Raw genomic sequence first — 248,831 nt, 5'->3', positions numbered from 1 at the left:
TACAGGCGTGAGCCACCGCACCTAGCCTCCAGACTATTATTCACCCTGCTCTGCCACAGCTTGTGACCCAATAGTCTGATCTCTGTGGACTATGTCACCCTGTCCCCTTGTCCTTTGACTCTGCTGATGACAGACCCTGGCAGGAAATTGGATGAAAGGAAGAAAGATTGGTGCATCTAATCCTCTGGCTTCCTGTTGGGATACATCTCTGCTCCTGGCTGTGTTCTTCCATGACAGAAGCGCCTGGCAGGCCCTCTCTTATGGATCAAGCTTTTTCTGGGCTCAAGAGCACTCTTACTTCCCTTTGTCCCTTCAAGGATGGGGTGGAATGGCTTCCCTTTGTTGTTGCCCTGGGCACTTCCTCAGCCTTTGTAGTTTCCCTTCAGCCAGTTTTTACTCTATAATAGTCTCTCCACTGTCAATCATCAGAGTGTGTTGTCCATTTCCCCCGAAACCCTAGGTCAACCCTCATCTCTTTACTTAACTTCAGCAAATGACTCTGGGCCTGACCTGGGCAGATACATTGACAATTTTATGGTGCAGAGAAGGAGGAGCATTGAGATTTGTAGGCCAAAAGGTGGGATAATGTGATTGTCCACTCTAATGGAAACACGTTAGCTTCCCAAGGAAAGGGGATTAATTTTAACAAAATAAAGGGAAGAGATCTTATATAAAAATTACAACTGTCCCCTAATCTTTCTTTGCAGTGTTTACAAACAGAACTTTCTCCTTAGAAATGCAATTCCAATGACCAATGACCTTGTAGTCCTATTTTTTATAAAATCTAAATTATATACATTCCTTTTCCAGGGAGCGTCTACCCGAAACCACTCCTTCCATTAACTTCATTGAGCTACAAGTACATGTTCCCTGTTTGATATGGTTGTGTTTTATCAGGCCTGTACAAGCTACTCATGGTTCTACAGTATATGGCTAGTAAGAAATTAACTGCTCCAAATGAAAAATAAATAAATAAATAAGATGCCAGAAGTAACTGAAATGACACTACCTCTGATTAAGCACTCTTATTTAGAGAAGTGGAGATAGGAGACAAATGAATGGCCTCTTATCTATTGCACATGCCACATCCTGCAGGCTGTAGAGTCAAGACTTCTTTGTCAATAAGTAAGTATTTGGGTCTGGAGGTGTGTTGACCTCTAGTTTTTCAGACTAAGGCTCACCTTTATCCATCATATTTCTTTGACATACTTGACAAGGTACTTTTTATTTCTTGTTGGCATGGACAGGAGGTTCTGAGAATTGTTTTATGATTTCAGAATCACAGTCCTCTGTTTAAGGGGCTAACAGTTCTCAGGGGCAAAACTTCCCTTTTTGTCCTTCCAGCTTGATTTTCTGGGGACTTAAAACATCTGGTAATCAACACTTTGATCATAATAGCTGGGAGTTTCTCTAAATTTACTTTTCTTAGTACAAGGTCTAAGGGCTTAAATCACTACCCCTCTCTCTCAAGCCCCAAAATATCTGCTGCTCTTCTGCTCTCTGCCTTGGGAAAATATAAAACAATAAATGAGATAAGACAAAGTTATTATGCTTTCCACCTACAAGAGTCAGCTCAAGAGTGTTTTTTCTTTTTTTTTTTCTTTTTTTTTTTTTTTTTTTAGAAGGAGTCTCACTCTGTTGCCTAGGCTGGAGTGCAGTGGCACAATCTTGGCTCACTGCAACCTCCACCTCCCCAGGTTCAAGCAATTCTCCTGCCTTAGCCTCTGGAGTAGCTGGGATTACAGGCACCTGCCACCACACCCGGATAATTTTTGTATTTTCAGTAGAGACAGGGTTTCGCCATGATGTCCAAGCTGGTCTTGAATTCCTGACTTCAGGTGGTAGGCCCGCCTTGGCCTCCTAGAGTGTTGGGATTACAGGCATGAACCACTGTGCCCAGCCTATGATTTCTACTGCTTTATGGCAGAAGGTTAGTTCCGGTGTGACAAGGAGTGGAGGACTGGAGATATGAGTCTAATCCAAGAGACAAGTGTCCTCCTTGGACCCAGTGCCATCTCTTGGATTTATTACTTCCATGATGTACTGCCATGAAGGTTACATGAGGCATGGAATTTGGTTTTACCACCTTGATAGATGTTCACTTTCTAATACTATTCTTACCGGATGCTAGTTTATGTTAATGGATTTGTCTGTTTTATCCTTCCTGCCTTAAGTGAGGGTAACCAAAGTTTGTCTCTTTCTATTTGAACTTTACTGAAAACCTACAATGGTTAAAAAAAATTCTGAGCTCTACAACTCCAAAATCCTGACTCTGTCATTTTAACTAGATCATTTAGAGCTTGATCATGGATAAATACTTGTTCTGTTTCCCAAAAATGTCAACAAGTGAAAGTTTTCCCAATGCTTTCCTCCCATGTGAAATTAATTGCTAGCTTCCCAGCCAGGAACAAAAAGATTTTCATAGCCCGCAATCTTGCTTCAATTTAGCTAAATCCATATTTTAGATTCTGTTCCATGAAACACCCACTTTGGAGTACCAGTTTCTGTATTACTGAGAGCAAGTAAAAGAAACCCAACTCAACTTACTTTGAACATAAAAAGGAAATCCATTGGCTCATATTAACTAGATTGTCAGAGTAAAGGTAGACTCAGATCTATTAAGAACCTGAATCCTGATATTTTTTTCTCTTTCTCTCTCCTTTTTTGTTTTCTCCACTCCTTCCCTCTCTCCTCCTTCTCTCTTACCTTCAAATGTTCAACTCTCTTGTCCTTCTCTGTGTTAAGCGTGTTCTTTCTCTCTCTCTCTCTCTCTTGCTTGCTCTCTTTTGTGTGCACAAGTGCTCTCTCTCTCTCTCTCCTCTGAGAGTATAAGGGTTTCCTCCATGTAATTGTTAGTATTGAGTGTCAACTTGATTGGATTGAAGGATGCAAAGTATTGTCCCCGGGTGTGTCTGTGAGGGTGTTGCCAAAGGAGATATTGAGTGAGTGGACTGGGAAAGGCGGACCCATCCTCAGTCCAGGTGGGCACAATCTAATCAGCTGCCAGTGTTGCTAGGATAAAAGCAGGCAGAAGAACATGGAAAGACTGGACTGGCTAAGTCATCTGGCCTCCATCTTTCTCCTGTGCTGGATGCTTCCTGCCCTTGAACATTGGACTCCAAGTTCCTCAGCTTTTGGACTCTTGGACTTACACCCATGGTTTCCCAGGGGCTGTGGGTCCTTCGGCCATAGACTGAAGGCTGCACTATTGGCTTCTCTATTTTTGAGGTTTGGGGACCCGGACTGGCTTCCTTGCTCCTCAGCTTGCAGAGGGCCTATTGTGGGACTTCACCTTGTGATCCTGTTAGTCAATTCTCCTAGTAAACTTCCCATCATATGTACATCTATCCTATTAGTTCTGTCCCTTTAGAGAACCCTGACTAATACACTCTGTGTTGGGACAGAGCTTTGGGGATGCACCATACTAGTTAGTGAAGGCAAAGAAGATAAAAAGAGTTTTTCAGCCAGGCGCGGTGGCTCACACCTTAATCCCAGCACTTCGGAAGGCCAAGGCAGGGGGTCATGAGGTCAAGAGATCGAGACCATCCTGGCCAACATGGTGAAACCCTGCCTCTGCTGAAAATACAAAAATTAGCTGGGCGTGGTGGCATGCACCTGTAATCCCGGCTACTTGGGAGGCTGAGGCATGAGAATCACTTGAACCTGGGAGGCAGAAGTTGCAGTGAGCTGAGATTGCACCACTGCACTCCAGACTGGTGACAGAGCAAGACTCTGTCTCAAAAAAAAAAAAAAAAAGAATTTTTCTACAAATATCCATATATACAATCCCAGAGGACAATTACGATGCCCTTTTTAAACTAATTGTCTGGAAATGGGTCAGGAGCCCACCCTGTTATTAGAGTACAGGAAAATGGTGACATGGGAAATTACTCTTGTTAGAAGGAAAAAGGAAATAGATGCTGGAAATATAAAACAACACACACTCACCACAGCAAAAATCAAAGACAAATCATTTACAAACAAAAGAAACAAATCAGAAACCCCAAAACTCTAATGATGTTTCCAGTGTTTAGCTCTTACAAATTGTGCTTTTGCAAACTGCACATGTTTTTGGTAAATTTTTGTACACATTTCTGTTCGGTATATATACCTAGAATTGTTGGGCCATAGGACATATATCTTTTAGTATTAGTAGATAGTGGCAAACAATTTTCTAAAATCCATCTGTAAGATGATGTTCCCATCAGTAGTGTATCAGATTTTCAGTTACTCCACATTCCCACCACCATATGGTATGATTTCTTAAGTTTAGCTCTTCTGGTGTGTGTATGGTGGCATTATATTGTGTTTTAACTTGCATTTATCTGATGATGAAAGTAGTTAAGCAAATCGTTATGTTTATGTATAATTTTGATATCATTTTCACAAAATTCCTGTTCAAGTCTTTGAGTCATTTACTTACTAGATTTTTAAAATTTACTTATTGATTCAGATAAATCTTATGGATATGAATTCTCTGTGAGATATACACAATATTTTCCAACTAGGAGGCATGCTCACTTACTCTCTTGATGGTGTCTTTTAAGGAACATGAGTTCTTCATTTTAATAAACCCAGTTGGTCAGTTTGTAAAATAAATACTATTTTTGGGTCCTACTTTAATATTTCCTGCCCAACAATCAAAGTCTTTTATATTTTCTTCTAGTGGCTTTATTGTTTGACTTTCATACTGAGAAATATAGTCCTAAATATATTGCTTAGATCTGTAATCCATGTGATATTAACTTTTCTTTATTGCCAAGATCATAAGGTAGGAAGGGATCAACATCAATTTTTTCCATATGGATATTCAATTAACTCAAAGCCATTTTTTTCATTTTGCAGCAAAATACACATAACATAAAACTTCCCATCTTAACCATTTTTAAGTGTACAGATAAGTCATTAAATACATCCACAATGTTGTCCCACCATCACTACCCTCAATCTCCATAACTTTTCTTCTTGTAAAATTAAAACTCTGTACCCATTAAATAATAACTCCCCATTCTGTCCTTCTCCCAGCCCTAGACAACTACCTCAGAATCATTTATTTTTAAAATATTTATTATATGCATATATTCATATGTACATATGTATAGATCTCTTTATATCAACGTTTATCTTCTAGAAGTGTGTATATGTATTCATCTTTATGTTTCAGGGTATGTATATGTATATATGGATAACATTCTAAATACATACATACACAAACATATGTGTGTGTGTTTTAGTCTGTTACCTATTGATTATAAACAAGAGGTTATTTTTCTTCTTATTGTCATAAAATTTACATTGTTAATGTGCCACATACATATTACTGATTAATAAATTTACTTATTAAAAGAGTGGAATAAACAGCTCTGTTGCCTTTTGTAGACTTCAAATATTTGGAATATTTTTATCTTTGTAATAACTATTTAAAGTTGAAAGGGAAGATGAATTAAACATGCCAAGGAGATGACCTTCTGCATTAGAAGTCCTGTGATAGCTAAGACCATACAGGAGAAAGACAAAAGTTTAACTTGCTTGGCAGACTCTGATTCCCTTGATCTCAAACTCAGTGCTTTTAAAATGAAATGTTAAATTACTAATTCCAGAATAATAATGACCAGACTCAGTGACTCAACTATGCTAGCAGATACTAGTGAAATGAATAGAAGCATATATAGGGTTACCATAGTTTTCAAAGGTGCTATTGAATCACAAAAACTATTGGTGTCTTTATAGTGTTAAACTTTGAAGAAGAGCAGACACAGAAAAATTAAAGCAAACAATTATTCTAGCAATAGAGCAAAAGTTAGTATTAGAATTTGTATCTTAATTATTGAAATTAATCTGCAATGTCTTTTTAAGCTATGAAAGCATAACATGTTCCACTAAAAATACGTGTCTTATGTTGGCAAATTAGGTAAACTAGTGTAATGTTATTGTAACATTACCATTACATAGAAAATGAGGGATAAAGGCAAATAAGCATACTTAACACAATTAATCAGGACTATTAAATAGAAACATATTAAACATTAATGATCATTACTCTTTGAAAATTTAGCCCTGGATTATCACTAATATTACCATATAATATTGGAAACAGCTTCTTATTTCTCTATTATTCTTACATTTCTCCAAAATTTATTTTAGGGAATGTATTTATTCACCAAGTAGCAATAAAATTGTTTATATAGTCATGATAATGTAATCAGAGGGCATATCAATGTAAAAGGATTTTTGACATTGTAATTGTTTGAACTTGAAATAATAACAATGTGTTTTTTATGTTTGTGTACAAATAATATCTTCAAAATGATACATGTATAACAGGGTCAAAAAAAAGTCAGCATTTTGCACATCAACACTTAATTGCCTTTGACAGTTTAAGCTTATTTCAATGTTAGTATTATACATTGATCAGATGGACATTTTGAATCCATCTCCAATTCTATCTTGAACTAAAATCTCTTCTGCATAAATCCTTTTTCTTAGCAATTTTTATGCACAAACTTATTTTCACTATTCAAAATTCTTTTGCTTTTAATTGTAATAAAACATATTTTTCAGAAATGTTCTTTATAGTTTTCAAATTCTATGCAAGGTCTATGACTCTAACTTCCTATTCTGATCAATGCATTTATTTAAAAGATACTTATTAAACCTGTATGTCCTAGACCGTGATCTAGGCTTGTGGAGTTCAAGAATGAAAACAAATAAACAAACCAACAAAAGCAAAGCCTGTAATCTCCTGGAGTTGATGATTCTTGTTGAGAGGTAATAATATCAATAAAATATGCAAAAGGAAAGTAGATACTTTCAGAGCAAGATAGCCACACAGGTTAATGAGATAGAATCAGGAAGAAGAAAAAGAAGACCTCTCTGAGGCCATCTGTGAACTGACATCTGAATGGCAGAAAGGTCATCCACTTGACTATTTGCAGATTCCCTAGAAATAAATGTAGGGATCCATGAGGCATGGATAAATAAATGAGGCATCCATGAGTCAAAAGCAAGGCTGGTGTGTCAGGAATGGCTGGAGCCTACTGAAGGAGAAGGAGAGTGGTGGGGATTAATTGGAGAGGTGGTGAGAAACAAACATCACGTGTTCTCACTCATAAGTGGGATTTGAACAATGAGAACACATGGACATAGAGAAGGGAGCAACACACACCAGGGCCTGTGGGGGGATGTGAGGAGAGAGGGGAGGAAACTTAGCAGATGGGTCAATAGGTGCAACAAACCACCATGGCACACATACACCTATGCAAACCTGCATGTTCTGCACATGTATCCTGCTTCTTTTCTTTAGAAGAAATAAAAACAAATAAATAAATAAACAAATCATAAGGTTGAATAAGTAAAAAAAAAATTAAAGGGTGAAAAGGCATTATCTAAAAGAATATACTGAAAATCTTAGAATTAAAATGTCATTTTTAAACTTTTTTTAAAAGTTTAGTAGTTCATGTACATAATGCAACTATTAGTTTAATTAGTATTAGTGGGACCCTGTTGATTAGAGAAATTACCATGCTGAAAGTTACAACTGGTGAAATATCTCAGAATGTAATATGAATAACCAAAAAGGTAAAAAAAATGATAGAGATATAGAAGATAGATTAGAGAACTGGAGATTGTGCCACTGCACTCCAGCCTGGGAAACAGAGTGAGACTCTCTCTCAAAAAAAAAAAAAGAAACCTGGAAAACCAGTCATACAAAACTTACAGACAGAACAATAAATGGAGAGATCATTTGAGAGTGTTAAAGAATATAGTTGATTCCCCAAACTGAAGCAAACAAATATTAGGGACTAATCAGACCCTCATAAAAATGCATAGGACTGGGGGGAGGAGCCAAGATGGCCGAATAGGAACAGCTCTGGTCTACAGCTCCCAGCCTGAGCGACCAAGAAGACGGGTGATTTCTGCATTTCCATCTGAGGTACCGGGTTCATCTCACTAGGGAGTGCCAGACAGTGGGTACAGGTCAGTGGGTGCACACACCATGCATGAGCCAAAGAAGGGAGAGGCATTGCCTCACTCGGGAAGCGCAAGGGGTCAGGGAGTTCCCTTTCCTAGTCAAAGAAAGGGGTGACAGACGGGTACCTGGAAAATCGGGCCACTCCCACCCAAATACTGCACTTTTCCAAGGGACTTAAAAAACGGCACACCAGGAGATTAATATTCCACACCTGGCTCAGAGGGTCCTACACCCACGGAGTCTCGCTGATTGCTACCACAGCAGTCTGAGATCAAACTGCAAGGCGGCAGCGAGGCTGGGGGAGGGGCGCCCACCATTGCCCAGGCTTGCTTAGGTAAACAAAGCAGCTGGGAAGCTCGAACTGGGTGGAGCCCACCACAGCTCAAGGAGGCCTGCCTGCCTCTGTAGGCTCCACCTCTGGGGGCAGGGCACAGACAAACAAAAAGATAGCAGTAACCTCTGCAGACTTAAATAGCCCTGTCTGACAGCTTTGAAGAGAGCAGTGGTTCTCCCAGCACGCAGCTGGAGATCTGAGAACGGGCAGACTGCCTCCTCAAGTGGGTCCCTGACCCCTGAACCCTGAGCAGCCTAACTGGGAGGCATCCCCCAGCAGGGGAAGACTGACACCTCACACGGCCAGGTACTCCAACAGACCTGCAGCTGAGGGTCCTGTCTGTTAGAAGGAAAACTAACAAACGGAAAGGACATCCACACCAAAAACCCATCTGTACATCACCATCATCAAAGACCAAAAGTAGATAAAACCACAAAGATGGGGAAAAAACAGAGCAGAAAAACTGGAAACTCTAAAAAGCAGAGTGCCTCTCCTCCTCCAAAGGAACGCAGTTCCTTACCAGCAACGGAACAAAGCTGGATGGAGAATGACTTTGACGAGCTGAGAGAAGAAGGCTTCAGACAATCAAATTACACCGAGCTATGGGAGGATATACAAATCAAAGGCAAAGAAGTTGAAAACTTTGAAAAAAATTTAGAAGAATGTATAACTAGAATAACCAATACAGAGAAGTGCTTAAAGGAGCCGATGGAGCTGAAAACAAAGGCTCGAGAACTACATGAAGAATGCAGAAGCCTCAGGAGCCGATGCGATCAAATGGAAGAAAGGGTATCAGCGATGGACGATGAAACGAATGAAATGAAGCGAGAAGGGAAGTTTAGAGAAAAAAGAATAAAAAGAAACGAGCAAAGCCTCCAAGAGATATGGGACTATGTGAAAAGACCAAATCTACGTCAGATTGGTGTACCTGAAAGTGACAGGGAGAATGGAACCAAGTTGGAAAAGACTCTGCAAGATATTATTCAGGAGAACTTCCCCAATCTAGCAAGGCAGGCCAACTTTCAGATTCAGGAAATACAGAGAAGGCCACAAAGATACTCCTTGAGAAGAGCAAATCAAAGACACATAATTGTCAGATTCACCAAAGTTGAAATGAAGGAAAAAATGTTAAGGGCAGCCAGACAGAAACGTCGGGTTACCCTCAAAGGGAAGCCCATCAGACTAACAGCGGATCTCTTGGCAGAAACTCTACAAGCCAGAAGAGAGTGGGGGCCAATATTCAATCCAGAATTTCATATCCAGCCAAAGTAAGCCTCATAAGTGAAGGAGAAATAAAATACTTTACAGACAAGCAAATGCTGAGAGATTTTGTCACCACCAGGCCTGCCCTAAAAGAGCTCCTGAAGGAAGCGCTAAACATGGAAAGGCACAACCGGTACCACCCACTGCAAAATCATGCCAAAATGTAAAGACCGTCAAGACTAGGAAGAGACTGCATCAACTAATGAGCAAAATAGCCAGCTAACATTATAATGACAGGATCAAATTCACCCATAACGATATTAACTTTAAATGTAAATGGACTAAATGCTCCCATTAAAAGACACAGACTGGCAAATTGGATAAAGAGTCAAGACCCGTCAGTGTGCTGTATTCAGGAAACCCATCTCACATGCAGAGACACACATAGGCTCAAAATAAAAGGATGGAGGAAGATCTACCAAGCAAATGGAAAACAAAAAAAGGCAGGGGTTGCAATCCTAGTCTCTGATAAAACAGACTTTAAACCAACAAAAATCAAAAGAGACAAAGAAGGCCATTACATAATGGTAACGGGATCAATTCAACAAGAAGAGCTAACTATCCTAAATATATATGCACCCAATACAGGAGCACCCAGATTCATAAAGCAAGTCCTGAGTGACCTACAAAGACACTTAGACTCCCACACATTAATAATGGGAGACTTAATACCCCACTGTCAATATTAGACAGATCAACGAGACAGAAAGTCAACAAGGATACCCAGGAATTGAACTCAGCTCTGCATTAAGCGGACCTAATAGACATCTACAGAACTCTCCACCCCAAATCAACAGAATATACATTTTTTTCAGCACCACACCACACCTATTCCAAAATTGACCACATACTTGGAAGTAAAGCTCTCCTCAGTAAATGTAAAAGAACAGAAATTATAACAAACTATCTCTCAGATCACAGTGCAATCAAGCTAGAACTCAGGATTAAGAATCTCACTCAAAACCGCTCAACTACATGGAAACTGAACAACCTGCTCATGAATGAATACTGGGTACATAAGGAAATGAAGTCAGAGATAAAGATGTTCTTTGAAACCAATGAGAACCAAGACACAACATACCAGAATCTCTGGGATGCATTCAAAGCAGTGTGTAGAGGGAAACTTATAGCACTAAATGCCCACAAGAGAAAGCAGGAAAGATCCAAAATTGACACCCTAACATCACAATTAAAAGAACTAGAAAAGCAAGAGCAAACACATTCAAAAGCTAGCAGAAGGCAAGAAATAACTAAAATCAGAGCAGAACTGAAGGAAATAGAGACACAAAAACCCTTCACAAAATTAATGAATCCAGGAGCTGGTTTTTTGAAAGGATCAACAAAATTGATAGACCGCTAGCAAAATTAATAAAGAAAAAAAGAGAGAAGAATCAAATAGATGCAATAAAAAATGATAAAGGGGATATCACCACTGATCCCACATAAATACAAACTGCCATCAGAGAATACTACAAACACCTCTACGCAAATAAACTAGAAAATCTAGAAGAAATGGATAAATTCCTCGACACATACACTCTCCCAAGACTAAACCAGGAAGAAGTTGAATCTCTGAATAGACCAATAACAGGAGCTGAAATTGTGGCAATAATCAATAGCTTACCAAACAAAAAGAGTCCAGGACCAGATGGATTCACAGCCGAATTCTACCAGAGGTACAAGGAGGAACTGGTACCATTCTTTCTGAAACTATTCCAATCAATAGAAAAAGAGGGAATCCTCTCTAATTCATTTTATGAGGCCAGCATCATCCTGATACCAAAGCAGGGCAGAGACACAACCAAAAAAGAGAATTTTAGACCAATATCCTTGATGAAAATTGATGCAAAAATCCTCAATAAAATACTGGCAAACCGAATCCAGCAGCACATCAAAAAGCTTATCCACCATGATGAAGTGGGCTTCATCCCTGGGATGCAAGGCTGGTTCAATATACGCAAATCAATAAATGTAATCCAGCATATAAATAGAACCAAAGACAAAAACCACATGATTATCTCAATAGATGCAGAAAACGCCTTTGACAAAATTCAACAACCTTCATGCTAAAAACTCTCAATAAATTAGGTATTGATGGGACATATCTCAAAATAAGAGCTATCTATGACAAACCCACAGCCAATATCATACTGAATGGTCAAAAACTGGAAGCATTCCCTTTGAAAACTGGCACAAGACAGGGATGCCCTCTCTCACCACTCCTATTCAACATAGTGCTGGAAGTTCTGGCCAGGGCAATTAGGCAGGAGAAGGAAATAAAGGGTATTCAATTAGGAAAAGAGGAAGTCAAATTGTCCTTGTTTGCAGATGACATGATTGTATATCTAGAAAACCCCATTGTCTCAGCCCAAAATCTCCTTAAGCTGATAAGCAACTTCAGCAAAGTCTCAGGATACAAAATCAATGTACAAAAATCACAAGCATTCTTATACACCAATAACAGACAAACAGAGAGCCAAATCATGAATGAACTCCCATTCACAATTGCTTCAAAGAGAATAAAATACCTAGGAATCCAACTTACAAGGGACGTGAAGGACCTCTTCAAGGAGAACTACAAACCACTGCTCAAGGAAATAAAAGAGGATACAAACAAATGGAAGAACATTCCATGCTCATGGGTAGGAAGAATCAATATCATGAAAATGGCCATACTGCCCAAGGTAATTTACAGATTCAATGTCATCCCCATCAAGCTACCAATGACTTTCCCCACAGAATTGGAAAAAAGTAATTTAAAGTTCATATGGAACCAAAAAAGAGCCTGCATTGCCAAGTCAATCCTAAGCCAAAAGAACAAAGCTGGAGGCATCACACTACCTGACTTCAAACTATACTACAAGGCTACAGTAACCAAAACAGCATGGTACTGGTACCAAAACAGAGATATAGATCAATGGAACAGAACAGAGCCCTCAGAAATAATGCTGCACATCTACAACCATCTGATCTTTGACAAACCTGAGAAAAACAAGAAATGGGGAAAGGATTCCCTATTTAATAAATGGTGCTGGGAAAACTGGCTAGCCATATGTAGAAAGCTGAAACTGGATCCCTTCCTTACACCTTATACAAAAATCAATTCAAGATGGATTAAAGACTTAAACGTTAGACCTAAAACCATAAAAACCCTAGAAGAAAACCTAGGTATTACCATTCAGGACATAGGCATGGGCAAGGACTTCATATCTAAAACAAAAAGCAATGGCAACAAAAGCCAAAATTAACAAATGGGATCTCATTAAACTCAGGAGCTTCTGCACAGCAAAAGAAACTACCATCAGAGTGAACAGGCAACCTACAAAATGGGAGAAAATTTTCGTAACCTACTCATCTGACAAAGGGCTAATATCCAGAATCTATAATGAACTCCAACAAATATACAAGAAAAAAACAAACAACCCCATCAAAAAGTGGGCAAAGGACATGAACAGACACTTATCAAAAGAAGACATTTATGCAGCCAAAAAACACATGAAAAAATGCTCACCATCACTGGCCATCAGAGAAATGCAAATCAAAACCACAATGAGATACCATCTCACACCAGTTAGAATGGCAATCCTTAAAGTCAGGAAACAACAGGTGCTGGAGAGGATGTGGAGAAATAGGAACACTTTTACACTGTTGGTGGTACCGTAAACTAGTTCAACCCTTGTGGAAGTCAGTGTGGCAATTCCTCAGGGATCTAGAACTAGAAATTCCATTTGACCCAGCCATCCCATTACTGGGTATATGCCCAAAGGACTATAAATCATGCTGCTATAAAGACACATGCACACGTATGTTTATTGCAGCATTGTTCTCAATAGCAAAGACTTAGAACCAACCCAAATGTCCAACAACGATAGACTGGATTAAGAAAATGTGGCACATATACACCATGGAATACTATGCAGCCATAAAAAATGAGGAGTTCATGTCCTTTGTAGGGACATGGATGAAATTGGAAATCATCATTCTTAGTAAACTATCACAAGAACAAAAAACCAAACACCTCATGTTCTCACTCATAGGTGGGAATTGAACAATGAGAACACATGGACACAGGAAGGGGAACATCACACTCTGGGGACTTTTGTGGGGTGGGGGGAGGGGGAAGGGATAGCATTGGGAGATATACATAATGCTAGATGAGGAGTTAGTGGGTGCAGTGCACCAGCATGGCACATGTATACATATGTAACTTACCTGCACATGGTGCACATGTACCCTAAAACCTAAAGTATAATAATAATAAATAAATAAATAAATAAAATAAAATAAAATAAAATAAAAAAAGATAGGCTAAAAAAACACCTAGGACTATTTGTAGACTCTTCTTATAAATAAAAGGCTAAATGAATCTGGCTGGGGGTGGTGATTCATGCTTGTAATTTCAGCACTTTGGGAGGCTAGGCGGGTAGATCTCCTGAGGTCAGGAGTGCAAGACCAGCCTGAGCAACATGGAGAAACCCCGTTGGTACTAAAAAATTCAAAAATTAGCCAGGCGTGGTAGTGCATGACTTTAATCCCAGCTACTCGGGAGGCTGAGGCTGGAGAATCCTTGAACCTGGGAGGCAGAGGTTGCAGTGAGCCAAGATCATGCCATTGCACTCTAGCCTGGGTAACAAGAGCGAAACTCCAAAAAAAAAAATTGCTTAATCTTTCTTCAGGGGTATTTTGTAAACATTACAGAGAATTTTCCTAAACATCCATTTAGCTGGACTGTAGAGAATTTAATTTAAAAATTATATATTTATTCTCTGCTTGCCGAAAGCTACATGCACAAATTACTATAACTGGAAATTGTGTGATACATCTAGCATTCTGTAACAGCCTGTGTCACATAACAAAACCTGCACCTGCCTGCAGGAAATTTTGCCTCACCAGCTCACTTTAGGGACTTTTCACTCTTTGTTGCAAGGTCCCCCCTCCTTCTGTAATGATAAAGCTGTTACTTACAGATTGATTGCTGGGTGGTTTTACTCAATTCAGGATAACTAATAGTCCTATGAATCAGAAGCTTCTGACCCAAGTGCTGGATATCCCTTTATGTGATCTACATAACAATAACTCTAAAGAGAATCTTTATTCAAAAACACATATGTTATGTGAGTCCTCCAACTGATGTGTCACCTGACAAGTTTTTGCAGTTTTTTTGGAATGACAGGTTGTTTTCTGTCTGGTGGATGTCTGGTTACTCAGATTTTCCATGGAGTCTGCAAATGGCAAAGATAGTTTTTTAAAAGAGGTTAAATAACCATGAATTTTTTTCTTCTTCAGGTGAGAGAGGACTAGCTTTCTGGACTCAGTGCGTTATAGTGATTGATACTGTCACATGAAGACAAATCAGAGAGAGGGGGACTGAATCTCCAGGAACTTTCATTCTTCCATATAGTGCAGTGTCATTGTTCCCAATTAGCAGGAATATTTAACCTAGAAAGAAACCTAAGAATAACATCCTTTTCAATGAAAAGATGTTATAGTTTTTGTGCTGTTAACTCCCCAAATTCACAATCATTGAAATATGTTTCAATTAATACATTATATTTATACATAATTAACACAAGGAACTACATTTCCCTTTTGATTCATCAGTTATTTTGTTATAACTTTCATAAACAAAAGGATTCTCACAATAGTTTTTCATTGATTAAAATGTAGAGCCCATCAAACAAATCTAATTATTTGTATAACCCTTCCTTTTTTAGGTGGAACAGCAAACTTTTTTGCTACTTTGTAGCTATACTAGGAAAGCAAAAGATGATTTAGTTATAAAAGACATCCAAAGAATTTATTATTCTGAATCTGAAATTTGAATTTCAGAATGCACAGTTAAGAATTTTTAGAGGAGATAATATAAGAACTAAAGTCTTAAATATCTAAAATAAAGAAATAGTTACAATCTACATTTTCCTAATGCGTAGCACATGAAACAATGTATACTTGAACTTTAAAAATTAGGGATTCAAGAGCAGGCCAAAAGTACATAAAGTTAACAATATATGGATAATGAAAAGAAAACTCTACAATGTAGGCCAAAAATAACTGGTAAACTTAGAAAAAAAAAATTGATTTTTTTGTGTAAAAATTTTTGTATCTGAATTTGTATCTATATTTGAAAAATTTAGCTACCTGCCTTAGAGATTGGAAAATTCTTAGCAATGGCACACACACCTAAATGTGACCCAGATTTAAGGTCCACATTTCAGTCAGTGCCTTTTACAAATGGAGGTTCTATTCCTAAGGAATATTGGTTTCATTTATTCCCAGGACAATAAATTTAAAAACTAAGTCTGGCAGTCTCAATGAAATAATCCGAGCTCAGAAAACTTACCTTGATATTATGGGAAGGGTGGCCTTCCCTCTGAGCCAGTGGAGATACAAACAACAATTAGCAGTAAAGAATTTATTGTTATACATATATATAAAACATATAAATATCTTATTAAGATTATAAAACACTCTTTAAAAACCCTCTTATAAGAGTGTTTCTATCTAAATCAAATTTGTATCTTGAATCAAATTTTTATACAAATGTGTATCTCAATTTTTCAATAAACTTTTTCCTTTCTGCCTTAGAGATTGGAAAATTCTTAGCCATGGCACAGACATCTGAATGTGATCCCGACTGTGGGTCACAGTATCAATCACTCTTATAAGAGTGTTTTTTGCACAGTCTTGCATATATAACATAGCTGTATAAATATACATAAATACATATACAAACAGATGATTAGTGTAAAACTTTCCACAGCTTTAATTTTTCATTTACTGTATTACTATTTTAATAAGGCAATGTTAGTTTATAATGTATTTACCATCTTAATACACCCTGAAAGTTTTATCAATAAAGAGACAAATTATTTTCTTGTTTACAGTTTTTATCTTTCCATAGCAAATACACCTAGTGTTTTTTAACACTTACAATAATAATTATTATTATCAAATAATAATAATAATAATTACAATTCTTAATCAAAATAATTCACCTTGTTTTCTTCAAACACCAGGAGAAAACTAGAAGAAAGGAAAACATGTTGTCAGTTTTTTTTCCCATGAGAAAACTTTCTATTTTTTGTAAATTTTAAGGTGCCAAAAATAGCCACAATTGTAATGGCATTCAAATGCATTTGTACAAAGTGTAACATGAATAAATTAAAAGTTGGTTCAGCAATCACTGTTTTGCATCATTTTGATATTTAGAAATTGCAAAGTATTCAAAGACTCTATTTTAATCACTTCGATTTATCATTTGTCTAAGGTTTTAAGTCAATAAACGACCTGTATTTACAAGTTTCATTAAGTTAATTTCTTAATAGTTATATTGTAATGAGAATTTCAGAGGCATAAACTCTTTTAAGATGTTCTGTTTTACAATTCTATAGAGGTAAACATAATTTTACATCCTTTTGGAATCTTAACTCTAAGGAAACACTCATATCTTACTTGACTCATAGAATCAATATCATTAATCCAGAAGGTATTTATAAGTAAGTTAATCTTATTCTCAACATAATAGGATGTTGTGATTACACTCATTTTTATAGTAAAACCAGTGAGAAAAAAATAGTTTTCTTTAAAATCAATATTATTAGCTGACTTGCATTTGTCTAATTGAATATCTTATTATCTCAAATAGTACCTGAACTGTTATCTTGATATAATCTATAAACCTCTGATTTAATAAACTAATTTTTAAGGTCTCCAAATCATGCCAAAAGTTGAGTACCCTGATCTTATTTTGGGAAACTTTGTAACCTGGTTCATAATTTAAAATAAAAAAAAATACAGCTAAATTTTTATCCCCTTTGAGTTAAAACTTTCAGAAGGAATAAATTTACAGAGGAATAAACATATGAATTTAATATTTTCTCCTTATTTGTAGTAAGAATGTGAAAACTATTTTTTACCGACCTTTTTATTTACAATATTATAATAACAAGTATCTTTGACAAAATGGTGGATTTTTCCCACTTGAATGTTTCTTTAACTTCTAAATTATTATCATCGTCTTGCCAACAGGCATTTTCAACAAAATTTTTCTATCCTTTGGCCTCACCAAAAGAATGGACAAAATGGTAGAGGTAAGGGAGAAATGAAATGTAAGAACCAAGGACAAGTATAAATTTTTCAACAAACTTTTTTTTTCTGGCTTAGAGATTAGAATATTCTTAACAATGGCACAGACATCTGAATGTGATCCAGATCTAAGGTCCACATTTCAGTCAGTACCTTTTATAAATGGAGATGATGATGATGATTATTATTATTGTTATTATTGAGATGGAGTCTTGCTCTGTCACCAAAGCTGGAGTGCAGTGGCATGATCTCAGTTCACTGCAACCTCCACCTCCCTGGTTCAAGCGATTCTTCTGCCTCAGCCTCCTGAGTAGCTGGGACTACAGGTGTGTGCCACCATGCCTGGCTAATTTTTTATATTTTTGGTAGAGACAGGGTTTCGCTATGTTGGCCAGGCTGGTCTTGAACTCCTGACCACAGGTGATCCACCACCTCGGCCTCCCAAAGTCCTGGGATTACAAGTGTGAGCCACCATGCCCAGCCTATAGTGGAGATTCTATTCCTAAGGAATATTGGTTTTATCTATTCCCAGGACAATAAATTTGAAAACTAATTCTGACAGCCTTGATGAAATAATCAGAGCTCAGAAAAGTTATCTTGAGATTCTGGGAAGGGTGGGCTTCCTTCTGAGCCAGTAGAGATGCAAGGTGGTGAGGATGTACCCCTATTCGTTATCAAGCGAAGGGCTCTGGTTCATTGAAGCAAGAGTTTCAGACAAATCTTGGTGGAATTTGTAGTTTTTCTGAAGTCCATCAGTTAGTGACCACCAGAAATATGCATGTAGTCAAACAAAGACAGATTTATTAACTTGCCATAGAAAACAAGAATTGATCAGAGAAACAATAAAGTATTTCAGTAAGAGGGAGTTATGAGATATTCCTCCTTTCTCCATATGTAGGAATGGTAGCATATTAGATGCCATTTTGTCCATTGTGCGTGTTTTAACTTATCTTCTGGTCATCATTCCAGAAGTATTTCACATTGATGTTTAGAACTTCAAAGAACACTACTTGGTTTTCTATAGAGTCCCATGGTTTATTTAATCAGACTTTTAATGCTGGAGAATCAGTTATTTCCTATGTTTTGCTATGACAATTAGTGCTGCAGCAAAGACTGTGCATATGTCTATATATTGTTACATGTTAATCTTCAAAATAGAGTTAACTGTATAGGCCAGGTGCAGTGGCTCATGCCTGTAATCTCAGCACTTTGGGAAGCTGAGGTGGGAGGACTGTACCAGCCCAGGAGCTTGAGACCAGCCTGGGCAATATAGTGAGACCTTGTTCCTACAAAAATTTAAAAACTTAGCTGAGGGTGGTGGTGCGTGCCTGTAATCCCAACTACTCAGCAGGCAGAGGTGGGAAGATTGCTTGAGCCCAGGGGCAGGAGGCTGCAGTAAGCTGTGGTCACACTACCACACCCCAGCCTGGGCAACAGAGCAAGGCCTTATCTGAAAAAAATAAAAATAAAGCAATGAACTTGAGAAAATAGTATACATGAAAGTTGAGGATCTGAGAAATCATTGCCTCAAAACTATTTAAATCCACATTCCTAAGGAAAGTCTTCATGAATTGCCAGATTACACTTACTAAACTCTGCACAACTTGGTTTGTCAACTGAAAAGAGATAAGTTCTTTGGAGAAATCTAAAAGGCTGAACATCCCAGATCATAATAAAGTGGCACCAGGCAAGAAACAGAGCAGTAAGAATAAAGAGAGAGCCTGTCAAGCTGCTGGAATTGGCCTCATTGATGTTCCATTATGTTTTCCAATTGTTCGAACAGGTTGCTGCCAGCTTGCTTGGGATCACTCCCTCATGGATGCTCACTGTGATCATTTTCAGTGACTCAGGCAGACTTCTTCCAGTCCTGATGAAGGATCCAAAAAAAAAAAAAAAAAATGAAATCCCCAACTCAGTGTTTAAAAAACAGAGTTCAAAGGAAAATAAGTTAAGAAGGAAAATGTAAGAGACTCTCTGTAAATTTAGAGCAAATGAAGTTCTAGTGTCTGGGATTAGCAAAGACTAAATTTTCCACAGGCTGGCTGTTTTCTTTTCACATGCCACCTCTGTAAGGTGTCAGTTATATAGACGACTTTTATCTCTTGAAGCTGGGGTCTAATATCTAATTAAAGTCTGCTGACTAATTGACAGTTTTGTTTTATGAAAGAAATAGAAATAATCTCAGACAAAATGTAATAAATAAATACCAAAAATCCTTTTTACAATTTGGTCTACTTTGCAAAACTATTAAAGATGAATTGATTTCATTTTCTTGCTACTATAAGTGTGAATGCTTTTGTATTTATTAAGAATATGGAATATTACTTATAATTTACTTTTCATATATAATGAATTGATATGTTTTGGTGGTGTCCCTACCCAAAATCTCATCTTGAAGTGTAATCTCCATAATTCCCATGTGTCAAGGGTGGGACCATGTGGAGGTAATTGAATCGTGGGAGTGGTTTCCCACATGCTGTTCTCATGATAGTGAGTGAGTCTCACAAGATCTGATGATTTTATAATCATCTGGCATTTCCACCGCTTACACTCACTCCATCCTATCGCTCTGTGAAGAAGGTTCCTGCTTCTCCTTTGCCTTCCACCATGATTGTAAGTTTCCTGAGGCCTCCTCAGCCATGCAGAACTAAGAGTCAATTAAATATCTTTCTTTATAAAGTACCCAGTCTTGGGTATTTCTTTGTAGTAGTGTGAGAACGGACTAATACATGAGTGTTAACATTCCTCTTTTTTTTTTTTTTTTGCTTGATAAAGCCTTTATGTATCTTTTAAATATCAAATAGTATTTCTTAGAAGCCTTCTGAAAATATTATGCCTGAATATTGATGCTATACAAACAGATAATAATGTCTCCTTTGAGAATTTATGTTCACAAGGCATCCCTCACAAGAATTTGAAGGCCTATATAAAATACTTTAAGTGATATTAGAGTAATATGTCCACCCCCAGGGAAAGTGACAAAAAGAAAATTCAAACAATTCAATGTCAATCAGACTTCAATACTATTATAAGAAAAAATTTCCAAGTAATACCTATTCACAGTAGAAAATAACAAATTCCACAAGAAATGAAAGTACTATGAATGAGAAGCTGTAGAAACTACACACAAAAGATGACTACTGAAGACAATAACTTCAGATGTTAAAATAAATCAGACAATAGAATATAATAATATTATAACATTCAGTTACTAATATTATTAGAACATGAAATAATTATTATTATGAATAACAAATACATGGATACTTGAAAATATGAAAAAGGTGGATGATTAGAAGTGAGCATATATAACATACAAATAATTTGAGTTTGAAATAAAATATTAGAAGAAATAGAACTAGTAATACAATTTAATCAAAGTAACGATTAAAAAAAGAGAGAAAGGAAGGAAGGAATGAAGGAAGGAAAGAAGGAAGGAAATCAAAAAAAAGAAAGAAAAGAAAGAGAGAGAGAGAATGAGGGAGGAAGGAAGGATTAAAAGAAAGAAGGAAGGAAAGAAAAGAAATTCTCCTATTAGGCATAGCAAGTAAAATTGCAGTAAACCAAAGATAGAGAAAAAGTCTTAGAAGCAGCTGAGGTGAGAGAAGATTGCCTGCAAAGGAACTTCAATTAACGTAAGGGCTGACTTTTCAAGGACAAGACCAGAAGTGAAGGAAATTGTTATATCTTTAATGTACTGAAAGAAAACACATTTCAACCTAGATTGTTGTAATCAGTGAAACGATCTCTCAAGAATAAGAACAGAACAAGGACAGAACAAGCATAGAATAAAGACATTATCTGAAAAACAAAAACAGAAATTTCCCCCACTTCAAATAGCCAACAAAAATGAACGGCGATAATGAGTTTCAAAAATTGGATGAAAAGAATTAAGAAATAATAATAAGCTCCCAAATTAGAAACACAAGAAACAGAAAATAAGGAGAAAAGAAAAACACATAATACTAGAAATAAAATACTGAATTCAAGACAAGTGCCTTAAACATAAAACCAAATACGTTAAATAAATTATATATGATATTATACCAGGTAAGTATTGATTAAATTAATACTGCTATTCAAAAATTATATATAAATTACACTAGGTAAGTGTTTATTAAATTAATGCTGCTCTTCAAAAATTGCATATAATATTACACTAGGCAAGAATTAATGCTGCTATTGAAAAATTGTGTATAATATTACACTAGGTAAGAATAAAATTAATGCTGTATTCAATTATTAATATCAAACAAATTAGAAATAAAGCATAAGTGTTAGCTTTATATGGATCACTACTATGAGGTAAAAAGATTCAAAAAGCCAGGAGCATATATGCACTTCTAATTATTGGAATCATACAGAAAACAGTCAGTAACAAACACATATCTAGATCATTTATATATGGTTGAAATGTAAAGCACACTTCTAGTTAATGATCAAAATAAAATTACAATTTAAAAAAGAGTTAAAATTAAGCAATAAGGAATCTTCTATCAATCAAAACTTACAGATGATTTCACTAGACTATCAGATTATTTTGATAAGGACAATAGCTAGTGATTATAAGGATCTAGAGCAATGTAAAAATGTGTAGTGAAATAAGCTGGACAAAAAATATATGTTACATAATTCTTTGGAAATTGATTTCCAAAACAAATAGTAGTGTCCTTTGGACAGCGTGGTATAACTCTGAGAGGACTTAAGGGGGCCAGTTGGGGTACTGGAGGTGTGTTATACCTTGATCTGTGCTGCAGTTATGTAACTGTAACATATAAAAATATTCATCAAACTGTGCACTTTGCATCATGCACTTTGCTTTATAAAATTATGCCTCAACAAGAAACAAAAACAAAAATTTCAATGGCTGCAGTATAGTGGTCTTACACAAAATTTTTAAGAAAAATCTAAAGCAGAACATAGAAGAGAAAATTCAATAAACCTACAAAAGAAATGAAGAAAAAGTTCACAGTTAATGATCTTAGCATCCCATTTTAATATAAAAGCAGACAGCAGAAAACAACAAAAGAAATTTAAACAATAATAATAATTGGCAATTAGAGAATAAAAATACAGATTTTTTTTTGGTAAAGACTAAAACAATACTAAAAATACCCAAGTGTGAGAACCCAAGAGTAAGAAAAAGCAGATAAAGAACAAGAAATATATTTTATATAATATAGGAGGCCTTTATTTCTAATTTAAAGTGATTAAAATCTTTGAGTATTTGGTGAAAAAAATTTAAAAGCTAAGATGGGAAAAATACATTACTTATCTAACCTGACTCAAAATGAAATAGTAAAGAAGAATCATCCTGTAATCATTAATGAAATTGCACCTATAGTCAAAATCTTTTCACAAAAAAGATGACAAGCTGAATAATTTTAAGGGCAAGTTCCACCACACATTCAAGTAGGAGATTTGATGTGATCTATTCCCCTAGAACTTCTAAGGGGGGAAAAAAAACAGAAGTGTAAGTAGTTTGCATTTGCATCTTGATCCTAAAGATTAGAAGATACAAATGCAAACTATTTACACTTCTGTTTATCTTTCTTTTTTTCCTTAGGCGTTCTAGGCAGTTTACTAAGAAATGAATTATATGCATGAAACAAAATTCTAGTTACTTGCAATTGGATTGTTTTGTGCATAGCAACTGCAACAAATTTATAAATAAATTATTGGGGTTAATAAAAAAGTTTATAATGGCTGATTAACCAAAAAAAACACATGGCAAGAAATATTTCTTTTTTTTCTAATTATTTCCAAGGAGGTTTCCATATCTTGTCAACATCAACATTTTTTACAAGAGCAACTCAAATTCTGAATTATGTTAGATGATGTAAAAGGCCTTTTGGTACAGAGTTATAAAATTTCATCAAACAATATGGGTGAGATATACCATCAAATATTATAAAGATTCCAATTCTTTCCAGTTGAATCGAAAGATAAGTGAATGAATATAACTTAGTACATTTATATAATAAAATATCATAGGGCAATAAAAGTGAATAAACTATAGATGTTTGCATGGAAAACTTCTAGGAGAAATAATATAGTTTTGAATAATAAAAGCAAATCACAGAATGATACATATTGCAAGTATTTTTGTAAAGTGCAAAAACAGGCAAAAATTTTAAAATAAACATTTTTGGGGGATATAGGCCTATATTGTTTGTGTATTTTTAGCTGTTTTCAATATTCAAAACTCAAAATTTTATATTTTTTTCTCATGAAACTCTCTAAAACACACATAAAACACACATAACTCCTTCCATTTAGAAACTCCATCACCTCTACAGTCACATACTTCCTCATCCATCTAGCTGAGGGGTAAAAAGAGCAAGGAAGAACACGCCCACTTCTTAACCACTCCGTTCCCAAAGTGCCACATATCACTTCCACTCATTGTCCAGTTAAGCAAGAACTTGTCATGTCACCCCACCTAAATACAAGGGAGCTCGGGGGCAACTTCTCACAGAGGCAGCTGCTTCCTAGTAACAACTTTACAACAAACCAGGGAGCTTACACTTCTTGTGTAAGTTAAGCAACTTTGTTATAAGATGCAAATGAAAAACTTAAATGAAAAACTTAGGAGGGGATATTAATGTAAACTTAGTGTTATTTTGAGACAAAGTGGGAAATGCAGTCATGGTAAGAAGACTGCACCTTTCAAAGCTACAGATAATATCATACTTTATAACTTTGAGGTAAGTATATAAATGTTTATATTATTATTATTGAAAATACGCAAAATTTATATGACCATCACATCTTTATATACAGCCACCCTTTGGTATTTGTGAGGGATTGGTTCCAGGACCTCCCATGGATGCCAAAATCTGTGGATGCTCAAGTCTGTGATATAAAATGACCTAGTTATCTGCCTGTAACCTATACAGATCCTCCTATACTTTAAATTGTCTCTACATTACTTATAATACCTAAAAAAAATAAATGCTATGTTATTAGTTGTCTATACTGTTTAGGGAATAATGACAAGAAAAAAAAAGTCTGGACAGATACAATCTTTTTTTTTTAAAAAAAAATTTTGACCCAGAGTTGGTTGAATTCTCTGATGAGAAATCCTCTGATGTGAAATCCTCTGATATGAAATCCTCTGATACAGAGTGCTGATTGTAAATATACATATATAATATACATATACATACATGTTTGTGAGCTCTGTGTGTGTGTGTGTGATTGATAACAAAAGATGAAAAATAAGATAGAAGTGAATGCACTTGACCCTTGAACAATGCAAGGATTAGGTCCCCGATCTTCACACAGTCCACACACATGCTTAACCTTTGACTTCCCCAAAACTTAACTGCTTTTAGCCTACTTTTGTCCAGACACCTTAAGGATGGCATAAACAGTTGATCAACACATAAAAAGACTAGTATCTACATATATTCATGAGATACCAAACTTTTTCTTATTTTTTAATATTCCTGGGCTATGCAGTTTTTCAAATTGTCACAATCTTTAAAAGTTGTTTCAATTGATTTAGTGAAAAAAAAAAAAAAAACACATTCGAGGACCTGAACAGTTCAAACCTATGTTGTTCTCATATCAACTGTACAATGTTAATTATGATAATCAATAGTATTTATTGGGTACTACTTATTATGGACCAGGAATTGTTTGAATACTTTAAATGGTTAGCTTTGCTAATCATCACAGCACATCTATAATACTAGCACAATTCCCATCATATAAAAGATGAAATAATGCATAACTTGCCAAGGTCACAGAGCTTGTGTGAGCCAAAAATTGTAAAGCCAGTAAGTGACAAAGATGGATTTTTTAATTTTTAAATTTGTAAAAAATTTAAAGGTTGAAATCATGGTGAATGGGAATAGGAATGTTTGTTCTGCATTTTTTTTAATTTTTGTCTCAAATAATTTTGCAAAAAAAGAAATACTATAAAAAAGACTGATTTTTTTTTCAGAGAATTTAGATCAAGACAATATATAGGGAAACTCAGGGGCTAAGCAAAATCAGGAGTGAGAGATGTTAGTGGTTTATAGAAATTTAGTGGTGGAAACAAAATGGAAAAAATATGGGATATATTTTGATTGCACAAAAAATAAATTTTTCATTGATCAAGTATGGAATGGTTTTTCAAAAAAGGAATGGTAGACAAGAATTCTCGGTCTCATGAAAAACAGGATGTAAGCTTCAGTCCTACTTACGCATGATGGAAAAAATGTAATGAAGAATTTTAATAAAGAATAGTATTTGGCTATAAAAATCAAAGTTTAGTTGGTTCTGAGGTTCTTATAAGACACTAAAATCTTACAAGTGCTCTCAGAGGTCAGTCTGGGATCATGTGCATATATAATATATTTAACTATATAAGGCTGGTATAACGTGTTGTAAATTTGGGAGACATCAATATACTGATTCTGCTTAATCCTCATGGGACAAGATGTGATTTCCTACATAGCAGTTTTAAATAAAAATTTTAGATTTTTTTTTAAAGAGCACCCTGGATAAAGCAGTAGGTCATTCTTTAAAAATAGATGCCAGGACAAGAGCGGAGTTAAAAATGAAAAACTGAAAAGAGTCAGCCTATGATGTAGTAAAGAAGCCAAGAATGTATGCTGGAAATAGAAGGAATATAAATAAATGTTTTCAAATTGTGGTAGTGCTAAAATGTAACAAGTGATACTAAGTGACTGAGTGGGATGATGGAAGAGAATATATTATTAAAATTGGCAATTGGAAAGTTCTTGGTGACCTTGATAAGACTTTTCATAGAGTCATCAGCAAAGAAACCTGACTGTAGTGGGTTAGAGAGTGGGAGGTGGCAACAGTAGAGATAGAAATAAAATGACATCTTCAAGAAATTTTACTGTAAATGACATGGATGCAGCTGTAGGCCATAATCTTAAGCAAATTAACACAGAAACAGAAAACCAAATACTGCATGCTCCCACTTATTGGTGGACGCTAAACACTGAGTAAGCACGGACACAAAGATGGAAAAAATAGACACTGAGGATTATAAAAGAGTTGGGGGAGGGAGGATAGAAAGGACTGGGAATCTACCCATCAGGTACTATGTTCACTACTTGGGTGACAGGATCATTAGAAGCCCAAACCTCGGCATTATACAATGGAACAAACTTGCAACAGGTGCCCCAAGTCTAAAGTAAAAATTTTAAGAAATATAAAAACAACAAGTTGTTTTTAATTACAAAAAGAATTTTGCTGTAAATTGATATAGAAAATTACAGCAAAATAATTTGCTAGAGATGGACAAGCAAATGAAGGGGGACATTGGTTGCAAGGAAGGAATTATAGTTGTTTGCAAGGTGACTGGAGTACTGAACTAGGAGGGTGAATTCAATGAATCATAAAAAAGAAAGGGCGTTTGTGTAAATGAGGGTATTCAGTAGGCAAGGTAGATGGGATCCCAAGCTTAAGAGCTGCAGGCCAGAGTTAGGAAGACTGAGGCATTTCCTACATCATGTGGAAAGACAACTGTGGGCAAAGAGAATGTGGCTTCCAAGATTTAGTGTTAGCTTTTGTCATCTTCCTGCTTCTATTTTCTTGGTAAAGTGAAATTTGAGGAAGGGTTATCAGATGGCAAATAGGGATATAGTGGAGGCAAATGGATGGGCAGTGAGAATAATTTACAAAATAATCATCTAAGAAAGTGTGAAATCAAATTTCACCAGGAAATATAATAGTCTGTTTGAGAAATAACTGCCAATCTAAAATCTGTGTTCATGATTTTAAAGTGAGAACAGACCACATTGTTGTGGGATTTCTTCATCTTGGGTTGCAAACACGGAGTGAATGTTAGTTTGGTTTCACTAATAATAGTTTTGCCAGTAATTATGAAGGTGAGAGAAGGGGACAAGGGAGTTGAGGGTATTTGCAATGACTGATTTTAACAAAAGATCATGAAATCTAAACTGAGTACGTGAAGAAACATCCAAAGATGGATGAGTACAAGTTAAAAAACAAAATGGATAAGATTTATAGATTGGGATGTCCAAATGTATTAAAGGGTAAGTGAAGTGGAGCTATAAAGAGCTAAAAAGATAAGAAGTGTTATTTCTAATTAGACTAAATGAAAAAGATAATCTCTTGCTTTGTCTTGAGTTATGAATGTTTTATTAGGCAATTCTGCCTTTATCGGTTTAAAAGCAAACTATTTGCTGTAATTGTTTTTTAATTTTTCTTTCTCGTTTCTAGTTGTGATTGACCCTCAAACCACTCCCTCAAAAAAATGTCAGATTCTGTCTTTCAAAGTTGGATAACAATCCTTCTTAGAATTTCTACACATACAAAAGTTTAAAACAGAAAATGAGGTAACATTTTAAAATTATATTTTAAAGTCGTTTCTTCCTAGTGTATTAGGGGTAGAGAGTCAAGCACAATACCCTTAAATGAAAACACGCTGTGATCACATTTAACTATCTGAAAGAGGAATTTTTTTTCTCTACTTTAATCATCTTCAATCTCCCCATGAATATTGTGTCTTTAAGCAATATGTCTTTATACTAACTGTGAAAATAAATTTCATATTCTATATTGACATGTAGAGCTTTTGGTAAATGGACTAAGAATAAAATTTAATACTATGATTTTAAGAATTAAAGAATGAGGAAAGAAACATGAAAGGTGGCTTGCCAGTTAAGATAGGTTTATTTTAGAGAAAACAAACCTGAGAGGGGCATCTGGCTGAGTTAAGTTAGAGGCACAATCTCTAACAGACTAAGAGTTTTTCAGGATTCAGGGTGGGAGAGTTCATTAGAAGCTTGAATTTCTTCTGAGGCTTTTTTCTGTGTTTTGTTTTGTTGTTGTTGTTGTTGCACTTATCTGGGAGGGAGAGTTGTATGTTTGTTCCCATACATCTTTCTGCAGCTGCAGGCCTACCACCTGAGTCTGCTTTTAGCTTCCCTATCTTAGTGCACTTGAAGGGAAATAAATGTGCTTATTAAGGCCCACTGTTTTACTGGGGCCCATTGTATGAGGGTGAAGTTTGACAGTTACCCAAGAGACTTTCCCCCCACCTTCTTCTGTGCCTGAGGTGTCTTACCTGTGTTTTACTGTCTGTTCTTTATGGCTGCTTGTAATTAGAAGAGAAGGGGTTTCCCTGAAATGCGTGAGGCTAGAAAGGGAGCTGGAACTTAAGGTGGTGATGTTTGTCCAAAATGATGGTGCTCCTGCTCTATCAGTAATAAGTGTGAAAAATGTTACTTTTTTTTTTTTTTTTTTGAGATGAAGTCTTGCTCTATTGCATAGGCTGGAGTGCAGTGGTGAGATCTTGGCTCACTACAACCTCCACCTCCTGAGTTGAAATGATTCTCTTGCCTCAGCTTCCTGAGTACCTGGGCTTACAGGCATGCACCATGATGCCTGGCTAATTTTTGTATTTTTAGTAGAGATGGGGTTTCACCATGTTAGCCAGGCTGGTCTCAAACTCCTCACCTCAGATGATCCACCTGCCTCGGCCTCCCAAAGTACTGGTATTACAGGCATAAGCCACTGCACCCATAGATGTCTGCTTATTAAAAGCATTTCAGATTTCTTTCAATATTTGCTAGCTTAGGTTTAGGGAGAAAAAGTGATGATTTAATTGATAAAGAGATCACAGAAATATTGTATTATTGAATTTTGAATATAAAAGTAAGTTTGTAGCTCATCAAACAAACCTCCTTTATTTACAGATGAGGAGTCAGAAAACAAAAACTTTTTCTTAAGGGGTTTGTTGAAATGCAGCAAGTGCTTACATTCCAAGTCCACTGAACTATCTTCTGCTGAATTTTTATGATGTTCTTATTTGGTACTTATTGTTATTTGTGGGGAAAATATGGTGTAAAAGAATAATAAGTAACATGACCTATTAATTTTTAAAGTTGGACTTTTCTTCACAATATAATTCATAAAATAATTTTAAGCAGATATGTATCAATATAGAAATTTGTTTTCCAAGAAAATTCAATACATAATGCATTCCTTACTTCAATTTTGTCACAAATTTTACAGTCTGTCAAGCTGTCATTTAAAGGCATACCTCATAGATATTGCAGGTTCAAGTACAGACCACTGAAATAAAGCGAATATTGCAATGAAGCAAGTCACACAAAATTTTGGTTTCTCAGTGCATATAAATGTATGCTTACTACGTACTGTAGTCCATAAGGGTGCATTAGCATTATGCCTAAAAACATGTACATAGCTTAATTTAAAACTATTTTATTGCTGAAAAATGCTAATGACCATCTGAGCCTACAGAGAGATGGAATCTCTTTACTGGTAGAGAATCTCACCTCAATATTGATGGCTGCTGACTGATTAAGGTTCTGGTTATGGAAGGCTAGGGTATCTGGGGCAATTTCTTAAAATAGGACAGTGAAGTTTGCCACATCAATTGACTCCTCCTTTCATGAAAGGCTTCTGTGTAGCGTGCATTGCTGTGTGGTAATATGTTATCCACAGTAGAATATTTTTTCAAATTGAAGTCAATGCTCTCAATCCCTGCTGCAGCTTTATAAATAAGTTTATGTAATGTTCTAAATCCTTTTTTTATTATTTCAACAATGTTCACAGCATATTTACCAGAAGTAGATTCCATCTCAAGAAACCACTTTCTTTGGTCAGCCACAAGAAGCAACGCCTCATCCATTCATGAGATTGCAGCAATTCAGTCACATTTTCAGGCTCTGCTTCTAATTCTAGTTCTCTTCCTATTTCTACCACCTCTGCAGTTGATTCCTCCACTAAGGTCTGGAAGCCCTCAAAGTCATTCATGAGGGTTGGAATCAATTTCTTCCACACTCCTGTTAATGTTGATATTTGGACATTGCCCCATGAATCAAAAGTGTTCTTAATGGCTTCTGGAATGGTGCATTTTTTCTAGACAGCTTTAATTAACTATGACCACATTAATCAGAGGAATCACTATCTATAAAACCTCTAGCATTATGAAATGTATTTCTTACATAACAAGACTTGAAAGTTGAAATTACTCCAGGATACATGTGCTGCAGAATGGATACTGTGTTAGCAGGCATGAAAACAATGTTAACTCCTTGTATATCTCCATCAGAGCTCTTCCGTGACTGGCTGTGTTGTCAATAAGCAGTAATCTTTTTTCCTAAGCAGTAGGTCTCAATAGTGGGCTTAAAATATTCAGTAAACCATGCTGTAAACAGATATGCTGTCATCCAAGCTTTGTTTTTCCATTCTTAGACCACAGATCAAGTATATTTAGCATAATTCTTAAAGGCACTAGGATTTTTGAAATATATAAGCATTGTCTTCATCTTAAAAGTAATCAGCTGTATTCGCCCCTAACAAAACAGGCTTTGATGCTTTGAAGCCAGGCATTGACTTCTCCTCTGTAGTTATGAAAGTCCTAGATGGCATAAGACCAATTAGTATATATTGAAAAGCTATTGGTTTTGTAACATTTATCAATTATCATAGCCAGGTCTCCTGAAAAACTTGCTGCAGCTACTCCATCAACACTCATGGCTTCGTCTTGCTCTTTTATTTTATGGACATGGCTTCTTTTCTTAAACCTCATGAACCAACCTCTGTAACTTAAAACTTTCCTTCTGCAACTTGCTTACCTCTTTCATCCATCATAGAATTGAAGAGAGTTGAAGCCTTGCTCTGGGTTAGGTTTTGGATTAAGGGAATGTAGCAGCTGGTTAGACCTTCTATCCAGAACACTCAAACTTCCTCCGTATCAGCAATATAGCTGTTTTGCTTTCTTATCTTTTGTGTGTTTGCTGGAGTAGTAAACTTAACTTACTTCAAGAACTTTTCCTTTGCAGTCACAGCTTAGTGAACTGTTTGGTACAAGAGGTCTAACTGTCAGCTGATCTCAACTTTCAACATGACACTATGTTTAATGATTTCCAGTTTTTGATTTTGAATTAAATTGAGAGACATCGTTTTACTTAAACACTAACTGGTCATTGTAAGGTTATTAATTAGCCTGATTTTTAAATCATTGTGTTTCAAGGAATAGGAAGACTTGAGGAGGAGAGAAATGGAAAAAGGGTCAATTATTGGAGCGTCAGAACACACATTTATCCATTAATTTTGCCATTGTATACGGGCTTGGTTTGTGGCACCCCCAAAACAATTACAACAATAACATCAAAGATCACTGATCAGAAATCACCACAAAAGATACTATAATCATGAAAAATTTTGCAATATTTGGAGAATTACCAAAATGTGACACAGAGACACAAAGAAAGCACATGCTGTTGGAAAAATGGCACCAATAGATTTACTTGATGCAGGGCTACTACAAACCTCCAATTTGTAAAGTGTAATAACTGTGAAACACAACAAAATGGAATATGACTGTACATCTTTTAATATAGGCTCAATTCAAATACATTAATTTGATATTAGATTAAAATCCTAAATATTTTACAATTTGAAATCAAATTTTGAACAGCACTTATCCCTGTCCTTCAAATTTTATAAAACATAGTCTAGATTATTAACAAGGACATTTTCAAAGGTTATTTACTAATGACAATTTAGATATGGAGCTATGCTTCAGTAACAGCTATGTTCGTATAAAGCATCTCATGAAAATGTTATTTTATCATCATTTGTGTTTCTAAATTATGACAGTGGTAATATTTTGGGATATTTTAAGATATTATGGCTGATATGGTTTGGCTGTATCTCCACCCAAATCTCACCTTGAATTGTAATAATCCCCACGTGTCAAGGGCAGGGCCAGGTGGAAATAATTAAATCATGGGGGCGGTTTCTCCCATACTGTTCTCGTGGTAGTGAATAAGTCTCACCAGATCTGATGGTTTTATAAATTGGAGTTCCCCTGCACAAGCCCTCTTGCCTGCCACCATGTAGATGTAACTTTGCTCCTCATTCATCTTCAGCCATGATTGTGAGGCCTCCCTAGCTATGTGGAGTTAAACCTCTTTCATTTTGAAATTACGTCATCTCAGGTATGTATTTATTAGCAGCGTGAGAACAAATTAACACAGTAAATTGGTACTGGGAGTGGGGTGCTGCTGTAAAGATACCCCAAAATTGGAAGCGAGTTTGGAACCATTTGGAGGGCTCAGAAGAAGATAGGAAAATGTGGAAAAATTTGGAACTTCTTAGAGACTTGTTGAATGGCTTTGATCAAAATGCTCGTAGTGATATGGATGATAAGTCCAGGCTGAGGTGGTCTCAGATGGAGATGAGGAACTTGGGAACTGCAGTAAAGGTCACTCTTGCTATGCAAAGAGACTGGTGGCATTTTACCCCTGCCTTGGAGATCTGTGGAACTTTGAACTCCAGAGAGATGATTTAGGGTATCTGGCAGAAGAAATTTCTAAGCAGCAAAACATTCAAAAGAAAGCAGAGCATACACGTTGGGAAAATTTGCAGCCTGACAATGCAAGAGAAAAGAAAAACCAATTTTCTGGGGAGAAATTCAAGCCAGCTGCAGAAATTTGCATAAGTAATGAGAAGTTGAATGTTAGTCACCAAGACAATGGGGAAAATGTCCCTTTTGGTCATCCTCTCCCAGAACAGGCCCAAAAACACAGGAGGAAAAAATGGTTTCATGGGCCGGGCCCAAGACCTCCCTGCTGTATACAGCTTAGGGACTTGATGTTCTGCCTCCAAGTTGCTCTAGCCATGGCTAAGAGGGGCCAAGGTACAGCTGGGCCTTGGCTTCAGAGTGTGTAAGCCCCAAGTCTTGGCAGCTTCCATGTGGTGTTGAGACTGCGGGTACACTGGAGTTAAGAATTGAGGTTTGGAAGCCTCTGCCTAGATTTCAGAGGATGTATGGAAATGCCTGGATATCCAGGCAGAGGTTTGCTGCAGTGTGGGGCCCTCATGGAGAACCTCTGCTAGGGCAGTGCAGAAAGGAAATGTTGGGTTGGAGGCCCTACACAGAGTGTCCACTGGGACACCGCCTGGTGGAGCTGTGAGAAGAGGGCCACTGCCCTCCAGACTCCAGAATGGTAGATCCACTGAGAGCTTGCACTGTGTGCCTGGAAAATCCACAGACACTCAATGCCAGCCTGTGAAATGAGCCAGGAGTGGGGTAGGGGGCTATATCCTGCAAAGCCACAGGGGTGGAGCTGCCCAGGCTTGGGAGTCCTCCTCTTGCATCACCATGACCTGGATGTGAGACAAGGAGTCAAAGGAGATCATTTTGGAGCTCTAAGATTTGCCTGCCCCACCAGGTTTTGGACTAGCTTGGGGCCTGTAGCCCCTTTGTTTTGGCCAATTTATCACATTTGGACTGGGTGTATTTACCCAACCCCTGTACAGCCATGATATCTAGGAAGTAACTAACTTGATTTTGATTTTACAAGCTCATAGGCAGAAGGGACTCATAGACAGGTGTCCCCACCTAAATCTCACCTGGAATTGTAATAATCCCCATATGTCAAGGGCCAGACCAGGTGGAGATAATTGAATCATGGGGGCCATTTCCCCTGTACCGTTCTCGTGAGAGTAAATAAGTCTCATGATATCTGATGGTTTTATAAATGGGAGTTTCCCTGTATATATGAGAGTGCCAAAATGCATTTTCAACGTGAACACTAATGGTTAATTGTATTATTTAATATTATGAAATTTTGTCCTATAGAATCCTTGCTCACCTCTAAAAACTCTTTCACTTAATGTGCACCTTCATCCAACCAAACAGATGCTATCCATGTGGTATGGTTATTTAAAAAGAGAAATATAGATGATAGAATGCATAAATGTAGCATGAATGAAATTTTTAAATAATACAATGTTTGAAAAGCCATCAATTCAGGCAAAGTTAATCCAAAAAAAAGATAATATCTATGTGTAAGGCAGCATATATTTTTAAAAAGTTGTATGAGTTATAGCCTTAGTCTATATTGTGCTGCTATAACAATTCCACGGACTGGGCAATTTATAAACAACAGATGTCTAAATGGCTGACGTTCCTGGAGTCTGGGAATTCCAAGAGCATGGTGTTGGCATCTGCTGGAGGTCACCCAGTGGCAGAAGGTGGAGGACAGAAGTGAGCACATGAGACAGAGAGGGAAGGGAGTTGAACTCAAGCTTCTTATGAGGAAGCCACACTCATGATAATGGTATTAATCCATTCACAAGGGTAGAGCCCTCATGTCCTAATCACTGCTTTAAAAACCCACCTCCCAATAATGTTACAATGGCAGTTAAGTTTTCAACGTATGAACTTTCATTGTATACATTTAAACTATAGCAGACAGAGTACCCACTTTTAAAAAGAGGGTAAGCTAAAATTAAATTTTGCAAAGTCTAAGTCTGCAAAACGAACATTATTTTACATGAGAGGTAATTTTTGGACATAGAATCTAACCATTCTGGAAATGCAAATCCAAATCACAGTGAAATATTACCTTACACTTTTTAAGGTGACTATTATAAAAGACAAGAGATAACAAATGTTGGCAAGAAAGTGGTGAAAAGAGAACTCTCATACACTGTTGGTAGAATTGGAAATTGATATGGCCATTATGAAAACCAGTATGGAGGTTCCTCAAAAATTTTAAAAAACAAAACCAAACTACTATGGGATCTAGCAATGCCACTTCAGAGTACATATTCAAAGAAAATAAAACCAGTATGTTAAAGAGATTATCTGCACTCCCGTTATTGCAGAATTATTCACAGTAGTCACAATAGGCAAAACAACCTAAGTGTCTGTTGAAAAATGAATGAATAAGAACAACATGGTAATAAAGACAATGGAATATTATTAAGCCATGAAAAAAGAAGGAAATTCTGCCATTTGCAACAGCACGGACGAAACTAGAGGATTTTATGCTAAGTGAAATAAGCCAGACAATGAAAGACAAATACTGTCTCACTCGTATGTGGAATCTAAAAAATTCAAACTTATGTAAGCAGAGAGTGGAAAAGTGGTTTCCAGAGGTTAAAAAGGGGGGAATGGGGACATGTTGGTCAAAGAGTACAAACTTTTAGTTATAAAATGAATACGTTCTGAGGACCTCATGTACAGCATGGTGGCTAGAATGAATAATACTGTATTGCACTGTAAACTTGAAATTTGCTAAAAGAGTAGATCTTAATAGTTTTACCACCTCCCCAAAAAAACTAACAATATAAGGTGATGAATGTGTTAATTACCTGGATTATGGTAATCATTTCACAATTTTTACGTATGTCAAATCATCACATTGTATTCTTTAGATATATACAATTTCATTTGTCAACTATAAACCTAATAGAACTGAAAAAATTAAAAAAACTCAAAGTACGTTAATGAGCAGAGGGCTCATATCCAGACTGCAAACTCTTTCCACGTGTGCTCTGAACTTCATTTCTTCTTTAACTTCACCCTTCACTTTCCTGAGAGCTTGTCCCATCCCCTCTTCTATGTATAATGCTACTCATCCCTTTACTGTAATAGAATCTCTTGTCATAAACAAACACAAATTATTTATTTTGAGTTTCTTGCTATCGACCTCCTCAAAATAGAAATATCTGCATTTAGAAATAAGAAATAGATAGAGAGATTAGTAAAATGGCATTCATAAGGTCACAAAACCATTGTATTCTTTAGCCTAGACTTAAATAAAAGTCATATTTCTGGCAAATTCAATAGTTTTATCCAGACAGTGTTGGCCAGTCAAATAATATAACCATGAAGGTGGTTGCTTAGGTTCAAACATCACATGCATGAATGCAGGTACAGGCTGGGGAAAAACTATCATGATTGCAGTCACTTTGATAGCACTGAAGGGCTGAGTGTCCAGAATGCATAAAACTGTAATCGTTCTGAACCTCAAACTGGGTGGCAGAATTTAGATCATTTTACTTAATTATTGAGAAGCCAGTGTTATTGGTGATGGCTTTGTCTTTCTAGCCCACAAACTGAAATACATAGGTTATTGGAGGAAGGACAAGCCCCAGAACCTCTCCAATGTCATGGGAATGATAAAAATTTAATCACTTTTGCTGATAGAAACTTTTGATTGCCTCCTTTGTTTCACCACTTTATTCCTATTTTCCTTCAAGCTACAATATCAAAACAGAAGCATAGCTATTAGTAATTATTTTTGTAAGCTTTTCCAAATATTTTTTCCTGTTTAATTGGAATAATATCACTGAGTATACAGCCACAGCCATCCACAAATCACAGCAGGCTTCCCAAGACTTCCACAAAATATTGAATTTATTTCTTAGTGTGCTAATACTCTTTTAAACATTATAAAACTTGTACTTATTGTTCTTAACGCCTTTCTTTCCTATTAGAAACTCTTTCCAAAATTATGCTAATGATTGTGGAAAGAAATGGAGATAAACAAGAGTCCAGACTGAATAGTCTCATTGCTGAAAATTCTTAATAATTAAAGCAGTCTGGCATCACTAAGCTTACATTAGAAACAGAAGAAGTTAATTTTTAAGTATAGAAGATATCACTTCTAACATTTCCAGTCATCCATGAATGTCATTCTGATTATTTAACAAACAAAAGTTAGAGTATACATTTTTTGCTAATGAATAATGTGCAAAATATATTTTACTGTTGATGGTAACGGCTATTAACATTTCCCTATGAGAGACAGCTCTGTGTATATGTGTGTAGAAACTTTTAAAAAAGAAATATTCCTAAAATGAGGAATATTTCTATCAGAACTTAAATAAAATTCTTTTGAATCTCAAAAAAATTAATCAAAAGTGAAGATAACCTCAATAAACAAAAACATAGAAGAAATAATGAGAAATTTTTAGTTTGTTCAATTATGTTAAAGATTTCCCTTTGATTAAAGGAGAAATATTAAGATTATCTCAACTATTTGAAATGTATACAGATTAACAGGCATAATATAAAACGTCTTCCTCTCATTTGCTGAAATGTTTTACAAATCAGATGGAAATCTGATTATTTCACAAATCAGATGGAAATCTTATTACACAATTTCTGAAAATACATTGATCAATCACTATTTGAAATATTTATTTTTTAATAGACTCATTGTATATTTTATAAATCCTAGCTTTAAGATAAAATAATTTTCATGAACTTGAAAAACATCAAATAAGAATGTCTTAATAATGTGATTACATTAAAAGAGGTACTTTTAGAAATATTTGTTGCTAAAAAATTCATTTTTTTTTTTCTTTTGAGATGGAGTTTCACTCTTGTTGCCCAGGCTGGAATGCAAGGGAACGATCTAGACTCACTGCAACCTCCGCCTCCCAGGTTCAAGAGACTCTCCTGCCTCAGCCTCGCAAGTAGCTTGGATTACAGGTGCCCGCCACCATACCCAGCTAATTTTTGTATTTTTAGTAGAGAGGGGTTTCACCATGTTGGACGGGCTGGTCTCGAACTCCTGACCTCAGGTGATCCACCTGCCTCGGCCTCCCAAAGTTCTGGGATTACAGGCATGAGCCACCATGCCTGGCCAAAAATCCACTTTTTACATGAAATATTGCATTCATAACATTTAAGAAAATATTTATAACTATTAAGAGTAAATTGTTTCATAGTATAAGTGAATTCCAACAAGTATCATAGAAAAAAGAAAGTATGACCAAGTGATGTATCTAATGATGTTGACACACATGAAAACTCAAATTTCACATTGCATTTGTAAGAGTGTAAATTATTTCCTACCAATATAATTGTTTCCATATTAAGTCAATAACATTAATTTCATTAGTTACTATAGCTCATCCAGATGTCATATACTCCCTGAATATCCCTCTAAGGACATTCAGATAATAAGCTATACCGACATTTCAAATATTCTTTCTTTTTACAATGACATATTTCAAACATAAAAGCAAATATAAGGGTAACTAACTCTATATCCATCAACTAGTTAAAAACAAATCTGATCATTTTTGATATTTCTCTAAGATGTTTTTTACAAAAATGAAACAGAGTAGTTGAAGTCAGCTTTTACTTCCCATATACGCTGCAATTTCATTCTTACCCATTTCCAGAGGAAATCTCCATTTTGTGTTTATTGTATACAGTTTTTATACAGCTATATTTATACATATACACAAACACTAATATTGTATTAATTGATTTTAATTGAAATTCTAATATAAACAGAATTACACTGAACTTATATTTTTTGAGTCTTGCATTTGAAATCTCCCAATGTTGATATTTGTTTGTTTAATTCAAATGCAATGTTTTAATTTACTGTATAAAAACATCCCATTGATTTCCTTATTCTCCCTTTAGTGGCTAATATGGCTTCTACACATTGTTAATAATATTAGAGTCAGTGACATATATATCTTTGAGTATTTATCCAGAACTGGAATTGCTGGCTTATAACCTATGCCTCTCTTCTGCTTCCCTAGATTTTACCAACTTGCCTTCTGAAGTGATTGACAAATTCATATTCCAACCAATGTGAGAATTCTTATATTTCTATGTATTGGGATAAATAACCTTTTGAATTCTTGCCTAAGGGAGGGATTTCATTTTCTTAAATGTGCTTTCTTTCTTTCTTAATGAGATTAAGCACTATGTATGTGCTATAGATATAGCACATAAATTCAGGTATATAAATTTGAGTGGCTTATTCGTAGTATTTGTCCATATGTCTATGAATGCTTGTTTTTATTATTACTCTTTTGGCATTCTTATTTTCTGTTTTCTGTTTCTTTATTAGTTACACATGTTATAAATACATTCTTCCATTCTCCACTTATTTTTTTGCCTTTTTATGGTGTCTGAATTTTAAATGTTACTCTCTAGATTTTCACCTTTCCTCCTTCTGAATACATTTATTTATCAACCTGAAATTATTTTTTAATTTGAACAATTATCAATAGCAATAATTGCAAACTCTTTATAATAAAAATTTCAAGAATTACTCTCTGACCACCACTGCTGTCTTTCCAATTCCATCCCCAATGCCAGCTACCCTTTATCCTTACTGGGGATCCTTCAAGCTCTCTTCCTTTATATACTGTCTTACAATTTATATATTCTGTAATGTCCAAGATCCCCTTTTGCAATAAATTAATTGTATATATCCCTAACAATCTTGCTCCTCTCTCTTTTCATGTTGGTTGTTTGGGTAAAACACAACCATAGTTAAAATCTAATTCTCTAGCTGAATGTGGCTAGAAAGAAATGAAAAATCATGTTAAATATCCTCACTTAAATGAAAGACAACTTCAAGTTGACTCTCCATGAGTTTTATATCGTTTCCAAATATTTACAGATTTTCTAGATATCTTTATGTTATTGATTCATAATTTAACTGCATTATACTTAACGAACATATTTTGTAATAATTATATTATCTAAAACTTATTGATTTTATGGCCCATAATATAGTCTGTCTTGGTAAATGTTCTGTATGCACTTGATAAGACTGTATATCCTACAATTGCTTAGTGGAATGTTCTATAAAATGTCAATTACAAAGTGTTGGTGGATAGAGTTTTCAAGTACTCTATATCCTCACTGATTTTCTGTCTACATATTCTATCAATTATTTTGAGATTAGTGTTGTGGGATTGTCTATTTACGGTTTCAGTTTTATCACTTTTTGCTTTATATATTTTAAATTTCTGCTACTTGTAAGCAATGGTTAGAATTTCTATGTTTTCCTAATAAATTGGCAACATTTTCATTATCGTCTTTATCTCTGTTACTATTGTTTTGAAAAATACCTTGCTATTAATACAGTCACCTTGAATGTTATTTCCTTTTTTTTTTTTTTTCTGAGGCTGAGTCTCGCTCCGTCCCCCAGGCAGGAGTGCAATGGCTTGATCTCGTCTCACTGCAAGCTCCGCCTCCCGGGTTCACGCCATTCTCCCGCCTCAGCCTGCCCAGTAGCTGGGACTACAGGCGCCCGCTACCACGCCCGGCTAATTTTTTTTTTGTATTTTTAATAGAGACGGGATTTCGGCGTGTCAGCCAGGATAGTCTCGATCTCCTGACCTCGTGATCCGCCCGTCTCAGCCTCCCAAAGTGCTGGGATTACAGGCGTGAGCCACCGCGCCCAGCCTTGAATGTTATTTTCATCCGTATTAGCATAGTGTATCTGTTGACATTCTTACACTTTTTGCATGCTTACACTTTTTCCATCCAACCTATTTACATCTTTATAAAGTAGATGCCTTACAGGCAGCCAGTTACTAATGCTTGCTTTTAATTTCAGTATGACAATCTTTGTGTTTAATTGTTTAGACCATTTACTTGTAATGTAATTATTGATAGGGTTATGTTTAAATTTACCATCTTGTTGTTTTTTTTTCTTTGTCCCATCCATTCTTTGTTCCATTTTCTCACTTTTCTGCCTATTTTGGATTAGTATTTTCTTATTATTCTGTTTTATTTCCTGTATTGACTTTCTATCTATGAGTCTTTTGTATTATTTTAGTAGTTGCTATAAAGTTTAGGGTATACATTCTAACTTCTCACAGGCTATTTTCAAATATACTATGCCACTTAACATACAGTGTATCTTTACAAGAGTATACTTCCATTTAGCCCTTCAAAGCTTTTATACTGTTTTATATTTTATTTCAATAGATGTTGTAAATTCCACAATACATTGTTTTATCCTTTTTGTAAGAAGTGAATTATATTTTAATTATTTAAATAATAAAAATAAATATTTATATTTACTAACGAAGCTATTTTTGATACTCTGTGTTTCCTTGTATAGATCCAGGTTTCCATGTGGTATCATTTTCCTTATGCTTGAAAGACTTAACATTTCTTTTTTTTTTGAGATGGAATCTCATTCTGTCGCCCAGGCTGAAGTGCAGTGGCGCAATCTCAGCTCACTGTAACCCCCACCTCCCAGTTTCAAGCCATTCTCCTGCCTCAGCCTCCCAAGTAGGTGGGATTACAGGCATGAGCCACCGCACCCAGACTTAACAATTCTTTTGATGAAAGTCAGCTTGTGATGAAGTTTTTTAGTTATCTATGTTTGTATAAATCTTTGTTTTGCCTTCATTTTCTAAAATTTATTTTCTCTTAGTAAAGGATTATAAGGTGACTTTTCCTTTTTGCCCCAGTACTTTAAAGATGTTGTACTGTGATCTTCTTTGCACTGGAATATCTTTGGCCATTATATATTTAAATGTATCTACCCAATTATTCCCTCTCTATGGAACTCTAATACCCATATATTTGGTTGCTTGCAGTTGTTCCACACTTTACCAATGCTCTGTTTATTTTTTTTTTCATTCAGTCCTTTTTCTTTCTATTTACTTTTTGATAGTTTTTTTTTTACTATGCCTTCAATTGTATTACTTCTTGCTTCTGACATATCTCTTCTAATCTTTAGCACCTTCAGTGTACTTTTCATCTTAGATATTGTAGTTTTCATGTCTAGAAGTTTAGGTCTTTGTAATTTATTTCATATCTCACATTAATATGTTTATTCTTTGATCTAGTTTGTTGATGGGATATAGGATACAGTTAGTTTTTAAAGTCCTGATCTAGTAATCCTGCCATCTGTATCATTTCTGAGTCAATGTTAATTGATGTTTTTTTCTTCTAGCTATGGGTTATAGTTTCCTGCCTTTTTAACTGATTCATAGTTTTTGATTGGGTGTCAGATGCTATACATTTTACTTGTATGTCCCAGATATATTTTGCAGTCCTATAAAAATTTTTAAGCTTTATTTGCTAAATGCAAATGGGAACATTTTATTCTTTGGGGTCTTGTGACCATTCTTGGATCAAAGCAGCCTTTAGTATATTTTTCTCTACTGCTGATACAAGATCTTAGTACTCTATTCAGTGTAACATTAATTATGGCAGTTTCCACTCTGGCTGGTGGGAACAGGCATTACTCCAAACCTGGTTTGTGTGTCAGGCACTGAGGCACTGTTCACCCTAATTTTTTCAAGTGATTTGTTTAGCAGCCTCTATTTGTTTTCTCACACACCTGTAGTGATCAGTAGATACTTGGACTTAAAGGGGACCTTTTGCAGATTTGGGGAGTTCTTTCCCTATGCAGCTCTTTTTGTTCTCTAGTAGTTGGTTTGCACACTGAGGACACCCTGACTTGCCTGCATGCTCAGTTCTGTGTCCTTAAATTAAGGACTCTGTGGATCTCTGCCTAGATTCTCCCACCCTACCCCAGAACTTGAAATACCTATTTCTGGGCAGTAAGCTGGAGAATTATAAACTAACCTTGTTTGTTTATTTTCTGCCACCAAGGGATCACAGTATTTCATTGCCTGATGTCTAATTTCTTGAGAGCCACTGGTTTACATATAAAGTCTGAATTTTCAGTTGTTTCAGGTGGGGATGGGGTGTGTGTAAAATCAGTTTCAGTTACTTCATTTGCAAGGAAATCAAAACTTGAATGTCAGTTTAATAAAGTAATTCTAGTATATTCCTTTTAGCTCCATTCTTTTAGCATTAATTGTTGTGGTAAAAACTGTTATATACTTACTGATCTTAATACTAGTTAATGTATTTTGTTTCTCTGATATTTGTACAAAATTATTTCTTTATCCGTGTTGCTCAGTTTCTCATCTTGTGACTGTCTGTGTCACCATTTATTTACCCTATTAATATACTGGGTACTATTTTAATATCATGCTTTTCTGAGAAAAGAGATTAGGTTAAAAACACTGAGTTTTAACTATTTGTATATTATTTCTTTGCGATTCCCTTGATTTTCTGACCTTGAACTACTCTTAGAAAAATATCATCTCCTGAATTTATCTTTCTTCTACTTACCTGTTTTTTTTTCATTTTAAACTTTTGAATAAAAATTCTGTGACTTTTCTAAATTTTATATTCCAACTTACTATTTTCATAGGGACTAGAGCCTATCCCTTGCACACATTTTTAAATTTCAAACATTGATTTTCATCTGGAAAAATAATTGGTTCACTTTCAAATTCTTATTTACCTGCTTTATTTGATCATGTTTTTATATCCTCCTTTAGTACTTTTTGAAGATGTAATTTCCTTATGTATTTCTTTGAAGATAAATTTTAAATATTGAATACAATTTTATTTCTAATTCATGACAAACTATCACTGCTTTGTTATAATTTTATCATTGATCTTTCATACAATTAGATTTCAAATTTTGCTTTCTGTTTGTTTTTTCTATTTATTTTAAATAAATAATTTTCACTTTTTGGTTCATTTGTATCTTATTTTTCTCTTTTTTTCATCTGTGCTCATCCTTTTTTAAATAATGAGTATGTGGTTAGCATGCCCAAGGACAACGAAATGCAGGCCATACTTTGCCAGTGTCATGGTGATGGTGATATTTTATAGACAGAATCTCTGTGACAGCTGAAAATTGTTGGTTTTCTCTGTAGTGTACTATCCTTCCTCCCTAGGCTCAGAGTTTGCTAGCCTTGGTCTACTTACTGAGAGGTGGTGCAACCACATCCCAGCTTCAAGCCTTGAGACTATCGCTGGTCCCGAATCTAGCATGGAGCACTTCCATACCTTTTTATCCCTCTAGGGTCAAACCACCACCACTCTTTCCTGCTTTCATAGCACAGAAAATCCAATGCTCATTTCTAATCATCACTTTATTTATTCCTTCTTTTTCTAATCTACAAAGATACTGTTTCTGAATCTGGCTATTTAAAAAAATTATTTTGCCTACAACTGCTGTTTGAAACAGGAGCTGTATTAAAATATACATTTGTTATGCCACAATTTTTGTAAAATCTTAAGCCAAGGATATTTTTATCCTAAAAAGTACATCAATTAATAATTCTTTGGGCAACAGAATTTACAGAAGTTTTAGAATTTATAGGGTGTTTAGAAATTATTCATTCTAAAAATACAACAGGGAAAAGCTGAGAGAAATTGACAATGTTGACTTTCTAGCTTCTCTTTGTCTTTAAGATGAATTCATCTTGTAAACTGAAAGACAGATATTAATTTTTCTTAATTGAAATAACATAATTTCTAGAAACAATTTTTAAAGAGAAAACCTTAAAGAAGGTCAGCTATTTTGTGAAATGCAAAAATTAGACTAAAATACCTCAGTCAAATAGATGTCTACTTCTGAAGAATTAGTTATAAAAGTGCTTCTTCAAACTTCTCACTTAGAAAGTGTCTATCCAATTAACCATTGCCTTGAAGGCTTTTATACTTGCATCTCTTGAAGTAGAGGTCAAACAACAGACGGTTAATTGGAGATTTCAAAGTGGAATTTTAGGAAAAATTAAAGTATTGTTCTGAGAAATTTGAATTTTTTAATAGATATCTTGTAATTTTCCTGAAGCTATATTCACCAATGACTTCACGTAAGTAGTTTTGTATTGACAGAAAACACAGGGTACTAAAAGATATATTAGTTAAATTACTTCATCAAATGCATTTTCAATTCAGTAGGAGTGTTTAATCATGGATTAAAAGTGGAAATATTTATGGCATTGAGGAAAATGGTATCCTTGTTATTTAACCTTACCTACAAGATCATGTCAACCCCAAGTACAAAGTTAACTATATTCTGATATGCAGCTCAGCTGTAGGCTACTATTTAAAAGATAACTTTTGGATGCCCTAAGGCTATTGTTATCTTGAATAATTTATTACCACTGGCTTTCTGTATTTCATCATATTTTACTCTAAAAATCACCTTTTCCAGAGAGGGCAGTGACATTAGCTTGTTTCCTATCATTTAGTTACTGCTAGAGTCTCTCCAGCATTACTACACAAACATACAAGAAAAGCAACTGAATTCTCTTGTTAAGTATGGACTCAGATCAAATTGGAATAGGATGAAAAAACAGCCTGACTTTCTGTAATGATTCTTTTGTTTGGGGGCACACATTTTCCTTCTTATTGAAAAAAAAAAAAGAGGGAGAACATCCATAAAGAAGAGTCCCATTTTTATCCTATAATTTACTGATATGATTACCTCTATAGAGTATAGCTTCCCAAATTTGTGTGGACTTACGTTAAGGCATAAGCATTATGATTAGACAAAGACAAGAAAACCCCAGATATCAAACTATCACACACGTGCACACACACACACACACACACACACACAATCAAAGGTATTTTAAAAATGATATTAACATCTCTGGCACTGGGATTCAGTAAGCAAGGATAGATCTATGCAACTTATAGATCTTCAGGCCCAGAAAAATGTTTCTCAAAATTTCTTGCCCATTGTCTTCAAACAAAAATTTACTATGTTCAAATGCCATGACTTTTGTATTTTATACTTCCACCCTTGTTGAAGATAGACTCTGATTTGTACTTCAGGGAGGGATTTAGGAGCTAAAGAGCTTAGTAAGATAATCTTTTTCTCTGAATGAATGAAATAGATCTTTCTTAACAAAGTATTTCTTTCTTAGAATTGTTGAAAGTCCATTTTCTTATTCATATTTGTGTTTCAATGTGTGATCCTGAGGGCATTCAGAAATTATTGAAGTATTCTGCTCAGTTGGGCTTGGTAGCTGAGAAAAAAGTTATAATACTTAAGAATCAAATTTCTCTTTTATTTTTTTACAGACTGTAAGTTATATTAGTAAGATCTATCGATATTTTTGGATGCCATATAATCCATTCACTTTGCCACATAATCTTTCATTATTGACCGACTATCCTAGTGTTTATGCACCTACTTTCCTACTTTAAGTTCTTCCATACTTTTATTCTGTGGAGAGTGTTGCTACGATCATTTTTGTAAATGTCTCTTCTTTTATATGTGCAAAGATTTCTCCCAAGTATTTATTTGTGGTTGGCATTGTTGAAATAATACACTGGTAGTGTGATTCCAGGTCTTGATCTTGGGAACTAGTGGGACATTGAATGCCAGAATTGTCAGTTTAAGTTTTATAAAATATTCAGTAAATTTAATTAAATGTCAATTTATTTAACTAACTTTTGCTGAATTTTATTATGTGCTCAAACATAGTGAATTTTATGGACATTGATAGTGCAGAAAAAGGAGGCTATGGTGCTGGGGCTAGGGGAGAGTTTGTATCTACAAATAGATTGATCAGAGGAGACACTAATAACATAACCCCTGATCCCATACTTGAACATGGGGAGAGAGTGGCCATAAGGAATAGCCATGAGGAGCCTGAGGGAAGAGGGAACAAGGCTCTAAGGCAGTGTTGTGTCCAGAATGCTTGAGGAACAGCAAACAGCAGGGAAGGTAAAATGATTGCAGCAAGGTGAATGAGGGAAAAATAATAAGAGATAAGTCAGAGTGGTAACAAGGGAGGGAGCTGGTCACCTCATGAATAAGTCATTGTTAGGTAGGACTTTGGTTTTTGTGACTTAGGTTTTTAAGGGATCACTCTGACACCACACTTGAGAAGAAATTATAGCACACAGAGTGGTGCAGAGGAGGTGGAGGAGATGGATAGCTCCTATCGGGGGCCTGCCGTCTCTCTGGTCCTGAGGGATGCAGATGACATATCAGAGAGGACTGCATGCAAACTAGAGACCTTGCAATGCATGTTTCTGGGACCCAAGTTATGTATCTAGGAGAAAAGTTGGGCAGATGTAGGATAAGAGACTTAGTGAGAGTTTTGAGTACTGTAGTTATCATCTTCTACAAAGGATACACAAAGGATACCTTGCCACAGAGACAATCATAAAATCTCTACAGTATCATCCGCGTCATAGCAAAAGCTGCTGGTGTTGCAGATGGACTGCTGACATTGACGTCACAGCCAAAAGCAGAAGGGAGGAAATAGTTTCACTCACCTTCTAATGTCCTGCTAGTACTTTATAGTGGAGTAACCTAACCAGAAACCAGCTGCCAAGCATTGGAAAGTGAAATTCTCAGGCTTTCAGGCCCATAAATTACACAGGCAAGCACATTTAAGAGTGGCAGTAGAGCTGTGGTCTAATCCACAAACATCTAACCCACTTAAGAGTTACCAGCTTGATAGCTACTGTGTCCGGAACCTCCAGAGGGAATCCTTTAATGACTCTTCTCATCTTTCTCAGAGTAAAAGCGAATGCAAACGGGATACATTTCACTATATTCTTACAGCATCATCATGATGGAGAGAAAAATGGTGCAACATTAAAGGAGGTTATTCTGAGAAGGCAAACTTAAAGAGTAAATACCAAAACATCAGCTAAAAATGCCTGCAAAGAAGTAACGCCATTAGGCCAAAAATGCTCTTAAACGATCCCATCATTCTGGAAGCGCCACACACTATCACCCATTCCGAGATTGTTCTCAGCCTCAGTTAATCAAATCTCCTCTTTGTCATGAGTGGTGATCTGTGCTATCCCCAGAGTTGAAGATATATATATTAATAAAAGTAACAAAATTAAAATATACACATCCTTTGTCAACTTATTTCTAAATCGTTCATTGTAAATCTGTTTCTATTTTGCCTGAGCTGCAGGTAAATCTCTATAGGCTACTTGACATTTCATTTGATAGTTTTTATTTCAAAACTGATAACTACATAGCCGGCAAATTAAGATTTGTAAGCTAAATCCATCCCACTTCCAGTTTTTGTAAATAAAATATTATTGGAGCACAGTCATGCCTGTTTATTTACTTACTGTCTCTGGCTTTCTTCGTCCTAGAACAGCTGAGCTGAGTAGTTGCGATAGCTAATTTCAGGTTCACATTTAGCAAAGCCAAAATATTTACTATCTGACTATTCAGGAAAGAACTTTGCTGAGCTCTGTTATCTATGATACTTTACTTGGTATTTCACTCTGGGTAACCATAGTTGGTGACACCTTCCATGAGGACCTGGGTTCAGTAATCTTGGGCTCACTGTTTTCTTTTATCACAAATCTCCACCAGCCAAATTTAGTGATTTTTTAATCTGATTAAGTTAAATCTTTAATGATTCTTCTTTATCTTTTTTCAAGTTGTTTCCACTCTGTCTCAATTGCTAAAATAATGTCATAGTTGAATTATTATTCTGCCTCCAGTCAAATCAAATGCCAATAACACGTGATGCTTCATGACTTTTTAATGTAACTCCTTGCTAAAAAGCATCTGTGCTTCCCCAGTTGACCAATAAAGATGAATCTGTTTCTCTGTCTCCCCTCCAATTTCTTTTATAACCTCAAACAATACCTCTCACTAGTCACCTGCAGAAATGCTATTCATCGTTCAGGAAACCCAAGAAAACCACATCACTATTTCCCAAATAATATGTACTTAAAAGAATGATGATTCCAATAACATATTATTGTTATTAAAAATTATAGAAATTATATTTAACTTTTCTATGCCTTAGCGGATGGTTGTTCCAGACACCATCCACTGAGGCATAGAAAAGTTAAAAATAAATGAGGCATCTAATTGACTGGGACCTGCACATTCGAGAAGTTCATGGAGTTTCACTTTATTCCTTTAGAGGGAACAAGCCATCTAAGTCCATATTTGTAAAAGAAATTAGAATTCTATTTTTTATAAAAAGTATTTAATATATAATGTGACTTTAGTAAAAATCTACCTTAATCATAAAGCTATTTTTCATGCCTAAAAGATGACCCATGGGTATTTAGGGTTAAAACATATTGTTATTTGATGATTGACTGAAGATGTCCTTGGTCATGAAAGGGGCGAACATTGAACTGGGGAAAATGTGGTGTAATCTTCAAGCCCTCTGAATTTATTATTGCAGTGTAAAAAATCTCTATTCTGCTTCTTACTCTAGGTGATATTTTTCTCCAAGATCTGAGGAGAAAAGCATTTCTTGGACTCTGATACTTTTCCTAAAGCATTTTTCTCTTTTCTTTTCTTTTTTCAGAGGTCATTGTCAAAGTTTTTGTCCTTGAAAGGTTAGCTAAGTCTATAGATTTTTATTTGAAGTTACAAGTGCTCTTCAGCATTTCAGTTATAGGTGTCTACTTCTGCAATGGTATGAGACATTGCTCTTGTAAAAATTTCAATCTGTATGGTGGAAAATTTTTGAAAAGTATTGTCAAGTGTATTACTTTCTGCCGAAGGTTAATCAGATACTGCTGAATGATGGTTAGTTCTTTGAATAGTTAATGCTATTACCAAGATTCTATTTGATACAAATAAAAATTACAATTAAAAGTTTAAAAAACAGTTTGAGAAACTGAAAGTATCAATCTGTTATTTTTATGATTTAATGGAAAGTAAAAAATATGCATCCACAATCTTTTATGCAGTTTCATGAGCCATTACAAAGTGGAATGGAATATTACTATTTATTGGGTATTCACAAAGCTAACTTTCTTTAAAAAACATTAGGAAAGGGTAGAAAAATTAATATCATTTTAATAAATATCAGTTTTGTGATATTAGGTACTTACGTTTCCCGACAATCATCTCTCTCTCTCTCTGTCTCTCTCTTTCTCTGTCTCTCTCTTTTCTTTCTCTTGTTTACATACAGAATATAGACATTGGGAAAAAAGTAGATAGTTAGGGACCCACAGAAGTAAAATCTATAGAAATAAGCAAGACTTTGAAACTCCAAATAAGGCCATTGGTTATTAAGATATTGCCCATGTTTAAAAAAATAAGAAACACCTATAAATGATTGGATGCCATGCTGACATAAAGAAGGCACAGATGTTAGATCATACCTGGCGCTCCTTCTATGTTCCTCAGGCAATAGTCATAGGACTGCTGAGACCCTGAACAAAATCCAGAAGTTCTTTCCAGAAAGGAATGAGATGATATTAGGCAACTGCTGTCAGCAACCAACACAAGGGATTTAAGTATCAAGCAACTCTTCATCTCTACCTTTTTCTTTTTTCCTATTTACCAAAATCCAGTAAGTTAATTACAAATTTGACAAACAAATGAAGGAAGATCACATAGGCACTCTAGGTGGCCATCTAAATTCACCAAAAATTAAGTATGCCTAAACCTACCGATTTGTGTGCTATGAAGAAAAAAAAAAGAGAGACAGAGAGAGAGAAAGATTGTTCTGGAAAGGACATTTTCTTGTACATAAGGGCTATTTCTATTTAGAAAAATCCACACTGTGAACTTTGAAGCCAGGCATCTCCTCTCAGCTAGGGCACTGACAAAGATAGAGAAGGAGCCAATAAAATGCCATCACCCATGGTGACGACTCCAGACAGTGGGAGACAAAGAGGCAACAGCATTAGGTTTCTTCCGGCATCTCTGTTAGAATTGAAAACAGGAGTGACATTGACAGATATACAGTAATGGCAATGACAGTAGAAGCATTCGAACCATACTGTGCTGAGCTGTTTAACCTCTGCTTCCTGATTCTAGTGAGATTTCAGAATCTACTTCTCTAGGCTTCTCATTGTTTTTTTTTGACCCAGTTATATATTTCTAAATTCATTTTCTATGTATGTGGCCAGAGTCATTTTCTAACACCTACAACTAGCAGGCAATAAAGATGACTGATGCAAAGGGTAAGGAAAGTTTCCTAGATAGTGACAACTCTTACATATAACTTGCCAATTTTAATAGCTTTTAGTTTTTCAGTTTAGAAAAAAAAATCTGGTGATATAGTATAACAATTACACAATATTTTCTTGAATAATTTGACCCAGACTTATGATTGTATGGCATGGGTAAAAATGAATTTTATTAAGTAATATTGTATTATTCTTCAACATAACGATTTTTGGGTGATTCATTCTAAATTGGTTTCTCACAGTTAATTGAGTGCTCTTGTGAATTGTTGAATAACGTATAATTTTACAGTTGGAAATTCTTTTTTCAATTTTGAGCATTTAATAAGTGAAAATAATCTGTACTTTACTTTGAGATAAATTTATTTTTTAAAAAAGAGGAAAAGAGTTGTTACATAAGGAAGAAATAATATTTTCATCTTCTTTCTCTTCTTTGACTTTCAAACATTTTAAGTTTGTGGACCAAGTATCCACAAACACCAGGGAGACCTGACCTTTCTGTGACAGGTATGGAATAAGTGAGTGAACCTCAGGGGGCAGATTTGAAAGAAAATATCCTTATCTTAAAGATAATTAAGTACATTTTTCAAAAGGAGAAAATGCCTGTGTGCGGCACATTTTTAGTTGAAATTCATTTTTTAACCTAAAAATGCAGGAGAAAAATTACTTTTGCAGGTTTTCAATAGAAATTACCTTGAGAATCCTTCTTTTGAAGCATTTCCCTGAGTTGCATAGAAAATTTGCAATAACAAAGTGATTATAACTGCTGTATTCATTTTTCATATTTTACATATCGTGTAAGTGAATCTATACCAAACTAAGTACAGTTACCCTTTAGCTAAAGTTGTACTTTCACCTTTGCTTAAACCAGAATGAAGAATTTAAGTTAATGAAATGGCAACATCCATATAGATAAAAGGAAAGGTTGGAAACTAGGGCATCTTGGATTTCCTAGTTCAAATCCCACCTGATCTCCTTTTGCTGTGGTACAAAAGTTGGCCTTCATATGACCAAACATAAAACTGACCCAAATCTAAGTAGGCTCTCATTTGTAAAATGAATGTTAAACTAAAGCTCTTGAGTATATGAATTACAAAGACGCCCTTATGACCACTTTTCATGGATGGAGACAGTGTGAAAAGAGATTTGGAACAGAAACAGTTACCTGTGACATACTTTGTTCATCTCATGCAAAATGTGCTGGCAACATTCAGTGTCAAGATGTTTTTCAGAGAATGTTCAAAGTATAGCTATAAATATGTGCTATATATTTTTAATCTTGATTTTTATTGCCATTATAAACAGAAGAGTTGTGAGTTCACCAGGGATTTGTGTCACGTTTAAACATGTCCTTGAAAATGTTTAGTAAAAATGGAGATATCCAAGTCCAAGATACTGAGATGTTTCATCAAAATCTACATTGAATTGAACTAGATTACAACATGGCCTGTAATTCAGAAATGCCATAAGAGAAGGTAGCAGAGAAAACATAATTGAAAAGATATTTATTTAGTATCAAATTATCAAGGTGGTATCATATAAATGGAAATAGCTGCTTTAATTAGCTGTTTGTATCAGTCAAACAGGAACTCTTATTGAATTCTAGTTGACAAAATAACCAAAGTTCTGACATTTCTTTTCAGCTTTTATTAATTGGTTTATTCAAATTATATGTGTTGAGTATCTACTATATGCAGTGTGCTGAAATGGATTGTAAAGTTGAAATGAATATGAGTACTGATTCAAAATGAAATTATCTTTTGGTAATAAGCTGATATGATACTGTATATTGAAAGTCAATTTTATGCTTAATTATTCACTCTATAGTTGAGACAGCCAATCAAAATATTGCCATTTTAGCCAATATATAATTATTTGAGTATTTAAGCATTTAAAGTTAAGCAGTTATGAGGGCAAAGCTATATACCTTGAATAGAAAAAATAAAACTGAAATATATCTCACTAATAACCCACAACAAAATTTAAAATTTCCAAATATATAAATGATAGGTTTTATTTGCTTTGTGACACACAAAATATAATAAGCTTGAATTAACATATGAATCATTTAATATAAAAACTTTTTTTAAATTAAGGTTAATGCTGTACTAAATTAAGGTCAATGCTGTATGGTCTGGTGAAAAAATGTCTATAGTTGAAAACATATACAGAAAGAGAACATAATATAAAGTAAATTATTATACATAAATTTTATTTTAATGTTCATTTATAGATTTTGATATTCTAATAATTTGAATATCTTTAAAAAGATATAATAGTTAAAATGGTTTTGATTTTATTAATTGTACATTTCTCCTTCATTTTATCAACAAGAATTTAATTTTTCTCACCACTCCTGTGAAACTATTGCCATAATTAAGATGGCAGTAGAGAAGTCCAAAGGTTTTGGCTGAGGCTATTGATATAATCCATGGCCCACAACAAGATGAGGTATTTACAAGTAACTTTGTTCAAAAGCCATAGGGCAAATCTAAGTGACTCTCTTTTTCTACTTGTGAATTTTCCAAAGTTTTAAAGGAGAATTGTACAATTATGTTTCAAAGTAGTTCTTTGAAATTAGCATTATAAGAACATACGATGTTTAAAAAATAAAAAATACAGAATATACTTCAAGAAATGCTTAAAGTATCTGATCTGTTTTGTGTCAATTAAAAATACATATTTTCCAGCACTTGAGTGTAATTTTAACTGGGATCTCACCTAAAAATGATTCAAACATAATACTTTGGAATTACTTTTTAATAGTTAGAAAAATTGTCATTAGGATTAAAAATATTCAGTGTGCATATATGCGTATGTATATAATGTTTGTGTGTGTGTTTGAAGAACATCATGGAATATGTGAGAAAATTCTAAAATTTCTGTAATAATTAAAGATATGGAGAAATTTATGGTGACTTCGTCTAATTTTTCTAAGTGGTTTAAAGAAATTGAGACATGTTGAATTTCTTTTTGACAAAGAATAAATTTAATCACATCACTTTTCTTTTTGTCAAATGATTATTTTTCAAACAATGCTAACAATACAAATTACACTATATCAGCTTACCTTACATCTGTTATCCTAAGCTCATTTTTTAATTAAAATTCTCATGAGCTATTGGCAACGTGAAAATTAGTGAGTTGGTAAATTGAGGTGAGAAATTCTTCCAGAAATGTTTAAGATGGAATAGCTAGAAAGAAAATATGAGAAAAATAATTACTCTAAAGGATAGAATTAGAAGAAAGTTTCTCTTTAACAGGAGCTTTTGAAGAATGGAAATGGAAAGGAGGCAGTATTTATAGAGATAATATTCAGCAGAGCTTCTGGATGTATAGAAAGACATAATATAAATTTCATAGTTTTATTTTCCTCAGAAACACCACCTCATGTAGGTGATTCCAGGAAGCACAAGTGAAGACTTGAATTAAGCTGTCTAGGGAGAAAATGGCTTGTTATTGAGCAATGGTGGCGCATTCCTGCTGGAGACTCTGAGGACCCAACCTAGAACAGGTATCCACTGTCTCCAAGGATAGAGTCTTGAGGGTTTTGTTATTATTATTATTATTTAAAGTTCTGGGGTACATGTGCAGAACGTGCAGTTTTGTTACATAGGTATACACGTGTCATGGTGGTTTGCTGCAGCCATCAACCCGTCACCTACATTAGGTATTTCTCCTAACGTTATCCCTTCCCAAGCCCCCCATACCCCGGCAGGCCCCGGTGTGTGATGTTCCCCTCCCTGTGTCCATGTGTTCTCATTGTTCAACTCCCACTTATGAGCGAGAACAGAGGTCACAGAACAGAGTCTTGGGTTTTAAATCCTTAAAATTCTGCCTGCTCCAGGCACCCTGAATAAGCTAATTCCTGATGGTAGAAAAGCTGTGAGATGCAATTGGTATCTGAGGTGAGATGCTGCCAGAAGACCCAGGACACTGTCCACCAAGACTGCTGAAACACAGGGGCTGCTGAAATGTAGGGGATGCTGTGCAGGGCTCAAAAATAAGTCTAATACAACTTAGACTGAAAAGACTGGCTCAGAAAACACCCAAAAGGAAAACAAGAAATGACTGGCACTAGACACATGCTAGTGAAATTTAAGAATATCAGTTACAATCTCCCAGAAAGAAAACAAAAATGTTTTCATAAAAGGAACATAAGATCAACATTAGATTTCTCAACTACAACACTGAATGGAAGAAAAAGTGGGCTGGGCGCAGTGGCTCACGCCTGTAATCCCAGCACTTTGGGAGGCTGAGGCGGGTGGATCACGAGGTCAGGAGATCAAGACCATCCTAGCTAACACGGTGAAACCCCATCTCTACTAAAAATACAAAAAAATTAGCCGGGCGTGGTGGCAGGCACCTGTAGTTCCAGCTACTCGGGAGGCTGAGGCAGGAGAATGGCATGAACCAGGGAGGCAGAGCTTGCAGTGAGCCGAAATCACGCCACTGCTCTCCAGCCTGGGCGACAGAGAGAGACTATGTCTAAAAAAAAAAAAAAAGTAATATTCCTAAATTACCATAAGTAAAGCACTTCACACTATCATATAAATGCAAAGATGCTACATAAAAGACTCCAGGCATTCAAGACCTCAGAACATTTGTTGTACATACAATACATCTGGAAGAAAAATATTTAATAAATAGACAATGACATAAAAATAAACATGAGTTATTTTAGGAATACTAGAAAAATGTACAAGTTTTGTTAAGTTTTTAAACTTACTTGGGGAGTGAACATAATTGTTAAGTTTTAACATGGGTAAGAAAAAAGTAGAAACGCAGGTCAAAAAAAGATAGGTGTAAGCATTAGGAGAAAAGCATAACATGTATAAATATACCTTTCTAAGTTTAAAAATTGCTAATATTCACCAGGTGTGGTTGCTTAGGCTTGTAATCCCAGCACTTTGGGAGGCCAAGGCAGGAGGGTCATTTGAGTTCAGGAGTTTAAGACCAACGTGGGCAACAGAACAAGACCTCGTCTCTACTAAAAATGAAAAGAAAAAAATAAAATATCCAGATGTGGTGGCACACACTTGCGGTCCCAGTTACTCAACGGTCTGGGGCGAGAGGATCATTTGAGCCCAGAAATTCAAAGCTGCAGTGAACTATGATCATGCCACAGCACTGCAGACTGTGTGACATATGGAGACTTGTCTCAAAACAAAACAAAACAAAAAAACTACTAATGTTGTGAAATTTGTCATATTTTTAAAAGAAGAGCTAGCCACAGTGGCTCACACCTGTAATCCCAGCATTTACGGAGACTGAGGTGGGAGGATCACTTGAGCCCAGGAGTTTTAGATCAGCCTGGGCAACATAATGAGACACAAAAAAAGAAAAAACAAACAGAAAAAAGACAAAAAAACCCCATATACTGCATGCACACATGAATACACATTTTAATACAATGAGCATACATGTACTCCACTCCCAGATGATGAACTAGAACATTAGCTAAACCTTAAATTCATTTGATCTGGGTTCATTCCTCTTCCTCCCATCTCAAAGTCATCATATCATGAATTCTTCTTTTCTTGGTTTCAAAGTTTTATTGCTGGTCTATTTATCATCTATAAATTGTTTTTCTGCTTTTTTGTACTTTATACAAATGGAATTCTCTATTTTATAAAATTTTAAATTCATATTGCATTTTCAGAATCAATAATGTTTATGCATTTAGTCATTTGTACTGCTAAATAGTATTTTGTGGTATGATTCTACCATAATTTAATCATTCATTCTACTATTCTCCCATTAATGAAAATTTAGGCAGCTGATTTTTTTTTCTCTATTCTGACTGATGTATCTATGGGAACATGACTCCTGGTACCCAATTGTAAGGTTTGTCCTCGAAAATTTATGATAAGGTACATATAATTTGAACTTCACAAGAGATTTCTAAATTGTTTTACAATATGGTTGCACAAGTTTACACTCTAAAACCATTAGCGTAATGACAGTACAACTATACCACAGCCCTTCTGTACATGTTGTTTTTTAGTGAAAAGAACTGTGTAAATTTTAACACTGACAGGGTAACCAATATTTTCATTGTGCTATTTACATTTGATTTAAGAAATCCTTACTACTCAGGGAGAAGAAAATACACTCTTACAACATCTTCTGAACATCTTTGGTCTGCTGCTTCTTGCCACAATGCCACATAATCTTCATACTGTTAGTAACTCCTGTTCTTTATTTTTCAGGAAAGTTTTGGCTATTTCTTGTCCTTTGTTCTCTCATATAAATTTTAGACTATGTTTAACAAATTCTAAAGTAAAATACCATGAGGTTTTGATTATGAATGCATTCACCTATGTATCAATTTGGGGAGAACTGACAACTTCACAAAATTGCAATCAAAATCATAACCTTCTCCCAATATTTATAACTCCGTCAATGTCTTTTAATAAAGTCTTATTTTCTATGAGTAAATAATCTCTTTGGGAAGCTGAGGTGGGAAAATAGCTTGATCCCAGGATTTTGAGGCCGTGGTAAGCTATGATTGCACCACTGCACTCCAGCCTGGGCAACAAAGCAAGACCACCATCTCTAAGATAAAATATAAAATAAATAAATACAATAATAAAAAGTAATCTCTATTATGACTTGGCATATCTTAATTTTTAGTATAGGTATTATGATCATCATTTTTAGTTCACATTACAAATTATTATTTGTTATGTATAAAACTTTGATTGACACATTGATCACCCCTCCAGAAAAATTCGCAAACTCGTGTTAATTTTAGAATTTTCCCATGGTTTCTTTGGAGTTTCTGAATAGACAATCTGAAAATAGTCATGCTTTTGTTACTTCATTTTTCAATCAATTTTCTTTCTTTTTTCATTTTCATGGTTAGGGCTTCAAGTACAATGTTGAAAAGAAGTGATGACAGTGTATCTGGCCTAAAAGCAGCTGCTTTAATATTTTACCATACAAATTATACTTACTTTATTATTTTATGATGCCCTTAGTTGAGGGCATCTTCCTTTAAATTTCTAGTAACTTAATCACAAATTGATAAAGATTTTTACTAACAGTCTTTCCTCTATCAAGAAAATAACATATATTATGTTTTTCTCCTTTTGTCTGTTAATAGGGATCAACCCAACTATGTAAGCTTTGCCTTTTCTTTAAATTTACTACTGGATTCATTTTGCTAATACTGTACTGTGTATTAATGACTAGCCTGGTAAGTAATTTTCATTCTCCTATCACTTTCCTTGCAGGTTTTGGTATGAAGGTTTTGTTAGCCTTATAAAATAAGGTAACAAATGCTCCTTCCTTTACCTCTGTAAGAATTTATGTTAAGGTCAGGTTTATTTACTATTTGATACAACTTGCTTGTAAGGCCACTTGGATCTGGTGTTTCATTTGTGTAAGGATTTTAAAATACTGACTGAAATGTTTAATTGGTAGAGAACTACTGAAGATTTTGAGTCAATCTTGACTCCATCTTGCTAGAGTCTTTCTAAATTTTTTTATTTTATAAATTCGCTGGCATGATAGTCATCATAGCTCTTTAAATTATATTTTAATATCTGCATCATGTATATTATTTATCTTTCTTCCTTAAAAATATATCCATATATTGTTTGTGTGTGCACACTTCTGTGTTTGTACGTGTGTGTTTATGATTAGCCAAGGCTTTGTCTGTTTTATGATTATTTTCAAAGAACCAACAGGATAGTTTGAGTTATGTGGCAGGTATATAAAATCTCACAGGGTTCAAGTGGAAAAGTAGGCCCCAAAGTATCCACACAGAAATCCTAAGTCACTTCTGCACACAATTTCTTGGTCAAAATAAGTTGCAAAGCCATGCTTGAATTCAATAGGGTGGAAAGTGCGTGTAAGCAGAATAAGAACAAAATGTGAAAAGCTTTGATGACATCCAGGCCTATGCAAACTTTTGACTTTCTTCACACTCTCTGTTGAATATATTTTTCATTGATCCCGGCTTTAATCTTTATTAATTCCTTTCATCTTTTTCAAAGTTTATATTGCCATACTGTTTATGAACTGCCTAAGGCAGATATTTAACACAGCAATTTGCAACTTTTCTTATTTTTAGATAAGTATTCAAGGACACACATTTCTAAGTTCTGTTTAAGCTTCAACTCACGAATTTTGATATCACATGCTTTCGTTATGATTCTTTTCAAACAGCCCTACAATTTCATTTTTATTTTTTTCTCTGGATATAATATTTTAAAAATCACAAAGCAATTTTTATTGTGTTTTGAAAACATTTGATTTGCATTTTGCTATTTTTGTCTCTATTCATCAGTCGCTGAGAGGCCTGTGGAAATATCTCAATATTAGTGTGGGTTTGTCATTTTCTCCTTAAAGTTCTATAAAATTTTTATTTATATGCTTCAAACCATGATATTAAGGGTGCCTCAGTTAAAATATTACATATTTCTGGTTTTAAAAGGCCTTATTAATACATAGATAATAACTGTGAGTCTACTAAGACATTTGCCTCAAATTCACATTTGTATGATATTAATATGACTACATCAACTTTCTTTTAATGAGTACTTGCCCGGTTTATTTTTTTCTTCACTTTTTTCCTGTCACATTTTCTGTATGTTTACTTACCAGTAGGTCTCTAAGCAGCAAAAAACTGTATTATTATTTGTTAACTCAGTCTCATAAACCTTCACTGTGAAAAGTATTTAGACCATATACAGTGCATATGATTAGTGGTAGGTTGACAGTATTTCTATGACCTCAATATGTACAATTTGTCTAACAGTTTTTGTTTCTACTTTCTTTATTAACTTTACAGTGATTTTTTTCACAGTCCACTTTTCGAATTTTACATGCATACTTAATATTTTACATTTTGTAAAATGTAAAAACTAGGTCCTTTAGAAGTCTTTAACTCGATCTCACAGCTCTAAATATACACATTCTAGGAATTTCTTTTTTTTTGGTCTGGGAATCTTTTCTTTACCCAATCCCTGCACCTGAGATCACTTTCTTTATATCTGCAATACATTCTTCATATTTATTTTAAGTGAAAGTTTGTTGGTAATAAATGCCATCAACTTTGTTTGCTTGATTTTTTTCAATTTTTCTTTTGAACTTGAAAAGCTTTTTTTTTTTTTTGGTGTAAAATTTTAAATTGACAGATTTTTTTTCTCAGTTCTTTCTTCACAGTATCCTAATGGCTTATGGCTTCCAAATGATGTTGTTAAAATGGGATCTAATTAAACTAAAGAGCTTCTGCACAGCAAAGGAAACTACCATCAGAGTGAAGAGGCAACCTACAAAATGGGAGAAAATTGTCGCAACCTACTCATCTGACAAAGGGCTAATATCCAGAATCTACAATGAACTCCAACAAATTTACAAGAAAAAAACAAACAACCCCATCAAAAAGTGGGCGAAGGACATGAACAGACACTTCTCAAAAGAAGACATTTATGCAGCCAAAAGACACATGAAAAAATGCTCACCATCACTGGCCATCAGAGAAATGCAAATCAAAACCACAATGAGATACCATCTCACACCAGTTAGAATGGCGATCATTAAAAAGTCAGGAAACAACAGGTGCTGGAGAGGATGTGGAGAAATAGGAACACTTTTACACTGTTGGTGGGACTGTAAACTAGTTCAACCCTTGTGGAAGTCAGTGTGGCGATTCCTCAGGGATCTAGAACTAGAAATTCCATTTGACCCAGCCATCCCATTACTGGGTATATACCCAAAGGACTATAAATCATGCTGCTATAAAGACACATGCACACGTATGTTTATTGCCGCATTATTCACAATAGCAAAGACTTGGAACCAACCCAAATGTCCAACAATGATAGATTGGATTAAGAAAATGTGGCACATCTACACCATGGAATACTATGCAGCCATAAGAAATGATGAGTTCATGTCCTTTGTAGGGACATGGATGAAATTGGAAATCATCATTCTCAGTAAACTATCGCAAGAACAAAAAACCAAACACCGCATATTCTCACTCATAGGTGGGAATTGAACAATGAGAACACATGGACACAGGAAGGGGAACATCACACTTCAGGGACTGTTGTGGGTTGGGGGGAGGGGGGAGGGATAACATTGGGAGATATACCTAATGCTAGATGACGAGTTGGTGGGTGCAGTGCACCAGCATGGCACATGTATACATATGTAACTTACCTGCACATTGGGCACATGTACCATAAAACCTAAAGTATAATAATAATAATTATTATTATTATTATTATTATTACAATAAAAGAAAAAAAAAAAAAAAGAATCAACTCTCAGGCCAGGCGCAGTGGCACTTGGGATCACAGCACTTTGGGAGGCTGAGGTGGGCAGATCACTTGAGGTCAGGAGTTCAAGACCAGCCTGGCTAACTTGGCAAAATCCTGTCTCTACTAAAAATACAAAGAAATTAGCCAGATGTAGTGGCACGTGCCTGTAATCCCGGCTGCTTGAGAAGCAGAGGCAAGAGAATCGCTTGAACCCAGGAGGTGGAGGCTGCAGTGAGCCGAGATCGTGCCATTGCATTCCAGCCTGGGTGACCAGGTGAGGCTCTCGTCTCAAAAAAAGGAAAAAATCAACTCTCAGACTAATTTTTGTTCCCAGGTAATCAAGATTTTTATTTGACTGTTTTAAAGATACTCTATTGTTTATGTTTTGCAGTTTTACAGGTGTATGTGTATGTGAGGCTTTCTTTTCATTTGTCAAGTTTGAGATCACGTAGAGTTTTCTGATTCTGAATATTGTCATCTTTCTGCCATCCTAAAATTTCTTTCATCATATTACCAAATACTTGGTCTTCTGTGTAATCATTCTGACATTCAAGTAGCTGTATATTAGATTTGTTCTCTGTATTCTACATGTTTCTTAGCCTGGGAAGTTTTATTATTTTTTTCTGTCTCTGTGATATGTGCTGGATAACTTCTTTGCCTCTATCTTCCAGTCACTTATGTTCTCTTTCTCTTTGACTACTCATTTGAAAAATCTTTGTGTTATATAGATGTGTACATATAGAAATATACTTTTTACTAGTAATAATTAGTCCTGTCTAAAATCTGGTCATGTTTTTGGACTCTTGCTTCTTGGGCATATTTTCAAAACTTTCTTGTACTTATGAAATCACATTGAATATAATTTTCTTATATTCCCATGATTTCATTATGTCAAGTCTTTGAAGGTGTAATTCTGCTGTCTGTATTATGTTACCTTTCAGGTGTAGTGCCCCATTTTTAAAATAGCATATACTGGTCACATTCTTTGGAATAATTTGCCTGTGTTAATTCCTTGAGAATGGGTTGCAGTTGCATTTATTCAGTGGCGTTTTGCATATACTCAGGAAGGCCCTGTCAATCCTTGAATATTATGAATTAAATTATTTGCTTGTACTTGTAAAATATACATGCAGTTCATATTTGGGCTTTTATCCTCTTGATGTCCAGCTTTGATTATCACATGCTGAAAGGACATTACTTTTACCCCTTAGGAACAAAAACAAATTATGGAAAGGCACGTTTTCATGGACAGGATTGTTTCTCATTCATCTACACTTTGAGCATTCTGGCTTTATTTGAGTTGCTTCAATAAGACTTTTCACCTTGGGTAGGCTAGCCTATCTTCTTCTGAATGTTGGCTATGTCTTTCATAATGGAAGCTCCAGCATGCCTAAACAAATATCCTCAAGAAGACTTTGTAATTTCCTTACACCCCGAGGTGACTGTATTCCATTTAATTTTGGCCTTTGCATACATCTTATACTCTTTACATATGTCATTTGCTTATAAAGATTTTAAGTGTTTATTTTTATCAGAAATATAATTTAGTGCTCCTAGAAAGCTAGCTTCAGAAGACATGATGCACCATATAAACCATAACAGAGAAAAAAAAATCTGTAAGCAAATAAAACATTGAAAAAGAACCCCTAAAAAACATTGAAGAAATGAAAAAAATAGAAATGTGAAAACATAAAAGAATGAAAAATTAGAGGTACATTAAAAATTGGAGTAAAACTAACACATAATGCAACATTAATCTCAATAATTTTAATGCTCATCCATTGAAATACTAAAACTGGAAGACTGCACAAAAATTACTTCTACCATCCCAATAACAACAAGCAACAAAGAGCTGTCCAAAAGACAAAAATACTTAAAATAACACCATGCAAAAAAAGCAGAAGATAAAGTTTTTAAAAAATGCTACCGTAAGTTAATATGAACCCAAATCAATCTATGATAGGAATTTTTTTGTTGGATAAAGTTAACATCAGAATAATAGAATTTAATAAAATAAGAATTTAGCCAAAAGACAGGCATGCCCAAAAGATAAAACAACATAATGAAATGATATTACAGTTGAATGAGCTGTTTTTTTGGTAATTTTCTATATCCAACAACCCCAGCCTGTCAATGGCTAACAACAACAACGTATATCTGTCTTACTGACCGACATAGGTCAAGTATGCCTCTGCTGCATTCAGCTGAAATCAGCTGAGCTTGTCATTGTGTACAGATATGCTCTTTGGGTATCCTCTTTCTGGGTTTAAAAACTACCCAGGGAGACATTCTTCTCATTAAGGAACTCAGAGGTATAAAAAGGCAATTCCAAACCAATCAAGTTAATTTAAGCCTCCATTCACCTCATGACTGCTAATACATATGGATGAAACCATGTCAAATGACTAAGCTCAAAGTCAGTAGGTAAAGGACGCATTTTCTACCTTCTCTCCGACGATGCTTCACCAGCAAGGCTATGGATGTGTAACTCTATGACAGGGGGAAGCAAGGAATTGGAAAAAGAATTCAGTTAACTTCAAGGATCTGGAGTAGCCAAGCATGGTAACCCATACCTGTAATCCCAGCACTTTGGGAAGCTGAGGTGGTAATATCGCTAAAACCCAAGAGTTTGAGACCAGTCTGAGCAACATACTAAGACCCTGTCACTACAAATAATAATAATATAAATAAGTAAATAAATAAAAATTAATTAGCTGGGTGTGGGGCTGGGCGTCTGTGATCCCAGCTAGTCAAGAGGCTGACGTTGGAGGGTTGCTGTAGCTTGGGAGGTTGAGGAGTCATGATCACCACTGTACTCCAACCTGGGTGACAGAGCAAGAACCTGATCCCCCCAAAAAAACAAAGGAAGGAAGCATAGTTGGGATTGATTTTTTTAAAATACATATATACGTAGATGTATGCACACACACACACACACATTGCTTTTTATTTTTCTTCTTTATTTGTATTGTTTTATGGAGAAGGGGACAGAGCTGTGCTAAATTTGGTACCAGTTATTCCATCTTGGTCAAAAGCAGATTCCACTGTTTCTTTAATTTGCATTTTCCTCCCACTGGTAGGAAATTTGCAGTGTACATATTTTCCTATTCTTTCATTTATTCCCCCCCCCCCCCCCCCGCCCCGGGGATAATACCAGATTCTTAGTTTGAACAATCTCTTTCTAGATGTAGAAAAAATGAAAACTAGAATTAAAAGTGTAATAAAGATAAAAATGTGATGAAATGGTTCTTACAAGGCTGGAATGCTGAAAGTATGAAACTTAGTTCTTATTTTTTTGTTTGGTTATTCATAAAAATAAGGGAATTTCTTTCTTTTTTTTTCTTTTTTTTTTTTTCGAGACAGAGTCTCACTCTGTCGCCCAGGCTGGAGTGCAGTAGCGCGATCTTGGCTCACTGCAAACTCCACCTCCCGGGTTCAGGCCATTCTCCTGCCTCATCCTCCTGAGTAGCTGGGACTACAGGCGCCTGCCACCAAGCCTGGCTAATTTTTTTGTATTTTTAGTAGAGATGGGGTTTCACTGTGTTAGCCAGGATTGTCTCGATCTCCTGACCTCGTGATCCGCCTGCCTCAGCCTCCCAAAGTGCTGGCATTGCAGGCGTGAGCCACTGAGCCCGGCCGGGAATTTCTTTCAAGCGAAATGAAAGCTAATTTGTCATCCACCCATTCCCATTTTGCTCCTATTGATACTACTCCACAGTATTCCTTGACCTCAACTCCCCTTATTCATCACCTTCCATTTCCATGCCTCCATATTTATATTCAGTGGTTAGCATATGTTCCCTAACTAATGGAAAGTTCTTATCAACATTCCAGTCAGGAGAAGGCCTGTCTGCAGTGTAAACCAGACATTACTTTACAGTGAATGCCAACTACACCACGTAGAACAGTCAAAATTTCCTAAGAGTCATGGAAGAATTCTAAGAGTAAATGAAAGAATGTAATCATGGGAGAAAGTTGGCAAAATGAGATTTAACCTTCTGTTTTGTCCTAAGTTGACTTTACTTTATATGGAACAAATTACTATCCTTCATGATATATGTGAAAAATGTTTAAGTCACCTCTTTCTGTTCATCTTGTAAGAAAGAAGAGGGAAGATATTTTATTGGTCATGGTCGCCTTGACAAAAACTAATCATTTAGATCTAACTATTCATGCTTAAATCATAGCTTTGGTTCTGAGAGGAAACAGGAGAGAGTGAGTGAGAGTTTAAGTGATTTTTGAGGTGATGAGATATGGTACCTTAAGCAAAGGTATTAGCATTCTTCGATTCTTAATATTAGATACTACTAGGGATGATATCTTTGGAGTAATTTGGCAGCATAGTTAATCCTCTGGTCACATAGAGCCACCAGCTGATTGATTGTATTAGCTGTTCATTACTGCATAACAAATTACCCCAAAATGTAGTGGGTTAAAACAACAATCATTTTTCACATTTTCTGTGGGAGTGACCTGGATTTGAAATTTGCTTGAAAGCCATTTGTTAATTTTCACCTCTTTGGAATACGGAGAGGCTGAGAAATTTCAAAACCAATCCCTAGTTACCATTAGCTAACAGTTCTTCCCTCAATTTATTTCTCTCCTTCCACATTTTAGAATAAGCATCAAAAAGAAAGCAAGTAGCATTTTGAATACTTAGCTTGGAAATCTCCTGAGCTAGATCACCCCACAATTTATATTTTCCATGTTAAGGAAGGTAATACTGTTTATAAGCCTTCTATCCCTTTAGAACAAAGGTCCCCCTTCCTTCTGTTTCCAAAAACATGTTCCTCATTCTTCGTTTCCTTTTGACCTTCATTGACTTCCTCAATGTCAAGATTTCTAATGAATCTGTTCAAAGAAACAGGCTTTTCTTAACATGCTTCCAGTATTCCCTTCAGCCTCTGCTCAATGCTAATCCCAAAAATACTTCCAAATGTTTAGGTATTTGTTATGTCAACACACTACTTTGAGGCACCAAAATATGTATTAGTTATTTAACAATGCATAAGAAATGATCCCAAAACTTAGCAACGTAAACCATTGATTATCTCACAATTTCTGTGCATCTGAAATCTGCATGTAGCTTAGCTGGATCCTCAGGCTCAGGGTGTCTCCCAATGCTGCAACTAAGTTGTTGGTTAGAGGTGCAGTCATCTCAAGTCTTGAATGGGGGGTGACTCACTTCCAAGCCCAAGCCCATATATGGTAAGGACTTAAGACCACAAATGGCCACAATCCACATGGCCATTGGCAGGCTCAGGTCCTTGCTATGTGGGCCTTTCCATAGGACAGTTCACAACATGGCAACCAACTTCCCCTAGGTTGAACCCAGAGAGAATGTTGGAACAAGTAAGATGGAATTCACAATCTTCTTCTCACACAATTCAGAAGTGACATTCCATCACTTTTTGTTGTATTCTCTTTCTTAAAAGTGAGTCACTAAGTCCATCCCACATTCAAGTAGAAGGGATTACACAAGGATGTAACTGTCATGCGCAATGGCAAACACATTTAATGAAATTCAAGGGTTTCTAATCTATTTTTATACACATAGGCTTCAAATTATGTAAAGTCAAATTCATGTTTCTTTTTTCTTATGTACCAAGAATTGCAGATAAGGAAGTATGAAAGAGTAACATCTAGCAAAAGTATCGACATGTTTATAACATATATAATGAAACATTTAGAAAATTGTGCTGAAGTAAAAACATATATGAAAGGCAATGCATATAAATCTTTATGTAAAGCAGAAATTTTGGAGAATGATCTCCATTCTGTCCTAATTATCCTATACCTCTGGCCAAACCAACCTTATAGCAAATGAAGAATGACAGCAATGGTTTAATTCACATTCATATTTAGAACCGCTGTGGTTCACGTATGGTTTTACGACACGTGTCTTCACTGCGGAGCCCAGGTTAATGGTGCTGTTCCTATCTGGGACACTGCCGTTCTTGTGACAGATAAAGCCTAAGAAAACATAGTAGAAATGTGATAGCTTTTAAGCTTCTTGGAGGCGAATTGCACTTCTGCTCATGTTTTACTAATTTAAACAAGTCACATCGTCAAGAAGGACATCAGTATGGTGGGGCAGTATAATTTACCATAGGAATGAGAACTGAAAGTCATATTAGTTTTCTATTGTTATAACACATTACCACAATCTATTATCTACACACTCAGTATTCTACCATTCTAGAGGTCAGAATTCCTAAAGTCAAGGCATCAATAGGGCTGCCTTTCCTCTAGAAAGAGGCTCAAGGGGGCAACCCCCATTTTATTCTTTATGTAGTTTCTAGTGCCCACCTGCATTTTTGACTACTGTCTTCTTCCTCTGTCTTGGAGGCAACAGAGTAGCATTTTCAAATACCATTCTCTCTCCCCTTTCTCTCCCCTCTCTATTCCTCTTCTTCCCTTCCTCTTCTCTTTTTCTCTCTGTCTCCTCGTTCCTACCTCTCCCTTTCCTCTCTTCCCTCCTTCTCCTCTCTCCCCTCTCCTCACTTTCTCTTCTCCCTCCTTGCTCCTCTCTTCCTTCTCTCTCTTCTCTTCTATCTCATTCCTATCTCTTGTCCACTTTCTCTCCTCTCTCTTCTGCTCTTTGTCTTCTCACTCCCTTCCCCTTCAGCACTCTCTTGTCTTTACCCTCTTCATCCTCTTCTCCCTCCCCTCCTCTCCCTCTCTCTTTTCTCTCTCTCCTTCCTGCTTCTCTCTTCACATATCCTTCTGACCCTCCTTTTTGCCTCCCTATTGAAGACCTTTGCGATTACAATGGGCCCAACTAGAAAATCTAAGATTCTCTCCCCATCCCATGATCCATAAATGAATTATATCTGCAATCATATTGGAAAGCGAATAATATCTGAAAAAAAGTTTATTTTTTCATGTAATGTAATACATTCACAGGTTCTGGAGATCACAACATGGACATCTTGGAGGTACCATTATTTTTCAGCCCCACAATTATAACACCAAGCTTGAGATCAGTGGGACAGAGAAAATGAAAATTTGAAAATAAAAATGATAGATAGAAAGATGATAGATAGGAAGATAAATGATTGATAGATGATAGAAGATAGATGATAGATAGATAGATAGATAGATAGATAGACTGTCCTCTTGGTCAAGAACATCATTTCCTTTCCATTTACACGCAAATATGCTCAGACCCCTCCAACAGGAAGTACGTCCATGAGTCCCAGTATAGCATCAGGATCAATGTCCAGTCACAGGACATTTTCCAGGTCAGACCTGCATGTAGCTTATCTTGATCTAGATACCAAAGAATTCAAAGGACACATGCAATAAATAGAGGATAACCTTGACAAGCTGTCTTGTTCACAAAGGGGAGGAACGACAGTTTCAGAACAGATACTTTTGCACAACAATTATGAAATCCCTCTGGGGGAGGGTAGTATCCTTGACCACTCTTTTCTATGAACCTTTCCTCTGCCTTCTGGATTCTTTATTAATATCCTCCTTGGTTCCATGAAAAAAAGGCAATAGAGAAAGTCTCTCCTTGGGACCTAAGCATATTTTCCACAGGAATTTGGTGCTCAAGGCCAATCACTGGTGAATGGTTTGAGGATTTACATCTCTCAGAAACCTTTATCCGATCAGCTCCATGTGCCATATGGTATGTTAGACTTTTCCTCTGAACCACTTTTAACCAATTGGAAGTATTTACTAGATAGCAATGTAATCAGAATTAGAACATTTAACAGAGGAATGGTGGTCATAATGTTGATTCAGTCTTTACCAGGAGACTTGTTTTATTCTATCTTGCCCCATCACGTCTTCTCGGTTTTGTTTTCACAGTTAGATGGTGATTAGCTACATCTCTCAAATGTGCAAGTCCCAAAATATAGGCTTATCGAATTTGTTCTAAAATTGTATTTGCAAGGGACTTGCTTTTCTGAACTCATCTTATAGTACCCTTTGAAATTCAGCCAATGTTGAGACATTTTATTTCCTGACTTCTTCAATGAAAACCAAGGACTTATTTAGTACATTATCTGCCTTGTCAGTTGCATAGGAGACAATTTTATGAAATGATCCACCATCACATTGCATTAATTGATGATTTTCCAATCTTCAAATAAAGTTTCTTACTCTTCAATGCCCACCACAAGAGGCTATGCTACTTTTTTTTAAAAAATAAATGTAGAACCCCACTGGTGGTAATGATATCTTTATTAGTACATTTGGGCTAGGAATAAACTATCCCCAAGTCTCCAAAAAATGTAGCTTATGTCTATTTATAGCTTATTTTATGTAACTAATTTGGATCAATTTCTCTTTTCTATATTTCTTCATTCTGCACCTAGGCTATAGAACTCATTACACTATAAATTACTAATTACAATGTCTCATTTGTGACCTAGCACAAGTTTTGGCACATAAAGGGCTTTTATACATATGTATGTACACATATTTCTATATGTACATATTCATCTTATACATAAGAAATTTTGTTAGTAGAAAAATGGCATTTGAAAACAAGAAACATACTACTATAAATGTGTGAATGTGTATGTGTGTTCACATATGTGTATATATGAGTTAACACAAAAAAGTTTGATTTGTCAAATCAGATTCTCATGAATCAGATTCCTGATGAAATACTTTCTAACAATTCTAAAGTAACAAGTGGCAATGCACAGCGGAAGCGGGGAGTTGGCTGGGATATTGGGGGACCACCACCCATCTTTTCTTTAGGACATGTGATTTCTGGTTGGAATGATGGATGAGATCTCTAAGGAGATTTGTCAGATGCTTCACAAAGAGAATTTTGCTTATAACTCATGTAGTTGTAGCTTACAAGACATTTTCCAAGACAAGTGTCTCATAAATCCAGTGATTCTAGGTTTGCTTTCCAAAAGCATCCTACACTGCAGGCAGTCTGCTTAAGCATTTCACAGATAAAGGCTCTCCTCATAGCGATATAATTAGTCTATTTGCCAAGAGGTCCAATTATCAGCATGTTTTCAGGAAGATTAGCCTGGGTCATCTGCCTTTCTTCTCTGGGAATGTCCCATAGGTAAGGGGAGAAAAATGAGCTACAGTCCAGTTGCTTTTACTCCTTAAAACATTGGTGAAATCAAAACATGGGAAATAAAAGCCTCAGGACTAATTTATATTTGTAGAAAGAGCATGTTATAAAAGAGGCTAAGTACATTTCATCTAATTTCATAAAATATTCTAGACTTTAGTAGACACGTAGACAAATGGTATAGAAAACAAATTGTAAAATTAAAACAAAACAAAAATATATCTTAATTCAAGTAATAATAGATTTTGTTTGCTACTGTCATATAAATAAAAGTAACAATAAAATATTGAGAAAATAATAAACGTTATCATTTTTCCTTTGCTTATGTCACTGTAAACTAATAAAATGGCTTAATTAACCAATTTACCAGTAGATTAAAGAACCAGAACCTATATATAGATTTTCATCATGAAATGTAATGATTGCTAATATATCTTATGGAGCAAATGCCACCATAGGTAAAAAGCTATAAATATAAAACAAGAATATAAAAGTTATAGTATTATTTATAATTAAAACTTACGATAGTTAAACTATAATATGAGGATAGGTGAATATATGAAAGGTAGCAACTCCATGGCAACATGGAACTGACTGCCTTGGCCATTGTCTTTGTAAATGAATTCCAAGTCTACATTTCTGGCTCTAGCTGTAGTTGATTATTTTTATTCTCTTTACTATAAGATGTCATAAACATTGAATGTTTTAAAATTACTATTTATGTATGTAAAAAGTAGTAATAGGTATTGTATCTAAATTTTGGACAACAGTAATAAAATTACTAGAAATTAGAAATAAAACCAAATTTTAATGCCAAGTAATACCCAGAGTAAATACTCCAGAGGACTGTAAGTACATACTCATGCCAGAAAAACAGGTGGCCCCAGAAGGATGCAATATATGAATGACAAGTGTTTGCTTTGCTTAAATTCCTTTATCATATATTTGGAGTACAAAGTGAATTACAAGTCAAAATTCACTTAATCATTAATAATAGAAGTGCATTTTATCTCAGTGTTTGTTTTAAACATCATTGATTTATAATAGTTTATATTCATTTTATTATCTCAGAAACTCCTAAGCACACAGTAGGCCTTGCTTGTTTGATCAGCATCAACTTAATGTTAAAAGAGTAATGATTTGATTAGGATGTACTTTGAGGAGCCCGAGCATTTTGTCACAATCAGCAATTTGTGTTGAACAATATTAAGGTTTTTATGTAAATAATACCAAATTTTATACTCTGATTAGAATACATTTTTTTCAGCATTAAAGGAAATAACTTGAAAAGCTTTCTCTTCTCCATGTTAATATAACTACATTCAAAGAGAGTGAGTAGGCATAAACATGGTTTTTATTACCAACTCTTTTCATATTCATCTATACAATCAAATCCCAAGGGCAGACCCTTTAAATTTCAAATGTAAATGAGTTGATGTACTGTAAATATGGAGGAATTTCAATGCAAGTAAAGGTTTTCAGAATATTTTAGTTTGTATATAATTACTATAAACTTTTGGTATAATCCATCCTGCTTTTACTTTATTACTCTTCCCACATGCTGAAAAGGTGGAAAACTATAAGTTACACTAAAATGCTAGAAATAGAGCTATACTAGCCTAAGTTGTTATAGCACAATTAAAACTGTGAAATACAGCTTTAGAATTTTTAAAAAGAAGAATAAAGCTTTCCCTATATTGAGATACCCAATTTAGGATTCATTTTAATGCTATCCACTTAAATTGTTTTCTGTTTGGTATAATTACTCAAGGGTTGTTCATGGTACTCTCCAGCCTGGGGTGAAAGGGAGAGGGATGTTGGTTGGCATGAGCAGTGGCAGAATATAATTTTGTATAACTAAAATAAGCAACTAGACTTCCAAGTTGTGATGCTTACCTACCTAACAAGCTAGAAAACCAAATTTTAATATCACAAATCTATAGTTTCTTTCTCCATATAAAATGTTTATCACCACCCTTGTGGTAGCATTTCTGCAGCTTTTGTTTCAGCATTAAGGTTATTACACTTGCCTTTTCTGTTCTCATTACTAGAATATTTTATAGGTAAATCCACTCAAGGAACTTATTGTGCTTTCTGATCAAAGTGGAAAGTGATGCCAGGCTATAATAAGCAATTTAATTTTTAATGAGCTTATCCGTGCCCAAGGTCATAACAAAGATTAAAAAAAGAGTTAAAATAAAACTACAGCAAAACACTAATGTTAATGCCCAGATATGACTAGGGCATAATAATATTTGGCAGAGCACACTCTCAAAGTATCTCAGTGGTATTTTTTTTTAAATTTTGTTTCAGAATAGAAACTTAACTCAAGTAAGGTGTAGAATATTAAATAACATAGACATAGATAAAAATGCATGAGACTTTTCTCCTAAAAGAAGTAAGCCAAGCTGTTTTCAGAATTTAAATTTCTAAGCTAAAAATGTTTAAGTAGTTTTACAAAACTCTGTGTTGTTAACCCATTGTTATTTCTGAAGGAGATGAAAATTTGGTATGCTGTTTTATTATCTTTTCCTGCAATTTTTTTTTTAAACTTACAGCAGGTAGGATGTGGGAGTGTTTTAAACACTCAATTTGCCTTACTATTTGGATAATTATTAGTAAATACTTGTGGTGTTGCAGAAAAAATTCTTTTGATTATTAAATATTTAATAATCTAGGCAATTGTAATAATGTCTATTTTAAATGATGATGATCTTGAGTTTGCACTTTGTTGTTTTTGTTTTAGTCTGAATATATTACATGATAAAGACAATAAAAATTCTTCATTAAAATTTCTTTTGGGAAAAATTAAGCTCATTTCTGCATAATAGATATGCATTGCTCCGGTTTTGTATTTGATATCTTCAGGAGCCATTTTAATTATTTCATGCTAAGAGATAGTAAGCAATGGAAAGCCTCTAAAAGTATCTTTGGTTTAACAGAGATTTTACTTACATTGACCCTAGAGTTCCACTGATAAATGATGAAAATTAACTAACAAAATATGGAGACAAATGCCTGGGCGCCGTGGCTCATGCCTGTAATCCCAGCACTTTGGGAGGCCGAGGCAGGAGGATGACCTGAGGTCAGGAGTTCAAGACCAGCCTGGCCAACATGGTGAAAGCCCCTGTCTACTAAAAATACAAAAATTAGCTGGGCATGGCAGTGGGTGCCTGTAATCCCAGCTACTTGGGAGGCTGAGGCAGGAAAATCGCTTGAACCCGGGAGGCAGATGTTGTAGTGAGTCAACGTACCACTGCACTTCAGCCCACGTGACTGACAGAGTGAGACTCTGTCTCAAAAAAACACAAAAACAAACAAATTATATATATATATATATAGAGAGAGAGAGAGAGAGAGAGACAGAGACAGAGACAGAGAGAGAGACAAATAGGACAAAAGTGGATAAAATTTTTATTAACTAATACCCTTTAATTCTGGTACCCATTATTTTAACATTCAGTACATTTATATATTAATCTTTTATCTACTTATCATATAGTAAAATCTAATGATTTTGGTTGAAACCAAGACTTGCTCCTGATATGCCCATGTAGAAAAAAAAAAGAGCATTAAAAAAAAGTGCCTTTTTGTTTTATAGGAGACTTTTGTATGTTTCCTAGAACAGAGGACAAAAGTTAAACATAAGGATTGTCCATTGACTTGACAGTTAAATCATCCCATGAAGCCAGAAGATAACTAGGGAGTGATTTTGTTAAATAAGATCAATAATTTTTTTGATTCTACATTATAATTTAAAACTGACAGTCTCTGGTATTTAAATATAGTAGGATTCATTTCAGCTAAAATTTTATATTGCTATAACATGAGCAATGCTACAAGAAGTCAAAAACCCATTGAATCTTTAAGGACTCCATTCCTACTTTTCTTTACTATTAATCAAAGACACTTTAATTTTCAAATGAAGTTGGGACAGTAGAATTTTCTTAAAATATTTAGATATAAAAATAAAAAGACAAAAATTTTAAAATATATACATAATTTTCTGAATATATCAATAGATTACAAAACCATCCTTACATTGAACAAAAATAATGCCATAAAATATATTAAATGGGAATCATAATTTTCCATCAATTCGTTTTTTTCATTTAGTCATCATTTTCAGATTAGCCAACTTGACATAATATACCATCTGACAAAGTTTTATTTTATAAGATTTTTGAAGTTTACCCTTCAAGCTTTTTTTTTCCTGTTGTATCATTTTCCTATTACTACATAACAAATCACCACAAAGATAGAAACTTAAAACAACATCCATTTATTAGTTCCAGTTCTGAATGTCAGAGGCCTAGGCACAAGTTAGCTCTTTCCTCTGCTTAAGCTCTCACAGGCTGAGGTATTCTCGCTTGAAGTATAATACTTCTTAACTGTGAATATGTAACTTCAAATAGTGATAGCAAATATTTTATTATGTTTATGTTTATTTAAAATGCAATTCTCTATGTGCTTAGGTGTAATGTTGCTGATGAATCAGCAATGTAAATTTGTTTAAGTTCTTTGTAGTTTCTGGATATTAGCTCTTTGTCAGATAGGTAGATTGCAAAATTTTTCTCCCATTCTGTAGGTTGCCTGTTCACTCTGATGGTAGTTTCTTTTGCTGTGCAGAAGCTCTTTAGTTTAATTAGATTCCATTTGTCAATTTTGGCTCTTGTTGCCATTGCTTTTGGTGTTTTAGTCATGAAGTCCTTGCCACACCTATGTCCTGAATGGTATTGCCTAGGCTTTCTTTTAGGGTTTTTATGGTTTTAGGTCTAACATTTAAATCTTTAATCCATCTTGAATTAATTTTTTTATAAGATGTAAGGAAGGAATCCAGTTTCAGCTTTCTACATATGGCTAGACAGTTTCCTCAGCACCATTTATTAAATAGGGAATCCTTTCCCCATTTCTTGTTTTTGTCAGGTTTGTCAAAGATCAGATGGTTGTAGATGTGTGGTATTATTTCTGAGGCCTCTGTTCTGTTCCATTGGTCTATATCTCTGTTTTGGTACCAGTACCATGCTGTTTGGGTTACTGTAGCCTTGTAGTAGAGTTTGAAGTCAGGTAGCATGATGCCTCCAACTTTGTTCTTTTGGCTTAGGATTGTCTTGCCAATGTGGACTCTTTTTTGGTTCCACATGAATTTTAAAGTAGTTTTTTCCAATTCTGTGAAGAAAGTCATTGGTAGCTTGAAGGGGATGGCACTGAATCTATAAATTACCTTGGGCAGTATGGCCATTTTAACAATATTGATTCTTCCTACCCATGAACGTGGAATGTTCTTCCATTTGTTTGTATCCTCTTTTATTTCATTGAGCAGTGGTTTGTAGTTCTGCTTGAAGAGGTCCTTCACATCCCTTGTAAGCTGGATTCCTAGGTATTTTATTTTCTTTGAAGCAATTGTGAATGGGAGTTCACTCATGATTTGGCTCTCTGTTTGTCTGTTATTGGTGTATAGGAACGCTTGTGATTTTTGCCCACTGATTTTGTATCCTGAGACTTTGCTGAAGTTGCTTATCAGCTTAAGGAGATTTTGGGCTGAGATGATGGGGTTTTCTAAATATACAATCATGTCATCTGCAAACAAGGGCAATTTGACTTCCTCTTTTCCTAATTGAATACCTTTTATTTCTTTCTCCTGCCTGATTGTTCTAGCCAGAACTTCCAACACTATGTTGAATAGGAGTGGTAAGGGAGGGCATCCCTGTCTTGTGCCCATTTTCAAAGGGAATGCTTCCAGTTTTTGCCCATTCAGTATGATATTGGCTTTGGGTTTGTCAAAAATAGCTCTTATTATTCTGAGACACATTTCATCAATACCTAGTTTATTGAGAGTTTTTAGCATGAAGGGCTGTTGAATTTTGTTGAAGGCCTTTTCTGCATCTATTGAGATGATCATATGGTTTTTGTCTTTGGTTCTGTTTATATGATGGATTACGTTTACTGATTTGCATATGTTGAACCAGCCTTGCATCCCAGGCATGCAGCAAACTTGATTGTGGTGGATAAGCTTTTTGATGTGCTGCTGGATTCGGTTTGCCAGTATTTTATTGAGGATTTTTGCATCGATGTTCATCAGGGATATTGGTCTAAAATTCTCTTTTTTTGTGTGTGTGTCTCTGCCAGGCTTTGATATCAGGATGATGTTGGCCTCATAAAATGAGTTAGGGAGGATTCCCTCTTTTTCTATTAATTGGAGTAGTTTCAGAAGGAATGGTACCAGCTCCTCTTTGTACCTCTGGTAGAATTCGGCTGTGAATCCATTTGGTCCTGGACTTTTTTTGGTTGGCAGGCTATTAATTATTGCCTCAATTTCAGAACCTGTTATTGGTCTATTCAGGGATTCAACTTCTTCCTGTTTTAGTCTTGGGAGGGTGTATGTGTCCAGGAATTTATCCATTTCTTCTAGATTTTCTAGTTTATTTGCGTAGAAATGTTTACAGTATTTTCTGACGGTAGTTTGTATTTCTGTGGGATCAGTGGTGATATCCCCTTTATCATTTTTTATTGTGTCTATTTGATTCTTCTCTCTTTTCTTCTTTATTAGTCTTGCTAGCAGTCTGTCAATTTTGTTGATCTTTTCAAAAAAACCAGCTCCTGGACTCACTGATTTTTTGAATGGTTTTTTGTGCCTCTATCTCCTTCAGTTCTGTTCTGATCTTAGTTATTTCTTGCCTTCTGCTAGCTTTCGAATGTATTTGCTCTTGCTTCTCTAGTTCTTTTAATTGTAATGTTAGGGTGTCAATTTTAGATCTTTCCTATTTTCTCTTGTGGGCATTTAGTGCTATAAATTTCCCTCTATACACTGCTATGTGTCCCAGAGTTTCTAGTGTGTTGTGTCTTTGTTCTCATTGGTTTCAAAGAACATCTTTATTTCTGCCTTCATTTAATTATGTACCCAGTAGTCATTCAGGAGCAGGTTGTTCAGTTTCCATGCAGTTGAGCGGTTTTGAGTGAGTTTCTTAATCCTGAGTTCTAGTTTGATTGCACTGTGGTCTGACAGACAGTTTGGTACATCACCATCATCAAAGACCAAAGGTAGATAAAACCACAAAGATGGGGAGAAACTAGAGCAGACAAGCTGAAAATTCTTTTTTTTTTTTTTTTGAGCCAGAGTCTCGCTCTGTCACCCAGGCTGGAGTGCAGTGGCACGATCTCGGCTCACTGCAAGCTCTGCCTCCTGGGTTCATGCCATTCTGCCACCTCAGCCTCCCAAGTAGCTGGGACTACAGGTGCCCACCGCCATGCTCAGCTAATTTTTTGTATTTTTAATAGAGACAGAGTTTCACTGTGTTAGCCAGGATGATCTCGATCTCCTGACCTCGTGATCTGCCCACCTTGGCCTCCCAAAGTGCTGGGATTACAGGCGTGAGCCACCACACCCGGCCAAAGCTGAAAATTCTAAAAATCAGAGTGCCTCTTCTCCTCCAAAGAACGCAGCTCCTTGCCAGCAACAGAATAAAGCTGGATGGATAATGACTTTGATGAGTTGAGAGAAGAAGGCTTCAGACAATTGGTAATAACAAACTTCTCTGAGCTAAAGGAGGATGTTTGAACCCATCGCAAAAAAGCCAAAAACCTTGAAAAAAGATTAGACGAATGGCTAACTACAATAAACAGCATAGAGAAGACCTTAAATGGCCTGATGGAGCTGAAAACCATGACACGAGAACTATGTGAAGCATGCACAAACTTCAGTAGCCAATTCAATCAAGTGGAAGAAAGGGTATCAGTGATTGAAAATCAAATAGATCAAATGAATGAAGTGAAGCGAGAAGTTTAGAGAAAAAAGAGTAAAAAAAACGAACAAAGCCTCCGAGAAATATGGGATTATGTGAAAAGACCAAATCTATGTCTGATTGGTGTACCTGAAAGTGACGGGGAGAATTGAACCAAGTTGGAAAAACTCTTCAGCATATTATCCAGGAGATCTTCCCCAACCTAGCAAGGCAGGTCAACATTCAAATTCAGGAAATACAGAGAACACCACAAATATACTCCTCAAGAAGAGCAACTCTGAGACACATAATTGTCAGATTCACCAAAGTTGAAATGAAGAAAAAAATGTTAAGGGCAGCCAGAGAGAAAGGTCGGGTTATCCACAAAGGGAAGCCCATCAGACTAACAGCAGATTTCTCAGCAGAAACTCTACAAGCCAGAAGAGAGTGGGGGCCAATATTCAACATTCTTTAAGAAAAGAATTTTCTGCTTTGTCGTTTTTATTTTAATCTTTTAAGTATAAGGCAAGTCGCAGGCAAAACAATCTAAATAAATGACATTCATTGGTGATATTTCAAGCAGTAGGATCAAACAGGGAAGAATGGGAAAAATTTGGGTTAGTTTGTGACCAATTACCTTTAAATGATTCTGTATGTCACTGTTTTTTACTCCCTTAGTGTTGGGAAGTAATATGAATATCTTTCAGTTTCTGCATGGTCAGAGGTTACTGAGGAAAAATTACTGGAAACCGTGGTTACATGACAATCCTTGGATGTTAAAGGGTGTTGGAATAGATAGAGAAATCCAGAATTATATAGAGATTTATTTCTTCAGTTATTTCTTCTACATTCCAAAGGGTTGTAACCAGATACCTTCCCTTATCTTTTTGGAGCGATCCAGAGGAGAGGGTGGTAGCCCCCAGATCCATAATTTCAGGGTGTTTCTCCTATGGTACAGACTCCACTGGCATAACCACCTGGCTCCTCCACATTGCCATGAAGGAGAAGGTGTGGCTTCAGAAACCTACAACTTGATTGCTTTAAGTAATCAGAAACCTTGTGCTTGATCTCAGAACCAAGTAAGTGAATGTAGTATTAAAAACATGTCTTGCATTTTATATGTTAATTGAATATTATTATTCTCCACTGATTAATATTATAGACTAAAATCTAAACGGAAAGACAAGTGAACAATGAAATTTTTAATACAATGTTTTGAAAAATTTCATGAAGAAAATAAGCAAGATCTGGTAGTAAAAAACTGTACCATTAGAAATATGCAATTATTTTTCTGTACACTCAAATCTAACTCTATTATAGCAACTGTAAGTTGTATTATAAATTAACTATTTTGGCTTTCCATGCCTATTTGCTTGTGAACCTTTTGAGGAAAATGACTAACCCTATTTATTTTTTTATTTCCAGGAAATGGTATTTGGGGTTTAATAAATACTTCTAGAATTAATAAATTAATAGCTAACCTAAACTTTCACTGTCCCAATTCAAAATTATTAATCTAATATCAAGGAAATTCACATTTAATTCTCTTTTTACCTCATCTAAATATATCATCTCATAGAGTTGTTGAAACTTGGAAAAACAAAATATCTCCCGATTTTACAAGAAATTTTTGATCTATGATAGTATAACGCCATTTATTTCATATTAAACTGAATGTATATTTAATTTCAAAGTTTTCAAACGAAAATACCAGAAAGTTAATCCCAATATTCAAGTTAGAACAAAGGAGTCTTCAATCAGAAATGGATCCTATCTTTTTTAGAGGCCCCCTATGACACAGGTACAGTTAAGATATTGTTCATAACTATAAGAACAAATTTTCTTATGAAATAAATATGGACAATATCAAATGAGGAACATTTCCTATGATGCTGAGAGAATCTTTCACCTTTGATCTTCCATTTTCTTCTTAGCTATTTTATAATACATTTTTTACAATAACTATTCTTATTATGCATGTAGAAAATATGGGCCAACCTTCATGTATAATAATTGAAAAAATAAGTGTTATTGGTTACCACTTAGGTAATGTGATGTGTTAAACCTGTGTCATCCTTTCTCTGTAAGCAATGTCTCCTTTTCTCCATTTTCAGCTTCATGTACATACTGGAGCCTACTTTTTGTGCAGTTATTTTCTTTCAATTTCATTTTAAGTTCCGTAATCCTGCTGCTATTTAAGGAGTGTCCTCAAGATGTTGTGGTTTACACTCTAGTGCCCTATCCTCTTTCAGAAGAACTCCGCTTGGTTTGCTCATGTGTGCACTGCCTTTTAAGTCAGGGCTTCTAGTATGAAGTACAAGAGCTATTTGACTACTCAAGTGTAACTCTTGTTTTGTAGTATATCATTTGAAGACATGTCTCTAGGCTTCTGGTTATTTATACAACTTATAGTCTACTTCTATCTGTGTGTATGCTGTGTTATTTACTCTGCATTTATTTGTATATAGTAGACTGAAGTAAGCTATTTGCATTCACCATAATGATGTATTTTTGTACATTCAAAAAGTATGGCATTACTGATAATGTAATCATTTGAATTTATTCAAGGTTTATTTGCTTTAACATTTCTTCATGTCAGATAAAGGTCTTAGTGAAATTATAGATAAACTGGCTAAAATCATGGAAAAATGGAAATTTTAACTTAAAATGTAAAGGCATTTTCATATTTCATAGTATCCTGAAGATCAAGATGAAGAATACATTGGATTATATAAATACAAAATGTTAAAAAGAGAGTGGCTAAGCACAAACATATTTTGCTCAAACAATATTTCCTTTTTCATGTTATAAGTAAATTGCTCTTGACATTTATATAGCTAAAGTTTATATTCATATATTATTCCCCCCAAACAAAACATGAATGTTTTCGTAAAAATCACACAGTAATTGCATAGGTACTGAGATTAATGGAACTAATGGATTAAAATATTTTATTAAATACCAATATTATGGCAGTTAAAACTATAAACTTCAGCATTGGACTGCCCATGCTTACCTTCCAATTTAATCATTTATCAACTGTGTTATTTTAGGTAAGTTACTTAACTTCTCTAAGGCTCCTGGATATATAATAATACCTGCTAATAAGACAGATGGAAAAATTAAGTTGCTGAATACATTTCATACTTAACATCTAAGATTTGGGGTTCAAATTTATAATATCCTATCTGTGTGGTTTTAAATTACTCTAAGTCTAGAAATTTACATAAATCAGTCACAGGTCAGTAATGTCCTGAATATCTTGTCAGAGACTGATGCTTCTCTGGTGGGACTCATCCAGAAATGCCACATGTAAAGTCCTATTAAGTATAAACTGTCACTTCAAAAGTAGAAAGTATACAAGAACAAAGGTCCTTTGTTTCAGTGTTACCAGAATCATTCCTAGAATTATCAGTACCACCTAAATTCACATAATGTAATTTTCTAATATTTATAAGTAGAAAATATTCTAAAATATTAAAATAGACGAGAAGAGATATAAAACATAAAAAAGGAAAAGATGCCATCAGCAATGACAGGAAGAAAATGATAAAGAGCAAAGTACAACTTTCCCAAAAGAAAAATGTAATCAAGGAACTTAAAAATAGAGATAAATGTAGTACAGACACACCATGGAATGCTATGCAGCCATTAAAAAGAACAACATCATGTCATTTGCAGATACATGGATGGAGCTGGAGGCTGTTATTCTTATCAAAGTTACACAGGAACAGAAAACCAAATGCTGCATGTTCTCACTTATAAGTAGGAGCTAAGTGATGAGAACACATGGACACATAGAGGGGAACAACACACAGAGGGTGGAGTTTGGGAGGAGGGAGAGGATCAGGAAAAATAACTAATGGTACTAGGCTTAATACCAGGGTGAGGAAATAATCCGTACAACAAACCCCTGTAACACGACTTTACCTAAATAAAAAACTTGCACAGGTGCCCTTGAACTTACAAGTTAAAAATGAAAAAATAAAAATAAAAATAGAGTTACAGGTAGATTCAACTAAACAGAAGTAAGAATTACTAAAAGTGAAATAGACCTGAATGCAAAACAGAGGGGTAAATGTTTGAAAATATAAACAAGATTAAGATTTACTTAGGTTACAAAAGAAAATACACAAATGGCCAACAAACACATGAAAAAATTCTCAACATCACTAATGATCAGGGAATTTCAAACTAAAACCACAATAAGATACCACCTTACTCCTGTAAGAATTGTCACAATTAAAAATTAAAAAAAATAGATGTTGGCATGGATGTGCTGAAAAAGGAACACTTTTACACTGTTGGTTGGGAAGGTGAACTGGTATAACTACTATTTAAACCCATATGGAGATTCCTTAAAAAACTAAAAGTAGATCTACCATTCCATCCAGCAAGCCCACAATTGTGTACCTGCCCAAAGGAAAAGAAGTCATTACATGAAAAAGGCACTTGCACACGCATATTTATAGCAGCAGAATTCACAATTGCAAGAAATATAAAACCAGCCTAAATGCCCATCAAGCAATGACTGGATAAAGAAAATGTGGTGTATATATACACCACGGAATAATACTCAGCTATAAAAAGAAATGAAATAATGGCCTTTGCAGCAACTTGAATAGAGCTGGAGACCATTATTCTGAGTGAAGTAACTCAGGAATGGAAAATCAAATATTGTATGTTCCCACTTGAAAGTGGGAGCTGAGCTATGAGAATGCAAAGGCATAAAAATGATATAATCGACTTTGGGGACTCAGGACAAGGACGGGAGTGGGGTAAGGGATATAAGACCACACACTGGTAAAGTGGACACTGCTCAGGTGATGGGTACCTCAAAATCTCAAAAATCATCACTGAAGAACTTTTCCATGTAACCAAAATCCATGTGTTCCCCAATAACTGTTGAAATAATTTTAAAAAATCATTGCCCAAACAAACCCCACAAAAAAGGGTTATTGAGGTTACAATGAGAATAAATAAACTTCCAACTAAAGCTGTAGAGTTAGAGAATAGATAACAGGCAAACAATAGAAAAACAAAAATTGGCTGAGAATGTGTCAACAATTGTGAAAAAAAATCTAAATTCTCAGATTTGGGAATCATAACAAATCCCAAGCCAGTTAAAGATAAAGATACCCATCAGTAGATTTATCAGGCTAAAATTACTGAAACCCAAGGAGAGAGATTGATATGGTTTGGCTGTGTTCCCAGACAAATTTCATCTTCAATTATAATTCCCATAATCCCCACAAGTCATGAGAGGGACCTGGTGGGAGGTAATTGAATCATGGGGTTGGTTACCCTCATGCTGTTCTCATGATGGCGAGTGTGTCCTCACGAGATCTGATGGTTCTATCAGGGGCTTTTCCCCCTTTGCTCAGCACTTCTCCTTCCTACCATCATGTGAAGAAGGACATGTTTTGCCTCCCCTTCTGTCATGATTGTAAGTTTCCTGAGGCCTCCCCAGCCATGTGAAACTGTGAGTCAATTAAACCTTTTTCCTTTTTAAATTACCCAGTCTTAGGCAGTTCTTTACAGTAGTGTAAGAACAGGCTAATACAGGGAGTAAATCTTAAACAGCAGAAAGAAAAGATATTCTCTACACAATGAGGATAAAAACAAACAGCATGTTTCTTAAAAAACAACAATGAAAGTTAGAAAATAGAGAATAGAATTTTGAAAAACAAACAACTTAGGGATATGCACACACACATATATACTTGTAGATATAAAATAACATATACTATATTTATGGAAAAATTTATAGAACAAATTGAGTCATTACAAAAACTTAAATAAAGAATATACATATTACAATGTTAAAATTTTCCACATTAATCTATAAGTTCAATTTGGTGCAATCCCAATTTTTGTGCTGTTGGTGGTAGTTGTATTGTTGGTGGTGGGGGGTGGTGGTGTTAGTGTGTGTGTGTATGTGCATGCAACTAAAAAACATTTCCATTGCCCTCCTGAACTAAAAGCAGAAAGTGGGAAAGTTGGCCAAGAAAAAATCAAGGTTTATTAACAAGATATAATAACATATACTTTCTAGTATTAATGAATGAATAGATAGGTTGTCTAAAAGTTACAGAATACAGAGTTCCAAAGCAGAACCATATCATATATATATATACACATATATATGTATATGTTAGTATTATATATACAAATTAGCGTTATGTTCAGAATAGTGAATTTTTAGACAGAAACTTTTTAATATAATCCCTATTTCCTATCATCTGAAAAGTATATCCTGATTGGCTAAAGTCAATATTTTTTAAATGAAAATTTCAAAATGTGAAAAAGTAGAATTTCTTCATATACCTGAGATAGAAAATTATATTTAAAACCTATATCAATAAGAAATAAACAGTGAAATAGAAAGAATTTTCAAAAGACATGAACAAGCTATCCACAGAAACATACACAAATGGTTAGTAAACCTATGGAAGTATGCTAATGCCTCAGTTTTAATCGGGGAGTAAATGTTAGTGCAGGAAGATACACTTTCATACTAATTTTAATTTCAAAATTAAAACCAATATCAAATGTTAGCAATGGCAAGGATGAAGGAAACCTCAGATACACTACTGGAAATCTGCATGACTCGCTGGAGAACAATTTGCCAAAATCTAGGAAAGTTGAAGATGTAGAATTTTCTACCAAGATATTTTACTTCTAATCACTTATCCTAAAGAAATTTTTATATAAACAAACAAACCATATTAAAATATGTTCACAACAATGAAAAAAATTAGAAAAAACCCTAAATTTTCATCAAAGATTAAAATAGATAGGAAACTATAGATTGATTATATTTTCATTATATCTTAGATATGAATAGGACCCAATGAATATTGGATGAAATCATGTTTCAGTAAAAGGAATAAAAATTGTTTCCATTTATATAAATTTGAAAATATACAATCCAAAATGATGGTGAATATGGTAAATTGTCTTACTCAAATTATCTCCTGTGTGTTGTCTTTTGCTACAGAGACTGGAAAGCTAAAAACATATATAGGGTTTCATATCTAATTCTGCTTCTGCAATTAAATGCACTCCTGTGTGACCTGAATTCACTATTAAGTGTAGAAAAATTGAACAATGGTAGAGGTATCTATACTGCCAGTGAATGATTATCAGGCATCACATAGCTCTGGAACAGAAAGTTCCGGCAGCAGATTCAATAAGTCCTTGATTCTAGCCAAAGCAGTATGCTCCTGGAGCCATCAGTTCTGGTAGAAGCTGATCTCCAGAAGTAAGTTAGGTGTAGTGCTTCAGATGCAACATTGCAGCCAGCTCCAGGAAGGGGGAACACGTTTGAAAATTCCCCAAAACTACATCTAGATATGTATTCTAGATCTGCCGTTTTAAACACTTGTCATATGATGACATGCATTCAAAATGGCATTGTGTATAAATGAATGAGGCTGCTAACCACAGGAGTAAATCAATACTGTTAAATACTAACCATAGGGTTGAGTGAATAATACTCAAGGCTGTAACCAAATCATGGCACACTGGTTAGAAAATGTTACCAAGTACACACAAGAGATGTGTACTTGGAATTCTCACTGCAGAATTGCTTGTTACTAATAAGTGTTTGCAAACAAACTCGATGCCCAACAACAAGTGAATTAATAAAATAGAGGATTTTATACAGTATAATCCTTTAGCATTTGGTGAATAAACTAGAGCCACACATGTCAATCAAATAGATGACTGCAAAGAAATATACAGTATGTTGCCTTCTTTTCAAGATATAACACCTACCAAAACAATATATGATTTATCAATTCATAAATATGTGATGAGATTATTTTTGAAAAATATATATGCAGATACAAAACTGCACATTCAAGATAGTGGTTATGGGCTGGGAGCAGTGGCTCTTGCCTGTAATCCCAGCACTTCGGGGGGCCGAGGGGGGCGTATCACTTGAGGTCAGGGCTTTGAGACCAGCCTGGCCAACATGGTAAAACCCCATCTATACTAAAAATACAAAAAATAGTCGGGTGTGGTAGCGTGCACCTGTAGTCCCAGCTACTCAGGAGGCTGAGGCAGAATAGCTTGAACACATGAGGCGGATGGAGGTTGCGCTGAGCCAAGATCACACCACTGCACTCCAGCCTGGGCGACAGAGCAAGACTGTGTCTCAAAATAAATAAATTAATTTATTAAAATAGTGGTTACATCTGGAAAGAAACAAATGGAATTATTATACACCTACTATGTACTGGCAAAAAAAATTAATAAAAAAATTTAATAAAAATTTTTTAATCAGATTAGGAAGAAGGCATCAATTTATCTTCTATATTTGTGTCTTTCAAATATTCTACAGCAAATGTTGCAAAACACTAAGATGATGTTTAGTTTAGGGGCTGGGACGCCAGTGTTTTAATATATTTTAAAATTAAAAATAACCTATGGTATCAAAGGAATTTGTTAGTTCATGAAACGATATTGCTAGCATTTGCCTGGACCCTATCTCTGGTTCTTGGTGATTCTTCCAGCGCGGATATTCCTCTGTTGGCTTTGTCTTCCCTCATTATTTCTAAATTATATCCAGGAGCAAGCACAACTATGTGTTCCCTTATTTATATACAAAGGGGAGATCGTTTCTCACCAATCAGTCACCGAATTAAATTCCTGATTTTCTTTGCGAGTGGACAAATCTAAGACAATTACTGTCATGCAGAATAGCGTTTGCTGGTTAATTGCAGGCTTCCCACTGTACTTCTCCCTTTCAGTCGCTATAGGAGGAGGAAGAGATGGCACTGATGGGCTTATGCTAACCTCTACTAAACCTCAGAATTTGGAGGAGCATTAATACCACCAAAATCTCAGGGCTCTAAATAGAGAAAATGTGAAATTCATTAAGGAAAATATGGGTGTTTTCCAGGAGATGGAACGGGGGGACAGGAGACTAGGTAAGCAAGCAGTAACTGAATCGCCACACCAAGTGCAGATCTTCAGGGTGTTTCAACATGCTAGTATGTAGGTCAGTGTTCTGAAAGTATGGTCCCTGGACCAACAGCATTAGTATTGCCTAGGACCCTGTTAGAAATGTAAGATCTCAGGTTATACCTCCAACCTACTGAATCAGAGTGGCTGGGCCCAACCAGCTTTCCAGGAGATTCTGATGCCCACTAAAGATTGAGAGTCCCTTCTCCAGGCCCTTATAACCACACACCTCTCCTATTGTGAGCACCTCACTTTGCTGCATGGAATACTACTGTTGTAAAAAATGTATTTTCAGCTACACAGCCATGTACATCATGTATATTGTATTTTCAGGAAAACAAAGAGAAGATTTTAGAAGGTAAATTTGACTATATGTCAAGTTCACCAACATGCTGGCTTCAGAACCTTCATGGTAAGATACCATCCCACTACATATACAATATTAATAATCCAAATCTGGAATGTATCTACGTTTCTTGTGTTTCTGGTTATCTTACCTTCTTCTGTGATATTATTTGCTTCAATCCTATGTTTCTTGTGACTCATTAAGATTATTTTCCATGTTCTGGAGTGGAAAAACAAAACTTGTTAATTTTGATAAAGTCAGTTTTTTCTTTTGTTGCTCATGAAACAAAATTTTTAAAGTTAATTTTGATAAAGTCAAATTTTTTTCTTGTTGTTCATGCTTTTGGTGTCACAGCTCAGATTTTATTGCCAAATAGATATTCATGAAGATTTATCCCCATGTTTTATTCTTTATCCCCATGAATAGTTTCATGGTTCCCACTCTTATATTTAGGCCTTTGATCTATTTTAAGTTATTTTTTGTACATGGTATGAACTAAAAGCATTTCAACTTATTCTTTTGCTTGCAGAAATACACTTGTCCCTGCACCATTTGTTGAAGAGACAATTTTTTCCTCTTGAATGGTCTTGGCTCTTTTTTTGAAAATCAATTAAACAAAGATGTTTGGTTTTAGTTCTGGATTCTCAGTTCTATTCCATTAGTCTCTATGTTTATCTTTATGCCCACACCACACTGTTTTAATTACTATAGATTTATAGTAGTTTTGAAATAAAAAACTGTGAGCCCTTCACCTTTGTTGTTTTCTATGTCATTTTGGCTATTTGGACTCACTTACAATATCACATGAATTTGAGAATTTGCTCTTAATATTATCCAAAAAAAAGAGTTGTTTAAACTTTGGTAGGGATTGCATTTTACTTGTACTTTAAGTTGCTTTCACACCTTAGTAATATTAAATGTTCCAATCTATGGATAAGGGATGTCTTTCCTTTTATTTGAGCCTTCTATATTACTGTATTTCTAATTAAGAAATTTATTTTAGGTAGAATTAAGGGTGTACATTTGTATGATAAAATAACTCATATATAGGTAACAAGATTATATTTCTAAAACCATTACTTTATTATTGGCTTTTAGAAATTCTATTAATAACTCAACATATATTGAAAAATAATGTGGTTTTTATTATTTTTTTTACCAGAAGACATTGGCTACTATGCTGGAACTATGACCAGTTTACATGTAGCCATCTGTACTAGCGGAGACCTGACATACTGGCAATTTTTTCCATGCTATTTAAACATTATGCATTTTTTTCATACACAAAGAACAAATTCACTGAATCACTCTTTAATTCATCTCTATTTCAAAGTAATTCAATTATTCTGTGGCTTTTATTCAAGTTGAATGCATAATTAATTGAAAACATGCCATTGATTTTACACCACCAGAAAAGAAACAATTGCTTCCTATTTCAATGTTAAGATTCACCTTTCAATGGTAAGATGACTTCCAGTGAGGTAGAAATGATGATTCTCTTAAGGAGAATAAAATCCTTCATAAATTATGGAACAGTGTAAAAGGGACAGGAAATTGCAACACAGGCTAAAAATCATTAAATAATAAAATTTTAATTCTCAAAGAAATTTGCCTGATTTGGACATGAAAAAAATAGGAGTTAGAATTATTCTATTAGGTCAAACTTTTTTTAGTTACATAGGAATCTAGTGTGCTACTTTAAGATAAGGAATTTCACTGAGGCTTGGAAATTGACATTAAAATAATAAAAATTGGCACCTTTGAGGAAAAAGCCTTGAAATCAGCAGAAAAAAAAGTAATTTAAACTAGATTTGCTTCATGAAGTGAGGTACATCTGCTTGATAATCAGCAATTATTTTTCCAAGGGAGAAAAAATAATAGTCATTACTTTTTGTGATTTCATGTTAGTTTTTCTTATTACCGTAAACATTCCTCAAACTACAGTTTTGGATCTGCTTTTTAGACTTGCATGAAAATTATTTCTATCAAATAATCAGGAAGCTTTTCATGTTAAGTAGAGTTGCTACTTCCCAATCTTTAATCCAATGGGTATATACAGAGCACAGAATATGGGCCACATGGTGCCCAAGGTTTTGGGATACTCGTACTCAAAAAGAAACATTTGCTTTCTCAGGGTTTCCTGGCGCAAAAATAATGATCCTATAACCAAACAAAATGCATATCACTTTAAATATTAACAAGGGCCATAAATTGATAAATCAATCATATATAGATTGTCTAGGGAGTTTAGGTGAAATTATACAGGATTTATAAGAAAGATTGACCTATCAAGGTGACAGCTGAGTCACTAAAAAGGTAATATAAAGGAAGGAAAAGAATTTCATGAAAAGGGAACAGTAAGTGAAGTGTGTGTAGATTTGAGTTGGCCTTGTTTGAAGAAATAAAAGAATGTTGCAGTATTTGTCATACAGAGAGAAAGGAGAGAAATGACATAAGATGGGATCAAATCTTGCACAGCTTATTAGAGGACGGTTTGTTTGTTTTGTTGTTGTTGTTGTTATTGTTTTGTCTACCCTATGTCCAAACCCTGCCTTCTCCTATGGGAAACGCTGTATCCTGGCAGCAAATAGGGGCACGTTACTTAAGCTCAGACAACACTTTTAGAAAAGGATTGAAGCACTGGGCAAATATTTAGTAAATTTACAAAGAATATGCAATTTATCTCAAAGCATCACTCTAGTGTCAGGAGCCTCAAAATCTAGGGTGAAGAATAGGGGTGTTTGGGGAAGCTGCCAAGTAGGGGGAGAGGTGTCAGACTGCCTATGCTGGGCAACCTTGGAAGTGGTTCCTGCACCAAAATCTTTTGGTTACATCAGTTCTCCAAGCTTGGTTCTGTAGATCCTGTTTTCCACCTAAGCACTTATCCAGTTGATTTTTTAAAAAAACTTAAATTAGCTAGAGTCCATTTCTATTACTTACAGCCCCAAACTCTTAGACATTGTTATAGAATATTCTCTACTAGGATCAGCTTCTTCTTAATATTCTTTTCTTTCATCTACAGTAATTGTCTCTACAATTGTTCATAGTTTCCCCAATATTCTAATTATCTTCACACCTTAATGTCTGCACCTGGTCTTCTCTATGTCAACCTGTGGACAATACTCTTCCAGAAAACCTTCCTGGCCCCTACCAAACAAAGTCAATTCCATTTTCTGTGCTCCCTCCATATTTTATTGGTAGCATAGTCCATGTTATGCTATATTTAATAAACAAATGTAACATCTCAGTGGTTTGCCTACTTTCAGAAACCCCATAGTAAATCATGGTTATGGCCCAGGGCACTGCTCCACAATATGACACCCACGCTATTTTGAGCTTGTGACCCCACAAGAGACTTCCATATTGCCACTGCAGAGGAAGAGAGAAACTGGAGGATGGCACAGCAGATTTCACAGCTTTAACCTTGGAGTGGCCCACTTCTATCTGGACAGATTAATATTTAAATGGCCTTGGACAACTGCAAGAATTTGGGGAGGATAGTTTTCAGGATGCTGTTAGAATACGATATGAGAATTTGATGAAAACATAACGTCATGTTGGACTCGTGTATCCTGTTTTCACCTAATTTCGTATATATAACATTGTACTATAATTTATTCACTTACAAGTTGGTCTGTACCTTCACTATGCATTGGTCCTTAAGGGTAGGGACTATTACTTCTTCCCCTCTGAAGCCTCAGTACTGAGTATCGTGCTTGGCACTCAGTAAACACCATTAATGTTTATGGAATGAGAAGGTGGTAAATGGATGTTATTTTTCCACAATAATTTTCTTTGTATTATAATTCCATGATACAGTATTAGCCACCATTCACTGAATATTAAGCATCAAAGTGCTGTGGAGTACTGTTTCCATCAACAGAGTAGGTTAAATTCCCTGGGGGCATTCCTGCTACCCAAAACCTGCATAAAACACAAATTATACTTCATTTCTAGACTGTAGGATATAATAGAAAACACTACAAATCAAAAGAGAGAGAGAGAGAGAGAGAGATTAAAAGCATGAGCTTGAACCTAAGTGGTGAGCACTGAAAGCAAACAGAAGTCAGTTATGTGGACAGAAATACAGTCAGTATTGCTCTGGGGCCATGGGGTTTTTTCCCACATTAGTAAGGGAGACCTTGAAACTGGCACTCACATACAAAATGAAGAGTTGGCAGGGGATAGTTGGGGTCCATATCTGAAGTTATTTAGGCTCTGGGCACATCAAGTTGAATCACTCTCCACAGGAAAGCATCCTTCTACTTATCTTCAGAGTCTGCAAATAATACCATCAACCACATACACCTCATAATCAAATCAGACCAAAGAAACAATGAACAAACACCTTCACTGAGAAGTGGCAGAGTCAACAGAAAGTAAATTTAGGCCAAAAATGACCTGATGGTAAGTATGTGAGCTATATCCAGATGGATAATGACTTACAGTTACCCTCCCTTAGTTGCTCAGTTCGTTTTTAAATTATAAATGGATTTTAATAAATACAAAAACTGACACATGAGAAATGTCATACTTTTTTCTCACATTTGTACTTCTATTAAATAATTTTGTAAAAATAGAATGCATAGAGTATTTAATGTCACTGTTTATATTAGCATTTCTCAAACTGTGCAGTCTTTTTGATATATTTAAAATACATTTAAAATAGTTTGTGACATAACATAATTATTATACTAAAATGTAAAAGCCTTTTTTTCTAATGTGACCCTATATTCATGATATTACCTTATTTGTCTCTATTGATTCCCAAATATAACTTCATTTTTATTCTGGTTTTGCCTAGTGTTTGGTAAGATTATCCTATTATTTTAAAAATGGTAAGACAGAAAATGTTGACTTATTATATTCCCAACATAATCCCCATTAAATTTAATTACTATATCATATTACACAGAAAAGAGTTAACACAGCAACCCTGAAAATATCCTTAGAAAGGCTTGCTTGCATTGCTGCCTCTTGGTTGGCATTTAAAAACATGGATTTCAAGAGTGTTTCCACATGTGTCAAAGTTCTGTGCATTTTTAAATAAGAATAAAGAGTGTCTCAATGTTCCTAAACAGCTTGTGCATACAATATAATTTATATTGAACACCTGCTTTCCTACTTGGAAGCTAGAAACTTAATATATGATAGAGAGAGGTATCCCCACAAACCCATCCCTGAAGAAACTCCCTGGGCACTGAATTTCTAGTGTGCTTCCTTGGTAGATGACATTTCACACAAGTTGTCACAACTCATTGCTGGAAAAATTAGTCACATCTATGTACTAGGAAATGACTCTTGGCACCTTGCACTTCGTTTCCTCCAAACTTCACCCCATGTTCCATTTTCTTTTGTTGATATTCTTTCATTCTTTTTGCTGTAATACATCATAGCTGTGTCTGGCTTATTTCACTTAATATAATGTCTTCAAGGTTTGACCACGTTGTGGTAAATGGTAAGATTTCTTTCTTTGCTGAGACTGAGCAAAATTCCATTGTATGTATGTATCAGATTTTCTTTATTCATTTAGGAGTCAATGGGATTTTAGGTTGTTTCTATATTTTAGCTATGGTGAATAATACTGCAAAGAAAATGGGAATGCAGATATCTCTTTGAAATCCTGATTTTAATTCTTTTGAATGTATACTTAGAAATAGGATTGCTGAGTCACATGGTAGTTCCATTTTTAATTTTTTGAGGAAACTCCATTTCCAACGACAGTGACCTGCATGAGTTCCAGAGACCTGTTGTGCAACATGGGACTTACGATTAACACACAGTATTGTGCACTGTAATACATATTCAAAAGACAGATCTTATCATAAGTGTTCTTAACAGACACACACGAACACAAAAGAACACAAGAAAATTTGGGGAAGTGATAAATATATTTGGTACCTTGATCACGGTGATGGCACAACACAATGTATGCATATGTCTATACTCATCAAATGTCTATCAATTATATGTCAATAAAGCTTACAAATCATAGCTAAGGGTACAACTGTATGCTAATTCTTGTGAGTCTTCCTAGTGAATCAACATAACTGGGAGTGGTCTTGGGAACCACTAACATGCTGATGCAAAATATTAAATATTTGAGTGTGTTGTTGTTGTTGTAATTACCTAAAGATATTTTCAAGTAAAGTATGATAGAGATTTAGTCACATCACAACAGGGAATGGGAGAATAAGAATCATAATTGCAAAGACTGACCTTATTCTTTTTCACCAAGACAGTTACAGATTATGCAGTCTTGAAGTGAACTGGGTTCACTAACTAACATGTTCATTAACCAATATCTTCAAAAGTTCCTTTTCAGGGCCATCCTTATTTGAATGGTTTCAATTAAATGAGAATTACATAGTATGCCACCATTAGAGTCACCTTCTATTTTGCATTGTGTATTGCTATGAAAAGATTTTCTATGGAAAAATACCTTATTATCATCTCTAGTTTTCTATTTATATAAATGCATGATCCTTAAATTAAATTGAACTACAACATTAGCAATATATATTGTTATGTTATAATCTGTATTTCTTTTTAGATGCATTTCAGTTTCTTTTATTTTCACTTACTTATGGTCACAATAAAGAAGTTGTAACTTGTTTTATATAAGCTATAGAATGATGATAAACTGTAATTTTAGAGAAGATTTTAAATTCTATTGCAAACTAAGCAGAAAAAGATTTATGGGATAAACATTAAACTTTATTTTCAATGACAATTTGAAGACTTATTCCAAAAATAAGTCTATTCAATGATGTAAGTTGGCTAGAGGTTCAATATAAATTTGTTTACATATTTACTATTAAATTTCTTTGAATATTTTGTTGCATTTGCCAAATGCAATAAAAAGTTCCAAATTTTAAATTCTTTTGAAAATTAAAGCCTAAAATCTGTAAAATATTCATTATTGCATTGTATCTGGATACTTGAAATAACTTTTTGTTTCTTCACATAAGTCTATTGTGTATTTGATCATACACATAATTTTCCAATTTTTTCCATTTTGCAATAAATGGAGATTATTCAGTTAAAAACCATATATGCTATGGCTTATCAATTTCAAATTTAGAAAAAAGTATTATTTATCTTAGAATCAGGCATCTTAAGATATATCACTTTATAATAGTTCTTTAATAATATCTTATTTTGATAATAATCCTGTGAGTTAACTTTTTTAAATTTCAGAAATAAGAAGATAAGTGTTTTAAGTAATTTTTGAGTAAGTTTTTTACTACTATAAATTGTTAAGTTGTAAAGATATAATATATATATTATAAAACTTCTTTTTACAGCAGAAATTCTCAAGATTGCTGAACAAATTAACTAAATTGGGGATAAATATTCAGTTTGATGATCAGTGGTTCAGCATTACTTTGGATGAAGCCTAGCTTATTGTAGTAAATCACAAAGTTGGTAGCAACAATTAGGCCCAGCTAGGTTAACTTGAAAACTAGGTAGCTTTATCTGATCACAATAACATGGGTTACTAATATCTTCAAAATTATGTATATTTATATGTTTCTCACCAAAATATATGAAAACAAAGAATTTAAATTGCAAAAACAGCTATTACTAATTTGACAATTTGTGAGAAAACCCATTTCAAAAAGCTGTGCTTTTCTTGTTCCATAATCCATTACCAATATTGTATTTTCAGAATATACCTAAATAGAGAGCGATAATATGGTTGATATTATATGAAGTAAAGATCTGAAAATATAAGAAAAGTGAGAAACTAATTATAGTGCAGGTGATATATTAAAGATATTTAAATGCTGTTATTCAAATATTTTAACATTTTAAAGTATTTTGAGTATAGTTCTTAAAAAAATTTATAGTTTTCATGTGACAAGTCAAAGATGAATACTAATAAAAAATCTCCTTAGAAACAGGGAATAATTCTAACATTCATTAAGTATAAAATAATTTAAGAAATGTTAGAATTACCCCCTGAATAAATTGTACCTATGTCTATCAATATGAAGGTATATTATTGAGACAGAGCTAAGTGATAAAAGTAGTTTTCAGAGTAATGTATATAGGATGCAATTTTATTTTATTTTGGGGATAACAAGAAAACAAACATTTTACCAAAAATAATTCCAGAATAAATATTTTTGTGACAGTAAATGCATGGAATAAGATGAAAAAGAATAACCATCAACAAATCCTAGTAATATACAAATATTTTCAATCAAATATCTATTTCCAAATGGTTTTCTCTTTATGTTTTATTTTACAATGAAAAATACATTTTTATTGAAAAGAGTCCGTTATAAAAGACTAAAATTTCAAGTTTTTCTTTCCCAGTCCCCTTGCCAGTTTTTGCCTTTCCCAGTCACAAAAAGAATAAAATACCTGTGAATACAACTAACTTGGGAGCTGACAGATATCTACAAGAACTACAAACCACTGCTCAAAGAAATCAGAAATGACACAGACAAATTAAAGAAAACATTCCATGCTCATGGATAGGAAGTTTCAATATTGTTAAAATGGCCATACCACCCAAAGCAATTTATAGATTCAATACTATTCCTATTAAGCTACTACTGATATTCTCAGAACCAGAGAAGGCTATTTTATAACACATATGAACCCAAAAGGAGCCCAAAGAGCCAAGGCAATCTTAAGCAAAAAGAAGAATGCTGGAGGCATCATGCTACCTGACTGTAAACTATACTACAGGGCTACAGTAACCAAAACAGCATGGTGCTGGAACAAAAACAGACACATAGACCAATAAAACAGAATAGAAAATACAGAAATAAGACCACACACCTACAACAATCTGATCTTCAAAAAACTCGACCAAAACAAACAATGGGAAAGGATTCTCTGTTCAATAGATGGTGCTGGAATAACTGGCTAACCATATGCAGAAGATTACAATTGAACCCCTTCCTTATACCATACACAAAAATTAACTCAAGATGGGTTAAAGACTTAAATTTAAAACCCAAAATTATAAAAACTCTGGAAGACAACCTAAACAATACCATTCAGGACATAGGCATGCACAAAGATTTCATGACAAAGATGTGAAAGCAATTGCAACAAAAGCAAAAATTGACAAATGGGTTCTAATTAAACTAAAGAGCTTCTGCATAGCTAAAGAAACTATCAACAGAGTAAACAGGTAACCCACAGAAGGGGAGAAAATTTTTGCAAACCATGTATCTCACAAAGGTCTAATATCCAGCATCTATAAAGAACTTAAACAAATTTACAAGAAAAAACCAAAGACCCCATTAGAAAAGTGGGCTAAGGACATGAGCAGACACTTTTTGAAAGAAGACATACACGTGAAAAATAAGCATATGAATAAAAGCTCAATATCATTGATCATTACAGAAATGCAAATAAAAACCACAATGGGATATTGTTTCACACCAGACAGAAGGGCTATTACTAAAATATCAAAAAATAATAGATGCTGGTGAGATTGTGGAGAAAAAGGAACAATTATACACTGTTGTTGGGAGTGTATATTAGTTCATCCATCGTGGAAGACAGTGTGGCAATTCCCCAAAGACCTAAAGGCAGTGGGAGACAGTGTGGCAATTCCTCAAAGACCTAAAGACCTAAAGACAGTGGGAGACAATGTGGCAATAAAGACAATGTGGCAATTCCTCTTTAGGTCTTTGAGGAACTGCCACATTATCTGCTCCGCAATAGCTGAACCATTCGACCAGCAATCCTATTATTGGGTATATAGCCAAAGGAATATAAATCATTCTATTATAAATACACATGCACATGTATGTTCATTGCAGTCCTATTCACAATAACAAAGATATGGAATCAATCTAAATGCCCATCTATGATAGACTGGATAAAGAAAGTATGGTACATATATACCATGGATTACTATGCAGCTGTAAAAAAGAATGAGATCATGTTTTTTGCATGTCCCCACGTGGATGGAGCTGGAGGCCATTATCCTTAGCAAGCTAACACAGGAACAGAAAAGCAAATACCACATATTCTCACTTATAAGTGGGAGTTAAATGATGAGAACCCGTGAACACACAGAGGGGAACAACACTTACTGAAACCTTTCAGAGGGCGGAGGGTGGAGGAGTGAGAGGATCAGAAAAAATAACTAATGGGTACTAGGCCTAATATGTGAGTGATGAAATAATCTGTACAACAACCTCCCATGACACAAATTTACCTATGTAGTGTACCTGCATTTGTACTCCTGAACTTAAAAGTTAAAAAAAAAGAGAAACTACCATTCCAATTTCTTGTATAGATTCACACACACACGCGTGTGTGCGTGCACGCACACCCCTCCCTTATATTTCTGACTCCTAGGATTTCTCAATCTCCAATTTATCCATTCTCATGGGATGTTGGAATTGCAGATGAGTCCATCTCTTGGGATCCTGTGCTATATTTTCTTACAGAATCTACAAAGGTCTTGGCTGGTTACAGTGACTCATGCCTGTAATCTTAGCACTGGGAGGTTGAGGGTAGAGGATCACTTGAGACCAGGAGTTTCAGACCAGCCTAGGCAACACAGTGAGACTTAGTCTCTATTTGAAAAAAAAAAATAAAGTAATTAAAATTAAAAAAATAAAAAAGAATCTATAAGGGTCTTGTAGGATATAGTCTAGTCCAGCATTTCCAAAGCCTGAGCAATGTAAATCCTTCAGTTATGACCATATCTCCAAAGCATGCATTCTTAGACAGGCAGAGCCTTTGAAATTGTATGATTGTTCTTTAATTATCCTTATATAATCATCCAAAAAGCAATCTAGCTTCTTAAGAAACTGATAAAATTCTATTTCTGAAACCTATTTTTGACAGTCATTTTCAATTTAATAAACACATACTGCTCCCTAGGTTGTGTTATCTGACAGCATGCCCACAACAGAAAAGAGAGATAATTGACAACTGTGACTTCCTTGCTATATCTTTAGATTTCTGGTATCACTCCCATATCATTATGCTTGAAGATTAAATTAAGGCCTGATCATTTTCACTATTGTTCCAATTGCCTAGCAGTATTGGTAAAACTGGGCTTTTGGCTTACCTCTACAGAGATAATTTAGTCGAGGATACATCTTTGGGTAAAAAGCATGGAACAGTCTTGCCCCCACAGATAACAATCCTATTGAAGGTGTGACTTGCCTATTTCAGTCCCAAGAGATATTGAGTTTCAACAAAGCTACACATAGCATTAAACATGACAATTGGTGGCTCACACCTGTAATCCCAGCACTTTGGGAGGCCAAGGCGGGTGGATCAGGAGGTCAGGAGATAGAGACCATCCTGGCTAACACAGTGAAACCCTGCCTCTACTAAAAATACAAAAAAAATTAGCCGGGCAGGGTGGCGGGCGCCTGTAGTCCCAGCTACTTGGGAGGCTGAGGCAGGAGAATGGTGTGAACCTGGGAGGTGGAGGTTGCGCCACTGCACTCCAGCCTGGGCGACAGAGCGAGACTCCATCCCAAAAACAAACAAACAAACAAAAAAATTACAATTAGAGTTCTTCCAGATGAAGTAAGCACAACATACCTTTCTCTTCCACTATATCTATAAACCCTGGATAGAATGCAAGCTATAACCTTATAGAATATAACTATAAACCCTGGACAGAATGCATGAAGCAACCATCAGAGGATGAATAAGGAGGATTGAGGAGATGACAGGAATTCAAAGTATGCCTCAAACCATGGTGAGTTTACCATTTTTATTTCCTCTGGTATCCCTGGGCTGAAATGAAGTACCAAACACCCTTAAGTGATCACACATCAGTGATCATACTGGTGCAAAACTGCTCCAGGAAAATCCTCCAGTTCTGGCTTGAGGAGCTAGACAAGATACTCTTAATGCTTGGAGAGAGTGTATAATCAACTCCCAAGCCCCTCCACACCCAAGCAATTCTGTGTTCAAGGAGGTAGCAGTGGCAAGGAAGTGGCAGTGGCAATGACAGCCTTTGGAGCTAAAATAGAGAGCGAGAGATGGGAACCTGCCTCTCCATTCAGAGCCCCAAGAGGATGAGGCAAACCATTTTATTTTATTTCTTTCTCTTCTTCCTTACTTGACTCCAGGCACAGGTGTAGATGTAGCATGTGTAGCAGAGTACAGTAATTAAACCCCCAGCTTCCTGGCTTATGGCAAGACCCTGAAGAATGAGAAAGGGCCATGGAGATAGTGGAAAGGAAGGAACTAGCAATAGTGAGTCATGCCTAATGATGTTTATGAATTTGTACATTTGCTCACAGCTGCACGTGTGTGACTCTGATCCTATTCATCATATCAAAGATGTTGAGAATTGAACTAAAGAATTATTACATTCATGGGATAGATTCAAACAGACCTGCAAGTCTTTGAAAATTGACATGGCATTGGAACCACAAAATGGGGATTGGAATATGTGATCTACTTAACTGAGTCAACTTCCAATTATATTCAAAATGATCAGGATATAATTAAAAATGACTGGATATGTGAAATACAAGAAATAACTAACAAGGAAAACCAAGAGATGCCAACAATAAGATGACACAGATGTTGGAATTATCTGACCAAAGGTTTTAAGGCAGATACAGGTGCCACAATAAGCAAACACAAACACTCTTGAAATCAGTAAAACAATTGGAAGCATCAGTAAGAAAACAAACTATATAAGAAGTATGGAAATTATATAACAGAAAAGCACAATAAGGAAAAATATTCAGTACAATAGAAGACTGGAAATAATAGAGCAAATTATCAGTGAATTTGAAGACAGATCAATAGACATTACCCAATTTGAATTAGAGTGAAAAACAACTGAAAACAAACAGATAACACACATCTTCAGAGACTGTGCAACAATAACAAAGTGTCTCACATCCATGACATTGGAATTTCAGAAAGGGAGGAGAAAGAGTGTGGTGTTAGGGGAATATTTTAAAGAAATAATAGCTGAAAACATCTCACTATTGGTGAAACATATAAATTCACAGATTCTGGAAGCTCAGTGAATCCCAAACAAGATAAACCCCTTCAAAAAATCCTGATGCTCTTACATCTTTTTTCACTCTGTTCCATTCCTCTTGCATCTTGTTTTTGCAACTTTTCACACACGCTGTCACCAGTTTTCCCCAAATTCCTTGCTTGGTGCATCCCACAAGCTTTTTCTTACTCTCCCTCCACTTTTCTTGACTGTTTATCATGGAAGCCCAACAGATAATCTTCAAAGGCAGAAAGCAAGCTCTGTGAGAACAGAGGAAAGGTAGACATTGAGATTTTGTGTTAATATCCTATCGTTGCTATAAAAAGTTTCCCTAAACCTAGTGGCTTAAACAACATGCATTTATTGTTTTACAGTTCTGGAGGACAGAAGTCTAACTGGGCTAAAACAAATAAATTAGCAGGGCTGCAATCCTTTGGAGGCTCTAGGAAAGTATTGGTTCCTTGTCTTCTCCAGCTTCAGGAGGCTAGTCAACTTCTTTGGCTCATGACCATCTTCCATATTAAAAGCCAGCAATCATATATCCAACCTCTGCTTCTGTTATCATATGCCCTTCTCTGCCTCTCCCTTTCCCTTGTGAGGATCCTTGTGATTATATTGGGCTCACCTGGATTATTGAGCATAGTATTCCTACCTCAAGATTCTACATTAAATGACACCTACAAAGTATCTTTTGCCTTATGAAGAAACTGATTCACAGTATTGGGGGTCAGGAGGCAGACATCTTTGGAGGGTCATTATTCTGCCTACCACAGTAGTCAAAGCCAAAATCCTTAATGATGAGGTGGAAATGAAAGGTGAAAACAAACAAACAAAAAAAAACAAGTAATAATTTTTGTCCTATCACGTCTTCCTTTCAGACTTTTCTATTTGCTCTTGGCCTTTTGAAATTTCGTTGAGATAACACCAGATATGAGCTTGTTTTTATTCATCTTTCTTCAAAAGAGGTTTTTCTTGTTTTAAGCTCTGATAATTATTTCTGCATTTTATTTGATTTTTGCTTTCTTTCATGTCTCTCTGATTTCTGCAATGCCTATTTAAAAGGCTTTTGATTTTTTTTTCTATCCTCATTGCTTCCGAATATTTTTTTTGTCATAGTTTCCATTCTCCTTTTGCTTTTAATTCTGGGGGAATCATTTGGCTTCTTTTTCTGCTTACTGATTTCCCTCTTTCTCTACTTCAGTCTAATAATCAAATTTTAAATTTCTTTTCCTTTCAAAGTATTTTTATTTTCTATTATCTTTACCCTCTTTCACTCCACCATCATGCATCCAATTTCCTCTGAGGAAATTGGTAATTCATTATATTTTAGTTTCCAATGTTTTCCTTTTTTTCCTGTAATAACTTTGTTTTTACTAATTTTGCCTTGTGTTGAGTATGGTGAATTATTTCATGGTGCCAGGTGTCCTTAATTTCCTCTTGATCCTTAATTTACTGCTCATTATTTTATTGGAGGATTGCTGTTCACCTGTCCACAGATGCTGTGGATGCTGTGGATCCTGGAAGTCAGTAGCTATTTAAAACATTGTTCTGTTTCTATTTCCAGACATTGCTTGTGCCTAGTAACAAACACTGTTTCCACCAGCTGTCCAGCATAGGGAGTGAGGCCAATCTGCCCAGCTACTCTTGAGTCTGTAATCCTGACAATTGTCCTCAGTCTCCCTCCAATTGCTGCTGCAACTACTCCCACCTCCCTAGCAGTGTTCTGTGCATTTTTAGACCTATGATTGGTTTCCTTTTTTGCTTGTTCTCTGTTGTTCTGATCACATTTATTTTCTATCTGTGAGGAATTCCTCACACATTCTGGTAAGTTCATAGCTATTTATTATTTTCCAGTGAGGGATATCATATATTTTCCTCACACATTCCAGTAACTTGACAGCACTATATTTTTTTCAATGAGGGCTATTATATAAGCATTTTTTAATGTGCATTTTCTTATTTCATGCATTTTTTGTTGTTTAATTTTCACTACATACCCTTATTCAATTTGCCAACACCTTCTCATACTTAAAGTACCCACATAAATGTGTTTCCTCTGGTAGCTTTTTTCTGATTATTTTCTTCTTAGAAATATGCCCCTGTAATAATCTCCCAAACCAATTGGCCTTTCTTCTTCTTCCTGCTCATGAACTTGATACTAGTTCAATGCTCTGCACTAGGTAAGTGGCAAGAGAATGAATTTGGTCTTTCTGGCTATCTGCTGTAATCACATTTATTAGATCACTCAGCACATAATAGTAACAGATTTTTCAATTTAAAAATTATTTTCTTCTTGAAACTATCCTATTTTACTAAAGGTGGGTGAGTAACTGAAACAACAAATGGGGTGATCACCAGCACCACTGATGAACAGGGAACTAGGTACAGTGTGTTGCAGGGAACATAAAGCTAACAGGCATCTAATCATGGCAAAAACACAGGGAAAGCTGTATGTAACCTTGTTACATATATTTAATATTTATGAGAGAATTATCTTAGTCCATTTTGAACTGCTACAGCAGAATCTCAGACTGAGTAACTTATAAACATAAATTTATTTCTCACGATTCTGGAGAATAGGAAGTCCAAGATCAAGAGGGTGGCATCTTGTGAGGGCCTTCTTGCTGTGTCATCTCATGGCAGAAAGCAAGAGAGGAAAATATCACACGTATGTGTGTGGAGGTGAGGGCACACTTGCTCCAACAAACCCACTCCTGCAGTAAGAAAAACACTCCCTGGATAACAGCATGAATCCACATGAATCCATTCAGGAGGGCAGACCGCTCATAAACCAAGTCAGCTCTCTTTAGGTCCCACCTCCCAATACTGCTGTATTGAGGATTCAGTTTCCAACACATCCTTTATGGGTGATACATTTAAAGCATAACAGGAAGTTTTTGAAATTAAAGGAAAAGAGATGAATAATTCAGTAAATAATGTTGAAATTATTAATTAGCAATTTATGAAGAAATATATTTATACCTTTACATTATGCCATATTCCAAAATAAATTTCAAATTATTAATTAACATAAAAATAGATGAAACACATTAATGTTTATCCAACATATGCAAGAACATGACATTCTAAACTTCAAAGCTGTAGAAGAAAACACAAGGGAAATTAAAATTGACCAGATAAAAAATTAAAACATTCATGTGATTTACAAAATGCAAAACAAAAGGAAAAAATGTGCAGTGAATTTCAGCTTAATGAATAAATTAAAATAATTAATGTAGTTTAATTTTAACTTCCTGTAAATATAAAAGTGTGTAAGAAAGTAACTCTAATTCTGCTAGTGAAACCAAAAACATAAGCAATTCAACAAAACAAAAACAAAGTCACATATTTATTAACTCTAAGAAATGAAATTAAAAATCCACAAATATCTCTCATCTTTCATTCTAGTTATTTTACCAGCTGGGCATATTGAGGTCAAATAAATTTAAGCACTTAAAGTAGGCAGTCACATCTCTGATAAACATGCACACACACATGAGTGCCTCAATTTCAGCACTAACATGCAATAAATTAAGCTGAATTCCTTATAAATTACAAATTTGGAAAGATATTTTTGAAAAAAGGATGAATAAATTACTGAAATTTGGGAAAAACTGGAATCAGAAAATACTTTGAGAAAAAAATAGCACATGATATTTACATTGAAGAATGGTTCAAATGAAGTTCTATTGCATGATGCAGAATGTGCTGAAATTCTCACTTCTTAGTAAATGTTATAAAGGCTATTTGAAATTCTGGCCTCCAGGGAACCAATGAGGAATGAAGTTTTCAATGGGACGGTTGAGTCATAGTAAGTGACAGGATAGTCAGTACTTGTTCTCATATAGGAACAACGCTAGTCATTCTCATAAGATAACAATTTTGATATCAAGATGCAAGTACTTTAAGAGTGAACATTTTAAAATGAGATACTGGCATTCATGGCTATGTACAGTGGTTTATTTCCTGAATAAATATGAGTTTTCTATTGGATTTAGCTACATGTAGTCACAGCCTGAGCATTAATGCTCAGAAGAGCTACTGAAGGAAGTTTATGGGATCCAATCTTTGATGATCTCTGAAGATTAGGAATTTAAAGCTACCAAATGCTGCATGTAGGGTAGTGGTGGTGGAATGAAAGATATTGTGGTTTGATTTCTGAGTAACCCTTTCAAAATGTTCAAATGATTGCATTAAGCCTTTTCAATGCATCCTCCCTGAAACACACTTCTTCCACTGAGTAAAAGGGCCCATGGCAGAAATAATCATTTTATTGGTGCTCACTGCCATCTTGTTTCTTGTGATGGATTTTGACACAAAGCAATTAAAGGTTTTGTTTTGCACAAAAAAAAATGTGTGGTTATTTTTATGTTTTAATCACCAATTCATTTAAAAACAGAAATATCTACAATATCCATGCCCGGAATTCCTGTAGACAATGTTATGACTACATCAAGGCTGACTGTGCTCCAGTAAGCAATGGAATTAATTAGTTACAAAAATTATGTTAGGTGTGGCGACATGCTAGTATTGTTTCAGACAAATTATTCTGACGAAAAAATAGTTACTGCAGAAATAAGAAAACAAATTCTTGACAGTAAGGCTGCATGCATTGAACCAGTTCTAGAAAAAAGAATAAAGACTATTTAAGGAACCAAATAAATGTTTCTTCCTTGGTCTTCCTTTCTGTTTTTCCAAACAATTCCTTTCAGTTAGCCATTGGCCTTATCCTCTTGCTGTTCTAGTCCTTAATGACACTCTGGTGGCACCCCATTAGGGCCTGCCTCTGGACTTTACCTGTCCTCACACCCACGTAACTACAGATTTTTCTCATTCCTTCAAGGCCCTTCTGGGTGACTGGCTACAGTAACCAAAACAGCATGGTACTGGTACCAAAACAGAGATATAGATCAATGGAACAGAACAGAGCCGTCAGAAATAATGCCACATATCTACAACTATCTGATCTTTGACAAACCTGACAAAAACAAGAAATGGGGAAAGGATTCCCTATTTAATAAATGGTGCTGGGAAAACTGGCTAGCCATATGTAGAAAGCTGAAACTGGATCCCTTCCTTACACCTTATACAAAAATCAATTCAAGATGGATTAAAGACTTAAATGTTAGACCTAAAACCATAAAAACCCTAGAAGAAAACCTAGGCATTACCATTCAGGACATAGGCATGGGCAAGGACTTCATGTCTAAAACACCAAAAGCAATGGCAACAAAAGCCAAAATTGACAAATGGGATCTCATTAAACTAAAGAGCTTCTGCACAGCAAAGGAAACTACCATCAGAGTGAACAGGCAACCTACAAAATGGGAGAAAATTTTCACAACCTACTCATCTGACAAAGGGCTAATATCCAGAATCTACAATGAACTCCAACAAATTTACAAGAAAAAAACAAACAACCCCATCAAAAAGTGGGCGAAGGACATGAACAGACACTTCTCAAAAGAAGACATTTATGCAGCCAAAAAACACATGAAAAAATGCTCACCATCACTGGCCATCAGAGAAATGCAAATCAAAACCACAATGAGATACCATCTCACACCAGTTAGAATGGCAATCATTAAAAAGTCAGGAAACAACAGGTGCTGGAGAGGATGTGGAGAAATAGGAACACTTTTACACTGTTGGTGGGACTGTAAACTAGTTCAACCCTTGTGGAAGTCAGTGTGGGGATTCCTCAGGGATCTAGATCTAGAAATTCCATTCGACCCAGCCATCCCATTACTGGGTATATACCCAAAGGACTATAAATCATGCTGCTATAAAGACACATGCACACGTATGTTTATTGCCGCATTATTCACAATAGCAAAGACTTGGAACCAACCCAAATGTCCAACAATGACAGACTGGATTAAGAAAATGTGGCACATATACACCATGGAATACTATGCAGCCATAAAAAATGATGAGTTCACGTCCTTTGTAGGGACATGGATGAAATTGGAAATCATCATTCTCAGTAAACTATCGCAAGAACAAAAAACCAAACACTGCATATTCTCACTCATAGGTGGGAATTGAACAATGAGAACACATGGACACAGGAAGGGGAACATCACACTCTGGGGACTGTTGTGGGGTGGGGGGAGGGGGGAAGGATAGCATTGGGAGATATACCTAATGCTAGATGACGAGTTGGTGGGTGCAGCGCACCAGCATGGCACATGTATACATATGTAACTTACCTGCACGTTGCGCACATGTACCATAGAGCCTAAAGTATAATAATAATAATAATAAAAAGAAAAAAAAAAAGAAAAAGAAAAAACCACATTAAGTTGTCAATAACACCTTCCTATCTTCCATCTTTCAGGAGAAAAGCCACAAATTAGGATCATTTCAGGTTCTCTGGTGCAAGGCTGAGTTTTTATTGTTTTTGCTTTTATTGCTGTTTTGTGGTTGATGTGTGTAGGTGGAGGAGGAGAGGCTGAATTAAGAAAACATACAAACATTTAATAATATATCTTATAGGCAGGTTTTGAAAGAGTAGACATGGAAAGCAAAATCTGAGATCACTAGAACTATTTTGTTTTCCAGCACAGTATTCAAACTTTGAAGTTCAGTGTCATTAGGCTAGGCATGACTTCTGCAGTTCTCTATAATCCCTCTCTAGCCTGCAGGGCTGATTTATAGGACTGCTTGGCCCTTGAAAGCATGCGAATGTCCAACCACTGGCACAAGCCTGTGTCTCTCACTTATAATGACTAGACTCCCTTTGCTTAATTTAAACATTTCCTGACTTTAAATTTCACAAGAAATAAATATATAAACCAAATATTTATGTCTAGAAATAAATTGTATTAGATCAGAGGCTTGGAACCTCCATTTTCCGGGTTTACCATCTATATAAATGAAGTTATCTGGAAAATGACTCTATTTCCTTCTTTGCCTTAGAAAAGTGTTGATGTGTAGTTCACTTAAAATAATGATTGCAAATATCCTTTTATTTTTATTAGTTGCTGTCTCAGCCTGGTTTACAATAAGCTCTTTGTTGAATATATATTCCATTATGACACTTAGTGTCAGGACTAGCGTGAAGCAAACCTGGCGCAAGGGTTCTAAATTTAAGGAGACATTCTCACCCAGGTGACACCCATGTACTTGCAGAATCCTGAGCATCCTGCCTCCTTAATTTTTGAGCCTTAGGCACCTCATTCTTAAGAAGGAATTTATAGTAATCTTACTTATAGTACTCATTAAAAATCCATGGCTTAGCCATATGAATATAGCATAATTAGCTTAGCTAGATTAATAATAATTTTTCAATGTTCTCAATTACCATGCCAAAAATAAGTTCAAATTTTAAGAAGAGGGGACAGTGGTGATCTAGTCCCTGTTTCTAAAATAAAATCAATGAATTTTATCTCTGGGTGCTCTTTTTACAAAGAACTTTGTAAGACTCAAGGACACAGATATTAGTACCCACTCACTTCTCTTCACCTTCTTGGCTCCATTGTGGTCCAAACGACAATGGGACTATTGCCTTAGCCTTCCAATTTGCATCCACTGTAAAAGAGTGATCATTCTTCTCAATGTCTTATGGGACATAGTATAGTTCTCTTTTGCTGTAAACTGTTAGGTCCATTTGTCATTTTGAGGCTTTACGGTAACCATGGAGTGAATACTCCCCGAGACATTACTGGCACAAAGGATATGAGGGAGAGGCCATTGTCAATTTAGGTACCCAAGTAGAAGAAATGGTAATTGACTCCATTAGGACAGGTTTTTCTTAGCAACTATCAAAAACAACTAAGGCAGGCATTGTTAGGTGACTGAAGGGTTACACTCTGCCAATGGGGCAATATCTTAGGAAAATTTGAGTATTACTATTATTATGACCTCCTAGGCACCCACCTGCTAGTAAGATTGAGTTCATGTAGGTTATTTTAAAAGAATATATGTTAAACAAACTTTATCTCATTGTTTCTCTCTTAATATTAGGTGCTAAGTACTTAGAATAATATAGCTGCTTAATATGGTTTGCACATTTATTAGAAGATACAACATTTGTAAACTATATTAGAAAATGAAGTTTTTTTAATTTACATGCTTGTTCATTTACAAGAAAAATGGAAAGAATAATCTATTTTATCTCAAGACATATTAAACATACCTTTCTTCCCTTTCCACTGAAAAATTTAATGACTAAGTAAAACTATTTTAGAATAACTGAATCTAAAATTATCCTGAAATTTTCAGGTAATCATTAGCAATTAATATTTGAGTGCCTATGGTATATTACATACTGGATACTATTAGCTATTATTTGGAATATATTCTGCTTACATTCTTCCTCCACCATGTAAGTTCATCATTTTCCCTTCGGTTTAAGTTTTTTTTTAAATCTTACTTCGAGGTAAAACATAATTAGTTTTTTAATCATAAATTATTTTTCTAAGCACTTAAGTATTTAAAAATTTTTAGTAACATATTTTATATGTTTAGGAAAATGTTGGAATTTTGACTGGAAATAAATCTATGCATCAATTTGAAAATGATCACTAGCTTAAGTTACTGTGTCTTCCTGTTGTGAACATAATATAGATCTTCATTAAATTTTGACTTATTTAATGGTTTTCAGTTGAATTTTTCTAGGTTCTCTATAAAAGTCTTCCAAATTTCGTATTTTTTTGAGACAAGATCTCGCTCTGTCACCCTGTGGGTGGAGTACATTTGCACAATCATAGTTCACTGCCGCCATGAACTCATGGGCTGAAGTGATTATCCCATCTCAGCATCCCAAGGAGCTAGGAGTAGAGGGGTGTGCAACCGTGCTCGACTAATTTATTTTTATTTTTATTTTTTTAGAGACAGAGTCTGGCTATGTTGCCTAGACTGGTCTAAAACTCCTAGTGTCAAGTGATCCCAGCTCCTTAGCCTCCCCAGAAGCTGGGATTACAGGTGTAAGCCACCGCCTTTGGCTCCAAAACTTTTTGTTAGATTTACACACATATGTTTATACATATACTTCTTCTAGGTGTTTTGATATAGCATATTTAATTTTGTTAAGTATAAAATATTTCTCAAATTCTTATGATTTCTTCATTAACCTTGATTTTTCAAAAGTTAAATTTAAATCATATGTAGTATTCTATTTATATGTTTATTGTACTAAATGCACAAAATTTATGAATTTTAAATTTTTCCACATGAATGGAAATATTTACTATTAGGGTCTGACTTGTTTTGTCCATGATAATTGTTTTTTAACTAAAAATATCCATTTTCTGTTACTAAGGCATTAATTACTTTGTCAGATACTTTCCTCATCATTTTCTAACTTTATTCTTGTGAAGTTATGTTTTAAATGCATCTATTGAAAACATAGTTTGCTTTTGTTTTCTTGACCAATTTGACCATCTCTCTATTTTAAAAAGCAGTTTAATTTTATTTATATGTTTTGTGATTACTGATCCACCTGCATATACTTGAATTACCTTCTTTTGTTTAATATTAGTGGCACTTTTTATATGCTTACATGCTTCTCCTTCCTTATAATTTAAATTGAACTTTTCCTAGTAACTGTTTGAATTAAACACTATCTTATACTTGCAAATGAATTTTCATTCATATTTCACTTAACATAGTATGTTAATCAATATATCTACCCAAATAGGTCAAAATTAAAGAAATTTAGGATATATTAACTTTGATAACTATCTACCCTAATCTTACATGTTATTATTGGTTTGGGGTTTTTTTTGTTTTGTTTTGTTTTGAGATGGAATATCACTCTGTTGCCCAGGCTGGAGTGCAGTGGTGCGATTTCAGCTCACAGCAACCTCTGACTCCTGGGTTCAAGCTATTCTCATGCCTCGGCCTTCCTAGTAGCTGGATTACAGGTGCCTAGAAACCACATCCAGCTAATTTTTTGTATTTTTAGTAGAGATGGGATTTCACCGTGTTGGCCAGGCTGGTCTCCAACTCCTGGGCTTAAGTGATCCACCTGACTCAGCGTCCCAAAGTGCTGAGATTACAGGCATGAGCCACCATGCCTAGCCACCATTATTGTTTAATATTTAACTTCCTCCATGTTTTATTGCAAAAATTACGTATGAAGGGATTTGTTCAATAAAATCAATATTTGTTGAAATTACCCTTGTTTGTTAGTGTATTTCCTACTTGTTCTTTCTTGCTATCCATTTACCTTTAAGCTCGATGTTTTTCTTTCTTGAAGTTCATCCACTGGAAGTTATTTTGGTAAGTTTCTGTTTGTCTGAGTTGTCTTTATTTCAACCTCTTGGATTTATACTTTAGCTTTATACACACTTCTAACTTAACAAATATTTTTCTTCAGCAATACTAAGGTATTTTTGCACTGTCTCCTTAATTCCAAAATTGTTTTTTGGAACTGAGCTATCAGGGTAATTGTCTTTACTCTGTAAGGTAATCTGTTTGTGTGTTTCTAAGGTTCTTAATTGTTCAGTAATTTTCTTTGATTTGTTTAGGAGTGAATTCCAGTTATTTGTGGTATGTGGCATCCACTGGACTTGCTAAATCCAAAGAGTCACAATGCCATTGGTTCCTGAAAATTCTTGTTGTTATATTTTCAAAATGACCTCTTCTCAGTTTTTCTAATTTCATGTGGATCTGCAATTAGATGCATAGCAGGCCATCTCCCTCTGAACTGTTCCTATTTTTCATCTTAATTGCCATTTTTATTTATTTTTCCATTTGTGAATCCATTTGTAGAAAGGACCACTTTACGTTTTTGTCCTTGTCTGGGGTTTCACAGAATGACCAGCATAATGATAGGTGTTCAGGGGAGAGAAAACTTGTGCTTTCAAGTATTCATGGGTTCCCAGCTCATGAATGCCAGACCATAGTATGAAAACGATAAATTTTCAGGCATTCATTCTCTTATGTCAAAAAGAGGATTATTTGATTCTAGGCCTCCCTTTACCTGAATCTGAGAGCCTTGGGTTTATGCAGGAATCTCAGATTTATACCAATGAATAATAAATTCAGTGATAAATAACAAACCCCAAATAGTGGTAGCTTACACACACGCATACACACACACAAATAACACAAATAGATTCATTTTCTACCAGAAAAAATAATCTGAAAGCAGTTAGTGCAGGACAGACATGATGATTCCATAGCTGTTATGAACGCAGTTTTCTTCTACATTTACACTCCCAGCTTTAAGATAAAGCATTAATGATGAAGGCTACTAATTGCAAATGAGGGATACAACCTCATGCTCCCTGTTCCTGACAGAAAGAAGAGAAAGCAAGGGAAAAATATTCTCCTAACAGCTGACTCCTATAAAGAGATGTAATACCTACCACTTGTGTCACACTGGCCAGAATTTATGCACCCATCATGTGGGAAAATGGCTGTTAGTCTGTAGCTGGGCACGCTGCCACCAAAATAAAATTGGGGTTCAGTAATTAAGATTAATGGGCAAAGTACATTGGGCAGGCAACAAGCATTCTCTGCCACGTTGAGTCAAACTCTTTCCTCCTGTTCACTGCATCCCTTAACCCTAAGACTACAAACCAAGGGCACTGCCAAAGCAAAAAAAATACAACACCCTTCATGGGCCCTCAGAGCTTCGACTTTACCTTAAAACTAGGGATAAAAGTTCCCATTATATTCTGAAACCTTGTCTACTTATAAGCTTAGCTCTGTAATTAAAAGTTTGTAATATTTTATCAAGTGCTTTGTTGCAAGATATTATTTTAGAAGGCAAGCATCTCCCACTTCATGTAAACAATCTGATTCTAAAATCCAAAAATGCTGAGAGGATATTTACCAGAATGATAGGGAATAATGACCTATTCTCCATAATTAGACATGGGAAAAATAAGATGTATTATACCTCAATCAAAACACACAACCGGTTTTCTAAATTTTCTCTAAATGCAATAAAACATTTACTTATAAATGATCATGTTTGAATGTAAAAATGCTTAAAACCTTTCCTAATCATCAAACAATTAATGTGGTTGTTAAATTCGTTTTGTATGCAGTAAAATGTACAGTTTACATGTCACACCATAAACATTCTGTTTACGATATGGAAAGGCCAATAACACATAGCAATAAATAAATTGGCTAGAAAAACTGCATATGAAAATTTACAATCAAATAGCAATTTCCTGTAATAAACTATAACTTACCAGTTGAGGTGCAGAGTTAAGGCTTGGGAAAAGCTGAGATGCCAAGAGCAGAAGAGGGTTGATCGCCATTATTTCATTATTTTTCACTGGTTATGGAAGTTGATAGTGAAGACAAGTGAGGTGAAGAGGCAGTAACTATCCAACGCAGAACCCAATACAGATCTTCTGTCATTCTGGTGCTGCTGTAAAAACTTTTGAACAGAAAAGCTTCAGTGATGTGGTTGTAGTTTTAGGATGAAAAATCTTAAAAGAACACTTTGCTTGCACTTCAAATTTTAACATTCACATTCTCTTTGTATAATACTGTCAGACAAAACGGGTCTTTCGCTTTAAAGGAAAGCTCCTACCTCATTGCCATAACATCTCAGAAAAATGTTTATTTTTGCATCTAAATAGCCCATCTACTACAATCTCTCTCAAAGTGCCAACAAGATCTGATTCAAATTCCCTTGTAAACCATCAGTGTGCTTTGCAAAATGTTTACATGTGATTTTGACATTCTAGTAATTGTTTCTGAAATGTAATTTGAGATTTATCTCTAGATAACTTTCTTTAAAATGTGTTACTGTGTTTTAAGATGTAAATATGTGTTTTTTAATAAATAAGCTTTAATTTAAAAAGCTGTATTGCAAGATATGCACATACTCTGATATTTGCCTAGTAAAATTCAAAAGGATCCCACTAGAACGGAGTAGCCACATTCCTCCCAGATCCTCCCTTGTACAACTAACAATCCCAGAACAAGAAAAAAGCAAAGAATAGAAAAACTCTGAAGTGTGGAAGAAAGAAGGGCTTCCTAGTACTCTTGTAACTTGAGAAAGGAAGACACAGTGCTGAGTTCCCTGAGTCTTTTTCAATACAGGTCCTTAATATAAATGCCACGGGGGAGCTGCACTTTTAACCCACCTTTCTGAAACAAAGCTCCCTATCTGTAGATGTGACGCTTAACATACATATCCAACTGGCCCTCACACTACACTTCAACAGGGGAACTACCTACTAAAAAAGAAGCTTACATTGGATCCAGAGGCCCATAACATAAAATGTACAAGATACAACTGAAAATCACTTGTCATAGCAGGTAGGAGGAAAATCACAATTGAAATGAGAAAAGAGAATCCACACAAACCATCAGAGAAAAAATAGACTGAAAGAATCATGAACACAGTCTCATGAGACAATAACTAAAGAGCTAACATTTATATCATAAAGGCTCCAGAAGGATAGGAGAGAGAGTGGAACTAAAAAAATGTTTGAATAAATAATCAGTGAAATCTCTCAAATTCTATGAAAGATATAACCCTACAGATTCAAGAGCCTGACTGTGCTACAAATGGGATAATCCCAAAGAAATCCACACCAAGACAAAGCACAATTAAACTTCTGAAGACTAAAAGCAAAAAAATAAATAAAGCACACAGAAAGCAACTAGAAAGGAAAATATTACTCATAGACAAACATCAAGTGAATTGAAAGGGACTTGTCACCTGAGACCAAGTGCTGAAAAAATTGTCAATACCATTCAGCAAAAATATATTTCAGTGATATGATGGGGAAAATAAAGGCATTCTCAAAAAAAGAAAAACTAAGAGAAGATGTAATAAGCAAGCTTACCCTTCAAGAACGGCTTAAGGAAATTTCCTAAACAGAAAAGCAGTTATAACAGAAGGCTTGGAACTTCAGAAAGCAAAGAAAACCATAATAAGTAAAATAAAAATAAAATATAATGGGCTTTCTTTTTTCTTTAGCTTTTAAATCACCTTTGAAGGTTCAGGCAAAAATTATACTTTGATATAGTACTCAGTGTAAGTAAAAGAAATACTGAAGACAACTCTGATAAGTGACATTTGTATTTCAAATTATCTAGAACAACTACTAAAACAATTATTCAAAATAATAGACTAAAATACTATAAACAAATCAAGATGCAACCCTAAACAAAGTTTAAGTAACACAGGGGAACCAAGTATAAGAGAAACAGAGGAATGAAAAAAGGAAACAAACAGAAAACAAATAATAAAATGGCAGACTTAAATTCTAACAATATCACCAATTACCTTAATTATAAATGGTCCAAATACACTAATTAAAAGAAAGATGTTGGCGATGTGTTTAAAAAACATGACCCAACTCTATGTTGTCTACAAGAGATTCATTATGAAATGTAATAACACCAGTAATTTAAAAGTAAAAGGATAAAAAGAGACATAGTGTGCAAATATTAATCAAAACAAACGAGGAATGGCTTCATTAATATGAAATAAAATAAACTTCAGAGGAAAGAAAAGTAGGAGACATTTTATATAAAGATTAAAAAGATCAATCCACCAGAAAGACAAAACCATCCATTCAGATTTTGTCTTTTTTTCAGATAATAGAGCCTCAAAATACATGAAGCAAAAACTGATAGCACTGAAAGGTTTACAAAATAACAAATCACATTTATAATTCAGGATCTCATCACCTCTTTGTTGGCAATTGATAGAACTACTAGAGACAACATCAGCAAGAATACAGAATAATTGAATCAAAAAATATTATCCAATCAACATAGATGGACACCCCACCCCAAAATTACAGAACTCATACATTTTGTTCAAATGCTTTTGGAACATTGACCAAGATAGATCATATCCTAGGCTATAACACACATAGCAACAAATTTAAAAGAATTGAAACTGTATGTAGAATATATTCTCTGACCACCATGTAATCAAACTAGAAATCAATAACAGAAACATGAGCAATAAATCTCGAAGCATTTGGTATTAAACAACACACTTCTAAATAATCCTTGGGTCAAAAGGGAATTTTTAAAAATGCATAAACCTAAATGAAAATGAAAACACATAATATCAAAGTATGTGAGACACAAAGTAGTGCTGGAAGATCTTGCCAGCAAAGTAAAGAAAGAAAAGTAAATAAAAGGCATACAGATTGGAATGCATGACACTATTTACAATTGTTCCCCCCAAAATAAGTACTTATGTATAAATGTCAGAAGACAGGTGCAGGATCCATATTTGACATTACAAAAGGCTGATGAAAAAATTCAAACAAGAATTGGATAATTGAAAGCACATACTTTGTTCACAATTGGAAGAGTCCACATAATAAAAACGTCAACTCTCTGCTAATTAATCTATAGATTGAATTCAATTGTTTCTCTAAATGCTAGCAAGGATTTTCATAGGTATAGAAAAGCTTATCTTAACATTTATATGGAAGGCACTAGATAGAAGAAAAAAACACTTTTGAAAAAAGAATAAAGTGTAAGAATCAGTCTGCATAATGGGAAGGTTTACTATTTAGTCACTGTGGTATTGCTGGAGAGGATAGACACATAGACATATGGAAAAAATACATAATCCAGATATAGACCCATACAAATATACTCAACTGAATATTAACAAAGCTGCAAAAGCAAGTCAATGGAAGAAAAGTAGCCATTTTAAAGTTGCGGAGAAACTGGAAATATACAGACTTTCAAGATGTTAAAAATGAACCTTAACCTAAATCTCACATTTTGTATAAAATTAACTAAAATAGCAGGCATAAGTGTAAAACTATACAACAACAACAACAAAAACAGAATATCTTTAAGGCCTAGGGCTAAGTGAAGAGTTCCAACTGTCATCAAAAGCACAATCCATTAAAAGGTCAAATTGACAAATTGGACCCCATCATAATTCAAAAATTTTACACTATGAAAAGTCACATGAAGAGGATGAAATGACAAGTCACAGACTGGAAGAAAACATTTGCAAGGCACATATCTGACAAAGAATTTATATCTGGAAAATACAAAGAACTCTGAAAACTTGACAGAAAAAAAGTCAGAAATGGGCAAAGTCTTTAACAAGCATTTAACTGAAGTTAGGCAGATACTCAACATCATTTACCATTAGTGAAATGAAAATCAAAACAATAATGAGATATCGCTATATACCTATGAAAGTAGGTAAAATAAAAATAGTGACACCACCAAGTGCTGACAAGGATGTGGAGATGCATTACTTCATGCATTGCTGCTGAGTTGTAAAATGATACAGCTACTCTGGGAAACATTTTGGCAAGTCTTAAAATGAAAACACACACACACACACACACACACTAAACATGCAGTTCCCATACGACCTAGCAATCACACTTGCATTTTTTTTTTTTGGAGTAATAAAACCTTACATTATACAAAAAAACAAAACATCGATGATCACAGTAGTTTCATTTTTAGTAGCCAAAAACTGGGAACAACACAAATATCCTTCAAAGGGTGGATGCTTAACAAACTGGGATGTAAACAAATCCAATACCACGTAATACTACTCAGCAATATAAAGGAATGGACTATCTACATGGGACACCTTCGATGGTTCTCAGGGAATAATGCTGTGTGGGAAAAATAAAAGCCACTCTCCAATGCTTATGCAATGTATAAGTCAATTATATTACATTCTTGAAATGACAGAATCATAGAGATGGAGATCAGTAGTTGCTAGAGGATAATTACTAGAGAAGGAAGCGCAATGATTCAGAGAGTATGGCTATTGAAGGTACCACAACTGATGCTTTTAATGGAAATGTTCTTTATCTAGACTGCAGAGGTGATCAAATAAATGTACATATGTGCTAAAATTTTATAGAACAAAATATACAGCCACACTAATGAGAAGATATAAGCCTGGTGAAATCTGAATCTGAATAAGGTTGAGATACTGTCAAATGCCTTCTCCTGGTTGTGATATTATACTACCGTTATGAAAGATGTTGGGGGAGGAGCCGAGATGGCCGAATAGGAACAGCTCCAGTCTACAGCTCCCAGCGTGAGCGAGGCAGAAGACGGGTGATTTCTGCATTTCCATCTGAGGTACCAGGTTCATCACACTAGGGAGTGCCAGACAGTGGGCACAGGTCAGTGGGTGCACGCACAATGTGCAAGCCAAAGAAGGGCGAGGCATTGCCTCACTCGGGAAGATCAAGGGGTCAGGGAGTGAGTCTTGCTGATTGCTAGCACAGCAGTCTGAGATCAAACTGCAAGGCGGCAGTGAGGCTGGGAGAGGGGCACCCACCATTGCCCAGGCTTGCTTAGATAAACAAAGCAGCTAACAAGCTCGAACTGGGTGGAGCCCACCACAGCTCAAGGAGACCTGCCTGCCTCTGTAGGCTCCACCTCTGGGGGCAGGACAGACAAACAAAAAGACAGCAGTATCTTCTGCAGACTTAAATGTCCCTGTCTGACAGCTTTGAAGAGAGCAGTGGTTCTCCCAGCACACAGCTGGAGATCTGAGAACTGGCAGACTGCCTCTTCAAGTGGGTCCCTGACCCCTGACCCCCGAGCAGCCTAATTGGGAGGCACCCCCCCAGCAGGGGCAGACTGACACTTCACACGACCTGGTACTCCAACAGACCTGCAGCTGAGGGTCCTGTCTGTTAGAAGGACATCCACACCAAAAACCCATCTGTACATCACCATCATCAAAGACCAAAAGTACATAAAACCACAAAGATGGGGAAAAAACAGAGCAGAAAAACTGGAAACTCTAAACGCCTCTCCTCCTCCAAAGGAAAGCAGTTCCTCACCAGCAACGGAACAAAGCTGGACGGAGAATGACTTTGACGAGCTGAGAGAAGAAGGCTTCAGATGATCAAATTACTCCGAGCTACGGAAGAATATTCAAACCAAAGGCAAAGAAGTTGAAAGCTTTGAAAAAAATTTAGAAGAATGTATAACTAGAATAACCAATACAGAGAAGCGCTTAAAGGAGCTGATGGAGCTGAAAATAAAGGCTCGAGAACTATGTGAAGAATGCAGAAGCCTCAGAAGCCAATGCGATCAATTGGAAGAAAGGGTAACAGTGATGGAAGATGCAATGAATGAAATGAAGCAAGAAGGGAAGTTTAGAGAAAAAAGAATAAAAAGAAATGAGCAAAGGCTGCAAGAAATAAGGGACTATGTGAAAAGACCAAATCTATGTCTGATCGGTGTACCTGAAAGTGATGGAGAGAATGGAACCAAGTTGGAAAACACTCTGCAGGATATTATCCAGGAGAACTTCCCCAATCTAGCAAGGCAGGCCAACATTCAGATTCAGGAAACACAGAGAACACCACAAAGATACACCTCGAGAAGAGCAACTCCAAGACACATAATTGTCAGATTCAGCAAAGTTGAAATGAAGGAAAAAATGTTCAGGGCAGCCAGAGAGAAAGGTCGGGTTACCCTCAAAGAGAAGCCCATCAGACTAACAGTGGATCTCTTGGCAGAAACTCTACAAGCCAGAAGAGAGTGGGGGCCAATATTCAACATTCTTAAAGAAAAGAATTTTCAACCCAGAATCTCATATCCAGCCAAATTAAGCTTCATAAGTGAAGGAGAAATAAAATACTTTACAGACAAGCAAATGCTGAGAGATTTTGTCACCATCAGGCCTGCCATAAAAGAGCTTCTGAAGGAAGCACTAAACATGGAAAGGCACAACCGGTACCAGCCACTGCAAAATCATGCCAAAATGTAAAGACCATCGAGAATAGGAAGAGACTGCATCAACTAACGAGCAAAATAGCCAGCTAACATCATAATGACAGGATCAAATTCACACATAACAATATTAACTTTAAATGTAAATGGACTAAATGCTCCCATTAAAAGACACAGACTAGCAAATTGGATAAGGAGTCAAGACCCATCAGTGTGCTGTATTCAGGAAACCCATCTCACGTGCACAGACACACATAGCCTCAAAATAAAAGGATGGAGGAAGATCTACCAAGCAAATGGAAAACAAAAAAAGGCAGGGGTTGCAATCCTAGTCTCTGATAAAACAGACTTTAAACCAACAAAGATCAAAAGAGACAAAGAAGGCCATTACATAATGGTAAAGGGATCAATTCAACAAGAAGAGCTAACTATCCTAAATATATATGCACCCAATACAGGAGCACCCACATTCATAAAGCAAGTCCTGAGTGACCAACAAAGACACTTCGACTCCCACACATTAGTAATGGGAGACTCTAACACCCCACTATCAACATTAGACAGATCAATGAGACAGAAAGTCAACAAGGATACCCAGGAATTGAACTCAGCTCTGCAGCAAGTGGACCTAACAGACATCTACAGAACTCTCCACCCCAAATCAACAGAATATACATTTTTTTCAGCACCACACCTATTCCAAAATTGACCACATACTTGGAAGTAAAGCTCTCCTCAGCAAATGTAAAAGAACAGAAATTATAACAAACTATCTCTCAGATCACAGTGCAATCAAGCTAGAACTCAGGATGAAGAATCTCACTCAAAACCACTCAACTACGTGGAAACTGAACAACCTGCTCCTGAATGACTACTGGGTACATAACAAAATGAAGGCAGAAATAAAGATGTTCTTTGAAACCAACGAGAACCAAGACACAAAATACCAAAATCTCAGGGATGCATTCAAAGCAGTGTGTAGAGGGAAATTTATACCACTAAATGCCCACAAGCGAAAGCAGGAAAGATCCAAAATTGACACCCTAACATCACAATTAAAAGAACTAGAAAAGCAAGAGCAAACACATTCAAAAGCTAGCAGAAGGCAAGAAATAACTAAAATTCAGCAGAACTGAGGAAATAGAGACACAAAAAACCCTTCAAAAAATTAATGAATCCAGGAGCTGGTTTTTTGAAAGCATCAACAAAATTGATAGACAACTAGCAAGACCAATAAAGAAAAAAAGAGAGAAGAATCAAATAGATGCAATAAAAAATGATAAAGGGGATATCACCACTGATCCCACAGAAATACAAACTACCATCAGAGAATACTACAAACACCTCTACGCAAATAAACTAGAAAATCTCAAAAAAATGGATAAATTCCTTGACACATACACTCTCCCAAGACTAAACCAGGAAGAAGTTGAATCTCTGAATAGACCAATAACAGGAGCTGAAATTGTGGCAATAATCAATAGCTTACCAACCAAAAAGAGTCCAGGACAAGATGGATTCACAGCCAAATTCTACCAGAGGTACAAAGAGGAACTGGTACCATTCCTTCTGAAACTATTCCAATCAATAGAAAAAGAGGGAATCCTCCCTAACTCAATTTATGAGGCCAGCATCATCCTGATACCACAGCCGGGCAGAGACACAACCAAAAAAGAGAATTTTAGACCAATATCCTTGATGAACATTGATGTAAAAATCCTCAATAAAATACTGGCAAACCGAATCCAGCAGCACATCAAAAAGCTTATCCACCGTGATCAAGTGGGCTTCATCCCTGGGATGCAAGGCTGGTTCAATATACACAAATCAATAAACGTAATCCAGCATATAAACAGAACCAAAGACAAAAACCACATGATTATCTCAATAGATGCAGAAAAGGTCTTTGACAAAATTCAACAACCTTCATGCTAAAAACTCTCAATAAATTAGGTATTGATGGGACATATCTCAAAATAATAAGAGCTATATATGACAAACCCACAGCCAATATCATACTGAATGGGTAAAAACTGGAAGCATTCCCTTTGAAAACTGGCACAAGACAGGGATGCCCTCTCTCACCACTCCTATTCAACATAGTGCTGGAAGTTCTGGCCAGGGCAATTAGGCAGGAGAAGGAAATAATGGGTATTCAATTAGGAAAAGAGGAAGTCAAATTGTCCCTGTTTGCAGACAACATGATTGTATATCTAGAAAACCCCACTGTCTCAGCCCAAAATCTCCTTAAGCTGATAAGCAACTTCAGCAAAGTCTCAGGATACAAAATCAATGTACAAATATCACAAGCATTCTTATATACCAACAACAGACAAACAGAGAGCCAAATCATGAGTGAACTCCCATTCACAATTGCTTCAAAGAGAATAAAATACCTAGGAATCCAACTTACAAGAGATGTGAAGGACCTCTTCAAGGAGAACTACAAACCACTGCTCAAGGAAATAAAAGAGGGTACAAACAAATGTAAGAACATTCCGTGCTCATGGGTAGGAAGAATCAATATCGTGAAAATGGCCATACTGCCAAAGGTAATTTACAGATTCAATGCCATCCCCATCAAGGTACCAATGACTTTCCCCACAGAATTGGAAAAAACTACTTTAAAGTTCATATGGAACCAAAAAAGAGCCTACATCACCAAGTCAATCCTAAGCCAAAAGAAAAAAGCTGGAGGCATCACACTACCTGACTTCAAACTATACTACAAGGTTACGGTAATGAAAACAGCATGGTACTGGTACCAAAACAGAGATATAGATTAATGGAACAGAACAGAGCCCTCTGAAATAATGCCGCATATCTACAACTATCTGATCTTTGAGAAACCTGAGAAAACAAGCAATGGGGAAAGGATTCCCTATTTAATAAATGGTGCTGGGAAAACTGGCTAGCCATATGTAGAAAGCTGAAAATGGATCCCTTCCTTACACCTTATACAAAAATCAATTCAAGATGGATTAAAGACTTAAATGTTAGACCTAAAACCATAAAAACCCTAGAAGAAAACCTAGGCATTACCATTCAGGACATAGGCATGGGCAACGACTTCATGTCTAAAACACCAAAAGCAATGGCAACAAAAGCCAAAATTGACAAATGGGATCTCATTAAACTCAAGAGCTTCTGCACAGCAAAAGAAAGTACCATCAGAGTGAACAGGCAACCTACAAGATGGGAGAAAATTTTCGCAAGCTACTCATCTGACAAAGAGCTAATATCCAGAATCTACAATGAACTCCAACAAATTTACAAGAAAAAAACAAACAACCCCATCAAAAAGTGGCAAAGGACATGAACAGACACTTCTCAAAAGAAGACATTTATGCAGCCAAAAAACACATGAAAAAATGCTCACTATCACTGGCCATCAGAGAAATGCAAATCAAAACCACAATGAGATACCATCTCACACCAGTTAGAATGGCAATCATTAAAAAGTCAGGAAACAACAGGTGCTGGAGAGGATGTGGAGAAATAGGAACACTTTTACACTGTTGGTAGGACCGTAAACTAGTTCAACCCTTGTGGAAGTCAGTGTGGCGATTCCTCAGGGATCTAGAACTAGAAATACCATTTGACCCAGCCATCCCATTACTGGGTATATACCCAAAAGACTATAAATCATGCTGCTATAAAGACACATGCTCACGTATGTTTATTGCGGCATTATTCACAATAGGAAAGACTTGGCACCAACCCAAATGTCCAACAATCCTAGACTGGATTAAGAAAATGTGGCACATATACACCATGGAATACTATGCAGCCATAAAAAATGAGGAGTTCATGTCCTTTGTAGGGACATGGATGAAATTGGAAATCATCATTCTCAGTAAACTATCGCAAGAACAAAAAACCAAACACCACATATTCTCACTCATAGGTGGGAATTGAACAATGAGAACACATGGACACAGGAAGGGGAACATCACACTCTGGGGACTGTTGTGGGGTGGGGGGAGGGGGGAGGGATAGCACTGGGAGATATACCTAATGCTAGATGACAAGTTAGTGGGTGTAGCGAACGAGCATGGCACATGTATACATATGTAACTAACTGGCACATTGCGCACATGTACCCTAAAACTTAAAGTATAATAATAATAAATACATAAATAAAATAAAAAAATAAAAAACAGAAAAAAAAATATGTTACCAATGGGAAACCAGGTGAAGGGTATACTGGACTTCTCTCTATTATTTCTTATAACTGTATGTGATGCAGTAATTACCTCAAAATAAAAGGTTAAAAATAAAAAGAATGCTTTTTCCACCGAAGCATTAATGAAATATATGCTTATGCATATTAGTTTTAATTATTGTCAGATGTAACATCATTTTCCTATCTTAATAATGCATCAATCATCACAATATTATAAAAATCTCATTTTGTGATTTCTCCCATATTATATATGAATGTATTAAATGCATACATTAAAAATGTTTTGTAATTTTTACATTTAGATATTTAATCCACCTTATTCATATTCTATACAATATTAAGTATGAATATAGTATAAATTTTCTTCAAATGGATATTATTTTCTGAAACTGCTTGCTGAATTGTTTATTCTTTGACATAATTTGAAGATCCAAATTTTCTTATATCTGTGTGACTCAGCTCCTTCACCTACAATTCTGTTCCATTAAATTGTTTATATTTATATTTTATATGAGTTAAGATAAGCTAATTATATCATTTTTCTGTTGTTGCTTAAACAAACACATATATCATCCCACAGTTTTTGTGCGTTAGGAGTCTAGGTACAGCTTAGCCATGTCCTCTGACTATAATCAAGGAGCCACGCAGAGCTCAGCTCTCATCTGGATGCTTAACAAACATAAGCTTATGACCAAAACACATGAAATATAAGGAACTAAAACACACTGAATGAGGGTTATCTGAAAAAAGAAAAAAAGCACAGTAAATTCAGACTGTACAAAACTATATAGATTGGATTTTGGGATACATAATATGTAACATTCTGATTGGCAAGCAGTTTAGGAAAACATTGTATATAGAAGCAACGCAGATTAAAATGTATAGAGACAAGCAGTTTAAAGGCTATTCTTGGGTGCGTAACAGTGCCTGGTTCCCGGCTGATACTTGGGGCAGGCTGTGTTCCCAGTGGGGAGGTAGAATGAATTTCTGTAGAGAATGAGGGAAATTAAAAAAAAAAAAAGAAAGAGTGGGACTAGTCTAAACACAAAAAGACTGTACTGTACAGGACATAGGATGCACATTTTATCAGGAAAGAGTGTCAGGACACAAGCACATGTCAGCATTTGTAAAAAGACAGGAGTTCTAAAGAACAACAGCAGAAAATAATGTGTAAGCTTTGGTCCAAACTGACAGAGCAATCTAACCTTTCTGATGAATCAGTGCTGATTCCCAAGACACGGAGCTTGAAGTATATCAGTCTAGCTTAAATCAAGATTAGTTTTATTTTTTATTGTTTGTTTGGCCATTTTCTCTTCATTGTGAATGTTTCAGTAACATGCCATTTTGTAACTTAGTCTCCTAGGTTTCCCTATAAATCTCTCAAATTCAAAAAAAGCAAATCTGGACCAATATTTCTTTATAAACTTCAGTTATATTTGAGAATTTAAAAAGTTAACAAACTTCAGTTAAATATTTATACTACTATTTAAAAATATATTAACAGTCACTATTGTTATTTTAAATGAAATATACCCACAGTGAACAAATGTAGTTTGTAATTGTCTCTGGATTTTCTAATAAATGCTTAAAATTTTAGAACTTGAGTATACCATTGTTCCCTGTTTATCAATGCATCACACTCTCATATTAACTATTTGCCAAGATTATAATTAATAATTTCATACAAGTAATTTACAACAGGCTGATTATGAGTAATTTTTATTTTATAATACAGCAGCTCTTTAGTATACTTTATAATCCATTAAAAATATGATAGAACATAATGTAAAATATATTTTTCCATATAAAGAAAATGTTAGAAATGGGCTGGTAGTCTTGAATATTCCACTAGCTGTGATGACCTCATTTGAGTGATAAATTATTAAGATTAGCTCTCTAATTCATTATAGTCAATTCTTTTGAAAATTGTAATAGATGTTTCAGTGAATTAGAGAATTAATCTAACAATCTGCCAAACAAGCTAACCTGATAGTTTGAAGCTTTCCTGAGTATAATGTAATTTTAAACTAAGAAAGATCATATCCCATGAGCAACAAATTGAGATACTCTGTGTAACTTAATTTTGAATGGCAATTATGTTAATGAAATAAGATTTTAAAAACATTTCAAATCCATACATTCTTATAAAAAAATTGTTTAAGCAACCCACTAAAACAGGGTTAGTTTAATTTTCTAAATTTTGTAAAATGCTTGTCTAATACATATTTATCAGGAACAAAGTGATAGGTTCTTCCTAATCTAGTCACTGAAACTACTTTTCCATCTGTGCCATCAGGGCAAAAGCCCACAGGTCTATATATCTTATTAGTACAGTGTACCTTATAAATAATCAAAAGAACTTGCTACAGGTTATGTAGAGAATTCAAGTGACTAATGAAATAATAAAATATGAAGGATGTATTTATGAAATTCAGGATGGCATTATGTGGTTCTGTTTGGAATAAAGGCACCATCCAGCTTCTGACTCAATGAGACCAAATAAGAAGTTACAGTGGGTCCTAAACATCACAGTTTTCAGCATACAAAATAAATCATATACGTAAATAAGTAGGGTTTCATGGGCCAGGTTAGTGTGTGTGTGTGTGTGTGTGTGTGTGTGTGTGTGTGTGTGTGTGTGTGTGTGTGTGTGTGTGTGTGTGCGTGTGTTTAGGAGCTAGTGTGTTGGGGAAGTAGAGCTGAAAGGAGAGAATGGTTAAATATTTCTCTTATATGGAGTATTCATGCTATTCTAATGCCTCTATTAAAACTTCATTATGTGACTTCAGGCTGCAGAAATAGTTTTATGTCCAGGGAAGTGAGCACCAAGCTCAAAATTCCACGTCATATTCAAGAACACATTCATTTTAGTGTCTGTTCAACTTTAGTCTCTTAAGGATCTTCCCTGACTGAGCTGGACAAAAATTAACCAATCTTTACAAGACAAGCACCCCCTGGTGGATGCTGTGTGTTTCCTGTGCTTAGAACAGTACTTACATATAATAGTATCTGAGTGCGAAAACCTCTCCTGCTTTCTCTACCTAATAATGTTGTGCCTTCCCCCTTAGTTCTCGCTAGGAATTTGCAAGATAATCCATAGATTGGAGCTGAGGGTTGGTTCTCTAGAACTGAATAAGGACCATCGTAGGAAATCCAATGTGGGAAGAGTTAGTGGGAAAGATTTGTACCACAGTCCAAAAGGAAGATCCAAAATCACTAGAGAAATCAAATATAAAGGCCAATACACTAATAATAGGCAAGATAATTATAATGAACACTTATTACATACTTTAATAAATGCTCTTTACATTAGTAATCGAGTTAACACCCTAACAATCTTATTAAGAACCATTATTCTCCTTCTCTCTATTTTTTCAGATAAGGAAGGCATCAAGTTAGGCAAAAAGATTATCTTGCCCAAGGACATACAGTTAATATGTGGCAGAACTGGTATTTGCACAATACAGAGGCAGCCTGATTCTAAATTCTGTCACGTGGCAGCAGCAAAACATATTGCTTTTTAAAGACAAACTCCTTTTTAAGCAATCTCATTAATAAAAATTAAAAGCAAAAAAAAAAAAAAGTGGAGGTTAAGGTACCTGGCAAGCTACAGGAACTTTTGAATACATTTAATTGTGTGATGGTCTTGTGTCTCTGAAACAAAGGAAATATTAATGATTATAACAAGTTTTTCAAGAGCTAAAATTGTTGAAAAAATTCAAAGTTGTAAACCTATGCAACACAGCTAAAATCACTGTGATGAAAATCTGCATGAGCTCAAAATATAGGCAATGTGGCCAGCTATTAAACCCTTGCTAGCCTGACTGAAGAATCAGTCTCAGTGATAGCACAAGGCTGAATCTCACAGATTCCCCTGTTACTCCTGAAATGTCGTATCTAGGCAGTGGTTGTACTCTTGCCCAGTACATGCAGAAGGAGTACCTGCATGTCTCTTGAACACCAAAGTACACATATATCCATTCTACCTCACAACATGCTCACTCTGGTGATGTCAACTGGCAATGCATCAATGTTGCTTTTTATTTCTTCCTCTTTGGAAGTGACTCTTTCTATAGTAATGAATAGCAGAGAATGTCATAAGCTGTGTCTCCCACAGACTAATTATATTCAGTAGTTTGGGGCATTCATCTTGAGATGCCTACTCAAAAATGTGTCACGAACTGCATCATTCCCATGTTGCCCTGGCAGTAGATCCTTCATCCTCAAGGCAGAATCACTAAGAGCTGTATTCCACAAATCATCTGTGCAAGTCTGTCAAATGTAAAGGCAAGGAGAGCCAAAAATGTTCTTGAAATATCCTCAAAGGAAGATGCAGAAGGGACTGCTCAGTTATCAACCTTCCCATACTAAGATATTATAATGATCACATATACAGATCTTCATACAGATTGACACCCTGCATGACAGCAGTGTATTGCATCTGTATCTGTATAAGGGAAATGGATCTTGAGGAAACAGTTTCCAATTCCTTAAAATCTGTGGCATGACGGTGATGTGAGAACCCTCCTGTAAGTTGAAGGGTATGGCATCGATATGCACAGACATGTAATTTTTGACATGTATTTCTTCCCTCTCTGAACAGACTGGGATGCAGTTTCCTCATTAAACATAGTGGTCATTGGAAACAATTATTAGAGAGTGATAGTTGCCATTATAAGCGGGAGGTTCCTGATACCAGAATGTCAGACAAAATAGCTGGCAAAGATGCAGATACTACAGAGAACATTAGAGTAAGTTACATCACACAGGTGGTCCTAAGCTAATGGGTCAATTACTTGGGTTTTTTGTTTTCTTTTTTTTGAGACAGATTCTTGCTCTGCCACCCATACTGGAGTGCAGTGGTGCGATCATTTCTTACTGCACCTCTACCTCCCAGGCTCAAACGATCCACCCACCTCAGCCTCCCTAGTAGCTGGGACCACAGGTACGTGCCCACCACAACTGGCTAAGATTTTTTTTTTCTTTGTAGAGATGAGGTCTCCTCTATGTTTCCCAGGCTAGTCTCAAACTCCTAGACTTAACAGATCCACCTGCCTCAGCCTCCCAAACTGTTGGGATTACAGCTGTGGGCCATCACACCTGACTGTGGGTCAATTATTGAAAGTTCTACAGCAGAAGTCAACAAGTAGAAAATAGAAGAATCAAATGCAGACTAAGAAGAAAGTAAAGGGCAAGGGTCCAGGAGAAAGATTATAAAGACAGAATTGAGAATTTGTAATTACACAAAGATGGTACCAAAGCAGAAAGAGTATGGAAACAAAGGATGTCCAAAATTATCAGGGAATCTAGTATTTTGTTAGTTCACATTAGGGGAGTGTAAGTGTATGTTAACTGAGCATGTGAAATATATATATACAATATCACATATGTGTAACATATATATTTGACAAACTTAGGTAACATACATGTTATTAATATGTGTGTTCATGTATATATGTGTATATATTTATATATGTGTATCTTATATGTGTATAAATTCCATATGTGTAATATATACATGTACACACATATTAATATTAATAATAGCTTCATATTTATACTTTAAACATATTATAAAGTGTGCATTTCAGTGGCTTTTATTATATTCCCAGGATTGTGCAATCATCAGCATGATCTAATTGTAAAATATTTTTATCACAACAAAAGGAAATTCTCTACCCATTAGTAATCATTTCACATTCCCACCTTTCCATAGCCCTCAGTAACTACTAATTGAATTTTCATCACCATGAATTTGACTACTGTGGACATTTTATATAAATGTAGTCATATAATATGGGGTCTTCCTTAACTGGCTTCTTTCTCTAAGAATAATACTTTCAAAGTTAATCCATGTTACATAGCATGTGTAAATATGGGACACCTGCACACCAAATAAGCCAAGATCTGGTCCAGAAGTAAGTTGAGGGATGAGGGAGTACAGATAAGTCAAACTTGATAACACATTTAAAGTCTGGAAATAAGTGTGTTGGTACAGAAAAAGAACAATTCATGGGTCATAAAATTGCTTTGGAATTACTCATAATAGGCTTCTTCTTTGCTTTCCCATGTCTTCTGACAATCCTCATTCATTTTCTTATTTTACTTCTCTATTGACCCTATAGCTTGTTAGATCAGTTGAATAAACATCTGCCTTTCAGATTTTAAATCCAAAATCAGGTCTTGCCTCCCTCTTCAAGCACGTCACCTCTAGGGTTCTATCATTGGTAAAAAGTCAGAGGAATTTCCCTTTCCTCTGTTTTGTAGGCAGCCCTTACCAGAAAATTCTTAGCAACAATCAGGTAATGAGATTTTCAAAGACTATTAAGGCATCAATTATTCATTAGCAACACTATTACATGTACCTGTTAGCCATATTTTACATTCCAATTTATAAGGACAATCACAAGAGTCAAGACAGAAATTTTCATGGCAAAAGAATTTTAAAATAATTTAACGTGAACATAAAAAGGGTCACAAATTATGGTTTCCACACCCCTGTCCCTGAACTTGTTTGATTCTACAAAACAATTTCTGTGCTATTCTAATAATTTATGATCATTCATTTATCAATATAGCATTTGTGAAAACTGCGGTGCTAAGCTCATCATTAAAAACTGAAAACTTACTCTGAATTAAAGTATATTTTCAGCATTACTATTCTCCATCTCAAATGGCAGACATAATAGTAATATCACATCTTATTTATTAAAGTTACACCCCAGTGATTTACCTTGGGAAGATGTTGTGTGAGTATTTAGAGGTGTTTTCCAGCCAAAGATGAAAGATGTAAGTATCCCTGGAATATAGCATACTTTCATTGCACTTTACAGATACTGCATTTTTCAAAAATTGAAGGTTTGTGGCAACTTTTCCTTGAACAAATGTATCAGCACCATTTTCCTTATAACATGTGCTCACTTTTGCTTTGGTCTCTTTGTTACATTTTGGTAATTCTCACAATATTTCAAAAGTTTTCATTATTATTATATCTGTTGTGATTACCTGTGATCAATGATATTTGATGTTACTATTGTAATTATTTTGGGGTACCAAGAACTGTGACCATATAAGACAGTGAACGCAATTGATAAATGTTTTGTGTGTTCCGACTGCTCCATCAACTGGCTGTTCCCTGGCTTTCCCTCTCCTCAGGCCTGTTTATTCCTTGAAATACAACAATATTGAAATTAGGCCAATACATAACCCTAAAATGGACTGTAAGTATTGAAGTGAAAGGAAGAGTCACACATCTCTCACTTTAAATGAAAAGCTAGAAATTATTAAGCTTAGTGAGTAACGCATGTTGAAAGCTGAGATAGGGCAAAAGCTAGGCTTCTTGTGCCAGTTATCCAAGATGTGAATGCAAAGAAAAAGTTCTTGAAGGAAATTAAAAGTGCTATTTCAATGAACACATGAGTAATAGGAAAGTGAAACAGCCTTATTGCTGATATGGAGAAAGTTTTAAAGATCTGAATAGAAGTTCTAACCAGGCACAACATTCCCTTAAGCCAAAGCCTGATCCAGAGCAAGGTCTTAACACTCTTCAATTTTATGAAGGCTGAGAGAGGTGAAGAGGCTGCAGAGGACAAAATTGGAAGCCAGCAGAGTTTGGTTCATGGGGTTTAAAGAAAGAAGCTATCTCTATAACATAAAAGTGCAAGGTTAAACAGCAAGTGCTGAGGTAGAAACTGCAGCAAATTATCCAGAAAATCATAGGTAAGATCATTGTGAATGTGACTACACTAAACAACAGATTTTCAGTGTAGATCAAACAGCCTTCTATTGGAAGAAGATACCATCTAGAACTTTCATAGCTACAGAGAGCAAGGCCTGGCTGAAAACTTTCAAAAGACAGGCTGACTCTCTTGTTAGAGGCTAAGATAGCTGGTGACTTTAAGTTGAAGCCAATGCTCACTTACAATTCTAAAAATCCTAGGGCTCTAAAGAATTATGGTAAATCTACCCCGTCTGTGCTCAATAAACGGAAGAACAAAGCCTGGATTACAGCACATCTGTTAATAGCATGGTTTACTGGATATTTTAAGACCACTTTCAAGACCTACTGCTTAAAATAATAAGTTCTTTTCAAAATATTACTGCTCATTGACAATGTACCTAGTCACCCAAGAGCTCTGATGGAGAGGTAAAAAGAGATAAGCATTGTTTTCATGCCTGCTAACGCAACAACCGTTCTGTAGCCCATGGATAAAAGAGCAATTTCAAGTTTCGATTCTTATTATTTAAGAAATACATTTCAGAAGGCTATAGCTGCCACAGATAGTGATTCCTCTGATGGATCTGGGAGAAGTCAGTTGAAAACCAGGAAAGGATTCACCAGTCTAGATGCCCTTAAGAACATAAGTGATTCATGAGACGAGGTCAAAATATTACCATTAACTGGAGATTGGAAAAAGTTTATTCTAATGCTCATAGATGACTTTCAGGGGTTCATGACATCAGTGCAGGCATTAATTTCAGATTTGGCCAAAATAGCAAGATAACTAGAATTAGAAGTGAAGCCTGAAGGTGTGAATGAATTGCTGCAATTTCATGATAAAACTTGAAGAGAATGAGGTGATTTTCCTTATGGAAGAGCAAAGAAAGTGGCTTCTTTGAGATAGAATCCACCAGTGGTGAAGATGCTATGAACACTTTGAAATGACAACAAATGATTTAGAATATTACATACACTTAGTTGATAAAGCAGTGTCAAGGTTTGAGACAGGTTTTGAAAGTTTGGGTAAAATGCTATCAAATGGCATCAGATGCTACAGAGAAATCTTTCATGAAAGGAAGAGTCAATCAATGTGGCAAATCTCATTGTTGTCTTGTTTTAAGAAATTGCCAGACACCCCAACCTTGAGGAACCATCGCCACCCTAACCAGTCAGCAGCCATCCACATTGAGGCAAGACCCTCCACTAGCATAAGGATTATAACTTGCTGAAGGCTCAGAAGATACTTAGCATTTTTCAGCAATAAAATATATTTTAATTAAGGTATGTAAATTTTTTAGACATAGTGCTATTGAATTAATAGACTCCAGCATAGTGTAAAAATAACTTTTATGTGCACTGAGAAAGAAAAAAGATATATCTGTGTAACTCACTTTATTGCCTTATTGGCTTTATTTCAGTGGCCTGGAACCAAATCTGCAATATATCCCAGGGTTGCCTGTATGTGTAACTTGCCCATAGAAGGAAAATTCCTTGTTAATATGGCTTCCTTCTTGAAGGTTAAAAGGGCAGCCAACTTTGGCAAGTGGAGAGCAAATGATGAGACACTGCACGTAGTAGTGCCAGTAGTATTGCCAGGCATTGTTATAAATGCTTTATGCAGTTGGCCTTTCATACACATTTGTTCCACACCTGTAGATTCAACCAACCTCAGATTTTAAATATTAGAAAAAAAAAAAGTAACTATACTATAATAATTAATAGAAATAAAATATACATATGACAACAATTTACATAGCATTTATGTTGAATTAGGTATTATAAGTAATCAAGAGATTATTTAAAGTACACGGGAGAATGTATGTAGGTTATAAGTAAAAACTGTGCCATTTCGCATAGGGGACTTGAGCATCCATGGATTTTGATATCTGCAGGGGGGTCCTGGAACCAATCCCCCATAAATATCAAAGGATGACTAGGTATTAGTTTATTTCATCCTTTCAACCATCCTATGGAATCCACATACGATTATTATTCCCCATTTAAAGATGAGGGCAGGGAGACAGATGTTCAACATTTGCTCAAGTACACACAACTAGGATATGGAGAAACCCGGTCTCGATAGCAGGCAGTCTGTCTCCAGCGTTCTTACACTGAACCTCTGTGCTATATGCAGCGCCTACGTGTTGCTCAGAAAGGGGTGGACAACTTGTGTTTCCAGAATCTAAAAGAAGTAGCCGTCAAGTGTCCTGGAGTAGAGCAAGGGAAATTGAATGACACTCTGAATTTGTGATGCTGTAAATTCATGAGTAAATTCTGACTCTGCATATGAGACTTGTTCTCCTCCTGGGAGGTGACAGAATAGGGACAGAGAAAATGAACTTTAGACAAGGGCTGCAGCACCTATGCTCTTCTTTGTGGTGAGTGCAGAAGAAGAAAACATTTAAATTTCCCTGATCTAAATGTAAATGTAGGGCTCCTTAATTGTGGGATGGTTGCATGTGTATAATTTTGCCTGGCTCAGAGATTAAGCTCTAATGGGCTTGGAGGAAGAATTGCACAACAAGACTTTCTAGTGCGCTTTTGGCAGATGAACTTCTTTCAGAACGTGTTTAGGATTTTGTTATTATAATTGACAAAATATCAACATTAAAAAGGTTCTCCAGTATATCCCATAAGTTGTTGGGGTTCAGAATATCTATGAAAAATAATTCATATTCAATCCATATGATAATTTGGAAATTAACAAACTTCTTTATATGGTAGAGATTCCACAGTGGATTCTGGATTGGAGGAGATAGTGTGGACCCCCAAAAACAAATAACCACTAGCGAAGAAGAATTGAGAGTAATCCAGAGTAATGGTCCCGAGCTTTTTTGGCACCAGGGACCAGTTTCATAGAAGACAATTTTTCCATGGAAGGATGGGGGTGGGGTGTGGGGTGGGCACAGTTTCAGGATGAAACTGTTCCACCTCATATCACCAGGCATTACATTCTCATAAGGAGCACACAGCTTAGACCCCTTACATGTGCAGTTCACAATAGGGTTTGTGCTTATCTAATGCCGCTGCTGATCTGACAGAAGGTGGAGCTCAGGCAGTAGAGCTCCCTTGACCGCCGCTCACTTCCTGCTATGTGGTCCAGTTCCTAACAGGCCACGGACCAGTACCAGTCCATGGCCTGGGGCTTGGGGACCCCTGATGCGAGATGGCTGTGACCTCTCAGCACAGTCACACCTGCAAGGCTTGTGTGTCTGGGAGAGCCAAAGATGAGACATAGGTGAAAAATGCTATTACTATCCCAATAGCACTGAAAATTTTATTTTAAAGTGGCACTGCTCAATAATAGCCACAGGCCACATTTTTGCTACTTAAATTTAAATAAATAAAACTTGAATACAATTTTAAAAGTTAGTTTCTCAGTGTCACTAGCCACATTTCAACTGCTCGAGAGCTCCATGTGGCCAGTCCCCACCACATTGCCAGCACAGGTAAACATTCCCATTATTGTAGAATATCCTATTGCACAATATTACTTAAAGAATAATGACTTGTTCACTACATGAAAGAGAACAGGACTGGGGTTACTAGGGGAGGTCAGTACTGGCAGAGCAACTGCATTCAATGAAACCAAAGAAAGAAAGCATCACAAACTAGAAGCAGAAGATTGCAGAGCAGCACCATTTATTCTATGTGGCCCAGTATCTGGTAATCAAGTGCGCAGTGGCTTCAAGGTATGTCCTGGGAAATTGCTGTGATAGGACCTGTTTACCCTCATAATAAGCAAAGCCTGGAATGTCTCAGAGATAGAAAGACAGCTAGATAGTTGTAGATAGGGAATTACCAATGCATGAAGCTCTCTGATGTGACAAATAATAGAAGTAGTCTATTACAATGATTAACTTATTCTGAGTCATACAAATTTACATATTACACATGGATTACATATTTTCTTTTTTAAATAAAAATGTTTCCTTGTTTCTTTCTGATTATATAAATAATTCATGCTTTTTATAAATACTTCAAACAATATAGCAAAATGTAAGAGGAAAGTCAAAATCACTTGAAATTTTCAATTAGTAGACATAACCAGCAATAACCTTTTCATAAGAGAGAAATAAATATATGCATATATACACATATTGTTTTTTATTTTATCTTTAATGAGTTTGCTTTTTGTCTTGGCATTTTTAATATAGCATTTTTTTATCATCTCCTTTTTTTGTGGTGTCTCCTTGCTCTTTCCATTAACCCAAATTCTCTCTTTGTTCATACACTCAAGTGAAAATTTCTACAAAAGTATTTCCCTTCTCTGTGTATTAAATTGAGCTTATATTATATATACATTACTGCAATTTGATTTTCTCACTTAGAATTGTATGATAAACTCTTCTCAAGACAACTCATAAACGTTTAACTCATCCTTGCAAAGACTTCACATTTCCATGGGATGAATGTTCCATAATTTTGTCAACAGCTTCCCTACTTACTGGTGCTTTAGCTCATTTCTAGATTTATCCTCATAAAATTGTATTGTAGCATTAGTGTTAGTGATCCCTGTCCTAGATTTTTACCATACCAATAAATAAATGCAAATAAACCTGTAGATTTCCTGGAATCTTCTTATTGTGCTACAGAAGTCTTTGTTTGTGATATAAACATATATATATGATATAAATATCAAATAAAATTGCCATATTATATTCCAAAAAAAGCTCTACGAAATCATCTTTCACCAGTTATGTACACATGTGTGCGTTCACCCTTTGTACCTATTGGTGCCAGTTCTGATTATTATTTTATTTTTGGTAACCTGTACAGAGTTACCCTGTTATTCTTTTAATACAATTAAAAAATGTCTACTAATGAGTCCCACAATATTTTTGTGTTTAGTGTGTATTTGGTTGTCTCTTCCATATGTGATCTGTCAAAGACCCTCTGCAAACTTTTCTATAAGGCTTTCTTTCTCATATGAACATGTAGGAACTCTTTGCAGTAGGGTTGTGGTAGTGAACAACTCCTGTGAGCCTAACCCTGCTTCTATTCACATTACAGTCTCTAGGGGTTACATAAAACACAATGTAATTTATATCCACTGAAATCATGTCATGAAATAAGGTAGCACTAATGAATATGAGAGATAATATAAATATCGTACATATGTCAAGTATGTGCATTGTAAATACTTTCCCAATCTATAGTTTTCCTTTGACTATACTTATAATGTGTCTTGCCTATAATTTTATGTTTAATAGAACAAAATTTTGATAGTTTCATTATAGCCAACAATTTTCCTTTTTTTTTTTTTTTTTTTTTTTTTTTTTGAGACGGAGCCTTGCTCTGGAACCAGGCTAGAGTGCAGTGACATGATCTCAGCTCACTGCAAGCTCCGCCTCCCGGGTTCACACCATTCTTCTGCCTCAGCCTCCTGAGTAGCTGGGACTACAGGCACCTGCCACCATGCCCAGCTAACTTTTTGTATTTTTAGTAGAGACGGGGTTTCACCATGTTAGCCAGGATAATCTTGATCTCCTGACCTCGTGATCCACCCACCTGGGCCTCTCAAAGTGCTGGGATTACAGGTGTAAGCCATGGCGCCAGGCCTTCCTAACATGTTTTAAGAGATTCCCTAATCTCTAGTTTATTTGTTTGGTCTCCTAAAATTTCCCAACATTTCTGCGATTTTATTTTATATTGAAATGCTTAATTTACCTGCAATATGTTTTCATATGATGTAGAGTAGGCTTTTATATAAATTTCTTTCAAACAAATAGTCACTTGTGCCAGCCACAAGTATTAAATTAGCCAATAATTTCCTGCCGAATTGCAATACCTTCTTTTTCACGTATTGAAATTTATTGATTCTGAAATCTGTTTCTGAACTCTGTTCTCTCCACTCACCTTTGGCTAAGTCTATGCCAACAGCATAGTGACATGATTACTGGGGTTTGCATTTTTTTCACATATGGTAAGGCATATCTCTGCTCAACAGTCTTCTGTTTGCATAAATTACATTGTTAATACTAGATATTTACTCTTCAACACAAATTCAACAGCTTACTGTGTCAATTTGAAACAGACTATTTAGATTACAATTAGAATTTAAAGTGTGTATTAATTTTTCTTCTTTTTATTTAAATTGAGATCTTGATATTTCTTAGGCTTTTTTCCCTTTTACATTTATTCAATTTTAATTCAGTCATATCTTATTTACACAATTTACTTATTTTATACCTCTTAAATTTAAGGTGAAAAAATGTAATACGATAAACAGAGCTTTCTTAATATTAAGAATCACTATACATTGAAAAAAGTTTAAAAGAGTTACAAGAATAAGTTGAAGACTATATTTCAATACATAATTTTGTAAAAGACTAACATACAAAATATATAAAACTGAAAGAAGAAAAAGTCATCCAAATTTACAAAAAAAAAGTGGGCAAATTCAAGTACAAAATAAGGACAGAAAAATACTTCCAGTACCCCTGAGAGTTCCCTGTGCTTGCTATAAATCAATACCCTGAAAGACATCACACTTCTACTTCTATCAACATAGATTAGTTCTACCTGCTTTTGAACTTAACATAAGCTGAATCATCAGTTTGTCCTCTTTTTGTCTCTGTATTCTTTCTTTCAGCATTGGGTTTCTGATGGGTGCATAGTCACTCATAACCACTAATGGAACTATGGAGAATGCTTAGTTCTCTTTGTTCTCCTGTAGTCCTCTTTGTCTCTTTTCTTTGAGTGCATTCGAAATTTACTGTTTACTTTTGGTGTATCTGGGTGTGAATACATATGTGTGTGGGACAGTGGGGTATTTATCTTCTTTGAGTATTATGAATCTGTGATTTGACATCTTTCATTGCTTTCCAAAAATTTTCAGCTATTTTCTCTTCAAACATTTCTTCTGTCCCATTCTCTCTTTCTACTCCTTCTGGAACTATACTCATGGTATATTAGACCATTGGTATTGTCCCCCAGCTCTTGGTTGTTCAGGTCATTTTTTTACCTTCTTTTACCATCTTTCTTTGTTAGTTTGAATGATTACTATTAACTATTTTTGACATCACTGATATTTTATTGAAGGAATTCTTAATTTCTGATATTACTATTTTTATTTCTTGCTTTTTCCATTTGACAATTGCTTATAGTTTCCATTTTCTGTTTATAATTCTCTTTTCAATATATGTGATTTTCTTTCCTTCCAAATATTCTACTTAGTTGTTTAATTAAAAAAAAAGTCTATGTTTGTGTTAGTGTGTGTGTATGTGTGTACATTTCTACTGCTCCCGTTTCCTCAATTACTCCTATTTTTATTGAAGTTTTCACCTCATTCCTCTATGAGCTGTATTTCAGTTTTGCATCTTGTGACTGAACTTCTTTTGTTGGCCTATCTATGGTAGGTTGAATAATGTCCCCCAAAGATATCCACATCCTAATCCCAGGAACCTGTGAATGTTGCCTTACATGCAAAAGAGACTTTGCATATATGATTAAGTTCAAGATCCTGGGTCATCTGAGTATGCCTGACGATTAGTAAAGTTCCTTATAGGAAGGATGCAGGAAGAGTTAGTCAGGGATGGTGATGTGAAAATAGAAGCATAGGGAGAGAAGGTGGTGTGAGAACAGAAGCAAAGAGGTTGGGGTGGAAGGGAGAGACGGAGAGACAGAAAGAGAAAGAGAGACTAGTGGGTGCTCCATGGCTGGTTTTGAAAATGGAGGAGGATGTCATGAGTCAAAAAATGCAGGTGGCATCAAGAAGTTGGAAAGAGCAAGGAAACAGATTCTACCCTAGAGGCTCTGGAAGTGTAGCTCTGCTCTCTTCTTGGTTTTAGCCCTCTAAGAGCCATTTCAGACTTCTAAGTTTTAGAACCATAAAAGGATAACATTGGGTTGTTTTATCATATAGTTCATGGTAATTTGTTCCAGAAGCCATAGGAAACTGACACACGGCCTTTTAAACATGCAGCAATTTTCTTTTTTTCTCAAGGCATGGGGGCTTAGGTGTGGATTTGTGTTTACATTGAGGGTCAGCAGTCACAAAGGTAATAAAGAATGATGTGAAGTAGGTAAGACATCAATCCATGTTTGGGACAACTGACGAAAGGGGCTCTGCATGTGCCCTCTGTACATCTTCAGTCTCAAGTGATACAGTAATCTGCCCATGGTTCCACTATTTTTTATTTTCTTGATAATAGGAGAAGCTCAACATGCTAACCTGGGGCCAATACTGATCTTCCCTGTGGGTTTTTGAAAGTCTCTGCTGTATAAACCCCGCCAAGAATCTGCAAATTACTAGGTGTTGACCTTGATCTTTGATTCAGTTCTTTACATGTTTGCCCAACTGTCAGGAGAAGCTGCCTCAAGCCAGTTTTCTTTTGGGATCCCCATAATATTCCAGACCTCATTTCAGACGGTTATGCATTACTTGTAGCAGCTCAGATGAAGCAAATTACTTGGAATTGGGATTAGAAGAGAAGCAATATTTGTTTTTGTAGTAAAGCAAATTTTAATGTTGATAAAATGATAAAATAATAACTAAATCAGGAAATAATAGGATGTGTATAGAAAGTCAGATCAATTTAACCAACCAGAAATCCAGAAGCAGGCAAAATTCATAAGATAATTTAAGGGACACTTCAAACCAGTGGGAAAATTCCAGGGGAAAAAAATAAGTTTGATCCTTAATGCCACCTTGTACCATAAAAACTAAATATTTGAATATAAAAGAAATGAATCTTACAAAAGGTGACAGGAATTTTGGGAAAATAATATAAAATGTTAGGACAAAGAAAGGTTCTCTATGTGTAATACAACATTCAAAGGCCAGAAAAGAAAACAACGATAAGTTTGACTAGGTTTTTAATAACAAACACGCAAGGCAAAGAAGTCACCATAATCCAAGTCTAATATATAAAAAGCTTTCACATATTACTAGGAAGAAACTAACAGTATAACCAAAAAATGAGCAATGGATATGAAATGACAGCTCACAATATGAGCACCACAAATGAACTTTAAATGATGAAAAATGAACAAGCTAACGCTAATAAAATACATTAATATTAAATTATAATAAATATCCTTTTTACCTATGAGATTGTCAATGATTTTTTAAAAGTTGGTAATGCCTGTTTTGGCTACTGTATGTAGCACAGTCATCCTCAACATCTCTGATGGGTTTCCAAATGTGTGATACCAACAGTTACGAAGTTAAGATGTATTCATCTTTGTATTTACAACGTTCAAAGCATTTCATGACACAGTACAAGAACAATTTATGCTTAAATAATGAACAAATTCGACTAGAAATCATCTTGCTAAGAATGTTTACTATCCTTTATTTACTAAGGGAGAAACTACTGTACACTTACAGAAAATTAATGAACAATTGAAACAACAGCTGTGCCAATTAACTCTTAATCAAAAATTTAATTAATTATACACAGCTATTCTGGAGAATTCTAGCTAATCCAGACACTACTGTAGCTACCCTTTTGTTTTGGAAAAATATCACATCAAATTACTTCAATGCAAAATGTAATTTTTGTAATTATTCATTATTCTGACAAAGTGATTTTGTTTTCTACAATGTAGACATTTTTTCTGCTAGCCATGCATCTTCAGAATTGCACAGATAGTCACACCCACCATCAGCAAGGCATACCAACTAACAAATAGATTGTAAACAGTACAGTGTGGACAGCATACTACAAATTTATTGAAACTATAATTATTTATTTACTCGAAGAAAGTCTTCTCTTTTCATGATCACCATGAAACCCTAGTAAATTATACCAGTAAATAATATCTGAAATTCTCAAGTATTTAAAAAGTCAATATATTGACGTCTGTAGAACAGAATTTTAATCAATATTACAGTATATTAATACATATAATTAAGTGTTGTTAAAAGATACTTTTTCACGAGATGAGCACATAAAAATAATCAAGTAAAAACTTAAATTCTTGGACTAACAAGTGGATGAATTTAATAAAAAAACTTTTAAGATTATTTTACTTTTCAAATGTTTTTCTTCACTGTGAACATTAGTTTCAATTAAAATTTCGAATATATATTATAAAAACACAATAAGGGAAGATTGTGAATTTCTACAATTTTAATATACTTGTAAAAATATCTTTCCAATATAAAGTCCAACCTTCAATTATATATATATATATATATATATATATATATATCCATATTAATGGAAAAATCCTGGACATTCAGATGTAATTAAAATCAGTTGAAGGAATTATAGACTATTTTGTTTCTAATTCACTGAAATTAAAAATAACAATAGTGATATGAAGGCATTTATTTATTGTATGGTAGATATGCTCTTACGAAAAACAGTGAGAGAATATATGGCATATTAAGATTTCTTTCTAAATATTATAATAGTAATAACAGAAAATGAATAAATGATCTTCTGTCTTAATGAATCCATTTGATAGGCAAACACCTGCATTACATGCAAAACACTTCTGTCATTGATATGCTTATCATTTTTTCCTGAATGACCTTGAAGCTTAATGAAATTCACATGAAAGTTTTACTACGCATGTTTAAAGAAAGCAGTTAAAAAGACTCAGATAGCTGTAAAAAATCGAATCTCATTTTATTAAAAAAAAATCCTCTGTTCTCATTTACTGAAAAAGTAAACTGCTTCAATTCAAAAGCAGTTTACAAGCAACTTCCATGGTGCCTCTTTGTTGTCACATGGCAATGTCCCCTAGATTGACAAGTGGTGCAATGGTCCTTGAGGACTGATTTCTAAGGATGTTAAAAGCATGAACTTCATGATTTTTAAATACTTTCTTAAATACATGCTTCAAAACAAAGTCAAACATTGAACCAACAATTTAAGAAAGAAGGTCTCAGTGTTGACAATAGGAAACACTATAAAGAACATTCATCTAGCTTCCGGTTTACATTTGACAAAAGTAGAGGTACACAGTTGTAGAACAATGTGAAATGCCTGGGCTCTGTTCAGCAAGGTAAATCTACATAAAGTCACTAGTGATTAAGATAGAAGGAATCTTTAGAGTGCCATATGCTGACATTTGGAAAATTTAAATGACATGTGTTAAATCTATTAATACAGGAAACTTTCTGTGAGCTTTTAGAACATTTACAGACTTCTTGATTTGTGATTTCCCTATATAACATAAAAACATGATTTCTTTGGGTTAGTAAAAGCTTTAGGCACAACAATATACAGAAGATAGGTTTTCACTGACTTTGCAGCCTACCTACCCCCACCCTTAGGCAACTCTCCTGGGGCACCATTTCCAGTTATAATTCTCATCAAGAGATGAGACCATTTTCTTTCTAACAAGAATAATCATATTTATTCAGAAAAGCAAACTGCAAGTGTAGACCTGAATTTTGCCTTTTATCCTCTCCTGAAAATACAGAAAATGCAAACAAAGAGAATTGTGACCTTACATTAATCAGGTGCTATTCATTGCACAACACAGAACATCTCTAGAATCTTTTTATATGATTTATCTACTTGTGATACTAGAAGTGTTAGAATCCACAGGACTTCTTATGTTTCATGATGCATAGTGTAGAAAATGCATACAGCATTGCTGTGCTTAGCCATATTGGAGCCTGAGGCAAAGACAAAATCAGTAATACTGATCTATCTGTATTTAAAATTTGGATGTTTTGTTCATCACGGTTTTTGAATTAATTCTTGTTTTTAAAAATGTATTGCATTAAAAATAGATAAATTGAATGACATCAAAATAAAAACTTTTGTGCATCAAAGAACTCTAATAATAAAGTGAAACAGCAACCACGAAATGTGAGAAAATATTTGAAACTCATATATCTGATAAAGGGTTAATATCCAGTATATATTTAAAAACTCCTCCATCTCAAAAGCAAACACACAAAAAAAACAAACAACCCAATTAAAATATGGGCCAAGAAATTGAACAGACATTTCTCCAAAGAGGATATTATCCAAATGGCCAATAAGGACATGAAAGGATGCTCAACAGTACTATTATTAGAGAAACGCAAATTAAAACCACAATGAGATACCACTTCATACCCCTTAGAATGGTTAAAATCAAACAGAAAATAACAAATGACACTGAGAATGTAGAGAAACTGGAACTCTTGTGCCCTGCTAGTGGCAAAGCAGGGCCACTAAGCAGTACAGCCTCTATAGAAAACAGTATGGTGCTTCCTCAAAAATTAAACAGAATTACCGTATGATCCAGCAACTCCACTTTGAGTTTATACCCAAAAAAACTGAAAGCAGGGACTTGAACAAATATTTGTACACTCAAGTTCATAGCAGCATTATTCACAATAGCCAAAATGTGGAATCCATCCAAGTGTCCATCAGTGGGTAAATGGATAAACAAAATGTGGTATATACATCCAAGGAAACATTATTCAGCCTTAGGGGAAAAAAAGGAAATTCTAATATATGCTACAGTATGGATGAACCTTGAAGACATTTTACTATGTGAAAACAAGATAGTCACAAAATGACAAATACCATATGATTATACTTAAATGAGTTTCCTAGGGTAGTTAAATTCATAGATACAGTGGAATAGTGGGGGTTGGGGGCTAGAAGAAGGAATGAATGGGGGCAAATTGTTTAAACTATGCAGAGTTTCAGTTTGGGAAGATGAAAATGTCTAGAGATGGATGGTGGTAATAGTTGCACAATAACGTGAATTACTTAATGCCACTGAACTGTAGACTTTAAAATGGATAAAACAGTAACATGTATGTTATGAATATTTTGCCACAATTTAGAAAATATTGCATGTAAATATTACCCAACTCAATTATTGGCGCTACCTCTCCTTCAACTCACTTAAAGTTTCTGCCTGAGAGTGCTTTACTAACTTCACCCTTGCCCTGGCCCTGGAAAATTTCCGTGTTTGTTTGGCTCATAGATGCTATGAGCTGAATGTTTGTGTCCCCCCCAGCCCCAAATTCATAAGTTGAAACCTAATCCCCAATGCAGTCTTGAGATGATTAGGTCATGAGGGCAGAGTCCTCCTAAAAGGGATTGGTGCCATTATCAAAGGGGCCTGAGGGAGCTTGTTTCCTCCCTCTACCCTGTCAGGATGCAGTAAAAAGGCGCTGTCTAGGAGGAACAGGTCCTCCCTGGGCACTGAATCTGCTGGTGTCTTGATCTTGGACTTCTTAGCCTCTAGAATGGTAACAAATAATTTTCTTACCCAATCTACAGCATCTTGTTATTATAGCAGTCTGAGTGGACTAAGACAATAGAATACAGCATAAAATAACATGTTATTTTCTTTCTTTCCCCTTCTTCCCACCCTCAAACTCCTGGTGTTTGTTCTTTTATAAGATAGATTAAAATGTACTTAAATTACAAGCTGAGAACCCTATGTTGGGCTCTGGGTAACAGGGATGCACTTGTGAGATTTCAATTCTTTATCGAGTTTGATTTCTCTATTCATCTCTCCTTCACAGCTTTCAAAATCTTAGTCTTAAAATTATTGTAGTAGAAACAAATATTAAAAGTAATTTTTTGAAAGGTTATCTCAAAAGCTCTGAGAAACTTCACCTTTTACAAAGACATTGGTTAGCTCTTGGCATGATTAATGTTAGCATGTTTGATCCCTCTATCAACGAAGGAGAACATTTTGAAATTGGCTTTATTTTTTGCTAAATAAAATATCACCACATGTAAGGGAGAAATAATGTTTAAACAATATTTTGATAAATATGTTATTTAAAATGCATGTGAGGAACTCCATATCAAAAAGAGAAAATAAAAATTAACTAACGTTTCAAAGTATATAGATCCTTCATTTTATGTTTGAATACTCATGAATTTATCAGTGTGTAAACTGCATTTGAGAGTACAGGACTTTTGTAGTATCCTCAGTGAAAATGATACCACTAACTCCCTGAATTGTAAAATCAAGGCTATCTCAAATGATTTAAACTTAAGGTTTTCACTCATGTTTAATGCCAAAATATTCCTAACTATAACGTTCACACTAATCCAATTTTTAAATGCAGCTATCAAAAAACAAGTTGCAATTTATACAGCACAAAGTCTCTCTTCTTACCTTGACAGTAGCTTCATAGACCATAGATCTTCAAAAAACACCAAGGGTTTTCATAATAATGGTGAAGAAAGAATCAACTTGGATAAAATTAAGTAGTTTGTCTTTTTTTTTTAATGCTACCATATCCCAATTGTCTAGCATTCCACTATCCAGAATACAGCCTGCCTGAAATGTATTGATTTTTCCTTCCTATATTCATTTAACAAGTATGTACTTTTGACAACTACTCTGTGTCAGGCACTGCCCTGAATGCTGAAGATACAATCAAAAATCCCCTCATGGAAATATTCCAGTGCTGGAGAAAATATACCCATTAAATACAATATCTCAGACCTATGGAATTACAAGTAGTCTGGTATAATCTATTGGAAAACTGTAAGTGTCATGAAAACGAATATAGGGTCCCAGAACCAATCACGGAAGTGTTTGTTATCTTACGATATGCCTTTACCTGGAGCTTGGAGATGAATAAGAGTTACCTTAGCTGAATAGTGGAGGAAATTGGTGCGGTCTTAGCACAGGGAACAGGATTTGCAAGGATCCTGCATTGGAAGGAAGAAAATAAGAAAGAATCAAATGAGGCCCTTTCGTGGGATAGGAAGGAAGAGATTGGTGACAGTCACACTTGGCACACAGATTCTATTTGTCTTCACACAGATAAAGGAAAATGGTGCTGTCCCTCTGGCAAATTAACTTTTTCACTGCCCAGAATTTCTACAACCTTAAATTCCCTAACAGCTAATCTACTGCCCTTCTTTCTCCCTGACTTCAGATATAATTGAAGAGCTTGTCTAAAGTCTTCCTGTCTTTGTTCCAATGTCCTGAACGTACATACTGGATATGTCAGATGTAGGAAAAAAAAAAAGCTGAGATGGGGATGGTGGTGGAGGGTATACTCTAACAAGCAAAGTGAACATAGGAGAGTTAGAAAATCTATGTTTTATAAAGTGCAAATATGTATCAAAAATGAGTATATTATGTTAGTGATTTTTTTTTTAGATTCACCATAATGATAAATGCTGAAGAATTTGGAGAAGCAAGAGACGAAACACATTACAGATCAAGAACATCATTTTTTTGTTTTGTTTTTTGTTTGTTTGTTTTTGAGACGGAGTCTCACTCTGTCCCCCAGGCTGGACTGCAGTGGCGTGATCTCGGCTCACTGCAACCCGAGTAACTGGGACTACAGGCGCCGGCCACCAGGACCAGCTAATTTTTTTTGTATTTTTAGTAGAGACGGGGTTTCACCGTGTTAGCCAGAATGATCTCAATCTCCTGATCTCGTGATTCGCCCTCCTCAGCCTCCCAAAGTGTTGGGATTACAGGCTTGAGCCACCGTGCCCAGCCAAGAACACCTTTTTAAATGATTTTTTTTTTTGGTAGTCATTTTCTAACGTGCAAATGGTTTAGTATTAACCCTAGGTATTCAAAATTGCAATGCTTACATATTTTTTACCAGCAGGGACAAATAATACAGATTTTTTATTTTTATTTTTGAGCTTCAGTTTCCATATGTGTAACCTAGATGTACACACTGCAGTGCCTTCGGTTAGATGTTGATAGTATGTCTGCATACACATACATATGTACACGAAAACACAAATAAATAGATCACCGGTTGCAAATTACAAGTAGGGACTCTGGACAAGATGGAGTTATGTGACTTGCCAACATGCATTCATAAATTTTAAAAAATTGAACTAAAATTATTGTACCATATACATTCATGACTCAGTGTGCCTTTTATGAAAAAGTGGGAAAAGTGAAGTTCTTGACTGTGGAAGTGAGAATTATTGGTTTGGTTTCACTCTCCTGTATGACGTAGCTCTATCAGTGGTAACACAAACAACTTAACTGTTTAGGCAAATTTTCACAAATTCAGGATATTAAGCAGGGTTTAAGAGGGATTTTCTGATGACTGCTGATGTTCTTGGCCAGAAATCAAGGGATTCTCATACTTTTCTTTCTCTCCATGTTTCTTATCTTCTTATCGTGCCCCTCCTCTACCAGCATTGCAGCTTCCTTCCCTTACAGTCACAACTTTCATCCCTCTGTCCCCTGCAGAACCTTTCTATGTCCTTTTATTTTCTATCCCTTTAGTAAGAAATTAAATCATATTTTTAAATAAATTTAATCAATTCGGTGCAGTTATACATTTTTATATTCTACATAAAGATAGTATATTTTTGGTATTTCTGACAATAACCTCTGAAAACATTAAGTTATCCCTTAACTACCTATGTTTAATATCATTTTCCTTCTGATTCAGTGACCTTAACAAAGAAATAGGCTATCCACCCTGTTTATGTATTCGTAATTTTAATTCATCCTACACATATTTTTAAATTTCTATGAATCAAGCCTTAGGCTGTGGGTACAAACATAAACACAATCATTGAAACAGATGATGTTTCCAGAAAATAGACATTATACAATAGTCAGTTCTTTACTATGATGATGAAATCAATTCCTGGTTTCATCTTTTCTCCATCTAATAACTGTGACAATGATGTTTGCTGCATCTAGAGTCAGTATCATTCCCAGCATCAAATGTGTGTTTCTCTAGTAAGAGTGAATACAGCCATCATAATGTGGATTGCAAAACTCAGTGAACACTGCTACCTCTGGACACTGGAGAAGAGAAGCATATTGGGTGCAAGTCTGTGGGGAAATGGGGAGGAGGGACAAGGAGAACAGTTGCATTCCCTAAGAGAAAATTAGAAAAAGTATGCTGTTTTAAGAGTTGTTCAAACTATGGTGGTGGGGTGGGGAATACGTGTGTGTATGTGTGTGTGTATATATAGACATGTACATATATATGTTAGATACATATGTATATATGTGTGTGTGCCTGTATATGTGTGTATGTATGTATGTGTGTTAGATACGTATGTATGTATGTGTGCATGCATATGTGTATGTGTGTTAGATTCACATATGTGTGTGTGTGCGTGTATATGTGTGTGTGTATACAGAAAACGTTCTATGTAAAACATAATCGAAGCTATCATTATCAGATAGGTACTTCCCTATGTTAGAGGCTGCCTACCTCTGGAGCAGGGGACAATAATTCTGGAGAAATACATGTGCTTCCAAAGCTTTGGCTTTAAAAGTGCACGTGGTTCTTTCAGATTTTGAGTGAAACTCTTACTATCTCACTGGCACAGATGTCATCAGAGACGGGCACATCTTCATGTCCGCCACTCAGCTGACCAGTAAGGCACTTTACTGCCTTTTGGGTATTATCTCTAGATTCCTCCATTCAATAAAGGTCTTAAATTGAATTATGGGTGGCCGTTTTTCTCAGTAATAAGCCGGTGTTTCATGAGTACGGGAGTAGTTACAGGTCCAGAAATGGGCATTTCCTGTTTCCTTTCTTTGAAAATGGCAAGTACACATTATTATGCTGGGGCAAGAGAACTAGAACATGCTGAAAAGATAAACATTGTTTTTCCACCTAAAAGATAAACATTTTTTTTTCCACCTTCTCCCATTTTCTGACCTCACCTGTTCCCCGTCTGACCTCTGGGGGGCTTACTCGGGATGTCGAGGAAAATGTAAAGTATGTAAAACCGGCTCCTTAAGTAGTATTTGTACCCCTAACGGTGGATTTCTGAGAAAAGATCCAGAAGACTAAGAAATGCATATCTAATGAATAAATTTCAGGGAAATTGGAAGGTTTGGATAGAAAGGAAAGCACCGTTTACATACATAAGCATACTGTGACGGATCAGGGCAAGCACTCCAGTGTCACCATCTTCCTGTATCTATACACCTTGTACAATGCAGTCCAAGGCTGTGAGGACTTCGGCGGGCAAAACGCTGAGGAAAGCAACCTGCCTCCAAATCCAAGGCGTGAGATTTACATTGCAGCCTTTGTGATGCTGCTTAGTTAACTGGCTGTATTTATGCAGATATTGTAGACTTACTTCCTTTTAAGTTTTCCCCCTTTCGTGACTGAAATCATGAATTCCTAAAAATAAATAGCAAACCAAAGGACAAAAAAAAAAAAAAAAAAAAGCCAGAACAGGTTTACCTAACGGGAAGCCTGGAAGGGTTGGCGTTGGAGAAGCCGCTGGGAAGCGGGGCAGGCAGCAGAGAGCCGCCCACCGGTCTCCGGGTCTCTGCCCCGGGCTCTTTCCAGCCCGGCCTTTGGGTAACTGGGGTGGGGGAGGGCGGCCGGCTTTCAGGTCGCGTCTCCCGCAGGTTTAGGAGCCCGGTAGGCCGTGACTGAAAGACCGTGGCAACAGCGGTCAACTGCCCTTTTAGAGCTCATTTTGGGGGAGAATGGTAGCAGCAGAGCCACTGCCGCCCTGGCTCTTGTAGGTGGGTCTGGAGTGTCACGTAGGCACCCCAACTCGCGCCGGGGGCCGTGGTCCGCAGACTCCCACTTCATTGCCCCGGAGGCCTGAGCCCGCCCCACCCGGCGGTGGCTGCACCTTTCCCGAGAGTCGGGGCAGCGGCGGCTAGAAAGTGGAGGCAGCCTAACCGCGTAGCGCTGAAACAACCATTCACAAATGCAAACCCCTGTCTTCCGTGGATAAACGGTGGCGGCGCGCGTCCGAGCGTCCCCGAGGGGCTGTGGAGAGCCCCCGGGGAGAGCAGGAAAAGAAGCGGGGTGGCGGTGGCTAGGAGGCGACTGAGCCTTCTCGCCTGGCCGGCGGAAGAGGGAGCCGGGTCCGGGCGCGCCGAGCCGGCCGCCCCTCGCGCAGTTCCTCGGCTGCGGCGCGGGGTTCGCCCCGCTTCTCCCCGGCAGCACCCGGCTGGGTGCCCCCGGCACAGCACAGTGCGGCAGGCGGCAGCGTCCTCCCCTCGCCTCCCCCACATTCCCTCACCCCAGCCAAGGAGGCAGCCCCGGCGCCCCCGCCCGCCCGGCCCCGCGCCCCCGCCCGCCCGGCCCCGCGCCCCCGCCCGCCCGGCCCCGCGCCCCCGCCCGCCCGGCCCCGCGCCCCCGCCCGCCCGGCCCCGCGCCCCCGCCCGGAGCGCCCCGACCCGGAGCGCCCCCACCTGGTGCGCCCCCGCCGGGTCCCGCCGCTCAGCCCCGCCACGCTGCAGCTGGAGCTACCGCCGCCGCCGGTCCCGCAGACCGAGGAGGAGGAGGAGGAGGAGGCGGAGGAGGAAGAGGAGGAGGCGGAGGCGGAGGCGGAGGAGGCGGAGGCGGAGGCGGCGGCGGCGGCGGCGGAGGCGGGGGGGGGGGGGGGGGGGGGGGGGAAGCCGGAGAAGGAGGCGCGGGGAGGGGGGATGGACCCGGGAGGAGGAAATAAATAAATAAAACAATAACCTCCGCGCCAGTAAGAGCGAGGGAGAGAGCAAGACGCGACCAGAGAGCCACCGAGGCCGGCTCGCGCGCCTCTGAGAGGCTGTCCGCGTGCGCGCGTGTGTGCGTGAGTGTGGATTTGCCTGGACTGGAGCTGGAAAGTCCAAACTAAAAGTGTTGCTCTCGCCGGGTGCCGAGGCCGCGGCGGAGGCTGCCCAACTTCCCCGGGCCAAGTGAGTGGCGTTGCCAGCGCCTTTGCCGAGGCGGCGGCCGCTCGGCCCTGCGCCCGGGCACGGCGGCGGCCGCTCGGCCCTGCGCCCGGGCACGGCGGCGGCCGCTCGGCCCTGCGCCCGGGCACGGCGGCGGCCGCTCGGCCCTGCGCCCGGGCACGGCGGCGGCCGCTCGGCCCTGCGCCCGGGCACGGCGGCGGCCGCTCGGCCCTGCGCCCGGGCACGGCGGCGGCCGCTCGGCCCTGCGCCCGGGCACGGCGGCGGCCGCTCGGCCCTGCGCCCGGGCACGGCGGCGGCCGCTCGGCCCTGCGCCCGGGCACGGCGGCGGCCGCTCGGCCCTGCGCCCGGGCACGGCGGCGGCGGCTCCGCTCGCCCCGGGAGGGAGCCCGCGGCCAGGGCTGGACTCTCGCCCCGCCACCTCCACCGACTCTCTCCTCAGCCTCCACACCTGGCACCCCAGCAAGGTACGTGGCGCTTCCCGGCGCGCCTTCTTCCCTAGCACACCCCGCGCGGATTTTTGGCTGCCTAGATTCTTCACCTTCCCAGAGTGGTCATCATTTGTCAAACTTTACCTCCACCTCGCACATGCCAGCGGCTGCTGCAGCCGCCCTCCCTGGCAGCGTGGGCTCCGGTCGCTGATGGGAACCGAGAGGAGGGTGGGGCGGGGGGGAGGATCTGCTGGCAGCGGTGGTTCCCATCTGGATTAAGATCGCATTTCGGAATAACTCGCAGGTCTTGCCTTCCGGGGGTGTCCTTCATTATGATGTTCCCTGTGATGCTGGTAATGGTTTTCCTTGCTCCTTCTGCACGGAAGGACGTACAAGTTTGCAGGAGAAGGTACATGAAAAGCAGGTGAAGTTTGCAGCCACTTGACTCCAAGAGAGGAGTAACCCTTTCTCTGCAGTAGCAACTATGGTTTTGAAGCAGCGGCGGCGGCGGCAGCGGTGACAGAGGCCTGGCCGGTGGCGGCAGCTGCACGTTGTCCCCTCTGTGACTGGGAGAAGGAGGAAAAGTGGGGCTGCCTCGTCGGAGAGCGCAACTCGGGAGCTGCCTGCAAAGACGCTGCGGGGGAAAATGCTAAGGGCTCCCAGATCCTTGGTAAATCGTGTTTGGAGAGGCATGATTTCCTTTTGTGATATTTATGTGCTTAATAACAGACACGCTTAAAAATCTCTTTAAAACTTTTATGCATACGATTTCCATTTCTAGATTAGGTGAACGACTCTGAAACCTCTTAGATAAATGCCAAAATCAGTAAGATCGGAGCGGTGTGCAAACCTGCAATGAATTGCCCAGTGCCTTCTTGTTTGTAACGTATCACCTACTGGGAAACGTATCTTCCGTGCCATACTATTTTAGTAATAGTTATAGGTTCATTATTATTTTTTTTTTTCTTACGGTGAAGTAGGAAGTTTTTAGTGAAACGAAAATTTAGAAGTCATAGTAAGTTTCCAAGCAACGTGCTTGAGCCTTTTGAAGCCACCTGCTGAATTAGTTCATGTTACTTTTCAGAGGTTACCACTTTGGTGCAGGAGATGTAGACATATCCAGCAGATGGAGCAGTGGAAAACTATACTGGAACCTGCATAACACTCATTTATCCCAATGTAATCACAAAGAGGCCAAATAAATGTGTATGGAGCTCACTTTAGGGGAGACACTGGTTTTACTGTCATATTTGGAAAAAATTTTGTGTCTACTGAAATATGATTGGAATATATCTGTAGAAAGTTCAATTCTTTAGGCTTCTTTTTCATTCATAAAGCATTTGAAAATTTTTTGTGCATATTAGAGTACAGGATGATTCATTCATGTCAGAAATGTCAACTGGTCCTTTGGTTATATATTGTGGTGACTCACAACACCATGAAAAACAATGCCTTCTGCCATAATAAAAGTCTAATTATTGCGTTATAGTTTAAAAGTATAAAAACTTGCATTTGAAAGTAAGCAAACATCATTTTGAATACTTTTTAGCATTCTAAATGCAACTGAATTTGTGTTTTGCAAAGTTAAGATAGCTAAATACACTTATTTCTTCAAATAATTTACTGCAGCTTAAATTGAAGGCAAAAGTTAATAAAACGTTTTAGTCATTCTTGTGAATTGATGTTCCTTCTTCCCCAAAATTTCATGAAATTTAGATCTGGTGTGATCTGGTCACATTCATTTTACCTTCAGAGACAAAGACGAAATTCTTCAAAAGCCACTTTAAAAAATCCTTACATTGATATATTATGCTAACAATAACATCAGGAGAGAATCTGCCTTCCTACAAAATTTTAAAACTTTGCAATCAGTCATGCATCTGAAAAAATAGCTTTAAAGTGAACAGAGACAAATGGGCTGCCCATTTCACAGGCAGAACGGCAAAGACTTAGGCACCTGCTTTGTTGCACCGTTTCAGGAAAGAATCTGGTTCTTCAGTCTAATCTGCTCATCTCCCATCTCTTGCTCCTTTCATTGTGTTTTGTCATAGATTTTACCGTGGCAGAGAACTGAGCTTAACTACTCTGAAAAAAATCCTATTAGGTCTTACTTTAATGTCATTATTTAGCAATTTAAAAGTTACAGCCATACAGCAAACATTTTAATGAATTTAGAGACACACACGATGCCATTGAAAAAATGTAGCACTAGCAATCATTTGAATTAAACATGCTTTACACTGAGGGCACATGTTTATAAAATATATGTGACTGTTTTCTAAATCTTCAGATAACGTCTGTAGCAAAGTATTTACTTATGCATTCTGAAAGTATATTTCTTTCACATTCGCATAATATCCAAGAAGGCTTGGAACTGCCAGTGTTATAAAATAGTATAACTACCTTTCTGAAAGAACTAATTTTATCCTGCCTGTTGCCACACAGATTAAATGATTATAGATTTTTCTAAATTTATTCCATCCTAAATTTATGCCCCTTTACACAGGCAAGAACAAAAGGGTTTCAGTGTAAGATGCTGAAAGTTTTATGCCATATTTAAATGTTTAAAAATATGAATACCAGACATTTACTAATGTATCATCTCTATTAAATGTGTTAAATTCCTCCAATATAACTCTTATTGATAGTTTACAAATCAGCTGGTCAAAGCAATGTTAATGTAGTAAAATAGGTTAAACGTAGGTATATTATGGTCATTGCTCATGTGATATATATCTTCAGAGAAAACCGGGTGCCTTGTAAGTTTTTCTGCAAACTCAATATAAATGAAATGCTGATAAGATTGACATAATTTTGATATAACTTTGACATATATATTTCTACATATTTTGAGACTTTAAAAATATAATCACTAAATACTCTTTGTACAGTACTGAGCGTTTTCAGTTAAGTTTACTGGACTGATACAATCCTGTAATATGCTACTGAAGTTGAGTTCAAGTTTGTGGAGGGAAATATTGGATACATACATACATACATACATACATACATATATACATACACACATGGGTCATCAGTTTTCACTGGGAATCTTGGTAATGGGAGTGGCAATGTGCCTATTGAAGAATTTTGGAAAATAGTCTAATCATCAACTTTAAATTCTCATTTTAAAAACGTGATCAAAAATAGATATCTGTTAAGTAGAGGATCTGTATTTAACCTAAGCCTCATGGTAATAGTTGAAGCTTGGCATTCACCAAGTGTTTGCACTTGTTATTACAGTAATTTTAATGCACTTTCTGCATTATTTGTATTTTCATTCCATCTCCTTAGGACATTGTTCTAATAGAGCTATAATATAGCTCTATTAGGTAGTTTTCTTCCAGCAGCATAAAATGTAGCCACTGAGTTTAGACTTAAATATAAAACCGCAATTACATTTGCACCAACCTAATATTTCAACTGAATTAAGTTTTTGAAACTCATATAGAGGGATTGAGAGATTATGAAGAAACAGAGATTTCGTTTTTTTCTCCATTAAGTTATCTTCTGGGAGGTAACATGGGTTTATCAGTCAGTGACGATCAAGCAAAAGATGAAACCTTTTATTCTTTAGTTTCTGTCTTGTCACCTGCCTGTTTGGTTTCTCTTAGTGTCAAGTATGACTGAGCATGACTTTCACTTATAATTTATAGAAAAGGCATATATGTTTGAAACTTGGGTGTTTTATTGGGAGGCACCATTAGTTTTTAATAAGAAGAAAAAGTTTTTAGCACTATATATAAGGAAAAAATCATAATATAAAAAAATTATTCTAGATGAGTACAGCAGTGAAAAATGTATCTTGGGATATAAATTTTAGCAGAAATGATGAGGATGCAAGATTTATCCCAAATCATATTTCCAACTTTGAGTATTACTGTAATTTAATTTTTATATATTAATGCTGTATTGGGTACAAACACCTTTACCATTAACTCTCTTTAATTACCACTTCTTTGTATAAAAGTCTACCAAGAATATAGCTTAATTATATATGTATAATATGATTGTTTTCTGGCATATGTTATATGATATATATCTCATAAAACATATTTTTAACATGAGTACAGTTTTGCTCATACAATATTCAGGGATAGATTTTATCACTGATTATCCCAAATTTTTTTTGAAGCCCCAGAGTCCTCAGATAATTTTCTATATGTTACTGTATAGGACAGTTCTGCCATATAGCTTTAGAGATATTTAGTCATAGAAATATAATTGGGTAAGCCGCCCTACTATTCACGTAATTACCATGAAACTTGTGATAACCTCTAAATACAATATGTTATATAAACTGTTTATATTGTTACCAAGGGATTAAAACCATGGGACAAGACAAACATAGTCGTTCTTTATAGTGGTCAAAAACTATCTTTCATGCTTTAAAGGACTTATATTTAGAACTTATTATGGAAAAAGGTGGATGGATCAAAAGTGGATATCAAGTGTGTGAAAAATTATTTACCAGAATCACACTTACTAAGTATTATAATAAGCATACCTTTCTAATTATTATTTTCCAAAGGTAGGAGATTGGAGAGGCATAATTAAACGTACCTGATATTATTAGAATAAAACAGTTGTCTAACTAGCATTTTCATTCTGATAGGAATATGTTTCATGATTTTGATTATTTCACAGCACCCTTAACAAATAGAATTATACTGTGTTTTCCAATATGAATATCTTAAAGGTTTTGAAATGTATGATTGATTATGATTATCAGAACTTTGTGCCTAAACTAAAGGCAGCTAGCAGATAGAATACTGTTGGCAAACTGAGAGGCTGAATACTGGTGTTGCAAAAAGTTTAAATTGATGTTACTTCCTATATTCCCCCAAATCAGTATTATTACCACTTTGCTAGTACTTTTATTATGAATATAAATTATATTAGATTCTTATTCAACTTTCCATGCTTAAATTACAGTATGTTCAAGAACTTGCTTTAGTAATAAATATTGATAATTATTGTGTGACAGAGAACTTTACTGGTAACATTAGATTTAGAATGTTATTATGCAAAACAGACAATAAAACAATCTCTACTCTGAGTCTATAGAATTTACTAAATTAGTGCCCATGGGCATGTGAGAACAAAAAGTGTCCATATGTCAGCTTCAACTATATGACAGAGGGAGAAAAGTGAGGAGACACCTTTCCATGAATGTCTTCCCTCCAGTTTATACCACCAGTTTTCTAAATAAACTTTATTTTAACATTTTTTAAACCCGGACACTTTTAATGAGAACCAATCACAGTCACAAATATCAGTGTATTAATGGATTGCATCAGTACTTTATATTTTTTCATCTTATAGCTCAATCTATCATTCATTAAGCAGAAAGATTTATTCACATTACCTTTTTAAAAATACTTCAGCAGTTACATAGGCTGATTTTTAATAGTTGTCTGTTAAAAATAAAATAAAAATAATAAAAATAAAATAAAAATAAAATGAAAATAAAATAAAAAAATAAAAAGTAAGAATAAGTTGCTGATGCAGTTTTTAGGATTTAATTTTGTTATTTAGAAGATAAATATTTATAGGTTTAAGTTTTGATTGTATATAAAATTAACAGCAGCAAGAATAAATAATCCCAAATTTCAGCCAAAATGTCAACTAGAAATGATAAATTGGCTTTCTTGTGTATATGTGTGTGTGTGTGTGTTTTAATTTTCTGTATCAATTAATATGTACTATCAGTAGAATAGAATATTCTGAGAAGATAATAGTATTTTGTTGAACATAGATTTAAAGGTTAAGCAGTTACTATTGAAAAATAAGCATGCCAATTTACTTTCCATCTCTAAGCCTTTTTCTTAAAGTATATTTACCTAAATTTAAACAGCATCTATAATATTTATAAAAGTTTTTAAAACATAAATGTCAAATTAAGTGCTCAATAAATATTAGGATCTATCTATCTTTGATCTCTTCTTATTATCAAATAAAAATCAGTACACTGATATCTTTCTTTTAATAACAAATAGGTGCAAGATAGTCTAAGAGGTTAACAACCAGAAAATATTTGTTTTGCGTTGGGATGTTCATAATTTCTTTTTCTCATTTTCTTACAGATTTATTTTAATTTCATATAGCATATAACAATTCCTTATGCAAAATAAATGTTTTTTTGATAAAATTAAATACACTAAAGTGTCTTCAGTTCTTGTGTGTTGCCTATAGATTTGAATTTCAAAAGTATTAAATTTATATTTTGCATGTGTCATTATTTTTATTGTAGATTTTTTCCCAAATACAGGTCCTCTTGTGTTATCATTGTGAAGTTTTTTATTCCTACTTTTCACATTAATACTTTTCCATACAACTTAATTATTTTGCTTTTTATATTCAGAGCAGAGTTGACAATATTGCAGTTATTGCCAACTTTATTTTATTTTGACTTAAAATGTGTTAAACTCACATAAAGTATTAACACTCATAATAAATATTTTTCTAAAATTATTTGTGTGAGTCAAATTTGTTAGTGATTTCTTCAAAATTTTACTTGTAACTGCGGGATCAAAATAAAAAAGGTTAATTTTCATATAATTAAAGGTCAGTGATTTTTTTAATGCTTACAATTTGTTTACTTCAAGAAATCTAATAACATTTTCAACAAAATGGTGTTTCTTATTACTTGCGAACCTTATGCTTTTTAAAATTTTGCTTTTGAAACATTCACAGTGATTAATTTGAACAAAGAAAGCAAAAATTTAATGGTTATCATACATATATTAAATTAAATTTCAAGAAATGAAAACTTTGTGATAATAACAAATTATAAAACATAGAAATCTCAGTATTTGTTTTCAGAAATTTTGAGGGAAAACTAACCTTGAAATAGTAAAGTATAAGAAATGTTAACAGTAGTCTTAAATGTTCAGGTCCTTATTACGGATTTTGGTAAAGTTTATGTCCAAATTGTTATGCTAGTAATATTTACATAGAATGATTTATAAATTTATTTTTTAAGAAAATCTTATTTCAGCCACTATTGTTTTATACAATATTGGTAGTTCCAGTTTAGTCTATTTTAAAATGTAAACCTTATAGCACTTAAAAATTTTGTTGTTGATATATTTAAATAAAAGAGTGCACGTACCAACAGTACAAATGAAACAATTATCATAATGATGCTGCTTTTGAGATAACAAAAACAGAGAAATTTGAAGTTACAAGTACCTTTGAAACAGAATTCACACTCGAATCTGCTTTAGCATGAATTGCACATGAATAAAATTATCTGCTTAATGTTCTCTTTAATTTTTAAATGTCAGATAATGTGATTTGGGAAAAATCTCGATTAAAAATATTATTGTATGGTAAGATTCTTTGCATTTTCCTGTTTCTGGAGCTTGGTCATTTTATTTTAGTGAGTTACTATTTGGAATCAGTGTGTGATTAGAATTAAATTGAAAAGGATTTGCAAGAGTTCCTATTTGCGTAGATCAGCTTTTCATAACCCCAAAGAAATTATAGAAAATTAATTTTTAAATTGTTTGAGAAGACCAACAACCATAACAATAAGGGACAGTGGTTTCGCTCATTATGTAATATCATTTATAAAATTACAACTGACATATCAATTCAAAAATTATTTCTGATGTTCTAAATAAGTATATATTGACAGATTTTTTTGTAAAATGTTTTCCATTTTGTAATGCAGAAGAGTTTAAAATGTGAATAATATGCAAAACATTTTAGTAAATAATGTTTTTATATACAATTAAGAAAAAAATACGCCTCTAGGCAAAAGAATAAGCAAGTCACCTCAGAAATCTCTTCAAATTTCAAAAACTGGTCAAGAAATAATGGATAAGAAGACCCCCCATGCGTACTGTGAGACCAAATCTATAGATTTGTGAGAAAAAGAATCTCTATCAAAAAGGATAGAATATATTCCCAAGGCAGCAGCTCCAATCATACTGACAGTCTTAACAATGTCTATGAGATAAATGTTTCTAATTGTGTATGGAAAACATGCAAACTGAACCAGAATCTGAAGGGCAATGTTTGGTAATACTCACATGGGTGCCCTCCGGGAAAGAAAGTAGTTGCTAGCTTTCTGAATACTTGATGTTGCAGACCTGCATGGTCTGATGGCATTAGGAGTATATCATATAAATAGAACAATGTATTCTAATTCATGCCACCAAGCCACCTTCAGATAATCTGTTTACTCTTGCCCATTTTCTTTAGTGAAGTAAGGTGTTCAGGGTGCTTCTGCAGGCAGCAGGCAAGAGCTCCAGGCTCCTATTTGATTTTGATTACAAATTAGTAAATCGGCATAGTAGGTTATACATTTCATTTCCTTGTGAATGTTAGTGCGAGTCATCATCCTCAAATCTAATTAGATCTGCAACACTGACACATACTGTAAACCAAACCTGTAAGACCAAGGTCACCAAAATAGTGCCAAACCTGAAACCTGTTCATCAGCGACCTCTGAGAGAAGCCTTCATGTCACTACTGAGAACGTTTATTTTGAAGACTACAAAGACAAAACATGGAGTACAGGAATACTTACTCTTTTGGTTTAATACTTTTTATTAAAATAACATGAAAATTAAAAAGAAAATTAGTTGAGGGAACAAAAAAGGAATACAAATTTGGGATAAGTAACATGGTCAGAAGAAAGATGCTCAAAAATATTTGTATTGTAGTATTTATTAGGGCTTTTAATTATTTGCCCCCACAGAACCAATATTCAATATTAAAACGATAGTCTTTATAATATTTATTAAATGAAATTGTAAAGATCAATTTAGAAGAGAAGTCACATTTTAACATTCATTATACATTCACTCTGTGTATCGTTTTACAGTTTGCTTTTCTGCTCTTCATGATTTTAAAATTTTTTCTTTGTTTGTACATTTAGAACTAGTTCATTCATTATAACCATTGTTCAGTATTCCATTATATGATTATGATGAAATCACAATTTCAGCATTTCTTTTCTGACTTCTGAAATAGTTCTTAAGTGTAATAATGCATTAAAATACAAACTACAAATGCAAAATACAATACAAAACAATTCTATAAGATAAATGTGAGTGATATTGTGGTATATTATATATATTTTTTATGTATGTCGATTATGCTATATTTATCATAACATTTTGCATAACATTGTTTAAAATTAAAATTCTGAAGCCAGTAAACCTTTCACTACAACATCATTTTCATAGTCACATGTTATTTCATTCTATGGATCTAGCAAAAGTTATTTAACAATTTGTTATGGTTGGATATTTCAGTTGTTTAAACTGTGCACATTAGAAAGAAAGATAAATGAACAATTTTACTATTGTTTGTATCTTTGTTGACATCCCAAAATATTTATTTAGGAAAAATTTTAAAAAGTTAAATTACATTAGTGTATGCTTGGATATTTTTTATTTTTAATATGATTGAGGTAACAGCTTTCGTAAGCATTTTCTTGAATAATTGGACCCTCCATACTGTTGTGGTTCACTCTTGGGGAATCATTGCTTGAAAAAATTATTTCTGATATTCTAGTATTATAGATATAACACTGAATGCTGCCTAATCTAAGATTTGGCTTTCATTAAAAGCTGTGTGATCTTGGGTGGGTTATTGCATATCTCTTAGCTCCAATTTCCTCACTTACAAACCAAGGAATTTGTAATAATACTTAGAGAATATTACCAACACTGATGTTTTATCATTATAATCTACTTCTGATTTTAGAAGAAAATAAAGTAGTGTATAGGAATAAAAACATGTTTGTAGATTTTCATGATTTATCAGCATTAACTCACCTGCTGCCAATTAATTGTAAAGTTGCAAGATTTTCTTAGATCAATTTTCTTGCAGATAGACGTAATAAAACACCAGTTATTTGGACTGATGTTCAAATTCTAACCAAGTTTTAGCTTTCTTCAGTTAAAGAACTTCATTGCTCTCTGCATAATATTTTAAAATATAGGCAAATAGATAGTGTCACACATATCTGCAGTTATTTCTCTATTATTTTATTTCCACTGCGGAAATAATAGATATATGCATGTGTATGTACATTCATCTATATTAATTCTTGCACAAACTTACACAAATTTTATTAATGTATACTATAGGCCAATACTTCAATACATATCTTAGGTATGTTTAAATATATTCAAATGTGTGTCACTGTTTTCTCACTTAGTTTTAAAAATATTTATTTCCAATCACTTTAGTTTCCAGGAAACAAACAAACAAAAGAAAATTTTCTTTTTGTTTGGTTGCTTTTTTTTGTTTTGTTTTGTTTTTGAGACAAGTCTCACTCTGTCACGCAGGCTGGAGTGCAGTGGTGCGGTTTCAGCTCACCGCAACCTCCGCCTCCTGGGTTCAAGCTATTCTTCTGCCTCAGCCTCCCGAGTAGCTGGGATTACAGGTGTTTGCCACCATACCCAGCTAATTTTTGTAATTTTAGTAGAGACGGGGTTTCACCATGTTGGCCAGGCTGGTCTCAAACTCCTGACCTCAGGTGATCCACCCACATCGGCCTCCCAAAGTGCTGGGATTAACAGGCGTGAGCCACCGTGCCTGGCCAGTTTGGTTGTTTCTCTAAATAAAGTTTACCGGTACGTAACACATCCCTATTGAATTACCTTATGAATTAGATTTTTCCTTGTTTGTTGTTTTAAATCCAGTTATTTGGGCCCCTACCTGAATCTGGTTATCCCGGGCTAGATTATCAAAGATAACCTTTCCTCTTTCAGTGCCACTCTCTCTCCAGGTCTGTAAAAAATGCTCTTTCTAGAAGTTTTTGCTTTTAAAATAATTTTTTTTAATTGTGGGCTTAAATTGGTAGAATAAAAACTTTCAATGTAGACTAGAAAATTAGCTGCAAACCTTCGGCAGCAAATTTCCTATCAGTCAAGGTGTGATAATTCTGATCGTCTGTATTCTCTTGTCAGCAAACAGTGAAAAGTCTCTAATGTATATAATAGAAGTCTCAGTAAGAATGGATCGGTATACTATGGAGAGTCTTAGACACATATGTCATTTGATGTTAAACTTTAGTCGTTTTTTTCTGTTCTTTCTCTCTTTTTCTTTTTTTCCAGTATTTTTTTTTTCCCCCTGAAAACATGACCTTTCTTAACTGGAGAAACCTAGAGACTGGGGGCTAGCATAAATTTTAATTAGGCTAAAGTGATTTTAAGTGGTTCCCTTTGCATCTACTACCTGTTATTGATGACCACATCTCAAGAAAAATAAACAAAAAAATGATAACAGGTTAGTTTGTAAATTAAATGGTCAAGGCCTGTCAGGCCTTCTGATCATTTTCCTCTCTATGGGTGAAGATACTGTTTTCTTCCTAGCAAACCTGAAGAAGCTTGCTCTTTCAAATTACAATTATGTTTTTTAACCCCCCTGCTTCATTTTCTGGGACTGAATATGTTTTGATCCCTTATCCCAATCCCCACGAGGAAATGATGTGCTACTATTTATTACAATTATTTGCAGATGAGTTTTGGGCAATATGTTCTTTTCTTTATTTAAGTCTTGAAGTCTTTTACTAGGGAGATGTCTTGTGTCTGGGTCAGGAGCTCCCTTGGCTCTGAAACCAACACCTGGCTGGCCCATGCCGTCTGTACTCTACCAGAAGAAAAGTCAAGTCCTCCCTTTCTCTTCCTTTGATCACCCTTACCATTAATTACTGAGGTTGCTCCTCTTACTTCCCCTGGTTGAGATTTCACTTCCATCCTGGCCTTTCACCTACAGCATTCTGACCTTAAGGTGATCAATCCACATTTTTATTTTTAGTGAGCACCTAGGTGAATATGACCTGTGTAAATAACTCTATTTACCAGCACTAGACCTTAGGAGGAAAACAGCTACCTTTTATAGAATTAGGGGATTTGGGGCAATTTAAAACACAATGTTTGACTTTGTGAGAGTCTTTCTAAATAGTTTCTGTATGCAAGAACCATTAAAAGATTTAGGATATGGAAAATTGGTAAACTTTGGTTTTGCAGATGCCAGAGAAATACAAGGTAAGACCATCTAAAATAATTTGGTTTGGCCATATAAAATAATTAAATGTAAATTTTTATATGCTTTTTTTCTTATCACCATGCACGGTAATAATTAATTCACATACCATTACCTATATGTCGCATTAAATGGAACCCTCCTTTGTTTGTCAGTTAGATGAAGCTATTTTCCTCCTGTAGCATTGATCAACAGTACACTTTCACACATCTTATGTCATTCAGTCTCCTTAGGCTTCTAGTGCCTCAGCGCCTGTTCAGAACTTTAAAAAAGGAAGTAGCGTGGGTCTAGACCCAGCCAGTCAGCCGAATTTTAACAGGCAAAATCATTTTCCCATAACCTAACATTTACGTATTTTTGACATTTTTCTTCAGGTGTTCACCCAGATTGCATTTAGTTGTTTGCGTTAATTGGGAATTTAATCACAAGAAATTCTTGATTATATCTTTGGGAGATGTGGAAGAAACAGTAACTGCTTTGAAGAGATCAAAGCACTGAAAAGAAGTTGTACTGACAGGGATGGTGGCTTTGTGAGTTCCCTCCAGCTGCCGAAACAAATTACACTAACTGGGTGGCTTACAAAACCGGAAACGTATCGTCTCACGGTTCTGGAAGCCAGAAGTCCAAAATCAAGGTGCCGGCAGTTTGGTTCTTCCCGGAAGCTCTGAGAGACATTCTGTTCCGTCCCTCCCTCCTAGCTTCTCCTAGTGGTCCTGAATCCTTCCTGTTCCTAGGCTGTACTCACATCACTCCAACCTCTGCCTCCATCTCCATTTGACCTTCACTTCTGTATTTTCTGATCGTTGCCTGTGTGCTTCAAACCTCCCTCTCCTTATACTTGTCAGGACATAGGTCATTGGATTTACTGCTCACCTTGAATCCAAGATGATCTCATCCCAGAATCCTTAATTATCTGCAAAAATTATTTTTTAACAATAAATTCACATTCGTAAGTACTGGAGGGTAGGGTTTAGGCATATCTTTTTGGGAGATGTTATTCAGTCCACAAATGTGGAAAAGGACAATGTTGGTAGAACTTAAAGGGTTAAGTTTGGACATGACGTTTAGACTGTGTCACCTGCAGAAGTTGTCTCAGTAGGTAGTATAAAATATAAATATACTATTTGGCACAGTTGCTAAATTTTTGCTAGAGGTAAGAGGTAATGGAGAAACCTGAGTTGCAATGTTAATTTAATTCAAAAATGTACACACTAGTAAGAACTCAGCACAATTCAGAGAATCTAGTGTAAGACAAGGAATATAGAAAGGACAAGGATAAATATTCCAGGGACAAGTTGTGCCAGTGCTACCTCTGGTGAGATTTTTGAGGCTGTGTTCAGCTCAGGGAGGGGCCTTCCATGAGCTATTCCTAATGTTAAGGATTTCTTTCCGTCAGTCAGTTCTACATATTAAGTGGAAAAAGCAGAGGCTCAGAAACCAAACTGAACTGACATAAAGTCGTTGGTTCACCAGTTACTAATATTCTAAACTTGAATATGCTGTTTATTTTTTCTTCTGAACTTCAGTTGTCCCATCTGAAATGATGAATAAAAAGAAATTATTTTTCATTATTCTTGGGAAGAAAAATAACTGCCCTCAGTGCTGTCCAAAAGAACTTTCAGTGATTCTGGGATTGTCCTCCACCTATGCTATTCAAAACAGTAGCCACTAGCCACATAGTTTCCACTTGGAATGTATTTAATTTTAATTAACTTAAATTTAAATAACGTCTTATTGGCTCTTATATAGAACAGGGCAACTCTGGCACAGTTTCTGGCATATGAAAATGGTGCTCTCTTTATTTTCATTCTTGTCTCATTCTTTCTCAATAGATGCAGTTATTTAAATTGGGTGGGTGGGTGGGGACCAGAAACTGGTATGTATATCTTGAGTTTAGTGAATTTTAAATATTCTTTAGTTAGCACAAAGCTTTTATTCTTTGCAGAACAATGTTGGAAACTAACATTAGTCATGTAACCTTTGAAATCATAGCACTGTAAAAAAGAAAATTGAATATAAATTATTTCTTAGACTCCTATTTTTACAGTTTAAATACTAAAGTATGAGAAACTCAATTTGATATACTCTGACTTGATTATCACTCCATGATGCAGATTTCAAGGATACCGTTATGATAAAAAGTGCACATTAATTCAAGACACATCTCACACTTCCCGATATGTGATTTATGGTTTAAAATATTCGTTGCTCTTTTGCTGAATTTTTAATGACTTTATTTTAACTATTTTCATAGCTGTAGATTTTATTTGGATGCAAACACAAAATTTTATATATTTCTTGGAAAGTAAGTGGAAATGGGGGAGAAGAGTTTTTGACGATACTCTGAAATTCTCCCTATAAAACCTCAACAAAAAATATCAGTCTCTATCTAATGTCATCTTAATTTATTATATACAATTAAAATATGTAACAAAATTGATAAATAGACAGCAAAAAAGTGAGAGAAACATGAAGAATAGTTGAGTTTAGCTAATTTATTTAATTTATGAAAAACTAATTCACAAGAATTAAATTGTGGCAAGAATGATTGTACTGATATAACTAATAAATATCATTCAAGAGGTGAGCAAGCTCTGTACTATACAAGCAAAGAAGCAAAGTGTATTGACAAGCAAACTTGACAATATATCATACATACTGTTTATGTTATCATATGCTTAGTGAAACACAGAAACACACACTCAACACAGAAACTTAGTAAATTATGGCAAATTTCTAATGATAGACTAGTCTCTTGTATAAAAATAATGTAACAAATTGAGAAATAACATATGCAAAAAGAAGAAACTAAAACTATAATTCCAGATTAGTTAGAAAATAGCAATAAAAATATGCTACATATGGAATCTATGATTGTATACAAAACCATAATATAAAGGAACTAAATAAAAATAAAATAAATGAAGTACTTAAACATCTGAAAAATATCAACACAACAAAATTTATGCAATTAGAATGAATGATTTAGTACATATAAAAACATAAATTAATGAACTATGAGGGAAAGCAGAATTTGAAAATAAATTCAGAAACCTGTTCCTTGAAGTCAGTAAATAAAACACAGAATGCTTGCTTGATCAAAAATTATGAAAACAAATAGAAAGGACAGCAAGAAAATATGCATCAAATTAATAATATTTCAGGGGGCTATAAATTAGAAGAATTGTCTCAGTAAGTGATTAAATCTGTAAGTTTTCCAGTAGGAAGATAGCTTTTGAGCTATCCTAAAAATAAAAAGTACTATGGCTAGAAAATTTTATTCTTGAATTTCTTCTATAGTCAAGAAGCCTACGCCATTTTAAGTGCTGGAGGTTAGAAAGAGAGAAGAAAATTATCCTAATTAATTTTATAAGTCAATATGATCAATGACACTAAAATTGGAAAAATCTATATGATTATTGAAAAAGGCGTTTAGTGGCCAGCATGGTGAATCACGCCTGTAATTCCAGCACTTTGGGAGGCCCAGGTGGGAGGTTCATGAGGTCAGGAGTTCAAGACCAGCCTGGTCAACATAGTGACACCCCATCTCTATTAAAAATACAAAAATTAGCCAAGGGTGGTGGCAAGTGCCTGTAGTCCTAGCTACTCGGGAGGCTGAGGCAGGAGAATCATTTGAACCCGGGAGGCGGAGAGTGTAGTGAGCCGAGATCGTGCCACTGCACTCTAGGTTGGCAACAGAGTGAAAATCCATCTTAAAAAAAAAGGCATTTAGTTAACTTTAATGTCTATTTTTAATAAAAACTTTATTTTTATTGAATTATTAGGCAAACGAATTAGAAAATAAAAAGAATTCAGAGGTATAAAAATTGGAAATAAGAATACAATATTATTATTTATTTTTAAAAACCTGAAGTGACCAAAATATGTTCAGAAACAATTAGCATTCAGCACATTAGATGTTTACAAAACAAATTATTGATAGTATTTATGATGCCAAAATTTTTGAAAATATAAGGATATCTAATAATTAAAAACTGCAGCTAAAAACATAAAAAGTGTAGATACAAATTCAACAAGACCTGTACAGGCCCTGGGTTAAATTTTTTTTTTTTAATTTGTAAAACATTAATACTTTAATGGAAGGATGTATTTCAATTGCAGTGTTATCATTATACGGGATCTCTTTTCAAAATGCTTGAGTGGAATTCTAGCTCTAGTCTTTACTGATTATTTGACCATTTATCAAGTTCTGTAAATATTCTGTAGCTTAGTTTTCCTATCTACAAAGTAATGACAATACTAAAAAATATCCCATGATCTTAAGTGTTTGGAAATCATCTTATACATACTCAACATTTAGTTACCATTTGCTAATTATTTGACTGTGTCTACTAATACTTCTACTGCTACAGTGAGGAAGTTTAAAACATTAGTGATATGAAATCACTAAAAATTTATGCATTCAATGTAAATTCAAGCAAAAACCTATTAGGATTTTTAATTTGTCAAGTGATTTTAAAGTACCTCTGAAAAAAATATATAAAACAAGAAAAGTACTATCAGGCAATATTGGAAGAGGGATCATGCCCTAATAGATATTGAGATTCATTATAAATTTATATTATTTAACATAATAAGATAATGGAAAGAATAGAGGGTCTAGAAATATATATGTCTACGTATATATAGAAAGTTAATATGTATCACAAAGATTCTTAATATCGGTGGAAAAACTACCTTAACAACCAAGGTAAATATTCTTATAAGGCAAATAGATACAGGACTTCAGAAAAGAAATACAAAGGATCAATAAATATATACTTAAAGTTCCTAGTAACTGCAGATATACACATAAAATATGAATATTGTATTTCTATTTTGCTTAAAAAATAGACCATTACAATTTCTATACTTTTGATTGTTAGGGAATGTGTGTTTTCCACAGTCTCCATGACTCCAGTTTAAGGAACTAAGGTGGGGTATGGATTTGGGGAAGGATAGAGGTCAGAGATAGAGAGATGGTCAAGGATGATGAAAGCTTCAGAAGTTGTTTTGCAGTCATCACTTGTAAAAAAAAGGTTAATAAAATGCTGATTTTCCAGTACGACAGAGCAGTGTCAGAAGGCCATGATTTACTTTATGCTTCTTGTAAAATCTGAAAATATTATGAAAATGCAATCGTTTCCTGTATGTAGGGAAATAGACACATATACACTGTTGATCAGAGCATAAAGGTATGCAGTCTTTCTGCAGGGTAGTTTTACCATATTGATCAAAACATAAAACCTGGATATTCTCTGTTACAGAAATTTTCTTTATAAACATTTGTTTTAATAAGAAAACTAATTGTGCAAAGATAAATGCTCATAGTCTTTTTAGAATTGTTTATACTACCCAGAGAAAAAGTAAAATAACCTAAATGTCCAGGAATAAGAGATTGTTTAGAGATGAATCATGTAATGTTCAACAATGGAATGCCATGCAGCCATCCATGGATACTGTTGATTTGTATTCACGGAAATGAAAAACTCTGTACAATGGATCACAAAAGTGAGTATACACACACACATGCACACACATACATACATGTATATGTCCTCAGAGAGAGCTGCCATAAAATATGTTCAGAAAAATATTAACAGTAATTGCCCCTCGCCCGTCCCTCATTCCCCAGACCCCTGTGGTATTTTGGGCGACTTAATGATTTACCTGCTTCACTCTGAGGATTCTTCAAGAGTATGTTCTATTGTATTTTAATTAAATGACCGATACTTGCCTAATCTTTTAACCAGTTCTGCCTATTGATTAACGTGTTCAGAATCACTTCACCGTGATGTAAATAGCTCTCAGGCAGTAGAAATTTTGAGTAAGACTAGAGGAAAGGAGTATTTCTTTTTGAAATTAGCATACCTGGCAGAAGAAAACTTTGGGCAACCCGTTGACCCTGCACCAAGGAAGAGTACACGGGCTGCAAGAGGTGCTCGGAAAGGAGGTAAAGGACAAGAGCAGAAAATGGGTAGTTTTCTCTGACATGTAGAAGCAGTGCTTATGTATCACTGGAAATCTCATGGACAGTTGCTCTCATATTAAACACTGCTAATGCCAAATTTTACAGATCAGTGCTACTTTGGAAAGTATTTAATTTTGACTTCTTGGTTCATCCAGTTCCCTTCATCCTGTCAGAACTTAACTCCCCACCCCCAGTTTAGGTAAAGCAGTCTTCTCTATTGCATTTCCTCCTTTTCACATGCAAGTTCTGCCCCTCCTTGCCTGTGAAAAGGAGGAAAAAGAGATATTTATTAATTAATCCAGTATTTCTTCATTATTCTTCAAGTGTCAGGCACAATGCGAGACCCTGGAAGCTGAGTTTCTGTAAGTCTGGTTAGAGAGGCAGATGTATAAGTAGGTAGTTGCAACACAGCTGCAAGTGCCATGATGGACATCTACACATCTGGCATTCATATAAACATCCAGAACAAGCACAGGGGAGAGGAGATTCTTGGCCACGTAGGGCTAGGGAGGGGAAAGTAGGATGTGAAGTGACCTTAATGTGAAGGAGGTTTCTTTCCAGGGTGACAGAAATCTAAACTTGTGAATCACTTTCAGTAGTTGCAGCTTATTGTATGTAAATTATATGTAAGTAAAGATGTTTGTTAACAAACAAGTCATATGAACACGCATGTTAGCTGGGGTGGGGGGTTGGAGAGAGAAGCGGGGGACAAGGGTATGAGATCAAGCTCTGGCCATTGTCAGGATAGGAGGTGGTAGAGGGTGTCCTTTGGGCTTTAGGTTAATCAGAATTTAGGCTTGTGAAGGAGGCTGGTAAGTGTGGCCCAAGCATGTGCAGCAGAAAATGGGGAGCACGAGCTGGGGAAAGCTGGAGAGATGCAAAGAGACTGCATCCTGCAGGGCCTCGGGCCTAGGGTGAGAAGTTTTAAGTGTCATCTAGTTTGTGTTCATGAGGTTCCCATCCACTGCTGGACTAATTAGGTCTGTTGTCTCTTTGTCTATAAATGGGCATTTCGAAGTAAGCGATATACTCAAGCAGCTTGTTTAAAATGCAGACATCTGAGATCCATGCCTAGAGATTCTGATCTAGTGGATTGCACTTGGGGACAAGAAATCAGCCTTCATGATTCTGATGAAGGTGGTCTATGAACCAAGTTTGGGGAAATATTATTTTGAGAAGTTTCTAAAATATACATATTCATTCATATCCCAAATGCCAAATTCCTTGCATTATATAGGATCACTGTCATAAGCATTTAGGTGCTCAGGACGTTAGTTTGTGAGCCAGTTCTTTGTTTTTTGCATTCAAGTTCAATTGTAATTACCCACTTTAAAAAATAAAAGTATTCCTGGCCAGGTGCAGTGGCTCACGCCTGTTATCCCAACACTTTGGGAGGCTGAGGCGGGAGGATCACGAGGTCAGGAGTTTGAGACCAGCCTGACCAACATGGTGAAACCCCATCTCTGCTAAAAATACAAAATTAGCTGGGTGTGGTGGTGGGTGCCTGGGATCCCAGCTACTCATCAGGGGGCTGTGGCAGGAGAATTGCTTGAACCTGGGAGATGGAGGTTGTAGTGAGCCGAGATCGTGCCACTACGCTCCAGCCTGGGCAACAGAATGAGACACTGTCAAAAAAAAAAAAAAAAAAAGTATTCCTGCAGCATATTGCTCATAGATGTTATGTTCTTTTTAGTAATATATGGTGTAACAAAGAAAGGTGAGATGTCATTTGTAAATGTGGAATGGACCAATGAAAATGTTACAAACAAAATGAAGCATTTTTACAGTTTGAAACTTTCATAAAATTATTTACAGATATAATTTTAAGGAACTGCACTCTAGCATGGTCTAAATTTAAGGCTGGAAAGAATTTGGTATAGTATTCAAATTCTATGCTTTACTTCCGGTGAAGACCTATGGATACCCTTCTTTTCAAGAAACAAACAAAGATACATTAAGCATAATGCGATGAACATGCTTTGAAGCAACCTGCTGCTTTTCATTTAAGCCATGATCACATGCATTGTATTTCTTTTAAGAGGAGGATAAATATTAAGATTGTAATTGTAAAGCTTTTTCTTCCCCTGAGAGTGTTTGCTATGAACTTCTATTGAATTCTGGAGTGATTCTGCAGGAAAAATATACCACTACGTATAGTGAATTAAGTTATGATGTTTGGTTTTAGAGATACATGTGTATTCTCCTTGAGACTTTTTGCCCCCGAATTAGTTACTCATTTTTCTTCAAGACTCTGCTTCAGGAGAATCATCTCATTATGGCCTCAGCCAATGAATGTAACTCATTTTCATTAAAGGCTGTTTTGCCATTATGGTCATAATTCTCAATTAAGTTTAATTTCCCTCCTTGACTGTGCCTGTCAAGAAGTATATATGATCAAGAAGATGCCTAATTACTGAAAACAATTGTTAGATGTGGAAACTCCAGGCAAAACCGACTTTAATAGTCCCAGAGAGTGCGAGACAGCCGCATTTAGCCTTAAGAGCAGGTACATTGATGTGGAAGATTTGAAGAAACTTACCTTGTGCCAAAAAATTTTGTACACATTTTGTACACATTTCAGTATTTGTTGCTTAAGATTTCACTGTTAGAAACTGAGATTCATTCTCTAAGCCCTGGTTAGAAGTAAATATCCTTGAATAAGGTGGAGTTCATTCAGTTAGAAAATGTTTATTTTGTATCCTTAGTATGTATCAACCACAGAAACTCTCACATATTTATTTTGTCATCTTCTAACGGTAGTCTGTATTATTATAATTTCGGATGGCAAAAATTAAGGCACAGAGTATATAGTTATGATCAAAGGGTATAGTCAGTAAGTAACCAAGACACAATTTAAATTACGATCTGTTTACATTTTAAACCCAAGCTCTTTCTATACCATAATAGATGAGTCTTAGGAGCAAGAGGGTTAATTAATTCAAAGAAGTAAATAAGCTGATTCTGGTTGAAAAGGTGGAAATTAGAGCACCAAGGACATTGGTTTAAATAATCCCTGCAGCTGGTGAGAGGTAAATCAAAGGACAGTGCTTAATCAAATTCTCTTGACTCTATTGGTAAAATTTCAGAGACCATTTAGTCCATCATGCCTTCTTTGCTATATGAGAATCTAAATTATACACCTCAGAAGGTCCAAGGTGTTGTTCCTGGTTTCCCTTGTTGGAGAGATTGAGTAGGATAGAGAGAAATCCAAAATCCTTTGGCAACAAGAAATAGGGAATAAGAGTTCAATTCACAGATTGTGAATTCTGTGACCAAGAAAGCACTTTTTCGGGTGCTCAGGGTGGAAATGTAACAGAGAAACTGCTAATTTTGTTTTCTCTTAAAATGATAGTATAATTTTATTTAAGCTAAGTTTTTCTGTGAGAAATTGTGAACTCATCAGTTTTATCTTATTTTTAGAAAAACTGTACTTTCCATTATTTCTATGATAACTTTAAAGTACATTACAACATTATCACTAACACGTTTATGGTGTGAAAAAGTAGGTTGTTGTTTCCGTAGATAATATGTTTACTTTAGAATGCATTTAGCCATTTTGGGAGGAAACCCCTTTTAACCTGAAATTTTTGATACTTGCAAGTAGTTTATATAAAAACATTTGATTGCCCTTTCGTAATTCTATTTGACAGAATTGCACATAAATACATATGTTTACGGTATCTTTTTCACCTTTAATTAATTTTTAATCATAAGCATTTCTAATTTTAGGGGGGAGAAATGAGCAGTTTTATTTGTTCACTTATGCTCCATGTACTATAGTAGGCTCCTAGTGCCCTTTTTTTCTCACCATTAAAGAACCAAAACATAACCTCTCTGTAACTCTGGAGGCCTCTTATCCAAAGTCATTTTCTACAGAATGGAAAGCTTCTCATAGTCAATAATGACTTCATCTATCTTATCTAGTAGTTCAATTATCACATTAAAGTGCTTTATTGTGGGGCATTCTCTTTGATACTTTCCTCTCTCTGGTTAAAATCCAACCAGGCAGTGAATCACTTACTTATTATGACTCTTCTAAAACCAGATAAGCCTCAAGGCATATAAGGCAGGTGACCTTAAAGTTGGGCAGTTTTATTGATTCACTTAAAGAATAGGCATAAATATATGTTATTTGGTTTGTATTTTTAAACAAGTGTATTATATTAATTCGAATTCTATAATTTTCCTTTTAAAAATATGTTACTTGGAAAAATATGTAATTGACAACTCAGTATTGACTCTGTTTCATTCCTGAATTGTTTCCATGGGAGGACTCTAAGTCTTTCAAGAACTGGAATGCATTTATTTGTTTTTTAATTATCTATGGGGTTGCTGGGAGTAGAAGATATGACATATGGCAATGTTTTTAAATAATAAATTAATGCTTTTAGATAGAGATTCCTTCGGATGATTTGATTCCCTTTATACTTCTACCCTTTCCTCCTTTGCACATATAGGCAGACTATGTTAGGGAGACAATCTAACTACAGTTTATTTCTAGTAAGAATTATTTATCAACAGTAATAAAATTTTTACAGCTTTAAATCTCTTCCTTTTGGAAAGTGAAACACCCTGATGGCATGAAATGCCGCTGAAAGACCATGTAATAAAGAGCTTGCAGTGTTATTTTAAGCTATTTGGCCTATATTAAAGAGTTAATTTTAAAAATACAGCATGCAATTATGGGATGAAACTAAGGATCCAGCTAACATAGAAGCCTACATCAGTGTAAAAAGGCATGTAGAAGTCCATAGTGTAATCAAATAGCCTTTGAAGTAACAGAACTTACGGAATGCATTTTTAGATGTACTGCTTTAGAAAATGTATAAATGTACTTTATACATATACAATTACATTTAATACTTCACTCTGTACATATTTTTCCTGATATCTCCTAATATTTTTGTGTGTTTCAAAAGCATTTTATCACAGCAATTGCTTTCTTCCAGTGATGATCCAGTCTAATAAAATCTCAAACCATTCATTGGTGAGAGTTTGATTCACCTCTCCTCAAATGTCTCCTAACATTTACCACAACTCTTTTAAATGTATTAAACAGTAGTTCCAAAGAAGATAGAGGAAAGTCACGTCTTAGGAGGAATCATTCACAGCTATATAGTATTTCATTAACATGATACAGTTTGTCTTTCTAAAAGTTCTGTAAATAGACATTTTACATATTTTAACCAAATTAGATGTATTTTAAAGATAAGACATTTGAAAATGGACTGTTTTAACTCAAAGTCATAGTATAATACATTTTTCTCCTCATTCCTTACCCTAAGTTATATTTTATATGTGACTTAAGATTTTGGTTATGCTCAAAAGACTTCTGGGATTTAGAAAGAATGAGTAGGAGCTTATTAATTTATAATTGAAATAATGACAGAATGATTATGGTAATGAGGATTAAGGTAATATACAATTTTGGATTTTATACAGTTTCAGCATTGTTTCTCATTACATCTTATTTGTATTTTTAAGAAGATGCAAAAATGTCTAATTTGGATTTAATCTCTATAGCCTTAGCCCACTCTCTGATAAAACTTTTAATCATGAGTGAAGTAGCTCAAAGTCAAACATTTTGGAAGAAATATTAGAAGGTGTGTGATTTCAGAAGTAAAAATCAGGGACCAGGCATGGTATCTCATACCTGTAATATCAGCACTTTGGGAGTTCAAGAACTTTGGGAGCTCGAGGCCAGAGGATCACTTGAACTCAGGAGTTTGAAACTAGCCTGGGAACATAGTGAGAAAAAAAAATAGCCAAGTGTGGTAATATGCACCTGGAGTCCCTGCTATTTGGGAGGCTGAGATAGGAGGATCACTTCGGCCTGGGAGAGTGAGGCTGCAGTGAGCTGGGCAACCAAGTGAGACCTTGTCTCAAAAGAAAGAAAAAAAAGTAAAAATCAGCACCTGAAATGATTACAGCATCCATAGGATCTCAATAAATTAGAGTTTGACATCAGGAAAACCCTTGTAAAGATTTTCCTTTGCTGGGAAGTATAATTCATTTAGGAACAATTAAAATTGTTTTTTTAAGAGATTTTTTAAGAGAAGATTATTAAGAAAAGATTTAAAAAAAAAAAAAACTGTTACCATCCTTCCAAATAAAACATTCAGCTTCAAAGTCAATACCAGCTTAAAAAGTACTATTTATTTTTAAGCACATGTTTATTCAGTGTTTCTACTGTGCCGGTACTTTTTGAGGTATGTAGCCGTGAAGCAGAGACTTACATTTTCTCATGAGTCTTACCTCTGGTTGTGGAGACCCTTTATGCAAATTAAGTAAATAGGGAAGGATAGTATCTCTAGCAACAAGCTCTGCAATGTCTTGAATTAGGGCAAAGTAGTCAAGTGATTCTATGACTGCTACACATTGCTTCATTAGCCAAGCACTTGCTAAGGAGATGATTTTAAGCAGCACCTGGAATGATGAAAGGTTGTCACTCATGCAGATTGGGAGGAAAGGAATCCAGGAAGGGCTTTTAAGGGGCCCTTGGTGGCATCAGGGGTGGTGATCAATTATAAATTACTTTCAGTTTAGACCTGGCATTAATGAGGTTAAAAATAGTTAGAAATCACATACGTGAATATGTGGACCTGGATGATACATTCCTGAAACAGTTAACACTATTTCCCATTCCATTATCCCATGGAAGATATTGCTGATCCACCACAGAACTAGATTCTTCCAAATTCTAATGCATCTTCCAAATCCTCAATAACAGCATTCAGGGAGTCAGAGCATTGGCTCATAAGATAAAGCACATATGTATCTCACTCTTATTTTGATGCCCGGGTAAAACTCTGGCTCAAACCTCTTTTATACACGCAGGGAGATATTTTAAAAAGCTTCAGTGTCCCAGCCTGGACCATTTAAATTAGGATCTGTGGGCACAGGACTCAGGTTGGGATATTCCTTTTTTTTTTTTTTTAAAGACGGAGTTTGGCTCTTGTTGCCCAGGCTGGAGTGCAATGGCGCCATCTCAGCTCACTGCCAACCTCCGCCTCTGGGGTTCAAGCGATTCTGCTGCCTCAGTCTCCCGAGCAGCTGGGATTTCAGGCATGCACCACCACGCCTGGCTACTTTTGTATTTTTAGTAGAGACGAGGTTTCTCCATGTTGGCCAGGCTGTTCTCAAACTCCAACCTCAGGTGATCCTCCCGCCTCAGCCTCCCAAAGTGCTGGGATTACCGGCGTGAGCCACCGCCTCCGGCCTCAGGTAGGGATATTCTAAAGGTTTCCCAGGTGCTCCTTAACTTGCATCCAGAGATGAGAGACTAAGTCCTTGTTCCCCGGTCTCGTGCTGTTTCCTACTTATCCATTTAGTTACTATATTATTACAATAGCAAAAACAAAATAAAAACCTCCAGATATTTATAGAATGACCTGCAGCCAGTGCCTTCTAAGCCCCAAAGTTGTCGTTTTTCTTTTTGTTTGTTAGTTTATTGTTTCTTAGGCATATTCTGAAGTGCTTATTCTGACTCACTGTCCTTTTCTCTGTAAGCTGTATCAGTTTTTCAAGTGTATAGACATATTTTCCCCATGAGAACACAATGTGAGCCACATATATAATTTTATATTTTCTAGTAACCACATTAAAAAAGTAACAAGAAAAAGTTGAAATCAATTTAATTATCCAGTCAATACATCTAAAATATTATAACTGTAATATATTAATAAATGGGATCGTTTACAGACCATTTTTCATCTTATGTCTTTGAAATCTGGTGTGTTTTCCATTTCCAGAACTGGCCAAATTCCAAGTGCTGAATAGCCACATGTGGCTAGTGACCACCAGATTGGGGAGTGCAGTGTAGATAATTAATCTTGTATTTTGATCTTGATCTCTGCTAATGTGCCACTGGAATATATTAAAGCATGCATGATTTAAAGTTACTCTAGAATTGATTTACTCCAAAGTAACTGATTTCTGTAATAGTAGGAATTTTACCTGCTGCTTTGGAAATATATTTTGTGGAGGCAAGGCTTTGAGCCACTATAAAAATCATATCACAGATGATCACCAGTTATTACAAGAAGTTCTATTTTTGTGGTAAAGGAACAGACACACGTATGTACACACATATAGCCATACACACAATGTTTGTTGCAAATCAATATGTAGATCTACAGACAGAGAAAACTGACTCAAAGCAAGTCCCAGGTATCTCAATCAACTGAAAGTATAATTCTTAAAATGCTGAAAAATTGCTCACCTCCTGATATTTTAAATGCTCTGGCAAAATGGTATTTTCTGAAAATGCAGCATCCTATTATACCTTTGAAGATTTTCATTACATTTTCTATATATTTGCTAAATTAGCAGAACTTTAATCATTAAGGGCATTTTTAACTTCTGAATCCCAAAACCTTATAGTGACTAGTCATGGTTAAATATAAAATAAGAAAACAATAAGTAAAAATCCCTTATCTTTAACTTTACTAAATATTCAAATGAAGAAAGAAAAACAAGCGTTCAAGTTTATGAGGCAATTTGCTTATTAGATTCTTTAATTCTTGCATTTATTCACATAGAAGTAAAGTTGTGGCTATACTATAAATGTATATAAAATGTGTAATTTCAGATAGAACAGAATTGTCACTCTTTTATAAATTAAAAGGAAAATAGTTTGTGTATACATGAGCTTAATTTGTGTTCATCTCCAAATAATCATATAATTTTTCCTCAATGCTCTAATTCGTGTTAATTCTAAATATTTTACTTTAAATATCATTTTTGCATGTTATCAGAGATTTAATCCTAGTAGAAAAGGATCAGGCAGCATCTCTGTTCTATAGAAACAAAATAGTCCTGTGCTGATTGGTCTCTTTCTCTGGATTTGTTTAATTGACTGGTAGAAAACAGACCTATTCCCCGTAACCTTGCAAGTAATATGTAGTCATTAATAAGAAGCCCCTTCTTTTGGGGGTCGCAAGTCAACATGGTTTTCTAAGTGACTGAACTAGAAAAGACTAAGTCTAGGGGGAAATATAATAGAAAAGAAAAAATATGATTCAGAATTCAAGATATACAATATCTGAGCATATCTAGAAGAAAAAAATTGTTCTGCTCCATGCAAAAATGTTTCCTGTAAATAGTAGAATCACATATAACAACTTCTATTTGAAGAAAAATGTGCATTACTCTCACCAAAGTAACTCTTTCTAAACTTAGGTTATCCTTATCATTGAAACTGTAGTAGTAAAGCGATAGAAAAAAAGACATTTAAAATGGAAATTATATTTATTATTTTCATTAATATTTTATCATAAAATTTGAAATAACACAGCCTTAAGAGGTGACCTTTGGGACTATGCTTTTAAGAACAGAAAGGAGGAAAAGTTTATTCCTTTTACCTGTAGTATCTTTATAAAAGGAGTCATCATGATACTGATAATTGTGCAATAAAGCAAAAGGCACAGTAAAAATGGAAACATGCTTTTGAAAATTCTGAAACAATATATTTTATTGCAGCAAACAAAATAGATAGCTAATACTAATTATGGGCTAAAGAAATTTGTTTAATATTCAATTTAATCTATAATACACCAAGAAATTGCAAATAGATTCTATCTTGTCTGTTTAGAATGTTATAAGACTTTGTTCTGTATGCTTTTCAAAGCTTTGTTCTTCTGCTTTTGGGACTAAATCATAAAGTTCAACCAAAAAAGCTTTGTTTCCCAAAGGACACAGCAGGCATTGATAGTGTACTGTAGCTGTAATTCTATAGTGACACCAGATTGGCGACTGACAGAAATCTCTTGGGTGAAAGTGACAAAGCTGTAATATTTTCACAATGGACTGACTGATGTCTTTGGAAGGTCTGTTTGATTTCAAAGGACATTTATATTTTTCTGTGAAGGTGAAAGTATATTAGACCTTTGTGGTGAAAATCATCTGACTGCATAATAAGCATGGAGATAAATAAAATTATAGTACTAGTTTCCTGAGTTATTTATTGCCTGAAGCTGATTAAGAATATTTCAAAGTATAGATCAAGTGCTATTTATTTTTAGGACAAAGTGGTTATAAGGTTATCTTTATTTCTATCTGATTAATAGAGAATAAATTACTTAGAAAATAGAATGTGTTGCCTCTTCCTATGAAGAGTGAGGAGCATATGTATTTTTATGGAATGATGTATTTATTACTTATAGTTAAAATAATAAATATTTAATAGATTATCACATAAAGTATTTTGTTTATATCAAGGTTTGAAACAAAGCATGTAACAACATTTTAATTTTTTTCTGCTTAGTTTACTGGAGGGTATCCAGAATTCTTGAAACTTTAGTAAACTAAGGAAACTGCCAAAAACTACATGAATTTAATTAAAAGTTAAGTATTAAAATTTTTGAAAATTTGAAACTCTAAATACATGTCAAAATCTGTCATACTTAACATCAGTAAAATATGAGTAATTTTTAAACTTTCACTTTCATACTGGTTTATAAGATAATATTTTAAGGAGAAAACAAGAAACAATTCGTGTGTTCACCCCAGCGTTCTTGGCTCATATTTTTTAACTGAGTGGTTAACACTCACTATGTTATTTTGAAATTTGATGTTGCTTCTTAGAGCTTACCTAAAGTCTTGCTGTTTGAAAAACTGTACAACTATGATTAACATGGGTTATGTTTGTAAGATATAAATGATATATAATTTAATATTTTAAAATATTAGTTATAGCATTTTAAAATAGCTATTTTAAAATTGCTTGATCAACTACTTAGGACAATGAAATAAATCTTTTATTTATTTATTTTGTATATGAAATTAAGAATCAACACAATTCAAAATTGTCTGGGCTTTTAATGTTAATCATGCTACATTTATTTTTAAATAGTTTTAAAATAGTGTTCATATATCTTTAGGGTCGAAATACATCTCTCCTTCCTTTGGGCCTCCATTGGATTCTCTTCTAGCAATGGTTTCTTAATGGCTGCCTTGATAAATGGGTTTGTATTGTCCTGGAAGCTGAAAATAAAATTGCTTGCCACAGATTTCACTGAAAGATGTAAACAATATAGTGTGAAATGGTTTTGATGCAGAAGTTTTATTGATTATAGGAAATAAAGTTTAGAAATGAATTAAATGTTTATAAGGTTTATCAAAATATTTTAATTTTTACCTTTGAATTTAATCATATCATTAACAATTTTTATTACAAGTCACTGTCCATTCATGGAGTGGTTTTCAGCCAGACCTAGCACTCTACTACCTGAGGGCACTTGGAAACTTGGAGGGACTTTTCAGCTGTGGCAGTAACCAAGGAGTATATTTCTGGCATCAGATGTAAATGGCCAAGGATGCCAATTATCTGACTGTTCAGGACAGTTTTACACTGTATTAGTTTACTATTGCTGCTATAACAAATTACTGTAAATTTCGTAGGTTGAAACAACACAATTTTATTGCCTTACTGTTACGTAGAAGTCCAACAGAGGTCTCAGTGGTCTAAAATCAAGGTGTGAATAGGGCTATATTTGTTTCTAGAAATTCTATGAGATAATCCATTCACTTGTATGTTCCAGCTTCTAGAGGACATTCCTTGGCCAGAGGCCCCCTTCCTCCATTTTTTGAAGTCAAACATTGTATCTCTCTAACTGTTCTGAAGTTCCTTCTCTCAAGAACTGTTCTGAAGTTTCTTGTCTCATAATCACATTTGTAAAGTCTGTTTTGCCATGAGGAGTAACAAGCTAACAGGCTCCACGGATTTGGACATTTTTGGGGAGCAGTGGGGTTCTGCCTGTTTCAGGCACCATGAAGAAATTTCTCACTTTTTCAATAGCTGGAACACAGAGGAGCCCTGTGTTGGAGGGTAGTACATGAAATAAGCTGACAGCCTTCACTTCTTTGAAATTTGCATTTGATGCCACTTAAATAATGCTCAGGGTTTGCCCCACGACCGTATCTACTTATTTTGTAGTTTCTGCCTAAAAAAAGCTAAAGTGGTAATATTGAATAATGAATCAGGATGACATCAGAGATGGCTCTAAAAGCCATTGCTAAGATATATAGATGTAGATATCTAAGCTTTTATATCTGGATTTCTTCATAGGCAGCCTTTTGTGATGTACACCTCAGGTTCTTGTTCTATGGATTCCTGCCATCTGTCTTTTAAATGTATATAGAGACAGAGTAGGTATAAGACTAGAAAAAAAGAGGAGGAAGAAGTATAAGACAGCTGTCCTTCATTACTGAATTCCTGGATGAGGAATTTTAATTTAATCCATGATAGTTATTTCTTAGAATAATCATCAGATTTCCTATATCTCTGCAAGGTTATCTTATTTTAAAGATTTCTTTTCTGATAAAATCAGTTATATATCATCAAATAAGTTGTTACCATCTATCAGGAATTTTTAAAGACTTGAGGTTCCAAGTAGTATTCCCTAATATTCAAATAAATTTTCAAAAGATAAAAAAAATCTATTAAAACAAACAGCCTAAAATTTTTTGCTATATATAGATTATTTAATTTGGAGTAATGCTAAAATTGTATTATTTATATTATCTGTGTTTAAAATTGTGATGAAATTTGACATTTATTTAACAGTTCACTATTTGCAAAAATACTGTAAGTGATTTGTAATACTTGCAATGGCACCATAATATAGCTATTAGTATTTCTATTTCACAGGTAAGGAAACTGAAGTTCATAATAATCTTGTCCAACATCAACACATGTAGTTAATAGTGAAGCCAAAATTGGGACTCTGAATTTGTACTCTGCTCTTTGGCAGCTGTGTTAAAGTAGAATCATTGTGGAAATATATTTATGCTGTTGATTCCTCCTTAGATGCTATCAGAGTTCCCTGATTAGTAATGAGTGACTAGTTTGAATTATTGTAGTTTGAATTATATACTAGTTTATAATTGTATATTGGCTTCTTAGCCAATATACAATTAGCCTTAGACAATCTAGGATTAGCTAGGCTTCTTATGCTTAGACAATCTAGGAGTTCATTGAATGTTGAGTACTTTAGTGGGCCAAATCTTCAGGTTAAATATTTTTGGCATGTAAAATTAGAATTAGCTGTATGAAGCTGATTCTGGGTTGAGATTGCTAAGGAAAGTCAGAACTAGCTAAATTAGTCCTAATAGAATTATATTGCCTTGATCAGCATATCATAAAGAGGGGAGGAAAGAAAATTCTCCTTGGAGGTTTCCTTTATCTCTCTGAATTTTTAAATTAAAATCTATTTTCTATGTTTCAGGCACTTTATAAATTATTTTAATTAGCATGTTAATACTGGCTTCATATTAATAAATTGAGATAAAACTTTAAATTTTACTAATGCAGTAATTGATTATTCAGTACAACTACAACATCTTTATAATTGGAGCTTTGAAACAATGAAGAATTTTAAAATGCAAATATTATGAGATGGTTTCTCTTACCTGTATATTTGGTGACCATTAACTCTTCTGTTCACTATGATTTTTAATTTGTCATTATTGATTGAAAGAAGAATGTTAAGTAGGAAAAAGTACTCAAATTAATGTAATTAAATCAAAGTAATTGAGTAGAAAATTGCTTACCATGGTATAACTTTTTTATTTTTATTTTTTTACTTCTCACTTTTATGTTCTTTTGTCTCATCAACTTTTCCTTGTACCCTATGTGACCATAAGACTACTGGAAAAAACTGAGAACATGTCTACATTTTGAGGTTCATTGTTTAAAAGAGAATAAACACATATTTTCTTATGTACATCATATATTAATAGATAAGGTATCAACTATACTCTAATTTTTTTATTCTGCTATTTTTCAGATATTTATATGTATGTTGTTGGTTGCTTTTGTTTAAGATATTTGATAGCATGTCCCCGAGTATTTCTCTTCTTATTTGTAGAAAAGAAACATTATATAATGTCATAGAAGAACCAATAACAATATATTCTCATTATATTTGACCTTTACTGGGTCATTCTTTATAAAAAACATTTTTTTTAATTCATACCAATGGATGTTATAGGAAATATTTTCATTTATTTCATACAGATCATTAAATTTAGAGAGAAAACACTGATAGCCACGAAGTGATAAAAGGGTATATGATCAAAAGCTAGAGCATACACAGTGTCTCCTTTTAAGCAATGCTAAGATTATGGTGCATTTCAAAACATAGTTGTTTTATACATTCTCCTTTTAATTTAATCTACATAACAATATTGTCCTGCCAAAATTTTCCAAAATGCTGATGATTAGGCCCATGTTTGGCAAAAGCCTATGTGTCTGTACTCCATAACACTGACCAGTAAAAGGAGGAAAAATGCATTTGAAATCAGTATGATTTTATTTCATTTAATCAAAGGCTAATCATTACAAAAGCAAATGATTTGATTGTTTGGTTGTTCAGAAAAAAATTGTAGACGGTGGCTGTTTCATTAAGCTTTTAAAAATAAAGGAAACTACAATAAATAGTTACAGCCTGTTTATGTCCACTTTCCTAAGTTTTAATACACTACAAAATTCAGCTGACTTACTGTTCATATAACCAGCTTAAGAGTGTAAGTGGTAACTTGGAAGATGACATTTGGAAAAATAGACTGCTCTCTCAGCCCCATGAGGCTCACTGAGCATGAAACGACCACTGGCACCATGGTGGCCTCGTATTATCAAGTAACTGGAGTGAAGTTGATATACCAGCAGTAGCTGGAGTCGGGTTCTGACTCATAAAATAGACCTTTTCATGCTCTGTTACGTTCTCATTCAGGAAAGCTACCATATGTAAAGAACTGTGTACATAAATTTTGGAATATGATTTCTTGTAGCTTTTGGATAACTGTTATGAAACTCACAAGGCAAAAAAAAAAATTCTATTTCAACAAAATTATTTTTATTGTATTTTGAAAAATGCAATTTTTTAAAAAATCTCAGTTGTTTATAAATATCATTTCCATCAGTCTTTTACATCAAAAGTGATATGTTTAATATACACTTACTATGTACCCACAACAATTAAAAATAACAAATTTTAAAAATGCTGTTTCAAACAAACATTGATACTTGTATAAAGCATCTAAGATGGCTTTAGCAATATATATTAATATATAATACATTTATATGGTTATGATAATAACTTAGAATAAATACTGTTTGTTCTAAGTATTATTTATTCATTCATCCAGTAAATATTTATTGAGAGTCAAACATGTAAAGGGTACCATGCTATTAATTAGCTTTGAATTTAACTTCCAATTGGAGTGAGTAGATAAAAGCAACTTTTGTTATGAATGAAGATTTACATAGATCATTCTTTTAGTCACAAAAGTGGAAGGGAGAATTTGTGAGAAGAATAAAAAATGTATATCCTTATCTTTCTCCTTCTAAATTTCAGCCTGTCAAGATTTTCTATGTGTGGGACAGAGTTGCAAGGAAGACACAAATAATCCCACTCCTGTTTCAGGACCCCACTGTGCACCAGCTTTTATTTTCCCACCCCTACAGATCATAATCTAAGTTGCTAAGTGAGTGAAAAATAGTGGAATAAGCTTTGATCACAGGGCTGGCTCCTACATTTCCTTTAAAAACTGTCTGAGCATTTCATCCTTCATCTTGTGCCTTTCTTGGGATAAGAATGGTGAGTTAGAAGAATATTGACTCTTAGGAAGTCTCTGAGTAGCTGGGGAATTGTGACATTCAGCCACTCTAGAGAACCTTATCCTTAGAATACTGATACATACTATTGCTTTGGGAAGGTGAGATATGAAGATGAATTCATCTTCATTGATATTTAATTACACTTTGAGTATAAGTTTTTCTAATCCATTGACACACATCCCTTTCAATCACACTGACACTTATTTGACCATAATCTGATTGAGAAACTCAGTGTTAAATATGAAAATGAATTTTATTTTCTTTGTCTATAAAGGTCAGAAAAATTTATCAACAAGTTTCCTTAACCTATATAATTCTATGTGCTTCCTTTCACTGAAATAATTTATTTTGCCCTTGGGCCTGACAACTTTAACATTATCCCATTGATTTCATTATCCATTATTTGTAACCACCTGGATTATGCGTATTTGTAATAATTTTATTTGGTTCATGGAGTTAATGGGGTTAATCTTTAAAATTACAGAAATATATGGATTATTTTTTGAGTGTTTATGAACATTTAAAAATTGTCCTCTTCAAATACTAAAATATTTCACTTATTCTACTCTCTTGCTATTTTTTTTACTTTCTTGTTTAGTTTTTAGTGCTGGGTTATTTTGTCATTAACTTTTATACATTCCCATAGTATTGTATATATACGTTTTCCAAAAATACTGTATAAAATGTATTTTACTGATTATGTAATTACTACATATCTATTGTAAATACTTTGGAAAATTCAGAAAAAATACACAAAAAAGAAAGAAATCCCTAGTATAATGTTATCATGGAAATACAACATTTAGTTTTTGTCAATGTAAAACTTCTGTTTATTTAGCTTATTAGCACAGATGTATAACCAATAAGGAAGTTCGTTTCAATAGTTACTATTATCGACATACTATGTACCTTGCACGGTGTTATGCACTGTGAAAATAAAAGCAAGGTGCCAGACTCACAGACTAGTTAACAGAGATAAGGCAAAGAGATATAGGACAATAGAATAATTAAGCACCAGTGTAATTGGTTCATATAAATGAAGGATAAATGCTTTTATAATAACTTCCAATTAAATTTATGTAATTTACGATTATCTTAATGAGCTTTACCAAAAGCACTATTTAATTGTGGTTGCTTTTGCTTTTAAGAACAGTGCAACATAGACAGTCTCTGTAGGTTCAACAGCAATTTCTTGTCAACAAAAACAGCTGTACTCAGTGAAATTTCAAGAGACATTTTCTAAGTTAATCAGCTTGGAGGCTATGAAGAAGTAAAAGTAGGTGTTTTCTTTCATTTCTTCTAGTCCTCTTAATCATCATAGTTACAGTAGTTACAGGACCATAGAGTTAGAAGAAATGTCCATAATTATTCTAAATCCTCTACTTTAGAAATGAGACAGTGGAGGCCCAGAAATGCTACCTTATCCCATCTTATCCTTTCAGAAAAAATGGTCTAGTAATGCAACTGTTACCTTTGATATTGTGAATTCCATAAGGACAGGTACTCTTCTGACTTTTTCTTTGTATATTATTGGCCAAAATTATACCTCATTTAAGTTCTTACTAAATTGAATGAATGTAATCACATCTCTGTAAGACTATATTCATTCATTTAATTTTATAATATTTTCTCATGTATTTACCTATGCATTAACTTATTTCTCATGCACTTTTAGATAACCTATTCATTGTTAAGTACCCTATTCTTCCTAGAAGTGCAAGAATAAAATATATGTTCTTGGCTTTTGTATAACACAAAGTTTAAGGTAGGTATCAGATTTGCAAGTAAGGTTTTGGTGTAATAAAGTTTGTAAATTCCATGCCTCCATCCGGGGTCTAAGTATTATTATTAACATGTCTCTTTGATATACATTAATGTTGAGAGCATCTGTTGCCATCTCGTATTATTCTTCCCAAGTTAAAAATATCTTATACAAACTATTGTAGTTAACCCAGTACCTCTTGTTGGCAATGCAGATACTCTATAAAAGTGGAAAGCCTTCCCCACCTCCACCTTATTTCCTAATATTCAGGCTTTGTGTCACCTTCCTCGTTATAGCTGAAGATGTGATACTCTTATGTCCAACTGTCTTCTTTGACATTAAGGATGAGGAGTGCAAAGAGAGGAATTGTCTTTTTTTGTTTTGTTTTGTTTTTATTTTTATTTTTATTAATTTTTATTTATTATTATTATACTTTAAGTTTTAGGGTACATGTGCACAATGTGCAGGTTAGTTACATATGTATACATGTGCCATGCTGGTGTGCTGCACCCACTAACTCGTCATCTAGCATTAGGTATATGAAGAATTGTCTTTTTTCAGGCCTGTGGGCTTCCCAGGAGGGTTCAGCATTAGAAATGGACTTCCATAGTGTGCCTGTCTCCCTGAATGACTCAGCAATCAACAGATCACTCTCAAAATGTGTGGGACAGCTTCCATTCAAGAGTACAGAGATTTTGGTCAGGCATAGTGGCTTGCACCTGTAATCCCAGCACTTTTAGAGGTTAAGGAGGGCGTATTGCCTGAGGCCAGGATTTTGAGACCAGCCTGGGCAACATGGCAAAACTCTGTCTCTACAAAAAACAAACAAACAAACAAAAAACAATTAGCCAGGCTTGGTGGCACTTGCCTGTAGTCCTAGCTACTCAGGAGGCTGAGGTCAGAGAATTGCTTGAGTCCAGGAGGCAGGGGTTGTAGTGAGCCGAGATGGCACCACTGCACTCCAGCCTGGGTGACAGAACAAGACCCTGTCTCAAAAAAAAAAAAAAAAAGTACAGAGATTTCAGTTGTTCTTTCTCAAAGCTCCCAGCTTCTTTTTTCACACACATTTGTCTCTATATTTTATTTATTTATTTTTCACTAGAAAAAATTACTTCTGAGATTTCTGACAAACTAAAGATGCTACACATGATGCCTCCCCCATTCTTTTGACTGTTTCTGTTGTTTGCTGACTTAAGTATGTTGAAAATCTTTCAATTTTATGTGACCAAAATGCTGGGTGAAACACAGAGTGAAAATCCATTTTGTCCTATGGTCCTGGATAGGAGGCCATCCTTGGTCACCATGGGCAATAGTCAGGCCTGACGTTATCTTGAGAGAAGGATCCTAATGATCTGCAACAGCTGTGGCACCTGCTTACTCACAAAGCTTTCCTCCTATGGATAAAAGACAAGGATCAAGAGTACCAAAATATTTCAACAATCTAGCTATCCCTCTTCCTAGTCAATGATCTTAAGCCCTCCAAGAGATTACAGGACCCTTAGAGAATAGAATATGAGACCTCAAGAAGCAAGTTTAGAAGGGAAACTGATACTTTCAGAACGTTGTTCTGTGCTCTAATTCTCAGAATCCACTAATGCTATGCCTTGCCTAAAACTATTTCTGCCTTATTGCTTTCTACTCTTTTCCTTTTTTCTGAAAGCAGTATTTTTATATAGCAGCCATACTAGAAAAGATATTCACCAAAATGAGATATGGATGTCTGATTATAGTATACTTCTATTCGTATTTTATTTTTTAGAACTAAATCATCTATTAAAATAATGCTCATTTTAGAGAATTCTTAGGAAATATTATTTACTCTCATCATCCAGATGCAGACATTCATGGTCTGGAATATTTTTATAAGAGTTACACAAAAATGACTGTCATATTTAAATAGTCATCTGGCTGTCCCTCCTGAGTTTATACTGTGTATCTTTAGAAATTAACAATTTGCAGATATATTTAACTAAATATGGAAGCGGAATCAATTCTCCATATTTGTTGACTGACAGAATGGTGGAACAATAGCGGCATTACCCCAACAGTTATGATTAGCAGAGCCCTTTACCTTTTGATTCCATAAAAGCACACAGAACATGTTAATGTAGATATAATGCAGTCTTCAAAGGATTAACATTCCATTTTGCAAAAGATATTTTCCAGAATCTCGGAAGTAGGTAACATCTTTTTAACTTTTTAAAAACTTTTATTTTAGTTTCAGGAGTACATGTGGAGTTTCTTTCTATAGATAAATGGCATGTTACAGGGGTTTGGTGTACATACTATTTCATTGCTCAGTTAATAAACAAAGTACTCAAAAAGCAGTTTTTTGATCCTCGCTTTCCGCCCACCGTCCACCCTCAAGTAGGCCCCAGTGTCTGTTGTTCCCCTCTTTGTGTCCATGTGTATTCAGTGTTTAGCTCCCACTTAAAAGTTTTAGTTCTCTGTTCCTGCATTAGTTCTGTTTGGATAACAGCCTCCACCTTCATCCATGTTGTTGCAAAGGACAACATGGATCTTGTTCCTTTTATGGCGGTGTAATATTCCATTGCCTATATGTACCACATTTTCTTTATCTGGGCTACTGTTGATGTGCATTTAGATTGATTCCATGTCTTTGCTATTGTGAATAGTGCTGTAGTGAACATACACGTGCATGTGTCTTTATGGTAGAATGGTTTATATTCCTTTTATTATGTACCCAATAACGCGACTGTGGATCAAATGGTAGTTCTGTTTCAGGTTCTTTGAGAAGTCACCAAACTGCTTTCCATAGTCGCTGAAATAATTTGCATTCTGATCAACAATATGTACGAGTTCCCTTTTTTTTCCACAGCCTTGCCAGCATTTGTTACTTTTGGACTTTAATAATTGCCATTCTGACTGGTGTGAGATGGTATTTCATTATGATTTTGATTTGTGTTTCTCTAATGATTACTGATTATAAGAATTTTTGCATATACTTGGACATATATATGTCTTCTTTTGTAAACTGTTCATCTCCTTTGCCCACATTTTAATGGGGTTGTTTGTTTTTGGTATGTTAATTTGTTTAAGTTCCTTACAGATTCTAGATACTAAACCTTTGTTGTATGCATAGTTTGCAAATATTTTCTCCCATTCTATAGGTTGTCTGTTTACTCTGTTGCTAGTTTCTTTTGCTGTGCAGAAGCTGTCAGTTTAATTAGATCCCATTTGTCAATTTTTATTTCTGTTGCAATTGCTTTGGTGTCTTTGTCATAAAATCTTTCCCATAGCCCATGGGGAATACCACCCATAGCCCATAGGGTGGTATTTCCTAGGTTTTCCTCAAGAGTTTTTATAGTTTTAGGTTTTACATTTAAGTCTTTAATCCATCTTGAGTTGAGTTCTTTACATGGTGCAAGGAAGGGATTCAGTTTCAATCATCTGTATATGGCTAGCCCGTTTCCCCACTACCATTTTCTGAATAGGGAGTCCTTTTTCCACTGCTTGATTTTGTTAACTCTGTCGAAGACCAGATGGTTGTAGGTATGCAGCCATATTTCTGAGCTCTCTATTCTCATTGGTCTATGTATCTGTTTTTGTACCAGTTCCATGCTGTTTTGGTCACTGGAGCCTTGTAGTATAATTTGAAGTTGGGTAATGTGATACTTTCAGATTTGTTCTTTGCTTAGGATTGCTTTATCTATTTGGTCTCTTTTTTGGTTCTATATGAATTTTAGAATTATTTTTTCTATCTCCGTGAAAAAATGTCATTGGTAATTTCATAGGAATAGCACTAAATTTGCTTTGGGCAGTATGGCCATTTTAACTATATTGATTTTTGCTATTCGTGAGCATGGAATGTTTTTCCATTTGTTTGTGTCATCTCTGATTTCTTTCAGAACTGTTTTGTAATTGTTGTATAGAGATATTTCGCTTCCCTGATTATCTGCATTCCTAGATATTTTATCTTGTTTTGTGGCTATTGTGAACAGGATTGTGTTCTCAATTTAGCACTCAGCTGGGACATTAATGGTTTATAGAAATGCTACTGATTTTGTAGATTGATTTTGTTTCCAGAAACTTTGCTGAATTTGTTTATCAGATATAGGAACTTTGGGGCAGACACTGTGGGGTTTTCTAGGTGTAAAATCATATCATCTGCAAACTGGGAGAGCTTGACTTCCTTTCTTCCTATTTGGATGCCTTTATTTATTTCTCTTGCCTGAATGCTCTGGCTAAGACTTCCAATCCTATGTTGAATAAGAGTGGTGAGAGAGAGCATCCTTGCCTTATTCTGGTTCTCAAGGGGAATGCTTCCAGCTTTTGACTATTCAGTATGATGTTGGCTATGAATTTGTCACAGATGGATCTTATTATTTTGAGGTATGTTCCTTCACTGCCAAGTCTGTTGAGTTTTTTTAACATGAAGGGATGCTGAATGCTATCAAAAGGCTTTTCTGCATTTACTGCAGTGATTATGTGGTTTTTGTTTTCAGTTATGGTTATGTGATCAATTACAATTATTGATTTGTGTATGTTCACTCAAACTTGCATCCTAGTGATAAGGCCTATTTGATCATGGTGGATTAGCTTTTTGATGTGCTGCTGGATTCAGCTTTCTTGTGTTTTGTTGAGAATTTTTGCATGTATGTTAATCAAGGTTATTGACCTGAAGTTTCCTTTTTTTGTTATCTTTGCCAGGTTTTTGTATCAGGATGATGCTGGTCTCATAGAATGAGTAGGGAGGAATCCCTTCTCCTAAGTTTTTTGGAGTAGTTTCAGTAGTAATGGTCCCAGCTATTCTTTATATATCTCATAGAACTTGGCTTTGAATTTGTCTGGACCTGGGCTGCTTCTTGTTGGTAGGCTTTTTATTACTGACCCAATTTTGAAATTTTGTATTGGTTAGTACAGGGTTTGAATTTATTCCTGGTTCAGTCTAGGAAGCTTGCATATTTCCAGGAATTTATGCATTTCTTCTTGGTTTTCTAGTTTGGGTGCACAGACATTTTTGTAGCTGTCTCTGATTCTTTTTTGTATTTATGCGGAGTCAGTGGTGATGTCCCCTTTGTTATCTCTGGTTGTGTTTATTTGGATCTTCTCTCCTTTTTTTATTATTCTAGTGGTTGATCTATCCTATTTATTCTTTCAAAAAAAAAAACAATTTGTGATTTTGTTAGTCTTTTGTACGGTTTTTCATGTCTGTTTCATTCAGTTCAATCAAAATAACTGATTTTGGTTATTTCCTGTCTTTTGCTAGCTTGGGGTTGGTTTACTCTTGTTTTCCTAGTTCCCATAGGTGTGAAATTTATTTGGTTGTTAATTTGAGATCTCTCTAACTTTGTGATGTGGGCATTTTTTAGTGCTATAAACATTCCTATTAGCACTACTTTAGCTGTGTCCCAGAGATTATAGTATGTTGTGTGTTTGTTTTCACTAATTTCAATGAAGTTCTTGATTTTGGTCTTAATTTTATTGTTTACCCAGAAGTCATTCAGGAGTAGATTGTTTAATTTCCATGTAATTGTGTTGCTTTGATCTATCTTCTTAGTATTGATTTATATTTTCATTGCTCTATGGTCCATGAGTGTGGTTAATATGATTTGTTTTTTTTTTTTTTTTTTTGGATTTGCTGTTAGTTGTATTATAGCCAATTGTTTGGTTGATTTTAGAGTATTGCCACATGCAGGTGAGAATAATGTTTATTCTGGTTTTTCGTTTGTTTGTTTTTTGTGTGGCAAGTTCTATAGATGTTTGTTAGGTCCATTTGATCAAATCTTGAGTTCACTCGTTCAGCCACATGACTTCTCTGTGTTTCCTAGGGTTTGCAGTCAAACTCCCTCTTAGTTTTCTGCCTGGGTGATCTGTCTAATACTGACAGTGGGATGTTGAAGTCTCCCGCTATTATTGTAGAGTTATCTAAGCCTCTTTGTAGGTCTCAAAGAACTTGTTTTATGAATCTGAGTGTTCCTGTGTTGGGTGTATATACATTTATGATAATTAAGTCTTCTGGTTGAATCAAATGCTTTACCATTATGTAATGTCTTTCTTTGTTTTTTTTGATAATTGTTGATTTAAAGTCTGTTTTAATAGCAACCCCTGCTTTTTTGTTTGTTTTGTTTTTGGTTTGCTTTGTAGACTTCATCCCTTTCTTTGAGCCTATGGTTGTCATTTCCTGTGAGATGTGTCTCTTGAAGAAAACATACAGTTGGGTCTTGTTTTTTTTTTAATCCAATCTGCAACTCTATGACTTTTAACTGTGGCATTTCACCCATTTAATTTCAAGGTTAATATTGATATGTTCAGATTTATTCCTGTTATTGTGTTGTTGCTGGTTATTATGCAGACTTGATTGTGTAGTTACTTTATAGTGTCGATAATCTATGTACCTAAGTGTGTTTTTGTGGTGGCCAGTAATGGTGTTTCTTTTCAATGTTTAACACTCCCTTAAGTACCTCCTGTAAGGTACAGGAGGGAATTTGTCTGGTGGTAACAAGTTCCCTTAGCATTGGTTGTCTGAAAAGGATCTTATTTCCCCTTCATTTATGAAGCTTAGTTTGGCTGGATATGCAATTCTTGGTTGTAGTTCTTTTCCTTTAATAATGCTGGATATAGGCCTCTAGTCTCTTCCGGCATGTGGGGTTTCTACTGAAAGGGCCACTGTTAGCCTGATGGAGTTCCCTTTGTTGGGGATCTGACCCTTCTCTGTAGATGCCTGTAATATTTCTTTCTTTCATGTTAACCTTGGAGAATCTGATGCCTATGTATCTTGGAGATGGTCATCTTCTATAGTATCTCACAGGGGTTCTCTGAATTTCCTGAATTTCCCTCAAGGTTGGGTAAATTTTTTGTGAATGATATCCTCAATATGTTTTCAAGTTGCTTGTTCTCTCTCCCTGTCTTTCAGGGATGCCAGCGAGTCATAAATTTGGTCACTATACATAATCCGATATTTCTTGGACATTTTGTTCATTCTTTTTTCTTTATTTTTGCCTGTCTGAATTGATTTCCAGAACAGTCTTAGAGCTCTGAGACTCTTTTCTCAACTTGATCTAGTCTGCTGTTAATACCTTCAGTTGTACTATGAAATTCTTGGAGTATGTTTTTCAGCTCAATTAAGATCAGTTTGGTTCTTTCTTAAAATGGCCATTTTGTCTTTCAGCTCCAGTATCATTTTATTGTAATCCTTGGATTCCTTGGAGAGGGTTTCAACTTTCTCTTGAATCTTGATGATCTTCATTCCTATTCATATTCTGAATTCTGTGTCTGTCACTTCAGCCATTTCAACCTGGTTAAGAACAATTTATGGGGAGCTAGTCATTTGGAAGAGAGAAGACACTCTGGCTTTTTGAGTTGCCAGAGTTTTTGTGCTGGTTCTTCCTCATCTGTGTGGTCTGGTGTTCCTTTAACTGTGGTGTAATTTGAGTAAAGTCAGTTGACTTCCTTTCTGGTTGTTTTCAGAAGGCTGAGGCTTTGCGCTACATCTTGATTCGTGGTTGAATTCTTGTCCTTGGTTTCTTGGGAGCAGGTGTGTCAGCAGAATATTTTTGGTGTGGCAGTTTGGGCTGTTGCCCAGTAGATGGCGGATAAGCATAATGGATGGTAGGTAGGCACTCATTCAGCCACATGGTTTCTCTGTGTTTCCTAGGGTTTGCTGTCAAGCTGCCTCTCAGGTTTCTGAGTGTGGACTCCTCTCCCACTCAAATGCTGGCTGCAGATCTTGGATTGGCACTTTCAGGCTGTACACCACACCGCAACCCTAGGGTGAGCTCAGGCTTTATATTCCCTCTCCAGCTTGGAGGCAGCAGGAACAGGGATCTCAGCAGTGGCCGTGGCAGAGGACCTTTCACTTGTCCCTTGAGATTCCGCCCCAGAAAAACACAGAGCCGCTACCAGTTGGAGCCATCAGCCCAGGCTGGGGCGGCTGTGTCGTTGGCCCAAGACAGGGCGCCCTGCCTAGTGATGAGTAGGGGTGTGGAGTGCTTATGGGGAAGACAGACTGGATTCTTCTCCTTAGGGCGTCTGAGGCTTGCTCGAGGTGTGAGTAAAGCATCAGGGTCTTTGTACCTTCCCCAGTCCAAGGGCAAGAGGGGCAGAAGCGTTGCAGTAGCGGTGGCAGAGTGGCTTTCATTTGCCTCTGAGAGCTCCACCCCAGAGAAACGTGCAGAGCCGCTGTCAATGGGATGTTCAGCCAGGGTGGCTACAGCGTCCGCCCAAGCTGAAGGCCTTACTTGGGGGTTGGGGGCTCACAAAGAAGAGATACGGAGTTCCCTGGCGTGCTGGTGGTTCAAGTGAAGCCCTCCTATCTTTGTTCCTTCCCCAGTCCCAGTACAGCAAGGGCAGAACGGCTGCAGTGGTGGTGGCGGAGGGGCTGTCATTGCCTCTGGGAGCTCCATCCATCCCAGGGAAACACAGAGACACTACCAGTGGGAATGCTTAGTCGGGAGTGGGGCAGCTGGTCTTCCATCCCGAGGGGCTGGGGGAGGTGCTGCCTGGTGAACAGAAAGGAGTGGAGGCTCACAGGGAAACGGGGAAGAGAGCCTGGGCTCCTCTCCTTAACGGTGGCTTCAGTGTGCCGGAGATGTCAGCAATGCAACCTGGCCCGTTTTCCTTCTTCAGCCTGCGGGCAGTAAGGGTGGTCCTGCTGCAGCTGCGATGGGAGAGGGGCTGTGGGTTGTCTCTGCTATTCTCTCTGCCCCCTCCCCAGAGAAAAGCAGAGCCTCCACTGACTGAAGTGATCAGGCCGGGGAAGGGGGGTTGTGCTGGGAGCCCAGGTCAGGAGGCCCTGTGCAGTGAGGAGTAACAGGGGCAGGGAGCCGCGTGGAAAACTGGCCACCTTTTCCTAAGACAGCCTTGCGGTGCTGGGGGCCTGCGTTAGTCCTTAAACACTTTGCTCCGGCTGAGCCTGAGAGCAGCAGGAGCGGGACTGTGGAGCAGCAAAACCTGCAGGCCAGCCAGTGCTCTCTGGGATCACTGTCTCAGGGAAGGGCAGGGCTACCACTGGCCTGAGAGTACAGGCGGCACTGCGGTGGTCACGCCAGGCTCCCAGGCCAGTCGGCCTTGTCCATCCAGGTGCAGTGGAGTCGAGGCCTGCGGCCTGTCGCTGCTCAGCCCTTTCCTAGGGACGTGTGAGGGAGCCTGGCCTCCACTGTTGCTGGAGCTGCAGCCCCTGGTTGCTACCAGAGTACCCAGGGGTCCAAGATCCCCGGACTCTGCGTGTGTCTGAACAGCAGCTCTGCCCGGACTCCTCGTAGCTCTCCGTGTCAATCAGGAGGCCCTGGCTGTGCCAGGGGGTTCATGGTGGTTCTCCTGAGTCCAGGGTTGCAGAGGTCTGGAAGAAGTGTGGGACTCCGAGGGCTCTCCCTTACTCACCGTTTCCCGGCAGTGGGGAGCCACCCCCTGAGTCTGTGCCAGTCCTGAGGGGGGTGGCTGTCCTGTCTCGCTCTTCTCTGTTCTTTGTGGATTGTGTTGCTTCCTTGATTAACCCCAGTGTGTCCGCCTGGCCCATCCAGTTGAGGAGCTAGTGCTCACTTGTTCCTCTTTCTCTTTTCCATGAGCGCAGTGCACAATGGCTGCTTCTACTCAGCCAACTGGGGCCCCAATCTCAGTATTTTCATTTCATTAGACTACCTAGGAAAAAAATGAGTAAAGTGGTTTTGGCCATTGGACACTCACTATGGTAGATTTTGCAGGCAGAACAACCTTCTTGATGGTTCCACATATGGAGTGCACAGACATTAGAAACCCTTATCACATATATTCTGGTAACTTTCATTTTGCATAAATATTCTGTCACTTTTATCAAAACGGTTTTTTATCCTTGATTTTTTTCCCCAACATTGTATAAATAGGATATCCACTCATTTTGTAAGCTATTTAGGTCAGCCTTCCAGAGACAGTAAAATAGATAATGAATTTCCAAGTTATGTACAAAATAGTATAGCAGCCCAATATTTTTGAAAGGCACATTGTTTTACATAGAAAATAAAATGAAATAAATGTTTTCTCACTATTGATAGACTCACACCTTTACTGGCACTGTATTCTTTTATTAGTTGACATTGATCAGTTATTCCAGAAAATATGTTCAAGGTTGTATTAACTGACCTTTGTTGACTCCATGTGTCTATGGAACTTTATATATATTTCATAATATCTGACTTTAGAACTTAACGTATTAACCAACTATTGAATCTGGATTATATAAGTCATTTTGTATAACATAGCCTTTGAAATATACACAACCAGGCTCAAGGCTCTTGTGTTCCTTGTCTCCTCTCTGTCTTTGTCTTTATACCTGTGGACCAAAAAGTGCATGGGCCTGGTATCCTGGATCCTATTGATTATGCAGATTACATCGATTAGTATTTTAATCATTTATACTTCTTAATTGCTTCTGCATCTGGCAGAAAACATTAGAAGCAGGCATTAATATTTTGTTATACAAGTCACAGGAGGAATTTAGTAGAAATTCTTTGACTCTGTGTTTCTGACAGAAGTGAGTAAAGGTAATACATTTTTTTTTTAAATGTGTCTCCAAATGCCAACATCTGCTCAGGAAGAAAAAAAGGACATTTGTCCCAATGTTTGCATTATTTCCTAAATATAGAACTCTTTGAATGATTTTTAATTAAATAACTATTTTTTGAAAAGACTTAATGCATATAACATCTAAATAAAGAAAAACATAATTTATATAACTAAACAAAGTGCTGTATGAGTAAATGCTAACAGATTGTTCACCTATAAGTGCCTACAGCCTTCCTACTTTAAGCTTGGGGCTACATTCTGGATTCACACATTCTTTGCCCAAAGGTAAATTATTGTTAAAAGGTAAAGAGAATATCTATTCAGCTGTTTTTGGGTGAGGATATGATGTATTTTAGCTATACAAGTAGTGTAAATTTTAGTGTATACATTTTTACTTTAGATAAATTTAGAAATTGAAGCCTGACCTATACAGATTACTTAAGTTAAAAATGGTTTGCCAAATTTAAGTATAGTAATCTGAAGCATGATAGATTAAATGTAAAATTCAAGATCTGAAATATACTTCCCTTGCTTTTTAAGAAAAAAGTATCACCTTGGGGAAAAATATGTCTTTTCAAATCAAAGTTTAGATTATACATTGTAATACAAAATTTTACCTTAAAATAAATACAATTCTTAAGTTCTAAAATGAAAAAGTAAGCAGTGAAACAACACTTACATGTGTTAGTATCACTGTTATTTCAGGAAGCAAAGTAAGAGGGTGTGAACATTTCTACACATCAACATTCACAAAAGTATCTCTGTAATGTAGTGGGTGTAAGAATGACTTGATAGGACTTCAGAAAAATGTAAATCTCTGTGATTTCTCCTGGGGATTCTGACTCCTTAGTATGCAGTAGGGCCCAACAATCTGTATTTTAAATAAACAAATCATATAATACAGAGACCACTTCGAGACTCACTGATATGGGAATGATTTTCTATTTTTCCATGTATGTGAGCTTTAATTTTAAAATCAAATATATGTCTAATTCTTGATATGATTTATTTTAGAAATTGATTTCTCTTAATTACATCAAAGGAAGTTTTGTTGTTTTGTTTTGCTTTTTGATGAGTCATCATAGGTATTTGGAAATAATTCCCAACATTATAAAGAAAAACACATATTTTTCAAGTGACTGCTGTTTGTTTGCTACTTTGGTAAGCTATGGCAACCAAAATGTTAAAAATCCCTGCTTTCTGAGGGTGTTTAATCTGGCTAGGTAATTAAAGCACCTAGATAAAAATGTTAAAAATCCCTGCTTTCTGAGGGTGTTTAATCTGGCTAGGTAATTAAAGCACCTAGATCAAAATGTTAAAGAGTCTAAAAGATTATAAGACAGTATATTCTAAGACTCTCAAGACCCCACTGGTAAATAGAGACCATTAAATTAGGAATCAGAAAACATGACTTTGGTTACTCTCTGTGCCTCTTAACAGTTCTCCGCTGTGTGTAAGTCTTTTAACATTTGCACTGAATCTACCTTGTATCCATTACAATTAGTATGAAAATACTCCACTTTTATAAATCACTAGCTTACAGTGGGATATGTGTGCAATAATCTGTATAAAATATCATGTTATAAATAATTTAGTAAATATATGATAATATGATTATTAAGGGTTTTAGGAGTTAAAGGCTAAAATATATTAAAATGCTAAGGTAATAGAAGAATGTATCGGAAAATTAATGCAAAGAAAAGATTTGAACGACTAGAAAAATAGTGAGCACAGCTGGTTATGAAAAAGTGTAACTCTGAGATACTTTTGTGAAAATTCTCAAAAATATTTGTAATATTAAAGCAGAATTAGAGAGATCTCCCACACACTATAATTTAAGGCATTATTTTAATAGTCTATATGTTCTTTTTATTGTCAGGGTTATTCATTACCTATATATTTATATATACAACATAATTGTAAATTAATATCAATGAAATATTATACATGCATAAGGGAATGAATTATGGTTACTAAGGGGAACCTTAGTTTAAATTTCCTTGTTTCATTATATGAAAATCTCAACTTTAACAATTTATTCACATAAAATTTTATTTTAAATTCACACACATTAATTATATTGAATTGAATTGTAGAGATCATTACCTAGTCTTATTTCTGCTAATGTTTCTACTTACTGCTTATAAAGAATTCTGAATCTAAAATCAGTATGTTAATTAACCAATGTTTGTCAAATAGATCTACAAGTAAATCACCACATTAAAAGCTTTATGCGAGGAAGCAAAAATAAGATAAAGCCCTAATGTTTAAGGAGCATAAAATCTAGTTGTAGGGATAAAATATGCACGGCAAGATTTGTATGGCAATAGAATCACTGTGTAACTAATATTAGCAAAGTTGACCAGATAAAAGTTACAGCAGTTCAAAAGTGAAACGTGTCTTATAAACCGGACTACCCTGAAAAAGTGGAAGGCTTGACTCACATGTTCAAGATAGGCTTTATATTGGCAGAGAGGGCATTTCAGCATGGCCCACTGGTATGTGCAAAATAGAGTGATAGCAATATTGGAGTAAATAGCACAGGGATTCTTCTCAACTGGGCATCAGAGCTTATGGCTTAATGAAGAAATGAGCTCCTTTTCTGTGTTAATCATTCTTCAAATATGGGGCAATCTCTGTGCTTCTGGTCTTTGCACTGGTTCTCTAGTCCCCCTGCCTGTGTTCCTGCAATTATTTGCTGACTCACTTTGTTTTTTTCGATGTTGTTGTTGTTGTTGTTTTTGCTGCAAATGACAAGATTTCATTCTCTATTGTGTCTAACTAATATTTAACAGTGTGTATATACCACATTTTAAAAATTTATGTATCCATTGATGGGCGCTTAGGTGAATCTCTCTCTATTGTCTTCTGTGCCATCCCTTTAGGATCTACCAGTCTGTCTTCATTTTTACTTATTTGCTGGCAGATGACAAGAATTGATTCCCCAGATCAAATTTCAGAAATCTCCCAATAAGAGAATATCATATTAATGGTTTGATGTAGTACCTTACACACACACACGTATCTATATGCACACACCACAAATATCATTGTTAACAGTTTGATATAGTACCACACACACATCTATATGCACATACCACTTTTTTAAATAATAAAATTTGGTTGTTACTTTTAACAATTTTTTTTTCCACATAATAAGCTTCCTCCTGGCATGTTTATTCTTTGCTTGTGAATGAGGCTTCTCAAACTTTGGTTTCCTAATCTGCAAAATGGGGCCAGTAATAGCTCACAAGTTTATTTTAAGAATTGAATAGAATGAGATGACATTTGGAAAAAGCTTCAAGCACAGTCTCTGGGCCTCAGTACCTTCACATGAGTTATTATGTCTCTAAATTTCCAATTGCTGAGCTCTGACCTATATGGATATGTTCCATGTCTTCCTCTTAGATTCTTTTTGCAAGACATCTGCCCGAGGAATGACTAGAAGTTGCCAAACCCATTTGTTCACTGATTCATACTCTCACATAACCTCAAGCTGTCATTTTCAGATCATACACACCCACATAGCACATCTCTATGCATTCATTTATTATAGGAACAGGGTTTTGCTATGTTGCACAGGCTGATCTCAAAATCCTGGTCTCAAGCCATCCTCCCTCCTTGGCCTCCCAAATTTCTGGTGTTACAGGTGTGAGCCACTATGTCTGGCCCACATCTCTCTTTCTGAATAAAACATTCCAATTTTTTGAATACGATTTCTAAGACACAGTAACATCGTGGGTATTGTGAGCATGGACATTGAAGTGAATTGTAAGATGAAGTCATAATTTAAAATTCAGAACTGGGCAATGACACATATGGAAAAAAAGACATTCCAAGGAGGACTTGTTTGTTGGGAAGTAGGAAATATGGGTAATGGAAATATAAGATTGGTTCTAGATATATTTTACTTGATATTCCATCAGGCCATCACAGTGGAAACATTAAGAAGACATGTGAAAATAAACCCAGGGCTCAGAGAAGAGGACTGCAGAAGGCATGTCTGTAATTTAGGAATTACTTACACACATGCTGTGGGACAAATCATGATGATAATGTATGAATTCTCAAAATTTGATGTGAAAAATATGATACATCCTTGTATATTTCCGGTCAATTGTAAGTAATCTTGAATTTGAGTCTGTTTTTACACTTGCTGCACAGTTTGGATATAGTACTCAATTTCCTCATCAAGGACCTGGGAAAAGTCTAAGACTGTCCTCCTCTTTCAAGAAAAAATAGTATAGAACGTGACTGAACCAGGCACTGAGGCATGAGTCACAGAAGCCCTATGGAATATAAAGGATTAATATTCAATGAGTACTTACCATGTGTTGTACACCCCTCTATTATTTCCGATGTATTTACTCATTTAATACTAACAAAAATTCTGTGAGTCATGCTGTCATTAGCATCATTTTACAGATGAGGATGTCGGAGCACAGGGAACTTCATACACATTCCAGGGTCCCTATGGTGAGTGGCATGAGATCCTGGCCGGCCTGATTCCAAACCTGAGCTCTGAACCCTTACTGACTTTAAAACAGTAAAACTACATGTGACATGTCTGTGTTAGGAAAATGGAAAAGGAAATCAACAATCAAAGTAAAATCAGTGTCCTGGGCAGTACATTGCCTTAGAAGAATAAAAGAACATTTCCACTGATATGGTCCTTACGGGAATGATTTTGAATCCCAGGGAGAACATTAGGCAAAAGAGCAAAATTAGGAACGTTAAGAGCAGTTTGCATACTAGATATCAATGAAGCTGCCTAAGGAAAGAAGATTCGTTTTTCACAGAGTATCTTTGTACTTTGAGTCAAATGAAATAATTGACTACAGAGGTTAAAAAATCTATAGCAGTAATTTAATGATATTTTAATGATAATAATAAATATACTAAGATATATTAAACACTGAATAATGTAGGCAGTTTATCAGCTGGTTATACATACTGCGTTTTTCTTAACTATACATTGCATAACTTAAGGGTAACAAACCTGTCTTAGGCTTTTCTTTCATTTTTACAATGTCAGACATATTGCTCATTCTATAGTGGATGCTCACTGACTTTATTAATTGATTGAATATTTGGATAACATAGTTCTTTTACTATTGTTAAAGACTCTGTGAATGGAATATAATTTTATTTTGCTTACAAATATTTTTCTCTAATACAATGCTGCAAATATTAAAAAAGTCTTTCTATGATTCTTTGAGTTATTCATTCATTCATTTATTCTTCCATTCATTCAACATATACTACCTGCACCAAATCCCATCTTCTATCACCTATGCAAGGAGATCAGCGTGCAACTCTCTGCTCTCATTGTTTCATTTTCTTCTTTGCTCTGTCATGTCTTTCTCACCAGCTGTTATTTCTTACATACATAACAAGTATTTTCTTAGCCCCACTTTCCCCTCCAGTTACTGCCCCATATCTTCATTCCTCTTTTCAGCAGAATGCCTTGCCTGAATTCTCTTAGCCATGATCATCAATTACCTTGCTGTCAGTTTCTATTTGGTGCACGTCAATCAGATTTTGCCACACCAGTCTCTACAAATTGTGAATGTAAAGAAGCACTAACAACTGCAACACCGCCAAGTCTAAATGTCACTTCTTGGTCCACATCTTAATTGCCCCATCTGTAGCATTTGACCTGGTTGTTTCATCCTATCTCACTGGTCATTCCTGCTAGGTCTCCTTAAAGGATTTTCCTTTTCTGACATGTGGATGTTGGAGCACACCAGGGCTCCATCATTGGAACTCCTGACACTGGAAGTCTAACCAGTCTCGTGAAAGAATTATCTCAACGTTTCAAAAGAAAAGAACTGTTTTGGGTCCAACTAAGACTGAAAGTAGAAGCTGTCCTATAGGAGAAAAGATTTCTCGCTTGATCTCAAAGAGAACTTTTGAAAAGAAGGAGGGTATAGAGAGTAGGCTGTCTAAGAGATGAGAGATTTGATAAAAGAGTGATCTCCGGAATCCACCCCATACTTCAGCCTCAGTATGGAAATGAGACTGAGCTGGCAGGAAGGGACAAGTGCAGCTTGGAAGGGAGAGTCTGCTCAAATAACTGTGTCTCTTCAGACTTAGATTTGTCAAATAAATCTTAGTATAGTTTCTAGGCTCATAAACTTGGCAAAACCAAACGTTCTATAAGTTTATATTTGTGTGTGTATGTGTGTGTGTGTGTGTGGAGAGAGAGAGATGTGATCTGTAGACATAGGCATGGTGAGGTAAATAAATTGACTATAGCACATAGAATAGTTATTACATGATGGGTATTTGATGAATTGACTCATCTGTTCTATAAAACATGGGTCCTCAACTCCCAGGCTGTGGACCTGTACCAGTCCTTGGCCTGTTAGGAACCAGGCTGCACAGCAGGAGGTGAGCAAGCATTACTGCCTGAGCTCTGCCTCCTGTCAGATCAGCATCAGCATTAGGTTCTCATAGGAGCACGAACACTATTGTGAACTGTGCATGCGAGGGATCTAGGTTGACAGTTCCTATGAGACTGTAATGCCTGAAGATATGAGGTGGAACAGTTTCATCTCAAAATCATTGCCCCCACCACCACCACCACCCACCCCATCTGTGGAAAAATTGTTTTCCATGAAATCAGTCTCTGGTGCCAAAAAGATTGGGGACCAATGCTATAAAATATGAATTCCACTCATTCTTATAATTTCTAAATTGAACCTTTCCAAAATGATCTGTTTAAGACAAACAACCCAAAAGCACTTTAACTTCTACAGCTAAATGCAAGAAGTATTATCCCTTTTAGCTATTCTAAACGTTAAGCTCTACTAAACACTAATTCATAGTTTAATTACACCAGATAGACATTCTTTAAAACTTGACTACTTTGAGCTTCGTTTCAGAGTAATGTACAGAATGCAATGGAAAGAATCATTTAACTGGAAAAAAAGTTATTTTTATTTGGGAGTTGATAATGCTCCCTCTCCTTCTGCTTCTGCAGATGCTTTGGCAGAGTGTTCAAAATATATAGTATAACATAACTAGCTTAATTTTTATTCAATTACCTTTATTAAACTATATATAAAGATTTAGGTCTTCAAAGAGTGCATGGATGGGAAAATCCACCTGCTCACACAACTGTGGATGGGGACTCTGCATCCCTGGGTGGGTCCCAGGTTGTTTTGTTTATTTTTTTAAACAATGTTCATATTAACCCCTAATAGTAATTATATCATCATTACCATTCTCTCTTCTGTCTCTCACTTTCTCTTTCTCTCTTTCTCCATACTTTCTCCCTCCCTCTGTCCTTCTTCCACATCTGTTTCTTTTAAACATTACATCGATTCCCTCGCGAATCTGAACTTACATACTGAGAACTTCACAAAAAGAAAGGGAAAGTGAGAGTTCCCCCCAGATCTGGTAGAAAAATTCCAGGAACTACACAAATTGATCTGCTTAGGGGAGGAATACCCTGGCCTGAACACAGTGGCAAGGTATGTATGATGCCACCACAGTGGCCACAGTGGCGAATTGCTGTGAATATAAGCTCTTACTGGAGCCACAAGTTTGAGCAAGAATGAGTATTTCTAGTCAACTTCATTAAACTCCCTAGTCCCTCAATTGCTTAATTTTTTTTTTTTTTTTTTTGGTCTATCATGCCCACTGGAACCCTTCATACCCTTCACAGTGTGGGCTCCATATTTGATCATCAAAACTACATTTTTACCACAATCGATGATGCCATCAACATGGCATTGGTTAAAACATCTACTTTTCACATTCTTACACCCAGACACAGGGATCCATCTGGAGAAAATCATGGAGTTATGCACTTGGGAAACATTACACCTTCATTGTCTCTAGTTTCAGCCAGACATTTGTCAATGCTCCCCAAGCTTCTCATTGTCATTTGTCAGCTCATGCACTCCCTCTGCCTACTGCTACCTCAAACCTTCCCCAGTCTTCTAAAATTCAGATCTCTTGGCACTTGGCGGATGATATTTTCCTTCATTTATTGAAAACATTTCAAGCATCTGGCATAGGGCTCCTACCTCACTTGACAACCCTCTGTCCCCAGTAATATTTACAAATATATGCCTGTCTGTGCTTTTCTTTTTTTTCTAGTTTATGCTTTTTTATTTATTTATTTATTTATTATTATTATACTTTAGGTTTTAGGGTACATGTGTGCAATGTGCAGGTTAGTTACATATGTATACATGTGCCATGCTGGTGCGCTGCACCCACTAACTCATCATCTAGCATTAGGTATATCTCCCAGTGCTATCCCTCCCCACTCCCCCCACCCCACAACAGTCCCCAGAGTGTGATGTTCCCTTTCCTGTGTCCATGTGTTCTCATTGTTCAGTTCCCACCTATGAGTGAGAACATGCGGTGTTTGGTTTTTTGTTCTTGCGATAGTTTACTGAGAATGATGATTTCCAATTTCATCCATGTCCCTACAAAGGACATGAACTCATAATTCTTTATGGCTGTATAGTATTCCATGGTGTATAGGTGCCACATTTTCTTAATCTAGTCCATCATTGTTGGACGTTTGGGTTGGTTCCAAGTCTTTGCTATTGTGAATAATGCCGCAATAAACATACGTGTGCATGTGTCTTTATAGCAGCATGATTTATAGTCCTCTGGGTATATACCCAGTAATGGGATGGCTGGGTCAAATGGTATTTCTAGTTCTAGATCCCTGAGGAATCACCACACTGACTTCCACAATGGTTGAACTAGTTTACAGTCCCACCAACAGTGTAAAAGTGTTCCTATTTCTCCACATCCTCTCCAGCACCTGTTGTTTCCTGACTTTTTAATGATTCCCATTCTAACTGGTGTGAGATGGTATCTCATTGTGGTTTTGATTTGCATTTCTCTGAGGGCCAGTGATGGTGAGCATTTTTTCATGTGTTTTTTGGCTGCATAAATGTCTTCTTTTGAGAAGTGTCTGTTCATGTCCTTCGTCCACTTTTTGATGGGGTTGTTTGTTTTTTTCTTGTAAATTTGTTGGAGTTCATTGTAGATTCTGGATATTAGCCCTTTGTCAGATGAGTAGGTGGCGAAAATTTTCTCCCATTTTTGTAGGTTGCCTGTTCACTCTGATGGTACTTTCTTTTGCTGTGCAGAAGCTCTTGAGTTTAATTAGATCCCATTTGTCAATTTTGGCTTTTGTTGCCATTGCTTTTGGTATTCTAGACATGAAGTCCTTGCCCATGCCTATGTCCTGAATGGTAATGCCTAGGTTTTCTTCTAGGGCTTTTATGTTTTTAGGTCTAGCATTTAAGTCTTTAATCCATCTTGAATTGATTTTTGTATAAGGTGTAAGGAAGGGATCCATTATCAGCTTTCTACATATGGCTAGCCAGTTTTCCCAGCACCATTTATTAAATAGGGAATCCTTTCCCCATTGCTTGTTTTTCTCAGGTTTGTCAAAGATCAGATACTTGTAGATATGCGGCGTTATTTCTGAGGGCTCTGTTCTGTTCCATTGATCTATATCTCTGTTTTGGTACCAGTACCATGCTGTTTTGGTTACTGTAGCCTTGTAGTATAGTTTGAAGTCAGGTAGCGTGATGCCTCCAGCTTTGTTCTTTTGGCTTACGATTGACTTGGCGATGCGGGCTCTTTTTTGGTTCCATATGAACTTTAAAGTAGTTTTTTCCAATTCTGTGAAGAAAGTCATTGGTAGCTTGATGGGGATGGCATTGAATCTATAAATTACCTTGGGCAGTATGGCCATTTTCACAATATTGATTCTTCCTACCCATGCGCATGGAATGTTCTTCCATTTCTTTGTATCCTCTTTTATTTCCTTGAGCAGTGGTTTGTAGTTCTCCTTGAAGAAGTCCTTCATGTCCCTTGTAAGTTGGATTCCTAGGTATTTTATTCTCTTTGAAGCAATTGTGAATGGTAGTTCACTCATGATTTGGCTCTCTGTTTGTCTGTTGTTGGTGTATAAGAATGCTTGTGATTTTTTACATTGATTTTGTATCCTGAGACTTTGCTGAAGTTGCTTATCAGCTTAAGGAGATTTTGGGCTGAGACAATGGGGTTTTCTAGATATACATCTATATCTAGAAATAGATATATTTCTATTGTTTGCAGTCATGTCATCTGCAAACAGGGACAATTTGACTTCCTCTTTTCCTAATTGAATACCCATTATTTCCTTCTCCTGCCTAATTGCCCTGGCCAGAACTTCCAACACTATGTTGAATAGGAGTGCGGAGAGAGGGCATCCCTGTCTTGTGCAAGTTTTCAAAGGGAATGCTTCCAGTTTTTGCCCATTCAGTATGATATTGGCTGTGGGTTTGTCATAGATAGCTCTTATTATTTTGAGATATGTCCCATCAATACCTAATTTATTGAGAGTTTTTAGCATGAAGGTTGTTGAATTTTGTCAAAGGTCTTTTCTGCATCTATTGAGATAATCATGTGGTTTTTGTCTTTGGTTCTGTTTATATGCTGGATTACATTTATTGATTTGCGTATATTGAACCAGCCTTGCACCAGGGATGAAGCCCACTTGATCACGGTGCATAAGCTTTTTGATGTGCTGCTGGATTCGATTTGCCAGTATTTTATTGGGGATTTTTGCATCAGTGTTCATCAAGGTTATTGGTCTAAAATTATCTTTTTTGGTTGTGTCTCTGCCTGGCTTTGGTATCAGTATGATGCTGGCCTCATAAAATGAGTTAGGGAGGATTCCCTCTTTTTCTATTGATTGGAATAGTTTCAGAAGGAATGGTACCAGTTCCTCCTTGTACCTCTGGTAGAATTCGGCTGTGAATCCATCTGGTCCTGGACTCCTTTTGGTTGGTAAGCTATTGATTATTGCCACAATTTCAGCTCCTGTTATTGGTCTATTCAGAGATTCAACTTCTTCCTGGTTTAGTCTTGGGAGAGTGTATGTGTCAAGGAATTTATCCATTTCTTTGAGATTTTCTAGTTTATTTGCGTAGAGGTGTTTGTAGTATTCTCTGATGCTAGTTTGTATTTCTGTGGGATCGGTGGTGATATCCCCTTTATCATTTTTTATTGCATCTATTTGATTCTTCTCTCTTTTTTTCTTTATTAGTCTTGCTAGTGGTCTATCAATTTTGTTGATCCTTTCAAAAAACCAGTTCCTGGATTCATTAATTTTTTGAAGGGTTTTCTGTGTCTCTATTTCCTTCAGTTCTGCTCTGATTTTAGTTATTTTTTGCCTTCTGCTAGCTTTTGAATGTGTTTGCTCTTGCTTTTCTAGTTCTTTTAATTGTGATGCTAGGGTGTCAATTTTGGATCTTTCCTGCTTTCTCTTGTGGGCATTTAGTGCTATAAGTTTCCCTCTACACACTGCTTTGAATGCATCCCAGAGATTCTGGTATGTTGTGTCTTGGTTCTCGTTGGTTTCAAAGAACATCTTTATTTCGGACTTCATTTCATTATGTAACCAGCAGTCATTCAGGAGCAGGTTATTCAGTTTCCATGTAGTTGAGTGGTTTTGAGTGAGATTCTTCATCCTGAGTTCTAGCTTGATTGCACTGTGATCAGAGAGATAGTTTGTTATAATTTCTGTTCTTTTACATTTGCTGAGGAGAGCTTTACTTCCAAGTATGTAGTCAGTTTTGGAATAGGTGTGGTGTGGTGCTGAAAAAAAAGTATATTCTGTTGATTTGTGGTGGAGAGTTCTGTAGATGTCTATTAGGTCCGCTTGGTGCAGAGCTGAGTTCGATTCCTGGGTATCCTTGTTGACTTTCTGTCTCGTTTATCTGTCTAATGTTGACAGTGGGGTGTTAAAGTCTCCCATTATTAATGTGTGGGAGTCTAAGTCTCTTTGTAGGTCACTCAGGACTTGCTTTATGAATGCGGGTGCTCCTTTATTGGGTGCACATATATTTAGGTTAGTTAGCTCATCTTGTTGAACTGATCCCTTTACCATTATGTAATGGCCTTCTTTGTCTCTTTTGATCTTTGTTGGTTTAAAGTCTGTTTTATCAGAGACTAGGATTGCAACCCCTGCCTTTTTTTGTTTTCCATTTGCTTGGTAGATCTTCCTCCATCCTTTTATTTTGAGGCTATGTGTGTCTCTGCACGTGAGATGTGTTTCCTGAATACAGCACACTGATGGGTCTTGACTCTTTATCCATTTTGCCAGTCTGTGTCTTTTAATTCGAGCATTTAGTCCATTTACAATTAAAGTTAATATTGTTATGTGTGAATTTGATCCTGTGATTATGATGTTAGCTGGTTATTTTGCTCATTAGTTGATGCAGTCTCTTCCTAGTCTCAATGGTCTTTACATTTTGGCATAATTTTGCAGCGGCTGGTACCGGTTGTGCCTTTCCATGTTTAGTGCTTCCTTCAGGAGCTCTTTTAGGGCAGGTCTGGTGGTAACAAAATCTCTCATCATTTGCTTGTCTGTAAAGTATTTTATTTCTCCTTCACTTATGAAGCTTAGTTTGGCTGGATATGAAATTCTGGGTTGAAAATTCTTTTCTTTAAGAATGTTGAATATTGGCCCCCACTCTCTTCTGGCTTGTAGAGTTTCTGCCAAGAGATCCGCTGTTAGTCTGATGGGCCTCCCTTTGAGGGTAACCCGACCTTTCTCTCTGGCTGCCTTTAACATTTTTTCCTTCATTTCAACTTTGGTGAATCTGACAATTATGTGTCTTGGAGTTGCTCTTCTCAAAGAGTATCTTTGTGGCGTTCTCTGTATTTCCTGAATCGGAGTGTTGGCCTGCCTTGCTAGATTGGGGAAGTTCTCCTGGATAATATCCTGCAGAGTGTTTTCCAACTTGGTTCCATTCTCCCTGTCACTTTCAGGTACACCAGTCAGATGTAGATTTGATCTTTTCACATAGTCCCATATTTCTTGGAGGCTTTGCTCATTTCTTTTTATTCTTTTTTCTCTAAACTTCCCTTCTCACTTCATTTCATTCATTTCATCTTCCATCGCTGATACCCTTTCTTCCAATTGATCGCATCGGCTCCTGAGGCTTCTGCATTCTTCACGTAGTTCTCGAGCCTTGGTTTTCAGCTCCATCAGCTCCTTTAAGCACTTCTCTGTATTGGTTATTCTAGTTATACATTCTTCTAAATTTTTTTCAAAGTTTTCAACTTCTTTGCCTTTGGTTTGAGTATCCTTCTGTAGCTCAGAGTAATTTGATCGTCTGAAGCCTTCTCCTCTCAACTCGTTAAAGTCATTCTCCATCCAGCTTTGTTCCGTTGCTGGTGAGGAACTGCGTTCCTTTGGAGGAGGAGAGGCGTTCTGCTTTTTAGAGTTTCCAGTTTTTCTGCTCTGTTTTTTCCCCATCTTTGTGTTTTTATGTACTTTTGGTCTTTGATGATGGTGATGTACAGATGGGTTTTTGGTGTGGATGTCCTTCTAACAGACAAGACCCTCAGCTGCAGGTCTGTTGGAGTACCCAGTCATGTGAGGTGTCAGTCTGCCCCTGCTGGGGGGTGCCTCCCAGTTAGGCTGCTCAGGGGTCAGGGGTCAGGGACCCACTTGAGGAGGCAGTCTGCCCATTCTCAGATCTCTAGCTGCGTGCTGGGAGAACCACTGCTCTCTTCAAAGCTGTCAGACAGGGACATTTAAGTCTGCAGTGGTTAATGCTCTCTTTTTGTTTCTCTGTGCCCTGCCCCCAGAGGTGGAGCCTACAGAGGCAGGCAGGCCTCCTTGAGTTGTGGTGGGCTCCACCCAGTTCAAGCTTCCCAGCTGCTTTGTTTACCTAAGCAAGCCTAGGCAATGGCAGGCGCCCCTCCCCCAGCCTCGCTGTCCCCTTGCAGCTTGATCTCAGACTGCTGTGCTAACAATCAGTGAGACTCCATGGGCATAGGACCCTCTGAGCCAGGTGCGGGATATAATCTCCTGGTGCACCGTTTTTTAAGCCCGTTTGAAGAGTGCAGTATTTGGGTGGGAGTGACCCAATTTTCCACGTGCCATCTTTCACCCCTTTCTTTGACTAGGAAAGGGAACTCCCTGACCCCTTGCGCTTCCTGAGTGAGGCAATGCCTCACCCTTCTTCAGCTCATGCACGGTGCGTGCACCCACTGACCTGCGCCCACTGTCTGGCACTCCCTAGTGAGATGAACCCAGTACCTCAGATGGAAATGCAGAAATCACCTGTCTTCTGCGTCACTCACGCTGGGAGCTGTAGACCAGAGCTGTTCCCATTCGGCCATCTTGGCTTCTCCCCTCCCCCGCCCCCCATCTCTGCTTTTCTTATCTATTTCCTTTTAGATTCAGAGGACAAAATCTCCTTCAAAGCCAAGTCAGTAACTCAAACTATTAACACATGCCTCATCTACTAACTCCAAGACTTAGCCCTGTCCATCCCCATTTTTTCTGGTGTCATGAGCTGCTCCCTGTTCTAAGCACATTTTCTCCTCTAAATAATCTTAACTCTGCAATATGTAAAAACAGAACTACCACTCCCTGGCAGGTATCTGCATATACTCACACACCTTACTCACACATAAATCTCCACTTGGACCATGCTTCTCACTTTAGGGCCCCTGCTGGTTACTTTCATGGAATTTTTTGGAAAAACAATTTTCATTCACTGTCTCTAACCTTTCAACCTGAATCCCTGCTCAACCTGTTACCTTCTGGCTTATATGCTTAGTCCACACAATTATTTTAGTAAGGTTTTAACCTATTTGTCAAATCCATGGGCAATTTCAGTTGTTTTGCTAGACTTCCTTTTAACGTTATCTCTGTTAGCCAATCTCATCTTCAAATCCCCATTCCCATGGCTTCTGTGACACCACACTCTCCACTGGCACCTCTACCCATTCTTTTCTGTCTTTTTAAGACCTCTCTTTTTTTTGCCCTTAAAATATTATTGCTCCATATTTTTGTGATTCTATTACTGTCATATTGATCTTCTCAACCATCATACTGTGTCTGAAATCAGATTGATACTGTAATATCTTGGGTGTTTCCACATGGATGCCTTCCTCTGTAGTCAATGGAATTTCCAAAATTGAACCTATCATCTTTTTTTTTTTTTTCTCTAAACTGATAACCTCTTTTATTTTTCTCTTTTTCAGTTATGGTACTAATAGCTACATGAAATTCCTGATAGTATTAATTATAGTACCTAGTTGACATTTATTGAGTTCATAGTAGTATGTGCCGGGCACTATGCTAGGTACTTTACATGAAATATCTCAACTAATCTTAACAGTCCTGTACAGCACATAGCACTCTACTACAATTATGTAGTTTTGGAACTAAGATTTAAGTGTGTTTAATAATTTGCCAAAAGTCACTTAGGAAGTGTGGAGGTGGGGTGCTCATTGTGGAGACATGCTGAACAAGTATGGCAGACAATCTGAGCGTCATGTTTGACTTCTCTCTCTCTCTCCGTTCCAAATAGCACCACATCTTGTCATTTGACTCCTCATATATCATAGTTGCAACTATATCCTTAACCTTTTCTGAACTGTACTTCTGAAATATATCTTTCCAGCAGTTTCCAGTAATTAGATAATAAAATTTCCAAACACACAAATCTGAGGGCATTTCCACATGCTCAAAACATCTTGATGTTTCCATGGCTTATCAGATAAATCTCACCTTCCTAAATACAATTTTCATGGTCCTGTTGATTAAGCCTTGGTGCACATACATCTCCAGCCTTATTCTCCGTGGCTTCTTTCGTCTGGATTTCCATTTTTCTTTAGTAATGCAGACTGCTTGTGGCTCCCCTTATAGGCCATTCTATCACTCACTTCTGTGCCTTTGTTCTTGCTGTCATGTCTGCTTGGAAGACTTCATTCCAGCCTCTTCCCACTGAATGCAAATATCTGTCTCTGTCCTCTGCCGATCAATTACTTGTTGAATACTTTCTCGTTCTGATACCCCACTGCCTCTAGTAAGCCTTTTCTTGACTTCCAGAACAAAATAAAAGACTCTTTTCTTTATTTCATCACTAACATTTTCATATTTCCATTTTTAAAAACTTGCAGCTTTGTTTTATAATTATCTATTTCTATCTAGACAGGACCTCTTGAAGTCAGGCTCTACATTCTCTTTATATTCTTATTTCCAGGCACCAGATCACCCTGTTTGCTAAGGGAATTTTTAAACTTATCTTCAAGTAAGAAATGAACTTTGAGTCAGATCTTGATTAATGGGTTTAGAAATAGGTGGAATAAAGAAGATGAAACATATTAGAGCTTATACTTGACTATCTTTGGTATTATATTATTTGAATATTAGATCTAACTTTGCATTAATACTATATGTTTTTACACTGTGCATTTTATCATATCTTTTATGAACCACTCATATATTTAGAAGATGAAACAATGGATTAGGTATGGAAACAAAATTGTGTAATAAAATTAGTTAATTTTGTGATTAATTATAAAGTACTTTAAAAACAGCAATGGGTGAGATGGCTGCTATGGTTGGCAATAGACATGCTGTGGATAATTTATTATTAAAGGCCTTTAAAATTTTAAAAATCCAATTTAAAAAAACTTATAATTGAAGAGTAGGAAATTCTTCTTTAAAAAGCAGCAATAAGATTAAGCCACATTATGCAACCTCTGGGCAAATGCTGATCTCAAATAATAATAAATTATTTGCCTATTCTTTGTGTGAGTTAAATATCATTGAAACCTCTGAACTTGATAACACCTCAGGCCATCATCCTGTTAGATTTCTATATATAATAAAGAATGGGAGACATATACAGGGGGAAACTACAGAAATGAGAAAACAAGGTAGAATGGTTTTTTAAAAATTTGTTTTTGTTTTTTTCCTGAGACCATTAACCTGTCAATGGCACTATCATATGAATTAGTTTATCCCTGACTAGATTACGTTCTTAGGACTAATTGTCACTCATTTCTAAGCCTGCCCAATTATACACCCACATTAGATACTACAGTCAAAGGTGCTTAGATCATATGAAATACACTTCCCAAAGAAATATATCCTCCGGCTTTTGCACACGGGCTTTCTTGTGAATTCCTGAATTGAATGATGATAGCTTCCAAATATCATCTGGTTCATATCTCCTTTCCAAAATAACAACTAAGGGTTGCTCTTCTATGTTAAAACTAACTGCCAAAATAGTTTTCTGCTGTGCAGTTATACAGAGATGGGGTAAAAAAAAATTGACTTAGAAAAAAAGATGGGAAAGCAGACATACAGAGCAGTACAGGAAAATCATCACCCTTTAAAAGATCATATGTATTTTTATTTGAAGATAAAATATGTTTCTTGATATAGAGATTTTATGACCAGATTAATTACATTCTGATATGTTATTCTACATTTGAGTTTTTTTATGATTTATCTACTGTTATTCGTTATGACATTTAATAGATACTTTTAAATAATTTTGTCTGTTGACTTTCTTGTTTGTTGATTACCTGGAGGAGTATTTTATAATTTATATAATTTTTAAAATTGCAAAATTCTTGAAATTGGTAAAGTTGAATTGATTGGGTGATTGTAAAATGTTTCTATGCATGTCTAGTAGTTCTTTTGGCATTGTTAATAGTTTTATTTTGTCTGATGAACCTTACCAGTAAAAGAAAATGTAAAGGAAGATATTTCAAACTGCTTTGATTGGTGAGATAAAATATCCTGATGCAGTGGGAAGAAGAACTCTTTGAGGGAACAAACAGTTTGGAGGAGAGTGTGCTGTTACTTCCAGGAAAAAAAAACATATTTTCCTTGGAAAAATATAAAATCCATAGAAAGTGCTCTTGGAGGCATGGCAAATGAATGAAGGCTTGGTTATGTTGAAGCAGCTTCATTCTGAGATGGAAAAAGTGACTCTTTCAATCTGAATTCTCTGGTTAGAGTCTAATAGAATTTTTGGTCTTGTCTCTGTGCCTATTCTGAGGCCCTTAGAGTCCTTAAAAGGTGAATGAATTAAAAAATATAAAGGATGTTTGTCCATTAAATGCCATAATGTCTCTATTATTTACCTATTTCTTTGTAACAATAGGAAACTTGTTGATGGTAGAAGTTGTTCAACACTCATACACACATAGTTCTCTGCATTACTCTAATTGTTTACTCTGCAATTTAAATACTAGCAGGGAACACCAAACATTTTGCTAAATTCCCCATTGCTGAAATGAAGTTTAATAGCCAAAAAATAGCTATTGTATGTATTGCTGTTGTGTGTGTGTGTATATATATGTGTGTATGTGTGTGTATATACACATACATATACCTATATTTCCAAATTTGTTGTGTAAGTATATTTCTTAGACTAGCAAATTTCAGATTACAGGTACTATTGAGAGTCAGATCAAACAAATTTTAAATGTATTGGCAAAATTCATTTAAGCTTTTATAATGAAACTTAATTAAATCATGTTTTATTAATTTACTATTTGTAGTAACTTATTAGTGCTAAAATGAGGTTCTCTTTTGTATAAGAAAACTAAATAATTTTACTAACATGATAGAATAGAAATACAAAACACATATTCAAAGAAAAAAACGACAGAGCTAGATTCCATCTCAAAAAAAAAAAAAAACACATTTGAAGGCAAAAATCACACTGCAGGAATTAATTCACAATTTATAGACAAAAGTAGTATGCTAATTAAAATGTATATATTAGATTTTATTATGATTTATATTATTTCAAATGTTATTTTTAATGCTTTAATGTTATTTTCAATAATAGTTATATTTATTTAAAATATTATATAATTTCAACTGTTTCTCTCAGATTAATCTCTCCCAGTTAGTAGAGAATTGACTAATTTTATCTTTAGTTCTCATCAAACTGTTATGAGATCTGAAAGAAATTATGCATGCATTATTATTATTTTCACATTTTTGCTACCTTTTTTAATTTTGGAGATATTAAGAAGCAGAAAAAAATTATCAAATAGACAACAAGATAAAGGGAAAATAATGATTTGAAGTATTATTGTAAAATAAATTCCAGAATAATTAGGTTCTATTGCAGCTGATGCAAAATTTTACTGAAATTGTGTTCATATCTATCATCTAGGAAGTGCTAAATATCTGTAACCACTTGATTACTTTGAGGGAAATTAAATTTTCCATCAACATGTCCCCTAATACTACTATTCATGTCCAGATGATTAAAGGATCAACAGGAATCCTCAATATGTAGATATTCATTTCATCTTCCTTGGAGCTCTTATGGTTTAAAAGACCCCAACTTTTGCTACCCATTTTCTTTCTTATCTTTCCTCAGTCTCTGAGATTGTTGTATTTGGCTACATACTGACCAAGTTATCTGCATGTCTCAAAGACATCTCAACAACACCTGCATTTATGTGTGCACTTATTTATTGTAAAAGTGCATCATCTTTCTGGAGACAAACTAACTTCCCCTCCAAACTTTCCTCTTGCTGTGTTGAGTGAAGAGTTTGCTGCTGGTGGGAATGCCACAGGTATGTGAACGACACAAGAGTTTATAGCCCAGCCGCACTCACAGGAGCCTCGCTGCCCAGCCTCAGAGCTTTTCCAGATCTGTCTTCTAAGCCTAGGAGAATTCCTTGGAATTTCCAGTCTTAGTTCATGAAATAATCTCTGAACTGATTTCCCAGGTTCAAAGTTTGATCCCCTCTATCCCATATTTCATGATTCAAAAGCCATCAAAGTTTTACATCAAAGATAAATTACACTCCCTCATTTTCTGTCTCCTATGATTTAGCCCAATCTATTTATTTTATCATCCTTTCTTTCTTAAAACTGTTGCTGTCAAATCAACTCTATTACCATCCCACAAACAATCTAGGCTTTTAGTCACCATGTTATCTGATTCTGTTGCAATGGTCTTATTCCTCTTCACTACCTGGACAATTCACCCAGCTTTTAACTCCCCCTGAAGTTCTCCTTACTCTTCGACAACTTTGTGCCTTTGGTGATCATTTACCTTTATCTTTCCTGTGGTTTTACAACACATTAGGAGCCTCTTCCCCACTCCTTCCCACCATAGCCAGTCTTAGTGATTTGTCTGCATTCTGTTGCTTGCTAGGTTCAGATGGATAAAATCTTACTGATTTTCATTTCTCTGATGACAAACTGAAGACTTCCTATTAGGCCTCACAGGGGTCTTTTCTGTGTGACCTCCTCTTGCTGCAGTATTAGCATCTCCCAGCCGTACTCTGTACAGCCATATTCTAGTCAGGCTAAAATCTTAACCCCACAATGATTCTTGGTTTCTTCAAGCTCCTAGGAATTTGCATATGCTGATTCCTCCACCTGGAACACTCTTTTCTCACAACCCCAACATCCTCACCACCATCTAGTGTATACTTTAAATAGCCCAGACTTAGACTATCACTTCACTCATACAGTCCTTGCTTATCAGGCACACAGGGGCAGGGACATCTCCTGTACTCTCATAGTACCCTGTAATTGTCCTGAGTGCTCATCATTGTGATGTAACTGTTTTTATCCCTCCTCTTAAATGTGTAGAGATAAGGGTATTATGTCAATCTTAACAACATTTTATTCCCAGCATGTTTTTTGAAACCACGGAAATTAAAGTGTAGGGGTTTTTTTCTCCCCCCATATGTAGATTTCAAGCTTTCTGTGGACCTAAATCATGTCTTTTAACGATATTGTATTTTGTGAACTTTCTAAAAATGTGCTGAGTAGATGTGCTGTTTACTTTCATGGAAGAATATGGTAATAATTAAATATTTATTCTGAAATACTTTTTTTACATTCATGGTATTTCAACAAAACATATTCTTATAATTCTAATGGATACCTTTATTTGCAGTTAAAAATATCATTTAAGAATACAAAAAATAAAGCTTAAGAGAACAAATGTTCATGGTTGTCAACTTTAACATGTGAAACATTTTGAGAAAAACACATTATTATCAACTGTATGTATGTACATCTATATGACATTTTTGATACTTTCCACAAAATTTTCATGAAGTATTTATATAGGCTTCTCTTTCATCTTACATTGTTTAGAAGCATGTCTGCATTTAGTTTAAAATTCATATCTTCAATGTCTTAGGACCTAAATAATGACTTAACTTTCCAGAAAAATCTTAGATGGTATAGTGATAATTCAGCCTTTGTTAACCTGATTTTTAATTTAGGTTCTACTCCAAGTTAACCCTATGCCCTTGGAAAAGTTCATATGGCTTTTCTCACTTGCATTCTTGTCATTTGTAATATATGGGTAATAGGCTGTGTTATTTTTAAAATCTTTTTCAACTTCTAAAGCTCATGATTATTTTATTCAAAATCTAGGTATGAACTCACACATCAGATTTAAATCTGCACTTTAAATTTCCCCCCTTTTCTGTTTACTAAACAGAACATTACTCAGCTCATTACTAAACTGAACAAAAATTTATTTTGTAAGACAATTCAAACTACAAGGAGGCTCTGACTGCTATTTCACTGTAATTCAAATTATTTAGCTATTATAGATAATGGAAAGGTTGACATAAACTAGGCAAAGAGAAAAAATATGGTTGAAAGTCACATATTCCATGTCCTCTTTTGTAATATATGGGGATTTTGATTCAAGAAACAGAAATAATGTACTTAATCTACACTTCGTGTTAAAGGAGTTTATTATGAAATATGTTGGATTTTAATAGGGGAATGCATTGTAGTAATACATCAGTTTAGCAAATATGTATGGACTTTAAGCGGGCTCAAACATCCGTTTCTTTTCTATCTTGAAAATGTTTTGCTTGTCATTATTTAGATTTCTCTGCAGCACACGTTAATTGATATGTGCCATGCAAATATTATGTTGTCATAATTTAGATTTCTATTTAGCACACATTAATTGGGTGCATCATATGTGTGATGCAGCCACTGCCATGCACTGTGGGAAACATGCATAATTCAATGGTGCATAAACAGACATGGCTGTTGACAGAATGGTTGCAGGCCACAGGGTCACCAAAACAGGCTCTATGTGCATGTCCAGGGTGTGCTCCAGGAAATAATTTGTGGCCGAAGTGGCTCTCACACATTTGAAGTGGGTAAGATTTATGGAAGGATACTTTGCCTCCTGATATGGTTTGGCTGTGTCCCCACCCAAATCTCAACTTGAATTGGATCTCCTAGAATTCCCACGTGTTGTGAGAGGGACCCAGTGGGAGGTAAATGAATCATGTGGGCCGGTCTTTCCCGTGCTATTCTAGTGGTAGTGAATAAGTCTCACGAGATCTGATGGGTTTATCGGGGTTTCTGCTTTTGCTTCGTCCTCATTTTTCTCTTGCCGCTGCCATGTAAGAAGTGGCTTTCACCTCCCACCATGATTCTGAGGCCTCCCCAGCCATGTGGAACTATAAGTCCAATTAAACTTCTTTTTGTTCCCAGTTTCAGGTATGTCTTTATCACCAGCATGAAAACGAACTAATACACCTCCCTTCAGAAATATTTCAGCCCAAAATACTCTGAGGAAAGGCTAGACATAGTGGCTCACACCAGGCCAGGAGTTCAAGACTAGCCTGGGTAACATAGTGAGACCCTGTCTCTAGAAAATTAAATGAAAGAATTAGCCAGGTGTGGTGGTGGTGCTTGTCTGTAGTCCCAGCTACACAGGAGACTGAAGTTGGAGGATTGTTTGAGCACAGGAGGTTGAAGATACAGTGAGCTATGATCACACCACTGCACTCCAGCCTAGGCAACAGAGTGAGACCTCATCTGTAAAAGAAAAAAGAAAAAGAAAAAAAAAAAAACCATAAGGTTTCTCCCATGCTACCCATCTGCCTTAGGAGACCTGGGTGAAATAATTTCATTTTTTAAACTCACAGTTGTCAACTACACCTAGAATCCAACTTGGTGTAGTTAGACTGGTCATCACAAGTGGATCTAATCACTTGTATATACTAATTCTTTGTTTTATAAAAATTGTTCTTACTTGCTCTGTCAAGAGCACCCTGCCTAAGCAATTCCCTCTAAGTTTGAATCAGGAGGGAGAAATGTGGGAATTTGAAGCTTTCCTTCTGGATAGGCCCATGGACTTGTTAAGCACATTCCTTCATCTCCTTCCTAGCAGCATTTAACCTCTAGATGTCAGTAGTTTTCATGAAAAAAAAAAAAAGGAAAAGAGAGTTCATTATGAGCCAGTTGGTTACATGAGCTTCCACTTCCCATTATACAAATATTTCCTTTGCTTTTGATTCTCTTTATTCAAGCTTTGTCCTGGTTGAATAACAGATATTTTGCTGGAGAAAATGGAATATGTTACTTACATGAATTATGACATTTTTTCTTATGGTAAGAAGTGAAGGAGCTAGGAGGCAGAAGAGTGGAAGAAAAGAAAGAAATGGCAGGGCAAGGAAAAATAAAATATAAAATGCCCAAATGCATACATAAATAAAAAGGCCAAGAAGGGTACTGCACTTAATGTTCATATTAACTGAAGAGTAAAGCAGGGAAGAGTCTTCCCCACTGTTCATCCACCCCACGTACTAACAAGAGGGAGTTTCCAGCAAATAGCTGGCAGCATGTTCAGTACTTTGACTCACATCTGGAGACAGTTCAATAAAGCAGTTTTCCTTTTTCAGAAACACAAATGCACTGAGATTAAACGAGAAATGTTACAGCTTTCACTCCTGTTCTGCCAACCACAGGCTTCACCTTGATGCCATTGCAATCATCTCTACAGCCACAGAGTGGGAAACGATACCTGAAGCATGCTCTCTCATTGACTCCAAGAGCTTCCAAACACAAATTTTACACAGGTAGTTTAAATGTAATGATGAATGCTTCAGTCAATAGATCATAATTTCACAGTAGTTGATCTGTTTTACTTTATATTTAAAGAAAATAAATAGCTTTGGGGCCAACCCCTAGCTTGTATTCAGGGAAGGATACAGCACAAAGGAATAAAAGAATTTAGTGTTGTGAAAGATTTTCTGTCAAACAAAAAGATATTTCTAAAATTAGTAATTTTCAGAGTAGAGTGTTTTAATAAAAACATAAACACAAATCAAAATATATTTTTTTCTTTATACTCTTTCCAAAATATAAGCAATATTTCATGCTCTGAGGGTAAATATTTCATTTTAACTATAGTTGACTTGCCAAATATTCAGAAACCTTATTCCTATTGTATGAAAGATCTCAAAGTTAAATTAGTTCACGTCACTTTTACAGACTATAACTTAAACCTTTAAAACACATTTTTTTCCTCAGCCTGATTATAACATATTTTCTTCTCAACTTAATTTTAAATGACATATTCCATTGTAAACTAGCTACAATTAAGGACAAAAATATTTTAAGTAACTAACTGATATATATGTTTTTGTTTTAATAAGCCCAAATCAATCAAGGTGTTTAACTCACTTATACTTCTACTAAGGTATCACTAGTATCACTAGGATATATGGGTACATTGAAGATATGGTAGTACATAAAAATTTTTAAAACTAAAAAAAAATCTAGTGAAAAATATTTATCTCCTATTTGTATAAAAAGTGTTTTTCCAGTATTTTTAAAATCCAAATGCTCAAATTAAGATAATATGAACAATGAATAAAAGGGACAAAAAATATTATCTGTTTTTTCTAGGCCCAATGAAATATTTTTTATTTGAAATTTTAACATTTTTTAGCTAGGTTTATAAACTAATAAGAAACACACACAAGACAAAATAGAGTAGGATTTATGGTCACAACATCTTTTCTTCTACAAATATTTAATTATTCTTAAAATAAGGGAACCACATTCTTTCAGAGTAATTATAAACTTATAAAAGATATGTAATGTAACCAATATCTGAGAGTATTTTCCATCAGATAGAAAGTGGAGATTCTCTTAAGAAAGTTACAAAAAATTGTTCTAAGATTTCAGAGGAGGTAAATTATTGAGTTTTACAGCCTGATACAATTTTAGAGCTAATCAGCTAATCTTATCTTTTATTTTATATTTTACAAAATGTAGGTCAAAAAGTAATTTTTTTTCAAACAAGTGCTGACTGTATGAAAATTTTACTAATTTGTTTTAATGAGGAGAAAGAATGAGAGAAGTATCCTGCAATAGTAGGAAATCTGAGAGGGGAAGACCAGGCTTAGACCTTAACAGAGTGTGTCACAAAAATTACCTCAGTTGACCTCAGTTTCCACATCTATCCAATAAGAGTTTGTATTACATTATTTGGAATATAACTTCAAGTTCATAATTTTCATGATTATATAAAAACCATTACAAATAAATAAAATATCTGCTATGATTACATGAAAATTCTAATTTGAAAAGAAATGCATGGTTTTTTTTTTTTCTGGTGGCTATTGTTAAGCAGAATGTGTTTCAAAATAGACGTACTCAACACAAATTTATTTATAATTAGTAGCTTCAGCTGGCATATAGCAATTAATTTCTTTTTTCCAAAGGGTTTAACATTCCTCCTGTTATATACTGCAAGCAACTTATTTGTTTATTATATTATTAAAGCAGCCTTTAGGCCAAAGCATGGTAAATGATCACAAATCTCAAATTTAATGAAGTCGAAATTGGTGACATTTTATTTCACTTTTCTCAGATCATCATAGGATAAAAATCACACTGCATTTTACAATATCTGGAGGACATGATAAACTAGAGTAGCTATTCAAATAAAATCCGTACTCTGTGGCTAAAGCTGGAAGGCTGAGAGTTATAGTAAAGATCACAAATTCATTAATGAGGACTCTCTTTATAATTGAATTATCTAGTCTGCTATTTATTTTATGCAATACATTACTCAATCAGTGACCATTTATTAAGGGCATAATATTTTCCAGATACTAAGCTAGGAAAATGGAAGGGGCTGACATGTGAAGTAGATTACAAAAACAGGAACTTGGAATGAAGGTGAAAGTGATAGCTCAGCTATTAGAATGAGAATGTGCTGGATGGTCAGTGTGAGGTGGAGAAAGGGAATACCTTTAGAATGGTGTGCTTTCATCAAAGTCAAAACAGACTAGTAACATGATTTACCTAGTCCTGAGCCTTTTAGCCTTCATCCTGGAGCAAGAAGGTAAAAATAAAATGGAGAGACCAGTGGATGCTCACTGGGTTATTCCTAATATTTATCAATAAGAACTTTCACATATATTATTTTATTTGGTCCATAATATAAAAATCTACTTATATTTTGTTTCTCTTCACGTATTTGCAACAGAGATTTCAGTTTGAGTCTGTATTAGACTGTGCTACATCTGGAAATGTCTAATCAACAAGTAGGATGGGCCAGGAAGAAAACTGTGTTGCATGAATACTGATTTATTTATCACTGGATAAATCATCCTGCAGGAATAAAGTCCCAGGCATAAACATCTTGGCTCAGAGAGGAAGTCTTAGTTTTCAGAGGGAGGCAGAATCCTGAATGCAGTATAGTTACTAAAAATTGTATTTATTTCCTGGTGAAACTACCATTGGACCTGAAATTCACAGAGAATAAGAGAACGGTAAGTAACCACTGAAATGATTCTCTTATAAACTTGATAAAATATTAGGGTGTTTGGGATGCCTCTAAATAAAGAAAGAGGACAGAGCAGGTCGTCCTCAAGCACTTATCTAAAAGCTGCTGTGTAAGTAACTTATCTAAAGGCATTCATGACTCAAATCATGAATGGTAGCATCAAGACACCAAGAGCAGAAGAGATCAGGGACTAACTATAGCAGAGACATAGTGATGACCACTGGCAGGTGGCTGCCATGTTCTGTAACATAGTAATGCAGACTGCAGTGTGGAGTGGAATATCTGCAGGGTAATGGCAGCATCAAGCACCTCATGGAAATAGCAGTGTCTGTAGGGATCTGACTTGTGCAGGAACCATGTAAGAACAAGGCTGGAGGTTATGGCAACTGGTTTAATAGCCCTGGTGCTTTGCTGAAACCATAATTCTCTCAAACACAACAAGCATCTGGTAGAGCAATAGCTACAACTCACAAGGGAAACAGGGACAGGGGACAAATGACCAAAGAGAATGGACTTGTTTATTGGGTATATTTCAGGGGGTTATTTTCTCTTGGTTTTGTCTGCCTTCAAATATGTGACCATGTTGACCTCTCAAACTGTTTTCTTTCCTACCATCTCTAAGGATTCACATACCGGGTCCTGTCTCTCTGTAAGCTGAGTACAGAAGTTCACATCGTGGCATGTCAAGGGGAGTCAAAACTGTGTTGTACTACTGATACTGTAGTCCTTGCAGCTTCTTCTTGAAGTCAGTGTGATAGTGTGGAGTAGTGGAATGCACCTGAGGGTCGGTGCATGAGAGGAAGCATTCATTCAGCATGTCTGGAAGTATGAGCCTGGGCTTTCCAGTTTCACTGCTCTGTTTTCAGCCATGGGAGCATGGCAAATTTGGGCAACAAGTTTGGGAGTCATCGGAGAAACTCAAATCATTACTCTCCAAAACCACCAACAGAACCCCAAATTAGAATATCTTGTAGTATTTCTTTCCATTTGCAGATCTGACATGTTCTTCCTCAAGATGTCTTCCCGACTTGGTGTCTACGTCTAACCAAGTCTGATACACTGAGGTCTCCTTTGTTCAGCCTATTGAAATTCCAGTATTTCACTTATCATGGCATTTTCTGGCCTTTTTTTAAAGAATGTATCACTGTCAAATATATTATTTCATTCATTTATTTAGTTTTTTTTTTTGTTTACCTATTTTCCCAGCCCCTACTAGAATGAAACTTCCGTAAGGTCCATTTTTTTTTTGGCCTATTTTTGCTGCTTGTGTCTCTAGCATGCCAAATAATGCCCAACACACAGAGTGCAGACATTGATTAAATATTGGTTAACAAATAATGTAATGAAAAGAAATTTTGATGCTCTGAAAAAATTTGTCCCAGCTGAGTGGTACAGTGATGAGAAGCTCTGCACTCTTGTCAGTCCTGTTTTATCCATACAATACATCTTCTCCCAATCACTGCAATAGCATCTTGGCTTGTCTTTCTGCTTCTGACCCCCTCCATTACAGCACATTCTCCACGGAGGAATTACACAGTGGATGTCTACCCCTGGTCCTCCAAGACATCCCATTGCTCCTTAATTAAACCTGGAGCCCTCTCCCAGCCTATTACCTTTAGGCCTTTGCTGACCTGTGCACACTCTGTCCCTATGATTCTGTCTTCTCCTGCATTTTTGATCTTCTTCACGTTCCTTGATCCTGCTGAGTTGTCCTACCCCATGGTATTGGTACTTGCTCTTCTTTCTGTTGCCAGCAAACCTTGGTATGGCTGGCTTCTGTGTACCAATTATTTCTAAAAACCATTTTATTTTGGATTTTAGCATTTTAAGAATAAAGACATATAATAGAACATGTTAATGTTTTGGATAATAATAGAAAAATTTATGCAAGTTTATGAATAATCATAACTTGAAATCATTTATATTAAAACATCATTTGTGCATCAAAAATGATCAAATACTCACTATATGATGGGGGGAGAATTCAACAGAGTAATAAAAAGCTACAGTCATTGTAGTGGGGGAGATAAAAAATTAACTGTCTAGTTTCTAACAAACTAGAGAGATAATTTTATACTAGCTAGCATTTTTGGCATACTTATACTATGTAAAACTACTATTTATATTACCAGTATTTTCACATCAGCACTTTGATGTAGATGTAAAGTGCAATCATTTTATAGATATGAAAGCTGTAATACAAATAGTTTAAGTAAATTCTTCAAGATCTCACAAATAGAAAATGGGTATCTGAAGCAACTGTATTGGGCTTCAAAGCTCATGCTGCCTTTGTAAGATAAAAGAAATCTCAAACGGAAAAAGGAGCACACTAGGGGGCGAAGGTCAATCACAGCTTCTGTGGTCAGAAAAGGCTTTCCAGAGGAGATGATGATGAACTGAATCCAGAAGGACTACTGAGTGTAAAAATACAAATGAGGCTGAGAAAAATGATTCTTGCTAAAAAGTTAAATGACATCAAAATATATAGAATATAGAGTTTGAAAGAGAGTGGAGGAAAGGGGAGGGGTAAGGCAGAGATACGTGTAATGCGAAGAAATTTGATTTAATGCTGCGAATAACCACATAATTAGATAAGTATTTCAGCAAAGTTCTACACTGACCACAGGATAAGAAAGATTGGAGCAAGGCAGATCTCTTTCGGAAGACTCGTAATATCCCAGAGAGGGATGATAAGGATCCTGAAACAAGAAAATGTATTACAGAAGGAGAGCCATAGAGAGGCTGAATACACATTCAGCAGTCGGAATTCAGTTGGAATTACTGATTGTTTAGATGTGGGAGTGAGCCAGAGGAAGGAATTTAAAATAAAACCTGGGGTTCTGCTTATGAGGATTGAGAGGGATATGCACCATTAAGGAATTGAATAGAAAAAACAAGTTTCAAGGGAAATACATTTCCTGTGTGATTTTTAATTGTAAGTATCTGAGGAACATTTATATACTCACTAAACCATTTGAAATCCATGTTTGGAACCTAACATACAGTTTAGTTGTGCTCCTGGAGACAACCGCCTGCTTCAACTCCCAACCTGACCACTTCAAATTTGTGTAACTTTGGGTAATTAGTTAATAATGTCTTTAAGCCTTAGTGTCTTCATCTATCACATTGACAGAGTTACAACAGCATATACTGTCCCCGTGAGAATGGGATGTGGTAATCTATGAAAAGCATATGAGACATTGCCTAGAAGTATTTTTTTTTTTGGCAGAGGCTATAGGTTTTGTTACTTTTTGTTACTTTCGTTGGCACTATAGAAGAAATTTGAACAGATATATAGATTTATGACCTACTACTAATCTATAGATTATTAGTAGGTCAGAGTAGATCACCAGCGATGAATGAGATTATCTAAGAACATTGTATAGAAGAAAAGAGAGGAAAATTAAAATGAAACCCATGGGAACACCTACATTTAAGAAATAAAAGAATAATAGAAAACTGAAAATATGCTTGAGAATAATTACTTTGAGGACTGTTAAGAAGACCAGAGAGAGAGTGGTGTTTAACAGGCCAAATGAGTTGTTTAAGAAGTGAGTGATTAACCAGTTAGACAATGCAGAGTTATAAAGAAAAATGAGAATAATTTGTCAATTTAGAGGTAGTAGAAGGGTTTCAGTGAATGGAAGGGTCATAGAAGGGTCAAAAACCAGACTTTAGCAGTTTAGAAATTACTGGGAGGTCTGGAAGTGGAGACAATGAGAACAGATGGATCATCATTTTAAAAATATAAAGGCAGCACACATAATTGTTGGAAAAGGTCATGGAGGAGATAAGAGGAAAGGGAATCTAAAGGACAGGTAGATGAAACAGTTTTTGGAACTTTCAAAATGTTACGATGGCCTGGTTGATGTCTTGCTACACTCTTTGCAATAAAGCAGTCAATAAAAAATGAGACTAAACACACAAATATCAATAGCTGTGCCAGTTTATTCATAATGTGTATTGATTGATAGAGAGGAATACAGTGCATTCAAAAGTGCATTCAAAACAGAATGAACTTACTTTTACACAATATGTAAGTTACATTTTAATATCATATGCCCAATATATTTCTCTTTAATCTGAATATACTTCTTCAATAAAGGAACTTTAAGTGTAAAGTCATCAATTCAATTGTGAATCAGCAAAAGCATCATAAATACATAATAAATACAATACATTATTTATGCTGGGCTTCCAGATTTTTATGGACATTCTGTAGGATATCTAAGATATGTATACCTGTGTACTACTGATAATGAGAGATTCATTCTGGCAATAGCAGAACTGTTGAGAGAATTATCTAATTTATAAGAATAGCTGTTCAGTGGTTTGCAGAGTTTTGGGAAGCTATGTAAGATGTAAAGTCCACTGTCATTGTGATTGTGGTTGTAGTGTCTTTGTCATATTTCTTGTTAGGTTTTTGCTATGATCCTGGTTGTTACCTAGCATTTCTCATTTCCACCCTTGTTGAAAACCCAGTTCTCCTGCCTGCTGATTACGGGAGCCACCTTAAAACTTTTCTATGTATTACCTTTCAGTTTTAATCATAGAAAATCAGTGTTCCTTGTTGTGCCTAAGAAACCATGGTGATAAACCTGTGGTATTACTTTATCATTGATGATATGCTGCATGTTCTTTTCATGCAAATAGTAATATCAGAGGAAATATGAATCCAACAAAACTGAAGGATATCCATGCATTATAAAAATGCATTACCCCATAGAAATGTAAACTGTTCACACAAAAACCCATACATGAATATTCAGAGCAGCTTTATTTGTAATAACCCCAAATTGAAAATGTCCAAGAAAGCCTTCAGCAGATGAAGGGTTAAACAAACTGGTACCTTTATATTCTGGAATCTTTTATATTACAGAATAATAAACTACTGAAACACACAACAGCTTTATTTAATCTCCAGGGCATTGCACCTGGATGAAAAAAAGTCCCCAAAATGTACATACCCTGTGATTCCATTGTATAATATTCTTGAAATGACAAAATTATGGAAATAGAGAACACATTAATGGTCTTCAGGAATCAGGAACGGGAGGTGAGGCAGGAAAGGAGTTTAACAATAAAAGACAACATGAGGGATCTATGTGATAATGAAAATGTTCTTTATCTTTACTGTTTCAAAGTCAATACCCCGGTTGTGATACGCATCATAGTTTTGTGAAATGTTACTGTTGGGAAAATCTAGGTAAAGTTACATAAAATCTCCGGTATTATTTCTTATGACTTCATGGAAATCTTTAATTCTCTCAAATCAAAACAGTTTCATGAAAAAGTGCATTAAAATGTATGACTTTTTTTTTTTTCTGTAATCTTGCTCTGTTGTGCAGGCTGGAAAGCAGTGGTATAATCTTGGCCCACTGCAATTTCTACCTCCTGTGTTCAAGTGATTCTCCTACCTCAGCCTCCCAATTAGCTGGGATTACTAGGCACGCACCACCATGCCTGACTAAGTTTTGTATTTTTAGTAGAGACTGGGTTTTGCCATGTTGGCCAAGCTGGTCCCAAACTCCTGACCTCAAATGATCCACCTGCCTCAGCCTCCCAGAGTGCTGGGATTACAGGTGTGAGCCACTGTGCCCAGTCTGAAAGGTATGAATTTCTTATAGAAAAGACCTGGTCTAAAATGTCTAGAACCTTATTGTTTTGATGTGTGGTTTTTCCAAAACAAAATGTGTATCATTAAGTATTATGCAGGGTTGCTTATTGCAGTAGGCTTTTGAAAAAAATCACAAACAGTTTGAGATACCTTGGTTTCTTTGTGTCCTGGAAAAAATTCAGTTCCTCAATCCCTGGGGGTGAGACAAAGAAAATTTGAAAAATAAATGCCTCCTTCAAACTATTACATTCATCCCAGATCAATGACATTTCATCTACTATTTTGAATATCAAAGAGAAATAAAAGCTACACAATTTCCATTCAACAAGTAAATGAAAGAACTACTAACATCTATCAGTTATTCATACTGACACAATCAATGAAGAATAATATTTTGGGAGCCCATTTTGAAAACTTCAGGGATCATTGATTTTGTTTTTAAATAGAAATGTTACTTTACTGATGGAAACATCATTTGAAAGAAAAATCTCAAATTCTTGTGTGCATTGGAAACCATTACAGGCTTGACATAATATCTGGTTTTGGTTATTTGATAAAGTAGGAAGCTTCAACTCTGAATAATGATTTTTACAGGAGCTGCATTTCCATTCGAGATTCTGATAAAAAATTCTTAAAGACTTTTTTTGCTTACCTAAAATTTGTCAATGTACTTAATATTAGGATCATTTTCAGGGTTTTGCTAAGAATTAAAGATATAATCAACTATATAAGCCTTTCAAGAAAACAGTCTTGGATCACCTGCTTAAAATTTGAAAATAAAATTGCTTTTTCAGAAAAAAACAAAAACAAGAACAAAAAAAAAACTGCAGTATAGTTCTCAAGCTATTAAAAAGAGAATAAATTTTACCTACATGATGCAAGATATATTTGTTTAAATAAGAAGGTAAATCATCTTTATTTAAAGCCATTTGGGTCATCATTTTATGGAAGACAAATATACACTCCTCTGACCAAACTGTCATTGTGCAAGAAGAGATGAGATAAAGATGTCAGTTCAAACTTCCCATTGTTAGCAACATTAACCGTCATGTAAGCCAGGATTAAAATCAGTAAATACTTGTCTATTTATCTACAGACAGACTCTGAAGACACCTTGAAATTCTGTAAATAATTCTGCATATAAATTCTTAAATGACTTTAAATGTGAAATATAAATTCACATTTCTTACAGACACAGATAACAACAATAGGAAGAACTTGTTGAGTATGATTCCTTGAACTAGTGACAAAAGAAATAATGGTGTTTGGTTTCCAACTTGGATACCTAGTGGCTTCTTATATGAGACTAAGGTCCTTTGGCAACGTGACCGATGTGAACCCCAGTTTTGTTTTTTGATTTTTTTCTTTTAGTAACATGGGATTTATAGTCAGTGTTTTCTAAATTGTACATATTAAAATGAAAAGCCAAAACCGATCAAATGATATTGTTAAAAGACACAAATGATGGTACAGCACTATTAAAGAGTATGATTCCAGTTTTATTTAAAAACACCAACTATAACTGTGTAAATATACATCATCCATGCTTTTCAGGGTTTAGGGTCAAATTTGTCATGATGTATCAAAACATTAATAATGGTTATCTTTGGAGACCAAGATTGTGTAAAATCAATTATATAGCTATCTTACATTTGTAATAAAACATGTAATACATATGACTACCAGAGAGGGAATATATGTTATCAAGACAAAGTCTTCAGCTTCCTTTCAAGATATCAAAGCAATCTACTTTTGTGCAGAAATAAAATGTGTAGGATTTATTTAGTGCTTTTATTTGCAAAATTTAGAATTTTCTTCTTTTTTGGAAGAAAGAAATAACTATATGAAAATGAAAAAAGAAAAAACAACAATACTAATATTATGAATTTTGATCATGTGAATAAATAACTTTCTAATTATTTAGGTCTAGATTTATTTCATTTTCATTCTGTGTGAAGTGAAATAGCAAATGAAAAGGGAAATTTTATGTAAATTATAACTGCAAACATGTAAAAGTCCCAGTGTGGGAATACATATCTTGGAAAGAAAATGTGTGAACACACACACACACACGTGTATGCAGACACAAGCCTTTATACAACATTCTCAAAGAGAATCAAGACCGTATTTGATTAAGAAATACTGAGGAAATACAGAATATCAAATGGGATATATATATATATATATATGCACTCATTTTCAGATTTTTAACTCTACTAGTTCTAATCAAGATATCTGATAGATCCTTTTTCATGTTCTAGTCAGTGTCACCATTTTCTTTTCTTTTGTTATTCCAATACAAAAGCATCCTAGCTATCAGGATGCAAAATAGACACTAGTTGAGATTTTTGTCATGATGATGTGACTGTTGTGTCATAAGACAAAATAAATGTCAGTGGCAAATTAGAGTCAAAGTATTATTGTCTGAAGAGCTATCTCCAAAGTGTTTCCTATGAATTGGCTCACATGACACCCCAAAAAAGATATGGAGTGGGAGTAGCAATAGCAGTAGTTTATTATTTTCATCAGTATTTTGTATTAAATATGTGCATGTCTTATGTAACAGTGGTTGTCTTTGCATGGCTATAAAAATTCTAGCAATACAACATATCATTATCTTGACTATTATACTCTGTCATCAGTAATAAAAAAGTTGAACAAAAGCCAATTACGGTAAAAAAAAAAAAAAGAACACTAAAGAAGACCAAACAGCATGTAATCAATATGGGAGGGATCAAACAAAACTGGCTCCACTAATTTGACCAGAGTTAGTGGCAGATGTCTGGAGTAGGAAGTATCCTTTGCTTATGATTTCCCTCAAAGTGAGCTGCAATACAGTGACTCCATTTACTTAACAGTAGTAATCAGATGTTTGAAAGAGACAATAGTCCAGGTTTAAGCTTAGCAAATATGTCTCTTTTGTAAATGAAATATTTAAAACAGAAAAAAAAGCACAGGTCAGTAGACTAGAATTTACATCTCTGTTTGAACACTAAAATCTGGTGTAGCACTGGGCAATCACTGATACCTGCACCCAGCATTCTCACTGTTTGTGGAAGATGAAACAGAAAAGTCTCAAAATAATGTTTGAAATCTAAAATGTTATGACCCTTTTAAGGCACTAACATATCCCTGTGTTACTTTTTTTTTTTCTAGTATGGAATACAAACATCTTTAAAAATGTAATTTTCATGCAATGAGGATGTATTTTAATGTAATCATTATAACAATAAATATATCACAGTTTAAAATGACTAGAAGAGATGACATTAGCTTTTGCTTTTACTGTCACTGTATTTCTAGAGAAGTAAAAATTTAAAAATAACAATAAAATCTGCAATTCATTTACATAAAAGCTTCCTCAATAAAGAAATATGACCACAACTGTTTCTAATTCACTAAAGATACAACATCCAAAATTTCTGTGTGTTATGCAGTACAATTAGGTTCATTCAGATAAAAAGAAAAATTTAGAGATTTTTAAAAAAATTATTAAATTTTATGAAATGTTTTTAGGTATTACATCAGTCTTTTAGCTTATTTGTTAATAGTTGGTAATTAAGGGATTAAGCTGGATATTTCTTTTGAACAAGTTTGCATCTCTCCAAATAAGCTATGGAGTAAGAATTCATTGGCAAAATTGTCTAGTCCAGATTTTGATCAGCTCTTTCACACTATACTGGAAGATCACCTTAGAATTACAATCCTGAATGGGAATGCCTAGCTTGACATTAGCTTTATTTCAGTGAAACAGATTCTGGCAGAAAAGAAAACAGCAGGTTAAAAAGACTTAAGGAACACAGCTATGAGGGAAGTTTTCTGCTTGAAGGTAAATAGGAGTGGTTTGAATTTCTAAAAGATAAAAGAATAAGCCACTTAGATCTTTCAAAGTACTAAAATAGTCATTTTTTATGTAAAAGCAAGACTTGCAGCTTAGAGAGTTCAGAGAACTTCTTCCTGGAGCTACTGATCCAGCCACACCAGGGTTTGTCAGCTATTGCAGGGCCCTCTGTCAGCTGTCAGGAAATAAATCTCTCTATCAGACGGAAGCATTCTGAGTTGGAGCAAGTCCTCCACAGCACGTCACCCCGGGAGCATTCAACATGCTTGGTGAACAAGGGCTCCCTGTTGTACTCTGATTTATGTATATCTGTAAAGTTACTCCTGATAGGGTAAAAGGAGGAGACTGATCAAGAGTCTATGACACTCGAAATGCTTTCATACTGTTGCCACCCCACTCAACCTGTCATCCATGGAAGCAAGAAAACAAAAGCACTGCAGACCGTTCTCAGCAGCCCTTTCCTTTCCTCGGTGACCCTTTCACAGACCGTTGCCAGAACCACCACTCACTTCTTGTGCTAGTAGAGAACAACAAGTAGTTATATTTGTGTTTTAAAGGTTGTCCTGTTAATGGATTGTCCTTTCACACATGCCATGTACCTTATTATCTGAAAATTTACTGAATGCTGACCATGGTACATACTTGCTGACAAATTTCACACATGCCTAAGCATGCAACTGGATTTCCCCACATGATCATTTCCATGGTTCATTTCCTCATATCTCAGGAGTGATCATATTTTATCTTCATTTTATTATGCTTTCAATCCAGTGAAGTCCAGATTATATTGTATTTGTGCTAGTATTAATGGGTAAAATTGTGGATATTATTGTTTGGTTGGTGTTGAAATTTTGTCTATCATGTGTGATTTACTGAATGATAAGGATTTGAAGAAAATGAAAAGCAGGGAATACTGAGTTTTATAACATTATACTTGCAAGTAAATTTAAGATACACATCAGGGCTTTGTTTTGCAAGAAGATGTATAAAAAACACCACAGAAAGGCATTAACTTTAGACTTCAAATTACAGAATTCAAAGGTATATATGTATACATTTTGGAGAGTTTTGTTGTTGCTGCTTAATAGACAATATATTGAAGTGAGTAGCCCAGTTACAGAAGGGCGTTATTTGATCAGGGCTTTAAACAGAGCAAGAAGTGTTGTAGGATTTCAGAAGTACTGAAAAAGATAATGATGGCTGACAATGTTGAAGAAGACTTGTTTTATGTAAGAGAATTATGTAGACCTGGTGTAATTGTGAATAATTTTATCGCTGATTTTTTTGTTTGCACCCAGAGTTAACAATATATTTTAAAACTTACTTTGTAAACAAGTGCTTCATATTGCAGTTACGTGTGCAGATAGATTAGACAGATAGACAGATGATAGATAGATAGGTGATAGATCGATAGATAGATAGATAGATTTTCCTTAACCTTCTCAAGAGATTATATGCCTAGAGAACAGAACTGTGCATTGTATCCCATTGTAAGTGACTAATCACTTACAACATTGCTTGAATTGGGTATCTCTTCAGTAAACATTGATTGTAAAAATAATCCTAGCAATCCATAGGATTTACCCCATTATTTGTTTTAAACTTTATGCACATATAATTTATTTTGGTCTTTGTATTAATATACCTGGTTTCTCCCTGCCGCCACTGCCTTGCCTGTGTTTTATTTATCTTTTGTGTTATAGTACTTTTTCTAGTAGCAATCCCAATATTCTTTACTGAAGGGATAATTTCTTTCTAACTTTACTATGACTTCCATTTTACCCTGCTCAAGTAGAGAGATTCAAATTATATCATTTAATTCCACTGTATAGTCGTTGGATAGATTGTGTGAGCTCCACTGAAAATTGTGACATGCAGACACTTAAAAATTTTTAAAACATAGTTGTAAATAGTTCCTTGTTTAAAAAATATTTCCCCTTAAATCTTCCAGAAAATGCTAGAATTATGGAAAAAGGAAAACATAATTTAGCCCATCGTATGTAGAGACTGGAAATCTTGTTTTTATTTCCATTTCCAACATAATGTGTTTTGATTGCTACCGTAAAAATGTATGATAAAATATATTCACAACTAAAGCCGCCATTGAATCCCATCCATGGAAGAAAGGGAAGTGGAAATGTTTCCTGAATTCGAAAGAGGTTGTGATTGTGACCTTAAGCAACATTTATTTGGAATGCAACAGTGATAAGAGGACCAAAGAGGTGCTAGTGAAGAGCAGAGTTTTGCAGTATGCGTGTCCACAGGAATTACAGGAAGGCAGAGCCGACCAGGCTGCTTCCTTACACAGTACCATCATGTCACTGTGGCCCTGATGGTAACAATTGCATTGTAATGAAAATTAAAAAGTAATAGATATGTTTGTTGGATATGTGGTCTCGACATCTTCCAGATAGTGTACTAAAACTCTGTGATTAATTTTATGCAGATATTTTTTATTTTTTACTTTTAGTGTTGATTTTTCAAGTTTGTAAATGCCTGATATCATATAGAAAAACTGGCTCATTGAGCAGACTTCCTGTCCACATGCTTCTAATGCTCATTCAGAGGTAAAGAAACAAGCAGCATAGGATAAAAACAAAAACTACTTTGGATATATTAAGTTTAAAAATAAATTGTGAGCCAACACAGCTGGTCCATTAAAATTATCGGTAAGCCATGTTAATGTATTTTAAATAAGCTATGAGGATAAATAGCGAAAACATTCTCTAAATGAGCAACAGTTTTAGTGATGAATATTTTATTAATAAAATTATAGCTCTTTCAGTGAAGTTTCGGATAGTTTACTATTTAAAAAGTGGTAGGTAGTATCATGTATTAACTCAGCTATGTACATTTTCTTGCATATTTTTCAATCACTCTTAAGATTTTCATTCCTTTGGTTATTCTTTTAAATTAATTCTACCACCTGAGTGATACAGCGCTAATATAGTATTTTTCTTTGTGTAACAGATTTGATGAGTGTGGTGCATTTGCTAGTATAATTCATATTTGACATGTAAATAAGCTAATATTTGTGCTTTAACACCAGTTCCAATTTGAAAGTGAAACTAGAAATGTTAATAGCTTTTAGTGTAAGCAATTAAAAATAAGTAATATATATAATCCTGGAATCTGTTTAAGTTTCCCATACCTAAAGCAGTTTTGTTATGCAGAGTTTGTTGATTCATTATGTGGATACTTTGCATTAAGATAACATTTGCTTTGGAGGTAATTGTTTTGATAACCTTCCACTAACTACAGTTGATAAGAGGTATGCCTTAAAAAAAATAACAATTCCTAGTGAAATAACCCATATTATAAATGTTTGAACTATCCTTAATATGGACACATTCAAGAAAATAAAATAATTAGTGGTAGTAGAGTTAATATACTGTTATGCTATTCTTAGCATCAGCCATTTTGAGATCCATAGCTTATACTCTATTTTCTCAGTTCTAAGATGTCAATATGTGTAAAAGATACCATTGATCTAACATCAGCTTTCCTAGGAGAAAGACAGAAATGGCCAGCAAGTTTCTTTGGAAATCCATTGTAGTATGTATACTAATTTAAGACATGTTAAAATGAAAAGAAATATTGGTCTTAGATTTGAAAAATTGTGGTTATGTGTGTATTTACAACCCATCATGTTCCAAATGAAACCCACCATATTGCAGCTGACAACTTTTCATCCAGAATGAATGCTGCTTACCTAAAGCTATTATAGTTTTACTGAGGTTGTTATAAATAGATAGGTAATAATGAAGGTACTATTTGATAGCAAGTAATTGTATGATCACTTTTCCCTTTGTAGTCAAGATTGCAAACAACATGAAATATATTCTAAAACATTTCACTATATAGTAACATCCTGTTTCTAAGTATGAAGAATGTGGGATGTAGGAAGTTTGCATATTACTTTGAAGAAATAAAAATCATGAAAATAAAGAAATCATTATAAAATGAATTATTACTACCAGAGTTTTTCTCCCCAGAGAAAGGTTGTCATGAGCAGAGTTTTAAGTAGAGAATGGAATCTGATTTTGTGAAACAGATTCCATTTAGAATTATATTATTGAAATTTGAATTAGCATAGAATGAACCAGTAAGAGAAAAATGGCATTATTAATAAAATAAATCAAACACAGATTTATTAGGATATGAAAATTTTTAGGAATAATAGAAAAGAAAGAGCCATGTTTTAAGGAAAAGGCCTAGATTGTCCATATTACTTTTGTCTTGTTTAGTATTATTTATGATATATAAAATATTTAAATATTTGTTAGAAATTCCAAGGCTCACACATGATACACACATAATAATTTCCAGAAACACAGAACCGTGTTTACTTTAGGTGAACACTTAAATTGAAATATATACATCAATTCAGTACTTGCATTGTGAAATATGTATGTATACACACACACACACACACACACACACACACACACGCACACATCTTCTGTCAGTAGAAACAAAATTGCCACTCTTGCTTTGATCTTACCAACAGATGCAACACTAGCAGAATGGAATGAATTCAAATAGTTTTTTGTTTTTTTTTTTTTTTGAGGCAGAGTCTCGCTCTGTCGCCCAGGCTGGAGTGCAGTGGCGCCATCTCGGCTCACTGCAAGCTCCGCCTCCCGGGCTCACGCCATTCTCCTGCCTCAGCATCCCGAGTAGCTGGGACTACAGGCGCCCGCCACGACGCCCAGCTAATTTTTTTGTATTTTTTAGTAGAGACGGAGTTTCACCGTGTTAGCCAGGATGGTCTCGATCTCCTGACCTTGTGATCCGCCCGCCTCGGCCTCCCAAAGTGCTGGGATTACAGGCGTGAGCCACCGCGCCCGACCTCAAATAGTTTTAATTAAGCCTTTCTTGTAGATTTAATTAGGTATGTACCAGCTTAAAATACATCTGGCCTATAAAAAAGAGATAATGAGTATTTGATGTAACAATTTGATCTTGTTGTGGTTTTCAAATTCTTTTGTGTGCGTCTGTACACATCTGTGAGTTTGTGTAAAGATAATAGCTATTACTTTCAATTGTTTCTTCTGGTTATACTTCATGGTGATACTTTGGGCCTCTCTGTGACTGTGTGTGTATAGGGGGGTGGGTTGCTACAAACAGTGACTTTGGAAGTTTTGTCAACAAGTTCACAGAAATAAAAACTCAATGCCAACCTGTTTTGAGAATCCAGTTCTAAATATAATTTTCAAAATGTTTGTCATTATACAAATAACAATCAAATATTATAGGAAATAATAAAAATGACAGAAAAAAATTCCCACATTCTCCACCATCTTAGCGACTTAACTTTCTTGTTTCCATTTCCTTTTTATTCCTTGTTTTATTTATATGTATTTTAATGTGTTTTTAATTTTATGTCAATACAATTTTATTCAACTTAATATTTAATAAATTAGAGTTTGTACACGATTATTTTTATAGCAGTTACATATTGTTGAGATGATTTTAAAATAATTTTCTACCACTACAGTAATTAAAGGTATTTAGATTTATTTTAATGGTATGCCATAACATGGAAATGGAACTTTTTTAAAAATTAATTTTCCTCCTTAAAGACTATTGTAAAATTACATACCTCATAGTTTAACTGTTGACATTTATGTGTAACTAGGACATTTTGCATTCATGAATGAAAAAATGATGAAATAGATAGCAGTTATCAAAAGAAACAAAAATACATCAGATATCCACATTTTAAAAAATAGAGCATTATATTATATAACATTCAGACATAAAGATGTGCCATTATAAGACACAGCAGAATGAAGAAGGGTAAAATAAGAATTCTCTTGATAGAATTTTACATTAGTTTAATTGTACTATACTCAATATATTCACACATATTCTGTATACGTGTTAATGCTTCATAGCTTCATAGAAACGGAAAATGTAAGTTGAGAAACATACTAAATGGTTACACTGTATGTACTGTGTTCTGTACATATAGCATTTATTCTCACTTTTAATTCTCATTGCCTGTTTTGAACTTGTTCACGATAGTAACGGTGTAATATATGTGTTACTTGAGTTTATATGGACAAAGCAAGGCTATTTTTTATGTTATAGGATTTGTGTTAATTATATTAAATGAAACGTCTCTGTCTTATAGTTAGCAACACTTACTATAAAAATCTAATATTGATATAATCGAACGTATTTATTTGAAACTCTTTAATGATTTATAATTTGCCTTTGTCCATGCAGCTGCTCTAATACCATAGCCTGGGTAGATTCTAAACAATAGAAATTTATTTCTCATAGTTCTGGAGGCTGAGAAGTCCAAGATCAAAGTACCAGTTGATTCAGTTCCTGGTGAGGGCACGTTTCCTGATTCTTAAATGGCATCTTCTGACTGTGTGCTCACATGATGGAAGGAGCAAGGCCTCTGGGGCCTCTTTTATAAGGGCACTAATCCAAGTCGTGAGGCCTGCACCTTCACAATGTAATCACCTCCCAAAGGCCCCACCTTCTAATCCTACCACACTAGTGATTAGGCTTCAACATAAGAATTTTTGCGGAGACATAAACTTTTATTCTTGCAATTTCTGGAATGCTTCATATGTATGTATAAATATATGTTTACACACAGATACATGGTTATGGAAAAGATCTAAATATACAGAGAAGAAATGCTTTGCTTTAAATGAGTGCTTCTCCAGACATAAGGTCTATTTCATACTTTGATAAACACAAGCAATTATGCATGCACCACTTTATGGAATGTTGCTTTACAGTGAAAAAGCCTGGTTGAAAATCATGGTGTCTTTGCTTGTCCCTCCCAACAACTAAAGATTTTGTTGAGCTTCATTTTCTATATTTATATAATGAAATAATTTTTACACATTCCAAATATAAGATGCATATTTGTTATTTTTACCTACCTGACTATTCTAGTACCCCCAGTATATAGGTGACTATATTTAGAATGTTGGTACATTACATATTTAACCCTGGTATCATCATCAACAACAAGAATACATGAATCTGATAAAAGTGAGGCAATAAATTAGTTCAATAGAATTCAAAGACAAAATCAATAAAGGTAAGATTAAAAATTAATGAGGTGACAAAGTCTAGGCACCCTGGCTCACACCTGTGGTACCAGTGCTTTTGGAGGCTGAGTGGGAGAATCACTTGAGCCCAGAGGTCAAGGCTGCAGTGGGCCGTGATTGTACCACCACACTCCAGCCTGGGTGACAGAGCAAGACCCTGTCTCAAAAGAAAAAAAAAAGAGAGAGAGAGATAAAAACTTGATTAATCACCAGGTAACATGACTTTTTTAAGCAAGGGAGAAAACTTCATCTATGAGCAATAAATATGGAATACCCTTATGAATGGAGATTATATTTTCAAAATTACAGAAAAACATTATACCCTTCTTTATTAATGGATCTTAAATCTGCGTCATGTTGTTAAACTTTGTAATTTACTCAGAAAAGAGGTAATAGGCCTCTGGAGATCAGTAACTTCAAACTTACTTCAAAAAGTTATTCCTAAAAACGATATCAGAAACTCTAAGGAGCATGTGTAATTTCCAGAAGCTTCTCTCAACTCAGCAAGTGATTATATTAGTCTCAGTATCCACATACTACTAAGAACTGCTGGTCTGGAAAAGTAAACATTTAGGAATAGTAAGGAAAAGTCTTATGGGAATAGAGAGGCAAATTAGTAACAAAAAAAAAGAAAAAGGAAAAAAAAACCCAGAAAGTGAAGAAACTGGCTGTAGTTAATATTCAATATATCTTTAAAATCAGTTGTCTATTCATTGGGGAGAAGGGTATGGGAAATGAAGTGCACAATGTGGAATCTCCAAATAGCAACTTAATTACAGAGAACTTGAGTGTTAAGTGCGTGCTATGTTTATATTATTCATAAACTGGAGTGCAAACATATGCAAAGAAAAAAATTTAGGTAAATATCCAGTAAAAAACAGTGCTTATAGCAAAATTCAGAAATTATGAGCTTAAAATTAAAACAATGGATTTGACTAATTAAGATTGAAACTTCTGAATGGCAAAGTAGTACATTTCATAAATACATTTGAAAGACAATGAAATTACATGTGCGTAGACATGATATTTATGTAAATGCGTATACATAGATATATGTCTATATCTTTGCATATGTGTGACAGCAGAAAAACGTGTTAATAGACATAAATATACAAACAGCTTATGCAATGCAATGAAAAATATTCAACAGCTCATTAGAAAAATGAGTAGAGGAATAGGGTATTGAGTAATAAACTCAAAAAAAAAGGACTGTATCGGCTAAAATATTCAATCTCAAGAACATTAAATTTAAAAAATCATCATAAGTAATGATTTAAAAAATAAAGTTGTGTTTCCTGTCTAAAAAGGTTTAATTTTATAATATTTGATCCAAATCAAAAATATGCATATCATTTATCAAATCAATTCTAGTATTTGGATTTGAAATTAGTACAATATTGGACACACACACCAGGATGTTCATTGCAGTGCTGTTTTTAATACTCCTAAGTCAGATAAAAACTTACTTACGATTATTATTTCATGGAATATACATGCAAAACACAATCATAATATTATTCAAATGAATTATATTATTCAAAATTTATTAACTTGGAATTATGGCCTTGCTATATTTAGTAATATAAAAAGGCACATTATGAAATAGAGTGGTTGCATTTTTAAGGGAAGAATATTAGTATGATTATTTACGATATATAAGAGAATATGTCTGGAAAGTAATCAAAGTATACATTAGGATAAGACAGGAGGGAATTCCTTTATCCCAACTATAAATCAAGGTGATACATGTGAGGGAGAAAGATCGTATTTCTATAGTGTGATGAAGTCTCGGAGATGGAAGAATATTTGACCAAAGACTAAAGGAAAGTGAGTGACAAAGACATGATGATGGGCATAGGAAAGACTGTAGAAAGCAAGAAGCAAGTGTGAAGGCCCTGAGGCAGAAACATGGTTGCTGTGGTTCAAGTACACTAAGAAAACAGAGTTCATGGGAGGGGGAGGATAGAGCAGATAAAGTGAGGTCTACAAAGCTATAGGAAGAGGATTGGAAGCCATTGGATGGATTTTGCAGAAGCTTGTCTTGATCCAACCTACTCTTAAGGGTCACTGTGTCTTAAGAATGGACTTAGAGACAAGAATGGAAGCAGCCTCTACTATCTTTAAAAAACTATTATAGTGATCCAGGCCCAAGAAAATGGTGGCTTATGCCTGGGTGATAGTTTTGGGAGTGATTAGAAGTGAAAAGGTTCTGGAAATGTATCTATATCTATGTCTAAATTACATATATATTTTATATACTATGAATAATATGATACAAAGACATATAGATAACTGTTTTCATTTCATACACATTTTTCTTTACTGTGCTTTTTTTCATTTACAATATATCCCAGAGATTGCTCCATAGTAATACATAGAGATACACATCATTCCATTTTGTAGCCTCACAATTCTTCATTCTGTGGAGGTACTAGATTACTAACAAGTCCCCTGTTGATGGACATTTAGGTTCTTTCCACTCTGCCATTACAAATAGTGCTGCAATGAATAGCCTTGTGCTTGTATTTTTTCCTATTTTTGCTATTGTGTCTTTGGAATAGATTTCCTAGAAGTGGGATTGCTGAGTCAAAAGGTACATGCAAATGTAACTTTGATAGATATTGACAAATTTCCTTCCAGATTTTGATTTCTGTCTATAGTCTCAGATTTTCTTTTCCTTCCCGACTTGCTTTTACATTGTCTTCTTTTGAAAAACACTGGACGTTCTTTTGCTGTTGTTTGTTTGTTTGAGACAGGGTTTCCCTCTGTCATCCAGGCTGGAGTACAGTGGTATGATCTTGGCTCACTGCAACCTCCACCTCCCGGGCCCAAGCAAGTCTCCCACCTCAGCCTCCTGAGTAGCCAGGACCACAGGTGCTCACTGCCATGCCCAGCTAATTTTTGTATTTTTGTAGAGATGGGGTTTCGCCATGTTGCCCAGGCTAGTCTTGAACTTCTGAGCTCAGGCAATCCGCCCTCATGAGTCTCCCAAAGTGCTGGGATTACAGGCATGAGCCACTGCACCCAGACTAAAAAAAACACTGTACCTTCTTGATAGAAATATTTTGAATGTGAAATCCATATGGATTGCTGATTATTTTGATATAGAAGATAAAAGACAAGAGTAAACAAGATTTTGGTCTGAATGGCCATATATTTTAATGTAACTCAATTCTAATTCTTTAAATTTACATTTAGATAACCACATGTGGTGAGCTTTAGCATATTGGACAATGTAGATACAAGCATGAGGGTAAAAAGCGGACAGAGTAAGTTGAAGACTGAGCTCTTGGGCACTCTAATTTAAGGCCTTAGATCTGGAAATGAGGAAGAACCAGCCAAAGAGACTGACAAGCGAGGTGGGAAAGAGGTGGCAAGTAAATAAACCATTTTGGGATAGATTCAGAAGCCACTGATTCAATGGGTCAGATGCTACCAATATTTGCATCCAGTGAGGACTCGGAATGGACAACTGCTTGAACAGTGCAGAAAAGACTTCAACCTTGCCAAGTGTTTTATGACTGTTTTGTAGGGTGCAAGGCCCAGTTTGACTTGGTTTAAGAAAAAAACAGCCTTTTCTTTTGTGTGTAGGTCTCCCCATCTCTTCCTCAACGGGACTGCAAAATCTTTAAATGTATATCTTCTGCCTTTTATATCTTTGTATAAAAAATTGCCTGACAAAGTTCTTTTTTTTGTATTTTAAAGGGTTAGAAATATAAATGTTCTAATCATAAATGTCATTTTAATTATTATTACTTTCCCATCATTTCAGAAACATGAATTAGTCAAAGCAAATTGTTTACAACATAAAATGGTTACATTATAAAATGGAAGAAAATTAATATTTCTAGTAATTGGTTAGGAAGATTTGCAACAGTGATCCATACCTTTAAAAAAGAGCTAGTGAAATTCAGAATATAATATTGGTGTTATCTGTGCAATTTAAAATAATGATGAGCCAGTAATGTTTAGGTAACTTTTAAAAACAATTACTATTCTAACTAAAGGAATTGTTTTCTTTAAGGATAATTCACCTCCCACCAGTTCCACATTTTGGCAACTTTATCATTTTGGACCAATGTGAATTTGACCTTTCCCCCCGCCGTTCTTCATCTTGTAAGTGCTGTGCCCTTCCAGGCTGATACTTTGAAGACAAATTCTTTGTCCTTGTTTGGATTATTAAACAGTAAATGTCAAGTTTTTTTTCCCCTATTTACAAAGGTTTTATCAATTGCGACCTAAAAAAGATTAGATGTAATCTTAGATATTAAAACTACCATTCAGCATGGAAGATCTTTAAAAAAGAAAAATTCACATGAATTACAATTAACTTTAAAGACTTTTTAATGAGGAAATGACATACTTCTTGAGGTTATAATTTGTGCATTCTTTCAATTTCTTAGCCTATTAGCTTGATTTGACCCTGCAAATCAGAGAGATATATATTTTGTATGTTTCTCCTGAAGTTCTTCAGCAAATCTCTACATCAACTCACATACTGGGTTTTGTGAAGGCCAAGAGTTTCTTTAGTCATGAAGGAACTAGCATGGAATTATAAAGCAAATGTACAAACAAGAAACTATAGCAAAAAGCTAAAAAAAGAACCCTTCCTCATTAAAATTGTCATTGTCATTTAAAGTATATTCTACATAGATTTTTTAATGTGAACCACTAATGTGAAAGCGATGCATATAGGATGAAGTTGTAATTTAATTTACTTAAAATTCTGTCTACACCAGCCTCCCTACTTTCTTTTCATGTCTGCTTTATTTTGAAAGAATAAATCTGTTAGCCTTCAAACATTTTCTGTCAAAAATATGAACTTATTTGATATGGGTTAGCAGGGTTGTGATTGGAGACTCAGTATTTCATTTATTTTAATGTAAATGACACAAGATTGGATTGAGTCTTATTACTTAAATATTGTATTAACTTAAATGGCTCAATGTATAGACACATTTACATCTTTTATGTTTTTTTAAAATCTTCCTTAATGTTGGAAAATCAGGTATATGTGATTATTTATATTTGTGGAAACTTAAAAAACACAGGATATATTTGAACTATATTTATGTTTCTGAAAGACACCTAAATATTTTCTTTTTATTTCCCATATATATTCTACAGTGACTTAATTCTGAAATTCAGCATTTTACCATGTTGACATTCATATCCTTATTATTTAATTTAATGTGACTATGATACTTCAGAAGATTCAGTTCTTATCATGTTCAGCATTTTTTCTGAACATGATATAAAAAAATCACGTTTACATTATATTGTTTTCAAATTGAAGTATTGCCAGTAATGTATTATATATTGTGACATTAATTACTTGGTTAATTTAAAAACTTTATTTTCTATCACAAATATTTTAGTCACAAAATGACATGATTTAATAGAAAAAACATGGGATCAACCTTGTAGTGAAACAGGTTTGACTCGTTGCTAGCTAGGTGCATGACCCTGAGAAAATTACTTAGCTTTTCCTGGCATCATTTTACTGATATGCAATGTGAAGATGATAATCACAGTACTTATTTCATATACAAATGAAAAAAAATCCACATAAAATGTCAACCTGACATAGAGTCACCATTCACAGATCTTATTTATTATTTTGTTGTTATTGTTATCATGATCATGCAAATTATTTTCTGTTTTAGCCAAATATTTAGGCACTTCTGTTGTGGATTTAAGTATGTGAGAGGCAGGTAAACACTTTTCTTTTTTTTTATTATTATACTTTAAGTTTTAGGGCACATGTGCACAACGTGCAGGTTTGTTACATATGTATATATGTGCCATGTTGGTGTGCTGCACCCATTAACTCGTCATTTAACATTAGGTATATCTCCTAATGCTATCCCTCCCTCCCCAATGGTAAACACCTTTTAAGGGAGCAGTGACTTCTGATGAGGAGTGAGTAGGATGCTAAGGGGAAATGGACAAGAGTCTCTGCGTGTTGAATCTGCGTGTTGAATCTCAAACTGGAAGTCAGAATGCTGCGCTCCTTTCTGACCATTATTTGTGTTTTTAGTGTTGGCTTGGTTCCCAGACATGCTTACCAAAATGTAATGAAGCCAACACATAGCTGTTTTAGTTGACTATTCTGAGATTTTAAATACCATTGAAAACGTTACAGGAGCTAATATACTATGCCTAAATATCAACAGCTTGCATATATGTGCTGACCTCCTTCTTAGTTGTGGATTTCCTGGATTATGATATACAGATTTTGAGTTTTGAAAATCTATGAAAAAAATCTATTTCCCCCAAAATTACAGATTTCTTAATATAGTATGCATATTAACTTTAGAAAATTTAACACAGAAAAATATCACTGGGTTCCAGTAAGCTATAGCCATCTATATTACTTCATAAATAAAGAATACTAAAATTAAATAGCAAACCAGGCTAAATATTGGCCAATCAAGTCAAGTCATTTAAAAATAATTTCTTGAATGAATCAAATAGGGAGCAAAGATTGGCAATGTATGCCTACTGGCAAACAACAATCATTCCCTTCCATTAACCCTCTTAACAATTACTTGTTCAAAAACCTACATAGAGTAACAGCTGTGGAAAATATCAAAGGATCAAATATAGAACTCATTAGAAAGGATATGAGAGATTTAAAAGGGAGGCAAAAAAGAACTTGCATATATTATTGGATGTTGAAGAGAAAAAATAGTGAACAAACAAAAAGGAAAATTGAAGTTATAATTGAAGAAAATATGAAATTGAAACTGTGATCAACTCTTTGAAAGTTTTATGTACAATTATTATCAATATATAATTATCTTTTGAAATTCTTGAACAGCAAGAACTGACAATTATATGATCAAGAAGGAAATAAAAAGTCATGGGCCAGAGGCAAGGGTAATATTAAAAATCAGAATGGACATACTAACCAATCAGAAAGGAAGTGGGTTATATGCCTTCAATGCTACTGCTGACTGACATTTAGTAATTGCACTGAGAGGTAGAGATGTTGTTTCGTTGAGGTGGGTTTTTTATCAAGTTATTTATTCTTTCTTCATCCTCCTCTCACAGTGAGTGAGATTACAAAGGTTACATTGGGTAACTTCAGCTACTATTATTCTCTGTGACAATCTTCAGGGCTCACATGAAATGAATCCACTAAATTCTGGCTTTGGGAGGTGGGAGCAAGGGGGTTATAGCATTTTTACTCAAAAGTTTTGTTTTTGTTTTTTAATAAAGCAACCATATCTTAAAACTTTGTAGATTTTGTTAGAAGATATTAAACAGATTCTTATTAAAAAAGTGTAATACGGATCAGGAACCATAAAGGCCAACTCCACTGGAAGTATTTTCCATTGATGTCATTGGTTTGAGTTCAAACGATAGCTAAACTAGAGACAAAAAGAAGGCGCATTCCTTTCCTGTTGCAGATGGGAGGTCATCGAATTTAAAGATACCTTCAGATGTTTGTCTTCTCCAGGATCAGCTTATTGAAAAATTAATGATTTCTTTTAATAATTTTATTTAATGAATCTCTCACTATATTTAGATAAATGCTGTCTTTTTAAAACATAATATGGATATATATAGCTTACTGGATATAGAAGGATAAATGGACTTTTCTATGGCTGCATGTATACTAAAAATTAATTTATTCACTCATCCAAATATTCAGGGTTGGTTCATAAAAGTCACTTAACTGGTGGAAATAAAAAATATATATATTTCCTATCATTCTTATTATCCTAAATATACTTACAAGAATAAATGTGATTAAGATGACTCTGAGTGTGTGGAGATTCATTTCCCACCTTATTTAGGGAGTAAAAGGGGTGATATTTCACCTGCTTAGTGCATATTTTAATATAATTTTTGTTGGCCTGATGGTTCTTTGCTACATATATACATTTAATTTTTAAAATTCTTAATCATTTATTCTCTCAGTATTCAGAAACTTATCATATTCTGTGAAATGCCAAGCATTTTCTTGTTGTTTTACAAATTACATAGAACAGGACATATTTATTTGATAGTAAGTTGCATACAATTTTTATTTTTCAGACTTGAATGAAGTGATCATGTAAGCTAGAGAAAGGAGATTAAAAATAACCTCTGGATATTCCTCTTATGTGATCTTTATTCTGGATGTAGCATTAGGACAGCTAATAGACATGTGTCACTGTAAGTGTTTTGTAATGAACTTAGAATGTTTATTTTTTTGTTGCTGCATAACATCATATGTTGTACACTTTCACAGAATTTAAGAATAGTAGATGTAGTGTAGTAGCAGTAATGGGCAGAACACTAAAAACTAAAATACTAAGTGGCAGGCATAGCAACACGGAAGGGGAAAATTACTCTGGTTATAGAATCCTTTATATTGAGTAAATATTTGATATAAACTAAAGTGAAGGACAAAATGATAATTATTTATGATATCAAAGTGATCTTTGCTAGAATATACTTGAGAGTGTGACAGCTTTCTGATGAGGAAGTAAAATAATTGTAAAGCTATGTTGAGAAGAATCATAATCTTACTATGAATAAGAAATGCATTACGAGTTACAGGATTCGAAAAATAACAGAATGAGAAGCTTTTACAAGCCAGGCTATTTTAATTTTGATGACAGTTTAGAATCTATAGAAATACCAAAATTATAGCACCAACTTCAATTAATAGAATGTTCAATCTGTATCTACTGAAGTTATCAAGTACTCTTTAATCATGCATCTATAATTGTATCATACAAAACGATTGCATTCACAAAGAGAAAAAAAAAACATATAAACTGGCCTGAGGGCTTCATCTGATCATATAAATGAAGAAATAGGCTTCCAATTTAACATTCCGCAGCACTGTAATGCAATTCAGGGGTAAGTGCTATTACCCTTGGTGAAGAGGTTGAATCTGATAGCCATTTCACTGTTAGACTAACGATGGCCTATTATATCTCTTAGGTTACAATGTCTTTGATCCTGTGAATGACAAGGAAACATACAACCTCAGGGGGAAATTCAGACAGAGAAGGTATTTAATAGAAAAGCCTCCAGACAACCAGAGTTTCTTTAGATTTTGAAATCATATGTAGACATCTTAGCTGATAATCAACCAGAATCCACCAGTAAGGCATTCAGCTTGGTTATACCTGTGCTGTACAGATGGCTACATATGTTGTCTGTCACCACAATACACGTTCAAATATGAATATATGTACAAAGATTCAAATGTCAAATATGTCTTATATGTTGACTTATGAACTTATT

The 248,831-nt window shown here is 35.4% G+C and overlaps 1 long non-coding RNA gene across 28 annotated transcripts; it reads right to left on the bottom strand.

The window, feature by feature from the left end:
- Window positions 1-14,307: 14,307 nt before the first annotated feature.
- Window positions 14,308-151,087, bottom strand: LOC129034775 (uncharacterized). Of its 28 annotated transcripts, none has more exons than XR_010126297.1 (15): window positions 148,579-149,681; window positions 145,347-145,409; window positions 126,701-126,755; window positions 112,441-112,631; window positions 107,743-107,818; window positions 102,851-102,999; window positions 100,359-100,545; window positions 91,478-91,597; window positions 87,470-87,537; window positions 67,043-67,202; window positions 54,023-54,146; window positions 49,870-52,399; window positions 17,808-19,521; window positions 16,565-16,592; window positions 14,308-15,020 (listed from the first exon to the last, which is right to left on the bottom strand). It is a non-coding gene; the product is annotated as an uncharacterized LOC129034775 (long non-coding RNA). The 28 variants fall into 28 exon arrangements; XR_010126308.1 differs by having other exon boundaries at window positions 19,244-19,521; XR_010126313.1 differs by having other exon boundaries at window positions 14,773-14,791; window positions 19,244-19,521.
- Window positions 151,088-248,831: the final 97,744 nt, after the last annotated feature.

The sequence above is a fragment of the Pongo pygmaeus genome, chromosome 3 (genome assembly GCF_028885625.2).
Source record: "Pongo pygmaeus isolate AG05252 chromosome 3, NHGRI_mPonPyg2-v2.0_pri, whole genome shotgun sequence".
In the NCBI taxonomy this organism is placed as follows: Eukaryota; Metazoa; Chordata; class Mammalia; order Primates; family Hominidae; genus Pongo; species Pongo pygmaeus.
This window is presented reverse-complemented; position numbering and strand designations above follow the sequence as displayed.